Source organism: Saccostrea cucullata, unplaced genomic scaffold, assembly GCF_032062105.1.
Source record: "Saccostrea cucullata isolate Sc308-1 unplaced genomic scaffold, CSIRO_AGI_Scuc_v1 ctg62, whole genome shotgun sequence".
NCBI lineage: Eukaryota > Metazoa > Mollusca > Bivalvia > Ostreida > Ostreidae > Saccostrea > Saccostrea cuccullata.
In genome coordinates this window covers 58,112-337,500 of record NW_026937804.1, presented here as the reverse complement: position 1 = coordinate 337,500, position 279,389 = coordinate 58,112, and the positions used below count along the sequence as shown (strand labels likewise).

The 279,389-nt window shown below is 34.1% G+C and overlaps 10 protein-coding genes, 4 long non-coding RNA genes and 1 pseudogene across 30 annotated transcripts; 8 read left to right on the top strand and 7 right to left on the bottom strand.

The window, feature by feature from the left end:
* The first annotated feature begins 25,476 nt into the window (after positions 1-25,476).
* Positions 25,477-28,984, top strand: LOC134248860 (uncharacterized). The gene is made up of 6 exons (XR_009988153.1): positions 25,477-26,294; positions 26,699-26,794; positions 26,903-27,132; positions 27,385-27,485; positions 27,924-28,066; positions 28,235-28,984. It is a non-coding gene; the product is annotated as an uncharacterized LOC134248860 (long non-coding RNA).
* A 7,127-nt stretch (positions 28,985-36,111) lies between these two features.
* LOC134248859 (uncharacterized) lies at positions 36,112-40,140 on the bottom strand. Its single transcript, XR_009988152.1, has 5 exons — positions 39,252-40,140; positions 38,752-38,847; positions 38,418-38,643; positions 38,069-38,169; positions 36,112-36,570 (listed from the first exon to the last, which is right to left on the bottom strand). It is a non-coding gene; the product is annotated as an uncharacterized LOC134248859 (long non-coding RNA).
* A 6,342-nt stretch (positions 40,141-46,482) lies between these two features.
* LOC134248861 (mirror-image polydactyly gene 1 protein-like) lies at positions 46,483-93,099 on the bottom strand. 3 transcript variants are annotated; one of them, XM_062731245.1, is made up of 12 exons: positions 92,948-93,099; positions 88,700-88,921; positions 64,640-64,752; positions 63,906-64,522; positions 63,600-63,708; positions 60,915-61,044; positions 58,779-58,842; positions 55,303-55,464; positions 54,440-54,514; positions 47,165-47,259; positions 46,768-46,977; positions 46,483-46,682 (listed from the first exon to the last, which is right to left on the bottom strand). In XM_062731245.1, the coding sequence occupies exons 2-12, from the start codon at positions 88,729-88,731 to the stop codon at positions 46,577-46,579; spliced, it is 1,713 nt and encodes a 570-aa protein (XP_062587229.1). In that variant the 5' UTR covers positions 88,732-88,921; positions 92,948-93,099; the 3' UTR covers positions 46,483-46,576. The 3 variants fall into 3 exon arrangements, with proteins under 3 accessions (XP_062587229.1, XP_062587227.1, XP_062587228.1); XM_062731243.1 differs by lacking the exon at positions 92,948-93,099 and adding an exon at positions 92,369-92,569; XM_062731244.1 differs by lacking the exons at positions 88,700-88,921; positions 92,948-93,099 and adding an exon at positions 67,677-67,794.
* Positions 76,727-78,495, bottom strand: LOC134248914 (uncharacterized). The gene is made up of 3 exons (XR_009988158.1): positions 78,471-78,495; positions 77,876-78,134; positions 76,727-76,758 (listed from the first exon to the last, which is right to left on the bottom strand). It is a non-coding gene; the product is annotated as an uncharacterized LOC134248914 (long non-coding RNA).
* Positions 79,126-80,519, bottom strand: LOC134248913 (uncharacterized). Its single transcript, XR_009988157.1, has 3 exons — positions 80,376-80,519; positions 79,652-79,712; positions 79,126-79,194 (listed from the first exon to the last, which is right to left on the bottom strand). It is a non-coding gene; the product is annotated as an uncharacterized LOC134248913 (long non-coding RNA).
* A 1,715-nt stretch (positions 93,100-94,814) lies between the features above and the next one.
* Positions 94,815-98,038, top strand: LOC134248856 (uncharacterized). Its single transcript, XM_062731239.1, has 2 exons — positions 94,815-94,919; positions 95,574-98,038. The coding sequence occupies exon 2, from the start codon at positions 95,576-95,578 to the stop codon at positions 97,892-97,894; it is 2,319 nt and encodes a 772-aa protein (XP_062587223.1). The 5' UTR covers positions 94,815-94,919; positions 95,574-95,575; the 3' UTR covers positions 97,895-98,038.
* Positions 98,039-98,357: 319 nt separating this feature from the next.
* On the bottom strand, positions 98,358-116,903 carry LOC134248857 (uncharacterized). Of its 3 annotated transcripts, none has more exons than XM_062731240.1 (3): positions 116,730-116,903; positions 99,408-99,491; positions 98,358-99,244 (listed from the first exon to the last, which is right to left on the bottom strand). In XM_062731240.1, the coding sequence occupies exons 1-3, from the start codon at positions 116,843-116,845 to the stop codon at positions 98,497-98,499; spliced, it is 948 nt and encodes a 315-aa protein (XP_062587224.1). In that variant the 5' UTR covers positions 116,846-116,903; the 3' UTR covers positions 98,358-98,496. The 3 variants fall into 3 exon arrangements, with proteins under 3 accessions (XP_062587224.1, XP_062587226.1, XP_062587225.1); XM_062731242.1 differs by lacking the exon at positions 116,730-116,903 and adding an exon at positions 100,742-100,794; XM_062731241.1 differs by lacking the exon at positions 116,730-116,903 and having other exon boundaries at positions 99,408-99,693.
* Positions 116,904-117,747: 844 nt separating this feature from the next.
* On the bottom strand, positions 117,748-144,557 carry LOC134248855 (uncharacterized). The gene is made up of 5 exons (XM_062731238.1): positions 144,199-144,557; positions 142,415-142,481; positions 135,420-136,081; positions 126,489-126,551; positions 117,748-119,809 (listed from the first exon to the last, which is right to left on the bottom strand). Exons 1-5 carry the CDS (start codon positions 144,286-144,288, stop codon positions 119,681-119,683), a joined length of 1,011 nt encoding a protein of 336 aa, XP_062587222.1. The 5' UTR covers positions 144,289-144,557; the 3' UTR covers positions 117,748-119,680.
* Positions 144,558-146,907: 2,350 nt separating this feature from the next.
* Positions 146,908-184,093, top strand: LOC134248853 (tubulin polyglutamylase TTLL5-like). 13 transcript variants are annotated; one of them, XM_062731228.1, is made up of 35 exons: positions 146,908-147,018; positions 147,920-148,101; positions 150,073-150,087; positions 152,343-152,455; positions 156,044-156,126; positions 156,504-156,674; positions 159,879-159,945; positions 161,022-161,104; positions 161,236-161,305; positions 161,879-161,963; positions 162,301-162,402; positions 164,408-164,499; positions 167,202-167,309; positions 167,538-167,619; positions 167,884-167,945; positions 168,138-168,226; positions 168,660-168,689; positions 170,346-170,381; positions 171,966-172,147; positions 172,471-172,533; positions 172,886-172,945; positions 173,583-173,606; positions 174,199-174,244; positions 174,359-174,461; positions 175,075-175,295; positions 175,980-176,158; positions 176,501-176,615; positions 176,740-176,886; positions 177,098-177,234; positions 177,472-177,830; positions 178,399-178,584; positions 180,287-180,376; positions 180,520-181,345; positions 182,352-182,440; positions 183,373-184,093. In XM_062731228.1, the coding sequence occupies exons 2-35, from the start codon at positions 147,989-147,991 to the stop codon at positions 183,378-183,380; spliced, it is 4,236 nt and encodes a 1,411-aa protein (XP_062587212.1). In that variant the 5' UTR covers positions 146,908-147,018; positions 147,920-147,988; the 3' UTR covers positions 183,381-184,093. The 13 variants fall into 13 exon arrangements, with proteins under 13 accessions (XP_062587212.1, XP_062587219.1, XP_062587218.1 ...); XM_062731235.1 differs by lacking the exon at positions 182,352-182,440 and adding an exon at positions 181,829-181,877; XM_062731234.1 differs by lacking the exon at positions 183,373-184,093 and adding an exon at positions 181,580-181,612 and having other exon boundaries at positions 182,352-182,441.
* Positions 184,094-219,854: 35,761 nt separating this feature from the next.
* On the top strand, positions 219,855-224,237 carry LOC134248911 (SKI family transcriptional corepressor 1 homolog-B-like). Its single transcript, XM_062731305.1, has 7 exons — positions 219,855-220,046; positions 220,547-222,025; positions 222,786-222,843; positions 222,964-223,026; positions 223,355-223,429; positions 223,606-223,671; positions 223,801-224,237. Exons 1-7 carry the CDS (start codon positions 220,041-220,043, stop codon positions 223,911-223,913), a joined length of 1,860 nt encoding a protein of 619 aa, XP_062587289.1. The 5' UTR covers positions 219,855-220,040; the 3' UTR covers positions 223,914-224,237.
* Positions 224,238-245,424: 21,187 nt separating this feature from the next.
* Positions 245,425-247,348, top strand: LOC134248910 (uncharacterized). The gene is made up of 3 exons (XM_062731304.1): positions 245,425-245,740; positions 245,884-246,127; positions 246,529-247,348. Exons 1-3 carry the CDS (start codon positions 245,425-245,427, stop codon positions 247,346-247,348), a joined length of 1,380 nt encoding a protein of 459 aa, XP_062587288.1.
* A 202-nt stretch (positions 247,349-247,550) lies between these two features.
* LOC134248899 (uncharacterized) lies at positions 247,551-257,064 on the bottom strand (annotated as a pseudogene).
* Positions 257,065-272,196: 15,132 nt separating this feature from the next.
* LOC134248898 (death-associated inhibitor of apoptosis 2-like) lies at positions 272,197-273,682 on the top strand. Its single transcript, XM_062731294.1, has one exon. It carries the CDS (start codon positions 273,146-273,148, stop codon positions 273,680-273,682), a length of 537 nt encoding a protein of 178 aa, XP_062587278.1. The 5' UTR covers positions 272,197-273,145.
* A 376-nt stretch (positions 273,683-274,058) lies between these two features.
* LOC134248897 (uncharacterized) lies at positions 274,059-275,186 on the top strand. The gene has a single exon (XM_062731292.1). The coding sequence runs from the start codon at positions 274,059-274,061 to the stop codon at positions 275,184-275,186; it is 1,128 nt and encodes a 375-aa protein (XP_062587276.1).
* A 941-nt stretch (positions 275,187-276,127) lies between these two features.
* On the top strand, positions 276,128-277,441 carry LOC134248896 (uncharacterized protein F54H12.2-like). Its single transcript, XM_062731291.1, has one exon. The coding sequence runs from the start codon at positions 276,128-276,130 to the stop codon at positions 277,439-277,441; it is 1,314 nt and encodes a 437-aa protein (XP_062587275.1).
* The last annotated feature ends 1,948 nt before the right edge of the window (positions 277,442-279,389 follow it).

Below are 279,389 nucleotides of genomic sequence, written 5' to 3'. Positions count from 1 at the left end.
TGTAAAGTTAATTCTTTGGAATTCGAGGTGACTTTCTTTAAATAATTTAGAATAAAATTAAATTAAAAGCTTTGTTTTTTTTTTTAAATATATCTTCTTATCAAATATTCATCCTTTTGACATTTAGAAAAATATAATACATATTACATAAGATTTTATGCACTAAGTTGATAGCACATGAATTTGATACTATGGTACTTGTATGTCTATTGTTGTTACAGGCAAAGATATTCTACAAATCATCAAATAATGAAATAGAGCATTACTAGAAAGAAAAGTATAGATTATTATTATTTTAACTACTCGGGGAGTATATATTTATTATATATAAATAGCTGAGCATTCCTTTAGAATCACACGTATTTAACACAAATCCTGAATTTATCGTTTAATAGAACTTCTAACTAATCACTGAGTGTACCATATCGCCGCTGCTAATAAACTGGGCAAATCCAGAGTACTTAGTGCTTTTTAAGAGTAATTAGTTAACTTAGGATGAGTGGAGGAGACGGGGCCCTCACATATCGTGGGTTCGTGTGTAGTGTCCGAGATAACTAAAACAACGCGGACGACTTAATTACAAAATGGAATTCACAAGACTAAAAAGGGTCCATTTCCGTCAATTCCAAACCTCAGAACTAATATACGTCCACCCATTGTGAGTTTATAAAAATATGACAAATAACAGACATTTTGTTGGACGGAAACTCATTTGGCACGGACGAGCAGGGCGCTGATACAAGTGCTTAGAATGTCGAGGATTATGCACGTTTCGCAGGAACCAAAGATTTTATCTTATCCAGCATCTAAACAGAGTTATAACATTTTGTTTCGGATAATAATTACTTCGATTTGATGGAGGCGCGCTCAGGTGTTGAGATCTGCACCATTATTTTACCTGGCATTATTGACGTTCGCCGCGACTCCGTCATTGAGATCTTGGTGATTCGTTCGCCATGGTAAACACAATTTATTTGCAATGTCTATTTGTTAAAGCGCTTAATTTTTTATCATCCACTCTCAATTAATGCGATTGAAATGAACAAGAAAGCTTGATAATGTCATTAAAGTTTTGTTGTAAACTCGTGTCTTTAATTCCTGATTTTTTAATGTGGATAGACAATTACATTCCATTTTTCTTTAAAGAACATTCCTATGTCTTTGTTGGTCTGTTTTTCTCTCTTATAAATTCTTATATCAATAGGCTACATGTATAGGGGTGTCCCGATATTTATTATCTATAGATTAATTACATTTTCCGACACATATATTTGTTAAATATCTTCAAACACTTGCTCTTGATGAAGAGTAAATGCAGCTTATATTCTTATACACCGGTGGAGACCGGTCCTTCGGATGAGACCATATAAACCGAGGTCCCATGTCGCAGTAGGTGCTGGCACGAAAAAGATCCCTCCCTGCTCAATGGTTCAAAGTGCCGAGTACTGGACAAAATCGGTGCAGCTCTCCACCGGCAAGTCTCCATATGTGTGAGTGAACAAATCTAACCATACATTCCAGTTATTTATTCTTTTATTTTCTAATCAATGTTTAAAGTCACAGAAATCATAGCCAAAGACACAGGCACCTTATTTCTTTCTTTTTTTTTAAATAAAAAAATATACCCCCAAACTAATTAGAAAATTAAGTAAAATAGGTCTAGGGGTATATTCTTTTATCAAAAGAAAAAAGTAATCAGGTGCCTGTGGCCAAAGAGTTTACAGAAATGCTCAGAATTTTTTTGAAATAATGTTTTGTAACAAATGTTACAATAATGAATAATGAGGATGGACAAATTGACGATAAGACTGTATAGTTCTGTTTACTTAGAATAACCTGATTTTTACATTTTCTAAATCTGCAGAAAAAAAATAAATAAAAATAAAATCATAGTGTTTTTTTATGAATCTTCATGAACTGATGTTACGTATATCATCTTCGCGGATTGTATGCCATAGTTCTATCATCTAAAATGTTCATCAAAATTATTTCTCCTAAGTAATTCGTTTCATGTTGTAGAACTGCTTTAAATATTTAAACCCGTGCCACCATTCGATTCTTTTCTACATAATTTATTTGCCGGCTGAATGTTACTCCCATAGTCACGTGGTATACATATGTACATTAAAAGTAAAAGGATTATTCGATAATAACTAATACATGTATTTTGCATTCATGCAAATTGGTTGAGTCTGATTCTTCGAGGACCACAACGTCTTGTTAAAAACACACAATAGTCTTGCGATTGCTGAAAACAGGCCTTCTAGCTAGATATCAAGAACGTAGTGACAGTCAACAGTCGTTGACGACGGGCAATATTTAGAAAATGTTGACTGCGCAGAATCTGTGTGCGCAGTTCACAGTTAAAATACTGTTATGCCTAGGCTGACAATGGCATGAATGGTTCAAGGGGTGGGGTGGGATGAAAATTTCAATGTTTCCCTCAAAGACATATGTATTTGCATATATTTGTTATAGATAAAACGGTAATACTAGTACTTTGATTTTCTTCTTTAATTGAATAAAATTGTGTATTTTTCATACCACACAAAAATTTATTGAATAAATAAATAAATAAATGAAATTTAAAACAATGAATAAATAAACCATCGTAAAATTACAGCCTGTGTGCTTTTAATCTTCAATTCAAAGTTCCAATGGCTCTCTAAATCTGAATCAATTCTGCTAGCTTCCCCATTTAGCAGAACTGATTTGTCTTAGCTTAAATATTTCAATTTTAGAAGGGTCGGATTTGGACAACACGTGTTGGGGCGTTGTTAGGGTAACGGAGATTTGCAATAAATCCCAGGATCAATGACAGCGTCGATATTTAGCGCCATAAAGGTTTATTTATCATATGGCAGGACGGACCGGCCAATCACCGTAATCACTCTGATATCGTCAAAATACTCCCTGATTAGGCCGGCATTTTATCCATATTTACTCTGTAAATATACGCTAAATCAAGCACATGTTTTTATTTATGCGTATTATTTGCGAATCACAGCGACAATATACAAGCGGTGTTATAGTACATTGACCTAATATAGTTGTTTAAATGTTCATTTTTAGAGAATTTTTGCTGAGGATTAAAATCTGAGTTACTTTTTATTATATTGGTTATCTTTTTTTTGCGTATCAATTAATTTTTGTTCTAAATTGGATCACACGGTCATTTTAGGAAATGTGTCACCTTAATCAATTAAGCTTTTTCTGTCAGGGCTTAAGATTCTGACGTACACAGCCAGGAGTAGTTCACAGAGCCTTTTGAGGTATAATTTGTCCCAGGACGTGTGGACTACAGAGAAGTCGTGAACATGCTCCAATCTGTCTGCTGCTTGACGACAGATTCACGACATCCGTAAATAGTTCCTTGGCATGCGCTGTCACGCGCCTGATGCCAACACCAGTCACCTCTAGAAAATACCATCAGGCGGGACTATTCTCCTCCGACAACATGCCTGCAATTTTTACAGAATTCATTTCATTTTAGCATAATGTAATTTCATTTTAGTGGCGATTCGTTTTCATGCCTCACGCATTGGTTTCCGGTTTGATATCGTTCTTTATACAATGTAGTGTAATTTTTGAATTAAAAAAACTCTATGCAGGAAAGCTATGAAACTTTTATATATATACTTTATTCCGATTATTGTATTGGGGGAGAGGGTTAGCTTTGTAAACCAAGCTGAACTTGAGAAAACTTAAGTACTATGTCTCTTTTCTCTCTCTCTCTCTCTGAAGGACAAAAAGAAAAAGATTCCGGAACATTCATGAGTGGGATGGCCGTGAATCTAAAATATTACAAGGCACCAGTCATGTTTAATTATTAATCATTAAAATTAATATTCACTTAATTATTCATTGATAATAATGGATTCAAAATAAATTCTGTATACCTTTGTAAGATGGATAAGAAAAAATTACATGGCACCAATTATGTTGCATTATAAGAAAAAATGTAAAAATTATTCACAAATATCAATATTTTTTGTACTTCTGAAAAGTCAAGAGCATTTTCATTTTAGCTATACCTAGGTCTTTTTTTTCTTACAGGGAAAATCTATATTAAGACAGTAAGAACTGAACGGAACATTTGTAACTGGCATTTAACTCTATTCATCAAATTCTCTCTGATGTTTTTGTAATCTATATAACTTAAAATATCAAATATTATACAATCCGTTCGATTATTTCATCGTTCCTTTTTTTGGAGCGGGTGCACTAATCAGTTAGAAAGGCTGACCAGAGTTCCGAATAAAATTTATCACCATGTTCATAGAAAAAAAACCCGCTAATCAAGCTTTTTTTTTTTATTTCTAAAAATACATTTTAAAAATTATTATAAACGAGTAAACCAACTTCAATGAAGGGTGAAAATCGAGCTATTCAGAGAGTGTCAGGGCCATTTTTATTCTCGAACCAAAAATTTAGAATAAAAGATTAACACCTGTTAATATGAATATGGGCTAATTGTTAAAAATATCAACAGGTTCAACAAAAGAATATAAGTGAAGGAATTGTATTTATGGCATTGAAAAGCACCACACCACGGTGGAGAATAGTGGATGTATAAAGGCGAAAACCGACACGGGAGAAGGGTGTATTGAACGGAAAACACGTGCAGCAACTCGGTAATTAAAGAATTTGGATTTAGATAAAAGTGTGTGTGACATCTAAAAACATTAAACAGCTTTCTGAAGTATTCCCATTGACAAAATTAAGTGATATTTGATACATGTAGTATTTGAAGTGTTTCTTGTATTTAGCTGTCACAGAATGGCTGACTCAGAATAGTGGATTTATAACTTATAAAATTGTAAGAAACACCTCATTATATCGCCATCTGGTAAAGGCCACGTAAGAAATCAGTGTTAAGCATCCAAATGATTATAACAATGATCATATTAGATACATTATTATTTTCTGGTGGATATTTTTGAAAGTTTTATTTTCATTTATTTTAACAACAATAAACAAATGTCAGGAAAACATGAAATTGATACAACTGTATATAATAATTAGATTTTACTTAATGTAAAAGTTTCAAAATAAGCAGGAATTTAAACATGCCCCTCTTTTCTGTTAGTTTTCATTACAATTTTCAAAAAAAAAATTCTTACCCTCTTTCATCACTATTCTTAATAAATTTTAATTAACAGTCAATTGTCTCGATATGTAATTTTTTTGCTGTAACAATTTTTATTTATTTTTTTCACAATAAGAATGACAATTGATCCATTTTGTGAAATCCAGTGAACAATCTTGGTTGTTAGAAAGATCAAACAAAAAAGGCGCTAAAGATTTCCCATAATCGATATCAAAACATTTATAAACAGTCCTTTATCCCAGCCAAAACAGTTGTTTTATTTGCTATTATCATATCCACAATAGAAAGGTTAAATCTTTGATGTTATTAAATGGTTTTTGGGTTTAAAACTATACCTGTGTTGTTGAACCAATAACACGTAAGATATTATTCTTTCGTTTAACTTCTTAGATAGAAAATTGTGAAAACGGTGCTATGTTTTCAGATATTAGAGGGATATTTTTCTACTAAAGATTCACTTGTAATAATATATTATTGTAAAATTTTGTAAAGTATGTTGTACTTTTTTATATATGGGAGAGGACTACCTCAGTTCAAGATATGATACAATTCTAAAATCTGACATGTTTGGAGAGAGAGAGAGAGAGTGGATATTCCAAAAAATTAATCATTTTCGAATAAAATTGATAATTCGTTTTAATTAAAAGTAAACACAAGTCTTGTGGTCAGTATGACCTACTTCGTTATACAGACTTTATTAGCAAGGGGAACTAAAACAAATATCAGTAATTTGGACCGACAATGTCAAAATCGAATGCATTTATCTCTAGTAGAAAATATCGGTAGTAATTTGGTACCGAAATTCACCGACGTCCAGTTCTTACAAGCTCATTATATTTTGCAAGAATGTGTCAATATTTGCCAGGAAAACAAACAGTTCGTACAAATTGGTATGAATAAGAAGAAAAGTAAATGACCAATGCCCGTATTACAAAGCTGGCCATCACAAAAGTCTTTGATTATCAATTAGGCACAGAATTTTGACGCCTTGGGCATTCATAAAATGTTTGCATAAAATTCCAGGTAATTAACAAAAATATACACATTTTAACATGGTTTTGTTAGATTTTTAGAAGGTTTAACTTTTCTCACGCAAAACATTATTGTACACTTTATAAACTTGGTGTCGACAAGGGGGTCAAAAATTGAAATGTAACCTTTAAACATTATTTAGAGATTCGGGTATGTTTCTCACTGAAATCTAACGGCTCTTGTAGAGACCGAATTTACTCCGTGTCTGAAAAAATTACAAAATAAAACAACTAGAGAAATCACAAACATTAGGAGGGTAGATTTTTTTTTCTCTAGATTAAGAATCGGTATATAATAAATAAAAAATGGTACCTAGCATTAAACTAAATTTTGATATATATTTTTAAAAATATTTATTTTTGAGAACAGTATAAATATACTGAAAATAAAAATCTAGTATCTGGATTGAATTAAAGAATATAGTATTTACTATAAATTTGATAGATAAATAAATAAGACAGAAACAATATTAACAATAATTTGATAAATAAATAAAAGAAAGGCAATTTTACTATAATTTGATAGATAAATAAATAAAATAGATACAGTTTAGTGAATGAATGTGAAGGATGATAAATAGGACTTTTTATTTACAAGAAGTAAATAGTCAAAGTAAAGAGTAAACAGCGCGGCAAATATGAGCACACTGATAAATCTGAAATTATATTTGAGTAAGATGTTGTAGAATTTGATGGCAAATGCTTGTATCTGTAGAAATATACACAAACGCGCGCCAAACTGTGTATACTTCACAGCACTCCCCGGCAATATTCAAATATGAAGTTGTTTAAGTTTATTTAATGGTTAAACTTGATACTAAATTGCCAGTTTCTGTGTATTGAAATGTAAATTTGCTCTGTTCATTATGCTACTACTTTGTGTATGCATATGCAGCAAGTGCTGTTTAAATGAAACACATCATAAATCTCTCTAACCGGGCCCAAACAAATACTGAACATGTGTGAATTTAAAACTTCACATGTTTAATTAGTTTGGTAAGTATATTTAGCTCATGATACCATAATATTTATACTTTAAATTCTCTTATGGTTTACTAGAAGATTGAATTAACATGTAGATTTTTTTTAAATTGAGTAATTTACATGTGTATTTCAATGGGCCTGGTTATTTTAATCTCGGTGATTAGAAAGCAAAGATAAATAAACATTACCTTAGTACTTGTACGAATGCTCCTTTCTCGATGTCAGTTTTTTCATGCATCTGTAGTAACGAAGATTTGTTTGTATAAATCACCGATTTGAATTCTGTCTAAGGCTGGATTTGTGTACAATTTCGAGGTACAGTGTAGATGGTTTAGGTACAAAACCCCTTTTATCATTCGGTACATCTTTGAGATATTATATTAATTAATAACTCGACTCAAATTTACATTGCTTGAAAATAAATTCTTAATGTCTATGTGTGTATTTTTTCTCTCTAGTTTCCAAGTGGAAAAACACTTTCCTTGCTCCGTTGTACGTTACCCTCCTTGAATTCTTAATTCTTTTTTTTTTTAAATGATTGACAATTTAAATTATTAATATTTAAGTCAAATACTTTGAGTAAGATCAATTCAATTATGTATTTCCTTATTGCTTTTATAAATGAGAAAATATACTCATTTAAAAAAATCTTACACATTTATGATGAATCAGGAAAGAATATTTAAGATCTATGGCGTCGTTGTGAATAACATTTGAAAGTCATCCAGTTATGAAAAAAATAAAAATGCATTTTTAGAGGCTTTAACCACTTGGCAAGAGCTTATGTTTTTGCATTCTGAGATTCTTTTCCTCGAAATGATTCTGCTCTGTTTGATTTTCACTTTATTAAACTCAAACACATATTAGAATCGAAAATGGTCATTTATTAGCAAAATGACTATCAACTTTTTCATATACACAATATATGTACAATATGAAAAAATAAAAACAAAACATGTCCGTGAAAGTCGTATTTTTTAGATACACCATGTTAATAAATAATAAATCCTGTCTATAGCACATCACATTAAAAAAATTGAAAAGGAAAGTTAGGCATCCCGTAGAAATTAATTCTATTGTCTAAGGTGAGTACAAAAAAAAATCTATTTCGGTCCAACGATATTTTGTAAAACACGTCCATATTCACGCGTATATACACAACATGATAGAGAAACTAAACTCTGTTTGGCGTAAAGTGGTCAAAAAGTGTAAAAGTTTAAAAAAAACAAACAAACTAAAAAAAAAAAAAACAAAATGAGAAGATGATTAGAAAGGTTTTTATTTTCGTGAAAAATATGGCATATTTACAAGTGTGATAAAAATTGTCGATTAATGCATAATTCATCAATATAAATAAAGAAAAAAGAAATGATAAATATTTCAATCACTAATCAGTCTGTAAATAAATAAAATTTTCTTCAAAGTTATTATCTAACAAAATGTCGGGAGGTCAACATTACCGCTACATTGCCAAAAATTTCAACTCATTACCGCTACATTTTTTCAGATTTTCGACCGATCATTACCGCTACATTTTTCTGGCCAAAAACAACTCATTACCGCTACATATTGAATCAGCCCAAAACAACTCATTACCGCTACATATTGATTTAGCCAGGTATGGTTCAGTGTATGAGTTCTTTAATCAACAGAATTCATGATCACTCAATATCTAATCAGAATGAATATATTTATATAAATATGTTTGCAGTCAAAATTTAATTATTTAGCGTCATCTAAACATTATGGTCACAACTGAGAAGTTTGATACAAATCGAGGGAATGCTGGCTTACTTATCGATGGTTATAAATTTAGAAAACAACAATATGTCAAGCAAATGGCTTTCAAGGTTTTAGCGATAGTGTAAAAAACATTTGACTAAACATTGAATTTTATGTATGAACAGTGCTTGATTTTAATTATTTTGTGTTCTATGAAATAAAATTGATTTTAATAAAAATAAAAAATATCCTGCTCAAAGTCCTACTTTCACTTCCCCGTGGTGAGCAGGGGAAACGGGTCTTATGCATTTATAGGTTGTACTGTACACGCATATGTGGCTGGCTAACGAAAGAGCAATGTAGTGGTAATGTATACTTTTTTATGTAGCGGAAATGTAAGGTTTTTTGTAGCGGTAATGACTATGTAGCGGTAATGAAAATTTTGAAATGTAGCGGTAATGATACGCACCCAAAATGTCTATTTCTTTCTTATAACATACTCAACACTTGATAGATATTTAATGATCCTGTAAATTCTGGGGATGGACCCCTTTACTACCCTGCAATCAGGACGTTGTTTGTTAGTTTTATGGTATATTGTCTGAGTATCTATGATCTGAGATTTTTTTAAAAATATATTTTACATGAACTTATCTTTTATTGTTACAAAGTATGTATATACATGTATATAAGTGCGTTTATTTTTGTTTTGTTTTAAAATATTAATTGTTCTTTTGTGTATTTGCAGGATCAACTATGAATTATCGTACTCCTAAAATATTCGAAAAAATGCTAGATTTAATAATAAATTCATTAAATCTTGTATACATAATTGTGTTGTTTTCTTTGTTGAAAGGGGGAGGGGCTAAGAAGAAGTATGATGTTGACTTGTATATGATGAATAAGTAAGGACAGTTCGATGAAACATATTGAGATAATGAACAGTATTAAAGATCAAAAGTGCATAATACAATTTAAAATAGGAGCAGAGCAAACATGGACCTCCAAAACATCAGAGGTGGAATCAGGTGCCATGGAGGAGTGAGCATCTCCTGCCGACCGGTTGATTAAATTTTAATTATTAAAATCATTTTAGTAAACATTTTCATTAATTTGAAAGAGCAATGTTTATTAAGAAATCCTGGATTTTTCTCTAAGAATAAATTCTTCTCAACTTTTTGTATGTATTTAAAAATATAATAAAATGTTCACAAATTCAGTAAGACATGCCAAAATATATTTATGAAATAAATTAAATTGCCTTTATTTATGAATATTTTTTCTTGCATAAAAAAGTACTACAAATGAGGTTTATCTCATAATTTTAAAATGAGATAAATAAAGAAATATTTCTATACATATTTTTATTGTACTCACTATATTTAAGTAACATTTTCGGATATTGACATGCCTATATGGCAAAGAAAATTTATAGAGTGAAAATTGTAGTTTGTTTAGAAAAAAAAATACTATTTAAAAAAAAACACTCCCTTATTTTGTTTTAATTTAGTTTAGAAATCCCTTCAGACTGTGTTTATGTGAGTTGAATAAATTATCTGCATTTGATTTAAAAAGGAGAATATGTATTTCCAAAGCTGTAGTTCTAAACAATACATTGTCTGTGCTAGAATTTACACTATGGACATCGGTGAAGGTTTTAAGCCAAGTTATACAATTGTATGATGGAGAAAATAATTGTTTCCCTTTTTTAAATCCTTAAAGTTTTCATTTCTCTGCAATATTTTAGTTGGGCGTAAAATCTTGATGAAATTGAATTGAGGTAATATATATACATGCAGTGCCAAAACAATTCATTTGTATCAGCAATGTTAACGTACGAAAGAGTCTCGCCAATTTGTAATATCAGTGTCGCGGTGGAGGACATTCGCTGTGATAACTTCCGCCTCATTACGACCACTGAAAAAGTAGTTCACTCAAGGGTTTTTGGTTCAAGGGTAATAATTTCCGCCATGCACATATTGAATCAAAGTCGAAGAAACTCCACTGCAAGGGGTAATGAGCTGATCGCTGTTACTACGTTTAACATGTGGTAGCTTTCTGTCGCCTATGGTCAGCGATTTGTCAAAATTGAAAGCGTGCACTTATTTTATTGGATATGAGATTGGAAATACATGAACACAATACACAATGTTCCAAGTCACTTTCACTCGGATTCATTGTAATTGTTTTTTATTCATTTCACATATTGTGTTGATGAACCTGCGGCTATTTATTGACTTCAGCATTCAATTTCACCATAATTTGGATGCATAATTTACGAGGAATTTCAAAAGAAATCTATTCGACAGATCACACTCGCACCTGTTTGGTCTGACGGGGAGACCACGCCCACAGTAACTATTTTGTATTTCTCCAATAAATTTCATCTTTATTAATGTATAAGATCAAACGGTAGACCATATCTGGTGTAATATATGAGAATACCTAGTTATAGTTTCTCGTCTTTTTCGATAACGAAATTATACTCGATTAATTTTAGAAACTGAGCTCGCTCACCTGCTAATTCGGATGATATGGTTGAAGTTTCATCTCGTTTCTCCTATGAATTAATCCTGAAAATTTCAATTAGATTATCTTTTATTTTAATTCGTGGGATTTACAACAAAGTGTTCACAAGTGAAGACTTGATAATTAACAGAATTATTTTCTGTGACAATACGATACGGACAATAAAAAGAGTTATATAAAGATTCGATTTTAAGATAATGCAAAAGAATGACAATGAAACAAATTCAATTCTATTTCTAAAGCATTTAATTTTGAGGATTAATTCAATTTCTTTATTGCAGAAGACATACGTCTTGTAGCACCATCACAATGTAAAACAAAAGAAAGAACCGAAGAATGTCTTTTAATATACAGTATATGCTCTTTATTTACAATGTCCACAAAAAAGAATAAAAATAAATAATTTAAAATAAAGAATCTAATACTAAGATCCAGCTTCTTAAAGGTTTTTAAGGAATCGGTGCTTCTTTTATGGAATCGGTGCTTCTGTTATCTTTATTTATGATTTTTTTACTTAAAGGACAAATGCAGTAGGCTAAGCTTGTATGTTTAGGAACAGAGTAAAATATGCTTTCATTACTTCTGTTTTTGAGAAGTTTCATGTTATCTTAAAATAATTTTAAATCAGATCTAGAACTAAAACTTACTTTTCATCAGAACACCACAATCTCTGAGATTTCAAAAGTGTATTGCATATTAAAACAGAAAATTGAAAGGCAGTAAAATATGAATAAGAGTTGGGCTAAGTACATGTACATTGTTTTTTTTTTATTTTTAACACGGCCATCTTTAACTTCATCTTTACATGTGTTATTATCAAGTATCTCTCTCCTGACTGACTGGCTAAACTTGGCCAAAGCCAAATTCTTTTTCATTTTTAAATCTCCAAGGAAAGGTATTTTTTTACTCTTTACGGAATTTTCTCATCTGGTCAACAATATACAACGATATACGAATATATCAATAATATAATAATAAATAAAATTATATACTAATATAACGTTTTGTCTACATCAAAGACCGTCAATATACTTTTACTAGCTATGATAACTTATATATCAATATAAAAATAAGTATCAACAGTTGGTAATATAAAGTTTATTACTGCAATAATTTAACAATACAGTACGAAGAAGAAAAATTACAGTGCATATCAAGGGATCAGTAATGCTACAAAGGAACATATGAAATTGAAAAACCTTAATACATGTACAATGCATGTTCTCGAAGGATAACGTTTTTGAAAATTGTTAGCTAATTTATTGTGCTTCCAGGCCCCAAGACCATAAACTGAGAACAGACTTAAGTCAACATTTAGAATTTTAATATCTTAAGTTTTATTTAAAGTTTTAGCATAAAAATTTGTAATTGTGCAGAAAACTTCAATTCAAACATATGATGAAAATATAATTTATTATCCAAATTATTTCTCGAGTTATAACAATTTGAAATTTTGACTTAAGTCTGTTCTCAGTCTGATCATCACTCTTCATACATGTAGAACACTCGGCATTTATAACTAATGTTTAAGAAATCTTATTACGAAATAAGCAGCATCTCCATCAGTAAACACTTTATACTTTACTAAGTCCGAAATATTTGACGTTTTCCAGGGTTTTTTTTTCGATTTTGATATTTTACTTGTCAAGAAAAACATCAGAACTGACTCCATTATGAAAACTAGAAATTAGGCTGTCTCCAACCAGAGTTGATTTTCGATACATGCGAACCGAACTAAATATGCCGAAATCAGAATTTATTAATAGCACAATTCTTCTAGTACTCACCAATTAGATCTATCAATTAAAAGACAATTTCACTCCACATTTCGATACAAACTAGACTTGCAAGATGTTTAGAAAATAAATGCACGAAATGAAAACACACGCTCCACAGTCTGATAAAATTTTTTCATCGGATTGTATATTTTATAAATGAACCATAAAAACAATGTTGGTAAGTACTAAAGGTATTGTACTATTGATAACTTGTGGCTTTGAAATTGAATTCGGTTCGCAATTTTCTAAAATCAACTCGAGAAATGCCACCTCCAATTGAAGACGGCAAATTCCCAGTTTTCGTGATGGCACCGGTTCTGCATGTCAGACGTTTTCCAGGCACGTAAATCAAAATCGTAAAAAAGTCCGAAAAACGTCAAATTTTTCGAATTAAGTAAACTTTGCATTAAAATCAAATCAAGTGTAAACTGTAAAATGTAAACAGAGAAATATGGTGTCCTTACTAAAGATTAGAAGAAAAAGATGTGCATATTAAACTCTTTTTGCAGGATTTGAATCCCTCAGAGATAGAGGGGTCAATTTTTCAGAGATGTCAAAGAAATAATGTATAATTTAGGAAAGAAGATGGCGAACTCGTGGGTGTACGTCACAATACTTCTGCCTGACGTGACGAGGAGCAATGATTCGCCGATCTAAACACAAGATCTAAACACACAAATGCTAGTACCCCAAAAATGTGCTGGATGTCACGTTACCAAAAATAGACAGGAAGATGGATGAGCCATTAGTAAAATCAATTCCTTGGTTTAACCCGGACAGAATGAAGTACTTGGTTTTATATCGGGTTACAATTTAGGAAGAAATCGGCCTGGGGTACTGCAGAGTTGTCAGGGAAGATGTTTGCTCCCACCCAAGAATAACCCGACTGGAACCATGTCCCGTTTCTTCGTTCGTTTGGAATTGTCACTTCTTTCCGTGTGTGAAACTGAAACTATTTTACATATCTAGGAAGCGCTGTTTCCTTAATAAAGAGAATTAGAATGTCAGTAATTGTATATAGTTCCATTTTCAGTGTCATTCAAAAATCTTTTTTTTTTTTTTTTTTTTTTAGATAATAACAACTTAACAATCTAATATTTCATCAAACTTTATTAAAATGTTTGCAATAAATCTGTGAAATTCTCGATATTCTCATTTTAAATGTCTCACCTCTCACACGGTGTAAGGGTCTATATGTAGAGATTACCTATTCCAAGTTTAATTCTTCTGATGATTGCTTTCCTATTTATTTGACTTCAGTTAGAAGTATTGATGACAACAACCTGTCATCCCTTTTCTTTTACTTCAATGCAAAAAAAAATAAGTAGGTACACTTAAAAAATCATTATTTTTATAGATGTAAACGAATCGACTGGCCAAATATCTCCTGTGGACAAACAAAATTGAGTTCAATCCTACTGAGCACTCTTAATATTCTTCTGAGATCTGGTTTCTGATGGAATATTAAATTAAAGCTAAAGATATTCAATACGCTTATTAAAAAGTATTTTTTTTTAAATCTATACTAGATCTAATTGTAAATTAAATGATCTAGTGTGAGCTCTAAGATAATACTTATACAAATATGTATATATTATTACTTCTGTAGTTTATTTCTATAAATAATAAAAATTATAATTAAAGTGTATTTATTGTTGTGCTTGAATTGTCATCAATCTTGCCGTGTTTTTCGACATTTGAAGGATTTCAATATATGACCAGTTCTTAGCTTACTATATACATATGTACCCTGCAGTGTCGCAGTTCTCAAACAAATCAGACCTCCCCGCATCTTCTTTTAACTTTTCCATGATAAAATTAGCACAGAAAATGACACAATGTTTCTACATGTACACGTTGTGTTCATCATAAATATGCACTTCATAAATGTTTAATGGTACACGTCTGTACGTATAGTGAAGAATACAAATACCTGTTATATCTTTTTATTCTCCGCTCTCTCTCTCTCTCTCTCTCTCTCTCTCTCCGTTATGTTGAAGTATACAGAGTTTTTAATTTTTTTCACAAATTAGAATCTACTTCATTTTATAGATCAAAGAAAAAAGTTCCTTTTTCACAAATAGAAATTATTTATTTTTAAGATGATACTAGATGATATTTAAGTAATTGCAGACTTTAACGCTAATGTATTTTGTGGATAGGTAAAAGATTTATGCACAAAAATATTTTTTAATTTACAGAAAAATTGTTACAGATATTTTTTTTTACAAAACACAACTGAAAGACACAGAGTAAGTAAAAAAAGAAAAACTGGAGCAGATCGAGCGTTTTCTTGTAACTGGAAAGTGTTGAATCTGGTTGTCCTGTATTTTGAAATTTAAAATAAATCAAAGTTTTTAAATAATTAAAATTACTACAAAATTTAGAACCATTCCCAAAAAGGAGAAAAGTCATTTCTCTTTAAATTTTTCTCGACTCTTTTTTTTTTTTTTTTTGTTAAAGACTTTACAATTTATTTCAAGAAATTCCCCAAGTATATCCAAACACACTCAAGCCGACCTGTTTTACAGTTCCCGATACTTACATAAATCTTACACAAATGCTAGAATTTATGACGTACGAATCATGTGGGAACACTATGAGAACACCCTTTTACAAGGAATGGTGGTATCTTGAAACTTGAAAGCGAAAAATCTTCATATTTCATCTCCTGTTATCGAAACACATCAAAGAGAACGAGGATTTCCTTACAAGTATCATAGATTATATTTTCCGTTTTAGGCCGACATATTTACTGCTAGAGAAACCCCTGATTTTGTACAGATTTGGACTGGGGACTTTGTTCTGCCAATCCATCCCGCCATGAAGGGCTTTTTAACAGAGCAGTTAAGACAAAATTAAAACGTACGAACCTTTGGAGAGTCCGGCATTCTACAGTACAAAGCAAAATTTAATATCTAAAGGCCATTGATTTACACCATCTCTTCAACTTCAAATGAAATTGGATGCATGCACAATCTTAAACCGGAGAACAAGGAGAAAGATCCATATCACATTAGCAATTTTTGTATTTTATTCCTCTGAAGGCAAATTGTTCAAAACAGTTATTTACATCCAAGTCTTAAAATAATTCTTCACTATTCCTCCTTCAGTCTTGAAAATTTTATCATGTAAAATAATTTTATAAATGTGACGCCATAAAATCTTTATTTTCACAGATTTGTTTTAAAATCTCTTCTAATATTAAAAAAAAAATTGACCGATTTTGCAAATTATTTTTTGGGTGGACCCGAAAGCCCATTTTCAACATTATATAAAAAAAATTATTTTGATAATTTTATATTTTTAAGGACAGATGATTCAAACATTTTGTTCTTTGGCGGAGACTTAATATCATCTCACAGGTTTAGAAAAGATGATAATTCTTTTTTCTCCTTAGACTGTGAGAATGAAATAGACTTCGAGAATATCAGTTCAGATTTCAATAATATTACACATATGGACAAATCACACTTACTAAAGATTAACAGATAAAAACAAATTCAGAAAACGTTAGCTTGGTGCTTAAAGTATAATGTAAACTGATGAATTTTATGGGGAAAGCAAAATGGTAAAAATGCCTATGTGATTTTTCTGATTTTTTTTTTTTTTATCATTTTGTTTTTCCTCATGAAATTTTCCTGGCATGGTACATTTTTAAAAAGTTTATATTACACATTTAACACCAAATTAACATATTCTGAAAGTTCTTTTCATCTGTAAATCTTTATCGAGTGTGTTTTGTCCATATTTGTAAATATATTGAAGTACCACTAATATTTTCCAAGTCTATTTCATTTTCCAAGTCTTAGGATAAAAATCTTAAAGAATTACTAGTATCCACTTCTCTAAACCTGTGACTTGATATTAAGTCTCCTTAAAAAATTATTTGTTTCATATGTCCTTAAATGCTATAAGATGTTTGTCTTCTACAAATGTGATATTGAAGTAAACAAGTTGTTTAATATGTTTATGATACATCGATTTCTTCTTATATTTTAGATACATGTACACTGTAAAAAATCTTTTACTCAGTAAATTGTTTAATCTATGAAGTTTTCCTCCCGAAGAACAAAGTTTAGAGATAAAAATAATTTTCTAATGAAAACTTATTTTCATAATTATGCTTTACAAATATAGATTTTACTATACATGTATTTCTGTGCCTTTTCCTCACTGAACTAGTTATATATTTTTCCAGTTTCTTTAAGTTTCGATTCGAAAAAAAAAATTGTGTTGTATTTATCTGTTTTTAATTATACATATTTTCAGCACTTTATTTTATTTCTGCTGTGACTTAAAAAAATAATAATGAGTTGAAAATAATATGGATTCCAAAACATTCCCACTTTTTAATTTGTTTTGTTTTTCTTCCTTTCCTGAGTTTGTATAATTTTAGATTTAAATTCAATTGAATTAATAATTCAAATATTTAAATTATATTTGCATAAAATGTTTTCAGTTAAATGTACACATTTTTTTTTAAAATAGTGCTAAAATTTATTCACGCAAAAAGATTAATTTTACACTATGAATATATTTGTGCAAGATTATACAGCTATAGGTTTCAATATTCCATTGGGAATACAGTGAAGCTTAAAGTTGAAGCACCTTATCTCAACAAAAATTACTTAAGAACAGATGATACAAAAAATGGATGCCTCTGGGTTGGTATATATTTTTCAGTCTATATTTGTTTCCAATGATACAAAAAATAAATTTCTAAAATACTAAGAAAATTAATCCTCAGATATTCAAAATTCTACCTCTGGCAACTATCCTTATTATAAATGTAAATTTTTCTCACCTCAAATCTCATTATTGTAAAAACTGTTAATAAAAAATTAAAAACTGCGCGATTAAACCTGTTCATTTTACTCATATAGATATGACTGAAGTTGTATTTTTCAAATGTTTTGATATTTGTTTTAATGTTTTGGTTGTTTCATTTGTCCTCAACCTTTGGATGTAAGATTGTTCATTTTTAAAGTAAAAAAAAAATAGTTGATACACCGATTCTTCATTCATAAAGTATTGCACACGAATATATATAAGTGTATTGTTTATAAGCATTGCTTACATTTACATTTTTCGGAAATATTACTTCATATTTTATTCAATTCAATTCAAAGACATCACCATGTTGGTATACCATCAAAATATTATTTATTATTTCATTACAGGAAGAAATCGAGAATACTTACCGAGGTTTATCTAGATAAGCCAAAATTGATTCGCAACACGAGACTTAGTATTGTCGTAAGAGAAGTTCATTATACATAGACTACAATTTAAGAAACATCCCGAAGGATTCGATTTCAATCAAAGTTAGTAACAAGCTTGTTATATTCTCACACTTTATTGTTCAAAAAAAGGGAAACTGAGGCCAAGTGGTTCGCTCAAGCAAAAAATTCTTTGTTGCTTTTTTGACAAAAACACATCCGGAGAGTAGTTTAGGATATTTGAAACGTTACCTAAAATGGTCACGTGGTTTTCGTAACCCCGCATGACCTTATTCCATTTACCTAAAAAATTGTACCATGACGGACAAAGCGGCAGACTAGAAGGCGCCAACAGACTTTACTTTCTTGGATTAAACTTTTTCAGTTCAATCTATCGGCATCGCTTACAGAACTTCAAGAAGAATCTAAAGCTGTTGGGCACACTCTTCAAAATTCTGATATTTTGACATACGTATTACATCGCTTTTGATTTGTTTTTAGTGAAATTCAAGATGTATACTAAAGGGCTTAGGAAAGTCCGTTTATTCCGAATTAAAGTCCTACAGAACTGAATCAAGTACTTAAAAGTTGTTTTAGGTTTATGGGCGAGGCTTTTGAAAAACTCGTATGACCATTTTAAAGAGTTCGATATTGTCCGTTGCATATACACGCAACAGTTGAAGACTATGCCCTTCAAAAGAAATTAAAAATATATATATTAAAACAACTTCTTTCTTTAAAGGGACACAATCTGCATCTTTCTCCATTCCACCACTTAATGAACATTCAGCATCACCAAACTTACAACTAAAGTAAGGAGGTACAAAAGATTCTTAAAGGGAGAGAAAAAGAGACTGGTCTTTTCATGGAAGATTATTTTCTTCGTTGTTTAAACTGTTTAAACTCGACACTATTTGTTTTATTTTATTATGAAGATTTTTATTTATTACTTTGTTGTTTTTTTTTTATTTCTTACATTATACGAGGATTGTCCTAGAAATGCTAATTTATAAATATTTCATGAACTCCCTAATAAAACTGCTGCATTTATACACAACGCTTTGATTACTGTACCGGGGTATTTTCGCCATTTTGAAAAAAAAATTATGAGGTCCTAAAACTACTAAAAAGCATTAAATTATGTTGAACATCGGTGATGCAATCTTTATTACAAGGCTTTGCATAAACAAAACGTACATCGGTAACAAGTCTATTATTTTAACTGCTCATATGTGAACTACCATATTCCAAAACTCTGTAGAAAGTAAGACAAAGATACATAGGGGGTTCCAGTAAATATTCTACCTAGTCTCTTTTTTAATTCCTCACTAAAATATTAACAGTAGTGAAGGAGAATTTTCAGGAGTATTGTGCAACAATATATTTGAGAAGTGTTATAAATCAGATGTGGATACAGAAAAGTTCCAAGGAACTTTAAGGAAAAAAAAATCGAATCAATTCACAGGATTAATTAGAATTCAGGCTTTTTGACATCATGGACAGCTGCTTTTTTCAATAAAAATGGATCTTGTAAATATACTGAACTTGTCGTTGGCCATTTGCAAATTATTCTGATTGACCCCCAAGTACTCTGAAGTTGATATTAAAAAGATGCTGAGTTTCTGATAGACAACATCTACATGTACAGTATGTAGTTTTCAGAGACATCAGGTCTTACAACGATATGTTAGAAACCACATGGGTACCGATAACGCCCCGTTATTAGTACACCTATTTTTTAATATTCACATGAAGCAGACTTTGTTAAAATACTTCTACATGAGAAGAAGAAATCACTTGCTGTGGCTTCATCTCGACATTTCGATATACATGTACTAGTATCGACGACGTATTATCACATTAAAAATGGTTATATACTTCCATTGATATGTAGATTCGATTATCCCAGTGAGCTTGAAATAAAAGATACAGGTACCATAGAGTCTGACACATCTGTTTCATATTTGAATATTTTATAAGAAGAAGACACTCATGCTAGCCTAAAAACAAAGCTTTATGATAAATGTGATGACTTCAATTTTTCAATTGTCAACTTCTCTTATTTATGTAGCAGTAAACGTTTATCACCGCATATGAGGTTAATGTTTTCAGTTGAATCGAAACTCAAGAGAATGCTGTACGTATAGACAATTTCAAAATGAAGCAAGCTATTGACAATCAATTGAAGAAATAAGGATATCAACAACTATTCGTTTGATGTCATTTCGCAATTTTTTTAAGTCGATACAATGATTTGTCAGCATTATCATTATTTATGCACTGTAAGTATGAAAAACGTCATTCAGCATTTGACTCTATGATAAATTGTATTTGTAAACAAGGTCATTGTATCGACCATAGATCTTTCGAAATGATGATTTAAACGAGACTACTGATGTTCTTGTTTTATCAACTTGCTTGTCAACAATCTACCTCGTTTTAGAAAGTGTTCATACGTAAAGCATGCTCTTGCGTATCGAATCAATAGAGATATATTAACTCCATATGCAGGTGATGAAGGTATATTGAGTGCATAAGTAAAGGATGTTGACGATTGAAAAGTTAAAGTCATTTTTTTATCTTGAGTTTGGTTGTTGGATTACCAATATTACCATTAACGTCTTTCTTAAGTAAAATATCTAAATATGAAACAGATGTGTCAGACTAAGTGGAATCTATTATCTCAAGCTCATCAGGATATATCATATCGACATGAGAATGGAAATTGCCATTGTTAATTGACAATACGTCGTCGATATATCTAAATGTCAGGTTGAATGCCAAAGCAAGTGTTTTCTTCTTTTTACGCATAAGATTTTGGACAAATCTGCCTCATATGAATACAAAATAGGTCTGCTAATAAGGGGGCGCAATTGGTACCTATGGGATTTCCGATAGATTGTTGAAAGACCTGGTCCTCAAAAACAACATATATATTGTCAATCATACACTCAAGCATCTTTTTCATGTCAACTTCAGAGTACTTGTGTGTACAATCAGAATGTTTTTAACAAAATAATTTTGCAAATGACCAATGACAAGGTAAGTAAATTTACGAGTTCCATATTTATTGTAAAAGCAGCTGTTAATGATATCAAAAAGCCTAGACTTTAATTTATCGTGGGGAATGGTTGAGTATAGAGTTGAAAAGTCGTAAGTTTTTAAGCTGTTGGTTTTTTGTAAAATCTTATGATTTCAAATTGTCCAAAAGTTCCCTGGAATTTTAAGTATCCACATCTGATTTACACCACTTCTTGAATATATTGTTCCACAGTACTCTTGAAGTTTCTCTTCACTACTGTAAATAGCTTAGTGAGGAGTAAAGAAATAGGATTGGTTGAACATTTACTGGAACCCGTTAGGTATCTAATTGTTTGTAATGATTTTTTATGAAGTTTCGGAATCCAATATAGATATGGTAGTTCAAATACATTTGGTTCTTTGGGATATTAAAATAAGTAATTTTCTTATATTAAAATATCTTGTGTATTTACATAATTTATCAAAAAAAAAAAAAAAAAAAAAAAAAAACTCTTGTATGTAATTTAAAATAGATCTACATGAAAATAGGATCAGGATTAAACACCAGGCAAAAATGCCTTTAATTATTCTCTCAATTGTTTTTTTTTTTTTCCAATTTATCAACTTTGCTTCTTTTTTATGTGTCTCACAACTTGTAAAGTCTACAGTATTCAAATGGTTTCAAATTACCACATTTAGTTACATGAATGCTACATGTAAATTGCTAATTGCATGTACATTGTTTGTTCATTTGTAAACTTATCAGAATAAAGTCTGTAACATCTGATGTCTTGTCTTCGTAGGTTCTTTTCAGTCTTGTCCTCTATCTTGAGTGTCTTAACCGCTGCATATAGTTTAGGCGACTCAATTCGCTGTGGTAGAGACCAAGGCTCTCGCGCAGGAGCATTTTGGCTCTTCGATCATGAATTTCTGTCAATTTCTGAAAAATTAAATTTGTTCAGTTCTAGTTGATAGTACATGCATCAATTATCACTTGGACCCTTGGTGACTGCGTATCCATTGAAAGTGAGGTAATTTCCTCGCCAGTCCTTTCCCTTGAGCAGGCCTGGGACCTGTTCACATTATAAATTTGGTGGCACCGTGGTGAGCATAGGGATTCTGGTGTGTGGGGGGCCTGCTTCAGGAAGTCTTAGGAAGTCCATTTACGATTTACATGTAGTATGATATTATGATATACCGGTATAGAAGGCAGCGGTTTCTTGTTACTATTGTATGTTGTCATTTGACCCTTTAAATTTAGTATATTTATCCTCATTTCTTATAGGTAAAAGTTTATTATATTTTTTTCTCACAAAAACAGAGCGGAAAATACTCTAGATGCAATAAAACACAAAACAGGGTCCTAAACACATAACTATTTATGACACCCTCGGCTGATGTGACCGAATTTTGGGTGCACTTTGGTGACGTGCGGGGAACCAATAACATCACACTGCGGTTTGTTTCTTGCATAATGAAATTCAATATGGGATAAAGGCCTACAGATTTGTGGTCATTTGAACTGAGAGTACTACCTCTTGAGTCGGGATCGGGGTACTCTTGTTTGTGTTTCTGCTTTGGGCCACCCTTAATTCCACTGACTTCGCCCTCATACACGTTTAAAACAGTTCTACGCATGTGAACTCATGATCAAAGAAATCAGATATTTTTTTAATTATTATTCTATTAAAAAAAATTCAGTCTTTCAATTAATAGTCATACATGTACACTAAATAATACAAAAATTGAGTCTATGTTTTACTTTTTTGCAATTTAGAATTCATCATTGAGCATTTGTATAACATTAAGCTATGTCGGATTCACATCTTGTAAGTTCAGAATTGTTAAATGCATTTGAAAGGATGTTCTGTTACTTTGAAGAAATATTTCCTTATACCTGTAATAAGATGTTGGAAAGATATATAATCTAAACCGTGCACAAAAAAAATCTGTAAAAAGAGATTTTAATATATTAATAATAAAATCACCAATAAGATGATCTAAGGGTTATATTGGATTCCTATTTAGTATAATGTGAAGATCTGATAATATCCTTTATCATTCGAATAAAAGGTATGTGATTTGCTCTCCATTTAGAAATAACACTATAAAGAGGTGTGCTTCCTGATCAGAATTTAATGCACTTAAAAGAAGAGATGTCATGATCATTTATAAATGGTAGTACTGGGTAAAGGTAAAATTCTGTGACTATTTCGAAACAGGACACTCTTAACAGATGGCATTCAGGAAAAACGTATCGTGGGTGTTCAGAAAAAAAAATTCGGACGGGTCAAAAACGAGAAACGAAGATTAACAACAACATTTAAAGAGCATGAAAAGATTTTAATTACTTTTTCATCAAATTTAAAGATCTGGGCCAGAGAACAAAGGTTAGGTCGGCGAGATGCGGTCGGAGTTTCGGGTGGGATCTTCATTGACTGTTTGACGGGATATTATAGTCGGAAGTATGAAGTGGTGTTAACCGTTTTATTAGGTGTCGTAATAGACAAATAGCCCGTGGCCAGCTTTAACACGTTACAGTAGACCACACAACTACCTTGCCCAGCAGGCATGTTCATGAAACTTTCCTAAGATTTGTCCTAAGACTATTCCTAAGATATGACTTAGGAAGAAACTTAGGAACATCCTAAGATCAACTTAGGACATATCATAAGATGTATCTCGACGGTGACTTAGGAACATCTTAAGTTAGGACATCCTAACTTACAATGAACAATTTTTTCTTAAACATTTATCGATAAATGTATATTTTTGGAGACATTTTACGGGAAAGAAATTAATACATGTAACATTAGAAAAGGAAATCCATTTATATTTCCATATGACCTCAGTATATTTTAATGTTTGCATTTTTTTTGTTGATATTATAAAATATTTAATACCGCTTGTAAATCGTATTGTAACAAACAAATTGTAATTAAGATTGATAGTTTAAAAAATAATAACCTCTGAGTGATCTACCTTGATGATGATTATGTTATGAAGTTTTATAAAAGTTTACTTAATTTTTTTGATAAATAAGCTGATTGAAAGTAAAATGAATTTTGTAGGACACTAAAAAAGTATTCAATCAGGGAAAACACTAGTTTAAAGCCAACATTTTATTCTTGAATTATAAAACTCTCAACAGTTTAAATATTTGAATGACAATTTTTTTTAAAATTTTGTATGTTCTCTCAACCGGTTAATTAAAAAATTAGAACATGTCGATAGCTTCGTTGTCTCATAATAGGGGGTGGATGGCTGGCCCCTCCTTATTTTATTCACAAGTTTATTGGTATTAATCTATGATGGAAGTTTTGATAAATGACGAATATGTATATCGCAAAAAAGTCATGTTAGAATGATCATAAGTTGTACTGTATCTGTATCTATAGACCAATCATTAGCATATGAAAGAGGGGGTATTTGTTTATATATTCGCACAATGTATTATGACATTTTAAACATAAGAAGGGGTGGGGTGGCGGTCATAATACAACGTTTGTGATGAATGTCTTTGACAGTCACATAACAATGGTCATGAAAGGGGGGGGGGGCGAGAAAAAATTTAACTGACGTGAGAAAACTAGACAATAAAAAAAGGGAAAGAATATTGTCCAAACTCGAAAATCCTATTTTGGAGAGAGAGAGAGAGAGAGAGAGAGAGGGCGGGGTCTAGGTTTCAACTTCTTTCATAGTCTTTTTTTCATTCCAACATTACCCTCATTTAAATAACCTTATTTGTCTTCAATTACTTTGTATTTGATATGCAATGGGCAGATCGACCGATAATAAAAGCCCCCCCCCCCCCCCCCCCCACACTTCGTCGCCCGAGGAGCGTTGTATTATATTTCTCTAACCAATACCGAAAATATTCATTATAATAATATCCAAAATTTGTATTAGGTAATATCCGGAACAGCACATGCGAAATTTATAGCATATATGAAAAGAGGCCTATTGGTAACACTTCTTGTTTAATTATTTGTGTAAATCATCAGCTCATACACGGACTGCTGAGAAACAAGAAATTACCGCTGATACTTGCAATGTCCAAAATCAAAAGCATCTATGGAAAGCCATAGGGGACCCCCATGTCATGTTCTATATATTTCATTGAAAAACGATCTTGACCTGGTCATGTTATCAATCCTGACCATGTCAAGATTTAAACATGACCAAGTCAGGATTTTTACCATCTTGACCTGGTCAGGATTGATAACATGACCATCCTATCCTGACCAAGTCATGTTTCAATGTTGACCAAGTCAAGATTGGTAACATGGCCATCTTATCCTGACCAAGTCAGGATTTACAACATGGCCATCCTATCTTGGCCAGGTCATGATTCAATCTTGACCAAGTCAGGATTGATAACATGGCTTAGTCAGGATTGATAACACGACCAAGTCAAGATTGACAACATGGCCATCCTATCTTGGCCAGGTCAGGATTGAACATGGCGCAGTCAAGATTGATAACATGGCCAAGTCAAGATTGATAACATGGCCAAGTCAAGATTGATAACATGACCATCCAATCTTAGCCGGGTCGGGTCATGATTCAATGTTGACCGAGTCAGGATTGACAACATGACCATCTATCTTGGTCGGTCATGATTGCATTGCGCCAGCATATATTACTTCCAAACGCAGTCAAGATTTCTTCAAGCGTCAATCCTGGCCAAGTCGGGATGCAATGTCAAGCGTCAATCTTGGCTTAGTCATGATGTGTTTTTCAAACGCAGGCAAGATTTATGGTCATGATTGCATTGCGCCAGGATGTATGACTTCCAAGCGCTGTCAAGATTGCAAATGCAAGCGCTTCCCTAACAACGAAAACCCGCTAAAAAATGTGTATTGGATTTGCTCCTCAGCTGACAGTGACAAATAACGTAAGTACAGGTGAATTTTTCCTTGTATGAATATCTTAGTTTGTTGTTCTAATTATGTAGTTTATGCAATATCTATTTTAAATAAGTGATATGAACAGCATTTCAAATAATCGAAAACATTCTGCAGTTTTCATCGAGGAAATTCGAATTTGTGTATCGACAAATTAGTAATTCTGTGAAATTATGAACTTAAACAAATAACGTTTCGTATGATCCGTTAAGAATCAAGTTGTTTACAATATACTTTCATAAGAATTTACGTATATTCAAGTGCAAATTATAGAACTTTTGGGGTGTAAAAACGGAGGGGGTGGGCTTTGTCCTGCTAATCGATATACCGATAGACTGTGCATTATATTTTTACAATATTTCAATTGATCCTTTATTTACTTTTCTTCTCTTAGTACTAGGTTGCAGTGACTAGGTTGTACTGAACCATCAACAAAACTCCAGATATCCATGGCGCATACAATATTTTAAGATTGGTTATAGACCTACAGGTAGGTATATTCTTTCATGTCTTGTAATTAATTCTTTTTTATTATTTGCAGATAATTTACATGACTAATTCATCCATATTAAAAAATTATAAATGTAACTATTTATAGTATCTCAGATTGACACATGCTGTCAGACTGGAGTCTATGGCTATGGGAACCATTTTGCAGTAATTAAGAATGTGCAGGAGAAAGTGGTACACTTCATTTCAATCGCATCTTTCGACAAGCGGAAATCCATGGTCTACCTGGAATAAGTTTATTTGGCACCAAGACAACCTTTCTCCAAGGTCAAAGATCAAAGGCCAGAAGTGATGTCAGCTGGAAAAACACCACATTGGGTATTGAATTTGTATTTTTATATACTCTCTTTTATTAGCTTCAGTGATTTTTTTCATTTTGTAATTTTTAATTTACACACACTCGGTGATGTTAATTCATTCAAGGTGTTTTTCCGAGCTTGACAAAGGCTCGAGAAGATGCAATTGACTATTCATTTATAAGCATTTCATAACTACAACTTGGCTATCTACATTTAAAACAAACAAACATTTATAGTGGAAATACAGATATATTTTGTTTCCAATGTCAAGGTCAAAGATCAAAGGCCAGAACTGATGTCAGCTGGAAAAATACCACATTGTGTATTGGATTTGCAAGATATTTAATCAATGCACCACTTTCAAGTTCAAAGGTCAGTAATAAATTGACAATAAATTGAAAACTTGCATTTTATATCTTATCCTTTTGTATTTGCTACCTTCACATAATCTTTTCTGAACAAACTTATTCCTTAAGGCCTAAATTTAACCCCCAAAAAATGTCTGTTTTCATTTGCCTATAAGACGTAACACTTAAAATTTAGCCGACCCAAACTAATTATTTTGTTCGACCATGTTTTGATTCAAGTTTGTTCAAATCATTAAGTCTAAATGTAGGATAGGGTCATAACATATTATGTTATGAGAAAGAAATATATTGTACAATAATATGCTGATGAAGAAGAGAAAGGCCATAGTTACACAGGTGAACATTGTGGTCCATGGGCATCTGTTTAACATATAATGTGCACAGTATGATAATTTACACATTCCTTTTGATACATATTGCATCTTTGCTGTTTTTACTTTAGTATCATCAAGGCCTACTCCATGAAATGCTGAATATTTCATCAATCTTAATTTATACATACAGCTGAATCCAGAAGAGGACAGTCTTAGTAGGTCATACAGAAAAGAACTCAACAGAAATAGTTATTGAATTTCAAATTTAAAGGTTTGTAAAGATTGTTCTTATAAGTTTGAAATATAACAGCATTGAAAAACCTTTAAAAAATTCTAATATTTTCAGAAAAGAAAGATTTTAAATATTTCTGATTAATTTTTCTGCAAACTTTAAAATACGAACTGAAATGGATTAATTTTTTCCTTCTGATTTTTGCAGTAAATGAAGCCTTTACCAGTTGCAGAAGCTTAGGCTATCCTCTGAGATAGTGAGAGAATTGACAATTGATATATAAAAAAAGAAACCTTTATTGATTTTTTCCCAAAAATTCAGCTCAGATATGAGATGTTGAGCTCAAGAGAATTCTTAGCTCACCTGAGCTGAAAGGTCCTAAGACTATAAACTGAGAGCAAACTTAAAATTTCAAAGGGATATAATTAGCTATACCTGTCAGAGACCATAAGAGATTATGCGATATTAAGGCATACGTCGTCCATCTGTCTAGCTGTCCGTCCGTCTGTCTGTAAACAATTTTTCAAAATGCTACTCCTCCTACAGTTTTCATCTGATTTCAATATAACTTGGCACACAGGTAGACTATACAAAGATACATAGTTCAGTGCATCATTTTTTTTTATTTTGATGAACGGTGTTGCCATGGTTACTAAAAATAAAAATTTCTGTGAAATTTTCTTCAAAATGCTACTCTTCCTACAATTTTGGTCTGATTTCAGTATAACTTAGCATTTAAGTAGACTACACTAGGATACATAATTTAATGCATCAATTTTTGATTTCGATGAAGTGTTGCCATGGTTACTAAAAATCAAAATTTCTGTGAAATTCCTTTAAAACGAACTCCTTCAATTTTGGTTTGATTTCAACATAATTTGGCACACAACATGCACAAGTACACTACACAAAGATACATAATTATGTTCCCCAAACGAAGTTGGGGAACATATTGTTTTTACTCTGTTTCTTATTATGTTCCCCAAACGAAGTTGGGGAACATATTGTTTTTACTCTGTTTCTTATTATTATGTTCCCCAAACGAAGTTGGGGAACATATTGTTTTTACTCTGTTTCTTATTATTATTATTTTTCTTCTTCCTGGGAAAATTTTGTCCACGAGTGAACTTGTAAACTACACATCTGACTAAGGTAAAATGTTTTTAGGGTCAATAGACATGTTATGTAGATTTGCCGAACGAAGGTCATTTTGCGCGCACGTGCTTGCAAGAGCGCGCACGTGCAACACTTAAAATGACCAATATAATGGATATTGCCGTAACTTTTCTATTTTTTGATGAAATATTTTGAAACTCATAATGTAAGGATATATTAGTAGTATAGACACGATGGCATGGTCAAAATAGCAAGATCTCACGCGCATGCACGTGCGCTTCGCTCTGATTGGCTGAAACTAAAGTCTCAATATCTTTCTTGTTTCTTGTCATAATCATTTGAAATTTTGAACATAGTCCTACATTATGAAGATCTACAGCATGATATATGAAATTTTCATGCAAGCATGCGCATGCACGCGTGCTTGAATCTGATTGGCTGAAACTTTAAATGGCTATATATCCTTTGTTTTTGGACGAAATGCTTTGAAATTTAAAACATAGTCATGCATTAGGATATCCTACAATATGTTATAGGAAAAATTCATGAAATCACGCGCATGCACGTGTGCTGCAATCTGATTGGCTTAAACTTTAAATGGCTATATCTCCTTTGTTTTGAGACGAAATGTTTGGAATATTGAAATATAGTCATTCATTAAGATGACCTTTAATACGATAAACATAAAAATTCATGAAATCACGTGCATGCATGTATACTGCAATTTGATTGGCTGAAACTTCAAATGGCTATAACTCCCTTGTTTTTCAACCAAACAGGTTGGGATTTAGAACAGAGATAAATATAAGGGACTCCTACAAGAAGGTCTAGTCGTCACATACGTGCTTGCACGTGAAAGGCGTTAAATTAAAATACACTCGACTGAGTGCAATTTTTAATACTTTTGGATTAAATGCTTTGTTATTACGTATATAAAAAATATATAGATAGTGTAGACAAGATAATATGGTCGTAACGCACATGAACACGCGTGCAATGCTTAAATTTAAATATATTTTGTATTCTTCTGGGAAGACCTTAATTAAGTCTAAATTCCATAAAGTATTTCTTATAAAATAGAGATTACAGGGAATATGGCACCAAAAGGGAGTTGGGGAGCGTTTGGGGAACATCTGTAACGGTCCCCGTTACAATTAGCACTAGTTATTATTATTATTATTATTCTTTTTTCTTCTTATTTCTTCTCCGGTACTTTTTTGTCCAGAAGTGTTCTCAGAAACTGTTCACCAAACTAAGTTAAAACCTTTTTAGGGTTAGTAGGCATGTTGTGTAGATGTGCCGAACGAAGGTCATTTTGCGCGCATTCGCATGCACGTGCGGGCGCGTGCAATGAGTAAAATGACTGATATATTTAATATGGTTGTAACTTTTATATTTTTTGATAAAATGTTTTGAAACTCATTATTTAAAGATATATAAGTTGTGTAGATAAGATGACATGGTCAAATTTACATGAACTCACGCGCATGCACGTGCGCTTTGCTCTGATTGGCTGAAACAGAAATCTTAATATCTTTTTTGTTTTATGATGAAATGCTTTGAAATTTATAACATAGACATGCATTAGGATGTACTACAATATGATATATTAAATTTTTCATGAAATCACGCGCATGCACGTGCGCTGCAATCTGATTGGCTGAAACTTTAAATGAGTATAACTCCCTTGGTTTTCAACCAAACAGCATGGGATTTAGAACATAGATAGACATAAGGGCCTCCTATAAGAAGGTATGGTCACCATTCACATGCATGCACGTGCGTGCACGTGCGCTTTGCTCTGATTGGCTGAAACAAAAATCTCAATATCTTTTCTGTTTTTTACAAAATGCATTGAAATTTAAAACATAGGCATACTTTAAGATATCCTACAATATGATATATAATAATTGTCATGAAAATGCGCGCATGCACGTGCGCTGCAATCTGATTGGCTTAAACTTTAAATGGCTATAACTCCCTTGTTTTTTGAAGAAATGCTTTGAAATTTCAAACATAGTCATGCATTAGGATATCCTGCAATATGATATTCAAAAAATTTCAAGAAATCACGCGCATGCACGTGTGCTGCAATCTGATTGGCTGAAACTTTAAATGGCTATATCTCCGTTGTTTTTTGACGAAATGCTTTGAAATTTAAAACATAGTCATGCATTAGAATATCCTACAATATGATTTAGAAAACAAATTATGAAATCACGCGGATGCACGTGAGCTGCATTCTGAGTGGCTGAAACTTGAAATGGCTGTAACTCCCTTGATTTTCAACCAAGCAGGATGAGATTTAGAACATAGATAGATTTAAGGGCCTCCTACAAGAAGGTATGGCTTAGAGGGAATATGGCACAAAAAGGCAGTTGGGGAGCGTTTGGGGAACATCTGTAACGGTTCCCGTTACAATTAGCACTAGTTATTATTATTTTTCTTCTTCTTCTTCTTCTTCTTCCTGGGTACTTTTTTGTCCGGGAGTGTTCTTGTAAACTGTTCATCCGATGTAGGTAAAACCTTTTTAGGGTCAGTAGACATGTTATGTAGATTTGCGGAATCAAGGTCATTTTGCGCGCACGTGCTTGCAAGAGCGCGCACGTGCAACACGTGAAATGACCAATATAAAAGATATAGCCGCAACTTTTCTATTTTTTTTTGACGAAATGCTTTGAAACTCACAATGTGAGGATATATTAGTAGTATAGACATAATGACATGGTCAAAATAGCAAGAACTCACGTGCATGCACGTGCGCTTTGCTCTGATTGGCTGAAACTAAATTCTCAATATCTGTCTTGTTTTTTGACAAAATCCTTTGAAATTTTGAACATAGTCATACATAATGAAGATCTACAGCATGATGTATAACAATTATCATAAAAGCATGCGCATGCACATGTGCTGCAATCTGATTGGCTGAAACTTTAAATGCCTATAACGTTCTTGTTTCTCAACAAAACGGGATGAAATTTAGAATATGAATAGGTATGATGGATTACTACATTATGCTACTATCAAAATGGAATGCAAGGACAAGCATGCATGCAAGTGCACGCGCTCAATATGCAAAATGACCAATATATTTGAAAAATGGTAACATTTATATTTTTTATGATTTGTCTTATTGATTCTCACGACACAAAGAAATGTTTATGGTTAAGACAACATGTTGTGATCATCTTGCATGTGCATGCACGTGCGTGCGCGTGCAATGAGTTAAATAAAATATAGTTGATATCATTGTAGCTTTAATAATTCTTATATGAAATTCTTTGATAATGAGCATATTTTAAAAATGTCGTACAGGAAAATGGCACAAAAAGGGATTTGGGGAGCGTTTGGGGAACATCTGTAACGGTCCCCGTTACAATTAAAACTAGTTCTATTTATTTCTGCCTGTTGAAAAGTCAAACCAAGTGCCACTTTTCTTTTTATACACATACAGACCAGTAGAGCTACAGTCTCATCAGAGACCTGGATTTTGAAAAATATTTGATAACAAAGCAAAATTTTTACTAATGTATAAATTGGATTATTTATACAAACCTGCACATTTTTGATGATGAATATGTCATTAATAAAAAGTTATTCAAAATTGAAATTTTGACTTCAGTCTGTACTGGTCTCCAGGCATGAAGTGAGCTTTTCTGATCACCTGTTGTTCGTTCGTCTCTCCATTCCTCTGTATGTAAACTTTTCACATTTTCATCTTCTTCTCAACAGAACCACTGGGCTAATTTTAACCAAACTTAATACAAAACATCCTTGTGTAAAATGAAATTAAAGATTTGTTAAAATGAAGGGCTAAGTACCCTTATAGGGAGAAATTATCAAAAAAAGATAAAAATAGGGTGGGATCATAAAAAAAAACCCCTTCTTTTCAAGAACCACTAAGCCAGAAAAGCTGAAACTTGTTTGAAAGTACTCTTGTGAAATCATGAATTCTGGGAAAAGGGCAGGGCCACAATGGGTATACTCTGGTGTGGAAATCTGATTAAGAACAGCATGGCCAAAGTACAGAGATGAGTGATGTGGCCTTGGGCCTCTTAGTCTTTCAGTCTTTAGAACCACTGTTTGATATAAAACGCTTTTAATTTTAGAGATGTTCAACTTAAGTGATCCAGCATCTCTATGATAATTTTACAACTAAATACTTGATTAAAATTTTGCTTATATGGTTTAAGGTATGAATAAATTCTGAATTATTCATATCATGGTAACCAGGTGTAGCATGTCCATAGAAGGGGATAAAACTTTTACATGGGAAGGCGGAGAAGTTTTTTTAAGATCAAAGGGGCCAGTATTTAAAGTCTTTTGGAAAAAAAAGAAAGATTTTCATCGAAATATGCACCCGGAGGATGATGAGGCTAAAAAAAAATTAGTCAGTTTTCAGTGGATTAATTAGGGCCCCGCAAGGATTTGCGGGTGCCCTATAGTAATCACTCCGTCTGTCCGTCTGTCTGTCCGTCTGTCACTCTTCCGTCCACAAATTTTCTGTTTTTTCCTAATAACTTTTTTTAAGGTTGCCCAATTAAGATCAAATTTGGTACGGTAGTTCAATAGGCAGAAAGACATATTTTGATGCTAAGTTTGTTTCTCTATGTCCCCTGGTTTGGAGCTGGGGTGGTGGGGTAGATTCCTTAACTTTATATAAAAATGCATTGGCAAAGAGAGATAATTTCTGAAGATGTTCCAATTGTAAACTGAATGCTGCTATGAGTCCCTTGGGATTAATTAGCTCTCCTCCTGAAGAAAACCCAAAGCATTATCTTTATTTGTCACATTGAGATTAATTTCCACCTCTGTCTGCTAATGAAGTTAAGTCAATCTGGAATGCTATGAACACTCTGAAATGTGGATTTATCTATAAATGTTTCTACTTTATTTTTGTTAAAATAATTATGATTTCATTGAATTCTAAAAACAAGAAATAGATTAAAGAAGATAAAAATTTTTTTCCCACTTCACGTAAATTCAAGAATATTATTAATTTTTAAGGTAGTTGTATAAAAACCCCATTCTACCTATAATACTGAAAAAGTTCTTATTGTAACTTTAGAAGAAAATGATGAGAGAGGTACAAATAATCCCATGGGATTAATTATCTAGCCTACTGCAGAAAATTTAGTAGGCTTTTCTTTATCTGTCACTAAGTTACTTAAAGATTAATGAAAACCTTTGTCTGCAACTGCTGTTTATTTTGAACTTAGGGTCAAGCCTTCATGATATGTATTTGCATTCATTGAAGGCTGGCATTTTTTATATAACATAAGCTTCATTATTGTTTAAATATACATTTCAATGTTAAGCTGTTCTTTACTAATATTCAGGAATTATCTTGAAATTTTAAGAATACAGTTGCTGTCGCTTTTTTGTACATTTTTTAATCGTAAGCTGCACCCTTATAATTCTACCCCTTGGAGGGGCCTTTGCTGAGTGATGACTGGTCAGTTTTCTAGTTATTTAAGCATCCTAAGGGTAGAGCAAATACAGTAAAACTCGTTTAGTATGAACACGGATATTGCAAATTCACAGATATAGCGAAGTCATCTTGGATCCCCAGCTGTATAAATTTCCTGAGTTTCATATAAGGTTATAACGAATTAAGGATATAGCGAAGTAATTTCATAGTTCCCAGCGACTTCGTTATAACTGAGTTTTGCTGTATCTATGAGGACACATTTGGTAATGAAGTTAGATCAAATTTTTGAATAAGAATAAAAAAAAAATAATACCCTAGTATATATATTTTTTCTGAAGAAACTCATGTGAGCTTTGTGGGCCCATGACATGTGCCTTTTGTTAAATGTATATGTGTTTTATGTATATCAAATCATTTTGTTTTCTTGGCATAAATAATGTAAATTAAAAAATATTTTACCAGTATTATTCTCTCATTATTTTTGTTTAGCTCTTTTGAGCTAAGTCTGTGGCCATTTGTGCAGTGTGCATAAACTTTTGGAATAAGGGCCATATCTCAAGGAACACTATATTGTCAAATTTGGCACAGCATGCACAGATCTAAAGGGGTCTCTGGAAATATATACTAAACCAAGTAAAAGTGACCTTTGACCCCCACCCCCTAGAGATTACGAATCACTACTCGAAAACAGATCTACGAGAAATTGGAATAATAAATCACTGATATGAAGTTATAAAAGTCAAATATGAAAGCCCTGTCATATGTCATTCAAAAATTATCGCCAAAATTGATAATTTGAAAATTAGGTCAATCTTGAAGGTCATGTGGTCAGAAATCATAGCATGCTCAGTAATACATTGTCACAAGTAGTGCCCATGTCAAATATGAAAGCCCTATCTCCTGTCAATCGAAAGATAAGGAAAAGTAGGTCAAGGTCACAAGATCAAAAATCATATTGTATTTAGAAAGGTCTTGTCACAGGCATTATACAAATTTAATATTAAAGCCTTATCTCTTCAGACTCTCCTCATTTAAAAGTCATGATCAAGGTTAAAGTTTGTGAAAAGTAGGTCAAACTTCAAGGTTACAAATGATAGTGTATTTAGAAAGGTTTTGTCACAGGTAATAGACTAACAAACCAATGAGATTTAATGTCCCTTCACTTTTGCAAAAGCAGTGGACAATACAATAAATGTACAATATCAAAAAACCAGTTTTGATATCCCTTTTAACAATCATATGATGGGTGTATATTTGGTTTAATGTTCCTCTCGAGAATTTTTCACTTATATGGAGATGCCACCAGTTGCCAGTGGAGAGCTGCAAATTTTGTACTATACTGGGCACACAGGGCCATTGAGCAAGGAGGGATCTTTTTCGTGCCAGCACCTACTGCGACACGGGACCTAGGTTAATGCATAAGGTCTCTTCCTAAGGACGGGCACAGCATATGAAAACTAACTATTAATGCAATAAGAAAATTTGTATTTGACTGGTATATGAAGATGACAAAAAAAAAAATTGAAAAGATTGAATAAACTGAGTTTAATGTACAATAAATGATACAGTAAATTCAAAGGACACTTGAAAGGTCAAGATAAAAAATGGACACAGTTGATAATGTATGCTTGCTTTAGCTTAAATAGGAAAAAAAGACAATCTGAAAGAGTTTCTTTGAATCTACACTAAAACAAATTTGAAAAAAAGTGAGTTCAAAAAAGGTCAAGATAAAAAAATATTTATACATTTTAATGGCTCTCATCAGCATACAAATTTTGACAAAAATACATTGATTTAAAAAAATTAAAACTAGCTAAACTCAACTCAGATTGTTCTTCCAAGGCAATCTCTTGTCATAATATGCAAGTGAATTCTACAGTCTACAAAATGTCATCATTGCATTGCATCAAGCACCCAATGGCCATCAATGTCCACATAATATCCACAGGGAATGAAACCGCTGGCATAGCTAAACATCCAGGCTTCCATATCAATCCTGTAAAATATAAGAATTATCTTTTATTGTAGTTAGCATTTCAAATTCAAATGAAGGCTCTTGATAGCCTTTTACAGAATATGTACACATAATTATTGAAAAATAACAAGAGGCCCATGGACCTTATAGGTCACCTGAGAATCATGCAACAACTTTCCAACAATTGAATTTGGTTCGTGTTTTAAACCAGAAGCCATGAAATTAACAATTTTGAAAGAGGCACCGTTGCTTATCATAACTCTACACTCAGCATGCTTACTTTGGTTACTTAATACCCAGAGGTATATCAGAGTAACAAAAAGAAAATGCATTTCCACTTTATAACCAGTTGTGCATCCCACCCCACAGGAACCACTGACCCTGGGGCCACATGTTTTAAAAATTTTTAAAAGACATATCTTCACTCATCATAAATGGTTGATTAATACTAAAGAGCAGATTTCAAAGCATTGATTTATTTTCAGAATATGTAAACCCCCCCCCCCCCTCCCTGATTACCCCTGACCCGAGGGTTCTGACATAAATCATTTTGGAAGAGGCATCATTCTTCATCTAAAATATGTACTTAGATCACTCGCATAGTACCCAGTAGCAAAGGAATGGATTTTCAAAGAATTCATGCATTTATGTATATAATCATTAGAGCCCCCAACCCCTACACCAGAAACCCTGACCCAGGGGCCATGAAAAGGCATCCTTCCTCATCATAACAACGTTATTGGTTTAATACCCAGGAGCAAAGGAAAATTGTTTAAAGAATTGGTGTACTCTCATATATAATCAATAGAGCCAACACTAACACTAGAACCCTTCTCCTTGGGGCCATGAAATTCACATTTTTGGAAGACACGTTCTTGCTCATTATAACTTTTTGTTTGGTTAGTTTATTCAATACATGTGCCCAAGCGCAGGGAAGAAGATTTTAAATTGCAATTTCACTATATAATCAATAGAGCCCCGCCCTAACACTAGAACCCCTGACCCAGGGGCAATGAGATTTGCAATTTTGGAAGAGGCATCCTTATTCAACATAACTATGTACTTGGTTAGTTATTTAAAGATTTTTTAAAGAAATATTACATTTTCACTATATAATCTATTTAGTCCCACCCTAGCATTAGAACCCCTGACCCTGGGGCCATGAATTTTACAATTTTGGTATACTGACTCAATGGTAAGATTACAATCATGCCAAGAGTATGACTGCTTAATGTCTAGAAGTTAAGAAGAATATTTTTAAAGATTGCATTAATTTTAGTGGCTTTGGCTCCACCCTTCAGGCCCCAGGGGGCAGGGAACATGAAATTCAGAATTTTTGTTCCCCTTTACCCATAGATGCTTTGTGCCAAATTTGGTTGAAATTGGTGGAGTAGTTGCTGAGAAGAACCTGTTCAAATTTTAACGCAGAGCGCAGGGCGATGGATGAAAACGGATAGCAATAGGTTACCTGAGTTTACTCAGGTGAACTAAAAATGCAAGTTGTCAATTTATTACTGACCTTTGAACTTGAAAGTGGTGCATTGATTAAATATCTTGCAAATCCAATACACAATGTGGTATTTTTCCAGCTGACATCAGTTCTGGCCTTTGATCTTTGACCTTGACATTGAAAACAAAATATATCTGTATTTCCACTATAAATGATTGTTTTGAATGTGGATAGTCAAGTTGAAGATATAAAATGCTTATAAATGAATAGTCAATTGCATCTTCTCGAGCCTTTGTCAAGCTCGAAAAAACACCTTGAATGTATTAACATCACCGAGTGTGTGTAAATTAAAAATTACAAAATGAAAAAAATCACTGAAGCTAATAAAAGAGAGTATATAAAAATACAAATTCAATACCCAATGTGGTGTCTTTCCAGCTGACATCACTTCTGGCCTTTGATCTTTGACCTTGGAGAAAGGTTGTCTTGGTGCCAAATAAACTTATTCAAGGTAGACCATGGATTTCCGCTTGTCGAAAGATGCGATTGAAATGAAGTGTACCACTTTCTCCTGCACATTCTTAATTACTGCAAAATGGTTCCCATAGCCATAGACTCCAGTCAGCATGTGTCAATCTGAGATACTATAAATAGTTACATTTATAATTTTTTAATATGGATGAATTAGTCATGTAAATTATCTGCAAATAATAAAAAAGAATTAATTACAAGACATGAAAGAATATACCTACCTGTAGGTCTTTAACCAATCTTAAAATATTGTATGCGCCATGGATATCTGGAGTTTTGTTGATGGTTCAGTACAACCTAGTCACTGCAACCTAGTACTAAGAGAAGAAAAGTAAATAAAGGATCAATTGAAATATTGTAAAAATATAATGCACAGTCTATCGGTATACCGATTAGCAGGACAAAGCCCACCCCCTTCGTTTTTACACCCCAAAAGTTCTATAATTTGCACTTGAATATACGTAAATTCTTATGAAAGTATATTGTAAACAACTTGATTCTTAACGGATCATACGAAACGTTATTTGTTTAAGTTCATAATTTCACAGAATTACTAATTTGTCGATACACAAATTCGAATTTCCTCGATGAAAACTGCAGAATGTTTTCGATTATTTGAAATGCTGTTCATATCACTTATTTAAAATAGATATTGCATAAACTACATAATTAGAACAACAAACCAAGATATTCATACAAGGAAAAATTCACCTGTACTTACGTTATTTGTCACTGTCAGCTGAGGAGCAAATCCAATACACATTTTTCATGTTTTTAGCGGGTTTTCGTTGTTAGGGAAGCGCTTTGCATTTGCAATCTTGACAGCGCTTGGAAGTCATACATCCTGGCGCAATGCAATCATGACCATAAATCTTGCCTGCGTTTGAAAAACACATCATGACTAAGCCAAGATTGACGCTTGACATTGCATCCCGACTTGGCCAGGATTGACGCTTGAAGAAATCTTGACTGCGTTTGGAAGTAATATATGCTGGCGCAATGCAATCATGACCGACCAAGATAGATGGTCATGTTGTCAATCCTGACTCGGTCAACATTGAATCATGACCCGACCCGGCTAAGATTGGATGGTCATGTTATCAATCTTGACTTGGCCATGTTATCAATCTTGACTTGGCCATGTTATCAATCCTGACCTGGCCAAGACCGGATGGTCATGTTATCAATCTTGACTTGGCCATGTTATCAATCTTGACTGCGCCATGTTCAATCCTGACCTGGCCAAGATAGGATGGCCATGTTGTCAATCTTGACTTGGTCGTGTTATCAATCCTGACTAAGCCATGTTATCAATCCTGACTTGGTCAAGATTGAATCATGACCTGGCCAAGATAGGATGGCCATGTTGTAAATCCTGACTTGGTCAGGATAAGATGGCCATGTTACCAATCTTGACTTGGTCAACATTGAAACATGACTTGGTCAGGATAGGATGGTCATGTTATCAATCCTGACCAGGTCAAGATGGTAAAAATCCTGACTTGGTCATGTTTAAATCTTGACATGGTCAGGATTGATAACATGACCAGGTCAAGATCGTTTTTCAATGAAATATATAGAACATGACATGGGGGTCCCCTATGGCTTTCCATAAGCATCAAAACAAACTTTAAGTTAGGATGATCTTAGGACAGGTATTATGCTGTCCTAAAGTTAGGAAAAACTTAGGAAAGTTCTTAAATTTAGGAAAGCTTCGAGAAACTGACTTAAGACTAGGACATTTCCTAAGACGTTCTTAGGACACACCATAGTCCTAAGATAGCTTCATGAACATGCCTGCAGGTGTTTAATATTCACTCTCCTTATTCTACCCCCAATTTCTGCTTTGTAACGATTACCTCGTTAAGAATTGCACTTTTAAAAAAAATTGAAAGATGAAAATAAGGAAATTATTTCAGTTGTTTTGATTTTTGGTACCTTCGTGGTTTAGAGGAAATTGCCTTATGATTCATTAATTTAAGTTATTTGTTAAAATGTTGATATTGTTATTTTTCTCTTTCTTGTACGCACTCTTTCGTCGATCGTAATTTACACATCCTTACACTTAAATAGTCAAGTTCTGAGATAAAAACAACTAAATGCACTTTTAAGTTTATCATAATCCAAATAAAAATATTTTTGGGTCAATATTAAATCAAGTGCTTGAAAGAGAAATGTCTAAATATAAGAAGTGTTATAGGCATTGACAGATAATCTTCCATAACAAGCTGTCTCTCTATGGCAGTAGACTGCACGTTGTAAACCCCGGCAATTGGCAGGCGCTAATATTTGAATTTCAGATCAACTTTAATGAGAATTCAAATTTAGAGCCCTCCACTTTTCCTGGCAATATAAATGTAGAGATTTGCACGTTTAAAGACAACACTTTCAAGCAAAGGCAAACAACGATTACTTATAAAAGCGTTTGGTTATTTAGCAGATTATTAATCTTTTCTAACAGCTTACAAACGTGTGAGGACAAAAGACAAACAGTTCTAACGATTATTGTACAGTGAAAATAAAGTCGGGTGTCCAACTCGTACTTCGTTAGTTCTTATCCGAAACACATACATCTTCAACTCCTTTTATAAACTCTCATTCTTCGCGCAAACACAATATTGTTTTTAATTGGCAACCTTTTCTAAACAAAACAAATTCTCACTTCAGCGTCATTGCCGGGTAATTCACGCGCGGACATGCCATGCGTTATTTCTTTACGGTACCTTTACACATTTTTCTAAAACGAAGTTTACGTATTTTCGGTTTACAATTTAAAAAAAAAAAAACCCTGTACATGTTAACAAACTGTATAAATATTATAAAACCATTAATTACCCGGTATTTTTGAGTTATCTGACTGGTAGACCTATTTCTAGCGAGAGGTAACGAACTGTACATGTAAGATTCTGCAATCTTTGCAATCTTCTTTATTAACAAAAAACAAAACAAAACTAGAGGTACTGTGAGCACTGAGCTCACAAAATGACACCCGCCTCCTATATGATTATAATGGCGAAGTCCATGTTTTGCTATGGGAGACCCAAATAAGTTTCATATCAAAAGTAAAATAGGAGGTGATGGCATTGTATAATAAGGAATCTGTGAAAGTATCGTTAAATTTTATTCAGTGGTATAGGAGGAGTTGCGGATAAGAGATGGATACCCTTAAATATTATAGAAAGAGTGGCACGTCAATGTTTTGCTCTGAAACCCAAAATATGTGTCGGATCAAAAAGTAAAATAAAAGATGAGCAATGGCACTATGTAGCAAAGATTCTGTGAAGGTTTCATGTAATTTCATTCAGTGGTTTAAGATGAGTTGCGGATTAGAGATGGGTACCCAAAAGCGTGACAGACGGACGGACGGACACTTCGATCACCATATACCCTCCCCATTTTCAAGCGGGGGTATAATGATATCAAATCGTTATGATTTCTATCAGTCAGAAAATATGGAATTTAATGCATTAATCCATATAAAATCAGAAACCACTAGATCTGATGGACAAGTCCAAGTGCTAAACTAATATTACGGAAATTTGTGCGTGACTGCAGCTCCATATAGAAGAAGGAGATAAAAAGATACAATCGTGTTCTTTTAATTAAAAAAGCGTTTCCACTTGTAGCGCCCCCTTTAACACCATTTGAAAACAGATATCATTAATGAATATCAGACGATGTTGTTGGTTTTCCAGACCCGGGAAGGCGTCAAATTGTCACCGATAAAAGCCTACAAGTGAATTAAGTCCCTTTGCGAGACGGGTGCAAGCGATTAAACCATATATTAATTAAATAAAGATATTAAACTGCTAACAAACCAATAACCTGGGATCGTTTTTCCTACTTTAATAAAACACCGACATTTTTGCCCCACGGAAACTAAAAAATATTAATTAATTTCACCAATTTTGTCGCTAGGGCTCTGAAATCGCTAACATATTACGCACTTGTGCATTTTCCTATTGCAATATTCAAGCAATACCACCAGAGGGAATAGCTTTATTGAAGACTGCTTCCTGACACTTCCTCGCAGAATTTTTGATATGTAATTTGTCTTTGGAACTTGCATAATGAATAATTAAATTGACCGTTTATAACGTTATCGGCAAAACCGTTCTCTGCCGATCCATCACTAATATCGTCATACTGCAAACAGTTTTACATAAATCTCGGATTAGCGTCACGACTACAACAAATTGGTTCTCACCATTTTATTTTCTTGGAAAATGAATTAATTTCATGATAATATTATAAATAATAAAAAGAATACTGGTTTATACGGCGAGAAAATTTGTTTCACCATTTCTGTTTCATAAAAATAAAGCGTTTATTTTATCAAGTTATAATCTAATTTAAAAAATCATACTAATCATTGGTGCCTGTTATAATTTTTGCTCAGTATTTGAGGGACTTGAATAACTCAAGCTGAATCCTTCTTTTCGGATCAGAATAACAGATTTAAGTGTGTTAATGATGAAAAGAATGTATAAAGGCAGGCTGATTAAGGAATTTCCCCTGGCAAGCACGATCCCCGGAAACAGACTCTGGACCCCTGTGTACCCGTGTTTACTCTCGACAAACAACGTCTTGATGAAGCTCACTGTGTGTACCGACATTAAAGAAAAGAAATATACAAACATAGAACAGTGGTTTAATTGAGATATAAGTTTTTACATTATCGCGTCATTAGCGAAAGTAAACACAAGGTGTAGGCAGGAATCTTTGAATGCTCTCTTCATTTTCACACTTGCTCGTGAACGAACATCTCATCAAAGATGGAGCTAATACCCCGAAATATGAAAAGGCGATCTAAGTCTACAGATTATGAGTTATTATATAGTCAGACGGTGTTGACTCAGTTTCTTACCTGTAATTGTCGGCCCCTGTGATATACTGCCACGCTCAAACATCAAAGCGGCATATAAAGACTGTTTGAAAATTGGAAAGAAAATAATCAAAGTTACAGCGAAATCAATTTATTTTTTCTTTTAAAATAATATAGAAAATTTCATTATTTAAATAAAAAATCTTTATAAGAGTTTACATTATACAATACATTGCTGGTACACCTCTTACACTATGCATCTTGACACATGCATCTAAACTCATGCTTCAATTTTGCCTCATGCATCTTCTTATTTACACTATGGAAATCTTTAGAATACTTTGAAAAAAAAATAACAATACCTTCAAAATTCATTTCCAGATTTATTTTAGCTGAACAAATCATTCTTAATTTCCTTTTTATGATAATTCTTGGAAGATATAATTTATATTTATTCCAAAACAAAAACTCCTCTATATTATCATAATCAAATAAGTTTTTATAATTGTAGTTTTAATCAGTATTTTCTGTTTTTGTGTATCTTGGGAAGCTATTTTTGAAAGTATATGAAAAAAATAAGGCTCATGATTCAATATCAACTCTGACCTTTCTTTTCATTGGTCAGTTCCATACATCTTGAAGCACGGAATAGAACAAGTTCTATTCCATCGTTCAAGATGCAACACCCATTTAATTTGACACAAGGGGCTTTTACACTGTGAATCTTGACACATGCATCCAAGATGCATGCTTCAAGATGCATAGTGTAAACCGGCCTTAAAAGCCCCTTGTGTCAAATTAAATGGGTGTTGCATCTTGAACGATGGAATAGAACTTGTTCTATTCCGTGCTTCAAGATGCATGGAACTGACCAATGAAAAGAAAGGTCAGAGTTGATATTGAATCATAAACCTTATTTTTTTCATTTAGTTTCAAAAATAGCACAAAATACTGATAAAAACTACAATTAGAAAAACTTATTTGATTATTATAATATAGAGGAAATTTTGTTTTGGAATAAATATGAAATAATATCTTCCAAGAATTGTCATAAAAAGGAAATTAAGAATAATTTGTTCAGCTAAAATAAATATGGAAATGAAATTTGAAGGTACTGTTATTTTTTTTAAGTAGAGAAATTTCATCTTTACAAAGTATTCTAAAGATGCATGCATCAAGACACATAGTGTAAATAAGAAGATGCATGAGGCAAAATTGAAGCACGAGTTTAGATGCATGTGTCAAGATGCATAGTGTAAACCGGCCTTAACGGACCCAGGAAAAAATGATAAATGTTTTACCTTCTTTGAACAACTCTGTAAGATGAAAGTGTTCTGTGTAGAAATGTAACAGGACGACACAAACATAAACAGGGATTAGCGTGGGGCCCGGTCGATAATCCGACAGACAATACACTCAAAGAAGACCATAAAACAAAGACGTAAACACAGGTAAGTATAGAGCTGTCAACTTCACACAAACAGACGGACAAACGACTCCAACACGATAACATTACAGGCACAAATATAAAACATAGAGACAAATACCTGTTTGAATAAAGAAACAGCTAAATCATGTTGTAGTAATCTTTATTAGTAATTAACCTTTAATATGAAAATATTTTTATTCTCTTTAAAATAACTAATAAAATATATATTGTATATTATAATTACAATTGTAGATAGATAAACTCAGTCTGAAATATAATTTTCAACAAACTGAGACAATGTTTGAAAGGATTTTCAAAGAACAAAAAAATAAATACATTCCCTTCACTGAAAAAATAGGACGGAATATATACATTCATTGAGTAGAGAAGTGAAAAAGGGTCAACGATATGTGTAGTAAATAAAAAACGAACTATCACAACCAAAAAAAAACAAAATAAAATAGGGGAGACAACAGATTGTCACGTGACGACAACAGGAAGTCACGTGATCACATAACGGAATGTAACAGAGCTACAATATAAAATTATACAAGACGAAAATGAGTTATTCTAGCATAATATTAGTACCATTCAAACATAGTAAGTTCCAAATGTTACATATAAAATTTTCAATCTACTAGAGACAATATTTATACAACAATTTCAGTGGGTTTAATCACTGATGATAAGTTTCTAAATAATAACATAAATTTCCGGCTTTATCGCATTTTGTCAAAATGTTTACTTCGTTTGACATGTTTTTTTTTTTTAAGACAAATGTTTTAAACATAGAATCTGTGACTTGTAAAATTAAAATGACAGAGATTAAAATATATTTGCACAGTTTTAAAAGTTTATGGATTGCACCAAAAGAAAGAAAATACCCGGGTACTTTCAGTTATCTAATATACATTAATATTATAAACAAACACAATAGTATTGCCAAGTGAGAAAAAGAAACAATAGTATTGCCAAGTGAGAAGACCAAAAGTGAAGGTCTGAATATGTATAACTTAAACATATATACATTAAATATAAATGTACTTACTTTTTAGAATATATAAATCTAATATGACAATGTAGCACAATATAATTTTATGAATAACTGTACAAATTCAATATTGCAATGTTTAAATTCAAATCATTATACATAATATATAATATAATTATACATGTAATTTTTTTTTGTTAAAAAGCAGATTATCAAATAAATTTTTTTAAGAGTTTTAACATGAATTTTAGCCTCAATATCAGAAAAACGTCGTGTTAACCTGGCCCTCTTTCTTAGACACATCCAATAAACTAGAAATATGTCCATAGGTCAGCAATGCCCCGCCCAGGATTCACGAGTAAGGCAACATGAACAATTTTATGACATGAAGTTTTACGCAATTTATTTTTTACCAGTTTCTTTACACTAAAGTTTTGTAAATAATGAATAGAACATTCCATTCAGAAATCATCGAAAAGGCCAACCTTAAAAAAGAGCATTTTGAGAAGTTTCATTCAAGTAAAAACAACTGGAACAGTTTCTAATTTGAAACTGAGCTAAATGCAAAGTATGGCGGCAAATCAAAAGACGGACATAACAAATTGCCCCGGCAACATTCTTGGGGCGGCATATATATTCTTTTTAATAATTTATACCTTAGATTTAAAAAATATACCTGAACACATAACATATTAACAAAGACTGCCACAAGTTAATTCACGTACTAGTATATATGTAGATAAATTACATCAAGGCCGCAAAGAGGTTAAAAAGAAGGGAAACAATTTTTAAAATCGATCATTAACTAGTTCTTTTGTCATAAGACGTGTCATTTGAAACAGCTGACTCAGCTTTCGCCAACTCTGTCTTTAACTTTCGTCTTAAAGCAGCAACCAAATTATTTAACCTAAATAAGAAAAATTATTATATATTTTGAAGGAAATTTTTATTTCTTAATTGTTTCATTCATAATAATTAGAAAACCTTCTGACCTTTCGTGTTCCCGCGCATTCTCTCCGATCTGGGCCTCCATTTTTTCAAGTTCCGTCTGCAGGTGACTTTTTTCCCGCCTTTCCTCTGCTAGTTGTTCCGCCAGATGGCGCTTTTCCTTCTCTGTGTTGTTACTCATCGAGGACTTGAAGGGATGAAGTGAGTTGACTTCATCCGTGGACTGGGGCTCCGAGGTGAGGGATTTGTGGAGGCTGAATTAAGAGTGTTCGATTGAATTACTTACTTTGTTTCTTTTACAAAGTATTGTCATTTGACAATTTATGGCCAATATTAAAAGCAATAAAGCAGAAGAAAGTAAACCTGTTTTAATATATATTTATAAGGAAAGAGATTTATTTTATGTTAATGATAAAAAAGAGTTAAGATCTTCCGTTGTACCTGTAGTAGATGCGTATCGTCTGAATTTCATCCGCGAGTTGTCGATTTTGCGCAAGTGCCAGATCGCGCTCTTGTTGGAGAATTGCCAGTTTTGCCTGAAATTCATAAAAAAAATACACATTAAAAAAAACACTTTTTCCTTTTTTTTTTTTTTTTTTTGATAATTTTTTTTCAATAATAAATGAATTGATAAATAAAACTAAGCTTCTTCATTTTTACGAAACAATCATGCATGTAATGCCATGTACAATGAAAATCAGTTCAGCATGTGTTTTCCATCTATCCTTAAATTCTATTTTTTTCATCTATCCATAAATTCTTTTCATTAAATTTAATTGCAAATTCGCTTGTCATTCGTTGAAAACGAAGCGCTTTGACAACATGGGTTATCAGGGTTGAAGACAAATGTACAATTTTCACCATGTGTAATGGCTCCCAATGAGTTTTTACCTTTTATCACATGGCACTGACAAAAATCAATCAATGTAATGCGTACTAGATCTGTCTATAACTTAGTCCAAATGAAAAACCCGAATTCTAAGGTTAACGCTATACTTCCTAGGAAAAAAGCAATGCACCCAAACGCAAAAAGGTGTGAATAAGAAAAGGGTCGAAACCCTCATTTTAAAACATCCTTAATCACCTGGAATAGACATACTCCGTGCTGCGAGCTGGTTTTTCGAATGAAGGATTATCAAAGATTTATGTATCAAAATGAAGAGTTATTGATCTGAGTAAATTAAGATGGAACATTTGGGAGATACAGTATGTTGGGGGTCCTAATTTTTCAGTAAGTCCCAATCTGGAAATGAAGTTCCTGTCCTCATCTCAGTATCGATACAGTGTAATAAATGGTTTGTTTACGGTTAGCCCGAAAACTTTACATTATCCCGAATTTCTTGATGTTCTTGTTGGCTTGGTCTGTTCTCAAACAACATCATATAAAGATTTTAGAATAAGTATTTCTTGTTGAACAACTTGTACACGTGTGGGAGTAAGCGGTGGGACTGACAGCTAGTACAAAGAAACCCTTGTCCTCCCTACAAACTATATAGACAGGAAACGATTTCCTTCTAACAATAAGTGTAACAGCAAAACTACATCTCAGTTATTTTTCATCTGTAATTGAAACAATTAGATTTTTTTCTTGTACAAAGTATTAAAAAATAATTAATTTTATTAATTTTCGACGGAAGATTCAATGGATCATCTTTCGTTCATTCAATGGCCTTATTTCCTCCGTTTGGAGATATGAGAAAGAAAACACTTACAACATTTTCGGTTTGAATATTGTTCATATTTAGTTTCAAAACATTAATTATCTTAGAATACTTGTACATCAGAAATATTGTCGTGGAATGTTGCTTTACTGGAGAAAGAAGACAGAAAACTAAAACTGTATTAGCTTCAACTGACAATTCAGACCCAAAATAATTAGAAGTTACGGAAAGCTATAGTATATTGAAAACTATTTGTAAAAGGTTTTTAGCCGATGATGTACAGACATGTACCCTTCTTTGGTTAAAGAGTTCCCATGTTTACGATGTACTCATCTATTTGTGTTTCTTTTGAGAATAAAAGCATGTATATTCAAAGTGAAGCCAAATGTACACTTGTATGAAAAGAAAATGGAGTAAGGAAATATCTAGAGCAGAGGGAATCACTTCTTTCCATGAAAACAGCAAACCTTATATTCTACAAGGTTTTACAATTTGCTTTGCTTGCTGTTAAAGTTCAAAGTCTCTTCCTTTTGGTTTCTCCCCTCCTTTCAGATACGCCTTATAAATATGTAACTTCTTTGATCACACTAATTAAATGAATTACGTGCTCCATTTGACAAATCATTTATTTCCATAATTTGATAACATGAACAATTCCAAAATAAAGAAGCAGTGATTCAACATCAATGAATGTCTACAATGTAGGTGACCGCTGTGTTGATTGACCCCATGCCTGGACTGGAGGAAAATGTCCACGATTATCAAGGAATCTATTAATCAGTCCAGATCTGCCGGCTCCTAGGACAAATCTCTTACCGTCTGCAGGTGTTTAGAAGTTGACTGCTTCACCAAGGAGACCATCAACAACCAGGGCTATGTTTCCCAATATCGCCGACATATTGAGCATTAGATAATATGCAATTAAGTTGGACGTTTCAGATGAATTTTCATTTTGCTGAATTTATGCAAGTGCGAAGCGTAATAAATTTGACTGTAGCGGTGATTAGACCCGCCGAAAGCTCGCCTCCTCCGCGGAACTGAAGTTTTATTAGCCGAGATATTGGAAACGTTCAGCTGACTGTTCCTTTCATTCTAAATCCCCAGCTCTCACTTCCAGATAAGTTGAATAAAATACAACTAAAATGACCAGGTAATGATTTGGTAATTGTTGAGCTATATGTACGTTAATGCCTCTCGATTTATTTAACCCCAGCTGTCGCCATGTTTGTTCGTAATCTTTTTTGAAAGGCGAAAATAAAAATCCACGACGTAAGCAAAGACGTGTTCGGATGGGTATATCAGTTAAAATTGGAGATATCTTTCAAGGATACAATCGCAGGTTTATAACCTTTTATCCCCCACGGTTTATCAATTTTATTTCATTCTGTGTGATTGCTATCATACATGTCAATTTGAACCATATCTCTCCTTATTAAATACTATTTCATGGACTTTAAGAGGGAAGAGAATTTAATGGCTGACAGGTAATATATTTGGAAAATTCCCTACAATAAAGCTCTTGATCAATACAGTTCCCCATCCACTGGTCATTCTAAGATCATCTTTTTACACACACCTATGATATACATGTAATTACAATACATGTTTGTGTCTTCTGCTAGACCCGGACGTTCGGATTTGACTCTGTGGGTTATGTTCTGGTGGATTCCTTGTCAGCGAGGTTATTTCTGAGACCGGTGTGGTTCACAGAAATGAACAATATAATCTGAATAATTGACCAGCTCTCCTTCCGAGGCTCTGGAAGATTAGGAACAAGGGACCCCACCAATAGTGATTTCAACCTTTCGCACAAACAGGGTTTATCTCGAGGAAACTCAAGAATTTCCTGCAGTCTCTGATAATCCTAAATGGAGATTTGTGACCTTTTATTTTTCCCGCTGATAAATGTAAAACAAAACTAGGCCAAATATGTTTATAGCTAATCTAGCAGTAGTTGATTATGGGTGGCTAGCCTTGCTGGCTCCGCTTCCTTCAGCAGAACACGTTCTGAAAGTCTGCCTGAAAGGGATTTTAACTTCATTCTTTTGTTTTACGTGTTGCGATGTAAAATTTATTACAATCGCTGGGTTGTCTTGTCAGTGTCGAGTTTGAAGTACCGTGGGGTCAGACCTTCGAGTTTTGGATAAACAAGTATACACACATTGGCACATGATATTGCATGATAAGAAGAAAAATACAAATTTACACAACGCCAAAAACACACAAACACGCGATTATTCGCCATTGATAATCTGAGACAACTTCAAATCTATTCACACAAATCAGAACATTAAGAAATGTTTGATTTGTCCTTAAAATGTCATCTTTACTTATCAACACGAGGTAGATTTTTTGTACTGGGCTGAAATCCGATACTTGTGGAAGGGGACCACCGCCAAAGATCGAAGAGGACCTCCGAAAAGATCGGGGAGACGGTGTTCAATGTTCGGAGCCCTTATCAAGAGAGATTACCACTGTCATCAACTTTTGTTTACCAGAAGTATTTGCATTTATAATGTGTTCACAAGTTTAACACAAAACTTATTGACTCAGAGTATTGGTGGAAGCCAATGTAAGTCAACAACGCTTAGAGGGTTCCCGCCATCCTCCTGTAAATATTAGGATTCAACACTGGGCAAACAGAAACGGTGTTTGTCTCTATTTATAACAAGACACAGACTTTCTATTGAAACTGTCAGGTGCGATGAAGAGATGGTTTAAATATCTTGTCTCGATGATTTTTACACCAAGTTCATTATGAATTCAAACAAAGCAGGAAAACGAACGCGATTGGTGACCACCGTTATATGATCACCATCCTAATGTCCTTTCAGTCTGGGAGTCGTAAAGCTCTCGTGTAAATCCGTTTACAGACAAATTCATATTTCGTGGCAACAACCCACTCCAGTTAGATGGATTACACTCAGAAATACTATGACCGAAACAGTTGAACAACAAAATGTCATCCCCGGAAATCCATGATGAATTGCTATACATGTACCCCTGAACTTACTTAAAATCTCATTCGAACAGCGTACCTGTGCAAACAAATGCTCTGTGATATCTATAGTTAAAAAAATTGTAAATTTATTATCAATGCCCAATACAAAAATATCAAAACCAAGTTTCTATGAAATATTTGAAAATTACTATTCAATTAAGATGTTTAATCCTGTCCCTTGTTAGTGCTTTTAAAGTACACAACACGCAGCATAAAATTGGTCTAGTCCCGGACAAAATGTGCACCCAAGCCCGTCTCCACTCACTTAGTACCTACCGTGGTGACTCAGGTGGTACAGGCATAAAATAGCCAGGGGAACTGGGCCTGGGCTGTTACAGAACAAAGAGAAAGGGATGAGGACTGATTATACAAAATCTTATAACAACTAAATCTTTGTTTAATGTTTAAGTATAATGCATGCAAAGCCAGAGTTTCGCTTTTCATCCACAGTTTTTTAATGTTCTACAAAGATGTTAAAAATTACGAGTAAATTCATAACGTTGATGACAAAAGGAGGACTCCTGAACAGCACAAAAGTCTACACTTTACTAATATATTTGCATCATTTAATTCTAAAATCAGTCTTAAATTAGAATATATACCAATCCATGCATCCAATTTTTTTGTTTGTAGCATGTGTCTTATTTTTCCTTATTACAGCTATACAAATATTTCAACTTTTTGAGAGTTTTAGATGATTCAAATCCTTTCTATGAAATAACATGCTTAAATTCTTTGATTTGTTTTGTGATATCAATACTAAATGAATGAGCAATCACACAGATGTAGACATATACAGTAAAACTCGGTTATAACAAAGTCACCAGGACCTTTAGAATTACTAAGTTATATCAGTAATTTGTTTTATCCATATAAGGAGGTCTTTAAATTTATAAAGCTTGGGATCCAGGTTAACTTTGTTATATCCATGAATTTGTAATTTCAATGTTCATCAATATCCATGTTCATACTTAAAGAGTTTTACTGTATGTTTTTATAGTAAATTGCAATTTTTGAAGCACTTTACAGTGTAATTGAAATTGAATTAAAATTTGTTCCCATCCTAAATGAGAGCCAGTGTAACTGACTTGACATATCACTCTGCTTGATTTGACACCTGAATGAGTGACTAATACTGGGTGCACCCCTGGCCCTTGATAAGGAGGATACAGGTATATACTGGAATGTAGCGATAAGGGATTATCTCCCCTGATACATTGGACCATTAAGGACCCAGCTCTAACAATGGCCAATACAGCAGTGACCAGATAAGAGTAGAGACTGAAATGGGTTATTATCAAATCAGTCATCCACTGGGGGCACAAAAGGGGAACTTATTTCTGTCCCCCATCATACTGTTTTAAACTAATCTTTTATATTCAGGAAAAAGTACATAAGGACGAGATGTAAAGAATTTGTTGATGAGGCTTGTAGAGGGTTATGAGGGTGCTTCAGTAATGTAACATATTGCTTTGATCTCAGAATAGCACACACTACAGTATATTAAAACTGCACTCAAACTGACAACTCTGTTCAGATAGCTTATCAACACACTGGGTTAAAATACTTGAAAAAAAGAAAAAAAAATCATACAACTCAAATTATTCAGAGTAACCAAACAAGGTAGAAACAAGACATTTATCATGCAATATATCCTCTGTATGTTAGAAATCTCCCTCCAATAAATTGTAAATTTGTCATGATGAATTGCCACAACAAGCAAACATTAGAAATTATGTAACACAAACCAAAATAAAAAAAAAACACAGAAAATGGAAAAATTCAATAAAAAATGTGTACCTTCAGTTACCTGTAAAAACATACTGCATTCTCTCAATATCATTGAAGGCTTCTATTAAAATGTTCATTTACATTTTAAAAATCTTAGGAAAATAGCACTATTTTTTTAATTCTAAATCTTTATCTCTCCTTCTCCATCAATATAAAAAATCAATAATTTCAAAAGGATGCATCTATTATTTAATATCCATAATTTCTTTAGATTCCATTCATAACTTCAATAAATTTAAAAGGGTCCTTGTCATAAACACCTGTTTCACGAACAGAAACCTTCAATCCTGCCTGTGGCCTCTTAGTGTAATATAAATAGATATATATTTGTCCTTTGTGATGTATCTCTACCTACAATTATCTATATCCAGTGATAATCCCATGTTAAATGAGGTCCCCAATAAATTGGCGATAATTATGTAAAGGGGGATGGAAAGTCTTACTAAAATTAAGCCAGTTCTTACTCGCTTCTCTGTGACACCTGTCAAAAGTAATTAAATTCCTGCAATTCTACCGAATACAATGGGGAATACAGTCTTATTGAATCAATTGTCCTCCACCTAACTAATTTTAGGGTACTTTAAGTCGACCATTCTTTGGTTACTCTATATCAGCCCTCAAACTCTGATATATTGGCGTTCATTCACATTTAAATTAAATATTTCATATCCCCTAGCAAAGGATTTTTTTAACAAAAAAACAATGTCTTTCCTAGTGGATGCATTTATTTTCTCTCCATGGAAAAAAAAATGAAGCAAAGGCATTACTAAAATAATACATCAAAAAGCAGCTTATTTGTGAGAATATCTAAGCCTATATTTGAGATTTCTAAAATTACCATTTGTATTAAACGAAATTATTTTTAACGGCCCTGCTGCACAGGTGCTAGTAAACTTATTTGTTTGCATATTTCAAAGCCATATCTCTATTTACATACAAAGTGTGTGTGATTATTTTTCTTTTATTTTTCTATAGACAATTATTTGATATCCTTGAGCCTGTCAAAAAAAGCTGTAACCTTTGACATCAAACCATAGGACGAGAGGTTCCTGTAGAAAATCTTTAAATAACACAATTCATTTGACAATATATATACCTATGTTTTATATAATCAACGCATTGTCGGACCTGTACAGGGGTCACGTGATTATGAGAAAATGGTGAGCTACCCAACAGTGCGCTGCCTAGATCAATTGTGCAACTTCAGTGTTTCTCTTTTGAACTTTTTTTTTTATAAAAAAGTTGATAAAAGTATATAATTACCCTTAGATGTTGCTCGTTGTTTGAAGTTGTGTTTTCTTTTTGATACTTTAACAATTCCTCTTCGAGCTTTCTTGCCTGCAGAAGAATGGGTGCATTTATAAGCAGTTTTTTATGTCTAGACAGTATTGAAAATAAAAACCGATGTTATTAACAGATAAAATCAATATTATTGGAGGCAAAACCATCTAAAACATAAAGGATTATATAACAAAGAAAAGTCATTGACAAGGGATATCCTCCAACTCCTGAAATTATAGGTTATAAAAACAGAAGAACTTTTTGTTTTTGGGAAAACTCATGCTGAGATAGTTTTTAGAGTTATGTAAAGTCACCCTAAAATGAAGAATTATTTGTATAATATACATAAGAGTACAAAAAACAGTGAAAATAGACAATCACTTCCAAGTCAAAACCTTGTGCAAAATAGCACGTACGAAATACAATTAGAGCATGCATTTTTTTAATAATTTGTGGCAGTTTTGAGCACTGAAAGGTCTCAATCTATGTGTGTCACAGAGATTACTCGCTATTCATGGTTTTGAACACATAGTGATGCATACGGTGTTTTACTCTTTCTTTATGAAAAGCTTCACAAATGAAGTATTTTAAAATAATTCAAGCTTTATTATTTTTTCTCATAAAAAATACATTAAATTGTAGCCTAATATTTTTTTGAGTTTCATTTTGTTTTCTGTACGCATATCTTAAAATGTAGATGCAAATAGATTCCTACTTCTATTTAAAAAAATGCTCGATTTATATCAAGTTCTCTGATTCTACCTAACGGAGTTTTTCCATAGTTTGTGACTGATTATAATCAGACAATAATCGTATTAATGAACAAAACAAACTGAGTAGATTACCCTTGACAAAGCAATGTCTCTCTCCTCCAGCAAAGTGTTCATTTCCTCCTCAGTTATCTCCCTTTGTCGTTGTTTGACCAGTTCTAATCGCCGTAGAAATGAGTTGTATTTCTTGTCTACCCCATAGTTTGAGTCGATCTGGGACAATAAATTGTCAATGCCCTGAAAGGGAAATGAAGAGGACCACTTTTATTCTTTGCAACACTCATCATTTTATGTACCAAGATTTTTCAAATTCAAGGACGATTTATCTTTAAATATTTGCTGTGAAAAAAATCTAAAATCTTGTAAAAATGCAATTAGACGGAAGTTTTTAAATACTTGAACAAAGAATATGTAACATCCAAGTTGTAGCCAACCAATAGGGTGAGAATTTTAAAAGTTGAAACAGTAATGATATTTTCTTATACTGACAATTAATCAAAGACCAGATGAAGAAAAAACAATGAAGTTTTATTGAAATCAGAACAAAACTGTTAAAGTAGTATCATTTTCAAAATTATCTGATAGGATATTCAATTAGAATATTTCTACAATCTAATCTTTGCTCTGTTGTGAAATATACAGTCAGTGTCAATGACTGTTCAGTGTGACATAAATATAAGTACGTTGCCATATAATCAACTGAAAGTCCATGATATTGAAAGAATTGTAATCAAGTTACCACAGCAATTAATCAGTAAAGCTAAAAATTTGCATTTTAACAGTTATATCAGATCGCTAGAAATGACATTATCCATATTTTATCCAAACCACTGAAGACCAGGATCACGACAAAAAGACACTTATTCACACATAGTGTACCGTATATGTATATTATTAGCTCACCTGAGCCGAAGGCTCAAGTGAGCTTTTCTGATCAAAATCTGTCCGTTGTCTGTCGTTGTCGTCGTCGTAGTCAAACTTTTCACATTTTCATCTTCTTCTCACCACTGGGCCATAACCAAACTTAGCACAAAGTATCCTTGGATGAAGGGGATTCAAGTTTGTTCAAATGAAGGGCCACACCCTTTTCCAAGGGGAGATAATCATGAATTTGTTAAAAATTATGGCATGTTTAAAAAATCTTCTTCTCCAGATGGGCCAGGAAAGATGAATAATCATCCTCAGGTAGTGTAAATTCATTTGTTCATTTTAGGAAAAATCTTTAAAAATCTTCTTCTCCAGAACCACTGGGCCAGGAAAGATGAAACTCATGTGGAATCATCCTTAGGTAGTGTAGATTCAAGTTTGTTCAAATCATGACCGGGCAAGGTTAAAATGGCCGATTTTACATAGGAATATATAAGAAAAATCTTTAAAAATCTTCTTCTCAAGAACCACTAGGACAGGAAAGATGAAACTAATGTGGAATCATCCTCAGGTAGTGTAGATTCAATTTTGTTCAAATCATTGGGGCCAAAATGGCCGACCCAAGTTTTTCATAGGAATATATAAGAAAAATCTTTAAAAATCTTCTCCTCCAGAACACTGGGCCAGTGGAATCCAAGTTTGTTCATATGTATATTTTACATATAATAAAAATCTTTAAAAATCTTCTTCTCCAGAACCACTGGGCTAGGAAAGATTTGTAGATTCAAATTTGTTCAAATCATGGCCCCAGGGGCAAGGGTGGGGCCAAAATGGCCGACCCAAGTTTTACATAGGGATATATAGGGAAACCTTTTAAAATCTTCCTTTCAAGTACTTCAAAGCTATGATTAGTGATACCCGGGGTATTTATATGGAATCATCCTCAGATAGTGTAGATTCTAGTTTGTTCAAATGATGAACGCCTGGAAGGGGGGGGGGGGGGTATATGTGCTCAGGTGAGCGCTGTGGCCCCTGGGCCTCTTGTTATATATAATACATTTATTTGGAGATTAAAACTGTCAGGTGCTAGGACCCCTGTCCTTACATCAAGCTGTGAGGGACAAAGTTGTCAGATCTCTCTGTGGTGAGAACCCCATCCATTCCCAGGATCCAATCCCCCACAGCCCCCAAAACCAGCGCCAAGTCTAAGACAGTTCTAAGGCTGCTCAGCCTTCAGTTTATTGATTATATATATGTACGGTATTTAAAAGTTTACGAGGGGTCTTTATCCAAGATAGTGGAAGACAAGCAAAAATAAAGCTGTGCTTTTTTTTCAAACAAATTGCCAAGTATGATGTCCCCTTAATCCCCTTTAACCACCAAGACTATATTGAGTTGTTTGCAAATACTGAATTTCATGTTCTACAGGATTAAACTTCTGGTAGATCAATAATCAACATAAATCTCTCGCCCCATCTGACCAAAGTTTTAAAAATTTAATCATAGTTCAGGGTATATACCATAAATCTACGTATTAACTCTGATGCTTATTAGGATTTTGCCAGAATAAAGAAATTCCAGCAATGAGTAATAACTGTTACATGGGCGCTCTTCAGGGAGTGAAATTTTAATAACCCCCAAACATGGAAATTTATTCTCATTGGCCAAGCCTGTGACATTTACGAGAACTTATATGTTATCAGTATTATTGAGGGAACAAAATGGAAATCAATTTTACTAATATAACACAATAATAAATTAACTCTTGGTTGGTTTAGAGCACTTTGTGTCTGCTAAAGCTGTATTCTCATACTTAATATTCTGATTGTCCTCAAAACTATTCGCAATTCTTTTTTTTTTTATTTACAGACTTCAGATCTTTTTCTCTTCTTTTTTTTCCAAGGAAGATTATTTATGTAAATAATAAAAACTAAAAATAGTACACTTATAATTTTTATACTCACAGGCATGATTACACTTAATAAAAATAAGGATAAGCAGCAATCAAACTGTTACTTTTCAAACCACTTAGCATATAGTATTCCGTTAGCAGTCCTATCTTTTGATGTTATCTCTATTCTTAACAATAAAGACTCTGAGAGACAGATATAATCCCGTACACTCCCCTGACAAAGGGTGGGATGGAGGGGACATGTTTGTCATCTACCTGGTTACCATGGCAGCCGGTAACGAGTGACAGATGGACAGACAGACACTGGGGCGAAATAGCTGCCTCAACCAGCTACAGAAATATTACTTCTCCGACAACAGCCGGGCTGTAACATTGCTTCACTGCCACATTGATAACCTCCTGACTTTATAATTGTAATAAATTAATAAAACCAAGGGACTGTGCTTAAGAATCAATTAAAAGCTGGGCATGACTCAAAACTTCAAAAGATGGCAACAAGATATGAATAATACATGTGCTCTCTCTCATATCCCATATTTTACATACAAAGTCATCTAAGAGCTTCACTATGTTCAATTTTGTTGATGCTACGTTAATTCAGTGAGCATTATCTAGGATATCTGTTTTATAATTCTGAAAAATGAACAGCATCTTTGAAGATTGTCATCTGAGTGATGTTCTATAATAACAGTACTATATGAAACTTTATAGGTAGGAAAAATTGTAATAAGGGTCCACATATTAATCAAATTAAGAATAGAATGTCCTTCACCTCGGTGACCTCGTCCTCCTCAGGGTCATCAAAATCTGATAAGTCCGTGTTGTCTGAGTAACCCCTGAAACAGGAAAAAAGGAAATCCCTTCAATCAAGGTTTTCACAAAAAACAGCAAATATTATCAATTCAGTATATCAAGGTATAAAAAAATGTGGCATTTAATAAACATATTTATACCAGTTTATAGCAAAATTTGTCACTCTGCATTCAAAAATAACACCCAAGAAAAAGATTCATCTTTCCACAATATACAGATTTCTCTTAATGATGGAGTCTATTGGGATTATTTTCTAGACTTACATGTATTCGTCCACTACGTTTTTCATAATGACATAATGACAGTGTATATCAGGATTATTTTCGTGACTTACTCATCCAGTAGATTTCTTGTAATGACATTTATATCAGAAATATTTTCGTGACTTACTCCTCCAGTCTTCTCGTAATGACAGAGTATATCGGGATTTTTTTTTTGACTTACCCGTCCAGTCTTCTCTTAATGACAGTGTATATCGGGATTATTTTCGTGACTTACTCGTCCATAAGATTTCTCTTTATGACGGAGTATATCGGGATTATTTTCGCGACTTACCCATCCAGTCTTCTCCTAATGACAGATTTTATCAGGATTATTTTTTGACTTAATCATCCAGTCTTCTCGTAATGACAGAGTATATCGGGATTTTTTTTTTTTTTTTTTTTTTTTTTTAAAAGTTCAACATTTTATTTAGAAAAACAAAACATCATATACATGTTACACACAGTGCATTTGATTTGATAAGTTGAACAATTACATTCTTTCTATTTGTCATGTAAAAATCATATGGAATAATTTATCACAAAATATCAAAATGAAGAAAAGTCATTAACAAATACAGCTGATTATCTTATGTATGATTGTGTAGGTTTTATCAAAATTTAATGAAAAAAAGTCCTAAAAAAATACAGCTGATTATCATATGTATACTTGTATATAGGTACCCTTATATATCTGGGAGACCTCACCTCACTCGTAATGACAGAGTATATCGGGATTATTTTTTGACTTACCCGTCCAGTCTTCTCTTAATGACAGTGTATATCGGGATTATTTTCGTGACTTACTCGTCCATTAGATTTCTCTTTATGACGGAGTATATCGGGATTATTTTCGCGACTTACCCATCCAGTCTTCTCCTAATGACAGATTTTATCAGGATTATTTTTTGACTTAATCATCCAGTCTTCTCGTAATGACAGAGTATATCGGGATTATATTTTTGACCTACCCGTCCAGTCTTATCGTAATGATAGAGTATATCGGGATTATTTTTTTGACTTACCCGTCCAGTCTTCTCGTAATGATAGAGTATATCGGGATTATTTTTTTGACTTATCTGTCCAGTCTTCTCGTAATGATAGAGTATATTGGGATTATTTTTTTGACCTACCTGTCCAGTCTTCTCGTAATGACAGAGTATATCGGGATTATTTTTTTGACTTACCCGTCCAGTCTTCTCGTAATGATAGAGTATATCGGGACTATTTTTTTGACTTACCCGTCCAGTCTTCTCGTAATGATAGAGTATATCGGGATTATTTTTTTGACTTACCTGTCCAGTCTTCTCGTAATGATAGAGTATATCGGGATTATTTTTTTGACTTACCCGTCCAGTCTTCTCGTAATGATAGAGTATATCGGGATTATTTTTTTGACCTACCTGTCCAGTCTTCTTGTAATGACAGAGTATATCGGGATTATTTTCGGGACTTACTCGTCCAGTCTTCTCGTAATGACAGAGTATATCGGGATTATTTTCTTGACTTACCCGTCCAGTCTTCTCGTAATGATAGAGTATATCGGGACTATTTTTTTGACTTACCCGTCCAGTCTTCTCGTAATGATAGAGTATATCGGGATTATTTTTTTGACTTACCCGTCCAGTCTTCTCGTAATGATAGAGTATATCGGGATTATTTTTTTGACTTACCCGTCCAGTCTTCTCGTAATGATAGAGTATATCGGGATTATTTTTTTGACCTACCTGTCCAGTCTTCTTGTAATGACAGAGTATATCGGGATTATTTTCGGGACTTACTCGTCCAGTCTTCTCGTAATGACAGAGTATATCGGGATTATTTTCTTGACTTACTCGTCCAGTCTTCGTTCCAGCTCCCTCAGTCTCCTTAATGCTTCCTCCTTCTCCTGGCTGTTCAGCTTCATCCTTCCCATCATGCTCTCTTCCCTCTTCCTCTGGGCTGTGTGGACTTCCTGTACCATACCTAGCAATAAAAATACAACTCTGAGTCAATATCTTCCTTATAATCAAATCATAATAATTAAAGTACTGATAAAGTGCTGAAAGATGAGGTCAAAATAATAAATTTCATGATTTAACAAATATCCTTTCTGATGAAAGATAGGGTTTAATACTTATGTAATTTTTTTTTCAAACTTTCAAGTTTAACATAAATTTACAAATGTTACAAATGTTGCAAAAATTATATCTTCAGTCTGTAAAAGATATATATCAGTCACTACTAGTTAAGCAATCTTTTCTATACTGACTGAATTTCAAAGGACTCTATGACATTTCTAAAGGTGAACAAACTATGATGCGTATATAAGCATTCCAATTACTGTATACAGGGCTATTTTTGCCCTGCTTTATTTTTGCCCTTTCAAACAATTTTGCCCCATTTTAAATTCATCCAGTCACAATTTTTTTTGAAGAAAATATACTGTACTATTTAAATTTGTGCTCTCCTTTTTAAATTCACCCAACCAAAGTAAGGGCAAAAGGGGCAAAAATAAAACGGAGGCGTAATAAAAACTACACTATCTCTTATGTTCGATTCAGGGATTTCACATTTTGATCAAAGTATATTATGCAAGGTTTGCATTTTGATGCTTTGATTAACAGTACACAGATAGACTGGTCACCTGACTGCCTCTAAAAACTTAACTCCCACACCTTGCAGGTAATCAAATCATTTTAAGATCAAGATTTATTAGCATGAAATTTATGGAAAACTTCCCAATATATATATGATTTTGTACATTAGCTGTTTGAATTTTTTGTAGGATTTTCTTTATAAGCTTATGTCTTTTTGTATCTATATTCCTTGTACAATGTCATTCCTGCAGAAAAAGCAGTTTCAATCATTAGAAAGTCAGCAAGTATAATAGTTGATCATATTTTTTTTTTCATTTCTCTGTTAATTGACATTTTTGCACAGTATTAAGTAGTGTGCAAAAACAAAAAAATGGTAAAATAAGCACATTCAAACCAAGTTAATAGGTATACATAGATGACATTTGCAAACTTAACCATTATTGAGACTGTAAAAAGTTGACCAATTACTATAGATTAAGTGCTAAAATTGCATGCATTATTCAATTGAGTAAATCAGTTATCATTGAAATCGAAAATGCCATGCATGAGAATTAATAAAGCATTAGAGAATTTAGCCTCTATCACTGACATATAACATTCATGAAGCAACAATTTATGTTCTGATACGAGACAACCCGGGAAAATATAAGTCTGTCAAAAAAAAAAAATCACCAATAGTGACTAGATAATTTATAAAGCAATCTATTGCTTAATTATCCAAAAGAGTGAAATAAGTCAATTCTCCAAAAGCAAACTTAAAGATGGTTAATCCCCAAGAGCTAGGCTGCTGAAGCAGGTCTAGGTGAAGCGTAATGGAGGCCTAGACTGATGGTTGACAGCTTGATTTACGCTGATAGGCCTCGAGAATGAGACTTCAAAGTCCAACATTGTCATCCGTAATGAGAAATGCTGCAACACGATTAATCGCGGATGATCAATACGTGTTCTGATAGGAAAATGAAATAGGCTGGCAAGCGATTCATCACCAAGGAAAAACTTCTCCCATTTTTTGATTCTTCGTGAATCAATATACCTGGACATCACGGGGAGAAAATATGACACTTCAGTCCTCAATTAATGGCGGCTCCCACAGCAGTCATGATTAAGGTATCGCACGAAAATTAATAAGAATGGTAAAGTGATTTGATTGTCGACTCATTTCAAAACGGCTGTATGAATGCTTATAATTGGTATTGATTATACCGGGAGTGAGAGAAGGAGGAATGAAGAGGGGGAATGAAGGACGGAGAGGACAATCTCTCCTTTAAATCAATGTCCGTAACACAGGCTCTAATGAGGAATTCCTATTGTAGGCTTCAAACATGGCTACTTAAGCACTATCACTTTACAAATATCTCCTAATGCAACTTATCTCTCACTTTTGTGTGCAGCGGGAGAAATTGACCAGGGCTCACAAAGTATTGTTCAAAAATTGATTTCCAAATATCTACTCATTAAAATCTACCTCAAATGCAATTAAGATTTTATCAAAAAGCAGTTAACATCAAACAGTTCAAATCAAGTCAAATTGTGCTCATCTAATTTTTCAGACCGTTTGAATGAAATGAAATGAAGATTTGTCCCGAACACAAAGTATTATTAGGAACCACTAATTGAAGGTCTCTTTACAACAGACAGTTAATTAAACCATTCAGGAAACATGATAAAACCATTGAAGATATGGTAATTCAAAATATTCATATTTTTAATATACATTCTACACATGATATTTATAATTAACAAAGTTGCCACTTGATGTCAATTTTCCTCTCAGACACCCTCCACCCCCCACCCACATTTAATTTGAGATAACAAAGTTTCATTGTATGAATATGTACAAAAAAATATCAGTTAAATTTTCAAAATTAGATATCTTTATGAGAATTTTTATAAAAGGTGTAAATTTTGCTGTGACCTCCACACTAGTATCATTACAAGTACCTGCTGCAGCAGAGGAGTCCGTGCTTCCCTTAGCGTCCACCTCTTTTGTTTTCAGCTTCAGACAAGAAGTTTCCAGATCATGTTCACACTGGGCCAGCTTCTCTGCTAACTGTATAACAATAGATGTAACATCTTAGAAAGTTACTCTTCTATTTAAAAATTCAAAAATATTCCTTAATCTTTGTATTAAATATAATGACTGTTCTGAGACACACTTGAAAAGTTTGACCTCAATTTATTTTGAGTACACAGTTTCATCATTGACGTTTGAAATATATCTAGACATACACTGTAAAAAAAACTTACTCTTTTGTTTTGTGCTTTTGCAGCATCGAGTTCAGACAGTAGAAGAGATATTTGTTTGGTCTGGTCTGTAGTACTACTGGATGCCGCAAGTCCATAACCATGTGAGTACGCAGGAAACAGGCCAGGTGATGAAGATTGCACTTGGAGGGAACTATGAGGTAGAAATGGGGCACTTCTTAGGGGGGATGCTGCAGCAAAAGGGCTGTAGCCTGTCTGGGGCCCTAACCCATTGGAGGGCTGCTGGTCACATGACTTGGCCTCTTTTTGAGGACTTGAATTGAGGTCAGTCATTTCTAATGGGGCATCTACATTTTCTGAAGAGGCAGTGGTTGAATCTTGGGAGACAATGGTTTCTTCAGAGCCCTGAGCCCCTGGGTTCTGCTGAAGACTGGAGGTAAAAGCGGGTCTTATTGGCTGACCCCTGGGGGAACCCATGTTGTAGGAAAACAAGGAGGGACTTAGGTAGCCTGCAGGGTAGGGTTGGTTGAGGTACATGGGAGAATGCATAAAGGAGGGTGTGTAGTTTCCAAAGGGGTTATATGAGAACTGTGTAGGGTTTGTCATGGAGGATGTCATTGGTCTTCTGGGGGGACTGGATGGTGTTGTTCCCACAGGTGCTACGAAAAAAAATAACCTCACGTCAGAAGGGTGACATATAAAACTGTACTCATACAATCTGTGTGTCTCTTTCTTTCTTTTTTGTTTGGAAAGTTTCAGACATGTACATGTTATACCTGAGGGTGAAGCCTTTTTCTTGTCATGTGACTGGTCCTCCTTATCAGGGATAATCTGGTTCTCGATTTCTGAGATATCATGTGCAGCATTACTGACAGCTGCTGATGTAGAGCTGAAAGATCAAATTGTCAATAAGTGATTAGTCTGCTCTCTTGCATAATGTGTTTTTTTTCATTTTCAATATTTGTTACAATTAGTGTACAAGCTTTTGACATACACTTTTAAATAGTTCAATAGTAGATCAAAAAGGTCACCACATGTTACAAAATTCAATAAAGCCTGAGTGTACAGAGTTCAACATCTACAAAGTATGAAGAACTATCATTATATTTTGCTTTGTCTGCTAAACTCACTCAGTCAGATTAGATAGTGTAATAGTGTTGAGATGATGTCCACATACTCTTGGAATAGGACAAGGGAAAGAAGTGTCTGCATGGATCAATTAATTTGGAATCCTCGCAGAATACTGCATTGGGCTTCATACATAGATATTTTTTAGCTAAGATCACTGCATACCTTTTGACAATGAATACTGAATTAATCAAGCGCTATTTGCTTATGCAGTTGGGCTTTGCTTCACTGATACAGAATAGTATGAATTTGGATGTCCACTAAACTACATGTTCTTTATAATTCTTCAAGCATTTTACCCTCCATATTTTGCATCCTAAAATATCTTGCTTTGGTCTCTTAGCATTTGAAATAATAAATAAATGTTTGACTGTAATTAAATTTCACAAAACAACAGACAAATGGATGCATGGATTTCCAATGGTACATCTTGTTTTCCCAGAATATTTGAAATGTTTTTTTTATTTTTTAACTTTTATAACATAAACCTAGATGTTTTCTACTAGGTAAGATTTTGTTATTTCAATGTTAATATAATTGGTAAGTGATTTATTTTTACAGATATAAAGAATTCACCAAACATGCTATATGTAGTGTATTATGAACCTCTGTTGGTATTATTTGCTTGGTGATAAATTTTACGAAACTTAATTTATGTTCATTACAATTTTTCCCTGTACAATTAGTTTGATGTTTACAGTATTGTTTTACTTGTTTGCTTATTTTATCTTTTTTGTTTTAACACTTCTGTGAAAATATAACTTGGTCTTTTTAAAGCATATGATGGCAAGTAAACACTTGTTTTTCACTGGTTGATAAATTGATTGATTATTGTCATAAGCATTTCAAAACAAATTCACCTGAAGTCAAATATCGCCTTTTTTACCTTTAATACAAGACAAAACATTAAAACAGTATCACAGATATGTTGTATCAAAGTAAACACTGGGGTTACACTCACTGAACACCGAGGTTCAGGCTTTCATTCAACCCCTCTCCTAGTCTGTTTGAATTTGACAATAAAATTACCATGATATAATCTTATGTATACAGCAGTTCAAACTAATTAAGACAGTTCCAAACAAGATTATATCTGATAATCTCTATCTATGTTTGGATCTCCCAGAGTAAATATACACAAGAATCCCAAGTCAAATAAGAGATGATTTAGCCTGTGTTCAGCATTGTTAGGATCGTGTTCTATATGTGTGGTGGATATAAAAATTATATGATATATTGAACAGAATATTTTAAATGGCCTCTGTGTCTGCCTGATTAAATATCAAACCCATCAGTGTGTGTTGATAGACTTGTCACAATTTTCCTGTGAAATATGGCACAAATACACTACCACAATGAAAACACATAGCATGGGGCTCTAAACAGAGTTAGGGAACTACATGAATTCACAATAATATCAGAAGTTTTTGTGTAAGATAATATTTGCCATCAGTAATCAAATAGCTGGCCTCCATGATGAGTTGATGCTTTGTGAGTTGATTCTAACAGTTATAAAGTTTGTTTGACAAACATGCACAACAATCTCTCCAGCCCTGATTCGTTGGGTCCTTACTGTGTAGCTCTTGCTTGTCTATGTTGAATCAGAAAATATTTGTACAAGATAAAATAAGCAAATTCCCCCTAAAACTCAAATATGATCAGTGCTGATCAGATGCTTGTTGACACTACACTGTATCAATGTTAATTCAAGCATTCTCCTGACTTTGTGTAAACTCAAATTGGAGATAAATTGAACTAAATATGTTTGAAAATCTTAGTGATGTTGTCAACAACATGTTTGCAGTTCCTAAGTTTATCATGATTACATTTGTTTAAGATATTTTTTTAATGTCTGTTGATTGTTGGCCAAACATCAGATACAAATGTTGACTAGTTGTTCAAACACCATCAATGGGGATCTGCTGTTGTCACTTATCTAGAAGTGAATTAACTTATACAGAACAAAATATAAGGCTTCACACTTCTTTACTGCAGATTATAACAAAGCACTGAGGCAAGATCAACATTTTTCTTCCTTAAAAAATAAAATTTTGAAAATTATATTATGTATCAGGATCATTTCAGAGACCCTAAGCCATTTTAGTTGGAAGCTTGAGGGTGCAGACTGGCCATCAATAATGGAATGGAAAGACAATTAATAAAGAGTGAAATTGTCCTTCAATATAGTTGAGGAGTTCCTGTCCAATTATTGCTTTGGAAACTATGGTAAATATATACCCAATTCATATATGTACCATTAAAATGAATCTATCATTTTATAAATTTGACAAGATTACTTTTGTAAGTACAGTATGCTGCTGAAGTATTGCAGCATGTATCCAGCAAGAATTGGTTAAAATCCATCCTTTCCAATTTCACTTTGTAAAAGGAGAGCTTATTAAGTAGTCATGCTTTTTAAAAGTCTATCCAGTGCAATTAGATATAGATGCAATTAAAATGAATGATACCGACAGTTAGATTTTTTGATGAACAGAAAATGATTGGTCAAATCCAGAGACACCTCTTTGTGTACCTGATATAAATGTAATAAATCCTTCAGCTCTAATCAACGCAGACCATTAGATTAAATTACAGATTTCACATAACAATTCTAATGTAATTTTCCTGAACTGGCAAAATGATGCTTGATTAATTTTGATTAAAGACCCTGATAAAATTTATTACTTTGCAGGTTCAGGGAAGATCAAATCTTGATGTTCATCATCTACCATTCAGTCGCAGGGTCATCAATCACATATAAAGTCCCTAGGATCGGACCAGTCTTATCATTTGTTTTGCTTCTCTTTGCAATTTTTACAGCAGCTGGAATAGAAAAACAGTTCTAATAGGAAAATTCTATTTAACCCTTTGTTGGAAGGGATAAAGCGATTTGTGCTGGGAGATCCCCTCATTTTTCTCCCGTCCTTTCCTTTAGTTAATTAAGGTATGCGGACAAATTCACCTCAGTAAACAGAAGAGAATTACTTGTTATTGACTTAAGCAGAATTGCACAAATTTCATCCAATATAATAGAAAGAGCCCGTGTTTGCTTTAAGCAAGACCCTGACAGGACAAGCACTTGCCTTCACATCATTTGCAAAATTTTGATCAGTTTCTCCTAAACGCTTAACCTAGAGGGGATTATTCCGAGGCTTAACTATCAATTTATCGGGCTCACCAATCAGTCTCAGCTTACATCCACGGAACGGACTGCAAGGGATCATGGGAGGAAGTGGACAGTGTACGGGGCTAAGGAATGGATATTGTAACATACTGTTAAGAATAGACTGCATGAGTGAACAAGAAGCCAACTTCCATGAAATACATATCTGATTACATTGTAGTTGATATTACAATTATAGCCAATAGACAAGTACAAATGTAAGCAATAGTTTTCAGTTTTCCCAAAGATCTGACTAAACCAAACTGACTGCTTCAAGAAACAAGAGGCCCATGGGCCTTATAGGTCACCTGAGCATTATGCAACAACTTTCCAGTGATTGAATTTGATTCATGTTTTAAGCCAGATGCTATGGCATTCACAATTGAAAGAGGCACATTGATCCATCGTCGCAAACCATGGCCCAAATGTACGCTCCTCTCCCATCTGGCCGTGGTTGAACGAGGAGAGACTTCTTCGTAGCTCATTAAAACATTGACCAATGCGAGTAAAGCATAGTCGGATGATGAACTTTATCGCGACCTTTCAATATCCAATCGCAGTATAGGAAATATTTCTTGTATACTGTTGACGTCAGTTGTTGATTTCGATTGCGATGGAAACAAAACTTGCCAATGACTGAATATGATGTCACAATAGAGAGGCGTAAATATTCAAGATTATGACACTTTTTGTGATCAAGCAGCCGCGGGTAGGAGAGAGCTATACGCGGACTCCGGACCGTGGCTTGAGACGATGCCATTGATCATTATGACTATACATTTAGCAGTTGCTTAGTTTGGTTATTTAATACCCATAGGCAGGATAGGGGAACAAAAAATGCATTTCAACTAATCAGTAGTATTCAGCAATAATCAGTAAAGCCCCTACCACACATGAACCCCTGACCCTTAGGCCGAGATCCACACATTGCACAATTTTTGAAAAGGCATCCTTGCTTTTCAAAAATATTTGATTAATACCAAGGAGCAGATTTCAAACAATTCATTCGTTTTCAGTATACAAGTACAGCCCCCCTCTATGGTACCCCTGACCCTGGGGCCTTGAAATTCACATTTCTGGAAGATAAAGGCCCTTGCTCATAACTATATAGTTAGTTCATCTGCTTTAAAAATACCCAGGAGCAGAGAAGAAAATTTTCAAAGATTTCATGTATTTCCACTATATAATCAATAGAGCCCTGCCCTAACACCAGGCCTGGGGGCCATAAAACTTAGACGAGCTCACTTTTGATCTCAGTCTCACTATTTTCAAAGGAATTAATAGAAGAAAAGTGAGACTGAGATCAAAAGTAAGCTCATCTAAGTTTTATGGCCCCCAGGCCAGAACCCCTGACCCTGGGGCCATAAAATTCAAAATTTTGGAAGAGGCACTCTTGCTCATCATAACTATGCACTTACTTAGCCTATTTAATATCTAGGAGCAGAGAAGAAGATTTTTAAAGAAATAATATATTTTCACTATATAATCAATAGAGCCCCGCCCTAACACCAGAACCCCTGACCCTGGGGCCATAAAATTCACAATTTTGGTAGAGGCACTCTTGCTCATCATAACTATGCACTTAGTTAGTTTATAATACCTAGGAGCAGAGAAAATGTTTTTCAAAGAATTCATGTATTTTTACTATATAATCAATAGAGCCCCGCCCTAACACCAAAACCCCTGACCCTGGAGCGCCATAAAATTCACAATTTTAGTAGAGGCACTCTTGCTCATCATAACTATGCACTCAGTTAGTCTATTTAATACCCATGAGCAGAGAAGAAGATTTTCAAAGAATTCATGTATTTTCACTATATAATCAATAGAGCCCCGCCCTAACACCAGAAGTCCCTGGTGCAATAAATTCACAATTTTGGTAGAGGCACTCTTGCTCATCATAACTATGCACTCAGTTAGTTTATTTAATACCTAGGAGCAGAGAAGAAGATTTTCAAAGAATTCATGTATTTTCACTATAATTATAATGAATAAGGGCCCCGCCCTAACACCAGAACCCCTGACCCTGGGGCAAAAATATTCACAATTTTGGTAGAGGTACTCTTGCTCATCATAACTATGCACCTAGTTAGTCAATTTAATACCCAGGAGCAGAGAAGAAGATTTTCAAAGAAATAATGCATTTTCACTATATACTTATTTAGCCCCACCCTAGCACTAGAACCCCTGACCCCAGGGCCATGAATTTCACAATTTTGGTAGAGGACTCAATGCTGAATACAATCATGCAAACAGTTTGACTGCTTGATGTCCAGGAGTAAAGAAGAAGATTTTTTTAAGATTGCATTAATTTTGGTGGTCTTGGCCCCACCCCTCAGGCCCCAGGGGGGCAGGGATCATGAAATTCACAATTTTTGTTCCCCCTTCACCCATAGATGCTTTGTGCCAAATTTGGTTGAAATTGGTTGAGTGGTTGCAGAGAAGAAGCAGAAAATGTTCAAATGTTAACAAACGATGGACGACGGACGTCGCACGACGACGGACGAAAACGGATAGCAATAGGTCACCTGAGTTTACTCAGGTGACCTAATAAAAATGCTGGTAATTAAAGTAAAAAAAACTGTTTTAATAATCTACATATATGTTAATAATTGCTATTAAATCATAGAGCAATTAACCTGTTACAATTACTAATATTCTCATATCTCTCCCATTAACCCAATTTACACCTTCATTATTCAAAAAAAGAGGCCTATGGGCCACAATGCTCACCACAGTCAGTATAGCTCTGCTGTTCTCGACCAGCAGATTTCTTCTCCTACATATTCATACGTAGAGCTTATATCATCTGTTCTAGACACACCCTACCTCCAGGTGTCTTGTTTAAATCTTATTTAATTATACCCGCACTTTCTAAAGAAAGTTCGGGTATATTGTTGTTACTCATGTCCGTCCGTCCGTCCGTCCGTCTGTCACACTTTTCTTCCCTGAACTCCTCTTACATTTTACACAGTAGCCTAATCATCTTTTGGGAGATGGTTGGTGGTGTCATGTAGATGTGCAGTAAGGTTTCGGAATTTTGATTTTGCCCCGGGGGGTCAAATGGGGGTCGAAAAATGACGTTTTTTATGCAAAAAGCCCCGTCTTCCCTGAACTCCTCTTACATTTTACACAGTAACCTAATCATCTTTTGGGAGATGGTTGGTGGTGTCATGTAGATGTGCAGTAAGGTTTCGGAATTTTGATTTTGCCCCGGGGGGTCAAATGGGGGTCCAAAAATGACGTTTTTTATGCAAAAAGCCCCGTCTTCCCTGAACTCCTCTTACATTTTACACAGTAGCCTAATCATCTTTTGGGAGATGGTTGGTGGTGTCATGTAGATGTGCAGTAAGGTTTCAGAATTTTGATTTTGCCTCGGGGAGTCAAATGGGGGTCGAAAAATGATGTTTTTTATGCAAAAAAGCCCCGTCTTCCCTGAACTCCTCTTACATTTTACACAATAGGCTAATCATCTTTTGGGAGATGGTTGGTGGTGTCATGTAGATATGCAATAAGGTTTCAGAATGTTGATTTTGCCCCAGGGGGTCAAATGGGGGTCCAAAAATGACGTTTTTTATGCAAAAAGCCCCGTCTTCCCTGAACTCCTCTTACATTTTACACAGTAGCCTAATCATCTTTTGGGAGATGGTTGATGGTGTCATGTAGATATGCAATAAGGTTTCGGAATGTTGATTTTGCCCCGGGGGGTCAAATGGGGGTCCAAAAATGACGTTTTTTTATGCAAAAAGCCCCGTCTTCCCTGAACTCCTCTTACATTTTACACAGTAGCCTAATCATCTTTCGGGAGATGGTTGATGGTGTCATGTAGATGTGCAGTAAGGTTTCGGAATTTTGATTTTGCCCCGGGGGGTCAAATGGGGATCGAAAAATGATGTTTTTTATGCATAAAGCCCCGTCTTCCCTGAACTCCTCTTACATTTTACACAGTAACCTAATCATCTTTTGGGAGATGGTTGGTGGTGTCATGTAGATGTGCAGTAAGGTTTCGGAATTTTGATTTTGCCCAGGGGGGTCAAATGGGGGTCGAAAAATGATGTTTTTTATGCAAAAAGCCCTGTCTTCCCTGAACTCCTCTTACATTTTACACAGTAGGCTAATCATCTTTTAGGAGATGGTTAGTGGTGTCATGTAGATGTGCAGCAATGTTTCGGAATTTTGATTTTGGCCCAGGGGGTCAAAAGGGGGTCGAAAAATGACGTTTTTTATGCAAAAAGCCCTGTCTTCCCTGAACTCCTCTTACATTTTACACAGTAGCCTAATCATCTTTTGGGAGATGGTTGGTGGTGTCATGTAGATGTGCAGTAAGGTTTCGGAATTTTGATTTTGCCCCGGGGGGTCAAATGGGGGTCCAAAAATGACGTTTTTTATGCAAAAAGCCCCGTCTTCCCTGAACTCCTCTTACATTTTACACAGTAGCCTAATCATCTTTTGGGAGATGGTTGGTGGTGTCATGTAGATGTGCAGTAAGGTTTCGGAATTTTGATTTTGCCTCGGGGAGTCAAATGGGGGTCGAAAAATGATGTTTTTTATGCAAAAAAGCCCCGTCTTCCCTGAACTCCTCTTACATTTTACACAGTAGGCTAATCATCTTTTGGGAGATGGTTGGTGGTGTCATGTAGATATGCAATAAGGTTTCGGAATGTTGATTTTGCCCCAGGGGGTCAAATGGGGGTCCAAAAATGACGTTTTTTATGCAAAAAGCCCCGTCTTCCCTGAACTCCTCTTACATTTTACACAGTAGCCTAATCATCTTTTGGGAGATGGTTGATGGTGTCATGTAGATGTGCAGTAAGGTTTCGGAATTTTGATTTTGCCCCAGGGGGTCAAATGGGGGTCCAAAAATGACGTTTTTTTATGCAAAAAGCCCCGTCTTCCCTGAACTCCTCTTACATTTTACACAGTAGCCTAATCATCTTTTGGGAGATGGTTGATGGTGTCATGTAGATGTGCAGTAAGGTTTCGGAATTTTGATTTTGCCCCGGGGGGTCAAATGGGGATCGAAAAATGATGTTTTTTATGCATAAAGCCCCGTCTTCCCTGAACTCCTCTTACATTTTACACAGTAGGCTAATCATCTTTTGGGAGATGGTTGATGGTGTCCTGTAGATGTGCAGTAAGGTTTCGGAATTTTGATTTTCCCCAGGGGGGTCAAATGGGGGTCGAAAAATGATGTTTTTTATGCAAAAAGCCCCGTCTTCCCTGAACTCCTCTTACATTTTACACAGTAGGCTAATCATCTTTTAGGAGATGGTTAGTGGTGTCATGTAGATTGTGAAATATTTGTGTTTTGAGACCCCCCCCCCTCTATATGTCACATGTGTATAATTATTTGTAAACATTATTTGTACATGATTTCTCTTATAGCAATTATAAATGAACTGTAAACATTACCAAGTGTACTATAAAACGATGTTTGGTACTTCCTATTATTTCATGTTTGGTAAATCCTACACTTTCATGTTTGGTAAATGACCAAGTTTACCACGGAGGAAATATGGACTGATACGTAAAATTATGGACTCTTATGATTGAAACAGTATTTATTATGAATGTTTATTTCATTTAACTTACAGTTCAGGTTGTAAATTGATCGTAAATACCGTTTTTCATGTGTGTCTGTCGATCACGTTGTTTTCCTTTTTGGTCATGGCGATTCGGAAGATTCTAATTTACAAGGGGGGTTTAGGTTATTGTTCTCCGTCCTCTAGATAGAATGTTCTATCGTTAAAATGATATTGTCCTACGGACCCGGTTTAACGATAGAATTCGTTTCGTGTATTCGTAATGTAGCAGAAAGAAACACGGGCGATAACTCGCATAGTGGATTTACTAGGAACAATCTAGAGAGTTCCGAATGTAAACATGGAGGTAATTTGAATCGAGAGAAAAACGTTGAGAAAATGAATTGGATTTTCGTATTTATATGGATTATTTTTTTGGGATAAAAGGCATAAGCAATCTCAAAAAGGTTTGTTATGATTAATTTGCAAGTTATTTTCAGTGCAAATCCGTTTGTATCCTTCAAAATCGTTTCGGTGCGATTCTGCAATTTTTTGCTACATTACGAGTATATGGGTGGTATTCTAACTGTGGTGAGGGCTTGTACCGAGACACAGTTAGATTATTCTAACTATCCGTCCTCGAACGTCATTATTTTATTATTGTTAACTTATACGCAACTTGTATTGTACATTTTTATGCAACTTACCTTCATTGTTTATTACTATGTATTTGTTTTACGATTCGGCGTCACATTGTTCGTATTTTTCATGGTTTGTCCCACTTCGGCGATGTTGTTAGTATCGTCTGCCATTTTGGTCTATACTTTCCCTTTTGGTTAGGTAAAGCGCACTGCGCATGTCCGGTAGTTTACCCTATATAAGCGTCGCCACGGACGCTGAAGTTTCAGTTTGACTCTGCAGAACGTCTGCGCAACAACTTTCATAGAAATTGTACGTAAATACTGATATAACTAACGAATGGGGAGTTTTTACTATAGATTATATTGACCAAATAGGTTTATTAAGGAATTCAACAGTCTCTACGAAGTTATACCATAGTTTACAGTGACCAAATTGATTTATTAAAGAAAATCAACAGTTACCATTTTACCAAATCTTAATAACGTTACCAAATCATAATAGCGTGACCAAATCATATGTGACGTCCGATCTGACCAAATGTATTACATCACCATTGTTTGATTATTTGGTTATCCAGTCATCTGTATTACATTTATTCCTTTATTAAATTATTGCTGAAACTTAAATAATCTTATGTTGTGCTCTTGTTTGCCTCTGCGATGCAATATTTTACTGACCAACACAGGGATTTATCTTACCAAATCAACAAGGATTACCAATTAACAAATTACCAGGAAATTCCATATATATTGGTTACAATGAAATATATCTCCTTCATTGGAGATTTGATCAAATTACATAAGCCTCATACCTCGGGCACGTTACAGAAATTTGGTGGCAGCGGTGGGATCCAAATCCTTGATCATTTCATTACCAGAGAATCCTCTGAAGATCTCAATTTCATAGAATATTTTGATTTTGTCATATTTTTATGACATGGCAACAACAGAAGATAATGACCAAATGATGTTACTTTATAAATTCTGTGTTGGTTAGTCAGGGGCAGGTGAGGGCACAGCAGTATTAGTGGACGTTCTGCAGACTCAACTCCCAGATGGCCAAAGTAATGAAACAAGTCTGGTTAAAAAAAAAAAAATTTGATGCCACTCCTAATGGAGAAGTACCATTTATTGATTTAATGTAAAATATAACACATTTGAGAGAAATGAGCTATCTGAATCTACACAGTGTTCCAGAACATTGATGTCTGGAGTCAGTACAAATTATAGTAATTCTTTGTAGGAATGCCTGAAGAGCATTCATTTTGAGGTCAGATCAGCGAGATGAGTACTACGTGGTGGAAAGGGTGAACATTTTGGAAACCATAATTGGTACTAAAGGGCCACGGAGATGCGATTCCGTATGGAATTCACTTGTATCGTTTTCTGACGACCAGGGCCCACCGTCAGTTAACAATAGGATACTCTCGGGTGGTCTGGGTACTACTAATAGATGTGCCCGTTCATACGAACTTGGGACTACTGATAATTTAGTTGAGGCTGGTTCCTTTGGTCCTGACATTTCATTATGTCAGATGAAATCATGTTTTTCTCATAGGCCTAAGTTCAATACTGTCATAAATGGTCAGGTATGTTCGGAGAAGAATAAGTATTCTAGGATCCCATCAGGTGAGACGGCAGGTAAGTCCGCTCAAGATTCCTGCATGGATAAGCCGCCTATGGAAAGGCGTATGTTCACATTCGGCCATGGACGCATGGTCATGGTCCACCCAACCTGCAGCCCAGGGAATTGCTCAGTCTCCATCTCACAGCCCTCAGGGTCGAGCGCGTACTGCTGAGTGTGTTGGTGAGATGATTGCTAAGGATCTGATGAAATCTGCAACATTTGAAGGGAAGAGCAGTTGGAGAGATTATTTATACCTTCAATTTCAATTTAGAATTGTATCATATTTATTTATAACTTAATGATGGGAACAACAAAGTTAAAGCTATTCAGCTTGCAACAAGTTTATGGGGGCACAAATAGTGCTCATGGTGATTGTTACTGAATATATATATACAAAAGATTTATAACTATATAGTTCAAACTCTATCATAGAGGTTCAAATACAAAACTTGGTACAGAGCACAAATAAAGAATTGATTGAGAAAAAGAGATGTCAATCTCTCACTGACCTTTATAATGAATTAAAAAGTTGGTTAGATATGCATATCCAGATGCATCATCTGAAGGCCGAGAACAGTTGGCTCGGAACTGTTTTATAGATTCACTGAATAAATATGAAATTGAATGGACTGTCCACCAAGGTAAATCAAAATTTGTTGAAGATGCTGTCCAACTCGCTCTTGAATTTGAAGCCTTCCAAAATAGTAGGAAGCACACAATATTTCAGAAACATGGAAGGGTAGGAATGCAGGTGGCGCATGATGCTACCCCACTCTCAAGGGATGACGAGCTGCGTCATTTTTCTCTCAAGAAGCTGAAAATATACAAAATGACAAATAAAAAAAATCAAGTTCAATATCAAATTTGAGACAATGGTGAAAAAAACTGATGTGGCATCAAATATCATTTTATCAACGATTGAAGAAAAGAACAAAGTTGGATAGGAAGACTTGTTTAAAAAAAAAAAAAAAAAAAGTTCATTAAAGTGGGCAACTGGTATTTAAAAAAAAAAAAAAGAAAAGAAAACAAAAATGGAAAAAGGGAAAAATTAAAAAAAAAAAAGTTATTTGGTCATCTTGACTGCAGATATGCGATTTCAGTATAAAAATTGCCTTGTTACTTTCCTTATTTAAGGATACCCATCTCTGGATGAGAATTTCAGTTTAAATATACATGTAGATGCCAGTGCATTTGACATATTGAAGAATTCATGTTACAAATGTGTGTCAACTTAGAGATAAAGTTGTTGCTTACTTAAGCAAGTCACTATATGTAGTGAAATAAACTACATGTACTGTGTTATCAAAAGAGAATTACTTGGAATAAATGAGTCAGTCAAAAATTTTGACCATTTACCTACATGGCAAAAAGTTTCTCATTCGCACTGACTGGTGCACTGAGATTGGTCCTTAAATACAAAAACCTAGATTGGGAAGGTCAAGAGGCTACAAATTTTATCAACACGTGATTTCTATATTCATCATAGAGTAGATTCCCAGCATGGAAATGCTGATGGGTTGTAAAGTCATGCATATGCTGAGTGCACACATTGTGTTAAAAAGAAAATAAACTTATGATGGTCATGAAGAAAAACTTCAAAGCATCGCAGTCAGGATGATCAGATTTACACCTACAACTGGTCAGAATTTTCAAGAATCTGACATTTTTGTTTTGTAGATAATCAAGATTTACTTTAATTGTTATAATATTTGATTTGGAAGTTCAGCAAAAGAAGAAAAGATTGAGTGTAAGAATTATATACTTGGAAGAGGAATAATATTCCAAGACCAGGGTGGGAGGATATTTCTCAAGAAAGTTTACAAATCAAGTCTTACTGGTCCCAGTGGGACATACTTGTTATTCAAGACAATATTTTGTACAGAAAATGGTTTAATGCTAAAACCAATATGTCACATAACAATTGATTTTACCTGAAAAATATATACCTCAGGTCCTAACGATGTTGCATAGTGACCCTACAGATGGACACTTAGGAGTGAACAGAACTTTAGCCTAAGTCAGACAGAGGTTTTACTGGGTTGGAAATAAAACAGTTTTGTCTGGAATGTCAACGATGTCAATCAAGCAATCCACCAACCTGCACTCCTAAGGCTCCATTGAACCAATATATTGTTGGTGCTCCACTGGAAAGGGTTGCTCTGGATATTGTAGGTCCCTTGAACAGAACTCCTAAAGGAAAGTCAGATATATCAGTCATTGTCAACTATTTTACTAGATGGACTGAGGCTTTTGTACTTCCAAATATTAAAGCAAAAACAATTGCAAGAGTATTTCTCAATGAGTTTGTTTGTAAATTTGGTATTCATCGTCAAGTACATACTGACCAAGGCACACAATTTTAACTAATGTTTCAAGAGAAGTATGAAATTCTCAGAATAGATAAAACAAATTAGCAGCATCCATTCACCTCAGAGTGACGGATTTGAACATTTCAACAGGACTCTCACAGCTATACTTACAATATATATGTCAATTTCTCGGAAAGACTAGGATATAAATACTTACCTTTTGTATAACTACTGGCATACAGATTTTCAGTTTGTGAGAGCATAAAGTTACCAGTGCAGTTTGTTGATTTGGGCAGGGAACCAGCACTGCCTGTGGATCTTTTATTTGGTTGACCGCCTACAATAGATTTAAAATTTCATTATTCAACATTTACAATATTAATTGAAAATGCTTAATTGAAGCTTAAGTCACAGACAGAAATGTCATTATGATCATAATGCAAAACAAGTTTCCTTCAAGACAGAGCCATTGGCTTAATTTGTAATAAAAAGCAAAAGATTGGCATCTATCCAAAATTTACTAAAACATTGGAGTGACATTATACCATCAGTTTAATAAATAAAATAAATTTAGTGACCTAGAGTACAGGATACAGTGCAACATGACAGTGGCAATTAAGCAGTACACCTTTATCTTCTCAAAGAGTTTTATGGAAAACTGTAACATTTTCTACAAACCTTCAGAATTATGAATTAACAATAGTCAACTGACTGATTGGACATCACATATGATTGTATTACTTTTACCAGACCTGTTTACCTTTTTATGAGTGCCTTTAAGAATAAACAGCACTGGTCTATGGTTGTTTGAAAAAGTTTGATACAAGTCCACATGCAGTTTGATCAGCACAGTTAGGATAAATGCAAACCAAGACTCCTGCCTGCATGCCATAATGTTCTAGCTGTCAAGTGACACTCTACCCTACATCTTGAGTAACCACCTACAATTAGAGATCACATAATTATGAGCAATATTAAAACGGATCATCCACTCCTTGTTACAGGCATTCCAGATATATTAACCTGATTAATAAACTAATTTGTTAAGATCGCCAGAGATGTCAATTAGACGTGGTAACTGCCAATTTATACTCTAACTTGTGGAAGTTAAGGGAAACAGGAATTCTGTGTGATGCGAAACAAACTTTCTTCCTTCACAATGATGGTGCTGACTTATGGACTGTGAGACTATATACTAGGTATAAAGACTTTTATATTATTAAGGGTATTTGTTAGAATTATAAGCAACTTTGAGTATGCTTTGGGAGGGGGATGGATTTTTGAAAATATTTATTTTATTGAAAGGAATGATGACCATTTTTGTAATGGATCATGTTTTACTTTTGATATTTTATGATATGTGTAAATATAACTGTGTGATAATTCATACAATATTACCATTGATTGAATCTTCATCTGAGTGGGCCATTACTGCAAACATTACTGGATTCTGTGTCTTCTGAGTAAAAAGAAAAATTGTTTTATTTCATGTTATAAATCTATATGTCGATAATTGATATTTCGTTATAATTATTTATTACTAAATTGTCTACAATCATTACTTGTTTATACATATTTTTTTTGTTCGAGGACGAACAATTTTTCAAAGGAGGGGATGATGTGAAATATTTGTGTTTTGAGACCCCCCCCCCCCTCTATATGTCACATGTGTATAATTATTTGTAAACATTATTTGTACATGATTTCTCTTATAGCAATTATAAATGAACTGTAAACATTACCAAGTGTACTATAAAACGATGTTTGGTACTTCCTATTATTTCATGTTTGGTAAATCCTACACTTTCATGTTTGGTAAATGACCAAGTTTACCACGGAGGAAATATGGACTGATACGTAAAATTATGGACTCTTATGATTGAAACAGTATTTATTATGAATGTTTATTTCATTTAACTTACAGTTCAGGTTGTAAATTGATCGTAAATACCGTTTTTCATGTGTGTCTGTCGATCACGTTGTTTTCCTTTTTGGTCATGGCGATTCGGAAGATTCTAATTTACAAGGGGGGTTTAGGTTATTGTTCTCCGTCCTCGAACGTCATTATTTTATTATTGTTAACTTATACGCAACTTGTATTGTACATTTTTATGCAACTTACCTTCATTGTTTATTACTATGTATTTGTTTTACGATTCGGCGTCACATTGTTCGTATTTTTCATGGTTTGTCCCACTTCGGCGATGTTGTTAGTATCGTCTGCCATTTTGGTCTATACTTTCCCTTTTGGTTAGGTAAAGCGCACTGCGCATGTCCGGTAGTTTACCCTATATAAGCGTCGCCACGGACGCTGAAGTTTCAGTTTGACTCTGCAGAACGTCTGCGCAACAACTTTCATAGAAATTGTACGTAAATACTGATATAACTAACGAATGGGGAGTTTTTACTATAGATTATATTGACCAAATAGGTTTATTAAGGAATTCAACAGTCTCTACGAAGTTATACCATAGTTTACAGTGACCAAATTGATTTATTAAAGAAAATCAACAGTTACCATTTTACCAAATCTTAATAACGTTACCAAATCATAATAGCGTGACCAAATCATATGTGACGTCCGATCTGACCAAATGTATTACATCACCATTGTTTGATTATTTGGTTATCCAGTCATCTGTATTACATTTATTCCTTTATTAAATTATTGCTGAAACTTAAATAATCTTATGTTGTGCTCTTGTTTGCCTCTGCGATGCAATATTTTACTGACCAACACAGGGATTTATCTTACCAAATCAACAAGGATTACCAATTAACAAATTACCAGGAAATTCCATATACACTGTATATTGGTTACAATGAAATATATCTCCTTCATTGGAGATTTGATCAAATTACATAAGCCTCATACCTCGGGCACGTTACATAGATGTGCAGCAATGTTTCGGAATTTTGATTTTGGCCCAGGGGGTCAAAAGGGGGTCGAAAAATGACGTTTTTTATGCAAAAAGCCCTGTCTTCCCTGAACTCCTCTTACATTTTACACAGTAGCCTAATCATCTTTTGGGAGATGGTTGGTGGTGTCATGTAGATGTACAGTAAGGTTTTGGAATGTTGATTTTGCCCCAGGGGGTCAAATGGTGTCGAAAAATGATATTTTAAAAAGTGAGGTCAAGGTCAAAGGAAAATTCAAGGTCAAAATAAGTTGACGTATTAATAGCTCTTAGCAGTATGTATCAGCATATGAGGTTTGATAAATATATCTTGAATTGTTTATTCAAAACTGGTCTAGACATTAATTTTAGAAAAGTGATATCAAGGTCACAGGAAAGGTCAAGTTAAAAAAGAGTGAAGCATCGTAAAGCTTACATCAGTATGTATCATCATGTGAAGTTTCATTACACAACTTGAATGGTTTCTTTAAAATAAAGCTAAACACTAATTTAAAGAAAAGTTAAGTGAAGGTCAAAGGAAAAGTCAAAGTCAAAAAATATTGCTGCAGTTGGATATTTACATCAGTATGCATCAACATATGAACTTTGATAAAAATATCTAGAAAGTTTCTTTGAGCCCGATGGAAAGACAGATGGAAGGGTGGAGGACGGACATGACAAAAACTATACATGTATTCCTAATCATGGTGTGGCATAAAAAACTTGAATCTACATTATATGAGCATGTTCCATCTATCAAGATTATACAAGCAAATTCAAAGAATTGTGGTCCTCTCCTTTCTGTGTTTTAGTGAATGAGATACCATAATTTATGGCAGATTGTGTGTCAAATATGCACCCCTATCATATATCAATTTTTGAAAATTGGGTCAAAGGGGAAAAATCATAGCATGCTCTGAAACATTTTGTTGCAGGTTTACAATGTACATGTCAAATATGAAAGTCCTATCTCTTTTGAATCAAAAGTTATATATACAATATAATATTTTTGAAAAGTAGGTTAAACTTCTAGGTCAAGGTCACAGAGTCAAAAGTCATGATATATTTAGAAAAGTCTTTTCACATGTAATAAACATGTATAATCTGAATGCCCTTTCTTTTTTCTTTCAAAATGATCAATTTAAAATGTTATTTTTTGGAAAGTAGGTAAAACTTTAAGGTCAAGGTCTCACTTGTGTTAAAAAATCATAGTATATTTAGAAAGTTTTGTGGTAATGTGCATGTGAAATATGAAAGCACTATCTCTTATCATTCAAAAGTTATGACCAAGGTTAAATTTATTGTGACAGATGCACATACAAGCTGTCAATAAGATGGACAGACTGACAGACAAATGAGATTTAGTGTCCCCTCCCTTTCCCCAAAATGGGGGACAAGAATGCCCTTGCTGTTCTTGAGAAGAAGATTTATGATGGAAAAAATCCCCTGCATATTTCTTAACGCAAATCAACATCCCTCTCAGGAATTTTTCACTCATATGGAGACACCACAATTTGAAACATAATGAGGACAAGTTAGATTTGAGGTCAACATTCATATTAGGAGTTTTCAACCATTAAGATGTAAAGAAATATTAACTCGATCCTTCCCCTCACCCCTTCCTAGACCCCTGTTTGTTCATGTATGCAAAAAAAAAAATGTTTTTACAAATAGTTTAATGTGGTCCATCTCTGAATGATTCTCATTCCTAATTCTAGGAAGATATGTTGACACAAATTCATGAATAAAATGTCAAGTAATCTTATCATTGATGCACTTTTATTTAATTTAATGCAGTCATATTGTGAACATTTCCAGCTCATTAGGAGAGTGGGGATGACCTCTAGGGGTTCATAACCTTTATACCATTAAATTTACATAACATAATAACACAAGAAACAATATTATGTATAGTCAAATGGAAAAAGTTTCCTACTATTTAGGAGTCACATGATCATTTGTCATTACAGGGACAGGGAAGTGGATTGGGAGATCGCCCCCTCAACACCCCCCCCCCCTTCCCCCGGAATTTGCAGGACTATAATATATACTGGAGGAAATAAAAATGACTTTGGATGCCCTAAGTGTCCCTCCACCGTAGAAAACAGAGCAAACCATAACTTCTTTTTTTTCTTGCTTCTCAGGAAATTCTGGTCTGAACCCCCCCCCCCCCCCCCCCCCGAAAAAAAAATTCTGCATCTTGTAACTGAATGTAACGTTGATAATGGGGGATAACTCTTCAGAATGTGAAATTCGTCTATTGTAGCATCGGATGACCTTTGATCCTTTAAACTTTAACCTAACCGTTTGCATTTCAGACTATTTTACCCAAATCTATACCAAAACTTGTACTTACCGATTGTTATTATTTAGGCCCTGTCATCTTCATGAAATATAATCCAGTTAAAACACAAAATGAAATAATTCCTACCAACATATATGCAATGATGCACACTAGTATCCTACTGCACGTGCAGTGAAATCTAAAATGATAATGCCAATGGTAAAACTAGTACTTAAGTTGGGTACGTGACGCAAGCCCAATGTGATGCAGGTGTTTAGATACATGTATAGTGCAAGAACAAATTGAAAATTATCATTTACAAAAGATGTTTTATTTTAGCTTTGCAATCTAGGCCTATTTGCAAAAACAGACAAATAAGGTGTGTTTGTGTGTGTGTGTTGATGGGAGACGGGTGGGGGTTGACCATTAAATTGATTGTGTATATGGCAACTTTCAAGAAGTTTCTGCCTAATCAAATATAAATAAACTTTGCACATATTGAAAAATTCATCAAAAACGCTTTACACTAATTTGAATAATTATTTGTTGTTAATCTATATGAGAAAATAGATTTAAAAAGTTCCAATTATGTGCCAAAAATCCCCCCCCCCTTTATCAAACCTAATTTACATCATTAATTAAATTCTGTAGTTTAATTTCCGACTGGTAATGAATTAAGAATATGAAATACATATAAAATGGAGGCCCATGGGTCACATGGTCACTAGCTGCAGATCTGTAGCGTTATGGTTTTATATATTAATCTTTGACTGCAGATCCTGTAATGCAAAAAAGGTGCAATTTACGGCGCAATATTTTTTGCGCACTTCTGGGGAGAATTTCTCCTTTTTCCAGCATCGGTCAATTTACTACCTTTCAATCCCTAATTTTAGGCACATTATTTAATCAATCTGTATATTTTATCCATCTCCCAACCCTTTATAGTCGTCTCTACTCGAGATAAACTCGATTAAAATTATTTGTTAGATTGCTGAAAATTCACATCAAGCGAGTTTATTGCCTGTAGAGATTACTATAAATGGCTGGGAGGTGGACAAAATATACATATTGGCCAGAGAATGTGTCTAAAATTAGGGAGTGAAAGGTAGTTGATTGACTAATGCTAGAAAGTGGAGAAATTCTGCCCAAAAGTGCTAAAAAAAAATATTGCGCGTAAATTGCACCTTTTTTGCATATGGGGATCTGTAGCGTTATGATCAAAAACAAATATATAAAACCAGATCTGCAGCTACATGGTCACCTGAGCATATTATGCTCAATTTGATGAATACATGTATTATGTAAATTATTGAATTATATTGACTTTTTCCTTGGTAAAGCCCAATATGAAGAAGTGTGCATTTAGAGACAAACACCATAGTGCGGGTATTACTGTCTCATGACAGCATCTAGATAAATTTAATTTAACTATCTGAGGTTGTGTCCATATTCAATTGACTATTCAAGGCTTTGTTGTTCTTGGAAACAGATTTTTTAAGCTGTTTGCAACCATTACCCCAGAGGGGGGGGGGGGGGGGTAATTTTTAACAAACTTGAATCTACATAACTTGGGGTTGCTTCCATGTCAATTTGATTAATCATGGCTTTGTAGTTCTTGAGAAGAAGATTTTAAAGGTTTTATCCTATAAATAAATGTTCATTTTCAGAACTGTGATTCTTCATTATGTCCCCTGACCATACAACTTGAGGACGACTTGAATCAACTTGAATCTTCAACACTTAGGGATGCCTCCATATCAATATGACAAATCATGCTTTATAATTGCTGTCCTTTAGAAGATTTAGAAAAGTTTTTTCCTATATATTCCTATGTAAAACTTTGATCCTCTATTGTGATCCCCTGCCCTGACCCGGCCATGATTTGAACAGATTTGAATCTATATACATTGTAATGATGGTCGCACATAAGTTTTAACTTCTCTGGCCCAATGGTTCTTGAGAAGAAGTGTTTTAAAATAGGACACCAAATCTCCCCTTGAAAGAGGATGTGGCCCTTCAATTCAACAAACTTGAATCCACTTCACCCAAGGATGCTTTGGGACAAGTAATTGGTCCAAATTGGCTAAGCAGGTCTTGAAAAGAAGTTGAAAATGTAAAACTTATTCACTTGTATAAATATCATATTATAGTAAAAATTTTGGGGAAAATTGTGATGTATTAAATGCCATACAAAATTTTGCCCACACCCATTCCTATTTATTATTGTACACATTACTTGTATTTGGATAAAGAACAGAAAAATATTTATTGAAACTAAAATAGCTCTCATAAGGCTTCAGCAAAAAATTTTATGCAAATTAATAAGATTAATAACTTTTTAATTTCAATAATTGTTAAATTGATATCATACTTTAAAAAAAAAAACTTTAAAATTCAATGTGAAAAGATCTGCCTACATAATAATAATACAAAAACAAATATAAAACTGGATCTCCATTCACATTTCACTGAGGAAACTCAGTGCATTCATGTCATGCATTCACAAACCCCCAGTCTATGTGGTATGAATGAAGGGAGAAACATGTCACAGAATTCAAAAAACCCGACCATTCACCACCCCTTCCACTCAGCTTTTATCCAGCACAGTTTTTTTTTTCTTTTTTCAATACTGGGCATACTTTTTTCATCATTTTCCATCTATCAATAGCTCTTTTTATCTTGCTTTCAATATCTCAAAAATTAATCAAACATGTCTCTATTGCAGTAAATCGATGGGAAGTTTTCTATAGGAGATCATCTCCATTTAAACCCTGTTATAGTGTAAATGATGGTAAAGCATTTAAAAGCAAGATCTTCATCCGATACTCCCACAATAGCCTTATTATACTACACAGTCTGAAGTTGCTTCAGAGTTAAAAAGTACATTATTTTCTATTTAGCCTCATTTTAGCTCTCTCCCTCTTGTCTGTTATACTGCAAGGGTTGTACAAATCTTAATAACCACACAGACGATAAAATCCCTATAGTGTCCAATAATAGATTAGATTATATTTCTATGCTGAATGCATCAACTACTAATGCAATTTCTGTGGGTATCATATTTCTGTCATTTGAGCAGCAATCTAAGTTTTGTCTGTGCCATGTCCTATATAAATACTCTTTGAACCAGTTTTTAGGTTTTTAAATACTTGCCAATTTGTGTTACTTGAACTTTTGGATGTTCTTTCCAATTGACCTGAGCATAAAACATACCAAATTTTTACATAATATTAAAACCAAACAGCTTTTACTGCATGCTTAAAGAGAGATAACTCTTTTTTTCAAACAAATTTCAGACAAGTTTTTTTTTAGTTAATACCCAGGTAAATTCAAAGACAGTTTACCTGACTTTGTTTTTGGCTTGGAGCATAAAAATATTTTTCTTTAAATTTTAATTAAGTTGGTAAATTATGCATTAAGCTTTTAAAACCACGTAGTAAAGGGCTATTAATTTTTTTCAGATTAAAATATAAGATGCTAAAGGTTAATTTTTTCAACTTGTAATCTTAGAAGTTGTAAAAAATTATAAAGGAGCTCTTTAAAATTAGACAATGTGTATGTTACATCATTGTTCCCTAAAAGTAATTCACCCAAATTCAGATAAGTTGTGCCATTATGATCATGAATTTCAAGCTAATAATTCTATATAAATATTGCATGTAGTTGAGTGTAACATATTGAAAATTTTCACCCCAAGAAAACCATTGTCAACCGAGGCGCAATGTTACACTCAACTACATGCAACATTTATTATATTATACTGAATGTTTTATATGTAATTATTATACAGAACAATTTCTGAAAACAGTGTAGTTTTCTGTGTGAAAAGAATATCACAGGCACCTGAAGTGTGGTGTGGATAATAGCCCCCATCTATATGTCGTTCTATGTAAGCAGATTTTTTTTTTCTCTCACGTTTAAAGGATGGCCTTATACGGTATAATAAAAATACACAAGTAATTTTATTATACCATATAAGGCCATTCTTTAACCAGTATTACAAATTTTCATTTCATTAGCACTATTCTGGTAGGCTTACTGTTTTTCAATTGAGTATTTTTGCTTTTAACATATTACTTCTGTGATATGAATTATAAAACATATATTGGCAAAGAGTTTCTTGATACTAAGTTTGAAATGTCTTTATACAAGTATTTAGTGATTTTTAACTGGTCAGTGTACTTTGTTGTTTGAAATTATATAACCCTGTTTTTCTACATCAAACACTATGAAAATGTTTTTTAACTGTGACCAAAAATTTAGATTGACACAACTTTACTCTTCTTTAAAGAATTTAGAAATTTAATGATGAACAAAGAGGAATAACTCTATTCCAACTGATTCCTCCATCACAAGTTGTCAGAAAGGATTATGGGTAGAACTGACAAGTTCTAAGACCACCTAAAGCCTAGGATGATCAAGAGCTTTAGAGCCTTGTTACAGTCTAAACCACTGTCTGAAGGGAAATCAATGTGGGATGTCTCACAACTAGACTAGACAGGATTTTATATGTCCAAGTTTAATGTCTAAAACGTCTTAAACTGTGACAAAAATTCCTTTCAAAAAATTCAAATAAAAAAAAAACCAGAAAAAAAATCCCAGGGCAGGACACAAATTCTTTGTTTTTACATTTCTATAGAAATGTATTCTGTTGATTTCAGATTTTTAAAATTAATGAATATTCTTAAAACATCTAATGAAGATATATGTTGTATGAATTTAAACTAGATTTTTTTGGATTGGAATTAAAATTATGCAAGAAAATGTTCTGTGCATAATAATACTAAAAAGGAACAATTATTACTCATAAAGAGAAAAATATTGGGTCCTGGAATGTAAAAAAAAAAGATTGAGTCGGACCATTTTTAGCCAGTCGGTCAGGAGAGGGAGAGGGCAACCAAACAATTTTTAAACATCTTAACTCTTTTCATTGTTTCTACGACAACTTCTTCCTTTTACCTATGAACTGGGCAGTCTGAATTCTTCTTCATTGTTTCTATGACGACTTCTTCCTCTTACCTCTGAACCCAGGGCAGTCTGAATTCTTCTTCATTGTTACTATGACAACTTCTTTCTCTTACCTCTAAACTGGGCAGTCTGAACTCTTCTTCATTGTTTCTATGACAACTTCTTCCTTCCTTTTACTTCTGAAATGGGCAGTCTGAATTCTTCTTCATTGTTTCTATGACAAATTCTTCCTTTTACCTATGAACTGGGCAGTCTGGCCTCTTCTTCATTGTTTACATGACAACTTCTTCCACTTACCTCTGAACTGGGCAGTCTGAACTCTTCTTCATTGTTTCTATGACTTCCTCCTCTACTCCGTCATTGTTGAGTGACACTAGGGGGTCAGTTTTGTTGGCACGGGGAAGGCGGTCCCTGAGTTCCTGGTTGACCTCTGGGCTGTTATACAGGTCAGTTAGATGTGCCTGGAGCCTGCCCTCTGCTGCCAGCCGTAGTTCCCTCTCCTGCTCTATCACCTTGTCTCTGTAAAAACAAGGATTTATTCATATATATAAAGCTATAAAGACAGCTTTTCTTTTAATATTGAAAATATATACCACAGTATATGTTGGTTCCAGTATAGGTACCAGTATATATATATATATACATGATTCATGTTTACATAATTCAAGAAACTGTTTCTACTTTTCAATTTGTTTACAGGTGGCCTTACTTTTCTTGTCTTTGATTAACAGAACTGAAAACAATTAAACATGCATTCGCCTTCTGTAATATTTTTACTTCAGAAAAAATAGTAAAACAAGGAAGAAACAAACCTTCAGAAAAATCAAAATCTAGCAACTCCAAATGCTTTAGAAACTAAATAAAACACAGATTATAATTGCTTTTAACCTATCACTTTAAAAGAACTAAATAAAACACAGATTATAATTGCTTGTAACCTATCACTTTAACAGAACTTGTTTTCTTTCCATAAGTTAAGAACGTAAGATTTAATCTAGCTTTTAATAATTTCTTATAGTGAAGTTAATTTTAGAAAGAACATGGACCAATAAAAGGGATTTAATTTTCATTATGTTACAATACAAACTATCAATAGGATAAACCAAGTGAGAGATTAAACTCTAATGAAATAATAACAATCATATAAAAAGTTGTAGTGCCTCTTGGATTATCTAAGATTATGTTTTAATGCAATCCATTTGGATTAGAATAGCAACAACAATGTCATAATCCATGAATACATTAATCCACTGCATTTAAAAACTTTATAGGTCATTTCCATGATTTCTATTATTAAAAAGAAGAGAGTTCAAACTTAATTCATAATTTCCTTTTTGCTGTTTAAAAAAATAAATCAAAAAAGGATCAATTTTATTTGTGTCCTTCTTTGTACTGTTTTATGACCTTAAGCTCATAGCTGGGTCAACTACATGTATTGTGTAATGCATAACTGCACCAATATATGCCACTCAGTGTACAGCAGTTATGGGACATTATGATAAAATGAAAACAAAATATTGAAGAGAAAATTTTTAAACTTGAATATAACTTAAATATATGATTTTAAAAAATAGGAATATATGACAATACATAAAAAATATGTTAATTAATCAATGTATGATTTACCAAGTACAGTATGTTTTTTGATGGTTATATGAGAAGGATATGTTCTTATTAAAGAAAATCCAAACATAAGTGGAAACATATAAACATCAGTAGAAAACATAATTTATGGCAATTCACAATAACAAAAAATCAATTTCACACATATGTTGCCTGAAAAAAGAGCAAGGTATTGATAATATGCTATAAAGACTATTGATTCAGAATGCATATCAATCTTTCAACACTAGATACTATATAAAATGTATTCACAACTTTCTGAATGTAGTCAAAATAAATTAATATTAGAAGACTAAAACTTAGAAGATACATATGAGAAACTGTGGATACTTTGTTTTTGTTGAGCAATACATTAGTGTGTGACCTGTTCTCCTCCAATAAATTAATGTAATCCAGGAGATTAACAATTTCTGCAAAGTTCACTCTATGCTGGTTTGCACCACACATATATATCAAAGGAAGGGATACAATGACCCAGTTAATAAATAATTCTTGCGGAATAAGTTTAGTTAAGATTATATTCCACATTCACATTTCAAAGAGAAATTCCATGAAATAATAATTAGGTTCCCTTTCAAAGAATATGAAATGAGTTAATATGAATACCTTTGCCTCAAATGACAAACTGAATACTGGGGAAGATCAATATTAAAGGGCAATGTGACCAGATTTAGGGAGTTTTACCTGATCAAAAGTTTGCTACATGGATATATGCAACCTATGACAGGGTATCCTTTGGTTTTATTTTCTGTGTGCATCTCTGGTGCCATGTTGGAGTAGCTAATCTAATCTTGTTAGAAATTCATAACAAATTCAACAGGGAAAGCTAAAATTGTAAACATAGTGTGAAATTACAGGGCTGAAACCTGTGCATTTATAGAATCATTTTTATTGACTGAATATGATTTCAATATATATGAGCAAATGATCAAATTGAACTGTTTTTCCAACAACCAAGTTAAACTTTTACAATGAGCTAAACAACTTGCTCCTATTTTTGAAAAACAATTATATTAAAATATGCATAACCCATTGAAAAAATAAAAGCATGACAGTGACCTATCAAAGATTCAACTCATATTCCTCATTGTCAAAGAAAATTCAAGATGGTATGCACTAAAAGGGTAAAGTCACTAATTTACATGCAAATGAGTGGTTATATTAATGAAGCCAAACTAAATTATACTATACAAATACTTTGGTGCAAAATGTTATAAATTTTACATTGGAATTGTAAGCATAAATTACCACTGTTTATTTTTTTATTATCTTTCATCCAAATTCAATTCTTCTAAAAAACTTATCAACTGTTCCTTCTGCAAAACTCACTTTTCTTGTAATTTCATTAAGATAATAAAAACAGCTCATTATTTTCTGCAAGTACACATTTTTCTCCCAAAATTCAATAGCAGGGGCAGTGAGGTAATCCCTAGCTCCGTTCATATATGATATAGTGATCTCCACAGACAACATGTACAAAGACTGGAAATTTGAGTTGAAATCTGCATTTTGTTCCAATGAATTTTATCAGTCCATGTGAAAAAATTCTAAACTCCCAATAATTCTTTGTGGTAAATAGCAACACAGTGGCTTTAAAGGTTTAATGCAATTTTGATGCCCCATGTGCCGAGAAAACTATTTTTCCTCAGTAAACATGACTTTGTTCATGACGTCATAATATTTGTATCATTCAATGGCTCAGGAATTTCCAATTTTGTCAGAAAAATCAGAGAAGTTAGGAATCTTGATTCTAATGCATGGGAAGTTTGCAACATCAGAGAATTTAAAAAGAAAAAAGATAAACATGTTACATTCGTGTACAATATACAGCAAAAACCTGTTACTGGTGTTTACTGAAAAGTGTAACATAATAAACAGAATTCAAAACAACATTTGAGAAGGTGAGTTCAGTTTTGCAAAAATAAATTATGAACTGCGGGGCTTGCCCTCACAGTTTTACAGTCGGACTTATTATATAAATAATAAATGTAGGATACGTTGTCACTGAATTTTAAATACATTCTTAAAATATTGACAGACTGGAATGAAGATAAATTGAGAGATGCAAAGACATCCAAAAAAAACATTTTAAAAGTGTCTGAGATTCATAGGAAAAATATATGTTCTGCAGATATTGAGATATTAAATGTTCAACAGCTGTTCAAAAAAAGAAAAAAATTAAAATGCTTTAAAAATCATGTCAATAAGATGCAAACAAGACCGTATAGCCTTTTCTAATATATGTCTTGTATTATGATATCAATCTATTATATTTTTGACAGTGTTACGATATTAAGCCTATTCAGGACAGAACATGCACGTCATCAAAGATGTTCCACGCACCTGTCATCGAGTTCATCTTGTAAATCCACTAATTTCAACCGAGTATTTTCCTTTGCTCTGCGAAACTCGCTGATCAATTTCTTGTCATAATCGTTCATTAATTTTTTAGCCTTTTCAGGCGATCTGTCTAGTTTTCTATGATATTTAATTTCTGGAATCTCATCCAAATCTCCCTCATCCTCCATCTTGAATCCTGTGTAAACTGACACTGCATCATGGGAAATTCTAATAGTCAACCTAACGCCGTGAAATCGATTATTCCGGAAATCAGGTTAAAATTACAGATTTTAGGAATCAGTAATAAACTTTCAAGTAATACAGACTTTATGTCACGAGTATTTAGAAGAATGGTTAGCAGGGTTAGTGTTTTTGGTATGAACCTCAAACATTTGAAAAAAAAAAAAAACTTTAATGATGAACCTCCTTCACCAGTAAAAGGAAAAAAAAAAAAAAAAAAAAAGAAATGAAGAAAAAGGAAAAGGAAAGAAATAAAACATACACATCTATTTTATTTGAAAAAAAAATTCAAGAAAAAATTCATATCATGGGACATATAAATGTGAAAAGAAAATAACTTACTTTCCATCACATTACGTACGATAATCTTCCATGAAGACGACAAGATAGCAAGTTAATAAAAGTCCAAACGTGACTTAATTGACGATCACACCCCAGATAGCCCTGTCTTTTACAGTGGCATGTATCTACAGAACTTTCTTGTGCATTTAACTGCAACGTTTATTGTTCCTATTACACAATGTACAACAAAGAAAAAGTTTACTATCGAAAACGTGCTTTGTTATTTTTTAAAAGGTCCATTGAGCGCCCTAAAGGAAAACCAAGTCTCCTAATGTTGTCAATTGACAGATTTTTTTTTATCATTGGTCCTTTAATAGGAACAAATGTTCTTTTTGCTATGCACAATGATAGAATATTTAGGAGGACAATAGTGCTCTTAAATCTTATGTAAAGACTTACATTTGACGCTTATTAATAATTTTCTCTCTATAAGTATACTTTACAGCTAGGGAAAAAAAACTTTGACACACTGGCATTCAGAAATGTATGAATAAAAAGTTTTATATGTTTGCAAACGCTATCCATATAACAGACAATTGGTATAAAATCAGACCATATAATATGAGGATGGCTGCTTCCCCACGCCTGACCCCCCTCTCCTTTCAACCTAAAATATTACTTTTCACTATTTTGGTAATGTTTCTTGAAAAGGTGGTTGATCCTCGATCCTTTTTTATGCAGTACACTAATACTGGGTAATGTATGAATAAAATTTGGTTCTAAAAGGAGTTGGAACCTGACCCAACCCCCATCCCCCAATCCTCCAAGAAACAGGATTTTCGAATTTTAACAACTTTCCCTTTTCCTTTTTTGGGGGGTGGGGTGGGGGTGACAAACATTCCAGATAAGATTTTTTGTTTTCTCTGGTTGCCTCCTTTCCAGAACGATGCTACATATACATGTACCTTCCTGCATATAATAAATAAATATATTATAAAATATAATATAAATATAATAAACAAAATAAATGTTCCATAAACCACTCAATCAACTTAGCACAATTAACTGAAAGACGGCAAAATTTAACTTAATGTAATCGTGCGAGTGAACTAAAGATGATTGTACATATATGTTTTTGTAAAACCCGAAAACTTGGACCCGCCTAAAGACAGTGAGATAAACAACAAATGATAAACATGGTTGAATTTTATACCCCCGCTTGTAAAGAAGGAGGGTATTATATACTCATATAGAAATCGGTATGTCAGTCCGTCTGTTACGCTTTGGGGTACTCATCTCTTATCCGCAACTCCTCACATACCACTGAATGAAATTTGATAAAACTTTCACTAAATCTTTATTACATATTGCCATTTTGACCTCCTATTTTACTTTTTGACCCGACACATATTTTGGGTTTCCCACAGCAAAACATGGACACTGCCATTATATTCATATGGGAGGCGGAGGGAATCATTTAGTGAGCTCATTGCTCACAGTGCCTCTTGTTTCTTTCTTTAAACTAGTTAGAAGTAGTAATACATATATTGCAGAGTTTATTTGATTAAAGAAAATATGTCAAAAAGGACAGTACAGGTATTTTTTTATACGCGTCACCATGCATGAAAAGTTCATGACACACCTTTCCCATGTTGAAAAATACTGAGTACTGTCGTCATCAACACAATTCAACGAACTCTTTTCTGTGTATGTTAAAACTTAAAATTTGAATGATTCATTTGAAATGTTTTTGATCACTATAGATAACCCTCAACGGTCCATGCCTCAGTTAAGCCGTTTCTGCAGGGTAAGGCCGAGCTGTGCGCACTCCTAGATCTCTACATCCTGGTCCAAGATGACAAATCTCGGAAAATTTGTTTTGACAATTTAAATAAAATGGCAAAATAATCAATTTTCCAGAGGACTTTGACATGTATCAGTTGTATATATAAGCCAATTCCAATCATATACTTATGTATTATCCTAGATATTGTAGGCTTATCTGTCAGAGAGATAAACAGAGGGTTCAAAGGTAAACATCTTTCATCTTAAAAGCTTATAACTGCTCGTATTTTTGTAAAATCAGACAGGTGTAAAGCTTTCCAATGATGCAACATGTTGTTATAAGTTTATGTCTCAGATACCATTAAAAGAAAAAAAAAAAACATTGTGAATGTAGACCTCTAGTATAAATGCTAGTATCTCGACAGAAATGTAGACAACTAGTAGTAAATATTTAAATGTGTAAACACATCGTGTAATGTAATATCTAAAGAATTATTATTAAATCCGGTAAATTTTACATCTCGAAATGCGACAGTGTCAAGTCATATTAACCAATTAAGGTTTCTCAATTTGGGCTAAATTCGTAGCAAATTAACAATAATCTTCTAACTCAAACTCTGTATAAAACAGGGAACATGGGATCTGAAGTTTTTAACCTAACCTCCTCCTCAGTCATTGCTCAGTAATACACATGGGCTTTGAAGATTAACAGAACAAGTTTCTTTGATAGTAACATATAGCATGCTTTCAAAGACCTAACTTGACTGTATGTAAACCTTAAATTATAATAATACACCATGAGGAAAAAATGCATGCACAGAGTATACACATGTAGCAAAATACTCGATTAAGAATGATATGCTAGAATATCGCTATCAATAAAGATTTTTTTCTGCTGCAGATATGATTAAACGATCTGAGAATCCACTCTATCTGTGTCTGATGCTGATGATGGTCAAAGAGTCATTTCCGTGGGACCCTGACGCCGGACTAGTGACGTCATGGACTAAATATCCCAGGGTCAAGGTCACAGCTTCGTCCTCCACCGGAACATCGGACCCGCTTTCCGTCATCGACGATAACGACAATACCCAGTGGGCGTCCGGAAGCTGTCTCCCCAGTGGCTTTGTCAGTGACCCGGAACAAAACGTTCTGCATGGTCTGTGTCAGAACAATTATCACTGCACCGTGTCTGACAGTCCGGATGTTCACAAAGCAACTGATGGCGATGCATCCTACACTGTGGCAACCATTAATCCATCACAAAGTTTGCCGGACGCCAAACTCGTTATTAGCCTACCAAACCCTCAGCCGATCACTTTTTTAACCGTGTGGGGAATCTACAGTCATGGAACAACAGAACTGTCCCTTATCGACAATAACAACATCCGCCATAGTATCAGAACTTTGACGTCCAGTGATAACTATAAACAAATTTCATTCAGCAACATAACATATACTGTTGCTCGAGTAGAATTTGTTTCTGGGCAGAAGTTTCAAATCCGAGAGGTCGCCGCTCTTGGAACTAAGGGCTGTGTTGCCAAATTGACCCTTGACCTTGGAGAAACACGTATGATACAGACAATTCGATCGCGGCACTGGGCGGGACCAGGCACTGCTTCATCATTAAAATTAAAGATTTCTGAATTCGGGAATTCCTGGCTGTCGGTAGATTTAGACCCTAACGCCATCAACGCAGTAGTCACGAGATTACCGTCTGTAGCCAGAGGTCGTTATATTGTTTTTGAGTATACTCTTATACAAAAACCATACAATAAGGTGTACCTGTGGGAGGTTGACGCTTGGGATGAAAATTCTGTTTGGGGAATCCGATCACCATCTAAACCACAGCAAAACACCCTGAGGTCACTGCTTGGGGTCAACGGAATCTGGGGCTGGGGGAACAATAAATACAGCTCATCGCTTAAATCTGGAGAGGGGCCCGATCTGTACAACAAGGTGGCCTCTCATGCCAGAAACTATCACAACATGGACTGGGATGTATTAGACCCGGATAATGATCCCGAATACTCCAAAATGGCGGCTGGTGGTGGGACCAACGCTAAGTCGTGGCTGAACTGGGACACAGAGTACAAAGCATGGCGAAATGCCAGTCTTAAGATCGACGTGTCTGTCCAATTCAGCAATTTCCAGCAAGCTAGGTGGGATAACCCGCAGATATCTGCTTATAACTATGGGAAGCAGTTCGCCAAGCACTTTGGTCCCGTGGTTGGTAACGGTATAATTGACGCAGTGGAGGTAGGCAATGAACCTTGGTCTTACGATGCTGTATTCTATAAGAACCTGCTTCAGAGTATGTCGGCAGGAATTCGAAGTGTAGATGATCAAATAAAAGTACTCCCTGGAGCATTTCAGGCCCACGAAAAGAGAGCAGCGAATAACTACATAGGAACTCGTATAAATCCACAGATAGCGAAGAACCTGAGTGCTATTAACTTTCATACGTACAGCTATGTCTCCAGTTTTACTGGAGCGAGGGTGGGCGTTCACCCTGAGCACCCCGAGTCTTCTTTTAACAGCCTTAGGAATATAGTAAGATGGCGGGATACTAACCTCCCCAGTCACCCGTTGTGGGTGACCGAGTGGGGATGGGACGCACCAACAGCGGGAGAAAGCTGTTCATTTACAGAATGTGTTACCGAGGCAGAACAAGCTGTGTACGGAGTAAGAGGACTATTAATCTTGTCCAGGTCGGTGGTGGACAGGGTCACGTGGTTTTTCTATGCCAATACTAAATGTGAACATCTCTATTGCCGAAGCGGCCTAACAAGTTCTCCTACGACTGGATTCACCAAACGACCGGTTTTTCATGCCTTTAAGGCTTTACTAGACTTTCTTGGCGATCTTTATTTCCAGTACGCGCTGAATGAAAGCGAAGAGAGTTACATCTATCTCTATGGAGACAAAATTCACCATCAGGAATCATCTGATGAAGAGGTTAAAGTCAGAGGAGCGAAATACATGGTTCTGTGGAAACCGGAAACACTGCAAGGTGGCGGAATCACGCCTCTTTTCTACGTGTTTCCACGTGGCTCACACCCAGTTCAAGCAATAAGATTTACCGGAAATAATACACCGTATGCTAACGAACCGCTTGCATATCAGCCAGGGATTCAAGGTAGCCTTACTTTGAACGTGACGTCATTTCCTGTTCTTATAGAACTTGCACATAACCCAGTAGCACCGGTTGTTGGATTCTAGTTATAGCAGTGTACCATTCAAACACATTCCAAAAAGAAATTGTCATCAAATAAGAAACATTGTAGCAAGTACATGTATGTAAGAATTGTTATGGTTTATTCTATTTCATATGCATTTTTACATGAATTGTCAATTTTTCTCAAAATAAAACTGCTAGACTAGATTTTTTTATCATTCAATGTAAAAAAGAATAAAAGATATATTGCTCTATACAAAGAAAAGAAAAACTAAACTAAAAACCTACCTTATTTTATTTTACCCACACTAAAGGGGCACCTGTCTGGGACCTGATGTAGTATTTCTCTGTTCTTAATTCAGAAGCTCTATCTGCTATGTTTACCAGTGACTTGTTTACTATCACAGACTTTCTCATATTGTACCTAACTTTCTATGATATGATGGTGATATCTCTTATAACAAACACGAATTCTATAGACTAACAACGTAATCATTTATCACTCTATAGATTGTACAAATTTTATTTTTAAGATCGTGGACTCTAATGAAGTGGACAAAATGTGAAGAGATTGATATTCAAGTATATACTAAAGAGTACTTCTTATCTAAATTAAACAAATGATACTATTCTATGTAATATTGACTCAGTTGATTTCCAGCAAAGACTCTGATACGTGAGTGACTGGTTTTAGCACTATTCTTCGAGGAAGTGGTTCTCCATAATTCGTAGCCCAGTCACGTGGCTTCAACTTCCGGTTCCTGTCTTTCATTTCTTTCACCAGCTGTTGTAAACCCCGTTCTCTATCATGTATAGAAATTCTGGCGTGTGGTAACGATAACTTTGGAAGCTCATTTTGTTCGTCAAACATAGATTTTCTGCTAGGTGGACGCACTTTTGAGCACCGACTCAACAATGTATCATAATTTCTTAACACCGAGAAGCTCTTCTCTCTTTCATTGATTCCAATTGCGTGATAAGTTACTGGAAGATAACACGGGAAGTAATGACACCTGCTGTCGTTACAGTATAGACACTCGCCACGCCCTCCCAGCGATAAATCACTCTTGGAGGGGGTTGAACAGCCAAGGAATCGGGGTCTAGGCAAAACCGGAAGTTCTGGAGATTTTCTGTGCGGCGTTTCCGGTGGCAATCTTGAAACTTGGTTATCTTCCATCCTTTTAACTTTATCTTCAATGAACGTGGTTTCTCTCTCTATTTCTCTGCTCTCCCTCAAATAGTGTTTGTTCAGAGTTTTAAGCTGTCGTTCCAGCTGAATTTTGGCTACACTGAGGAGTTTCTTGGTGCGTCGTGACGACATCTGTTCTCTTTTATGCATTTTTGTGTTTCTGTCCATGACTTCTCTTTGTATACCCGTGCAACCAGAACATTGACTGAAACAGTAATTTTTTTCAGTATATCAAATTTATCAATTCAAGTAAATGATTTTTCAAGTTGAAACTTTGATTTCGAAAAGGTTCAACAATAATAAATACAAATATGTTTGTCTGACTGTCGGAACAAAGAAATGCTGGGTAAATAATTTTCAAAACTTACAACTTGTGGTTTGTTCGACTCGGAGACTTCACAGTTAGTCCCGTTTGTTCTCTGCTGGTTAGACCATCCCTATTGGTGGTAGCACTGGAAGATAATAATGTAGATCTGTGAGTTGTTAGACCAGATCTTGGCGAGGTCTGTGAGGGAAGGGAATCCCTGGGGGTCATTGTCATTAATCTAACACTTGTTTATCTACCAGACCTCCAACGCGTTCAGCCTTATGTAACAAGCACATATACATCAGGGTAAACAAATCTGATACGAATCTTCCTGACAAACGACATCACAAAAGATGGACGTCATCATAAATATATCACATGATAAATCAATTGATTCTATCTCCAAAACAGTTCCGGTGATTTGTGTTTTTCACCATGCAGATACACTATTTACAGAAGTTAGTTTATCAGAGTCTACTACCCCAAAACGAAGTCTTTCAGAAATCTCATAGACTATAATAAATTGTGGCTGAATTGCATGACGACTTTACGAACTGTGAAGAACACAATAGAATTTAAATGTTCAGCTGAACAAACGTTTTAGTTGTCTGTTGTGAACCCTTTATTTGACTGTTAGAGACCGTTAGAATACTGTCCTAAGTAGGCGAACATTAAAATGAAATTTCTTTTGAAAATATTATCTTGTCTCATCGCTACAAAAAACTTTATAAGCTTACTTAACGAACTTAAACATAATTTATTTACTTTTATTTTTTTTATTGTAAAAACTTTCTCCTTTTAATTTGTTCAATTAGATGAAATTCTAAGCTGACAATAAAACAAAAATAAGATGTTAATGAATTTGTAATTCGTAAAGAGAAGAATACAACTGTATATAAATAGAAGTGATGTTTTTAGAATTTTTTTGTATACTATGAATTAAAATTCTAAGAGAGAGAGAGAGAAAAAAAGAAATCCTAAAGAACTGCTTTCCTTCTTCTTGTCTAGATTAAGTTTAGGAGAACAAACTTACCTTACATCGTTAATGCATCTGAAGGAATGGATATTCAAAAATATATTATATCATAGTCGTTTGACAACAAAACCCTTAGAAATAGCGCCAGATCCCAGATAATACCACTGTATACATAATTAAGCCACCAGTCCATCATGTTCTGTATTTGTAAAGCTTTCGCGAGCATTCAAGAAAACTTTCATTAAAAAAATACTGGGGTTTATTTATTTATTCATTTTTTTTTTGTTGGATAACGGCACGAATATTGACAGCACTGGATCTAACCTCTATTAGAATGATAAACCTACTTCTGTCAATTGAATATTAATATTTATGAAAAAAAAAAATGAAAAATCTCTTGTATTATACTTGTAACTTACCGAAGTGTATGCGAGCCATTGATCTTGACGTCACAGTGCGTGTTCGTCATAATTCATAATGATGTCATAATAACATCTACACATGCTCTAAACGTTGAACCTACGTCGTATGACGTCACAGTAAATATTATAATTTATCTAAACCTGTCTCATTAAATAACGGTGATTATGTGAATGGCATGCAATAAATCTCTACCTGTCAACTAAATATCTTGTTGATATGTGTCCGAATTTTAGATTTGTACATAGTGTTTAAGTTTGTTCTACCTAGTCCTGATATGCAGGTTGGAAGAATCTCTCTGTAAAGGTAAAAACGTGTCACTTAGCTTTTTGTCTCACCTTGTCTCAGGATCAGACTGACACTTAACTAAAAATTCTAACCCAGGATCTGATGTCACTCTCAGTGCCATGGTTAATGTATATTTTAAAATCAACCATCAATATTGGAGTTATCTTCAGTTTTGTATTAGAGGTCAGTTAACTTATTACCGGAAGAAAAAGAATTTATCATTTGCTTCATTGATTTCTTAAATTTCTTTTTTCTTTAGTTTTTCAATACACATGCAAACAGTTATTTTTCATGTCAAAATGAAGGAAATGAAGCGATATCGAGGCCAACTCCAGGCTCTTAAAAGCAATTCAGAGTTGTCTCTCTTTCCTTCTTTGAACACTGGTGCTTAACATTTCATGTTTTGCTGCTGCATCAATTTAATTGTACCTGTAATAATTTATAAATTCATAAAAGGTTCTGACACGAAATGTCACTCAAAATATTAGTGCATAAGAAATACAAAGATATTTCACCCAATCTTCATATTTAATAATTCATTACCTCCCATGTATATTGAGCTTGAAATGAATATAATCAGTACCTGACACATCTGTTTCATATTTGGATATCTTTCTAGAAAAAAAACGTTAATGGTAATCTAACAACCAAGCACTATGATTTTAAAACGTCATGAATTTAACTTTTCAATCCTCTACATATGGCGTTTATATATCTCAGTTGAGTCGATACGAAAGAGATGCTCTACGTATGAACAATACGTATACGTAAAGGATTTATATTAAGGCTGCTTTTAGAAATACTGGAAGGAAAGAATTCACTACAACAATTGTTCACCAATCATAAAATTAAATTATAAAAAACAGACATCGACAGATTATTTTAGTTATTTCTCGATCACGAGAAGGTGCATACGATGGGTGTGATCGGTCGGCAGAGGATGCTCTCTCCTCCATGGCATCTGGTTTCACCTGTGATGTTTTAGAAGTCCATGTTTGCTCCGCTCCTATTTTGTATTGTCTTATGGACTTTTGAGCTTGAATACTGTTTGATATCGCCACATATTTCATTATATCAATGGTGCATTTTTAAAAGTGAACGTGAATAAATGGCCAGAAAGACTACCTAATGTTTTTGAAATGTACTGATAACTTAGAAACATTCCTTTTTGTTCATTGTTGTGTTTTAAAATTTAAATCAGATCTGTGATAAAACTAACAGTAACCCTATGCGTATTTTATTATCGTAAACGAGGATTTTTCGTGTGATTGTCTTTAAGATAATTAGGCCTTTTATGTCTGTTTTAAAATTTCCAAGACAATTCTATTATTGGAAAATGAACGAAATGGAGGTATAAATATTGTATAAGAAAATACACAATGACTCAAAAATATTCTTTGTTTTGCACTGAACATTTTGCATCATTAATAATTTTCTATACAGTGTGCGTCAAAAAAGTCAACCCCACTTTTTTTTTCATTTGTTGAGATGACTGTAGTGTAAGAATAAATAATAGTCCTATCATATTAATACAACACATATCTAATTTTAATCATATATTCATATGAAAGTAAAATTATTTTCCAATTAATAGCTATATTCTTTGTCATAAAACAGGGTGATAAAAAATACATGTTAATATCCTTTGATTTTTCTAATCATACTTTTTTGTCACTATCTAGATTGTGATTTATAATTGAGATAAGGATGAAATCACACCAGCGTATCTAATGTTAATTCAGGGATCAAAGGACTCATTAGTTTCAATTTGGTATTCTATGTATATGCTTATGGTCGAAAAGATTTTGAATGATTTGCATTAAATGAATAACCCGTCATAAATGAAATGCACCAAATTAAACAAACAGTATACATAATTTACAAGGAAGTCAGCTTGATTGATATATTCATTTGACATTAATTTGGTTTTCACCGGGTTAATGTTTTCTGCAGTTTGGGTTTTATCATTTATAATTCATAATTCTGTGAGGCGGACTGCGGAACAGTCCACTTTGCAGGTGACATCACAGGGGCTCGTCACGACTTCTTTGTCTCTTTTAAATTTACTATACTATCTAAAATATGGCGTCCTTAGTGGGAGAATCTACAAGACACAAATAAAATCAGTACATTATTCACAGGCCCGTAGAAAGCAATTTTAGTTGGGGTGGGATTTGGTGGTGGTGGTGGTGGGGGGATATATTTTCTGTTAGGGGCAATATCTAGGACCAAAATTTCCAAATTATCATTAAGTCCAATGCTGACTGACGTTTTTCATGCTAACTGTTAAGCGATTATTTCCCCCGCTTGATAAGTGGGAGGGTATACATGTATAGTGATCAGGGTGTCCACCCGACCTTCCTTCCGTCTATCTGTACGTCCGTTCGTCTGTTATGCTTTGGGGTATCAATCTCTTATCTGCAACTCCTCCTATACCACGGAATGAAATTTATTAACTAAAGACTTTCATAGATTTTGTGTTACATAGAGTGTCATTGTGCACCTTCTATTTTATATTTTGATCCGACACATATTTCGGGTTTACCGTAGCGAAATATTGACCTGCCAGTCTTTCTTTAATATTGAAGGGTACCCATCTCTTATCCGCAACTCCTCCTTTACCACAGAATAGAACTTAATGGTACTTTCATGGATTCTTTGTTTTGTTCCATAATGCCATGCATTGCGTACCTCCTATTTTACTTTGTGATCTGACACTTATTTCGGGTTTCAGAGCAAGAGATGCACTTTGTCATAATCATAATTATATGAATTGAATTTTAAATTGATTTTTTTTGTTATTTCCCGATCATGATAAGGAGCACACAGCGGGTGCTACTGGTCGGCATGAGATGATTACTCCTTGATGGCACCTGATCCCACCTTTGATGTTTTAGAGGTCCATGTTTGCTCTGCTCAAATTTTGGATTGTTAAATGGACGCTTGAGCTCGAATACTGATAGTTATCTCCTTATTTTTCACTTTAAACAGGACAAAAACATGGACCCCTGGATACACCAGAGGTAGATCAGGTGACAAGGAGGAATGAACTTCCCCCATCGACCTGACTCAGCGCTGATAGCATTTATGTATATTGATCACGTATCTATAAATGTTATCCATAGTCAAATTTAGTGTTTGAGGTCTGCTCAGAGTGACCACTTCCTCTGAAAGAACAAAAGAAGTTTGTGATCAATCCTTCAATGGCAACTGTTTTGTGTGTTTTCTTTTTATCTAAAATGTACACAGGCGGATAGTTTTAAACAAAACACTATCGATGTATTTAACCTTTGTATATTTAAATAAGATTCAAACTCAAAGTTCTGATGGACTTTTAGGCATAAAGGCTCTTCTTAATCTTGAATGTGGATTGAGGAAAGAGCATGAGCAATAAAAAATATCAGTTTTACAATCACTAAATTTCAAATACTGGAGTACCAGGCTAGATATTTGAATTTTTTGTTTTGAAAGTGCAGCTAATATGTCTTTTCCCCCTCCATTCACAAAGAGAATTCTTAGAAGAAAAAAAACATGAATGGGAATAAAATGTATTCTTTAATTTTATTCTTTTTTTAATCTCACGTTGTAAAAAAGTAGGATACTTGTGACGCACACATTGCGTGCAGAAAGGTACTTAGACTCTTTTATGCAACAAATATTACAATAAAGCTTGGTAAATTCTACCACAAGAAGTCTTAATTTACCAAATAGTCTTGTGTTGCAACTAATTAGCTCGATTAGTGTCAATTAGCGAAACAAATTAACCTTGATTTACATTTGATTTCACTCTCAGGCTTTCCCGAAATATCTGGACTTCCGGGGACTTCCGGCACGGCATATTTGCCGACTTGTGGACCTGTGATTGAATGTTATAAAACTGCATGGGTATTATCCCAATACGTGTGGTGATTAGACATTAACACAGAAACATGAAATCTTTGTCACAGCTTTACTATCGTTGACGCGTTATTCTCAAGGACAAAAAGACGAAGAAAACTTGGTACCAGAGTCTTTTGAGTTCTTGTTCTTGGGTATTTCGTGGTATAGATTATCAATAATTAAATCTTAAGTACAATAGTACCAGTATCTTGAATGAAAAGAGAATAGGATTTCTTATTGCATATTAAAATTTTTGCTAATACAGTTATGTCTCTCTGTTATAATTTATCAAGAATTCCTTTTAAATTATATCACATTTTGGATATCTCTAGGGTCATTATAATGACCTTGTTAGCAAAATATAACCTATCATTGGGGCGTGTTTTGGCTGGCTTTTACATACCAATATTGTTATGCCCTCGTTTTCATACTGAAATTGACTACGGAATGTTCCGCCTACTTGACCAATAAAGGGCTCACGACGGGCGTGACTGGTCAATATGGTCAGTATGGGATGCTTACTCTCCCTAGGCACCTGGCCCCGGGATCATGAATCATTATAAGCTTAAGTCAAAAGTTTCATGTTGTTCTTAAATTTTATGGAAGGTAAACAGATCAAAATTCACATATGTTTTAATATTGATTCATAAAAAATGTTGTTTTTTGCAAATTTTGAGATCATTTCCAAAATTAAAATAAATATTTTATATGCGATTGTAAATTTGTCCTAAGTCTAAGTCTGTTTCATGATCCTGGGGCCTGTTTTTTTCGGGGATACCCGAAATAAGTGTCAGATCCAAAAGTAAAATAGGAGGTGCACAATGGCATGATATTATACAGAAACTGTTAAAGTATCATTAAATCTTATTTATGGTTTAGGGGGAGTTGCGGATAAGACATTGGTACCTTTCAATATTGTAGAAAAATGGCAGTGTCCATGTTTGGCAATGTAAAAGCCAAAATATGTGTCGGATCGAAAAGTAAAATAAGATCCGCACAATGGCACCTTGTCTCATTTAATTTCATAGTGGCATAAGAGGAGTTGGGATAAGAGATGGGTACCCTAAAGCGTAAGAGACGGATGGACAGACAGACAGACATCCCGATCACTATATACCCTCCTATTTGTCAAGAGAAGGATAAAATGATTAAATGTGTGATATATACTTTTGCAAAATATTCGATACAGTTGTTGATGAAGGCGCTATAATATCTATTTATAAGTCATCTATGTATTAATAACAATGACACCTAGCCAAAATATTTTAAAGATTTTCCTTTTTTAATAAACCCTTTTAATTTTTTTGGACAAAAGCAAAGCTCTGTAAATATTTCTGGAAGAAAAAAATTATATGCTGATGATTTTAAACTAATATCAGAAAGATACATGTTTGAGGGTTAACAAACTAAATTTTCTAAGAAATTATAACAGATAAGTAAAAAGTAGTAATTTTAAACAAAATGAAATAATGTCTGTGGAGTTAAGGAACAATATCCAAGCTCAAAAATCTTTTCAAAAAATACAAATCAGGAGCAGAGCAAACATGGACCTCCAAAACATCAGCGATCAGGTGCCATGGAGGATCATCTCCTGCCAACCGGTCACACCGTCGTGTTTCTCTGTCTAAAATAAAAACTCTGTTAGCAATCCCTGTAAAATTCTATAAATTATTTGAATTTTACTTGCACCATGCATAAGTTTATTAATGCTTACAAAGGATGAACCAAATGCGAAGCTATAATGCCTTGTCTCTAAGAACGCTCATGTACCTCGAAAATCGAAAATAAAATTAAACGAGACTGAAGTCTTGAGATCAATTTAATTTTCATAAATAATTCAAATAATAATAGGTGATTTCACCGACATGTATTTGCATAAGTGTCATCATCTATTGAAAGTGAATAGGTGATATCACTAATTCGAATTGATGATATCTTATGAATAGGTAATATTACTAATTCGAATTGATGATATCGTATGAATAGGTGATATCACTTATTCGAATTGATGATATCGTATGAATAGGTGATATCACTTATTCGAATTGATGATATCGTATGAATAGGTGATGTTACTTATTCGAATTGATGATATCTTATGAATAGGTGATATCACTTATTCGATTGATGATATCTTATGAATAGGTGATATCACTTATTCGAATTGATGATATCGTATGAATAGGTGATATCACTTATTCGAATTGATGATATCGTATGAATAGGTGATATCACTTATTCGAATTGATGATATTGTATGAATAGGTGATGTCACTTATTCGATTGATGATATCTTATGAATAGGTGATATCACTTATTCGATTGATGATATCTTGTGAATAGGTGATATCACTTATTCGAATTGATGATATCGTATGAATAGGTGATATCACTTATTCGAATTGATGATAACGTATGAATAGGTGATATCTCACTTATTCGAATTGATGATATCTTATGAATAGGTGATATCACTTAATGGCAGTAAACACCAAAAATGGCGCCTCATATCTCTAACTGAGTTACCGTGATGGTTGCGATGTTTTGAGATGCAAAAAGAGTTTGAGACACGAATACTATATTACAGGTTGAGTTACTAAGAGTACAACTATAAGATAAAAATTTAGGATAAAGAACAGCATTTGCGATAACATATAATGTAGAAAGACAATGGTAACATCGATGATGTACATGTTTTTAAATGTTTCAAGCAAAAAGACAGACAGCAAACAGAGGGAACAAAAAAGCAGTGATGACCAAGAAGATAAAGGCGACTTATCGTCATCCGTGATGCAATTTAACTTTTCCCGGGAAGCAGGATAAAAAATAAAGTGTAAATTTGGCATGAGAATCGATCATCAATATTCGGTTATGCCGAACAGCATCTGCAGTTACGGTTCCGGAACACGTAGATAAGTTAATTAATACCCTTTAAAATAGGTGACTAATGATAAAGTATTTGCTGTCAATGAACTATTTGCACTTATCCATATTTGAGCAAGAATTCGTTTGACGCGTAATAAACAGACTATAAACAGAAAATAAGAACAGTCGTTTTGGGAGGATGATGATGAATATAATAAAGATTCTAGGAGGAATAATCAAGTGTGAAAATGGTGCAACAGTTCACTGTTAGAACTCCATTTAAACAGTTATTTCCCAAGTGTATAACAAAACACTAAAAGAATACATAATGCCTATATTCAGTCAATGACCTCAAAAAGGCTGTTTAAAGTTTTTTTTAAAATAAATACCCGTAATGCGTTGACAACTTCCCCCTTTAAAAGAAAAAAAATATTAAACCACGTGTATATCTATGCTGGATGTCACAGGTTCTTTAAAAAAAAAAAAAAATCTAGATTTTATTTCTGTTTCACTTTTTGCTTGAACTAAAATCTGAATTTCCAATGGGAAATGGAAACGTTTCTTTAATAATCTATTACCATATGTATAATGGATTCCTAAACGCTGCACAAACTAAAATACATAACGAGTTCCAGTAAATCCTCTTCCAAACCTCTTTCTTTACTCTTCACTTACAAAAGCGAAGGAGAAACTTAGTACTGTACAAAAATATATATGTATACGAGTGGTGTAAATAGATATGCAAGTCATCATTTTGAAAGCAAGGATTTTATCAACAAATACAAACTATCATTAGTACACACTGTATTATTTACGGATTATTCCGTTGTTCCCGTTCGAGACAAGGAGAACACGGCGGGCGTCAACGGTCGGCAGGGGATGCTCACTCCTCAATTGCACCTGACCCCACCTCTTATATGTTTTAGAGGTCTGTGTTTGCTGTGCTCCTAATTTGTTTTGTTTAAACGGACTTTTTAAGCTTGAGCACTGTTTGTTATCTCCCTATTTCACACAGATACTTCAGCAAAAAAAAAAAAAATCCAAAAATTATTTTAGATAATTTGAAATCGTAAATTTTTTACCAAAATCAGAAACATCAAAACGTCGCACTTACTAGTAATTTATCTTATAAATACCCAGGGACAGTAAAAAAGCCCCTATAGAAGACCTATTTTTGTTTTCATTTGAAGCATTGTACATGAGAAGAGTAAAAACACGCCGTGGCCTTCAACTCAACATTTAGATATATCGATGACTTAATTCAAGTTTCATTTCAAAATGTGTCGACTTGATATATATGTCCCTTTGAGCTTGAATTAAAAGATACCTCAGAGGTAAACTTCCTTTCACTTCCACTTGTTTCCTATATTTCCTTGCTATGTATATACTGTTGTAAAAAGTGGAGGGGCCAACCATCTTTTCAATGGACATTTTCTATAGTAAAGGTACTGTTGGGGAAATTGGCCCCCCTGTTGCTACGTGCCTGATATTTGTAAATTTACGAGAAAAATACTCATGGTAATCTATAAACAAAACTTTGTTATGAACATGACGACTTTAACTTTTCTATTGTCATCTTCCCTTATACGTATGTGTAGCAATAACCCTATTCAGGAGCAGATGAAAAAAGTTGTATCTCCCGGTTGATGCAATACGCAAGAGCATGCTATACGTACCAACAGTTTCTAATAAGAGGCAAACGATTGACAAACAAGTTGATGAAACAGGAATATCAGCAGTCCCTTTTAAAGTCAATCCTTTGAATTAAGTGGTCGATACAATGAACTTGTCAGCAAACACAATCTATTATAAGCCGAATGTTGACTGACTTAAAAAAAATTAAATTGTTAGGTAACTGGTAAATATTTACAAATTGTATTGTCTAGGATTTTCCTTCTGCCAGATCATGACAAAATGTGCTTGCCGGATGTGAACGGTCGACAGGGGATGCTCACACGTCGATCACACCTGATCCCACCTCTTGGATTTTTTGAAAGCTCTGCTCCTTATTTGTATTGTTACAATGGGCTATCGAGATTGATACTGTAATTCATCTATATACCAGGTATTTCATTTCATTTTGTCATTTACTGGTATATTTTAATCTTTGCATTTTCTTTTTAGCTCACCTGAGCCGAAGGCTCAAGTGAGCTTTTCTGATCAAAATTTGTCCGTTGTCTGTCGTCGTCGTTGTCGTCGTCGTTGTCGTCATTAACTTTTCACATTTTCGACTTCTTCTCAAGAACCACTGGGCCAATTTCAGCCAAACTTGCCACAAAGTATCCTTAGGTAAAGGGGATTCAAATTTGTTCAAATGAAGGGCTACACTCTCTTCTAAGGGGAGATAATTATGAATTAGTGAAAAATTAATGGCATTTTGAAATTTTTTCTCAAGAACCACTGGGCCAAGAAAGATGAAACTCATGTGGAAGCATCCTCAGGTAATGTAGACTCAAGTTTGTTCAAATCATGACCACTGGGGGTAGGGTGGGGCCACAATGGCCGATCAAAATTTTACATAGGAGCATATAGGAAAAATCTTTAAAAATCTTCTTCTCAAGAACCACTGGGCCAGGAAAGATGAAACTCATGTGGAAGCATCCTCAGATAGTGTAGATTCAAGTTTGTTGAAATCATGACCCCCATGGGTAGGGTGGGGCCACAATGGCCGATCAAAGTTTTACAAAGGAGTATAGAGGGAAAATCTGCAAAAATCTTCTTCTCAAGAACCACTGGTCCAGGAAAGATGAACGTCATGTGAAAGCATCCTCAGATAGTGTAGATTCAAGTTTGTTCAAATCATGACCCCCGGGGGTAGAGTGGGGCCACCCTATGCTGTCATATGCTGTATTAATATGAAGGCATTCTAAAGTAGTATTAAATTCAAGCCCCCACCCCTTTAATAAACTTTTCAGTTCTGATCTGATTTGTGTTTTTTCCTAGACGATTTGCTTAGGTGAGCGATGTGGCCCCTGGGCCTCTTGTTTTATGTCTAGTCAAATTTAATCCATGATAATTTACCATAGTGAAATACTCTACCAAATAATGCCCATCTTAGATAATGCACACCACACCATTGATTTTTTATTTTTAAAAAAGGTTACATGCACCATAGGCCTAACATGGTTTAGTCAAGGTTGTTTCGCTTTTTCTTAAAATGGAATAGAATGGAGCTACAGAAGACTTTGGAATAGGACGGGTCTACAGAAGACTATTGGAGGAGCATGCAGCATCGCCACTTATTTTTCTGCATACATTGTCACTGCGAAAAAAGATCAATTCCTCTGCAGGCATGCATTTATAGTTAAAAAAAACACAATGCATCATTGTGATAAGAACCAAAAAAAGGCAAATGAGAACAAAGAATGGAGGAGGGGCAACGAAATGGGATAAGAAATAAGACAATAAAAGAAAACAGGACTAAACAAGAAGATTGGATTAGGATTTAAAAGAATATCAGTCATAGAATGGTAAACAGAAAATAGTTAAGGAAGTAACAATTAAATATAAAAGATAGCATAAGAATGAAGGAAATAGATTCAAGAGACAGTATACAATTAGCAAAGAAGAATGTAGTAAAATGAGGAATACAGACAATAGCTCGGGTAGAGGGGATCGGAGCTAAAACAGAATAAGCGACATACAAGATAACAGCGGTTTACCGCAGAAGACTAGAGCTTCAATAGTTTGAAGACCCGAGTTAAATGAGTGCGAGTTAAACAAGGTTTTGAAAGATCTTCAATATCTTTGGTTTACGATGAATTAAGTTTTAATCTGTAAAGTGACGCCAATACCAAGAGAACTAGTTTACAGTGAGGTATTGAATTCAAATCCCAATAATGTAATGCATATAGAACGTGCAGTTTAGAGCAATTTATTGATTTTATCACCGTTGATTTTTTTCTCTTAATCATCTTACAGACATACATATATGTACTTTGACATTCTTCCTCTTTATTCTATGATATCAACACGCTATGATTTTAATGGGAAACTAGCCTTCCTGAAAAAAAAAATGTTAAACTCGTGTCCCCTAGTCAAGATTTGAGGCCCCAGGGTGGGGCTGAGTTGGTCATTCTATGGGTATGGCCATCACGTCGGATCAGTATTACGGTTTTATTTAGGATGACTTGTCAGTCGAACACCGACATCATATAACAATACAGTAAAACATTTAGTTTAAGTCAAAAATCAATGCCTTTTGTGTCGGAACTGAGTACGTTTATGTACAATAACCGAATACTGATCATTGTTATAATTTCCATGCCGTAAAAAATCATTGTCTGCATACAAGGAAATGGACAAAGTGTGAAAATCCCATTCCAAAATCTCATTATTTTTTTTCATTGAAGTCGTTTGGCAAGGAATGTAATAATAACTTGTTTTGCTTTGGACACTTTAAGTAGTTTGATTAAAGATGACAAATATTCCCTGCCTTGTTCGGATCATACAGCTCGTTAGATTCAGCATAAATCGGGCTTAAGATCCGGTGTTTTTCTCTAATAGGAATTCAGTCAAATAATGGGTAAGGGGAGGCGAAATTAGGGCTCTGCTAGTTGGACAATCATGGTTAATAAATTACTTCTCGGAAATAATCAAGTTCTGTACTAAAAGAGTATTAATCAATTTAGAAAATAATCGAATATACAGAAGAAACGCATTTCTTGGCCGATTCCTTGAATTAAAATTCGATATTTCTTTATTTGGAAGGAAAATATTTTTTCCGTGTTTTTTAATATTAAGAATGCAAAATCAATAGATCATAAATCAATTTTACAATGTTGGGATCTAATAAATCTTTCAACACATTTTAAACTCTTATGTATAAGATCTCCTTATTTAAACAAGTAATTTTCTTTCTCCAAGAATTTGAAACTTCTACACAACATTGTGTTCGTTTGTGATGCTCATTATATAAATTGTATTTTAGAAGAATTTTTGAATTTAATTCTACAAGTGGTAATCCAATTATAGTTCCCTTTCTAAGGACGAAATCTTCAAAATCATATGTCAGTTTTGAATATTCTTAATATCCCAAAGAATCAAAATGAATTTTAACAACCATATCTATATTAGATTCCGAAACTTCATAAAAATCCTTACAAACAAAGATACATAGCGGGTTCCAGTAAATGTTCAACATTGCCTCCTCACTAAGATATTATATGTAGTGAAGGAGAAACTTCATTATATATTCAAAAAGAATTGTCTTTTAATTCAAGAACTTTTTGGAATTTAAATCACAAGATTTTACCAAAATCAACTTTATACACACCATTCCAACTTAAATAAAGTTCCCTTTTCGATATCACTGACAGCTTCTTTAAAATCATATGTCAGTTTTGAATATTTTTAATTTAAACCAGAGGCCATGAAATTCACAATTCACAATTTTGAATGAATTTATAAACTTAGCATGCTATCTATATTAATACCCAGAGGTAGATCAGAACAAAGAGAAAATGCTTCATTAAATCCTTACAAATAACATTTTGCAAATTTTATCATAAAATGGTTGATTGAAGAGCAGATTTCAAAGCATTAATTTATGTAACCCCCCCCCCCCCCGACCGACAGGGGCATAAAAAATAACCATTTTGCTAGATGCACCTTTCTTCATTATAAATATATACCTATACTTTCTTTACATAAAACCCAGCACTAAAGATATTATTTTCACATATATTGAAGAACCTCTGTGAAACTTCACAATTTGGGAAGAGTACTCTTGCATTACAACTATATTCAAGCAGGTGGTGTGAGTCAGAACCCCTGTGGGACCATAAAATTCACAATTCTGGAAGAGGCACTCTTGCTCATCATAACTATGTACTTAGTTAGTTTACTTAATACCAAGGAGCAGAGAAGAAGATTTTTAAAGAAATAATGCATTTCACTATATAATTTATATAGATTTTACCAAAATTTCACAATCTTGGTAACTTTATACACACCATTTGCCTGCTAAATGTCCAGGAGTAAAGAAGAAGATTTTTAAAGATTGCAATAATTTTAATGGTTTTGGCCCCACCCCTCAGGAGGAGGTGGGGACTTTTTTCATATCATTGACAAATTTGCTACTTTAAAAAAAAAAATGTTCAAATGTTAACACATGACACACGTAAATTGACTTGACCTAAAAATAAAACGACATTGGACATTTGCAAAATCATTTTGTTAAAAAATTCTGATTGTATACACAAGTACTCTGAAGATGATATCAGAAAATACAAAAGTTTCTGATTGACAATATCTATGTTGTTTTTGGCGACCAGGTCTTCCAACAATCTATTGGAATTCCCATGGGTTCCAATTGTGCCCATTATTAGCAGACTTATTTTTTAAAATCATATGAAGCAGAATTTGTGCAAAATCGTGAAAAGAAGAAAACACTTACTGTGGCCTTCAACTCGACATTTAGATATATCGACGAAGTACTAGTATTGTCAATTAACAATGGTAATTTCCATTTTTATGTCGATATATCCTGGTGAGCTTGAGATAAAAGATACCAAAGAGTCTGACACATCTGTTTCATACTTGGATATTTTACTTGAAAAAGACAATTGTATTGTAACAACCAAGGTCTATGATAAACGTGATGACTTTATCTCTTCAATCGTCAACTTCCCTTGCTTATGAAGCAATATACTTACATATCCTGCATAAGGAGTTTATATACCTCAGTTGATTCGATACGCAAGAGCATGCTCTACGTATGAACAATTTCTAAAACGAGGTATATTCTTGACAAACAAGTTGATGAAACAAGAATTTCAGCTGTCTCGTTTAAAGTCTTCATTTCATAAGTTCTATGGCCAATACAATGACCTTGTCAGCAAATATAATTTATCATTCAGTCGAATGCTACTGACGTTTTTCATACTATTGTTAATCCATTATTTATAAAATGAACGGACGATTGATTTTTCTGTTATATCCCGATCAAAACAAAGAACACGCGGCAGGTGTGACAGGTCGGCAGGGGATGTTCACTCTTCCATGAGACCTGATCCCACCTCTGAGGTTTTGGAGTCCGTGTTTGCTCTGCTCCTATTTTGTACTGTTTTAAAGATTTTGAATACTGTTCGATATCCCCATATGTTTCATTTTATGAACACGTTTTATGAATATGTTTTGAACAAATGTGATGTACTGCATTTTCTGTAAACATTCAGGTCACTTTGGAGACGCCATCATCTTCAAACATAATCAAAAGACTCCTTATAATGTGAGTGTAAGAATAATTTGGAGCAGCTTTGATCAGAGAACCCTAAATATTCACTGAACAATTAACCAATAATCATATCACATCCTCTGCTGATCTTTTCTACAGGTAAATTATTCTAATATTCATATTGATGGTCGTGTTTGTCCTCTGGTATGTCTGTTATATACATAAACACCGGCTATGGATGAATGTAAAAGCGGGTATCTGGTATACAGTAGATGTCCACGATGAGCGCTTTGTTCTTCTTGTTTTTCCTCTACCGAGAAAGATTCTTTTCGGAAATAAAATATCATTATAAGATTTCAAAAGAATTCCTTCAGGAAAATCTATAATATATTCCAAAAAATAAACTATTGAAACCTGAAGATCCATTCACATCAGAAGATTGACCAGTAGCGGGTTATAGTCGTTTGAAACAACTGGAAGCAACACATAATCTATTGACTGTAAACACAGAATATTATTAACGGATGTTAAATTTCTCTGATTCAATACTAGTACTGAGACCAATATGGATGGTAAAAATTATAGTATTATAAGTTTAAAATTTAATATGTAGGTATTTAAAATTTACAAAATGATGGTTTATGCGATTTATCACGCAAGAAATTTATACGCTGACACCCCCCCTCTTTGGAAAAGCAATAATGTATATAGTTTGTGAAACGCTAAAATGCCCCCTCCGTTTTTACGGAACAAAATACATGTAAATTTTCAAAAATGCAAGTCAAACTATAAGTTTAAGGTCAAGAGATAAAATAAACTTTTGGTATCTAAATACATATGTTGTAAAAGTGTTGTTTGTGATCATTGATCTTTTTTTTCTGATAAAACTTTTTTTAGAACGGCTTAACCTTTTAAGGATTGGAGATAAAGTTTTCTTAGTTAGGTGATTTGCTTTTGAGAAACTTCCATTAAAATATGTAAACTACAGAAATTAGAAAAATCATTTCTTTTGTTTTGCAGCTGCCATTCAGTGGTCTCAATGTTTCACATACACATCTTGGCCATCTAGTAATTGGAAGATAATTCAGCTACAGGATCCTTCAAGGTATTAAGTTCCAAAATCTGTATGAATTACAATAATGAAAGTCATTCTGATCTTAACTTGCATGACGAGTATGGGTGTATTTTAATATACTGATAATTCATCCCCCGCCTACAGAATCTGACCTATATAAACACAGAGATTGGTGTGTCCTCGTTGATTGTTTTATATCTGGTGAAGCCTTTGTAAAATTTTAATGCAGCATCCTATGGAACAATGACCCACTTTTTTATGTGTCTTCTGACGTTTGTAAATACAGCCTTGATTTAAGTGCCAGGCTTCCTCGCTTAAAACATAAAAAAAACCAATTACAGAGAAATGATTTATCTTACATAAAGTATAATTATTATATTAATTTTTTAAATAGGTATTGATAGAAGAATTACACGCTTAGTTTGGACTTTCATAAGGCGTGGCGTTCTCGACGTTACCTAATTAGCTTCTGAAATTTACACAACTTCCCTTCACTGTTGAAATATACATATGATAGAAATGCGGCCGAATGTCAACTGATGACGCATTTCTATCATATGTGATAGGGAAGCTGTGTAAATTTCAATGCAGCTAATTTTTTTAGGTAACGTTTGTAAATACAGCCTTGATTTAAGCCTAAAAAAACCAATTACTGAAAGTCCAAACTTTTATTATATTATTTTTTAAATAAAAAAACCCTCACCATAACAAAGATGTTTCCGTGAATAGGGGTGATAAAGAAGCGAGCGTTCGAATGGAGTACTTGTTAACCCTGGCAGTAGATGAACGTATGCACACCATTAACGTTATTGCATGCATTTATTGTAGAAAAATCAGTCGATATGGTCCTATTCCTCAAAAGTTGTCATTATCGGTATAAATAAGAAAGGATTCATTTAGTTTACATGTATCATTCTCTATTCCACTTTGCTGAAGAGATTAATAAATTAAATGAGATCCTGTTAAGTATTATCTGTAAATGTATTATATTTAGCGTGTACGATATTTGGTGGAAATTAATTTTTGAACAAATTAATGTAGTTTGATTTAGCGCATTTCTAAATGTTGTTATTTATGAATACATCTAAGACATTTAGCGTTGTACTTGAATTAGTGGATTTTTCTTTCCGCCAAAAGCGCTAAAAAGAATACACAGCCAAATATAATACGTTTACAGTATCTGTATATGTTTCAGCATTTGATCTTTTTGGAGGACATTCCCCCCACAAGTATCTTTCTTTAGTTACATTATGGACTGGAAAAAGAGAATCCAAACAGATTTTGTTTTAGACGTATTGAATCAATCGGATGCATTGGACATGATAAAATACTGGGGATATTATGTATATATGTGATCATTTATATGATTGAAACTTGATTATTAGGAGAAGTAAAAAAAAGTGAGAGAGGACAACGAGAATGGCTTCCAACAGATTGTGAAACTCTATGGGTACTAATTGTGCCCCTTTATTAGCCTATTGTACATGTTAATTAATTGAATGATGAAGTAAACACCTGTCCTATCCTTTTACTCAACATATGAATTTCACTGCAAAAAGAACAAGAAAATTAATACTAAAAACTCCCTTTATTTTGCAGAGAGTATTGCAAAAGTGACCGAGTTCTCAGCTTCATCAAATCCTGAAAAAATCACTGGATGCTCGACGATCTGAAAGCTCAACCAATTAAACACAACAAATGACAACAATTCAACAAACAAATGTAAGAACAAATTTTATATTTTATTAATTGTTACTGCACCTGCATTGCTTGTTCCTTTAGTTACACACTATGTATCTGCACGTATAATAATAGTACATGTCAGGCAAAGAGAAAATACACTGTACAATCGTATATTCTTAATTAAGTCGGTATCAAATGTAACCGAAAATTAAAGTAACTATCTATATACTTTAAGGAAAATAGATTTATAAAAATATTATTCTTTTCACCATTTCGCAAAGTTGCAAGATTACACATAATGCCAGGGCTTGGGACTCGAGAAATTATTGATTAAAAAAGACTTTTAATCCTTTTGATTCAAGAAAAATACTCGAATTGCAAGGTCAAGGCTAACAGAATTGCGTGGTACGTAATATCAGGTGCCCTGATCAAATCCTTTACATCGACCTCTGTTTTGCAAGCCAAACAGTTGGAGGGTAAATTTTTTTGATATCAGATTTTTCAAAGCGTGCCACACATGTATTTGATTGACTTTAATCAATGTATATTACCCACAAAATTGGTATCGATTCCTATAGTTCCGGAATTATTTTTTTGTTTTTTTAATGGCGTGTAACCGCGTCGTCGGCTGTACCATACTTTGATATGTAAAGAAATGTAAAAATGATTTAAACAAGCAGCGGGCTGACGTTTGATCATATTTTCTACTTTAGTCTAGTTGATAAAGAATAATAAAATACGGTAAGGAGGGGGTAAATAATAGGGGTAATTGGCGTTCTATACGATGTCAGATTTCGTTCTTGTCCTGCTGCGGGCGAAGAGCTGCGGCGGGTTATAAATACACAGACCCTTCCATTCAATTATATATGCGGACTTACAACATCAAAAATTTTGTAAAACACATTTTTACAAAGATTTCTAAACAAACAGGAAAAGGAACTGCTAGGTAAACATCCGTATTTTGTGCGTCTTATAAAGGAGTTCTGGATCACAAGTCAAGTGATACGTATATAAAATAGATCGACCCGCAATCCTCAAAATACGCAGCATCAAAACAGTTATAGATTGAAAAGGCGTATATTGCACAATAGTCCTATACAAATGGTCTTGTGAACATGCTTATTTCCTATCATGTTTATAGTGTAGAATTACTTTCGTTTTAGTAACGATGATCATGAGAAATATTCCACATCACAAGCTATGTACATGGTGAAAAGTGTGCAAATCTTACAGATACTAATACCTGTACATGAATATTTATGAAGAAAATTGGTTGTTATATAACCACCTAACTCCATCTCATCACAACTAAGCATACAGAAAAATATCAACAGTCGTATATAGAATAAAAAACTAAAGGTTGTATGAACTTTTGTCACTTTTGTGACCACAATGGTTATACAACATTGGAAAGACATCGCCTAATCTCTAGTGTTGGAGGTAGAAAATGTGGGGAGGACTACTCACATATACACACACTCTTCTATGTAGAAAGTTAAAAAATTGTGCGTACGCGTACAATGTACATATCCATGACAAGTATAAAGAATATGAAAATAAATGGTATATGGCAAGTTAAGTTCCATGAAATGTACAAAATGTGTATACCCAAATATTACGAATAAAGCAATGATTTGCCATTTTCTCGTCACTTTTTCAAAAGAAAAAACCCACAAAACATTACATGATCAGTGTTAAACACAACTTGTCCGTTTTGTGCAGCAGAAACGCGCACTGTTACTCTCATCCCAAACACGTCCATACTACGTTCCCTAGTCCCCATTGGCGTTGTTCTTTTCATCTTGTCCTGAGAAAATCAGTTCTGCCTGAGAAAAATAATAGCAAGTTCTTAACACAATATAACATACACTGTCTTTGCAAACACTGTTTTTGAATGTAAAATCGCGCACAGGCTCTTGTGTCGTGTGTCGTCTCTGAAACATTCTGTGTTGACATTTCATGACGTCATCACTAGTGAGCACAAGGCGGTTGTTCCACCGGCGTCAGTGGACCGTACCGGACGCTGCTAATGGACCGGAAGGAGAAAATGGAGGGGTCGGACAAACATTTTGATGTTACCGTATTACCTCCGCTCACGGTCTGAAAATAAAATAAAGGATGGATTTGAAAATTACCATTAGAATAGGATTTCATTATTTCTTTAAATTCATTCTAGACATCATAAAATGGTATGCACATATGAAGAATCGTGACCTAGATAAGTGCAGATAAAACATGAATAGATACAGTATTGTCTTACAATGGTTGCGATTCTGTTAATTTGTATCTTCAACGGATTATATAAAGACTGTGTTTGACAGTGTCAGTAAAATTGCTTCGAAGGTAATAAAGACAAGATTATAAATGTCGTGAAAATGATTCCGGTCTTTGTTTTTATCAAGTAACAATTTTTCTAATATTAAAGCTCCACTCTCATATTAAGTGAGAAGTGATGAAGAAAAATAACTTTATGAATCTACAGAGATTAAATCCCCCGAGGAATTAAATCTGTAACGAGGCCACTCCGAGGTCATTAAAGTAGAGAAGATCATACAACACGTGAACAACGGCAATAACGACTCGTCTTCTGGATACTATAGTATTTTATTTTAGAAGAAAATCACCTGATATGGAGCAATCAGCAGCAGCGTACACAGACGACTCCTAGCATTGTTATAACCTGACCCTGACATTGACCTTTACAAGGAACCAATAAGACCCTGATTTGCTTTCTTTGCTTTGTATATATATTTATAAACAACAGATCCACTCTGTGCTTCTGCCAAGATTAGTAATGTGTTTTACAACAGCAGATGAAAGTAATAGCCGTGAGAGAATATTGTCGCGAGCAGATCCACTGCATATGAATCAGGATGATTTTTGTATTACAGGCACCAATGAGCAATATATAGCTTCCATCTTAAATAGTTTAAATAATAAGTTATTCATGTACTTCTTAACAATCAATCAATTATAATTTTCTAATGTAAGGTACTTAAAAATCAAATAGCGAACAAATCCTATGAAAAAGTCTTTTTAATTTTTAGTCTTACAATTTGCATTTTTGCAATTCTTCTGCTATTTGGCTATCGCTTTCGTATCACTTGTGTATGTAAGGTAAAATCACGAATGACACTTTAGTCAAATCTTTTTAAATTATCTTAATGCGTTGATACATTACTGAAGAGTAAAAAATGAGCGATATTATCATGTTTAAAGTATAGAAGAAACTCGCATGTTTCAAGTGTTTCCTTTCAAAATTACGTGACAAGCAAAGCGTAATCATAAAGCGTGCAAGGTTAACATTAATGGGGGATCAAATGTTGGGGTCGATTTGACGCCTATGCGCCAGGAATTGATGCTTGCTACCAAATCACATGTAGAGTATGCTATGTAAATACCAAAAGGCATAAAAGTTCCTTCCATCTTTAAATACTAGTAACTACCTTCTAATGCACCAGGGCTTACCTTGTATCTTGCTACTGCGATTAAGGACTATTCAATTGTATCTTACTACTGTGCTTAAACTGCTTTGTAGCTTACTACTTTAATGAAAGATTCCCTTGTAACTTAGTACTGTAAGCAAGGACTATAATAGTACCTTATAACATTACTGTTATATAGGACTGTGTTATAGCTTGCTACTGTAATAAAGGACTTTGTTGTAGCTTACTACTGTAGTAAAGGTCTGTGTTATAGCTTACTACTGTTATAAAGGACTACGTTGTAGCTTGCTACTGTAATAAAGGACTGTGTTGTAGCTTACTACTGTTATAAAGGACTGCGTTGTAGCTTACTACTATAGTAAATGTCTGTGTTGTAGCTTACTACCCTTATAAAGGACTGTTGTAGCTTGCTACTGTAATGAAGGTCTGCATTGTATATCTTGCTACTGTAATAAAGGACTGCGTTGTATAGCTTGCTACTGTAATGAAGGACTGTGTTGTAGCTTACTACTGTTATAAAGGACTGCGTTGTAGATTGCTACTGTAATGAAGGACTGCGTTGTAGCTTGCTACTGTAATAAAGGGCAGGACTGCGTTGTAGCTTGCTACTGTAATAAAGGGCAGGACTGCGTTGTAGCTTGCTACTGTAATGAAGGACTGCGTTGTAGCTTGCTACTGTAATAAAGGACTGCGTTGTACATTTACTACCATAATAACCATGATGGCCTGAAGAAATTGTTCCCAAAAATAATCAATACAATAGACTCGGCAGTTTTGAACTCTGTATAACATGCTCACTGCCCACCACATGGAATCATTTCCAGCCAAACATTGAAAAATTCACCCTCCCATCTCTTAACAAAAGTTATTGGAGTCTGGATTCCTTGTCAACTTGTGCCTGGCACGGTAGCCATTTAATCACTTTATTTGACCGATAAATGGCCAGAAGAAACATGAATTGATAAGGAGGCTGCAAAGTTCACTGATATAATGGGGTGAAAGAAGCAAAATAGTTACCCATAATTGCCAATCGTTTAACATTTTTTCTCGCGTTTACCGGAACCAATTCAAGTACATAAAAGGCAAAATCATACTTTTATTCTGCATTTTTCCAAAATGCATTATCTTCATACAAGCTATATGAGAAAAACGCTAAGTGTCTGAGACTTAATTTTTTTCAATATCCGGTCAACATAACTATATCACAAGAAACTCTAGAAATACTTGTAATTATTGCCCATTTATGAATTTCTAAGTGTTTACAGTTTGCTCCTTGACAACAAAAAGTATAATAAACACAGAAAGAGTTTGGGGGAACTGATATGAGATTGGATTTTATATTTTAAGTCATAGATTGTTCTGGTCATTTTTTTTCACACCAATTTTTAAAAACTCTTCTACCAAGATTTATTTATACAACCAATTTTGAGTTAATAGACAAAAAAATCCTCTCCCGTGTCTGCGAATAAAATGTTAAATCCATTTTCTTGGTCTGAACGGCGTGATTCCGGAATACTCTTCTTTGTTTGCGTGTATCTTGCCTTTGTCGATACCCTATCACTGTTTAATTAAGCTTATTTGGCAGATAAGGATAGTCATCATTTTGAAATGCCTGGAGAAAGCTTCCCTGTGGCCTGTCCAATTACTGACCATTTACAGAGAATGACCAAGTTCGCGTTTGCCACTCCTTATAACTTAATCAGGGAAGCCAGATAAAGCCTTCTTAACAGGTCCTGGTCATTGTACCGCAGCTGTCTGCAACATTCTGCTCCAACAGCGGAAACAGAATGAACATTGTAGAATTCAAACCAAATTAAGTCAGCATGTTGTCGGAATCACTATCGACATTGTAACGAAGCAGAGCATTATTATCCTCGCTGTTCATCTTACTCTTAATGAACTAACAGTTCCAAAAAGTTTATATCTAGTGTAATAAGCACTTGTTAATTAAAGTGCAGTGACAAAGAAAATTTCTACTTGCATATTTCTCGTGGAACACTGTGACCTCTGACCGACTTTGAATACTTCAACCTACTTGCAAAGTTATGCTGTCAATCTGAGAAGTGGCGCGCTTAATCGTCTTGAATACACTCATTAAACTGTTTTACTGCTAATGGGATCGAAGAGAGCGCGCACTGCAAATCGTGCAGAGCACGCGCCTGCAAAAAGTAATGATTTAGCTGGCGAGAAAGAGATAGGGGTATCAATTCAACAAAACCCCATTAAAAATGATAACTTAAGCTTTACAGTACGTTTAAATTATTACAGTATGTCTTGCATTTGTAAAATTCGGCACACATATGATAAGCATTTCGGCATTGGGCCAGAAGGTTGAAGTGCCTAGCTTTAGGTATCCTTGAATTGTTTGTGTATGCAATCATGAAAACAAAAGATACTACAAGATAACAATATAGACATTGCTTTTCCGAGGACAGCAAAGAAAAGTATTTCCTACCTAACAATACATATTCAAAACTAATAATCAGATGGAATTAAGAATTAAATAAATTAATTAAAATAATCCTTTTTTACATGTACATATTTTCGTAATCAAATCATTGTAAAACCAACCATTCTGTTATCTTTTTGTATTGAAAGAATTGGCAGATATTTAACTGTAATAAATTTCGCACACTATGCAAAAGGGTCTTTCATCGTAGGTTGCACTAATGGAGCCAAACACGTGAGGGTCATTAATAAACACGCTTCATTGATTTTCCTGGGCTGTTTCGAGAGTTTCACAGTAAGATAAAAAGGTTGATAAATATCTCTGTTTACTGCATTTACATATCAAAGATCCACGTTATGTTTTTGTTGTTTTTAAAAAATATATATAGTGTTGATGAACATATCAGGAAATGTTCAGAAAAATGAACATTCGAAGCCTTTATAATGATTGAGAGGGGGAAAATCCGCAAACCAAAAAACTAGAGAGATTTGAAATATGTTTCAAGTCGAACACGTTTTACCAGAAGAGTATCCACTGAACATCTACATGAACGCTACTTATAACGACGTTCATGTCAGTATCTTTTTATTGATTTTGCATTTGCTTGACCCATATGGTGTAATATGCAAAAAATGGATATAAATAAAAATTTCAAGTAAAACTATCTATTTTGAATTAAAAGTATCTACTTCTACTTCAAAAAACTGAAGCCTTTTGGAAGGATTATAGCCCGTGTGAAACTGATTGAGTAATAATCCAAAGAGCTTCCTCGAGAGAGCGCTAAGACTTTAAAATACTTACAATAAATCAAACCGTTTTTCTCCGGAAAAAAAAAATAAGCAAAGCGCTGTTGATTATATTAATTAATTGCACGCGGTAGGATTGTCAAAATTCGGGGGTTTATGTCTGTTTCCAGCAGCTTGCTATAATAATCTGAACGGCTGCCAGGAGAAAGCGTGGGAAACTGCTCGAGAACATCTACAAAACATTACATTGGCACATTTCTCTTGCATGTTTTGGCAGTGTCGCTCTGATGCTATCAGCAGGCCGTTAATAAGTTCTTCCCATTATTTTCTTGGACTGTTACATCAATAGATAAAGCCACACACGGACAATCAGACGTAGAAATCGCCCTTAACTGAGAAGATACACGTCAAGATTTTCCTTTTATACCCATTATCTCCCCTTCTTAGAAAAAGGTCATCATAAAAACAACCTTCTGTATTTCCGTCTGGTATGCAGGTTTTGTGATTGGAGAAATATACACGGCAATTAAACGAAACGACATTCTCTTACAAATATATCACAGTTTCATGTGACAGTTCAATTTTGCATGCAAAAAGCATGATAAAAAATTCAAACCAATACCATAAATGGAGTGGGACTATAAGAATTCAAATCTATTGGGGGTTGAGATAGAAAAATTCAAACCAACGCCAAAAATGGAGAGACTAGGGTTATGAATGGTAACCTAAATAACTAAAACAACAAGCAATATACTCGAGTATATGCAAAACTGAAATCAAAATCAAAGTTATTTTATCAGTGCTCATTTTTTTTCCAAGTGTACGTTCAGGAAAAATCTGCAACAACCCCGGGCCCTTTTTAAAAATTATTATATTTCGTTCAAAGAAAAAAATGCTACCGGTAGTACTATAGTTCAATGAAAATAATAGTAACCATATTTCTATGGAATACACAAGGTAACAATATATAAATACTGCATGTAGTTGAGTGTAACATTGAAAATTTTCACCCCAAGAAAACCATTGTCAACCGAGGCGCAGCCGAGCAGCCTCGGTTGACAATGGTTTTCATGGGGTGAAAATTTTCAATGTTACACCCAACTACATGCAGTATTTATCATATTATACTGTATGTTTTATATAAATACATATAATAGAGAACCGTACGCGCATAACTTCTGCGCAGTCGCTGTTTTTTGGAATACTACCCGTCGTCAAGCAATGTTGACTGTTGCTACGCTGGAGGGCGTGGCTTCATTATTGCGGGTAGTAGTGTTTTTTAGCAAATGTTTCTCGATCAATCAGATTTAACTAATTTACCTGAAAGTATAATGTTAGGAACTGTTCACTACTTAGATTGATATTAGTTTTCTACTAATGTTGTTCTCTCTCTCGAGGCTCCACATACTTCTCAAATTTGAAGTGCATATAAAATTCTAGTAAAACTATTTGATTGTGTATACCTCCTGAGACTAATATTTATCAGAATAAAAGTCAGTTTTGAATCATCACGTTTCTCCTATTTAATGCTGAAACGCCTTTAAAATCGGCGTAAAGCAATAAAAAAAGATATCTTTACAGTTGCCGTTCCCGCACGGGCACTGTAGGAAGGAATGTGTCTAGTGGTCAAACCAGTGATTTCTGACCTCAGACATCTAAAACCTGCTTCTTATCTGCATGTCTTGACAACAACTTAATTTAAAAAGAATATCTTTAATTGTTGGACTGGTTCATTTACAGCACGTGGCTCCGCTGGTTTGGCTAGTCTCGCTCTCTCTTTGGCACCGCTGTGGTTTCTCTTTGGCCCCTAATACTATCTAGAACAACTGCTCGATGCTGAATGATGGTTGATAAGGCGAGATCTTATCGGATTAAATTTATTAGGTAAAAGGTAAAATTCTGGGCAATTATCCCGATATCTCTCAAACACGTGTTCGAATATTGCTCTCTGGGGATGAAACCAAGTGTCTACAACTTTAACGTCTGAGAAATCAGACTACAAAAACCACGAGACGGGACATAGTATTCACTTCCGAACCTTCAAATCCCGCATAAAAACAAAAATTCAGCAATGCACTCTACTTACACCATTTTTTGTTGCAAATCCTTTAAGAGATAATAATTATATTTCCCCTTACCTTGACCTTTACAACTTTTGCTTTGCCAACATTGTGTACACATTGTTTTTTCACTGCATTCTTCTGAAAGAAAAAAAATAAAAACATAGAAAAGATTGATTATTTTCAAACAAGACTAAAACTGCACATATTTAAATATTCACATTTCAATAATATGAAATATTCAGCATCTGCATAAACACATTTGTATTACGACTTGGCGTAAATGAGTATATGTTCCATTAATTCGATTTTACAATGGTTAACTAGGCGATTAAAATACCAAAAAACAAAACCGTACAGGACGGGGAGTTACAAACATTCACCAGTTAAAACCACAGCTAACTCATTTAGACATATAAAATTTAAATTTTTCATTAAAAAATATATGTTGTTTAAGGCTTCCTGTAATTAGCAGATGCACCGCGCGCTCTTAAATCATTCTATAGTTTCTTGTTTATAAATTTCCAATCAATTTTATTCCAAGTCAGCCTTTTTCTAAGACATAAATGAAAATAAAGAGGGCCTTGTGCTTAGAATCTGCCATCACGCGCCATAAGGAGAATGCAGATGCGGATCTGGCGTCTATTGACATATAAACGGTTCTTCTGTCATCAAAAGGTCTGCAGACGGAAATAAATACCAAATATTTATCTCTTGAAAGAAACAAAGTTCGACTTTTTTTCTACAAATGGGGGGAAAAACATTCATAGTGAATGCATGGTCCGACCACCATAAAATTCATTATCAAACACTATACAAATCAATTCCATTCAAAATTCATGGAGATTCAATTTTTCACACATTATTTGTATAAGTACATGTACTGGTTTAATTCGGGCGTTTTCATTATATCATTGAAAGATGGAACGAGGAGATTTAATTAATCAACTCTTTGTTTTATTAAAGTTCACCATTCCTTCTTCACTCGGAGTTCCTCGGATGACTCGTACCTCGCACATTGAATCGAGCGTAGCGGAGTCAGCCGAGGATTGCCGATTGTTCCTTCTTAGGCAGTTACGATGCTTGGTTAATGAGAATTAAGCAATATAGACTGACAACCAGGCAGAATGCAATTCCGAGCACACAAAGATGACTCCACATTTAAACCTCCGCCGAGCCGCTGAATCAGAGCCCTCCGTAAATGACCACTCTCATCGGGAGGCAGAATTTATATACCATAAAACTTCCATTTATACCGAAGAAAACAACTATTTTGGACGAGGAGGAATTCCCTTTATTCCAAGCCTGGAATATTTCATTTACACTGAATGGTTCAATCACCATTAAACAGGGGTCACGCCCCGAAACTCTCTCCTGGAACCTCAGTAGACAAAAAATATGTTGCTTAGTTTGATTAACTTGTAAGCCGTTACATTCCCCGTGGTTCTCAAATGACTTTTACTAGCAACTTCTTTCAACATAAAAATACATCATTATACATAGTTTATAGCGGCAAATCACAGTAGGTCGTGTGGAACGTGGTCCGTTATTTCATCTTGGGACCACTATTCCAGTTTTTAACCAACTCGGGAGGAAATGTTTCTTTTTATTCCAGGATTTAGTAGAGAGAGTAGTTTTTATTGCTTTTTTTCTTATGCATGGTTCCGATTTATATGATGAAAAACAATGCCTTTAATTTGATCAAAATAGGGTACATTGTTCAATATCAGGGTGAATTGTACAATGTTTTAGTTTCGTGTTTCTCCAGATGTTATTTATATTCAGTTTGCTTTGAGAATGGTCGTGTTTCCTGACTATCGTACAATACTAGTACTCTACCACAAGGAAGTATATCAACCTTGATTTAGTTTATACAGGCATGTCTTACGTTATTACAGAGAATGGCTTATACGCCTTGGTACAGTACATATTAAACAATACATAATGTCGGACTGGCGCGTTTCTTGTCTATAGAACATGAGGGAAAGGTCAATGCTGGTCGAACTAGCTAATGAAGAATCTAAAATGAAATTTATTTTGGCAAAACCTTGAGAGCTGAGAAATTTTCAGACAACACGCTTTTTCTTCGCAGGAATATTAATAAAAAAATACACGTCAATGAGAGATGGACTCACGCCTTCAGTTCGTTGTCATACTTAAACCCAAACCTTTCCATTTGTTGAAATAGTTCAATACTTTAGCGATTAGAAGACAAAAATAAAATAAAACTGTCATTTCAAATCTGTAAGAATTACTTCAAGCAAATATCTACTGGCATTTGTCTTAGATCACATGAAAGTCAAGCATTTGAGCAAATATTTTACTGTCGTGAACATCCTTTCACAGGTGTTTTGAAGGATCAGCTTTCTAGTATATGCGTATAAGCACTGTATATATGTGTCGTTCACTAATTAACAACTTTTCAATTGCCAATGAGTACATGACTAATAACTCAATGGCAATTGAAAATTATTCATTAGTGACAGACACATGTAAGCATCGTGTTCAATCATTGTGTATAAGCATTGGATATCCTCGTCTTAAGCATCGCAATAGTCCAGCCGAGCGGTGGGTGTTCGCCGGCAGTTTCAGCTGCGGCTCAATTATTTTACAGACTGTACATAAAATATCAACATGTTCATGATTCTCATCGTAGCAATATAAAATCTTGAACGAACATTTATCTGAACAAATAAGGGACATGCTCTTGATCATTGTTGAAGCGCCTCATCACCAACTTTTTTTTTTTTCATTTTCTGTCTGTAGGATTTAATCATTGGCGTTGTCATTTACAACTCCAAGTTTTTGGAGAAAAAAGTTCAGCTCTGGGACACGCAGCACGAAAAAGATCACACCTCAACGCCACTTACAGCTAACTAATCTTTCGCGGGGTGACAGGCGAGATCCTACGAGACTTGCGAAGGTGACAGGCGGGATCCTACGAGATTTGAACGGGCTGGCCAAGAACTCTCCGCTGAGTGACCTTCGTGTATTATTTCTGAATGGATGGAAGAAAGGCCGTGAATGTCATTCTTAAACTACAGGGTACAGTTTTATGTTATCACATGTAAATTGTACTTATTGATCTACTAAAGAGAGTAATTGCATACATAAAATAGTGAATAATTCCTACCGAAACAAATTTGCATTTCTTATGAATTGACACCTTTTAGCGACAAATGATTTCTATTTACATAAAGTCAATCAGCTGCACTTTCGCTAGCCAATATCAGGAACTGGTGCCGTAGTAATTCCTGACAACGGATTCCGAGCCCGAAGACGCGCTGTAATCTTGTGTCATTATGAATGAAATTAAAACCATTCATTCTTCATCTGATGGTTTAACTGACATCAAATTATACTCCGAGAACCAACCAAGATTGACGATTTATTGTACAGCATCTGTAAGGTATTGCACGTTGGACAGGATTTTCAACTCTGTTATTCGATTTTCCTTGCCTACTTCTCACAATGTGTGCAAAAAAAGATCTAGCTATCGAACTTGGTTGAAGAAAGCAAACCTAATTTGGTTTATTTTATACTTTAAATAAAATGACATCCGGGTAACAGTAAGACGAGAAAGGTTTGGATTTCAATCCAAGTCCGCCGCCTGCATAGAAAATATTCCCTGAGTGAATGACAATCTCAATTAGATTGGCGATGTACGACTGTGTAAGACGAGATTTAATCTAAAGGATGTGCTTCTCCTGTAAATCAGATGCCCCCTTTATAACGTTTTATATACACTTGACAAATTCTCCTTACTCCTTCAAGCAATGCAGCATACTAAATATGGCATTCACTTCCAAATAGCCTGAAAAGATTGAACCTAAATGAAACCTTGAGGCAGGCCACATTACATTTTTCATATACGGTATAAAATGTACATGTTTTCTACATATTGAACACTGAAATGAAAGGTTCATGCCGTTTTACATTAACCTGAATAAGTTCAAGAAACGGCGCTCATTCAGAACAGAACAGATTTCTAATATAAAAAAATGGGGGATTTTTGTGTCTTTCCAAGCAGGCTTTACACCTCTATTAATGCACATGATGTATGCATGTTCTTTTTAAAACTTGAATATAGGAGACTTACTGCATCTAACAATAGCGTATTTATAAGTCAGATGTCTAAACACTTACAGCACCCTGACCAGCGTTCACGTCTCATGACGTCATCTGCAACTGTTGTAAGAATTTGACACATAGTGATTGTCCACCTCCTTCCCTCGTAAGGATAAAATATTCTTATACATCGTCTATTGTCAAGCTGTTGGGACTATTGGAAATAGCTGCAGTGTACAAGAACAATGCCACAGAAGCCAATCAATAGCTAATTATACCGGCTCCTGCTTTATTTAAGGTAATCAAAGGAGGGCGGCTTAAAAACAGATTAATATGTTATGAAGAATTTCATACTTTTGTGGGAAGTAAAACGTATCCAGACTTCCAAAACAGCCCGAGATTGATATGCCATTATATCAATATTGATAAGAGAAATAAAAAATATTGAATACACCTTTTCCCTTTCAAGCAACATGAGTTTTGCACACAGGATTTTTTTCTTTTATGTTCATTAATTAAACAAGAGACATAAACTACAAATTGCCTTTCTTTCATATGAGTTAATGACCCAAAGATAAAACTTTAAAAATATTTTTTTTAAAATCAACAGAAACGTAGAATAAATAATGTAATCAAGTTCTATTTAGTTTTGTTTTGTATATTCATTGTTAATCGCGTCTTTCAGTATGGGGAGAACGATCGAGTCATTACTTCTGATCATGATTTGGTAACTGTGAAATTGATGTTACATTATTCTAAGCAAAGAGGATCCAGTACTGCGCATTACTAAATTCATGGCACATACTTGTATCATTCAGAAAATGCTCTAAACATATTTCGGTAATGCCAATTCTCAAATTTTTTTTATTAATCTATAATTTGCATTTTAAGCTGTTTCATTTGAAGTTCAAATACCTCAAAGAAATCACACATTTCTATCAGTGTTTCGCCCCCTAGGTGGGATGATACCTTTTCTACGACCCTCTACAGATGACCATTCAATAAGATACAGTGACCATCACGGTGCTGGCACGTTGCCAGTGGCTGAATCAGCAGAAAAGCTATAATAACGGACAATTGCCCTGTACGTAATCCTGTAAAATATTTATTAGAGCCATAATCAAGCCAATCTAGGCGCTCTGCTCAGGTGTTTCTTTTCTGTTGTCAAAATCGTATCCGATTTCACCACAATTTTGCACACCATGTGCACAGCCTATTAAACTAACTCGCTTTCTAAGAAGTGTATTTTTACATTTCAAAGGCAACTCATATATTTTTTTCAGTAAAGCGATAAGCACTTAAGGGTAATAAAGTATTTTTACTCTATTGAAATTTGGTCGTAAAGCAAAAAAAAAAAAAAAAAAAAAAGAGTGCCGTGCGTTCTTGGAATTTTCAACTTTGAAAAGAAGATGCACGACTTTTAAAGTTATGCTTTTAAATTATCTCCAATCACATAAGTTAAATAAAAGGAATTAAAATCCAGTCCTGGGGTGTTTATTTCCTGGCATTATAATCAAATATCACGCCTACAGTCCTCATACCATTCAAAGTTATTTAAGAAAAATACCATTAAATGGTTCTAATTTTTTCTTCTTGGGATCAAGGTAAGCCTGGTAAGGACAAGAAAATAAAAAAGCTAAGTAAATGCTTATTAACTTCCAGCTAAACATGATTATTTTTAAAAATCCGTATATATGGAGCAGAGCTGTGTACAATGTAGACATGTAATAGGAACTGCACCACCCCGTAACACGAAAAACTTAACCTAACCCTATTTTACCTTTTATTGCTCATAGTAATATTTAGATCAATCAGAGATTGCAAACTAATTGTTTCATACACAAGGCAATGCATGCGAGTCCGACTTTCCTAAACCAGCAATTATTCATTTGAAGGTGATCGATATATTTATCGAAGACCGTTCAATCATTTAGACTCCGATCTAGGTATTCACAGCCCAAAGAGTTCAATATGTCACAACAAGTCGTCTTTCAATTCATCAAGGCCAGGATCTAAGCAGATTGTACTGGTCAACATGCAGTTCCAATGAAAAGCGTTCCAAATCGAAACAGACAAACAAACAAACAAGTCCGATCTGTCCGAAATACAGAGGATGACCTGTCCCCTGCATGTCGGTTCTGGAGATTCGGAGAAACATGCGCTCTTGTAATCAGATTGCCCGACATTGTTAAATGCACTAACAAAGATAACCAACAGGACGTCATTAAAATAGAGGGAAATAGATTTTCTATAGAGCTATGCTAAAAGCCAGACATAGTGACAAAGGCGCTGAAAAGACGGCACTTGGAGAAAGAACACCCTCTCGAGGATAAAAGCAAGCATGATGTAGCAGACTGAAATTTTGCCAAATGGATCTTAAATCCTATAATATTAGCATTGTTAAGTCTTTGAGTTGCTTTTAAATAGCGCAAAAAAGCTTCCGCTCATGTGAGCGAGTTTATTGAGGCTTTCGGTAAACGTATATTCACCAGAAGAAAGGGTGGTTTTCTTGTTATTCGTGTAACGAGTTTTATTTTTTCCATTGAAATTCTGTCATTATTTGTGCCTGATTTAACACGCAGGAATAGCAAACCTCTGCAACTGCATGCCGTTGCTCCTTTTCTATGAATAGAACGTCATACAGGCCTTACCGGATGCAGTTATTATTTGGTCCATATTTTAAAAGCTCATTTCCTCTCATTGACGAACGCGGACGTAACGCTTTATCTCGCCAAGTTTATGTGCTCAGATCGCACTTCAGTTACTTCTCCACCAAGTTGTACGAATTAAAACATAGTCCTGCTTTAAAGTGTACGACCTTGACCTTTGCGGACAATGCCATTTCAGTGAATATAAAAATCACAACCCCAAACTAGTATTGTACATGCACTCTATTATTTTACTTTCATGCAGTTTTCGCTTTATACATTGTCCTGTAAGTTTCAGAATATTCATGAAGCTTTAACACATTGGTACGACGTACTAATGACAAATTTTAGTTACTGCCCACAACATGGTATTGGTGTTTCATCAGACCTGAACAAGGAAACCCAGTGATATAACAAACACTAAATACAGTTTTGTCTCCTGGCTATGTTGTAAAAATTTCACAGACGTAATTTAAGCGGACAATGAACTTCGGGTTTAAAGAGGCTGCATGTATGTCAACATTTTGACATAAAATCTCTTTGAACAACACGATGGCGTTTTTTTTTTTTTATTTATACAAAATTTTATTCACAAAAGTGAATGGGATTGGGCAGCAGGCAAAGCCTATTTTAGCCCTCTCCCTACAAGGTCAAAATGAACACACAATATATAGATATGAAAATAAACGATGGCGTTGATTGCATTAGCCAGAAATCATTGTATTCATACTGTACAGTACTTACTTACTTAAATCTAAATTTCAATTCATTCGTTTAAAATGAATGCCTGAAATTAACATAAAACAACAACGAACGAGGGGTGAAGAAACAAAGAAAAACGTAGCGAAAAGTGAAGAATGATTTATCCTACGGCGAATTAAGCTACAGAAGTCAGTTTCTCATTTCACGTTCCCCGTTTTATTCTACGTCTTTTATCTTTATATATCTGTAGAATGCAATTCGTATCTATAGATTATAATATGTAAGGATTGAAGTATTCATTTACCTGTAATTTGTTCTTTTCGAGCTTTCTCGAATAACATATTTTGTTATTTGTTTTTATATTGATTCAGCAAATGACTTTTTTTGTCCTTCAACATGTTCAAGTCAGAGAAGATTGTGAAAATGTCAGCGATAGAGGTAGTTTCTTAAAACACGGGCAGCGAAAAACAAAGCATAACCTCGCAAATGGGCACTTTTGTGAGAGGTTTGTAAGGTATGACAACGAATTCTGGAAAAAATAAATCTGAACCCGATTGCACATAACTCAATATTTACATTAAAGAATAATAATGAAATGCTGAATTCAATGTCAACATGTTGAATTTATATTTCGGTGAAAGCAATACAAAAATGTGAAGAATAAAAAGACTTGGAATATAATATTATTTCTTATTAAACCTTATCAACATGATCAAAAATGATCAGGATGTCACTAATAAAACAACATAAAACATTTGATTTGCAGTTTTCCTTCCTTTTAAGAAATTTTCAATCATATGAGACGGCACTAAGTACCAGTAAAGGGCTATAATCTTTATCGTGCCAACGCCCTCCGCGGGATACGTTTGTTTCCAGAAAAACCCGTGACTTTCACTCCTATTGCCGAGCGCTTGGCGAAGGAACAGTCACTATATACGTTTTAGAATCGACGCAGGTCTAGAGACCTCCCAATCACAAAACGGGTGCTCTACTACAGGCAAAATTCCAGCTCGTGTCCTTGATATGCAAGATATATTTAAGGTCTAAGTTGCTTTTATTAACATCATTATTTTTTAATCAAAGGGTGTGCAACAAAAATTCTACTGATATGCTGAATGCATACGATTTTAAAGGTTTATTGTCTCAGTTGAAAAATTACAATACATCTGCCATATGTCCAGTTATCAATTAATGATAATTGCCCGCGTGGCGCAGTGTTTAGAGCGTCTGATCTAATGTCGCGAAGTAAGGAGTTAATCTTCATACGTCGCGGATTCGAATCCCATTGTGAAACGTGGAGACCTGTCCTTCGGATGAGACCGTATAAACCGATGTCCCGTGTCGCAGTAAGTGCTGGCTGGAAAAAAAATCCCTCCCTGCTCAAAGACCCTGAGTGCCGAGTATAGGGAAAAAAAATTGCAGGTCTCCACCGGCAAAGGGTGGCGTCTCCATATGAGAAAAAAATTCTTGAGAGGGACGTTAAACAATATACAATCAATCAATCAATGATATAAATAACACCTCATCAGATTTTCGCTAAGTAAGGTGTTTTTTTAAAAAAACAAAATTGAGATTAAAATATTAGACATACCTGCATTTTCTCGAAGTCTAGACTGGGTCGCCTTAAGGCGGACGATTCACTTCCGCTTTCCGAGACTGAAATCTTGCGATGTCGTTTTCTTGGCGATATTAATGCCGGAACGGCTCCCTTTGGAAAAGACAGTTTCGAGTGTGAAGATAAAATTTGGTTTTTCTTTTTATCATGACTTAATACTTTATCACATGGGTTTTCTGATCTTAAACTAGAATTTTGAGACTCTGGTCCGACTATGAAATGGATGGTTCCTTCACAATTCTGTTCATTATCATGATTAAATGAAATACATGTAGTATAATCGACAGTCACGTCCTTAGGAGGTGAGGAACTAAACATTATCGGTTGCGGTTCCAGCATTAGTTCTTTGACTTCCTCGTCAACACTTCCGGTACTGTCGCAGCTTGATAAATGAACATGAGACCATTTTCGTTTTTCTGAGGCGATCTCTTTGTGTATTGTGGACAGTTCCTCTTCTGAGCTATGTCGCTCGAAGTCGAGGCTCTGTCGCTCGAAATCGAGGCTCTGTCGTTCGTAGTCGGAGGTACAGCTAATGCTGTCTAGGCTGTATTCGCTGATTTCGTGGGTTGTCGTTCTAGACATGGAGGATTGGTTGCACGTACAGCAAAAATGGTGGGAACAATCAGAAACAGAGTCATCTGAAACCAGAAAAGATTTTAACGATATTTTTTTTAAATTCATGAAAACAGTTACATCAAAAAGTAATATAAGAGTTTGGGTTTGTAAAATACATTCATGAATATAATTCAACACTGTAGACAAAATATATAATTTCGGTATGAGCGCCTAATGTTGCAGTCCTGAAAAAAGGGTCTGTATTAACTTGACATGTAAGAAAGGGGAAGGGGAGCTGTAATTCCAGTACTTAATAAAAATAATGAGCTGAGGATTTCAAGGCTTTTTCCATCAATAATATTCAATCAATCACGCTGCTTCTTCCTGTCTTAAATTTATCACCAGCATTCTGGATCTAACTAGCGATTACATCATCGGTTCCTTTGAAATGAATCCACAGCACCAAAAGTATATCATGTTTTACGTTTTTCACACAATTATCAAGAGGACATTAAAAATTCTTATCGTGTAGTATATAGGCCATATTATTCTTAATCATATTTAGTCAACGTTTTATTGAAAATGCTTGTATTATGAAAGGGTTTTTTTGGTCTAGCGGATCTAGCAATCGTCTCTGTGACTGGGTGCTACTGTAAAGCAAGTAAAACAATTTGCTCGAAAGCTAAATGACGCCATAAACATAATTAAAGAAATAATTATATAGCAAATTCTTAGAAATTCATGATGGAAATTCACTAAGAAAAGTTAAATAAATATTTATAAAATTCATGTAACGCAATTTCTCAATAAAAGGGACCGACAAATGGGTTCTTGTGCGATATAAAGTAGAAACGTTTAACAAATTGTCACTTGTAAATTTTCTTTCAAACGCCATTTTCCCTGTAAGAAATAATTTGTACATTTGTATAATACTTAAACTGACAGAGACAACCCCAAACGTCTCTTCTGTTAACATCATTTTGGTTCTTAAAAGATAAAAATGCTACCATTATTTGGTTACAGTTTAACGTCTGCAAAATGCCTTTTTTTTTGAAAAAATATATATACCGCATTAAAGAGGTAACTCGAAAGAATTAGGTATCAACACTGCTCTGTATGTTTGCACATAGAGCTGTGGACAAACATGAACGAAACTCGGAAAATCAAATGTAAAACACTCTTATTAAAATTCCTTCTCCTTACCCCCTAAACACCACCACTTAAACATAACCACTAAAATATCATCACTAAAACACTAGAACACTTTCACTAAAACGATATCACTAAAAAAAAAACTATCACCAAAACGCTATCGCTAAACATTATAGCAGAAACACCGTCATCAAAACACTATACCACAATAACACTGTCATCAAAACACTATCACTAAAAGTAAAACACTGTCACTAAAACACTATCACTAAAACACCGTCATAAACTTGTTCCGTGTACGTTTTGCTCATCAAAAACACAAAGGATGATAAAAGGATAAGGCACTCTGGATTATGATATCATTTAAGAATACTTCTGGCTTTACAGAATTTATTCACAGATGCCTCTGAATTTGAAATTATATATTAGGGATGTGCGATTTTATCGATATACCGGTATATCGCGATTTTTTGTTGCGTGATACATATCGTGATACAGATTTTTCCTATGACCTAAAAACCGGTCTTTAGGTACATATTATAAAGTCCAGAAATTATTCATTTCTTTGTTCAATCTTTCAAATTACAATAACAAAAAGTATGAAAAATGTTGTAAAAAGTGAAAAGAACGGCATCTTACCGTCCAAACATTATTGATTTTATATTACATAAAAATTTTAAGAAAGTAAAATTTGTTTTTTTGGCTCAGCATAAATTTTTTAGAAAAATAATGACTTTTCATAAAAAAAATGTAAACACTGCTTTTGAAAATATCATGATATTATCGTGATATCGTGGGAAAAAATCGTGATATATTGCGATACGAAATTTTTGGCGATACCCATCCCTATTATATATCGAGGTTTCCATTCTTGAAATTCTAATTGATGTTTAAGGAGGGGAAAATACAGGTCTAACCTTTATCTTAGTGACAATTGAAGTTGGTCATTGTCATAAAAGATCTAGATCAACTTTGCGTATTTCAACGCATTTAGCAGCCTCTCTGACTATGGGACTATAAGAGGGTCCGTTCTTATGGGAACTGTAAACGCCTTTGGTTTATCAGTGCTGATGTTGAACCGTAAATGAATAATTGAAAAGAGTCGTACTTCGATTTGTACAATTAGGGGAATTGTGTTTTTCTTCTGGTTGTAAAATCTCGATCCTGTCTGGGCCGTGGGGACTGGGAATCAATGATGGAATGATAAGTGCGCATCATAGGGGTCCGAGCTAGAGGCGTTACCTCAGGCAATCCCTCTTGTATTTTGTAAATGGCGATCACTCGTAGAGTCACGCCACGGATTATGTTTGGCAAACTGACAAACAATGTTTGAGTGAACAATATCGTCTATCCTTGCAAATTAATCGCCGAGATCCTAGCTTACATCATCCAATGAAATATAATGTCTCTTGTTAAACTCTTCTTACAAGACGTTATTCAATATGTGTAGTTACAATCATTATTCCTGCACATTGCTTTGCAACGCTAAACTTAATCAAAGACGTCTAATTAAGAAAATAAGAGTACTGTTTCACCTTATTATCGGCTTTTTCATGCGCTTTGAAGTTTATTAATGACCATTAATGAATGGTAAGAAACCGAAACTGACTTCGATATGTACTTCGCATGTATTTTTCTCATGCCATATGTAGTCCAGTTTACAGCTATTTTATATACAACATATACTTTCAGTAGACTGGATTTTATGTAGGTAGTCATGAGTGACATGCTTATGGTGTGTCGCAATGGACTTTTAAATGCTGGAATTGCAAATGTTCAACTGTACACAAATATAAGAAATAAGTGAAGTAAAATAACAAGCTGCTTCCAAATGAAACTTGATATCACTGCATTGTGCCCCTTCCGCGTAGGGACCACAAACTAACTTGGGGAGAACTGGAAAGAAATTCTCAAGATAGAGAGAAGTGGAGTAGTCTAGTCCTTGCCCTATGTGCCCACGGGCAAAGCAAGGACTAGGGAGGGGAGGAAAACCTGCGTACTTCGAGTCTGTTTAACTTGATTCTAGAAACAACACTGGATCCAAGTAATCCAAGGTCCTGATATTTATTACGAAATTAAGTTATTGAAATATTTATTTCATTATTGCGTTTATCAATTCACAAATAGGTAGTTATATGAGTAAATATAATTAATAATAATACATATTTTAAATATAAAACGATTTTCAATTTAGAAAAGGCGCAAAATGAGTCTTGCTGATTTTTTTTTAAATTAGTTCATCGGTCTCGAATTACATTCCCCGCTTACTGTTGTATTCATCCCACCAACATGTCTGATATAATCAATTCTAGTCTAGGTTATCACTCGCAAATATTTGTGCATGTAGCATTTATGCACCTACAGCATGGTTGTGCATTTTTAAAAAGACATCGCCAAGATTTATCCTAAGGTCTGCATAAGATTGGTATATTTTTTTAATTTATCACAGGCTGCAATAACAATCACATATATCACTTGTATCAGGAAACGTCCTTATGATGAGCTCTTGAACTGAGCAGGAAGTATTTCGATTCAAGGACTTTTGACTTATGACTAAAAACACTGACTTTGAGTCAATGAACAACAAAGAAGATCCTAGGAACACATTGATCTACTGGTTCCAGTAACATGTATATTGTACTATATATCGCTAACCTACGGTACCTACAGTTAACAACCACGTTACAATGAGTATCGCTTATTCACGGTTTACAGTCATGTTACACTGAGTATCGCTGACGCATGGAACACTATATATTGCTGACCTATGATTTACTATCACGTTACACTGAATATCGCTGACCTATGGTTTACAGTCATGTTACATCGTATACCGGTTTACAGGCATTTAACACTGAATATCGCTGTCCGTTTACAGTCATGTTACATTGAATATTGCTAACATACAGTTTACAGTTACGTTACACTGTATATCGCTGACCTTCGGTTTACAGTCATGTTACACCGAGTATCGCTGACCTCAGTTTACAAGCATGTATTTCGCTGACTTAGGGTTTACGGTCACGTTACACTGTATATCGCTGACCGTTTACAGTGTTACGCTATATATCGCTGACCGGTTTACAGTCATATTACACTGTATATCGCTGACGTTCGGTGTACAGTCAGGTTACAATGTGTGACCTACGGTTTGACTCGGAGTATGTTCTATCACTTACAGGGGTGAATTGTAATCCATGCGCTGACAAATTACACGCATGGTCAGAAACCTCGAGCCATTCTGACACTGCGCTGAAGGCATCAAGATTCCCGATCTCAGAAGAAGACACTGAGCAATAACAAGTTACTTTAAACAGAAACCCGAAGAATGAGCTAGAGATGAATACAGTACAACTAAAAGAAAGCCCCCCCCCCCCCAATCAGTCATCAAGACAATAAACAAACTGGACATGATCTGATCAATCATCCTGAACAGTAAAAGTCAACCTTCATAGTAAAAAATATGAATCGAAGAACGCTGGACCAAGCCAGAAAATGTCATTAAAGGGTGGTCAATATTGGACGAACTGTTCTAAACTGGACGCTTAATATGAGTAATAGGGATGTAACTGATATATGAATCTTCAATTAAATCAGAATTTGATGAAAACACGTCTTCAACTTCAATGTCAGAAAAAAAGAAGCTCAATAATATCCTCACTAGGGGCTGGTTACGTAGTTGGAACTGATTTGATGTAAATAAGAAAACAGATTTTAGACTTAGAATAAGTTTACAGGATGTTAAAACTGATGTGAAATCTTGTAAAACCCTATATTAGGGCGATATTTCACAATTTATCACCGGAGGATTTAATCTGGTCCCTAGGCGGGATGACTCAGGGCTCAAAGAAATTAGTGTTTTTATTCCCAAATATCAATAGTTTCTTGGTCTAAAACTAATATTTGGTATTTGCCTTCCACGTGAATTGCCATGAGGGATGACACAATCCAATTTAAGTCATTGCTATATACTTCACAAAGATCATGGATTGGTTAAGTCCTTATTCGGGTATATTATAATGACCATACCGGATAATATTGACTTCTTGTCTATACAAGTAATCAAGGTCAATTATTAAAACAACATAGAGTGTACGTATACACAAATAATATACATAATCATTGCTCAAATGTAATGGGGTAAAACTTCATGAAGTTTTATACAATGGGTAGAGAATGAAAGGCTGAAAATGAGAACTGGATCGTAAATTTTTCTCATATTACATGTTGTTTCTAAAATAATTGCTTGGAAAGCACCTTGCGTCAAAAATAGTTTCCTCTATTTTTAGATCTGATGAAACTTCTGAGGCCGCCATATTTGTATGCATTGCGTCAGCTAGTGTGTTATTCGCTGAGGGTGTATATAACAAAGGTGCTGGAAATGCAAATATCTGTCAGTGCAAAAGAATGAATCTCCTTGTACTTTATAATTTTACTCTATGGAAGCATAGAGAATAGTCTTTCTGTTGATACTGTATCCGGTTTGCATCCGTTTGCAAATGTTTCGAAAAAATATTTTTTTTCTTGCAGGAAATTTATGATAAGAGGTTTTGATAAAAATGACGTAGTCTCAGTGACCATGTTCATTCTGTTTAATATCAAACGCAAAGGATGTATTTTAGATATTCAGTGCGCGTTTCAGAAAGAGATAGTTCTAATGAGAATAGGTTCTAATAGTAGTACATCCTCAAACCAGAACCAAATCAAAACACCCAGCAACAGTCCAAGAACCCTGACCAAAAAATGAATTACAGTCACTGTCTCATGAAAACAAACTGAAGGCAGAACGCATCGCAGCTTTACAGTAAAAATTCAGTTGAATGTTGCATTTCATTTGGTATGAATCGTATCGTACATGTACGTATCATACAGTGCATATATAAGCTGGAATCCTCACTGCAGATTGGGACAATATCATAGCGGACCTGTTAGAAATCTTTAGAATACATGAACACATTGGGTCCGTAAAACTATATCATATCGTATCATAGTCGACCTGTTAGAAATGTTTGGAACACCTATCGTATTATAGTGGACCAGTAATATAGAGTATCCAACACAATGGGTCCTTGAGAAATAACCTATCGTATTGTTGTTTAACAAACATTTCACGAGCATTTGTCTCAGAGGTCTTTTTGTTTGTTTCATTTTAAATAAAACATGACTTAATTATGAATAAAGTAAAGAAAACAACAAAAAAGGGAAGAAAAGAAACAAGCATTTTTTTTAAAGACAAAATAAGTGACGTGCTGATGAGTACTGACCTACATCCTCTAGATCGTCGTGAATGTCCTCGTCCGACTCCGTCCCTGAGTCGTGGTCCTCATCGCCCTAAACAAGAAATAAATCGGTGACATCACTCAGAAGTTTTCGATTGCACGGGACTATAGCTTTACTATTTCAGTTTAACGTAGTTTCTACTTAAATAATAAAGGAGGTGGGAGAAAGAGGTGGGTAGATTGCCCATTATCCGGCAAAAAAGAAAGCCAAAAAAAAAATCTGTTAACATCAGTGAATCTGTACAAATCACAATAACCTCGAAATAAGTGGCTGTAAATTGGTTAACGTATAATATTGAAGGTAAACTATTATTAATTTTTTTTGCATTTGAAACCTATTAAGAATCCCACATTTTAATCATATATGCTTTTGCAAAAGATTTTTTCCGCAGAGAAGTTTGTCATAAATTCATAACTTTAATTCATTGGAAAGCACGTTACTTAAAAAAATCTATTGGTAATTCGTATTTTGAAAATGACTGTTATACTTTTGAAGCTATAGGTATTTTGCAGTTCTTGTTCATCCATCTTTCGGGCAGTTTCATTCCAACATTGTTTGATGGATTCATGGTTAGGTATAGTAATTTATGCTTATCACGCGTTTGTTATTGTTAAACTTCTGTGAGACGACAGGGGTCTTGCCTGCATGCAGGGCTCAGTCCATGATATCATTCAATAGACAGGCCTACAGGGTCTTGCCTGAATGCAGGGCTCAGTCCATTATATCATTCAATGGCTGGCCTACAGCTGGCGGGGCAGAAGCATCAGATGCACCTATATGCTGAGTAGCAGAGTCTTTGTTATTGAGAACAAAGGGGGATGGGGCAGCATTAAGAACCAAAGGCCACATTTTCTGATAAAGTGCTTATGAAAAAACCCCCAACCAAACAAACATTGCTTTCACACCCAACCACCTATTTGAATAGAAGTGCACATCATGGATTTTTGAAAACGATTCACAGTGCAAGAATTCCCTAGTATTTTGATAAAGCTAAAGATTTGGTACAAACTTTATGCTTAATTGTCTATATAACTAAATACTCCTAGTAAATATACACATATTCGTACATGTATTTATTTTTACTATAGTCTATCGTATGCTAAGGGAAATTATTTTGTCAGAGAGAGAGAGAGAGAGAGAGAGAGAGAGAGAGAGAGAGAGAGAGAGAGAGAGAGAGAGAGAGAGAGAGCATAATCTACTAGACAATGTGGCTTCAGTACATGTGGATTATTTTAGAAAGATTTGAATTTTCAAAAGGCGAACTTATTTGGAGCCTTTGTAACACCTTGTCATTAACTTCATCTTAGAAGAATCCTTAAAAATCGTTATTCTGAATTTAACACAGACATTGAACGGCATTAATGAAAAATATTTGACACATGTAGATAATTTTCTCCGGATAAGTCTCGATGATGTTCCTAAACAACTAGATGTATTTATACTGAAGCGATGCTAAAGTTGAAATGTTTATTAGTCATGTGTATTATTTTTCATTAGTATATTTCGTATATTTGTATCCTATATATCTTAGGTAAAATGCAAAATTACAATTTTCTCTTCTGCTAAATGTAATTGTTTATCTGAGGAACCACTAAGGTACATAAAATTGAAACTAAATAAAAAAAGGAAGTTCGAACAAATGAATTTTTTTTAAAAATGACAATTTTTTTAACTTTAGAAACTATAGAACATTGAATTTTTGCACATTAAGTTATAACCTTTATTTGGTCACTGATAGGCTGAGGAACAAAGAAGAATTGAGCCTCACCTTATTTTGAAAAGGCTGAATTTCATTTAAAGTCTGAGATCTGAATTTCTGCGTAAGGTACTTGAGCATGTCGGTTCCCTGGGCTGTCATTAAACATGGAGACACTATCCGGGCCCCACCGGCTCGTCAAACCTCCAACACTGGCGAACTGCCAAAATATAACCCTTGTCAGCATTAGAAGAAAACTATATATCAAACTCGAATTATACACTCAAACACACTAGTTGTTTTCCATTGTAATGCATCTTCGTTCACATTCACAACTGTTCCGTTTGTTGTCGATTTTAAAATCTTGCGATTTATGCACAAAATACTAATAATTTTCTCGTACTACTGTTGTAAATGAAATGTCAGTGTTTATCAATCACCAGGCGATTCCAAGATGTAGGGGTGTCTGATTAACAAAAATCTAGGTCAACTTGCCGGATTCTCGAATAACTTACAGAATTTTATGATCTTGGTGATTAATTTTATTATCTTCCTTTTGTGAATAATTATTCATTGTTTTATTTTATTATTAATCTGAAACATAAACTCTGGATCAGCTCAAATCATGCTGAATAACCGACGTCGCAGCCTTTCTTAGACTCTACCAAATTCTGATTGGTTTGCAATAAACTCGCCCAGTATAGCACATGGCATATAGTAGACCTATTTATTTTTCTGGCGCATCGCCAACATTTCTGAGCATATTCGATAAACATCTGGTTACAAATAATTACATGCTCAAATGTTAAATTTACACATAAAATGTAAAAACGATTGACACGATGTGTTATGAACACAGACCACTGCCAGAATGAGATCGGAGAGTGCAACATTACGTCATTTGGGAAACAAAGGAGGATGCGCCCTGTGTCTGCAATATGATTGGACTATGCTATAATAGTAGTGATATTTTTGCCGCTTTGGCCACCAGCCAACATAAATATCAGAGAGAGAGAGAGAGAGAGAGAGAGAGAGAGAGAGAGAGAGAGAACTGGTGCACAAAATAATGGACTAATGAATATTCATTATCCACTATTTTCCTTACCTCGATCAGGACAAACATATGTACAAATTTTGGTGCAATAAAAGACATTTGTTGAAATAAAATAGTATACTCGATTCTCATTATATCGCGGATTTCATTGTATCGCGGTATATATGCAAAAAAAAAAAAAAAAAAAAAAAAAAAAAAAAAAAAAAAAAAATATGGATACATAGCCTATATTTTTTTTGTTGATGGACAATGTGTATTTTGTCTGAATGTTTACTTTTTTTTTTTTATAATTAAATAGTATGGAACATCCGTTTGAAAAGAAATATTCAAATAAAACGTAATTTTATAGATTTCCAGTCCCGTTTTTATTATATTTAGACCATTAAAGTTATAAGCTATTGAAATAATAATCGCGAGCGCAGCGAGCGTCGCGAAGCGACGCTCGTAACTGCGAGCTCTAACGACAACGCCTGGGCGATGAGAAAATTCGGACTACTGCACATTCATTCTTTAGAATTTTTTGCCGCAGTAATTTTGACCCACAATGCATCACTTAACAAAGTTGCGTTCTCGCGAGAATGACGGCAAATGTTCAACAAAAAGTTTACTCACCTTGATTAAATGGATACATATTGAAGATAAATTGTAAACGTAACTTTTTTCATTAACTTTCAGCACTGTTCAGTTTTTTTTCTTGGTATTTGTAACTTACATAGGACGTCATGTGACGTCAAAGTCTAGACGCATCAAATGTCACGTGCTGTTTGACGAGCCCGGTCTAAATTAAAACAGTAGAAGAGTTTGCGCTCGCTCTAACGGTCGCACCGTCAACATATTAAAGTTCATTTTTTGAAGAGTGTTAATTTGTACTATTGATTGTTTTTCATGTCGAATTACATCGTAAATTTAAATTCAAAATAAAATTTGACGCCCATGTCAGCTAGAAGCATCCATGTTTTCGCATACCGCGATACAATGAGACTCTCCAACTTAGGAGGTAAATGATAATTTGACACTAAAAATTTAGGCTAAAGTAAGAATTATTAATATCATTTGATGTAAGTTAAATTGAAAATGTGAAATTATATTTTTTTTATACAAAAGAATTAAGTACCGCGATATAATGAGACACCAGCTAGATGAGCTAGTGTACATGTTTTAATTTTTTGTCGTGTTGTCAATAATAAAATAAAAAGAACCCTCACCTTGGAATTTGCAGAGTTATTAAATGTGTATACTTAACTAAATCAACTAAAATTGACCTTGGAAAACTTGGAAACCCCCTACCCCCCCCCCCCCCTCGGGAAAGATAGGCTTACAAATGATTCATGGATCCGCGCCTGATCATCATTTTCAAAAAAGAACATCAAACATCCAAGTAAGTAAATAATCTTTTTCTCTCTCAGTAGATAAATAATATAGTGGTCACTCAAATATCGGCAATTCATTATAACTTTTGGTGAAACATAACGTTTTGTTCTATTTGAAATCATTTTTTATTGAAACGAATCTTTTGAAAGTCAAAGAATCTAATATTGTTAACTTTTTGATGTTTTGAGAGTTTTTTCTCGAGTCGTGAGAATCAGATAATGCATAAATTTAATTTGGGGGAGTTGACCAAAATGCATTGAATGTAAATGTGTTATATATAACACTTCTGGTATTTACAATAAAACAGACTTTAGATTCTTTCCGGGACAGGCCAGGTTGGCTCTACTATTCTAAAATTATTTCTAACTAACCCATAGTTCCGTGTAGCCATCGCGCCTGCTGGCCTTGTCTAAACCTGCAAAATAATAAATTTTAAGGATATATGAAGCTGATAAAGGTTCGTTTGTGTATTTTATGTGCATGTAGTTTCATATTCAAAATTGATTTATATTTCTGTTTATCTTTCCTTTCATTATCTGTTTAACTGTTTCCAAAGTAGGCCATAGAAAACTTCAACTGTACGTTTGTTTACATTTATCTACTGTTGTGATTAGCTGTATCAGGTCATTGAAATCAGCTGCTCAATGTTTGGAAATATTAAGTAAGGATCATGTGAAATTGTTATGTAGTTGATAAATGGCTGCATTTGCAAGGCAACGGAACATCTTGTTAAACCGGAAGTTGATATTGTAACGATGCTGTGTTCAGATAGTTTACTGATGCCATGACAACTGTGCATGTGCTCCACACGCTGACCGAAAAATTACTAAGAATGCGCCGCTTCTGTTAAAAAAAATTTAAAACAAATGTACAAAGATAGGCATATACTTTATATATTAATGTTTTTTTTAAGAATGTTTAATGCAGTCTGATAAATCATCTCAAAATTTGACATTACATGCACCTAATGTCCCCCTTTTCAAAAACAGCTGTTTAGTATTTATAAATGAAGATAAATTTGATGTAGAATTAAATATCAGCATATGAAACTAAATTTCATTAATTTGTTTATTTAAAAATAATCGTGTAATATTGTAATTTAACCCTTAGTTTTTTAATCTATGAGGAATATATAAAATTCTTTTATTTGTATAGATTTGATAGGAAATGAGAAATTTCCAATGATTTTCATTTTAGTTGTTTTAGATTATTGACAATTTGTTTAAGAAATAGGTTACAGAATGTGTCATATATTATAAATATGATTTTATAAACACAAAATTTTGCTCTCTAGATTTGATGTAAAGTGTGATAACATTACAATTTATTCTATGAAGTATCTTTTAGTATTAAGGTATCAATTTGTAGGTTGAAGATGATGGGGTAATCCTCCTGGAAATAGGATTATTGTCTTGAGACAGTGAAAGTTGTGGAGGAATGGCTACAAAACCAGGTGATTCGGATGCTGGGTCCATGACTCCGTCGGAGCCGAGCGACGGGGATGACCGCAGTGACCGGGACTCCGATTATGAGAGTGATGAAGAGGATGAGTAAGTTCTATTTTACAAATTTTTCTAGTATTTCCCATAGTACATACATCCTTTAGAATATATATAACCTTCAAATAACCTCAGTTTTTATATGTATACATATAATTACTCTACCAGTCTTGCATGGATGATGTTTCTTCGGATTCACACTACCAGATTTGTTTTAGATACTGGATTTAATTTAGGTTTTTCAAATGAGTTTCCAAGATTTTGGAGTTTGTTTTGATGCTGGATTTGTTCTGATGTTCCATATGAATGACATTTTATAAAACTTTTCAATATCTATGTCAAAATAACTGATTGCCTCCTTTAACAAACTTGCTAAGAAGGATTCACTATACCCAACCAGATTTGTATATATCCAAGTAGTAAAACGGTAAATCTACTCAGACCAAACTTCTATGGAATGTTGTAAGGTTGCAAGTTACCAAGACCTGATGTTTGGTTTTGCCTTTCTGAAGAACTTTGTAATTTTTTTTTTTGATTCAATGACTACATAATATGTAAAATTTGTGGAAATGATTGTAAATAATCTATAGCTAACTTGATCAAATAATAAAGTAACTAATCTTCCTTCCTTTACATCTAACCAATATTTATGTTTAATCAATTTTCATTTATGATGGTTAGATAGAAGACAAATATTTACAGAATATACAAAGGAGGTGTTCATAAAAAAATCCAGAATTATTCATTAGAAATAAATTAATTGCACAAACATTGATTTATGATTGCACCATCTGTTACATGAAACTACTGCAAATTAAAACTGAGAATCCCTTTGGGCTAGGCTCTGATTATGATAATTTAAAAAGGACATTTTCTGGCAAATAACTTGACAGACCATGTGTGAAAATTGAAGTTAAGTGAAAGTCTAGAACTTGGTACGTGCTGGAGAATTGATTTTAGGAATGTTCTCTAATCTTAACTCAAATACTGCCATTAATCATGGCAACATCATGAACTGATCATTTGACAAAAAACACCTTGATAGGGGAGTAGGTGAACAAGAAAACATGACAGAAGATTCATGTACCATCTCCAGAATAAAGATAAAGATGTTTTAATACGCAGGTCCCCCAAGGCATCTAAAAGGTAATACCTATAGTGCTGCAGATCTATCATCTACTGTGTGTGGCGGTCTGTAGAGTAGATACCCTAGACATGTAGTGATAGAAGTCTTTAATCATTGGTAAATTTGTATTGATCTGCAAGACTGCCACTTTCTAGACATAACTTGGAAACAAAGGAATGAAAACTATTTTTAGATATTTTGTTGTCTACTGCACACACATGTAAATTGTAATGTAATATTGCTTACACTTAGAAATTCTGCATCAGCAAATAATGATTGCTGGTTATATTCACTGTGTATATAAATGATATGACTTTAATAGGGGGACATTTGTTATTGTGTACATGACACAATGTAAATCAGTGATGCATGGACAGGTGCAAACAGAAACTAATTTACATCACACATTTACATTCATTTGATCTTACCTTGGGATTGTTTATTTGTAATTTAATACATGCTAAACAAGATAAATTGCCAAATATTTACATTTTTATTGTACAGAAAGCTCCATAAATTACCATCTCACTTCACATTAAAAATTGTCAATTCTGCATTTCTGTGCCATAGTTTAGCAGTACAGCATTACATTTGCTATTTGGTTAAGTATCTCTATGTGGCAAATTGTCAGAGAGCCCTGTGTCCCCATCTCTAGACAGAATTTTATTCAAAATTCAATGGTAAAAAATAGTATGTGTGTGTACTATAAAAATCAAAACCATAGTCTTCCATATTGTGACTCCTGTGATACTGAAAAATGGAGGCTTTGATGCCAGGCTTTATGTCTCTGCACATACACCTCTTTATAATAAAGATATCCTGATTTAAATATGTCATAAATCAATGCATTATCTCCTTTACACAAAAACCATCTATAAGAATTATTTTTGTTTCAGAGAAGTGATATATAGGTATCTTGATTTCACTTTTCTTGCCAGAGATCTTTGATAGTTTGCATCTGTTATGAGTTGATTGTTACTTGTACAGTAGAACTTTGATATCTCAAACACCACTATGTCAAATACCAAAGAAGTGATATATAGGTTTTCTTGCCAGAGTTATATGATAGTTTGCATTTGATATTAGTTGATTGTTACTTGTACAGTAGAACTTTGATATCTCAAACACCACTATGTCAAATACCAAGGATTTATCTATGTAAGTCTATGGACCTCCCATTAATGTTAAGTTTCAGCTTCATCATTCTCTAGGATCATTAGTTATCAAGATTAGCTTAGTAATCCGGATTTCAAGATATCACATTTTTTTTTTTGGTTTTTGTATTTATAATAGGTTTCTTGTACTTGTAGTAATACTGAGTTTGAGATTCTAAGCTGGTTTTCATTTATTCATAGATATTTTTGGCATTCTAAGGTATCCTTTTACTTGTTATTTGTAGTTGCATTTCTTTTGCTTGTAATTATATAATACTGAAGTTAAGATATATTAAGTTTTATTTTTGCTGGTTGTTTCATCCTCTTGTGAATTTTTCATTTAGTCAATGAGGATGCCACATTTGGTGGTGGAGAGCTGCAAATTTTGTCCAATACTCGACACTTACTGCCTTTGAGCAATGATGGATCTTTTTTATGCCAGCACAAACAGCTCTCAGTTTTCATGGTCTCACCTGAAGGACTGATATTGAGGTTTTGCTATATTAGTTATTTTCTTAAAGTTTGAGATATTGAGGTTTTGCTGTATTAGTTATTTTCTTAAAGTTTGAGATATTGAGGTTTTGCTGTATTAGTTATTTTCTTAAAGTTTGAAATATTGAGGTTTTGCTGTATTTGTTCTTCTCTTTAAGTTTGTGATACTGAGGTTTTCCTGTATTTATTCTTTTCTTTAAGTTTAAGATATTGAGGATCTCCTGTATTTGTTCTTTTCTTTAAGTTCGAGATATTGAGGTTTTCCTGTACTTGTTCTTTTTTTAAGTTTGAGATATTGAGGTTTTTCTATATTTGTTCGTTTCTTAAAGATTGAGATATTGAGGTTTTCCTATATTTGTTCTTTTCTTTAAGTTTGAGATATTGAGGTTTTCCTATATTTGTTCTTCTCTTTAAGTTTGAGATATTTTGGTTTTCCTGTATTAGTTCTGTTCATTAAGTTTGAGATATATTGAGGTTTTCTTTTATTTGTTCGTTTCTTAAAGATTGTGATATTGAGGTTTTCCTGTATTTGTCCTTTTTTTTAAGTTTGAGATACTGAGGTTTTCCTATATTTGTTCTTCTCTTTAAGTATGAGATATTTTGGTTTTCCTGTATTTGTTCTGTTCATTAATTTGAGATATTGAGGTTTTCCTATATTTGTTCTTTTGTTTAAGTTTGAGATAGTAAGGTTTTTATATATTTGTCTTCTCTTTAAGTTTGAGATATTTTGGTTTTCCTGTATTTGTTCTGTTCATTAAGTTTGAGATAATGAGGTTTTCCTGTAATTGTTCTTTTCTTTAAGTTTGAGATATTGAGGTTTTGCTGTATTTGTTCTTCTCTTTAAGTTTGAGATATTCTGGTTTTCCTATATTTGGTCTGTTCTTTAAGTTTGAGATATTGAGGTTTTCCTGTAATTGTTCTTTTCTTTAAGTTTTAGATATTGAGGTTTTCCTTTATTTGTTCTTTTCTCTAAGTTTGAAATACTGAGGTTTTCCTTTATTTGTTATTTTTAAGATATTAAGGTTTTCCTGTATTTGTAGTTAAGATTGAGATTAAGGATTTTTTTATTTGTATTTTTCGTATTGGTGTTTTTTTTTTTTTTGATGTTGTAAGTTGCTTTTTTGTTTTTGAAGTTAAGATTGAGATATTGAAGTTTTCCTATTTTTTTTTGAGATATTGAGGTTTTCCTGTATTTGTTTTTATATGAAACCCTTCACTTGCTCCACATGGCTTGAATTACCTAATGATGATCACATGTTTAAGACTTTCAACAGTAACAGAGTCACAGGCACTATCATTACTGATTACAAATTATTTATTACCTCATTATGAATTCAAAGTATGAAATCAATTTTGTTTTGATAAAGTATAAATATGTGTGCAATAAGATGAGACATATTAAAGCCATCTAAAACGTCTAAAGAAAGTACATGTACTTGACAAAAGCTTTGATTTTTTTTGGTTTTGTTTTTGTTTGTTAAGCAAAATTTTTCATTTCATATATATTTTTTCCTCATTAGGCAAAGTGAGAAACTGAACATACAATGGACCGGATATGCCAGAAGAACACCTGTAATACTGTTCTGTCCAGATGCCATGCTGGCTAAGAAGAGTCCCAAAAAGACAGTGGGAGGTAGGGGAACATTTATAACTGTGTGGGAGGTAGGGGACATTTATAACTGTGTGGGAGGTAGGGGAACATTTATAAGTGTGTGGGAGGTAGGGGAAATATTTATAACTGTGTGGGAGGTAGTGGAACATTTATAAGTGTGTGGGAGGTGGGGGAACATGTATAACTGTGTGGGAGGTAGAGGGAATATTTATAATTGTGTGGGAGGTAGGGGAACATGTATAACTGTGTGGGAGGTAGGGGACATTTATAACTGTGTGGGAGGTAGGGGAAATATTTATACCTATGTGGGAGGTAGGGGAATATTTATAACTGTGAGGGAGTATTGGAACATTTATAACTGTGTAGGAGGTAGGGGAACATTTATAACTGTTTGGGAGGTAGGGGATATTTATAACTGTGTGGGAGGTAAGGGTATGGGAGGTAGGGGAAATATTTATAACTGTGTGGGAGGTAGGGGGACATTTATAACTGTGTGGGAGGTAGGGGAACATTTATAACTGTGTGGGAGGTAGGGGAAATATTTATAACTGTGTGGGAGGTAGGGGAACATTTAAAATTGTGTGGGAGGTAGGGGAACATTTATAACTGTGTGGGAGGTAGGGGAACATTTATAAGTGTGTGGAAGGTAGGGGAAATATTTATAACTGTGTGGGAGGTAGGGGAACATTTATAACTGTGTGAGAGGTAGGGGAACATTTATAACTGTGGGAGGTAGGGGAACATTTATAGCTGTGTGGGAGGTAGGGGAACATTTATAAGTGTGTGGGAGGTAGGGGAACATTTATAAGTGTGTGGGAGGTAGGGGAACATTTATAACTATGTGGGAAGTAGGGGAACATTTATAATTGTGTGGGAGGTAGGGGAACATTTATAAGTGTGTGGGAGGTAGGGGAACATTTATAACTGTGTGGGAGGTAGGGCCATCCTTAAAAAAATTTCTTTTTGCGGTAACGCGCCTCATCATTTTAGGTGTGGGTAGGTAGGTAGGCTTATTTTTTTTTTTTTTTTGGAGGTATAGAGGTATTAACTATGTCTTAGATTTCACTTTAAGGTACTAATCAAACAAGAAAATTAAGGCATTCTTAATGTGTGGGATCCAATCTTTAATTGTAACAATTCAAATATCAGAACACATCAGTTCTTTTTTTAAAAACGGCGTCTACAGGTGCAATGGGGACGTAAAAATGTCAATAAGATAAAATTAGAAAATGGATATGTAAAAAAAAAAAAAAATTTTTGAACCCATAAAAAAAATCCAGTAGGGTGGATTTTGGTGAGTCGGTCGCGTTACCGCAAAAAAACAATTTTTTAAGGATGGCCTAGGGGAACATTTATAACTTACAGTAGATAATCCTGTACTTCATGTCCAACATTACTACTCTCTGTTTGAGTACCAGTGTTGTAACTTCAGATCTATGTATGTACCATTGATCACTTACATGAAACAGTGCATTAACCAATAACCATGCAATAATTTCCCCCCTTTTGGCTCACTTCATCACCTTCCCAGTATCTTAATTTAGGTTAATTTTTTTGAAGCATGGAGGTTCATTGACTAAAGTTATTGAAAATTCATTCTCAGGTTATTTTTAGTTCACTTGAGCTAGAGGCTGAAGTGTCATATTCTTTCATATCCAACTTTTATTTCAACCAAACTGATCACAGATTAATTAAGCTTGGGAAAAGGAACAGGGCCATTAATATATATAGTCTTATTAATTTGCAAGCATCCTTATGTACTTCAAATTCAAGTTTGTTGAAATCATTGCCCCAGGAGTGGGGGGGGGGGCTCAAAGCCTTACTAATAGGAATCTGCAGCAAAGAAATAAATTTAAAGTTTTCTGCAGCAAAAAAAAAAAAAGAAAAAAAGAAAGAAAAGATCATCTCAAGAATAGCATGATTATTATTCAATTGTTTGATATTCAAGCATCCTAAGGTAGTGCAAATTCAAAGCTTTAAAAAGAAAAATTGTAGTGTTGGGCGGTTGGGTCCGATCCCAGTTGAAGATGATAATTTTTTGTGGGAATATACATGTTGTATAGGAATATTTATGGGATTTGAGGCAATTTTTTCACAGAATACATGTTGTAGATATGTACTTCTGTAAGGACAAGCTGACATTGTGAGGACTGTCTTCTCATTGATGTGATCTGCAGTCATCAGGTGATAGCTAGGTGCTAATAGCAACACATAATCAGGACAATGGTCAATTCCTCCTTGACTGCTGAATGTGGACATTTCATCAGATCAATAGTACACCAATAAGTTCCTATATTAACTGGATCTGCCAACACTGATAAGCACATAGTGTAGGTCTATATATCTCTCCATGGCTCATTGTTTGGAGTGGAACTTGATCCTAGGTACACAGTTTATTGTGGGCCTTGGGCTTACTTGGTCAGCTGAAGTACACAAACATTTCTTCTTATGTCCAGTATCAGGGACTGGCCGTTCTGATTATGTTAATCTATCCTCATGATAGTTGATACCCTCTCTCGAGCACCTGGTGTGTTTTGTTTCTACAAATATTACATACGACCTGATAATCTTATGAGATGAAATCTTAGACTTAAGCTCTTTATGTCTTCTAATTACACACAGAATAATTACAAAATATTGACTTTCTTCTCAACTTGACCACATCATGTTAGCACTACATCTATTTGATTGATTCAGGAACTCACAGGGCTCACAACACTTTTTTTTGCACATTAATTTGGAGGGGAGGGGATTTGGGGGTGTGTGTTACTTTTGGGAAAATTGAAGACATTTTGGGAAAACCATCACATTTTTATAAATGAAACATAAAATTTCGTTTATTATTGATCAGTGGGAAAATATTAAACCATTTAGCTGAGAAATGTATATATATTGCATATGGAACAGCTAGGGCCATTCAGTGACTCCTATTGCAGTCATTGGTGTAATACTTATAACTTATAACTTATAACTTAAAAAGTAATAAAAAAAGAAGCAGATTCATGTAACCGTTTATTTGAATGGCTGGGTTAACTTCAGTTCAGAGACCTCCCCTGATATTTATTTGTTACAATATTTACAAGTGCTTGGAGTAAAATGTACCGGCTTCTCTCTCATTCTGCTAAAAGCTTTCAGGCAGTATCATTCCCCATCACTTCTGATTGACACTCCATACTGATATAAATTGCATGTCAGACCATTTTTTGTGAAGTTGATGGTGGCAGTTTTCCATTCCCTAGAATAAGAGTTTTTTAAAAACTCATTACTTTGTCAAGTAACTGGTTAATTTCAGCACATTGTCGGTGTATTTACGAGGGGATGTAATCACTCTCTGGAACAGTCCATCATTGATACCAATATTAAGATGTTTATCTCCATTATTAAGCAAGTGCTGGAAATGCTGACTACCGCCCTATAGGGCATATTAAAGTTTCCTTGCTCAGTTCTCATATCCAATTATTACTTAGTTAGAAGGCAGTACTGTGGTAACATGACCAAACCATACAATACTCAAGTGTTTTAATAACTATGTGAAGAACATGCTTGGATAAACAGAGAAGGTGGTAAAGAAACACGTTATATTACAAATTTTATACTGTTCATTTTCAGAGAGATATCACATGACCTACAAATTTGGAAGCTCGGAATGCAAGATTGTTCGGAATATCTTCAACTTCCATGGATTCCACGAGGTTTGACTTTGCATGATTCTTATAAAAACACAAACAAACAAACACAAACAAAACAAAAATACACAAGCACAAAAAAAACATAATCACAAGCTGTTGATATAATAAATAGTTAAACAAAGGTGAAAGTTGACATGACTTTCGATATAATGCAGTAAACAAACTACATGTAGAAATTGTATTAAAAGATGGAAGATTTTTGTGATAAAAATACTGACAACAGGAAAAGAAAACAATTGAATTCTGAATCACAGCAACATTAAGATCAAAAAGTGATACAAACACTTGTATAACTTTGAAAAGTAAAGAGTGCTGTGATCCCATTTTAGCAAAAAATAAAAGAAATTCATATATTAAATTGCTTGTAATTATTTTCTTAGGTACATCCCAACAGTTCAGATTATAACATCATTTGGACGGGAGGTCATCTTAAACCTTTCACTTTACGCAGTTTGACAGAGTTCCAGAAAGTCAATCATTTCCCCCGTTCCTACGAAATCACGAGGAAAGACAGACTCTTTAAAAACATCCAGAGAATGCAACAAATTAAGGTAGGTTTCCCGTTCCACTAATATATTATGACATTTGTGATGTCAGGTGGGTAACAGTTTAGAAATTTACAATCTTTTAAAATATTTCACAATTTTTAATGAGTTTCTTTTGAGTGTATACATACTTGCAGATATCAGAGCTGACAAGTAAAAACAATGACTTATTTTCATTCCCTAATATTTACCAGGTACTTGCAGGTAGACCTTCAAAAATACTCAGTAAACATGGTAAAACAGGCTTATAGCACAATGACAGGGACAAACAGCTTTAATTCATTAGAAATTTAATTTATTATTTCTGTTTAGGTCATAATATATTTTTTTTAAACCGAGGGAATTAAAATGGCCTTGCTTTTAGAGGAATTCATTTTAAGTGTGTTTGTTGTAACTTGTAGTCGTGTTATACTGTATAAAACAAAACAGATTTAGTGGAGTATGAAGTGTACTTTTCTTCTGTTTCCATTACACAGACATTGTAATAGTTAGCATTGCATGCTCTGAGGTACTTAAGGAGATTGACAGTCTGTAAAGTACGTTGATCAATAACGCGTTTTAATTAATTATGAGTAAGAGACATTATATATTGCTGCTCACCCACAAGTTAAAAGTGCAGAATGGAGAAAAAACACATACTGTCAAAAGCTGCATTTAGATTGTCAATTTGTAGAACAAACATAGACAATTATTCCACTTCAAACCAGATAGAATATTGATTGGCCAAAAACGGATCACATGACACCCTGAAATTTTCTAATATTCCTTTCCCAAACAGGAGGGAGGGGGGTATTAAAAATCAGGCAGGAGATTCTGATGGACATGTAAATAAGTGGTGGTAATCAAATAATCTGCTTGTACATATCTTTAACTGTGACATAATGTTCAGTGCTATTTTGAATTATATTTCTAGTTCACCTGATCTGAGGGCTAAAGTGAGCTTTTTCTGACCACATTTTTCTAGCATCCCTCTGTTTGGTGCTCGATCTGCATTAAATTGTCACTTTTTAAGCATCTATCACAGTTGCTCTTAGCCAATTTCAGCCAAACTTGTCACAAAGCTGAGTAATAAGCAATCAAGACGGTTTGAATAAAAAGCCAGGTTTCACTATGAGAAGAGATAATGATAAAAGGAGAACAAGTTCAATGCTTTATACGAGGGTTGATCCAAAAGTAATGTCACAACTTGGATAAAATTGCTATAAGTCGACGTAAAGCAACAAAATTACACATGAAAGCTTTATTTATTTCAAATCAGACCTGAAAAATTCAAAGGAATATGGTGTATACTTTTCAAAATATCGGATTTTAAATAATGTGCGTTTATGATAGTCGCCGCACCTAAATATTACCTCATATGACCAATACTTACCGTCATACTTTTAAGCGTTTACCCTTAGTTTCATTAAAAAATATTTATGATTCGCAAACACTTTCACCATTCCACTTTCTTTAAGAATTCTTGGTACAATTATACACTCACTCTTTTAATAATTTAGCCCTCTGTCAAAAATTTTTGAACAGTAGGGTGATATAAACTTAAAAATTCACATGTCACTCTAAACGTCTCTTTTGTCTTTTTTGCTGATAATTCAGTGACCAATCACTTGCCCTATTGCTGAACATTTTCTCTGATCTTCTTTATCTTTCGGTCTTAATGTTGCTTGTGAAGGTTCCTCTATTTTGAAGCAAAAATTTATTACAACTTCAGTTTTTTTCCCACCAATCCATTTGTTCTTCAACCAACAATGTTTAATTGCTGAAATTTTTATTAAATACTGTAAACCAACTTTTATTCGTGTGCGAGAAATTTTCCATCTATTATTTGTCTAAGATGTCTTAATCATTATTTACATTCTTTATTCTTTACAGTAATTTTTTAATAAAGACTGATTAATTAACTTAACTGTTGCTTGTGAAGGTTCCCATATTTTGAAGCAAAAATTTATAACTTACAATCAACTAGTCAACTAATATAACTATAACAACCTATAACAATTTATAACTACAATCCATTTAACAATTCAATTCAACAAAAGTAATAAACAACAATGTTTATGATAAAAAATACCAATCCCAATAACAATCAACTAATATAACTATAACAATCAACTAATATAACAATAACAATCAACTAATATAACAATAACAATCAACTAATGAGAGTTGTGTCTCTTAAAAAATTGGGAGATTAGGTGCTTATTTAGAATCTTTTTAATGTATTTGTCTTCTGCATTCTAAGAAAAAAATACACTTTAAAACGTGACGTTCCATTGTGACGCGATGACACCCCCAGTGCTCTATGATTTAAACATCTGTAAAATAAATTCAAATAAACATTATTAAATTAAATTTCAATGTAAATTAGATTTATTTTTGTGCATCTGTTGGTACATAGTATTTGATAATATGATACCAAATATAAAAGATATGGACACTACTTTTGGATCAACCCTTGTAACATCATAAAGGAACTACCAGGTATACTAAACAAAATACAGTTGTGTGCCAAAAGTGAAGATAATTTTATTTTTTCTTTATATATTTCATTGAAAACAATATTTTGTAAAATCGCTGGTATGACAGCATTTCTTGACAGATTTTATCAAAAATTTCTTGATAATCCAAGAAATTGTTGTAGTTGAAAAAAACAATAGTTTTTATCTGATAAGCATTGATAATTTAAAAATATTGTAATTTAAGTGTGACATGAATTTTTAAGTGATATACTCACAATGAATTATATAGTCAACATTGATCTTGAATTTTAGAACTGATGTTTAGTTATGAACTATATTTTACTACATATTAGACGTGTAATGATCTTTTAAAGAAAGATAACTACACATTTTCTGGTTTAAGTACTGAAATAAATAATTAAATTGGACAAAAATTGACCATTTACCTATGATTTAAAAAAATGTTGTTTTCAATGAAATATATAGAGAAAAAATAAAATTATCTTCACTTTTGGCATGCCACTGTACCAGGAAAAGTATGGCTGCTAAAGTTATAATTGTCAAATTGTTAGAAAATGTTAGAACTCTAAAGGGTTCTCCAAGATTTGCTGGGGTTGAGAAAAAACTTTCCTCAAAGATGACTGCTAGGGCCATGGGTCAGTTCTTGTCATCAGGATTTTTTATAACTGCTGAAGAAGTTGATAAAAAGAAGCAAAATTTTTTTTAATTTTTGGCAATGGTTCCTTTGTAGGGGTTTAAACACTTTGACATCATTCCCCAGAGCTTCATCTTACCCAGTGAATATCAAGACTTTTGTGGTAAGTATTCAGATTTAATGGTAAAATATTCAAAACTCAGATAAAAATTTGAAGGCTTGCACTGCTAAAAATGTCAAGAAAAATTGGTATGAGTTTGTCAGAGAGCATAATGAAGTGATAAAAACACAAGCAATAGAACCAGAGAAAGTGTTACAGAGAAAAGCAGAAAAAGACGTCAAATGATGACATAGATCATTTCACACTTCCTCATTCTGGAAGCTAGACAAAGAAAAAGAAATAGATTGTCATGCATCACCTTGTGAGGAGGATTAAAATTTCTGTAGATTAAGCTGACAGAGATCAGGTTAAGATTGGGTTATTTTTGTCAGATCACCGTAATATTGTGATGTCCCTGTAGATTTAGATCTCACATTAATGATGATTTTTTGTAGGAGAAGATAATGAGAAGTATGACATTGATTCTTCATGTCAACTTCTTCTTGTGTTTAGGAGTACAAAGCTTTTATATTGGCAGGGAGTTAAAAAAGTGCAAAGATTATTTATTTATGTAGATTTCCATTTAGGTTGTACTAGAAATTACTCTGGCTTTTGAAGACAGCTTATTTGGAAACAAATTTAATCAGACATCCCTTTATTAATGTTTTATGATCAAATTTCTACTATCATTTAGTCAGCTGGGAATTTCAATTCTTCCGGGTCTTCAACAATGTTTCATTTCAAAATTTTACTACTTTGTACTCTAAAACCTTTAAAGTGGAAATTAAAAAAAAAATGAGTGCAGAATTGAGGTTTATAAGCACTAAGAAACAGTATTATATTAAATTATTTTGATGTAATAGTAATTTTTGCAAGAGACCCTCAATTCTTGCAGTTGGAATCTACAGTTATTTAAAGAAACAGTCTAGCATCAATTATATATTGAGGCTTCAAACTATTAAATCTGTTAATGGTTTCTTTTTGTATATTGTCCAAATACAATTATGAGATCATTTGTCCAATACCAAGGGCCCTCCCCATGTTGTCAGACCGTCTTATTGGCAATAACTCCACAACATTAACAGTTCTTTCTCAGTTGTAGAGTAATCCCATTCTGATAATTTTTTCATTTGTTTCAGCGTCTTTTTTGAGGGAGAAGGGTCTGTGGATTGTTAAGCCTGTGGCCTCGTCTCGCGGGAGGGGCGTGTTCCTGTGTAACCATGTGAGTAGTTTTTAATGTCAATCGTATCGAATGGAAATGTTTGTACTGATATTTTCAGATTCTTACGATAGTTCTCAGTGAATTTTATTTCACTTTCGTTTGATCTGTGATATAAAATGTTTCTCTTGTAGCCCGATCAGGTGCCATTAGATGAGAACTTGATTGTGTCTAAATACGTATCCAACCCATTGTTGATAGACAGTAAGTAAAATTAGCTGGCAAAGCAGAGCTATTGGTATCATTAGTTAGTTAATAAATTATAAGATTTAGGGCATTAGCTGTCATATAAAAATAAGAAAATGAGCCACCTTTTTATCATCATCTCTTTTTTTGTTGGGAAGTGTAGCCTTTTAACATCAGTATCATGTTCTCAGATGTGTCTGCAGTATATGTGAACCCGAGAATGAGAATGTTAACTGTTATTTTTATGAGCCTTATGTATGAGTTTGAACAGGGGTCACATATAAGTTTATCTTGATCTATCTGTGTGCTGTATCTGTGTGATTAATATGCTTCCATAAATCAGCCATTTTCTAATTAATTATCAGTAAAAAATTTTGATTTCATGATAAAGTGAGAACTCTCATTGACACTGATATATAAATCAGGAATCAGAATCCAGTTTACAGGGTAATTTAAGACATTCTTTTATGTATTAAAAGAAACATGCACAAACTAGAAACTTAAAATGCATACATGTATATCAAAATTAATACTCTGTTCTATAAAGTAATACTTTGTATCCATACAATAACTTTTATTTCCATATCATAGGTTTTAAGTTTGACATCCGATTGTATGTGTGTGTTACGTCCTATGACCCTCTTTGTATCTACTTGTTTGAGGAAGGACTAACCAGGTAAGTTTGAGATTCGTTCATATGTATAAGTGACATACACATTGTATGACCCCCTCTGTCTCTAGTTTGAGATCCGATTGTATGTATGCGTGACATTGTATGACCCCCTCTGTTTCTACTTGTCTGAGGAGGGACTTACCAGGTAAATGATGTCAAATGATCTGTTTCCTTTGAGTCGGCATGTTTGTCAAAAGAATTTTTTCATGATGTCAATTCTTTGAAACTGGACTGCATGATAAAGAATTTTGTGAATATTTAAATATCCTTTGATAGATAAGCAACTGACTCTTTGTACATACTTAAAATAATGATTCACTGTCTTTGATGTCATATACAGGTTTGCTACTGTGAAATATGAGAAAAGCAATCGACACATCAGGAATCAATGTATGCATCTGACAAACTACAGTGTCAACAAGAAAAGTGACGACTACGTCAAGTAAGTCCCCACTAAAAGAAAAGTCAAACTGTAGAGTCCCCACTAAAAACACTGACAAACTACAGTGTTAACTATACTTCATTCCTAATTCTGCAGAGAGATAAATATAGGGGGAAAACTTTTGAAGAACAGAGGAGCCATAGTTACTCATGTGAGCATTGTAGCCCATGGGCCTCTTGTTTTTGAGTTTATATAGATAAATACATATGTATAAGCATCCAGATACTTTGTAGAGTTTGAAATCCTCCTCTCCTTATTTTATATACACAGTCCAAACCTGTAGCTAGCTGGCTGGTTATATGTACACAACACCATGATAACCACTACACAATAGTAAAATACAGAATCACTTAACCGTGTACTGGGTATGCAAGAAATTGTTTATATCAAAGTCTTTTACATATTAAAACCATACAGGAAGCATGCAACTTTTACTGCTTATGTAATGATTTACAGAGGCTGTTCTACTTGTCAATGGTAGATGTGCTAATGAAGTGTCTGGAACTGTGTGATCATTTAGTTTTTGCAAATTAAATCTACAATTGCTTTTAGCTGCAAACAAAATCAATAGATATGTTTCCGAGATCGACATAAATCTAAAAAAAAAATAATCACATGTACTTTTGTGTCCCATTTGATCTAATAAGATTTTATTCCCAGACTGTTAATGCTTCTGTACTAAGAATTATAATGTCACCCTTTCTTTGTGTGGTAGGAGATTTAGGTCACCTGAGTCACAAGGTGACATCTTGATATTGACTTCCTGTCCATCACGTACTGGGTGTCATTTGTAAACAGTTTTCTTCTTGCAAGTCCATTCATTACTTTCAAATGAAAAGCAGCTTTACTGTACAATGTACATGCAACATGTCAAATATGAAAATCTATAATTATATACATGTTAATCGTAAAGTTGGATCGCATTAACAGGCATTTCAACAATATATTCACCTCTTATATAGCCTTGCTGACTAAACTGGTTCTATATAACCAAGTCATATATATACCAGATATTCTAATAAAAACTACATGTAATTGAATTTGGAACAAGTAATTCATTATAATGATTTGTCCCTAAAATTTTCCTCGAACAAAAGAAGCATTTATCCCTTTTAAAAGGATTTGCTGCATAATTAAGGAAATTCAAACCCAAAAATTCTTTACTAACCCCTTTCCCAACAAACAACAATTGGTGAGAGCAGGAATAATTTTGCTGAAGATTTCCTTGGTGGATTATGCAGAGAGCAGCTCTGTCTTGTGAACATTGAACCTAACAGAAGTATTGTGTAAGAATCGGAGGAACTGACAGGTGCAGTGTAATAAGGATGAATTACAATAGGGTTACATCATCAGGGACCTGCATGCAGCCCAGATCAATAATGTAACGACAGCTCGTCCTATTGTCTGTAACAGCAGTCACCAAAATGTCATCAGATGTTACCATGACTTAACCAAATCACACAATTTCTTACCTAATCCAAATTAGTTCATTAAGGTTGCAGACTTTGGGATTTCCATTGGGCAATACTTTGAACAGTATATAGAAAAAAATGTGTTTTTATGCATGAAAAAAAATTTTAAAATTATTTATCCAATTTTTAGCATTCATGAATAACTATTTACTGTAAACCAACTTTTATTCACATGCGATAACTTTTCTCAAGGTTCACGAAAATCTCATCAAAGTGAATATTTCTCACCACAAAATGGTCCTTAGAGTCTCTGTGTCTAGTACAAACAGATCCAAAAGAAGGTTTGATTTCGAAAATTAATCATCACGAACTAGTTTATCCTTATGAAATCACGAAATAAAGTCATCACGAAGAAAAGTTGGTTTACAGTATTAGGTTTGATGAAATATAAAAACAAGAAATACTAAGATTTTTCTCATCTAAATTTCCTGAGATTATATAAATGTTCTATTTCCCAGGAAAGATGATCCTGATGGAACAGTAGGAATGATAGGTCAGTGGTTGTATTCTTATGTAAATGTTTTATTTTTCAGGAACGATGACCCTGATGTAGAGGATTATGGGAATAAATGGTCACTGGGTGCATTTTTACGCTACCTCAGGTCAAGGGGCAAGGACACAGCAGGTGAGTGATCGGCAGAAATATGAAGAAATAGTTATTTGTGGCAAACAAAATATCAAAACCATATTTATTTTTTTAAGTAGAGCATTTCCAAAGTCCAAAAAAATAAAGATTCTAGGATAAATCTTAGATGATATATTTTGAATAAAATATTGTCTAAAATATTAGTTTGTTTAATAACTACTTTATTATTTAAAGGAAAAATAGGAATAATCAATATATTAGGTACCACTTCTTGGTTTTTAATCACATGTATCTCCAGAGAAAAAAAATATCTTACCACTTGTTCATTCAGTCCCTTCATAAAAATAAGGTCTTGATATAAGCACATACAAGGAATATTTGACAGTTTTGGAACCATTAGCGGATCCAGGAATTTTTGTAACGGGGGGTTGAGTGAAAAGGCAGAGGGTCAGGTGGCTAATGAAAATTTCCCATTAGGTCTAAGGCAAGGTCCTTTTTGGGGGTCCAGAAGCTGACAAGTTCTTACAAATAAGAGATGTTTTTCCCTTGATTTTAGGATAATAGACATATAAATTTAAAATACAAAAATTTCAAATGGGGGGGGGGCACAAACTATTATGCTTCGTTTACTGTATACAGGGTTATTTTCGCCCCATGTTATTTTTGCCCTTTAATACTTGCAAACAATTTTGCCCCTTTTTAGCTCACCTCAACGAAGTTGGGGGAGCTTATGTAATACCCTCGGCGTCGGCGTCCACGTCGGCGTCGGCGTCCCAGGTTAAGGTTAAGTTTTTTGGAGCAGTTTTCTTTTTAAGTACTTCTATGTCCTATATTGATTAGACATGCATGGAAGATGGTTCTAGTGTGTTTCATTGTACCAGTCAAAGTTTCAGATGCTGCAATTTCAGCAAAGGAATGACCAGGTTAATGTTTTTGGAGCAGGTTAACATTTTTGGTGCAGTTTTTGGTGTAGGTTTCATTTCCAAGTAATTATAATCCCTATGTTGACCAAACTTGCATGGATGATACATCTAAGGATGCACACTACCGGGCTTGCTTCGGATGCTGAATCTGACCTACATTTTGCGGTTGAGTGAACAGGTTAAAGTTTTTGTTGCAGGTTTCATTTCCAAGAAACTATAAGCCCTACGTTGACCAAACTTGTATGGATGATACATCTAAGGATGCATACTACCGGGCTTGCTTCGGATGCTGAATCTGACCTACATTTTCCGGTTGAGTGAACAGGTTTAAGTTTTTGGTGCAGGTTTCATTTCCAAGTAACTATAAGCCCTATGTTGACCAAACTTGCATGGATGATACATCTAAGGATGGATACTACCGGGCTTGCTTCTGATGCTGAATCTGACCTACATTTTCTGGTTGAGTGAACAGGTTTAAGTTTTTGGTGCAGGTCTCATTTCCAAGTAACTATAAGCCCTATGTTGACCAAACTTGCATGGATGATACATCTAAGGATGGATACTACCGGGCTTGCTTCGGATGCTGAATCTGACCTACTTTTCTGGTTGAGTGAACAGGTTAAAGTTTTTGGTGTAGGTTTCATTTCCAAGTAACTATGAGACCTATGTTGACCAAATTTGCATGGATGATACATCTAAGGATGCATACTACCGGGCTTGCTTCGGATGCTGAATCTGACCTACATTTTGCGGTTGAGTGAACAGGTTAAAGTTTTCATCAAGAAATGAAAATTCTCAAATTTGCTTTAGATGCTGGATTTTGATTACATTTTCATGAAGAAGAACTAGTTTAAATTGTTTATGTAGGTCTATTTCAAAGTATCAGATCAAAATTGCTTAAATATTTTCATTTTTGGAATGTACATTTTTGTTGGTTGATTGTGTGACTTTGCCTTACTTAAAGACAACATTCGTTGAGGTGAGCTCTGTAATCTCTGATTACCTATGTTTACTTCCCCCTTTCATACTTTTGTTTAAGAAATTATACTGTATCCTTTGAATTCGCCCCGTTTTAAATTCTTCCAAATAAGGGTTGAGTGAAAAGGGCGAAAATAAAACGATAATGAAAATTTCCCTGTATACAGTATGTATTTGAGGAGAAGTTTCCTCAGTCCCGAAAAATTAATCAGTGTGAATTGATTTCAAAAAGACAAATCGCAAATGGAAGGTGATGCAAATAAAACTTGGTTTACAATATTTTAAAAGAATAAAGGCACAATATGAGAATACTGAATAGGAATTGTCATTGGTGTGAATTAGGAAAATAAAGAGTCTTGACACTTCCTTGTTTTCCTGTAGTACTGGAGTAAATCATTTTACCAACTAATACTAGGATGTTTCTTGAATAAATGGAAGCCTATTATTTATATAACCTTTGAAAATAAGTGAATGCTAAGTAAAATTGTAATGTGTTTTACTTTTAATGCCTATGATAATTTTGGAGTATTGAAGCCTAATTAAGGTTTTTTGTTCAACTCATTTATGATAATCTTTGACGAAGAATATATATATGAAAGGTTTTAATTTTTCCTGGCCTGAAATATGAAATGAACTTGGATAAAAGCATTAAATAAAGAGAAGTGTTCTTGTTTTGATGATTTAGACTTGATTTATTTGTAGCTGTGATGAGGAGATATAGATTTAAGTTTGTGATTTATTTGTAGCTCTGATGAGGAGGAGATATAGATTTAAGTTTGTGATTTATTTGTAGCTCTGATGAGGAGGAGATATAGATTTAAGTTTGTGATTTATTTGTAGCGCTGATGATGAGGATTGAGGACGTCATCATTAAGACCATCGTCTCTGTGGAGGTCCCGGTAGCCACTGCCTGTAAAATGTTTATGCCTTTCAGAGGAAACTGTTTTGGTATGTTTACAAGTACAGTAAAACATGTTTCTAATGAATCAATGATTAATGTAAATAAATCTTGCTGACTACCTCAATGATATACTTTAACTGTATACTGTTTCATATGGGGTTTGATGATATACTAATTTTTTTTTATCAGAAAAGAAAAACATTAGGCCTTCAAATGCAATTCTTAAATGTGTCAACTTGAAACTTTTTTTGACATGATATTTTCTTCCTTTTCAGAATTATATGGGTTTGATATTTTAGTGGATGATAACCTAAAACCGTGGGTGCTAGAAGTCAATTTATCCCCCTCCCTCGCATGGTAAGTGTTGAAGATGTGTCAGCAGAATAATTTTCTATGAAGATCATGTTAGCCCTCTGTTGAGAGATTGGGTGCAGTGTAGCAAGGATGATAACTCTCATTTAAATTATTTGTTAATTGATTTAATTTTTTTTTTATACCTGTAATACGCTTGAGTTTATGAACTTCGTATGTATGCATAGTTAGTTAGTTTGTTACCTGATTTTTTTGTAAACTGTTGTTTATCACTGAATAAATGAAATATTTTTTTTTTTATTTTTGCAGTGATTCCCCTTTAGACATGAAGATAAAAACCAATATGATGTGTGATGTGTTCAGCCTTACAGGTGTGTGTACTGGTTTGGAATGTTGTGAATTTTTACATTGTGTTATGGAGAATTATTATAGCAGAAAGTATCAGTAATACTTTAATTTTTATGAATTAAACAAAAAATATTTTGAAATATGCCTTACTTTATTAATAATAATATTAACTTGAATCGTGAAAGTTCAGTGCCATTGTAATTTGATTGTTGTAGGAGTTGTCTGTCATGATCCGATGATGAGAACTCTCCAACAGAGTCGACGTAATCAAGAAGTCACTGCCAAAATAGCCGCGCGTGCCAAGGTAAGGAGGTCGGGGGTAGATCCTCTCTTAGTGTCGGTCAGCACTATGTCTCTGTCTCTGTTATATATATGAGAACTTTCCTGGAGGTGGGGATTAGATGACAAGTAGTGAAACTCTCTCTTTGTCAGCTGACTTATTCTCTTACATATTTTAAATTTCATCTTATAAGAATAAGGGAAGTTAAAGAAAGAAAAGTATAATCTATATACTCCTGTATGTAAGTTAAAACTTTTGGAAATTTAGTTTCCTTGAGTGAGGATTAGTAGATTTTGGAGAAATGTGATCCGCATGCAATTTTTTTTTACAGATAATTCTTATCATAATGCATACTAGTATACTAAAAGCATGGCAAATAAGCTGGCTTAAATAACAATAATCATGGCTTTAGTATATGTTCTATACAAGTTAACATATATTTGATTATGTTAATTAGAAAGAGCGGACAATTCAAGAAAAGATTTCGGTGAGATATAATTTGTAATCCAGAATCTCTATGTAACAGAGCCTATGATATTTATAATATTTCCTTTTTCTTTTTTATTTTCTCACCTCTGTGAATTTTATTCTAGGTATATATCTATCTCCTGGGTCAATGTAACAATCTTTAGTACAGTAATACGTTAGAGTTTATAATCTTTAAATCTAACACAATATCAAAACTGCATGTGCCAAATAATACATTTTCTGTCTAATATATACAGTCATTTAATATATCATAATACCAGTAGTCCATTATTTGAAAAAAAAACTTTTTTACTATATAAACATATATAATGCAGATATTTGAAAGACCAAAACAGTCTGATTTTGAAGAGAGATACTCTCACCAGAGCATGTAGTGTTTGTCATGTCCATCTTCCATCTATCATCCATCTTTGCCTTTCGCACTGATAGATTTTCATCAAATTTTATACATCATAGTCAGAGCAATTCAACAAGGTCAAAATATTTGACATTGGTCTTCCAAATGACCTTGACCTTGTATCTTCCAATTTGTATTTGGTTCAGTTTCCTATAAATTTCCCAAGATATATATCAGACTTCTTACACAGACAATAAAGGATAGGACAATTTTGTGTAACATGTTTCATGTCCTATGGATATAGTCCTACTTTTGATAAAATTCATCTTTGATTAAACTTAAGGGGGTTTGCAAACAATCTAAATAAAATAACAGTATACTCTGGATACTGTAGGAAAGGCGTAGATGGAAACTTGAGGCCGAGAGACGTATGAACTCTGATGATGTCTCTATCCTTGATATGGTACACAGTTGTCATTTCAGACTTTGTCAGTAGTTATTGGGCTGTTTCCTTGGTCATGGGGGCTAATTCATTGGTGTTAGGGCTGTTTCCTTGGTTATGGGGGCTAATTCCTTGGTGTTAGGGCTGTTTCCTTGTCCATTTGGGATGTTTCCTTGAAAATTAGGGCTTTTCTTGATGTGTTTTATAGTAGTTTACAGTACACAACTAAGTGCTATTTGTTCACTACATATATGACACTACTGAAAATAAATCTTTCTTTTCTTTTGGGTGTATTTTTATTCTATTTTTATGTGGTTCTTTTTTTGCTTTATAATTGATATTGTTGAGGGCTATGGGTGCATTTTTTTCTGGTGGATGTTTTTTTTTTTAAAGCAAGATTCTTATAAAACAATTTCTATTCTTTATAGTAACACATTTTGTGTTCTATGTAGAAAAATAAATGTCAAAACATTTTAGTTGTATGTAATGTATGTCAAATGGTTAATTTGTAATCATGCATGAATGTATGAATGATCTAATCACTTTCTCTGAAAGCACAGTGTGATAGCAGTCGGAAATGGGAGGGACAAGTAGAGGGGGCAGTCTGATATTAAATGTACATCCTGAGAACTGGTAGGGGTTCAGTAGGGGGTGGAAAGACAACAAAAAGAATGAAGAAATCTATCTCAGCTCATCAACTGGGGATATAAGTTAAAGTTTGTCACCTATTGAAGTGACAGTCTGTGCTTTCAGGGACACTCTCTATCTGATACCAGTCATGTTACTTATGTCAAATCTCACTAAATTTATAAAAACCTTAATATTGACACTATATGCACCATGTTACTTTCATTTTGCCTGCACTGTATTTCCAGTCTGCTCGATATAGGCCCTCCTCTGCCTCCTCACTGGTAAGTGTCCTGACTTAACTCCCTGTGATTGACCCCCTGTAACAGAGTGGATTGGGTGGAACTGGATCTTTATTTATATATATATTAAAACAGATGCTTACTAGATTTACATAGCAGAAATATACCTAACATATGATGGTATACTAGGTTTTCATTTGTTGCTGTTTCAACTTTTTATATGAATCTCTTTTTGATAAATGACTGGGGTACTATGTATGGGGTACTATGTATTAATTATCAAAGGTTGTAATTTGCTTTGATTAATGCTTTGTTCATGAAAAACAAATTTAACGATAAAAGCTGAACACAATTCATGAAAAGAACTGCCATATTAGTTTTCCCAGCTTACCCTTCTTCAACCCCCTATTTAAGTTTTAGTTTTGTACTTTTTGATGTATTAGGCTTCATTGACATCACCAGAATAGACATCTCCATCATTGTCATTGTAATATATTTGGGTGTAACAAATATAACTTTCTGTATGCCTTTCTGTGGCAACCAAAATAAAAGCCAAATCTATTTGATATCAATTGCATACAAGTCATCTTTACAAAGTGAAGTTAATACAAATGCATGATCAATGAAATAAGACATTAACAGAAAAATAATATACCTTTACAACATGCAGCAGAGACAAATAAAGGGAAGCATAACTAATGTGAAGGGTTTAAATACCCAAAGGGTGATAGAGGAGATAGAAAAACTAATATGGTGAATGCCTATTTATGAGCTGTGTTAGCTTTATGGGAAATTTACACAAGGAAGCAAAAAAAAATAAAATTAAAAAAGAAAGAAAAAGAATTTATATTTCAAATTGACTGAGTTTTACTACCTGTACACACACAAAGTAAGGTTAGAGATGACAAATATTTGATAGTTCCGATGTAAGCTCTTAATTTTTATATAATTTACAAGTTGACTTATTTTCAAGGAAAAATTTGAAATATCAAGAGTAAGGAATATGATGTAATTTAGCAAAACACAGGAATTTAGAATTTTGTATCTCTGATCAAGGAGATTTCATATTTAGGTAAACAGATCACATACACTTTACTTTTATTCAAAAAGTCTCTCCTATTTATGAAAACTTAGTGGAGAGACATCCATGGGTTTTTGATCAGTCAACAAGCATTTGAATTAAACTACATAACAATCTGCTATAAAACATTAAAGTATGTTTGTATGTAATGGGACAAATTCAGGTAATATTTTAAAGTGTTACATGACAAATTAAAAGAGGTGCTGCTTCATTTTTTCTTCCTTTCTGTCTTTCTTTACCTGAGCTTAATTCTGAGATCCATAAACTGGACGGCATTGTGTTTTCATTCCCTTTGATTTTGTTGTGGCCTAAGAGTTTGTTTTTGTTTTGTTTATTTGTTTGCTTGTTTTCCTTTTGTTTGAAATATTTCTTTTTAATGGGCAACAATAGGCAATCAACAGAAATAATTCAAGTCTTCAGAGTATTAACAAAGATGGTGAATTTTGGAATTTTTGAAGAATTTTAAAAATCTGAAAATTTCAGGAATAGGTCAATAAAAATGATTGGCTCCATGAAGTTATTTTGTGTATAATTGTTATTTATAGAAACAGAGACCCCAGTCTGCTGGAAGTTCATCTGGAAGTCGACCAGGAAACCCCCAGCCCCGGGGCATGGCTGGTCTGAACAGCGAGGAAATCAAAATCCTACGACGAATCAAAGAGGAAGACCAGAGGAAGGGGGGCTGGGTCAGGATATTCCCCACCCCTGACTCCTGGGACCTGTACTCGTATGTTTTTACCTTGGTTTGAACTCTATGTTTATATCTATTTAAAGAAAACTGAATTTTATTCTTTATTTATAAAATTATCCGCAAGTAAAAAACTACCTTTTCCATAACAGAACACTTAAATTTCAGATATGTTGATACTGAAAATATTGAATGGACTAGTTGAAAATGTTTTAAAATGATACCTGCATGAATTTTGTAAAAGAATCAATGGAGATTGCGAATCAATGTCTGTCATTTACAAAATTTTGTGGGTCTGCAATCATTACACACAGGACTGGGAAACTTAATACTGAATTGAGGCTTTGTTTTTTTTTTTTTAGATCGTTTCTTCAGTTTTCAACTACTCACAATTTAATGGTTCACAGTCGACTCTATCCGGAAAGGTAAAACATTAGGGAAATAAAAATAATTCAATGATTTGACATACTACTCAGTTTTATGCCGTTCTGTGTGAAGGTAAGTATCAGTTACAGTGTGAGAATAAAACTGATATATTTGCCAAGAGTAACATGGCAAATGCTGGATAATAAAGAGTGATAGTTTAAATTTAAAACTTTTAAAAGAATGGATTCAACTTTTTGCAAATATCAGTTTAATATACTCAAGAAACTACTCCAATCACTAAATGTTCTTGATTCAAAATAACTGCAATGTTGATGCTGATCCAAGAAATGAAAATCATCATGTACGGTGAACTGTGTGACTTGATGTGAATTAAATCATTTTATTTTGTAGACATAAAGGTGGATCACAAGCTAAAAGTGCTGCCTCTACATCTGTAGGTCAAAGGGCAAAGTAAGTATAGCACTGTCAGGGTTCAAATGTCAAAGAGTCAAAAAGGGAGAAATGCTAATTTAGAGTCAAGATTAAGCTCAATACTAGTATAAAATAAAAGTAAATCAGAATCATGAACTTAACTGTATAATGAGGGATTTATTACTGTCGGTAAATTCTGAGGTAAAGTAAAGGGTACACAGAAGTTATCAGTACCTTGGAGAATCTTGATGAGAAGATGCTGTTAATTTCTGTGTTGTCCCTTAAGCTATACATAATGATACAGAATTTTGGAATGAACTTTGCTAATAATGTAGAGTCGATAAGAATAGAAAGGAAAATTTTAGATGCGTTTGGTTTTAACTATTTTGTAAGCAAAAAAAAATGTGTAACGGAGATCCATACCTTTATTTTTTTACACCCTAAATTTTTTGTATATCAGATTAAAGTGATAGAAAGGCTTGATTTCAGATAATTTGAGCACATACCCAAAGCCAGAAAGCCAATTTTCAAAATAGATTTTTTAAACTGACCTCCTCTAATGTTCATAAAATCTTAATAATGATCAATAAAAAGGCTTAATAAGAAAGAAGTACATACAACAGGATTTCTGTACAGCGAGTGTTTGTGGATCTCAGTCATTATCTGCTGTTTTCAGAATTAGTCCTACGTTCAGAACCAAGTGAGTAGATCACATCAGCTGTTGTTATAACGTGTAGTTGAGCTATTTCATTAGATCTATTTATAGACGGCCGTAGATCTCTCTGTTATATATATAACCTGTCTATTGTATATATTCAGGAACTCCAAAAATGCCAAACATGCCACGTAAGACAACATTCACATAGATTATTATATCTACATAAAATGCATGAGTCAAGGCTTTGTATTATATGTGCATTATATTATGTTGTTAAGATGTTGTTGAGTGATGAACAAGTAAGAGTCACTGTAGATTCCTTATTTTCTGCTCTTCAAAGACAAATCGCGAGAATAATAATTCGCAAATGGATGGTTGATCAAGAGATTTAACATATATATTGGATTTGGAATATAGGACTATATAGGAGTATAATAATTTAAGTTAGCAGTAATATCTAATAGAGAGTAATCAATAATAATATAACTAGTTAGTACATATTAATTCTCTGTTTGCAGTGCTATAAGTTCTGCTTCAATTCCAGACTGCTTTAGAAAGCTTCAATTTAAAAAATTATTTTAGGGTGCATAAGATATCGTGACTTTTACCAAGAACTAAAACTTTGTCATTTTAGGAGTGCATATGCATCCATTGGAGGAAATTCTAAGTCGGATCCAGAGGTATCAGTTTTAACATTTTCTAAAACAGTGCATCCAGTTCTAAAATCACGTTATTGAGTGTATTTGGACTTCATAGAACACTGCTCTGATGGGACTGGTGTTGTCTTGTTTCAGTTTGCTGAATGTTACGCCCAGGCCATTAACAGAACCCGACAGTACGAGAGGAAGTTAGGAACAGCGAGACGGGGACGAAGGAAAAACAAACGCAAACCTAAAGGTAAATAACATGGACCTTAACAAGACACACCTCTACATAAACACTATTATGAAAGAAATTAATATAGAAATTTCTTAAAAATTCAAATGTGAATTTCTTTTTAGTTCCTGGCAAAATTTAGGGTTGTAATATTCCCCTTTTGTCTATAATTCTTGTGCAACTTGTTCAAAACTTATTGAATACATTGAGGCCTAAACTTATATTTCATATTTTTTTGTATAGAGTGAGGCCTAAATTTATTTTATCTTATTCAGTGAGACCTTAACTTGTTCAAATCTTTTACAGCAAGGCCTTAACTTGTTCATATTTTATACAGTGAGGCCTTAACTTGTTCATATTTTATACAGTGAGACCTAAGCTTGTTCATATTTTATACAGTGATGCCTTAACTTGTCATATTTTATATAGTGAGGCTTTAACTTGTTCATATTTTATATAGTAAGGCTTTAACTTGTTCATATTTTATACAGTGAGACCTAAGCTTGTTCATATTTTATACAGTGATGCCTTAACTTGTTCATATTTTATACATTGAGGCCTTATTTTATACAGTGATGCCTTAACTTGTCATATTTTATATAGTGAGGCTTTAACTTGTTCATATTTTATACAGTGAGACCTAAGCTTGTTCAGGGTGTGGTTGAGGACAATGAGGAGGATGAGGAGAAGGCTGATGAATCAGAGGAGGAGAATGAGGATGAGGACACGAAGGCAGACTCCAGAAGCTCCTCCCCCGCCGAGGAGGAGAAAAACAAAGTGGAGGTAGAGGTGGATGTTGTGACGGATGGGGACGAAGTCCCTGCGGAAAAACCACCCACTGCACAGACCGATCTAGTAAGAATCCCCTTACACTAGCTTTACAGGGATACAAAATATAGTGTAGGTCCACCCGAATAAACCACCCACTGCACAGACTTATATAGTAAAAATCACCTTTAATACACAAGTTTTACAGAAAAATCACCCACTGCACAGACCAATCTAGTAAGAGTCACCTTACACAAGCTTTACAGAACTTAATGATACAAAGTATTGTGTAGGCCCCCCCCCCCCCCCCCCAAAAAACACAAAAAAAAACAAAACAAAAAACAACACACTGCACAAACTGATATAGTAAGAGTCACCTTACACAAACTGATATAGTAAGAATAACCTAACACTAGCTTTACAGAAAACCACCCACTGCACAGACCAATATAGTGAGAATCACCTTACACTAGCTTTACAGAATGTTAACTTAAAGTCAGTCAGCTGAAATTTTAGAACTGTTTACATGTATTTTACAGGCATAGCTTGTAAACAGCAGCAGAACACTAGCTTAGTAAAGTTTACAAGAGAACTGTGTGTATTGCATGTGTACTTATGCTGTCCCTCTTTTACTTTGATGTATTTGTCTTGTGTTATAAAAGTTGAACAATCAAGACAAAGTATTTTCATTTACCGGTAATAAAAGAACATAAACTTTTAAAAGATTCAATTAAATGAATTTGTATAATGTTTTAGTGTATGACTTTTCAGAAGCCATCAGCACAGGATAAACCTCCAAAACCCCAGAGAGTTCAGGTCAAACTACCCCTCCAAAAACCCCAGGAAAATCCCCCCGAGGAGAAGCCTGAAGTTCCCCCCAAACCCCCACCTCCCCCACCCGAACCTAAGTACAATGTGGTGGAGCTCTTACAGAAGGGCAGAACGCTCAGGTACAAGCATCATATTTAATCACATAAATTGTAATAATTCAATAGGTGTTTACTATAAATATTGATGGGTAGAAAATTTCACTTTTTCTTTCATTTTAAGTTATAGTGAGGAAAAACTTTTGTAAAGCATAATTTTTCTCTTTGATAATGATTGAAGTTTTGACGGATTAATTTTGGATGGATCTGTCTGATCTCTGACTATTATTACATTTACTAGCCAATTATATCAGTAATGCTAATTAATGTTTACCGGTACCATGTTTACATTTATCACTTAACCGGTATAAAAATGAAATTTAACCTGTTTTTAATAAGTTTGTTAAAATCCTCTTTTTTTTCCAGTAAGTGTCAGGCTAGAGGTGCTTTTGCGATGTATTTAGTTCGGGTTCAGCAGCGCTTGATATCTGAAGTAGGCCCTTCTAATCAGGATGACTCGGATGCTCTCAATGAACAAATGGTAAAGCAATTACTCTAATCTGTTAGAAAGACACATTAAAGTCAAAATTACATTAAATTTCTTGTAGAGTGAAATGGGAGAGAAATGACTTCATGTATATTCGTATTTTTCTGGCCTGTTGCAGGATTTGGTGCTGCGGTTCCTGAAGCGGGCGGCAGTCAATCTTCAGCAGCCGTTTAAGGTGGTGGTACCGAGCAGGAAGCTCCCCCTGACTGATCGACGGAGGATACTGGCTAAACAACTCGGGGATTTCGTCCATATCTACAATAAAGTAGGCCTTACTAGCTGTCTATGTTAGGGAGGAATTCGCCATTTATTAATGTCAGAATCTAACTGCACAAGTCTCATGGCACTTAATTACATTTTGAAATGTCTCTATTATGTACAATGAAACATAAGAATGTAGAGCCAATTGGTCTTATTATTGGGACTCGTCTTGTTTATATTTATATGATTTGTACATGATTTATTCCTACTCTCAGGAGACAGAGCAGGTGAACTTGAAGCGGCAGCAGGAGAGACAGCAGGGTAAGATAGCCGAGCTCCACCCCACCACAGCAGAGGCCGAGTCCCAGGGACTGTGTGAACACAAGTTTGACAAATTTGTCAATATTGCCAGGTACATGTAATCTAATGATTAGTTTGTACTAGATAGCATGAATGTTAAAAGATCAAGTGTGAGAGGAAAAAGATATTACCATTCATTAAATCTTAACTCATGAAACCTTTAATGCAAAATAATGTAGATTGTGCTTTATAAGGAGTTATTGATAAGATAGTATCCAATTAGATCTATTTGAAGATATAATCAAAGAACTTACCGATATCATATATGATGTATTTATTTGATTTGCAGTGAGGGAGAACTAGAGGAAGTACTAACAACCTATACCAAGATCAACAAGTCAGCAAGTATATTCCTAGGGGGCCACCCCAAGCATAACACTGCTGATGGTCAGTCCCGCCCCACGTCAACATTCCAGCACTCCAGACCCCCCTCAGCGGGTCCTTCCCGCCCCTCTAATGCCGCCCCCAGTCGACCCCCCATCTCTAGGCAGAGCTCCATACTACAGAACAGGCCAGGCTCTAGTAACCTGGGGAGGACCTCCAGCATGTCTGGCTCAGAGACCAATGTAGGCAAGAAAAAGGAGGTCGAGGGTACAATAGAGGCCACGCCTAAAACTCTTAACGGCTGGGAGGACACGCCAAAGTTTGGTATGTCATTTCAGTGTTTGCTTTTGTGTATATGTATACATAGCAGTAGGCTAGCTGATAGTTTCAGAGGTAACAATAGGACTCCAGCCACTTTAGGTTCATATATTAACAGTATTCATCCATTATACTTTGAAATGTTATTTTTTCTGTTTTATTAATAATTGAATTGATAAATATATAACTGTAGAATTTTATTGTGATCATAGAAATATCAATTAATTAATTTCTTTTTTAATTATCATACTTTTTTCAGTAGCCATACCTATCTGCTTATTATTATTTTCCCTAGCTTTGCTAAAAATCATATGATGTATTTTTAAAACATTGAAATGTTTGTTGTCTACACATATCTGGTCTTGTCTTCACCAAAATGAAAATGATTAGAAATACATGTTTACGCCTTCTTGTTGAGCATTAAACTGGTTCATTTGTTTTTTAATGTAGGAAAATATAAAAATTCTTAATAATCTTGGAAGACAACTAATGTAAGATAAATGTCCACTGAGCTTTGATCACTTATGTGAAGGACAACAAGCAATATCTGGCACGCCTAAACATTTCTCTTTAGCTAGTGACAGCAATGTAACCACCACCGCCACCACCACTAGAACCATCTCACAGACCGGCGAGCCACCACACTCACGTGTTTACCACACACCCTCTCAATCCTCATACGCTAACGCTGTACAGGTATACACACAGAAACTAACCTCCAACCGACCGCGATCTGCCACCTCAGCTGGGAACAGGACAGGTAATGTACACGGCAGAGACATTTATAACAAGCTTTTATTTATAATAGGTTCCCAAATTATTTATTCTGAGTCATCACATTTAGACTTAATTTTAGCAATTAAAACAAAGATTTATCTTGCCTTATATACATTTGTAACATAATTTAATGTTTCAAAGTGTTTTGCATAAATTCCTCATTCAATTTATAAAAAATGCAAATAACACTTATGGGAGAAAGTAGTATTCATCTGATTGGTTAAAAAATTATGCAAACATGAGGTCATTTGAAAGGTTGTGTCACGTTATTAACAATACTTGTCTTCTGTTGTATGAGCGATACATGAAGGGGCGTAACTCAAGCTCTCATCTTTAGGTTTACCCTGTATTTCATACAATAGGAAACTTGTACTCTAAATCTTACATGTAGTAAATTTAGCCCTTAGTATTTTACATTTTGAGTGAGTATGACAAGAAGACAGAATACTGATTGATGATTTATACATATTTGTTTTTCTGAATGTAATATTGTTTTTTGCTTATAACCTTGATGCTTCTAATTTTTATGATATTTAATCCTCCCTCCAGCTCCCCCTCCTAAACCCTCAGTGGACTCCTCTACAGGTAGGGACCAAGTGTTGTCTGGCCACTGTCTCTCTTCTCTCAAGCATCAGTTCTGTTTAGAAAAGAGCAGCTTACTGCTGCTTCTGGTGTATAAAGTAATCAAGCTTTAATGTTCAATGTCATGTTCTCTATGTATTTACTCTGCATTATGAAGAGCAGCACTTTACGGGAAGAACTTATGGTTGACATTATGATTTTAATATTAGAAAAATTATAAAGTGGAATAGTTCTTGAAATCATTCACTGTATTTCAAATTAGCGATATTATGGAAGTAATTTCAATAAAAAAATAACTTTATTTCAAAACAATGATGAAAATAAAGAGTTGTGTCGATATTAAATGAGACTTATGACAGAGTAATTTTTGACTGCCAATTTGGTGAGGGTAAAATGACTTGCTGGCTTTAAAATTAATGGCTTTTCTTGTGTAGGAGCTAAGCTTTATTCATGTTTTATCAGGTGGATCTATCGCTGTCTTGCTATCTAGTATTAAGAAAAACCATGAGGAAATACTCGAGAAATTGATTTTTGAAAATTTTGTACCAGATGAAAAAGAGACATTCTTAGATGTTTACTAAATTTTTTTTCATAATTGATGTGAATTCCCAATGTTTATTTGTTTATAGATGATTACACACACATACCTATACCTACAAAATATACACCGGGGGCAGGTAGGAATGTAAACAGAAATGTGTCATTTTATTTCTGGCTCCTGATTTTCATTTCTGGCAACTGATCCACTAGTTTTCAAACTTCAGTTTTGCTCTAAAATTCTTTGGGGCAGGTTTCTATTGTTTTCACACAGTTATTTTCTTGCAATGTACTGTATTTCTTTTTAGTGTTGTAAAATTATGTCTCACACTATTTTAAGTGAAGACTATGTGCACACCCTTAGCTGTTGTTATCTTCAGAACCTCCAACAATTAACCATTAATGACTTGGTCCTAGGGCAGTGATATTGTTAGTCATATAGAAGTAAAATGTATTTGTCTTATGATTTAATTGATTGTTTTCAGTGAATGTGTTTTGTATTTGATAGAATTGTAAGTGATTCTGCCTGCTATAGATATCTAATATGTGATTTTATTTACCTACAGGTGTGATAGCCAAGTCTTTCAGTCGGCCAATGTCAGCCATGAATCGTCCCTCCTCAGCTAATCCTTATGCCACTACTAATCCAACAGTGGGTAAGTAGATCTCGTCAAATTGAAATTAAAATATCATTTGTGTTAGTTCTTTCAGAGTATGAATAAGCATGTGGCCAGTGAGATATTGAATAGATCTTTAAGTATATGATGCCATGCTAAGTAGATGACTTTGTTGTTGACAGATTCTTACAACGACCAGGCTATACATGATGCTCTACAGAGGTTGGCACTCCGCCAGCAGGCTCTTCAGTACTCCGCCTATAACGGGACCAGCATGATAAACGACGAGTCACGAAGCTCCTCCTCCCAGCGAGTGGGACAGGGTGACGTGCCGCAGTACGGCAGTACCACCTCCCTAGTAGATACCACTTACACGGTCAGCAAACCCGGTAGTTATGACAAAATGGTTCCCCCATCTTCCGCGTATACCGGTGCTTCTGGGGACAGGGTGCAGACAAACACAGCAGTCTACCCAGAACAGACGAGAAGTGATAACTATTCCAGACCCCAGGACAGTGTCAAATATAACCCATCTAATGTGACCCCAGAGGACTTCAGAAACAGGCCACCCTCAGGTCAAGGTCGTAGAAGGGTGGAGGTCAAATCAGCTTCAGGATCAAGAAAACCTGTTCAATCAAATGTGAATCTACGAAGTGCCAATGCAACTTTTAATAGTTTTATAGAGGACTCAAATGGAACGACCTGGCAAAATGACCTTGCTCATGCTTATAACCAGGTCACGGGAGTGTTGCCTAGCAACTATCACACAGCTTCTCATTCTAGTAAACAGTTTCAGATAATGCAGCAGCAGGCTGCTCTAAAACAACAGAGTAAAGCAATGCTGGAGCAGAGTAAAGCTAAGCACCAGGCCATGATAGCTCAGGCCCACGCCGTGCAGAAACAGAAACAGGATCAGGATATTGAGAGTGCTCTACAGATGTACGCCCCCAAACCCCCCGTACAACCCCCCCACTCACGCAAACTCCCCAGCTCCCACAGGGTCCAAAGGTAAGCATAGCAACACATTCTTATTTTAGGGAATTCTATGATAAGGGATGCTAAAGCTATTGATAAGCGGAAGATGGTGCTTTTAGGGGGTTGAGATCAGTCAATTTGTTCCTGAATTTTGACATGCTTTAAAGTCTAGGGTTATTCTAAGCAATCTTGCATGTGTTTGGAATGTGTTTGCTTATATGATAGTTCAATACTGTTTTATGAATGATTGAATTTATATGCATTTAGTAGGTGCCACAGTGTGCCTTATTTCTATTAGATGTAAGTTAAACATTTGAAGACCTTATACCCATTTGTTACTCCTGATGTTGTGTTTTTGTATCCCCCCTCCCCCATTCCCTGAGTTTTAAAGTGTATTAACAAGACCTTGTGATTTTATTATAATTATCTTGTCAAACCCAAGCCTAACAACCCATTGTTGTAAAATGTATATCAGAACCGAAACTAGAGTTATCTTTCTTTAATTTTTGTTTTTAGCCCAGTCAAGATACTTTGAAGTTCCAAACTTAAATCAGCTTTGTGTAATGTACGAAAACAGATATCTTGTTTTTAGTACTGCTGGGTGTGGATGTTTAGCCGCTAGATATTTGTTTTACAAGCACGTCGCTATGACTAGTCATCTTCTCTTACTAATACTGAGGAAAAAAGGACTGCTCTGATGCACGGAAAAGGAAGCACTAATCTAATTAAAATTATAGGCAAATCAAATGAATTTTATGTACATACATGTACAAGAATACATACAGATGTATGTTACATTAAATTGACAATAGAAAAGCACCCCAAAAACAAAAATACAGCAATATGATCTAAAAAATCAGATGTTTTTATACAAATTTCAAACTTCTATTTACTTTTCATTATCATCACTTTTTGCATTTTGCCATTTTTTTTTTATGCACCTCCTGGTAATTAGAATGATTTTATTTCTCTGCAGTGCCTGTAGGTAATGGGTTTATAATAGAAGCACCCTTTCACAGTGTTTGATTTTGTATCACAGGTCTGCAGTCCCTGATGAATCTTTAAATTTCAATTTCTACAACAGCTTGCAGTTTGATCAACACACCGGGCGCACACGATCAGCTCAAGGTACACAACTCTGGCAGTCACCCACCTCTTACTAAAAACGTCACTTAAAATAGTCAAAATGTGGGTGAGCTTTTGTCACAGGATAACTAAACCAGTCCACCATTGGCAGATGCCAAAATCAACACAATTTTAGCACTAGACTAACTTCAGAATTATAAAACACAGTTAGTCTTCTAGAAACAGGACATTTCACCTGAATAAGACTGGCAGGATTTAAGATATATTTAAATAGTTTTACATACATAACAATTTCAGTTAGTGCTGAATTGCATTTCATCAAGAGGAAAAGAACTTTTCTGGAGATCTCAATCTAATCTTGATAGAACAAGGGCATTACACACTCCAAAGGATTTCACATTAACAAATGACTGAGCTTCAAAAACATTGTTTTTATTTTTAAAAAATGGCAAAGAAATATTAATTTTAAGATTGGAGAAAAGATGTTAAAAAAAAAAGACTGTAAAAGCTTAACAGATTTGCTAACCATAAACTAAATCCCTCTATTAAAATTTCAAACGCTTTGTAATTTACTAATACTTTATTTATATTGTTCTCTGACTCTTTTCTTTGATATCTTCGCTCCTTTACTTCAAGTTATTCTGATAAAATATAAATGTGAACTTAATTAGAATTAAAATAAATGGTGATTCTATTCAGTTAAGTATTTCAGTGACACACTTATATCAAGTGCATGGGATTGAGAGGCTTGCTTGACTCTGTTTGGCTTGGAGAAGAGTGTAGCTGCTTATTAGAAATTACATGCGATTTATAGCATGGTTTCATATACATATATAGCATGGAATCATATACAAAATAATAATGGAATTATTTATTAACGCATGAAATTTTTTGGAAAGATTTCTTTTAATAATATGTCCTATTTCTAGTGATTGTTCAATGACACGTTTTAACTGAGCTCCTGAATTTTACAGGGTACTGAAACTTCAACCTCTGGAACAGATGCTGGACCTGTACTTCCCTAAAATTAATGTTAAATAATTCACATAGAAGCTCGGCGATACAGTATCCTCAATACAACAGAGATAATGTTCCGTGTTAGGTTTGAGTGATGTGTAAAATCTCAGATTTAAGTGTTATATAAAATTTATCTACAGGTTTTACTGTGTAACATGTGTGAGTGATGGATGAAGATTCAATATTTATTAGCTCTTAAACTCAACTAGATAAAAAGCCGTCCGTTTTCAATTCTTTTTATACAAGTATCAATTTTATTTATTGGATGATGCAGAAATGTGGCTTTATAAGACTATGTATGTGTTTGAGAAAGTGTAATTTTATATTTTGAACTCCGTCCATGTTAAAGCTACTGTTTTATGTTCCTTTGTTTTGTATGTATTCAAGCTACAGTGTTACAGTATGTTCACCTGTTTTGTAAGTTTAAGTCTACACGTACTAGGCTCTGTGACACAGAACAATATTTTCAGGTCAAACAAGTCCAGTTTTATAATGGGAGTCATGCCAGAAAACACTGTCAAATCCTTCATGAGTTTTATCATGTTAAGTTTGAGTAAGGGACGTAAAAACAGTTTTATCATTCATTTTAATAAAATGAAATTTTACAATCTATTATTGATGTGTGTGAAGGTATATTTTGTTTGTTATTATCCTGTCCAGAATGTTCAATGTTAGATAACAACTGTGATATTTTTTTTAATTTATTATAATTTTTTTTTTGCTGACAGAGGTTGTGAATTTTATATTGTTTACTTTTAAAATTTAATTTACCTATCACATAGCATTTTGTCAGAATGTACAAAAATTAAATACATTGTTTATTTTATCCTTCTTTACTTTATGGGTTGTCTTTGTAAACGAAATAATTTTCTCTATTTTTAAATTGATATAATGCCTACACTTCAATGTTTTTTTTTTTTATTATTATTAAAATATTTTTAAAAAATATTTTTTTTTACAGCATTAAATTTTTCTGTGGTCTTAAATTTTGCCTTAAGATGTACATGTGACTTTCATTAAAGTATCATAGCATTTTATGTACATTGAGTAGACCAGATGAAATTTGAATGCAGTATTAGATACAGCTTTTAACTTAACTTTGAAACAGGCACTAGCTTTATACACCTTAACAGTAAGCTGCAATAAACTGTATAATCAAAGTACTGTGAGTACTGAAAGACGGTGGCATGAATGATTTTGTTTGTTTAACTAAGATTTATAGCAGCGAGGGATATTTTTCTGGCTAGCAATTACTGCCACACGGGATCTCAATCTGAATAAAGGGCCAATATCCATGTCACGCAGTGGGAGTCGAATCAGCGACATAAGGATGGACTCCTTCAGGTCTGTGAGTCCAAAGCAAACCCGCTATGTCAAATTGCGACTGGCAGTAAATAAGATAAAATGTTGTAAGTATTTGTAAAATGATATCTAAATTATAAAAGTTATTTCAATATTTCACAATATATCTACATGTATTTTAATATATAAATTTATATTTTTGAATTAAAAAGTAAAGTGTTATGAATTCTCACTGTGATCTAAAATGTTTACTACTCTTAAGTACATTTTTCATCAAACAACATAGCAAACGTCAAATAGGTATATGCATAAATAAACAAATTATAAGATTTCATTTAATTTGTTCTGTCGCCTCACGACAAACGGATGATAATGTCAAAGTGTCTAAAGCAGCGTCAAGTTTCCTCATTGCTAAAAACAAGTTGGATAATTCCCACTTAAATCAAGGAATTTCATTGATGCACATACATAGTTGAGTTACCCTTAATCCTTCAAATAACAACCAGAAACCAATCTCGCGCACAAATGGGACCTTGTGAAGATTTATTAGTACTAAAGTCATGGACAATATTTTTACCATCATTCAACAAAATAATATTATATATTGGCTGTCAACATTGACAGCGCCTTCCGCTATTCCAGTAGCTGTTTGTTCTACCCGTGGATTTGATTAAAAACGATTTTGCTAGCTCCCATTTCTCTTGTACATTGAAGAGGAAAAAAACTGAACTGCTTTCCAGTGCGTAGTATCGTCACCGAACATCGCCGTTTTTAGTGTGTTGGGTTTACCACTTTCCCATTTCGGATGCTTGGTAAACTGCCAATAATTAAGCAAATGTCCTTAGATTTTCCAAAAGACGACACAATAGATAGTATACTGCTCGAAAGAGAGAGAGAGAGAGAGAGAGAGAGAAACAGAATAACAAAATATTTTCCTGTCTCTATTTTTCGTCGTCTCAAGTCACAATCGGAGTCTGTATATATACGTATGAAGCTCTCTCCAGAATGGGAGGGGATCGTACATTTTGGCCGTGGTTTGGGATGATGGTATTTCTCATACGTAATATTGTAGTATGCAATGAATTTGCAAGTCATTGTGCAATACATATCTGCTTTGTGAACACACCAGAAGACTGAAAATTAAGTCCACTAAAATCGCATAAAAATCTTAATACTATTATTAAATTATGCACATGTATTTGAGTACCTTTTTTTCGTACACCCTTTAAATTTATTAGAGGCACGGTAGAGTTTCTAAATAGGAATGAAATATATAAGTACTTTTGTCCGTTACAGTCTTTGTAATTATTGCTTTGATAAATTATCAACCGTTAAGTCGTTTTTGTGTTCGAGATAATCAGACAAAGTCTTATTTTTAAAAACTAGAATGTTAATAAACTTAGCAAATTTCATGGCATCATATACCTCCAACAACTGTTTTATTATCTGATTAAGATGATCGTTTTTTCTTCTAACTTAAATACTAGTATATGTATTCGTTTTATTAATATAGCATTGTTAACAGATTTAAGAAATTCAAACAATCAAAAGACTTTGTGAAATTACAATAAACTATTTAAGTTTTATTGTATAAAAATTCCACAAAGCAGTATTGAAGAAACAGCCGCCCGTGTGTTCTTTAGCAATTAATAATTACTAGTATTTGATTTCGGAGTTAGATAGTGAAACAATTATCTACAAATATTTTTCATATATTCGGTAATTTTAAACAAACACAATGTGCATACAAAATGACTTTTCGAACATGTGAGAAAAACGAGAAAATTGTGTACGAATTAACATCCGTAGTTTGCATACGAATATACGAGTCGGTTGGTGTACGAGTTAGTTTAGTTCGGCGTAATTCAATGAATATTCATGAGGCGAGAAATATTGATAACCGCAAATATCAGGAATTAGGCTTAGTATCCATCAACGAAATGTCTTTGAAATAACTTGAAAGTATTTGTTAACTATGTACATTTTATTTTCAAACATCGAAATAAGTCTACTTTCATCATTTTGACTCTGCAAAAATCGCCGCTAGGGTCCCCGTGTGTTTACACTCATAGCCCAGACCAGCAGCAATAGCCTGTGGCTATATATAGCCACCGTCTAAAAAGGCTTCAAGTCAGTGAGTTATTTAAGTTTATTGTAAAAGTATTGCCTAGTTCTTTGTTTTGCAGCTTTGTTATGCCTCACTAAATTAATTGTTTATATTTATATTGTATCATTTCATTCAGAGTACAAGTTCAACAATCTATAGCTTTTTGCAGGAAGAAAAACACTATCAGCTGTTATGTCATGATAGGGCATGCTATTTTCACAAGGTATTAGGAATGGAATTGAAATCTTCTAATTATTGAAATGTAGAAATTAATTAAAACATTTGCTTTGTACTTTTGTTAATTAAAATGACAGTATTTCATACATGAAAGTAAAATAAATTTGTATTGAAATAGCAGGTTTCTCATGTTAATGGTCTAGGTAGCCTGATTTATGGCTGCTAGTGTCAGTAGATCAATTGCATTAAGTGACTGGATTCTATTGGTGCTGAGGAAAAACTTATTTCCTTCTCCAATGCTTCTTTATTGACAGGCTACAGTAGGCGATTCTGATCACATTCAATGCTGGAATTAAAACATGTTCTACTCACATTCCAAATAGAGACATGTTACAATAAATAATTAAATCTACACACTGTCTTGTTGTTTCTGAGAGTTTCTACTTCTTTTTTTTTTATTGTTTTTTAGGTCACTGAGTAAACCCATTTATGGGTGAAAGGGAACAAAAATTTTGAATTTCATGGTCCCTGCCCCCCTGAGGCCTGAGGGGTTGGGCCAAAATTACTAAAATTAGTGCAATCTTTAAAAATCTTCTTCTTTACTCCTGGACATCATGCAGTCAAACTGTTGGCATGATTTAAATCAACATTGAGTCCTCTACCAAAATTATAAAATTCATGGCCCCTGGGTCAGGGGTTCTGGTGTTAGGGTGGGGCTCTGTTGATCATATAGTAAAAGTGCATTATTTCTTTGAAAATCTTCTCCTCTGCTCCTGGGTGTTAAACAAACTAACCAAGTACATAGTTATGATGACTAAGAGTGCCTCTTCAAAAATTGTTAATTTTATGGCCCCTGGGTCAGTGATTCTGGTGTTAGGGCTGGGCTCTATTCATAATATAGTGAAAATACATAATTCTTTGAAAATCTTCTCCTCTGCTCCTGGGTATTAAACTAACTAAGTACATAGTTATGATTAACAAGAGTGCACCTTCCAAAATTGTGAATTTTATGCCCCAGTGTCAGGGGTTCTGGTGGTGGGGGGGGGGGGGGGGCTCTATTGATTAAATAGCGAAAATGCATTAATTCTTCTAAAATTTTCCCCTGTGCTCCTGGGTATTAAATAAACTAACTTTTTGTATAGTTATAATGAGCAAGAGTGCCTCAACCAAATTTGTGAATTTCATGGCCTCTGGGTCAGAGGTTTTGGTGTAAAGGGGGGAAGGGACTATTTTGATTATATAGTAAAAATACATTAATTCTTTTAAAATCTTCTTCTTTGCTCCTTGGTATTAAACAAATTAAGTATATAGTTATGATGAGCAAGAGGGCTTCTTCCAAAATTGTGAATTTTGTGGCCTCTGGGTTTGGTTTTTTTTTTGTTTGGGCGAGGCTCTATTGATTATATAGTGAAAATACATTGATTCTTTAAAACTCTTCTTCTCTGCTCCTGGGTATTAAACCAGTGAACTATGTACATAGTTATGTTGAGGAAGGATGCTTCTACCAAGATTGTCAATTTCATGGCCCCTGGGTCAGGGGTTGTGATTATATAGTGAAAATGCATGAATTCTTTGAAAATCTTTTCCATGGCTCATGGGTAGTATGCCAATGATCTTGGTAAATATTTTTATGATGAAGAAAGGTGCATCTAGCAAAATGGTTAATTTCATGCAGCCCCCTGGGTCAGGGGTAATGGGGGGGGGGTTACATAGTCTGAAAATAAATTTATGCTTTGAAATCTGCTCTTTGGTATTAATCAACCATTTATGATGAAATAAAATTTACAGAATTTCCAAATTTTGAAATATGTGGCCCCAGGGACAGTAGTTCCTGTGGGTTAGGGTGCACAACTGGTTATAAAGTTGAAATGCATTTTCTCTTTGTTACTTTGATCTACCTCTGGGTATTAAGTAACTAGAGTAAGCATGCTACATGTAAGTATATGATTATGATAAGCAATGGCGCCTCTTTCAAAATTTGTGAATTTCATGGCCTCTGGTTTAAAACACGAACAATTTCAATTGTTGGAAAGTTGTTACATGATACTCAGGTGACCTATAAGGCCCTTGGGCCCCTTGTTTAAATTAATTATCTTAAATTATTGAGTAACTGTAAAATGGGTAGGATGGTTACCGCTATTCTCTTTAGAGAAGTGAACAGGCTTTTACCTACATCTACTTTGGATTAATTTAAGTTGGATACTATGGCGATAAGCTACTATCAAACCAATATAAGGTAACATTACAATAGAAAAACGAAAAATACAATACATCATGAGAAGAATGTTATAAATAGTATGTACATTCTAATATAACCCCATACTCCCGAGATTTGGCTACACACACTCACTCACTATAGTAGTACATATTATAAGATAACGTTATATTCTTGAACCTGAAAGGACAAGGTCTGGTAAACACTGAATCTGACCCCTTATTTAATGTAAAAATCAGAACAGAGTTAAGGATATCCGATCCTCAGCCAGGAAGGATAGCTCCAAAAATTATATTTTATATTATATAATACAAATTGTATTAAATTTGAAATGCATCAAAATGAAACTTGAAAATGAATTTTTTTTCATGCAACAATTTTCATTTTATTCATGTTTATAAGATTCAAGGACTTTGGAAGTCGTAGAAAAGGTCTTATAAAAGTTGACATTTGTACCCTATAAAAAGAAAAAAATACAGTTTTAGAGAAATAAGATTTTCCTGAATCCAGCCTCAGATAACAATGCTTATTAGCATGATATGAAATAAGAAGTTATTTGTGGTGTCTTGCAATGATAGCAAAAGCCTTTTACACTATGTATTATAGAATACATGACAGAAATAGAAGACAAAAAATACCAAATAAGTATAAAAATCACGACAATTTCTCTGAATGCCTGGATACCTATCGTTTTTTAACTAAAATATATTTGTTGATCAATTTGCAATTAGAAAATGCATTGCTGGTATTCCAATTTGCTTTTTCTACAAAATATTGAAGATTTGACAATTTTCCCTATATAATATGATTAACTTTAACCTTAAACTTTAAAGAAATACTGTGGATAAATTTACATTACTTTCCGGATTCAGATATACTTTTATGAGTATTCTTGATTATTTGACTGCTAATTTTATAAACTTGAGGATCGGACTACCTTAAAACTGCGATAGCTTGTTGTTAAAAACATAAATTGATGCTTGTTTTAAAATCGGCACTAATTTTGATTCAAAGCATTCACGTAGACCAGAAAAGGGCGCAGAAGTGAAAAGTTTTCCTGAATTTCCTCTTTTCTGGTGGATTTTCGTCAAATTTTACTTCGGAAAACATAGAGCATAAAAATAGAAACGTATGAGAGTATTGCAGTTGCAATACCAGCCTGTTACCGGCAATTGTAATCTGGTTCCCATTTAAAATTGAAAAAAAAATCATTGAAGCGGAACGAAATCAAAATTTTTAACTGTAACTCATCAAGATGTTCTCATATAGCAAAAAGTCAGCTCAATATTTGGACGCATTTAGTTAAAAAAAAAAAAAAAAAAAAAAAAAAAAACAACAACAACAAACTAGTGGGAGAGACTGACGGAGAGAAGAAAAAGCTCTTGTCTCCTTCGGTTCCACCGGTAGGGGACTAATAAAGTACAGCGAGTGTTTTGCGTTATTTATTTATAATCCAATTTCAACCACTACACTAAATCGAGTATCAATAAATGAGCATTTCTTATTTCCATCGGAATTCCAACAGCATATTACCTGGTCCTCAAACAGTACACAGATATTGTCAGTGAAGAACTCGGTCATCTTTTGAGTAAATGTGTGTTGAATAGGAATGAATTTTTACAAAGGAAATTTGTAAAATGACTATAAAATATAAAAATTTACGAATTCCATATTCATTAAAGAACAGATTTGACCGGTTTACAGGGGATGCTTACTCCCCCATGGAACCTGATCCCACCTCTGATGTTTTTTGAGACCCTTGTTTGCGCTGCTCCAGATTTTTAAGTGGACTTTCGAGCTTGTAATTTTGAAACGTAATAATTATGTATTTTTATAGTATCTTTCCTTATTGATAATTTTCTAGAGAATTTTCGACTGCTGTAAAATGATAATTTATAGACCTATTTGAATTTTGACCTACTTGGCAAGTTATCAAAAAGCGACCCTTGTATTTCAGAGTGACTTCAAGCTGCGTTCATCATATGTTATTTAAAAGAAGAAAAGAAAACGAATATTGATTATATATATATATGTGAATATGACCCTTCATTCTTTGGGGAGGGGATATTAATGATTTTGTTTGTTTGGTTTTTTTGGTTGTATTCGTTTTTTATTCTTTTTTTTTATATTTGTTTTTTTTTAATTAATTTTTTTTACTGTGTCATGATATGCGTACATTTTTTCATTTCATGCACATTACATTGTACGTTTAAACACAAAAATGACACTTAAAAATAATAACTCTTTTAGAATTAATTAAAATAGTCTTCACTTCTGCAGTGATGTCACAATAAAAATAGGGATATATGATCCATTAATCTGATAATTGATAAGTTTTGGGTAAGCGATTAACGAAAATTCTTTTTTTTTCTTTTGGAACTTACTGAGAGAATGAAAGAACCTTAGTACAGTTATATAAGAAAAACTAGCTCACGGTGCATTCTTTATGATAAATTATTCAATGCAAGGGGATTTTTGCTTCTCTCATAATATCTTTATACTTATGTCATTATTAAAATACTTAATTATCGCGGAGGATCAATCATTTTGAATTACAATTACAGATACAACAAAAGACTAATTTGTAATATGTCCTTTTAAAATCAGAAATATGGGATAAATCAAATTGCATTCGTTTATGATGACAAATCAGTTTTACAAATAAATCTGCTTCAAAAGGCAAACTTTACAAAATAGAATAGAAGAAACAGATACGGGGTCTTTAGTAATGTACTTCGTCTTATAGTATATATATATATACAGACATATCTCAAAAAGGTTTTACAGAACAAAAACGTACTACAGCAGTATAGGTACCAATAAAGATTGATTACAAAGGTAAACACTGCCTAGATAGAAGGAACAGTACATCACACCAAATATGTACAGACCAAAAACTTATGAAAAGGAAACCTCTACCTAGATAGCATGAACAAAGATAAACAGTACAACACCAATGTATGTACCGGCAAAAGACTGACTTTAGAAATAGGTATAGACTACACCAGAAAAGACGACCAGATATTATCATGTACCGATGAAGAACGAACAGGTTAATCTGGCAAATATTTACCTCCAAAAAGCATAGTCTACCTTGATGAAGGATATATAGATAACGAACAGTATTCAATCTCTAAGTCCATAAAACAATACAAAATAAGAGCAGAGCAAACATGGACCCCCGAAACATCAGAGGTGGGATCAGGTGCCATGGGGGGGGGGGGGAGAGCATCCCCTGCCGACCGGTCCCCCCCGCTGTGTGCTCCTTGTCATGATCAGGAAATAACGGAAAAAATCCGTCGTCAATTCAGTGTATAAATAATGGACTAACAATTGGTATGAAAAACGTCAGTCAGCATTTGACTCAATGATAAATTGTATTTGCTGACAAGGTCATTGTATCGACCATAGAACTTACGAAATGATGACTTTAAACGAAACTGCTGAGATTCTTGTTTCATCAACTTGCTTGTCAATAATTTACCTCGTTTCAGAAATTGTTCATACGTAGAGCATGCTCTTGCGTATCGAATCAACTGAGATATATATACTCCGTATGCAGGTGATGAAGGTATATTGCTGCATAAGTAAGGGAAGTTGACGATAGAAAAGTTAAAGTCATCACGTTTATCAGATAGTTTGGTTGTTAGATTACCATTAACGTCTTTTTCAAGTAAAATATCCAAGTATGAAACAGATGTGTCAGACTTTGATAAACAGTTGATAAACAGTTGCTACAACAATGTATGTGCAGAATGTAGGACCAGTTTTTTTTAAAAATACATTTGTATAAATAATCTTGATTTCTTATAAAATTCACCTGCATTATTTGAATACATATGATTTTTTTTAAATTCACAACTTAAGGACAGATGATATAAACAAAAAATGGATGCCTGGATTGGTATATATTTTCTGACATAATTTCATTGCAATGATTCAAATAATAAATTTCTAGAATATAAAGAAATTGTAAACCTTCTATGATGTTCAAAATGCTACCTCTCGGAAACCATCCTTATTAATCTGTACAAATATTTTTCTCATCAAATCCCATTTTTTGAGAATTTGAATAAAAAAATCAAAAAACTACGCAGTTAAACTTATTCATTTTACTAATTAAAACATGACTCAAATTGTTATTTTCAAATTTTTTGACGAAAATTTGTTTGTATCATCTGTCCTTAAAAAGAATAACTGTTATGACTGTTGAAGATGTTGTCTTAGGTCATATTTTTCTGGGATAATTCTGTTATTATACGGGATATAAATCCTTAGAAAACTGACATGTATCAAAGCAGCTTATTCCGTGATTTTTCATTTGTCCTCTTATTGTCTTCTAGAGATGAATAGTCTCGCAGCAGTAATTGGGAATTGATTGATTTTAATCTTTGAGAAGAGCTATAAACAAAGGACCAAACCCTTATACTCTAAGCAATTGTTGAAGTGTTATTACGGGCATAAATGTCCACGTGGAGAAAACTATTTCATTAATTTAGATTGATTAGGAATTTGTTTTGCTTTCCAGCATTAGTCTGGCTTGTTAAATGAATTTTATGGATTGAATGTTCAAAGGATGAATAGACCTCTGTACAAAGGATGAATAAGTAATGCATATTCTGATAGGTAAATGCAAGTAAAAATTTAAAAAAGAAAAAGAGAGAGCATGCTATGTAGGGCGCTAAGTTACTACAGGTGAGTTGCCGATGGCACAGGAATCAACGTCAACAAACGGGAAAATTCCTGACAATTTTATAATTTTACGGGCACTAGGTTTACATATATTTTGATATTTTTGAAGTATCATTAACGTTGAAAATATGGTCAGTCCAAATTTTATATCTTTTATTGGCATAACCTATGCATGTGGTCAGTCAAATTATCATGATAACAAGATCTTTGATTGACTACACACGACATATACTATACAATGTAGTTGGTCGTACGCAATAAATAAACCAGAAAAAAAACAGGCAAAACTGTGCCTTTCGTCTGCACCAAACTGTACTTTCTTGTTTCAAACGTTTTGAATGGTCTATTTGTAAAGGTTAAAAATTCCAAAATTAGACTATTCAACAACGTAATTAAGTCTGGTCGGGATCAAGGGTTATGGATTTAACCAAAACTTGCTTTAAAAACCACAACCTTTTACGTAATTTTGAAATAACTCATAAGTTCCTTAAAGTAAAATTTTTCAACAACAAAAAAGTGACACAATGGAAATTAGTAAAGTTCTTAATCACAAAAATGTCTAGAGTTGCACTCCTCCTTAATTCGAAATGTATTCTATAGATACATGTATTTCTCCTATAGACTGATGTACATATCATTAAAAAACTTGTTTATAAATCTATAACTCAGTTTATAAAAGTAAATGTTGCAGCGTGTGTAAAATCGTCATCTTCTTCTTTTCATTACTACACTAAATTCTGTCAAAGATATTGCACTGATTGATTTCCTGGACTTGTATTTTTCTTTCTGAAAGGTGTTGGAAAATGAAACAAGTCAAAGGGTGAAAGATCTGGCGAATATTGTTGATGTGACAAAACATTAACATTCTTTTATTTCCCTAACTCATACTCTTCAGGGCGTGTGGGTTTGGACGCAGTCACAAAGTGGTTGCCTCCTCTCATAAACCTTTCGTTTTCCGGCAAAATGTTTGCTTTCTAGGCTCTGTAGAAATTAAACTGCCTTCCCGAATTGAATTTGAACAACAAGACCACTAAATTTATGAAAATGGCATATAAAACAGTTTTTGTGCTCTTGTAATTCTTTGCTCTTCTCAGACTTTTGCTGTTTTTGTAAAGTGCATCTTATTGTAAGTTTGTTCTGAGGATTTAAATCAATGGATTCAAGCTTCATTATCTGTTTGAATTTCAGTCAAACGTGGATAAGCACATTTTTTTTATTTAAAAAAATGTTTAAATATTCTTACACGCTGTAGTTTTCAATCATTTTTTTTCAAAACATACGGTGACCATTGAGTACCAAGCTTTTTTACTCTCAAATGTTTCTTTAAAACAATGTGAACCACCCCCAAAATGATGCCTTTAAAATTTGCTATGTGTTTAAAAAAGTCAATCAAACATCATCAGTAATAATTTGTTGAATTTTGGCAAACAGTATAGTTGTTGTTGAAAGTCCTTGTCGCCAAGGACGGTACCCATTTTTGATGCCAATTATATCATTTTTGTTCATTTAAATCCACCTGCTCGTGTGTCTATAAAACAGGCATTGGTTGCTGTCAATTTCACATATTTCAGTGAATATTTCTTAAGGAATTTTAACAAGTTTTACAGTAGTTTTTTTTGATGCGTTTAATTTCATTCTACTCTACTGATATCTTCCATTCATTTTTAATGCAGTATCTCGAATAGCCCTTGTTTTCCAGCTTCTCACAATGAAACTTGGTGATGAAAAGAGGTCATACACGTATAAAACTTCGGAAAGCTGTGGTATTTACTCCTTTTAATTTAATTTTCTGACATGTAATATTAGTAGTGGTGTGAATCAGTTTAACTTCGTGGACTTTGATGAAGGATATGAAGATAACGAAAAGTATTCAAGATCAAAGGTCCATAAAACAATACAAAATAGGAGCAGAACAAATACGGACTTCCGAAACATCAGAGGTGGGATTTAGTGCCATGGAGGAGTGAGCACCCCCTGCTGACCGATCACACCCGCTCCTTGTTATGATCGAATGATAACGAAAAAATCCGTCGTCAAATCAATGTATAAATAATGGACGAACAATTAGTATGAAAAACATCAGTCAGCATTTAACTTAATGGAAAATTGTAATTGCTGACAAGGTCGTTGTATCGACCATAGAACTTACGAAATGATGACTGCTGATTTCTTGTTTCATCAACTTGTTTGTCAATAATTTATCTCGTTTTAGAAATCGTTCATACGTAGAGCATGCTCTTGCATATCGAATCAACTTAAATATATACACTCCGTATGCAGGTGATGAAGGTACATTGCTGCATAAGTAAGGGAAGTTGACGATAGAAAAGTTAAAGTTATCACGTTTATCATATAGCTTGGTTGTTCGATTACCATTCACATCTTTTTCAAGTAAAATATCCAAATATGAAACGGATGTGTCAGACTCTGTGGTATCTTTTATCTGAAGCTCTCCAGGATATATCGTATCGACGTAGGAATGGAAATTACCACTGTTTATTCAAAATACGTCGTCGATATATCTAAATGTCGAGTTGAAGGCCACAGCAAGCGTTTTCTTCTTTTCACGTATCAGACCCTGCACAAATTCTGCTTCATATGAATACAAAAATAGGTCTCCAAAAACCACATAGATATTGTCAATCAGAAACTCAAGCATCTTTTTGATGTCAACGTCAGAGTACTTGTGTGTGCAATCAGAATGTGTTTTAACAAAATAATTTTGCAAATGACCAATGACCAGGTAAGTAAATTTACAAGTTCCATTTTTATTGAAAAAGCAGCTGTCAATGATATAAAAAAGCCTGGACTTTAATTTGTCGTGAGAAATGGTTGTGTTTAAAGTTGAAAAGTCGTAATTTTTTAAGCTGTTGTTTTTGGTAAATTCTTGTGATTGCAAACTTTCCAAAAGTTCTGTGGAATTTTTTAGTATCCACATGTGATTTACACCACTTCTTGAATATATTGTTGCACAGTACTCTTGAAGTTTTTCCTTCACTTTGATATTGAATACTGTTCGTTATCTCCATATCCTTCATGTATTATAATAAAATTATTTCCAGTCAAACGTAACATCAAATTGTAGGAAAAAAAAACATTTTTTTTCAGTCAATATTCACATCCGCAAAGTGTTCCCTTTAATGACACTACCTTTCGTCAAATAAAGAATTTAAACATGTGACCAACTTCATGTAATATCCCAATGATTAAAGTATCAAATCTATATGTTATCTCTTAAATGAAATGATGCGTTACAATCAAATTTAAATTTATTTGGATATATTTGGATCCAGTTCCTCGGAAATTTCTAACATGTGGTTCTCTTGAGGTGTTAATAGATATGTCACAATGAGATCTAGTGAATTCGGGGGTAGCTAAGACTTGTACCTGTTCTTTTCTCCAAAATGTGCAATAAACCTCTAACCTCACTTGCAACAACGTTTTCATATATACTTAGCATCTAAGAAATAAGGTACCCATTGGACAGAAATATGTTTTAGATTCATCTATTGTGTGTTTCGCCAGATTTTTGTAATGAAGTGAAGTTTCACATATGCCTTCATTTTCATTTACTTGGCAGGGACCGTTTTTGAGAAGTATACTATTATCACTTGTATATAAGGTGCTTATGTTTCGAAAATTTAATTAAAGCAGGTTTCTAGCAAATAGGTGTATGTTATATGGATGTCAACAAACTCCTCTGTATTCAGTTTTTCATACATTCTAACGTGAAAAAAGGAAGCTCGTTGGCTGTAACCAGTCTATGGGAATGCCTGGTATTCCACGGAACCTTATCCAACTTTGCTTTTCAGATGTGTTTGGGGGTGGGGGTGGGGGGGGGGGGCATATTTGCTTTGTCCCCTATTTGTTCGAATTCTTTATTTAAGCTGGGTTACTGGAAGAAAACTTTGCTGAATGTTTTGGCTAGTCTATATGTACAATTGGTCTGGTTTAACGTTCTTTATCAAATAAGACTTCTAGACTTATAGATTTGAGATGTATTCTAAATACAAACGTACAGAACAAAAATATCAAAGTCGATTTAAACATGTCTCAGCAACAAACTTTTGAAATGATGCCTAATATATTGGCGTCTTTCTTCCAATGTCAGAATCAAATATAAAGAAACTGAAACTCTCATTTCCTTGATAAAGCTATAGCTATGAATTTTAATTGATGGTTACTTGGCCAGAGATTTCAGAAGTAGAAAATGCGTTGACACTATGATATATTATTCCTATCAATAGTCGCGATATTCAAAGTAAATATGAAACGATATTCAAAGTAAATATGAAACTTCTTAAAAGCACTCTAATAAACAGAAAATGTTAATCTAAAAAATCTCCTCAAATGAAATATACGCCTGATTTGACGTTGGTATTTCCATTCTTTTTATTTCTGTGACATATCAGAATTCATTTCTTCCCCATGCATCTAATCCCTCATTAACGTTACTGAGACGTATTCCCCAAGCTTTAATGCTATACTTTCATCTCAAATCATCTTAATTTAAGTAACGCAACCACTTTCCGTGTAGAAATTTACACTTAAACATATGGGGCACTATTCAAGACACACCACAAATAACGTTTTTCTCGCGCGGGCATCCGTTAAATCGCGAGATTGATAGTAATTACCGATTTCAGGAGGAGAGAGGACTTGAAAAGGACATCGAATCTTTGGATTGGTGATTAGCGGTGTAATCTTCCAGCAGTCAAAGAAACGGTCAGTCCATTTGTAGGGTGTATATGGAGGCAGTAATTAGGTGCCATTTCATGAAGTCTCTTATAAACCTTAATCGGGTTGATGTGGAGAAAAAACTCTCATATCAAGTACTGCGTTAATTATAGGTTCAGGGCGGCGAGAAATGATACGAAGGGTAGAAGTCGGACTGCTTATTTAGAACCTTATAATTTCAAGCTAGAATATATTTTTGCTGTAGTTGAAATGATGTTATATCTTAAAGAAATATTGTGAGAATCGGAGAAAAATTGAAATGTAATAGATATTATAGTGCTAATTGCATTTTACACATTTTTTAGAAATAAACTTTAGAGACAAGTACAACAATTCTTTATTTTACATGTTAAAAATAACATATATACATATTCTGTAGCAATAAATCAAAATATATTGCATATTATTTATAGAAAGTAATCAGTTTTCAACATATTTAAGAACGCAAAAAGGGGCAAATGCATCAAGTATTCGGGTTTTAACTGCAATTGTGGACGATATTTATACGAAAATACGAAGCTAAAAAGGAAAAAGATAGCAAACTGTGATCGATCTAAAAAAAAAACAACAAAACCTACATATCTGTAAACAAAGCAGAAAACACGTACCCCTGAAATTCAATGTATCTAAATGAAACATATGGAGATAACGAACAAAGTTCAAGATCGAAAGTCTAAAAACAATAGAAAATAGGAGCAGAGCAAACACGGACCTCCGAAACATCAGAGATGGGATCAGGTGCCATGGAGGAGCGTGCATCCCATGCCGACCGGTCACACCCGCCGTGTGCCCCTTATGTTCGGGAAATAACGGAAAAAGCCTTCGTCAATTCAGTGTATAAATAATGACTAACAATTTGTATGAAAAACGTCAGTCAGCATTTGACTTAATGATAAATTGTACGAGTATTTGCTGACAAGGTCATTGTATCATCATGAAACTAACAAAATGACGACTTGAAACGAGACTGCTGAGATTCTTGTTTCATCAACTTGTTTGTCAATAATTTACCTGGCCTTCAACTCGACATTTAGATAATGGTAATTTACATTCTTATGTCGATACGATATATCCTGGCGAGCTTGAGATAAAAGATACTACAGAGTCTGACACATCTATCACATACACTCCGTATGAAGGTGATGAAGGTATATTGCTGCACAGGTAAGGGAAGTTAACGATAGAAAAGTTAAAGTCATCACATTTATCATAGAGCTTGGTTGTTAGATTACCATTAACGTCTTTTTCAATTAAATTATTAAAATATGAAAAAGATGCGTCAGACTCTGTGACTCTAAGTGGGATAAGAATCCTCTGCTGAGGTCACGCCCACCATGAGCTCGAGTCCTTTCAGGCTTAGTACTGATTAGGTCGACAGTATACTCTGCAGCCAAGTTCGGTTTAAAATCCAAGGCCTTACAACTGGTATGAAAAATTTCGCCAAAGATACCAGTCAATGATAGCTTTAACAAGGTTCTTATGACGACCACAGAATTTACAAAATACCGACGGAGAAGGGTTAAATGGAAATCCATGTAACATTACCTTGTTTATCAGTAGTCAGTCTTAATATTAAAATTGAACGACTGTACGCAATGCTTTTGAGCATCTAATAAGTACACAAGACATAATTAAATGAGACGTTTATATATGATAACAGAGTGTTTAGTAGTGAATAAAGAAAGTTGACTGTAAAAAGCTGAAGCGTACGATTCAGTTGTTCGCTGGCCATTATCGTCAATAGTTTTGTAAAAAATCAAATATGAACAGATCTGGTAGACTCTGTTGTGTCTTCCATATGAATGGAAGTAACTATTGTTAAAAGATAAAACATCATCGATATATCTGAATTAATGTTGCTCAACATTATGGGGAATATTCCCAACTCTGATATTCAGAGGTGCGTGTTGGACATTTTAGCTTGATTCCTGTCCGTATTCCATTTCAACAATATTAATATAACTGGTAACTGTAAAAGAAGATGATGAATATTAAAGAAGATATAATAAGGTTTGTTTTAAACAGAAAAGTTTATAAGCAATAGTTTGAGTTTGAGAATGGCTGTAAGAAACGCAGGACTCCAACATAAAATACAGTGTAATGCAAGACTGAACTTTTTTATGATTCATTGGGCAAATTTAAGTTTTAAAAACCGACGGAATGAGCCAGAATGACGTAAGTGGAAGCTTGAATTGAGAGCCTGTGGTTTAAAGAGTCTGCGATGGTCAACATCCCAATTCATATTTAATATAGGTCGTATTCTGCAGATGAATAAATTAAGTTTGGAGTATTAAGTATTAAGCAGAAGAAGAAAATGTTGATGCATGGAAGGAAAATGTTTTTATATGCATACTTTGATCGAATATTCAATTTGCATTGTGTCAAGCTTACATTAACTGTAAAACTGTTTTAACTGAACAGGAAATATTACTATTATCCTTAATTAATCGTTAATTCTGTTTCATATGCTTAACATCTTATCAAAAAATATTGCCGATGATTTTTTTTTAGATTTGAAACTTGGGAAAAATCAGGGGCATTTAAGAAATAACTTGTTAATGAAATTTCCTTTGACGCCTTTCCTACTTGAGCACTAAGTATATTTTTTTTCCCATTACAATATGAATGAACAAGATGTAATTTGTTTAATTTAACAGAATCTATTTGATACCGGAGGTAAAATGTAAGTATTGTGATATGAAATTATTTAAAAACAATCTGTTTCTTTTTATTTTCCGATGATTTATTATCGTGCATCACCTTATGTCTGTTTAACGCCCAAGCATGGCTTAAAAACTTCCTTTTCTTTAATTCAAATTAAATGAAAGGAAACCAATATATCTGTTTATTTTCATCTTGGAAGTTTCATAATTTTTTTCTTTCTTCTGATTTAGTAAAACAGATGCTTACATTTGAAATATCCAAAACGATAGCGATGTTTTTATGATAGTTGTAAAAAATAAGGACAACATTATTCCACGTGTACAATGGTGTCCGTTTTTAAAAGAGAGAAAGACACCTTTTGAAAAAGATATTTTAAATTCAAATTTGTTTTAAAAAATCTATAAATCAATTAAACAAAAAAAGGTAAAGTATAAAAAATTCTTTATAAAATTAAAGATTACTCAATGCCATGTAATTTGACAACGACTTCAGTGCTGATTTTCAATGTGTGTCACGTGAATCGTGTGGTCGTCTTTCAGGAAGTGTCTTTGACTTTGAAATAAGAGTACGTTATGGCAAACAATCTAGCAAACTTTCAGATAAGTAATACATGTAAATATATAAATAAGAGGTAAATTGTTCTATTCAGTATTTAATCTAGGTTGTCTGCCTCTAGACCCTCACATTGTCAAACTGAATACCCTGTGTGGTTGTGATACTAAAGAAGTTAAAGATAAAGATAACTATAAGCAGCCAACCTCAAAAGTCTGTTGAAACAATACACACGGGGAGCAGAACATACAGAGACCTTTAAAATCCCCGGAAGTTGGACCAGGTGCAGGGAGCAGTAATTATCACCTGTCTACCAATCACAGCCGCACTGGGTGCAATAAACGGGAAAAATCAGTAGAAATCTCAAAGAAGCAATAAAATAAAGAATTTTGTTTGAAAAATGACAAAATTTAATTTAATTAAAGCATGTATTTGCATACAAGATCACAAAATTTGCAAAATGTGAACTAATAAATGAACTGTAGTTATTTTTGTGTCATTAACTTATTTTTCAATAGCTTGCCGTCTTCAAAAAAAAATGTTCATACATAGAGCATGCTCTTGCGTATAAAGACATCCGTGAGACATAAAATCTATGTGCAGGCGACAATATGCAGAAAATAGGACGAAGGAAAACGACCACCTTTAATTGGAAAGGATGACTTCGCTTTTCTCTTTACCTTTCTGTCAAAAAACCATTTTAACGTATAAGTATCTCATTTACTAGAAAACTTATCTCAACGGTTTTATTCTTGGATTAAAAAAAACGAAAATATTCAAATCCATTTGAGCTCAGATCTTATTTCTTCCAAGGTGTTTATGAAAAGCTTGTAGATCATTATTATAGGCTCTTTCTGTTATTTTCTGTATTGGTATAAGGCAATCAAGAGATGGCAGAAGGCGGACTTACAGAGGTTTAGTTTGGTATTTTCTAATGGACATTGACCTTGACTTACAATCCTTGAACTCGATGAAGCAAATTCTTCCTTTACGTAATTTTACTTTGAGGATTCGGAAATTCCTCATTGACAATTACAGCGAAGAAGGTTGAATATAAATGAGATCTTTGACAATGTTCTAAATTTAAAAAGCAAATTAGAAACCTGTCTGGAAAGAAATTGAAATCACTTTTGTTCTTTCTTTCCATAAATCACTGCATTAAAGTACTTAAAAAAAGACAATAAGGCATGTTTATTTAAAAATTGCATCATCTTATTTAGATTCAGGACTTCAGATGCAATTTAAAAAATTTAAAAAGGAATAATACGAAATAATTCTTGGAAAAATACAGGCCACACGTGTAGCGTACAAAAACAAAAATTACTGGTATTGATTTGTAAATGATTCAAGGAAAAAAAACGTTTATTTTCTTTTACGTTTTACCCTATGTTTATGTATACGTGATCAAAAAACACACTGAACCAATCTTCGTGAAAAAGTTTTGAACAAAAATTTTCATATATGTACATCACCTTTGAGAATTATTTTTAATATGAGTTACAGACAGGCTCTTCAGTTAACTCTGTTGAAGGCTTAATTTGTTAGAAGCACACATTATCTCCAATAGGTCAAACGATCATTTCAGAAAGGCAAGTAAAAAAAATAAAATAATGAATATAATATATGATTTAAGGAATTAAAAATTAATTAAAGTATGCAGGATCTTTATATAAAAAAAAACCAATATCAATAAAAGTGTTTATAAAATGATCATCTGTAAAACTTATGCTTGAGTAGGGTATATCCCTATTCTGTTTTCAATACTGTGTTGGGCGGCGCATAACATATTGTTTTAAACTGTCAAAAAAAACCCTTCCTGCACTGCTTGGGAACAATTCCTGAAGAGACTAGGTCTTCCAAAAATCTGATGGAACTGCCTAGGGTAAGTTGGGTTCTTTATTAGGACGAGCTGTTTGATATGCCTTCATCACCTGCATAAGGAGTTTAAATATCTCAAGTGATTCGATACACAAGAGCATGCTCTATATATGAACAGTTTTTAAAACGAGGTAAGTTATTGACAAACAAGTTGATGTAGCAAGAATATCAATAATCTCGATTAAAGTCATCATTTCGTAAGTTCTATACAATGACCTTGTAATCAAATACAAATTGTCATTAAGTCCACTTCTGAGTGACGTTTTTCATACTAATTGTTAGGCCTTATATTTACACACTGAATTGTCGACGGATTTTTCTGTTATTTCCTGATCATGACAAGGCACATGGCCGGTTTGGCCGATCGGCATAGAATGCTCTTTCCTCCGTGGCACCTGATCGAATCGGCGGTCCCTGGTTGCTCTGCTCTATATTTGTATTGTTGAAATGACCTTTGAGTATGAATACTTTTGGTAATCTCCATATATTTCATACATCTGATTGAATGACTGATGTTTAATGTCCCGTTCAAGAATGCTTTACTCATAAAGAGACGAAACCATATACCGGTGAAAGACTTCAATTTTATGCCTTTACTCGATACACAGGGCTATTAAGCAGTGAGGGAGCTTATCGTGCTATCTTGCTGTGACAAGGGGTCGCAGCTATTAAGGTCTCATCCATAGACCCGCAACTTTCACTTCAAAGTGTCGCGAACTTGTTGAAGTAGCCACGCTATCTTTTTTTTTGAATTCTTAAGGTCAGTAGTGCCATACTTCGAACCTACAATTTTTAAAATTGAACATTTGCATAAGGAGATAACTCGTGGCTTCAGATTCACATTTCGTCAATTTACCTGATCAATTTAGACTGGTCGATAAGGGATATGTAGTCCTCTTTGACACCTGGTCCAAGTATTTTTTTTATTTGAATTTTGAGATAGATAAGACGGCTCAATATATTAATTTTTTTCGATAATAGAAGAACCATTGATAATTAAGAGTTTAAGTATTTTAAGAGGTTACGTAATGCATATTAATTGCACCAAAAATGAGTGCTCAAAGTTAAACCTAATAAAATACCATCGAGACGGTCATTTGTCGAAATAATTATTTATAAAGAGTACACTGTTAAAATAAACTAAAGAAAAGTGATTGTTGATGCGTATCACTAACACATACAGGAAACACTGCATGATAGCAGGTGTTTTAAAATTCCTCAAATACATGTCAAGTAAATCAGGATTTTATTGCTTACTTAATTATCTTGTTCTTTCAAATGATTCCTAGGGTCACAAATGTCAAATTTCAATTCAAATTACATTACAATTCTTTGGGTATTTATATTGCATGTTATTTATGATTATGCAAATAAAGAAATGAGAAAAGATGGGCGAATAAGTCGAGAAAAATGCCCATCATTCAATTGTATAATATTACATGATTGATTGGATGTCCTTTGAATATTCAAAATTGCATCATCTGCATCACAGACTTTGATTTTGTGTATGATTGTCATTGATAAACAACTTTACAGCTAAAATTTCATATTTGTTAAAAAAAAAACACAACAACAGAAAACCTTTTTTAAAGTTCTTATCCAAAAAAGACTTAAAAATGAAACAGCAGCCCCCAACTCCTCAAACCCCTAAAAATTCACCTATCCTTAAACACGTAAATACGCTGTGCATTATATAAAAAATGAAGAAATTTGAATCGCAACCAAACAACACGGAAAACATATTAAAAATTCAAATCATGAATATCAAAACTGTCGGAAGAAAAAAGGCAAACATGTTTAATTTCTCACTTAAATTCAAATTTCATTTAAGCTAGTAAATTTACTTACCTGGTCATTTGCAAAATTATTTTGTTAAAACACATTTGATTGCACACACAAATACTCTGAAGTTGACATCAATAGGATGCTTGAGTTTCTGATAGACAATATCTATGATGTTTTTGGAGACCAGGTCTTCCAACAATCTATTGGAATTCCCATGGATACCAACTGTGCTCCGTAATGAGCAGACCTATTTTTGCATTCATATGAAGCAGAAATTATGCAAAATCTTATATGAAAAGAAGAAAACGCTTGCTGTGGCCTTCAACTCGACATTTAGATATATCAACGACGTATTTTCAATTAACAATGGTCATTTCCATTCCTATGTCGATACGATATATCCTGTTGAGCTTGAGATAAAAGATACCACAAAGTCTGACACATCTGTTCCATACTTGAATATTTTACTTGAAAAATACGTTAATGGTAATCTTATAACCAAGCTCTAGGATACACGTGATGACTTTAACTTTTCTATCGTCAACTTCCCTTAGTTATGCAGCAATATACCTTCATCACCTGCATACGGAGTTTATATTTCTCAGTTGATTCGATATGCAAGAGGATGCTCTACGTATGAACGATTTCTAAGACGAGGTAAATTATTGACAATCAAGTTAATGAAACAAGAATATCAGCAGTCTCGTTTACAGTCATCATTTCGTAAGTTTTATGGTCGATACAATGACTTTGTCAGCAAATACAAATTATCATTGAGTCAAATGCCTATTGACGTTTTCATGCAAATTGTTAGACCATTATTTATATACTGAATTGACGACGGATTTTTTCGTTATTTCCCGATCATGACAAGGCGGGTATGACCGGTTGGCATAGGATGCTCACACCTCCATGGTACCTGATCCCACCTCTGATGTTTTGGAGGTCCGTGTTTGCCCCGCTCCTACCGGTATTTTGTATTGTTTTATGGACTTTGATATTGAATACTGTTCGCTATCTCCATATCCTTCATTTAAGACGAAGTTTAAGAGGGTGAATGTTTATTTTTTTTTTTTTCAAAAAAGACACTTTTGACGAAAATTATACATTGAGCATGTAATGAGAAGTAAAAAAGGTTTAATCAGTGGGAATTATGATATACAGAAACTATTTTATTTTCAAATTATATCTATTTATAATAAAAAAAAAACATTTAAAAGCATAAAAACAATATTTCAATGAATCTCTTTTCAAATGATTTATAATATTCCATTAACAAATATTATATTCCCCGACTAAATAAATGATTTTATCAATAGCTGCTTTGATAAATGGGAAAACCTATAGGTACCAATTGCGCACCTTTACTTATGCCTAGGTCACATTTAAGCCGATGGTCGGGCGACTAAATTTTTTTGTCGTAACCTTATTATTTCCTAGTGACTGTGATGAATAACACAAAAAATCTTTTTTCTTTAGAAATCAGCAATATTTTTTCATAGATCTACATGTACGTATATTCAGATAGGGGACGTGAGTAATATTTGCAAGGCAAAGTGGCAGAATCTTATAAAATTGTGACTCAATGTTGAAAATTTGTGCAAAAGTATGGAATTGCATAAAAACGACAAATGGTGCAACACAAAAGAATACATATACTTTATATCTTACGGATATATTTCCGTCAAAAAATTTATATCAATAATTTTTGTTTGTGTTATGTATCTTTAGTTTAAATATTCACAAGTCGAATCACGATATACAGTTTGATTTTAACCGTCACAGTTATTGTCCAACGACGGACGACCGACTTAATAAACTGACCGCCGATGCACATGAGATTGACACATCTGTTTCGGCCAATATTATAACTTGGATATTTTACAAAAAAATAAGAAAATAGACAACGTTAATGGTTAACCATTTTTGCTTCAAAACCCGCTTTCGTTTTTTGGAAATGTGACTGGGGTTTTACAGATATATTTTTTGTAACCTTATTATGTTAAGCAGAATTTATTCAGAATCTTATACATAATAAATAGAAAACACTTTCTGTGTCCTTCAACACAACATATACGATATATTGTCAATTAACATAATTGTTTGCTTTTATACATCGACACGATATACATTTGTATCACAGTGAGCTTTGAATTGCACAGAGATTGACACATCTGTTTAATATTTCGATATTTTACTTAGAAAATAGACGTTAATGGTTAACCAAGCTTTATGATCATGACTTTAAATTTTCAATCGTCAACTTTCATTACTTTGCAGCGATACGCCCTTATCACTTGAATATGGAGTCACTTCGATCAGTTGATTCGATAGCATGCTCTAATTAAAACGAGGTAAATTACTGACAAACAAGTTGATGAAACAAAAATATCAGCAGTCTCGTTTTAAGAAATCATTTTGTAAGTTGTTGGTCGATACAATGACCTTGTCAGCAAATACAATTTATCTTTGAGTCAAATGCTGACTGACGTTTTTCATACTTATTTTCAACAACTTTTCGTCGTTTTTTCCCCGAACATAATAAAGATCACAAGGTGAATGCGACCGGTCGGCAGGGGATGCTTACTCCTCCATGGCACCTGATCACACTTTTATTTTAAGAGCTCCGTGTACCTGCTGTGTATCTTTGCTTGTTTATAAGAATTTTATGGAGTTTCGGAATCCAAGATAGCTATGGTAATTCAAATTCATTTTAGTTGTTGGGAATATATTCAAAACTGACAAATTTTATTTTGACGAATTTCCTTCTTAGAAAGGGAGCTATAGATTGAACTTGGATTATTGCATGTAGAATTTACAATTAATATGAAAATCATCAGTCAGCATTTCACTTGATCGATTGTATCTTTTGACAAAAATGTCTAATAAAACGAGACTGTTGATTTTTTTTTATATCTATCAGCTTTTTGTCAATAGCCTTCCTGTTTTAGAAAATGTTCGTAAATGCACATAGTACATACTCTTGCGTATCGAAGCAGTTGAGAAACATATAACCCATATGAAAGTAGCTGTAGTAATAATAATATTTCTCAGTGCATATTATTGTGTATAGAATGATGTTTATGCTGTTTAATGAATTTAGGTACTCAGTAATATACACTCAAAGACATTATTAACAGTGTTAATAGATATCGTTAAAGATACATACAGGGCTAAGCAATGATATAGAAAAGTATTTTGTAACGAATTGTTCTGTAAGATGTCTTAATCTTGTATTTTTAATATATGCGTGGGGTTAGTTATCGTGTAATTTCGCGGGAAGCACCACTCGCAAAATAAATTTACTCGCCTTTATCATTTTTTGGGGGTGATAAAATCTATGTAAACCGTCCATTCGCGAATTATTATTCTCGCGATTTGACATTGAAGAGTCCATTCGCGGTAATAGATATAAGCGAAACATATGGAGATAACGAACGGTAATCAAGATCAAAAATCAATAAAACAATACAAAATAGGAGCACAGCAAATACGGACCTCCAAAACTCAGAGGTGGGATCAGGTGCCATGGATAAGTGAGCACCCCCTACCGACCGGTCACACCCGCCGTGCGCTCCTTGTCATGATCGGGAAATATCTTTTAAAAAAGGCAAAGGATCAGATGCGTAAGATAAGTAAACATCTAGACCAGTCATACCCTACATAACCATCTAGTCTGTAAGCAGAGTAATCCATTGTTATTACTAACCTAAAACATTGGTTTAACAATTTATATGAAATGTGTCAATCAAATTTGAATCTACAGTACCCTATATTTTTCGAACAAGGTCATAAAAATGACCGTAGAATTTACAAAATCTTGTACATTGTTGTTGAAAGCCTCAACTTTACATCAATTTGTTTGTCAGTACCGGTCTCGGTTTGAATTTTTCTGTATGAAATGTATGGAGATAATTTTCAAGCTCAAAAGTCCATTAAACAATACAAAATAGGAGCAGAGCAAATATGAACCTCCGAAACATCAGAGAAGGGATCAGGTGCCATTGAGGAGTGAGCAACCCCTGCAGACCTAGAGCTTGGTTGTTAGATTACCATGTATGTCTTTTTCAAGTAAAATATCCAAATATAAAACAAATGTGTCAGGCTCTGTGGCATCTTTTATCTCATTCCCACCGGGATATATCGTATCGACATAAGAATGGAAGTAACCATTTGTTAATTGACAATACAGGAAAAAAATATTCGTAGCGATAAAAAACACTTTATGGGGCTGACAGACGAATATAATATAAATATGGAAAAATGAAGATATCACATTTGTCTTAAAATTAAAGTGTTAGTCATCCATTAGCATTAATAGTTAGTGAAATGTATGGAAATATGCAAAACTTTGCGTGGTTCCTTTTATTTTGGGTTCACCTAGATAAATTGTGACATTAAATGAATGAAAATAACTTATGTTAATTCAATACAAATCTCTAATATAGAAAAATGACAAATCGAAGGCCAAAGCATTTTTTTCTTTTGAAGAAGAATTTGATTAAATCGATAATAAGAATATAAAAACAAAAAATCTTTAAAAGGAACACAAGCAAGACCCTACAGAATTCCCACCAAGTGCCTAAGCCTTCTTTCATGCCCAACTTATGCGTGATTTGTTTCAGAATGGATTGTTAAGTCTAATTATCTCTGGGGAAAAAAATCAAAAACTTCAGTGTTTTTTATGAAGGAATCCCATCTGACTTTCATTAACCGACTGGTTAACCTTTTTCCTAACTGTAACTTTCTGGGAGTCGCTAAAAAGAACTGTAGATTTGCTCTTGTGTTTCGAATGAATTGAGAAACATATACTTCATATATGGGTGACATTGGCACATTGCACCATAAATATGGAAAGTTGAAGTTATCACGTTTACATGTATGAATATGGAAGGTTAAAGTCATCATATAAATTTCGAAAGTTAAGCTATTACGTTTATAAATGTGGAAATTTAAAGTTACCACGTTTATAAATAAGGAAAGTTAAAGTTATCACGTTTATAAATAGGGAAAGTTAAGCTATCTTGCGTATCATAAAGATTTGGTTTCTATTTGCCTTTAAAGCCTTTTCCTATTTAAATATCGAAACCTAAATCGTGTACAACGAAAAAAATTAAATAATTGATTCATTTGTTCTGATACTGAACCCTTATATTGTATAACAGACCAATTCTATTAACGAATGTCTCCCTTGGAATACGGTACATAGAGGTATTTGATTGTACACTTCTTCTCTTTCGTGAATAGTAAAATTTGCAGGATGAGACATTTGTTAATTTACATTTTCAATCTAATTCATTGGTTGAAATGCTGTTCAAGACTGTTCAAGACTAGGATGACAATTTCTGGGACCTTAATTTCGTACAACTTCACCTTTTAATTTCTTTCTTTAAAAAAATGAAAAAAAACAATAAGTGGAAAATTGCAATAGATCTATCTTAATAACACGCTTCTTTTAAATACTCTTTATTACATGCCAGCTATTCAGCTTTTTTCAGCTTAACTGTGAAATCACTTATTTTCGTGGGGGGGGGGTAATTTTCGTTGTTTTCGAGGTATGAAGAGACCCACGATTTTATGTCCACCACGAAATGTAAAATGTCATATACATAACTACTCAACAATTCTTCATCCACGAAATTAAAACCCCAGGAACTCGTATTATTTCCGCAAACCACGAAAATATGGGATCTTATATTTATATATTTTTACATTCTTTCTGGCTGAACTTTCCCATGGTAGTAAGCTAATGTTCATAAAAAAACTGATAAAGAAATACAAAACCAAGAAATGCTGAAGACTAATAGAAACTCATTTGTGTAGGTCAGACTACTGTTTAAGGGTGTTGATAAAGAAAGAAAAAGCTTTTGAAAAATTGACAATATAAGAAAAATTCTAGGTCCTTATTTATTATAAATTATTATAAATATATTATTTATTTTTAAACATTTGTTTTGAAAATTCAATATGGCATAAACACACGATTAAGACAGTCGAGATTATTTCTCTATACCATGCATCTCGCTCTAAAACTGTAATTGATAATTTCTCAGAATGTGACCAAATATAGGGCATGTTCCCAGTCTACCTTCATACCAATCTACACTTGTCAAATAAAACTTATCGACGGAACAAGAATGAGCGATTTCTTCAGCACTTATACAATTAACTGCCAAAAAATGAGTTTATGCAACAATGTTGAAATGAATCAAGTTGACATTTGGATTTCACTTAGACGCCGTACGGTTAAGGTGTATACTGTAAATGAAGGATATGGAGATAACGAACAGTATTCATATCGTTCATTTTTTGTGATAAAACATACAATCTTTATTGGGAAGGTGATTTCTTTTAGTACTTTACTTATGTAGCATGGTTATAAAGAGTATTTTTTGAGAACGATTAAATTTTTTTAAAAGATTTATTTCGTGATTTTATACTAGCAGTAAAGTAATAAAGTCAGTTGTGCAAGGGCATAAGTTAAAACTCAAAGTGTAGCCTAGCAATATTTTAAACCCCCTTTATTGTTTGTGAAAAATGCTACTACTGATAAAACAGTCCGTCTACTGATTTTTTATCTGGTCTTCTGCATAAATTATAGAAATAAAAAAAAATATTTCCAAGATTTCACCAGGATCGCAAACAGCTAAATTTTTCTACATATTTTGTGTAAAAGCTAAATATGATCCGAAAAGTATGTGTCATTTGAAATCGATTTATTCGTAATTTTGAATTACCCTCTGAAGCACCTGTATAAATATACGGGAGTTTGTGATAACAAGTTAATGAATGGAAAATATAACGTATGTCAAATAATATTTTATCATTATGTAAGTTCAATGGTCGATACAATGACCTTGTCAGCGAAATACAATGCTGACTGATGCTTTTCATACTAATTGTTAGGCCAATATATACATGCTGAATTATCGACGGATGTTCAGTTATTTCCCGATCATGACAAGGAGCACACGGCGGATGTGACTGGTCAGTAAGGCATGTTCACTCCTCGATGACATCTGATCCCAACTCTGACGTTTTGGAAGTCCATGTTTGCTGTTCTCCTATTTGAATTGTTTTTTTTTTGGATTTCTGAGCTTGAATACTGTTCCTTATCTCCATTTATTTCCACAAAATTCATTTCGAAGAATTGCTGTCACTGAAGACAAAGTTGGAAAAGTATAACAAGCATAACAAAGTGGCGTTTTATTGACAAGCATAGATATCAGTGACTTGAATTTACCTCGCTGACTGCGATATATTTATTCTAAACGTTTCTTATTTATGTATTACAATTCGGATATCATCAGCATATAATGTTACGTCTTCCAACTTAATCCATAATTAAGAGCATATGCTCTGAGAACTAACTTACACTCTTTAAACCATAGTTAACTACTGACAAATAAGTTAATGTTACAGGGATATCAACAATTTTGTTTATTGTAAGCATTTTTGAACTTCTATGGTCTTCGTTATAATTTTGTTAACATATAATACTGAGTATATAACCTATCATGCAGTATTAATTTGTATACTAATATTTAGGTGTCTAATTTTAAACTTTAATTATGGAATATTTCGTCTGCACCTGATCAATACGCAGGGCTCACGTCGGGTTGAATGGTCAACAGGGGATGCTATTCTTCCCAGGCATCTGATCCAACCTCTGGAACTTTTGAGTGTGTGTTTTATGTCCTCTGTATATATATTTATATTGTTTTAAGTTTGTTTGTTTTTTTTAAAAATTGTTCACTGTTATTTTTTTATAATTGGTAAATTAACAAATTTTAGAATTGTAAAATGTCCTAGGTAATACTTCCTTATTAACTAGACTTTTCCTCTTTAATGTAGAATAATCCGAGTTGCTGAACTCTCTCATCTGGTGATAAATAGAATGCAGTTCCAAAAAGTGAAGAAAGATTAGAGTTTATCCGAATCTAAATATAAACAAGTATTTCATTAATATTACACAAATAAAGCCAGTCAAATAGAATTAATTACTTAAATAAGAAACAGCAATTACGTTCAAAATCCAATGAAACAATACAAACTGTGGACAGAGCAGGAATGGATCTCAGAAACACCAGAAGTGGGATCAGGTGCAATAGGAAAAGAAAACATCATCTGCCGACCGGTCAAATCCGCCGTAAACCCTTTGTCACGATCGAAAAGAACAAAGAAATGCGTGATTAACTTATAAAAGCCAAATAATATGAATGAAAAACGTTATTTAAATCTGAAAATCAAATAGTGCATAGATTTGTCACTCATGAATTTCAGCATCTTTTAATATCATTATTATACTTATGCAAAGAATCAGATTGTTTTTGATAAAGTAAGATAGTTGATTCTTAAAAAAGCAGTTGTCTCTAATGAAAAAAAAACCCCATAGTTTTATCGCGGGGAATGGATGTATATAGTACTGAAGCTATTGATTTTGATACTTTACTTTCTTCTGTTATAATGTATCCTAAGTATACTTATAAAGTATATATACAATAAATTATCATATAGCATGACTCAAAATCGCACGCAACGAAAACGGGGGTGGAGGTGGGGTGGGTTGCATCCTCCTGAAATTGAGTTTTTAAAAAAATCAAATAAACATTGAATACAATATTTTCCTGTGTTAAACATTTTAAGACTTTAGAATACAGGCTCGGATCTGTGATTATGGATATTGCAAATCATAGGCTTTTTAAATCCCCACGTTTCACTGAAGAAAATGCAGCTAACACGATCCGTCTTTTCCTTAAACTTCAATATGCCAATAAAGAAATTGACGCGGTTAATATTAGTAATATTCTTAATTACAAAAGGGTCCAGTCTTGTATTCCTTCATATTTCAAGTTAAAGACTACACCCTGTATTTCCTACAAATATACATCGACTATTGCTTCTAAACTTTTCAATTACAAAAAAACTTTACATGGCCTGGATATTGAGTATCTGAAACATAATCCTCCATCGTGTTCATGTTCTTCTTCACCCTATAACTATAGTCCTGCTGGACATGTTATTACAGGTGACATAAATATAGTTAATAATGAGGACCTTAGATCACTCATTTTAAAAGGTCCTAAAATAAACTGCATGGCGTCGGAATTTCATAAATATTATGGATTCTGTTGAAGATTGGGCCAGATATGAAAAAGAAGACGTTGACACTTTGTCAGAATGGATTAAATGTATCATATCCATGTTAAAATCACGTATTAAAAGATTGAGGGGCAATATGAAAACCATCTATCCTTCTGTATTCAATAATCCAGAGGTGAAAAAAGAATTAGATAGATGACATGATCAATATGTACTGGTCCCTGCTGATAAAGCAGGTAACAACAGTAGCTGTAGTAAGGCTCATTATATAAATGGTATTTTAGAAGAACTTGGATTTAATTCTACAAGTGGTAATCCAACTTATACTCATAGTTCCCTTTCTAAGAAAGAAATTCTTCAAAATCATACGTCAGTTTTGAATATTTTTAATATTCCAAAGAACCAAAATGAATTGAACTACCATATATGTATTTGATTCCAAATCCTCATAAGAATCCTTACAAACAAAGATACATAGCGGGTTCCAGTAAATGTTCAACCAAGCCTATTTCTTTACTCCTCACTAAGATATTAGCAGTAGTGAAGGAGAAACTTCAAGAGTACTGTGCAACAATATATTCAAGAAGTGGTGTAAATCAGATGTGCATACTAAAAAATTCAAAGGAACTTTTGGACAATTTGAAATCACAAGATTTCACCAAAATCAACAGCTTAAAAACTTACGACTTTTCAACTTTATACACAGCCATTCCTCACGATAAATCAAATTCAAGACTTTTTTTTATATCACTGGCAGCTGATTTTTTCAATAAAAATGGAACTCGTTAATTTACTTACCTTGTCATTGGTCCTTTGCAATTTTTTTTTTTGTTAAAAATAATTTTGATTGAACACACAAGTACTCTGAAGTTGACATCAAAAAGAGGCTTGAGTTTCTGATTGACAATATCGAAGTCGTTTTTGGAGACCAGGTCTTCCAACAATCTATTGGAATTCCCATGGGTGCCAATTGCGCCCCGTTATTAGCAGACCTATTTTTGTATTTCTATGAAGTAGAATTTGTGCAAAATCTTATACTTGAAAAGAAAAAAACACTTGCTGTGGCCCTCAACTCGACATTTAGATATATCAACAACGTACTGTCAATTAACAATGGTAATTTCCATTCTTATGTCAATAGATATATCCCAGTGAGCTTGAGATAAAAGATACCACAGTGTCTGATACATCTGTTTCATATTTTGATATTTTACTTGAAAAAATCGTTGCTTTATTATAAACGTGATGGCTTTAACTTTTCTATCGTCAACTTCCCGTACCTATGCAGCAATATACCTTCATCACCTGCATACGTAGTTTTTATATCTCAGTTGATTCGATACGCAAGAGCATGCTCTACGTATGAACAATTTCCAAAACGAGGCAAATTATTGACAAACAAGTTGATGAAACAAGAATTTTAGCTGTCTCGTTTAAAGTCATTATTTCGTAAGTGCTGATGTTTCGGAGGTCCGTGTTTGCTCTGCCCCTGTTTTGTAATGTTTTATGGACCTTTGATCTTGAATACTGTTCGTTTTCTCCATATGTTTCATTGATGGTTTGTAAGTGTCATGTAGTTTAAAATAATAAAAGAAAGAGTTGACAAATTATGAGAGATTGCATGGTCAACATATGCATTTTTTCATACAAGAAATTATAAATTCCATATGAACTTCTTCAATATATCTTCATTTTTTGGCAATGTCTGCTATATGATTATGTTTCCCCCCTGAAATTACCTAATGAATACTATATTTAATATTTCTAGCACATTATTACGAACCAGAACTATATGAAGGGCGAAAGAGGTTCTGACGACAACGCAATGGACAAAAAAAAAATATCAGAAAACCTCTCTTAAACCTTTCGCTCAGGTGAGCTTAAAAGAAAAAAAAAGATTTCATGACAAATGAAGGAAAAAAAAAATTGAAATCAAACCATTTAGGAATGTTATTAAGTTTATCAGGTTACCCTGTCTTACGTGGTAATGAAATCATTGACAGATGACCAAGCTTTAGAAAAAATGTCATTTCAACCAAACGTGTCCTGTAAACTCGAGATCAAAAGGATTTTAATAACTGAAACTCTGCTTACCTGGAAAATATGATTTTTTAATCGAAAATGATTGATATTATGGTCGGTTGAATCAATTTCATCTTAGAAAAAAATCTAATAAATAATGGGCAGATGTCTGCAAAATCATTACATCAGAATATCCTTTCTTTGTCTAATGTTTAACAATATTATAAGCAAAACAATTGGTAATTGAAACAATAAAAATTAATTTGATTATGACATCTTGATCTTTTAAATTTTCTTTAATTTTTTAACTCCATATTTAAGAATGTCTTATAATAGAAACTCATTTTATTTCAATTTTATGCTTAATTATTAAGATCCTGATGATTGTTTTTGTTAAATAAAATCATAGGGGACCTTTATATTAACTTTTAGAAGTCAAAACCGCCTATTATGCATTTAGACCAAATGACTGTTAGTTTGGGCAAAAACTTCCATATCAAGCCACTCTTGAAAGTAGAGCGACGATGTCTTAAAATAGAATTTAATCTTTTTAACTTTACTTCATATTCCCTATAATTTGCTATGTAATCGTCAAAATAATCAATTTTCAGCTCCTCATCGTGACATTTGATCTGCAGAAAAAGGAAATAATCAGCAAAGCTTTAAATTTATTGGCATAATTTCACCGTCTGGTGGCTATAGATTACTTATATAATATAGGTATAGAATACAAATTGACGTACTATTAGAAATAAATCAAAACAAAGGCAACCCCTGCCACAGCTTCAAAGGACTCTTCTACTGCAGTTTAAGAGATACTGGATTCTAAAATATTTTATGCTGTAAAAATTCAGGGCGTGAAAATTATTTCTATGAAACATTTTGAACGACGTTTACATTTTCTACGAAAGGGGTAAATATGTAGAATCCTTAATTAAGTATCGTGTTAAAGTAAAACTGTCAATAGCCGTCATTATTTACCTTCAGGCGGAGCAGGTGTCATAGATTTCACGATGTATTCCAAAATAGTATGTAAATGCTGTACTTTGGTTTTAAATAAGACTCTGATTTAAATAAAAATATATTTTATGATTGAATTTCTTTTTTTAATAACCTGATCTTAGAACCGGTTTTGAAATTTTAAGGAAAAAAAACACTTAATCATATCTTTGGTTTGAAAGATTCTGTTTAATATTCTTTTTTTTTTTTTTTTTTTTTTTTTTTTGTAAAATTGCTCAAGCACAAATAACAGTTTTAATGAATTGTTTAAATTGATTTTATCTAAGGAAATCAAGCAAAGTTAAGGTAGAAATAAAATCATATTTTAATATATATTCAAAAGTATAACATCTTGGAATTCAGAATTTAACAACGTAATAACCAGCTTATATAAAAATACGTTGCAAATATAATTTTTAACTTACCTTTTCTTTAGAGTTGTCAGAACTAATTCATGGCAGAACTCATCTTAAAACAATATTACAAGTACAATTATAGGATGATAAAAAAGCTGTGGTTTTGGTTTTTTAGTGAATAAATACAATCTTTCGATATTACACTTCCTTACTGCAATTGCAAATCTTACACAATATTTATAAATTATGCACTTCCTTTTAGTAAATTTATAAATGCGTTTTCTTTGCAAAATTAACGAAGATAAGCTAAGGCAAGAAAAACATATTTTAGGTTAAAAACTCTCAAAGAACAAATATTGAAGTTATCAAGCATAGTTTAACTTTATACAACGCTTACTAATGGTCGAATATAAACAATAAAAGTAACAAATGACCATTTAAATTTCATTGTTATCAATCGAGACAATTTAAGCTAAATCATTTCTTATTTAAATTCAGATATAATTTTAATCGATCCTTGATTTCAAGTTCCTGGGAAAAATTCTTCAACGAGACATTATCGAGAGACTTCGACTCAACACGATATTTTACAAACAGTTTTATTTGAATTTTTATTTTTTTTTCTTTTGAAAAAAAAAATGAAATTTTCATTAAATTATATTTACTCCAAATATGTCTTCCTTACAATGAAAATGATAAAGAGAGTGAACAGTGATCGACTTGACAAAAATTACTCGATATCTCAGTAAAGAGTGATTTATAAAGGTACTAGAAATTGTAACATACAAAACACTTTTTATATACTCAGCAGTATATTATACGATTTTATAGAATGCATTTACTCTACACTGCTCAACACAATGTACACAATTGTTCTTTCTTTAAACCAAATAATCAATAAATTATTGTCATGTTTTTTTTTTGAAACATTTTATTTTTCTAATAAACAAGAAAGTCATTTTCTTGTAGGAATTAATTGATTTTGAACATTTAGACAAATCTTTGAGATATTTAAAGTAAATTTTAAAATATAATTCATAAAATTTAAAACCATATGCAGATAAAAATTAATGATAGTAAAGTTGATTACGAATAAGAGCATTCCAACGATTTCAAATTATATGGACATTGAAAATCAAAAAAAAAATTGTCAGTTTTTTATGCATTAATGTAAGATAAATTTTCAATAACAGTACAATTTCTATAAAGAGTTTATTTCGCATGATAATTCCTTTTTTTATATTAGAATCCATTACTTGTCAATCCGATATATAAAATGTTCAATTTGTTAAAAAAAAAACTTGTTTGTACCCACCTAATTTGTCTCTCTTTTCCACCCACCCAATCTGTCTCTTTTTTGATGATCTAGTTCGCCAAAGGAAGAACAAAAAAGAGTAAATTTTCAAGGTTAACTTTGAATTTTTTCTCATCAATACAGTTATTTACCGTGGATTCTTTGCCAACTCCATAGAATTCCCAAAACTTTTCACAGAATAAAACAAATCACTTCTTTATCCTGAAAAAGAAGCATAGATATTATATTTGTATTAGATAAACCGCCTTTCTTTATTTAATTTTATTCAAAAATGCAAACTAAAACAATTTTATAAAGGGAAAGTAAGAAGAAACTCCATTGCGTGTGGGTATTATTTTTTGCAACCGTTAATTTAAATTTGGCTTCAGAGAAACAGATGATAGATTTCAGTAGCCAATGAATCTGAAGTATCCACCCTCGCCCCGCCCCATTTACCTCTTACGGTCGATGAATTGTTCATTGAATATTACAATGATCTAGTGGGTTATTATAATTGACAACAACAGCGTTTGCCATATGCTTGGTTAAATTAAACCTGTCTCTTTATTGATTTCACTCTGAAGGAGTCATATAAATGTTCTCACTTTTGTCAATTGCCGTGACTTCTAAATAAGTGTAAGGTGTCGACCTACAATAACTGTGTCAGTATTCCTAGACTTTTAGGAATATCTTATCTGGAAATGAGTAATACTCTTTGGGAAGTAATATTTTAAAGAAGTAAAATGTTGGTAAGTACCATTGGCTTTTTAATTTTTATTTTGGCATTTCGTCTTTTCAATATTGATACAAAATATATAGTAATTAAATTGAATTCTTTTTTTTTTTGTTATTTTGTTTTTCTTTTTTAAGTTGAGATCATTTTAAATAAATTGGATTTTTTCTCACTAATAAATTAATATATTTCATATTTTTATTAATTTTTGTTAATATAAATAAAAATACTTAAATTTTTTTAAAAAAGTTTTGCGAATTTTAAAATCATTAATTAAGGAATAAACAAATTAATTTAAAAACTTTAAAAAAAAAGAAATAATAATTTTATTTCAAAAACAAAAAAGTAAATTAGTTAAACTTTAAAAGTTTTTATATTATAATTTTTCCAATTTTTGTATTTTCAAAAAAAGATATATTCCAAATATGTATACTTCTTATATATTTTTAATTAATTTGAATTTCTGCCCCTACAAGAAAAATATTGGTATTAGTATATTTTTCTTTTGATTTTCAGAACGATAATAGTAAATCTTTTGTTGAATCCTCACCCTTGATCACCGATGTTCCAAAAGATCTAACAACATCAAGTCCATTAGAATCAAGTAAACCATCCTCTTCAGAGAGACAGCCGACCTACGCCACGTCCGGATCGTATGTTGCAAGACCAAATCAGGTGTCGACTGTACTTCTACACGGAGTACCCATTGTTAGCCTGTACATTGACGGGAAAGAGAGGCTGTGTCTGGCCCAGATCTCTAACACTCTGCTGAAACAGTACAGCTACAACGAAATCCACAACAGAAGGGTCGCCCTCGGTATAACGTGTGTCCAATGTACACCGGTACAACTGGAAATATTGAGGCGGGCTGGTGCAATGCCAATTTCTTCCCGCCGTTGTGGAATGATCACCATGCGAGAGGCTGAGAGATTGGTCAAATCTTTCCTAGAAGAAAATCTCCCCCCGAAGCTCCCCGAAAACTTTTCTTTTCATGTAAAACATGAATGTGGATGGGGATGCGAGGGCTTCTTCGAACCTTCTCGTTATAATAGTTCCAGGGCAAAATGCATTAAATGCAAAATTTGCAATATGTATTTTTCTCCCAATAAATTTATATTTCATTTTCATCGCACACAAGAAGCAAAGTATAGCCATCCAGATGCAGCTAATTTCAATTCTTGGAGGAGGCATTTGAAGCTTTATAGTACGTCTGATGAAGGGATAGTCCATGCATGGGAAGATGTAAAGGCCATGTTTAATGGCGGCAGTAGGAAAAGAATTCTCTCTACCGAGTCTAGCCCAACGTACAATGCGCGCGGAGACGACCAACACAAAAAACCAAAGCTGTCGTCTGTTGACTTAGACATCCAAAAGGAAGTTTTTCAGTCCCCGTATCCACCCTTCAGCCTCCTACCCCAACAGAGGAAATCATTTCAATTTTCACCAGTTAACCAGTCGCCACCCACCACGTTTGCTCTGCCATTTGGTAAGGAATGTATGACTGATGTAAATAAGGCCTCCCCAATTCGCCCGCCGACGTGGCCTGGACTTCACGGCATGTTTCCTACCTACAACCTTTTATGGAACAACCCTTTTGTGCAGAGTTTTCGAAATGATTTTCGTGAGTCGATGATGACTTTCAAAGGTAACATAAGTAGAAGGAAAGAAGAAAATTACAACGACGATGAGTCGTCTTCGTCGGCCGGAAACAGTCCTCGTTACGATGACTCGAATGAAAGATTCTCAGCTTTCCGACTTGTTAATCAGAACACACGAAAAGATTCTGTAAACTCACCGAGAACTGATTCAAATGACTCGGAGGATGAAAGTGAAGAAATAAATATTACCGACTTCGTAAATGGCGAGTCTAATGAAGAAGAAAGGGATCTTCACAGCAAGCTCGAGGACAAGGTTAAAGAAGATACCCATGAAAAGAAAGTTTTGAACAAAATTATCACCGATGGAGAGGATCTCTCTAAGACGGATACAGAAATGGTAACAGTCCTAACAAGATAATGCATTATAATTGTTTCTCTTCTCAGAAAGTGTTTTATTGCTTATCATTTCAAATTAAATTATAATTTAACCTTATACGAATTTTGAAAAGCTAAATTTTATTGAAATGTTAGTGATCAACTATGCAGAAAACCAATTATATTTTAGCATAAATTAAGCATTTGAGTAGAGTGATAAAATGTTTCAAGTCACGCGGCGTCCTTTCTCATAAATTTTCAACGCATTATCACTGTTAAAGAAACTTTTATTTTTCATAAAAAAGAAAAAAGTGTAAATAATTCAGGTTCTTTAAAGCAACATCAAAAGCTGGGAAGGAAATTTTGCTCTCGCTTGTAATTCAGCCACATGCCGTCCTTAATACATAATGCACTAATTTTCTTCTTTGATTTAAGAACTGGCGCATTACAGATTTGTGCGCGTTTAAGACGGTCCGATATCAATGAACAGTCACATTTAATGACATTCACACAAAAAAATTTAGGATCCTATTTACAGAATGTCTTTTGATTGCCGTTCATGTAAAGCGTCGCGTGGCGGGTTATTGATGAATGTTTTAAGTCGTCTGCTCCTATTTTCTGTATTATAAAAGAAACAAATTTCAAAATTCGTGCTTCATTAGATATATAAAATATGGTACCTGTTTAGAGGTCTTAAAGATTTTCCTATTCTATGAAAAAAATCGGCACTTTTCTTCGTGTGTGGTATTTACATTTTGTGTATAATATTCTTTTGATTTCAGAAACGGGTGGACAACAATAAAGAAATCTCAAATGTTGGTATAATCAACGTTGATCCTAGTAAGTGTAACGTTTAATTTCATTTTAAAAAAATTAAAATAGCATAAAAATAATCAATATGTATAATAAATATAATAAAATATATAAAAGAAATAAATCACACATATATATTATTTTTAGTTCTGCCATCTTGTAATAGAGAATCGCCACCCCTGCCAGTGTCTGCGATGGAAATGACTAAAGGTGAGATATTTCATTTCATTCTTTTTAATTTTATATAATTTATTTCAGTTTGTTTGTTTCTATTGGACTTTTGCGAGAAGCGTTGACTTTTACAGTTGACTGCTTACTTTTACACTAAGACAATATACCGAAGCTCTTTTACGATATAAATATTTAGATCAACATTTAATTTAATTAACGAAAATAATGACCTATTTCAAAGCAAAAATAAGTCGTCCTCGAAGAAAACGAAACCCACCTTCCCAAATATATACTAACCCCCAAAATATACTAATAAAGCATGTTGTGAAAGTATCATACATTTATATACCAATTATTTTATCTACAGAGGAAATACAAAGAGAAGTACAAGCTGAAATGGAAATCAGGAAACAAATGGAAAAGGAAATCCAAGCCCTCAAAGGTACAGAAATGAATTTGTAGTTTTTGTTGAAGTTTTTAAATTACATATTTAATGCTTTTCTGAATTTCCATTTTTTCAGTAGTTTTTATACACTGAAAAGAATTCTAGAATTCATTTAAGTAGAATTTATTTTATTTTACAAAAGATGCTAATGATCATTGTTATTTTTTAAATAGAGGCTTTGACAAATGAACTGGAACAAGAAAGACAAGTTAGATTTTCCTTGCAACAAAAATTAAAAGGTAAGGTATTTTACACATCTAACTCTCCTTATCAATCAATCGATCAATCAATTGAAATTGCTTATATCTCAAATAAAATTTTAATTAAATTTAACAATTGGAATTGTTACCTGGCATTTCCTTTTTTAGAAGCCCATGATGCTCTGCATAATTTCTCTTGCAAAATGCTGGCATCCAGAAAATGTGACGAGTGTGAATTCAAGGACAATGACAATCCAGTAGAATCTAAGAAGGACTCTTAGATTTTCCTATCTTGTCGTCCCAGTGTACAATATCTGAAATCCTTAATCACTTTAATGTATATTAAATTGATTTATCAATAAATCGTCATATATCCACATTGACTTTATAGCATGTATGTATCTATATGCTGTGATCAAATAACTTCAGAGTAAATTCAGTCTGATATTTATAAATAGGACTCCTTTTTGTTAGTTTTTTTTTCAGAAAGTTAAGATAAAATATCAAATTAAATAGTTCATTGCTTTAAACTTGTTAATTCATCTTTTGCGAATCATTCTTGTCAGGTATTTTGAAGTTTGCCTCTATGTATGTTGTGGATGTTACATTGCATTAATAAATAAAATGAAAGAATGGGTCTTTATCATTGTTGTTGTCACGTGATATACATATATTAATATTCCGATATAAAGGATACTAGTGTATAAGAGTGTCTCTTTTCCTTGGTATTTCATTCATTGACATAAATGCCATTTCTGTCGTAAGTTTAATGATTAGGAATTTACTCCAAAACAAAGTAACTTATATATGACAGTCAATGGACTTGTTCTCTGTAATTGAATCAGTCTTTTATTGTATTGTTCAATGATTAATTTGAACAAACCTGAGAAATTGTCTCCGAGGAGATCTCCGAAACTCGTGTACATTTCATTACAGGTAGATGAAAAGGGTTACCGGTCTGTCACGGATGGCTGGTGAGCAGGTACACAGATGGCTGACACGAGCCGAGAGTAGTGTGTCGGCACGTGGCGCGTGCTATGACGTCGTGGGCAGACGAGCAAATTGTCCGCTAACCATGGCGATAAAATCAAATTCCGTATTACTACTGAAACGATAATACTCTTCAATTGTACTAGGAAAATAGTTAATGGTGATTATTTCTAGTAATTCCTACATTTCAAAATGCAAGATGGATCAAATAAAGTCAGAGCACGAGGTGGATAAATTTATCCGGGAGCCAAATATGACGAATATTTAATGTTTATTTTGAATGCAACTAGCGATGATATATAACAAAAATGTGAAAAAGATAAGTAATTTAAAGTAATTCGTTATTTTCATAATTAGTACTGAAAAATTAGTCATGAATACACAATGACATTGACCTCTTTAAGGAGGGGGGTGTTACTGGAAGTTATTTCAAAATTTAAAAGAATCATTTCTATTAGATGAATATCTCAGATAGGTTACAATAAGATATCAAAAACATTCTGAAAAACCAAGATAAACACCCATGCATCCTCACAGACACCCTTTCACACATAATTAGCATAATATATATATATACTAGTAACTCTCGACTAGACATTAACACACAAAATTAAAAATGATTATAAATATAACTTGCTTTGATCTTAATATATATCTTTCAGTAAATTCATTGCATTGCTAAATCTTATATCATTTTCTCCCCTTTTTGAATTGACAGCTCTATAAAATATGCACCTGCTAGAATTATTCATCTCTTTTGCTATGTCATGACATACAAACCTTTAATATCAATAATCGGTATCATTATTATCACACAATATTAATTTGGATACCGTTGATTGAAATTCTTTTCAAATTTATATACATTCCCCAAAGAAACACCTTACATTTTGTTTATTAAACGCTTTAAGGCATTTGTATTCATTTCAATATTGAAATTTTAAAATATGAAACATCAAAGATGTTCTTTTTGATAACAGACATGGGATTGACATTTGAGAAGTAATTACGGGAATGCAACTTGAATTAAATCGTAAAAGGCAAGAGATAAAAGATGATGAGCACGGGACGATTCACCAAGATGGTTTCAAACCATAGAAATGATTAGAAATCAAAGGGAATAAACAATAGCTTGATAATTAATTCATACATCATAATGCAAATCCTAGAGCCAGAGGTAAGTAGAATTTTAAAGCAATCACATCTAATCGCTAGAGATAGGATTCACATGAATAATAACACAAAACGAATCGATTTCTTTAGTTTTAATGTTTATAAACCATACAACTCTACCATCGATCATGGAAAAAATACTTACAAAATATCCAATACTTACCTAAATTGTGGTAGGTGGTTTATTACATACTAATACTTTGGGCTTTGAAAATCTTTTCCGTTCTTTAAAATTCTTTCATATTTTTATATTTATTTTGGGGGTTTTGTGATATCAATTACTTTACTGACTTTGTCGATTTTGTTTACCATTTAATATAATAAGCCTATGAAAACATTCAACATCCATTGATAAAATTGTTTTATTACAAATAATTCATGGATATACCGGTAAACCAAAATCTGCTTTTTTTCTTTAAATATAAACAAGACTTTTTATCTTAAATTCAGTCAATCAAAATTTCCTATATTGCTGGCCAAGAAAAGAATTGAATGAAAGACATATATTGTATAAATTTTTATATATTAACTTTTTAAAAAAAACTTTTTGACATCTTAGATAATTGCTTAAAAACAGAAGTCAAAGAAACTTTCCAGTACAGTCTTCGTACGAAATATTACTCCGTTAAAAACCACGCTAAAAAGTACTATGAAATCGATATTAAAAGGATGCTGGAGGTACTCATTGATAAAATTTATGTAGTCTTTGGAGATCAAGTTTTCTAACAAACTGTTAGAATTTCGATGGACACTAATCGTGCTACTCTATAGGCTGATATGTTTTTATATTCAAGTGAAGTTGAAGCAGAACTCATTCAAAATTTCTACATGAGAAGAAGAAAAAAGTTGCATTGGTCTTTAATTAGACATTTTAATTGATCGACGTTTTATCAATTAACAAGTTATTTTCAATTGTATTTCGACTTGATGGATCCAAATCCACACAAAAGAGTCTTTCGCCTTTGTTTCATATTCATATTTCAACAAACTTGTTTAAGGATGACGTTTACTCAGGTTTCAGAAAACAGAAAGGAAATTTAAAAAAGTATAATATGTTAAAACAAAAATTGTTCTAGATGGATAAAATAACCAAGTTTTAAAGCAATGTCAATTTAAAAATTTAAATATTATATCCTTTGAAGAAAATAAACAAGAACGAAAGTCAATGTATGATAATTCAGAGGAAATTAGGAATAATTTTTTTAATTTTCATTTCTTTCATTTTTTTTATTTCTTGCAATATTAATTACAATGTAAAGGTTACATGTATTTTTAAACATCATTTTGCAAATATAAGATGTGTTAAGGCTCATAAATTATTTCAAATAATTGAATGCTTTGAAATAAAGAAATTCAACAATATGAACAAAAATAATTCCAGACAACATATCTCAATCATTTGACCATTGGCCCCACATATTATTAATACCATGAGAATTAGGGCAACAAAAGTAATCTGAAGCTATAAATGATTTAGAGTTCTTATCATTTTGATTTTTGTAATATTCGATTAAAAATGGGGAAAATATAAATGTGACAAGGGAAATTCGGACTGTAATAATTATTAAGTTTATGGCCCAAACTCTAATCGTTTCTTTATGAAAAGCAACGCTGTTCCGTTGCTATAATATTTCATTAGAGTTTTGTTGCTTTTAATATTTTGTGAGTAAAGAAAAAATTGGTCATAGTGTGAAAAATTGAGGTAGTTTCCGAGAAATACTCAGAGGCCACTAGCATGAAAAGTAAGTCATTCACCTAGTTATTTGAAATTGAAATTTAACACAAAAATCATAGGTTTACAATGTGAAATAACAGGTAATTTGTTCCTATCAGTGAAATTTTTAGTCATCTGAGTAAACGCATACCTTAAATCAGCATTTCGTAAATTGTATTGTCGCTATAATGACCTTGGTAGTAAATATACGTATTGTAACGTGTAACCTATTGATAGGTCGTATTTGGCTGATTTGTTTTATCTCGCTAATATCTTATTATTTTTTCAATGTATGGAATGTTTTAACGTCGAGACTTAACTTTGAATAATTATAAATATGTGTATTAAAAAGTTATGGCCGACATTAGTCACCTCTGCAGACCGCCAAAGTTTTACTAAGGCGCGCGATTCTAGTTACGGTTTAATGTTTAAGATTGAATTTAAGTCCTTTTTAAGCATGGTCTAGAATTTAAGACCCCTTTATGTCATGGCCCTCAAATCTTTACTCTGGATTATCGGTCCTCTTTGTGTTCTTTTCACAATTTTTTTTGTATTTTTTATTTGATTTTTTTTAGATCTCTTTTGTTATCTATTTCTTTTTCATATCTAAATAATTTAGTGCTTAATGGATAACGCAATACAAACTATACACGTAGAAAAGTCAAGAGATATCCAAAAATAACAATCGTGGCAATATCAACAAAAACTGTTTAAATAATACGTAAAAAAAAAACCACTTAGAATTAATCTTTAACATTATAGAGCAGAACTGAACTATTGTCAAATATTGATGAGCAATATTCTACAGAAGTCATCGCTGTCTGTATTTTGAATTAGCTGTATGTTTCTACTTTAAAATGTAATTGATCAAAAAGTTTGTTATTAAGCCAAACAGTACAAAACCACAATTGTTAAAAAATAATTTGGTACACACATAACCATACACAAGTTCTATAAATAGCATATGCTGAATAAAGTTTTGCTCCTAGTTTGTGACGTCACAATTATCACAATGTTACTTGTGACATTGTCTCTTATTGTAAACAAAAGGACTGCAAAATTTATTGTATATCTTAAAAATCCCTTGGAAGTAGCGTATAATAATTTGTACACAGTTTATAAAGACAAATGACTTCAAATATATTTAATCAACGATTGGATTGGTCGTTTTAGTGAAGGAAGGCAGATGGTTAAAAATGATACTTGTTATATTGCCCAGTGAAAGGAAGTTTAAAAAAAGAAGTGTTTTTAATTAAGCATTTTGCTATCAAAGACGTCCAATTTACACTTTGAAAAAATACTTGAATATTTTAACAATATTATAATTATTAAATACCTGAGATATTGTTTACTTTGGATTTAAAACATATTAGAAATGATAAAAAGGAAGCACCCATTCTCTATCCACCATGAATAAGCGTCTCTTCCGAGACATAAGATTTGGGTTTTGATGGTCGCCAATTTTTGGAAATAACAATTCTGTTGCAATATCCATTTCTGACAAATGAACTGTTCTTGTTATAAAAATTAACTGACATGGAGAGAAATATAAAACTCAGAAAAATCTTTCGGCTTTTGTGACAGAACGCTAGGGAGGGGTCACATGACTGCCCATATCACGTGATTCGCGCATGCGCAGAACGGTGGCAGATGTGCATTAAAATTGGAGAGGACTAATTTAAAATACAATCAACACTTAAACCAAATACTGTTTCATTTATGGGAGTTATTCAATTAGTTTGCGAACTTTTTGATCACCCCTCGTACTTTACCTACTGATAATTTTTCAAGATATTCTAAATGTAAACTTTTAATACCATTTGCTGTTATTGTAACGACCACAGAACTAACGGGATAATGACTTTAAACGAGACTGCTGATATTCTTGGTTTATCAGCTTGTTTGTCAATAACTTACTAGTAACTCGTTTTAGATATCAAACATGCTCTTGCGTGTAGAATCAACTGAGAGTAGGGACGTTGACGCTTGAAAGGTTTAAAGTCATCACGTTTATCAAAAAGCTTGGTTGTGAGATAACCATAAATGTTTTTTTAAAGTAGGATATCCAAATAGGAAACAGATGTGCGTATGAACAATTTCTAAAACGAGGTAAATTATTGACAAGCAAATTGATGAAACAAGAATATCAGCAGTCTTGTTTAAAGTCATCATTTCCTAAATTCTATGATCGATACAATGACCTTGTCAGCAAAAACAATTTATTGAGTCGAATGCTGACTGTCGTTTTTCATACTGTTTGTTAGTCCATTATTTATACACTAAATTGACAACGGATTTTTCCGTTATTTCCCGATCACGATAAAGAGCACACGGCGGGTGTGACCGGTCAGCAGGAGATGCTCACTCCTCCATGGCACCTGATCTCACCTTTGATGTTTCAGAGGTCCGTGTTTGCTCTGCTCCTATTTTGTACTGTTTTATGGAATTTGAGATTCAATACTGTTTGTTAATCTCCATATCCTTCTATCGTATCAACATCAGAATGCAATAGACCACTGTTCATTGACAATACGTCGTCGATATGGATAAATGGATAGTTCTGATTACCTGCTCACTTTCCAGGGTAGAAGACGGGCGTGATGAGTTGACCAGGGATGATGACTCCTCAAAGGCTTCTGATCCCACCTTTGAAGTTCCCTGGGGTCCTTGTTTTGTACCATATTTTTCATATGTACTGTTTTAAAAAATTTGGTAAATGAACACTGTTATATATATATTCGCTTTCTTCCATTAGCATAGATGATCACTTCATACATATACTTGAATTGTGGAATAATTCATGATTAAAAAGCGATTCAAGTGAAATTCGAATATAGAAAATAATTCGTCGTAGCATCTAAAGAAGAAAAACTAGTAACATGAAAAAGCACATGTATTTGATTTGAAACGCGATACACCTTTTGAAAAGCGAGTTTTTTAATTCCCATTTATTTTTCATGGTTTTCTAGGATAATTACTTTGTATTTACATTAAGTTTTTAGATATTCTGTCTGTGATATGTTTTGAAATTCAGTAACCAGAAACAATTCCTTTATTACAGGTCAAAAATTAATACTAGCACTCCACAAGAATTAATTAAAGTGACTTTTAATTGCCTTCAGTACCCAACTCTTTTAATTACAGTATTGATATAATAATGTACAGTTTGCACGTGTTTGAAATTCAATCCAATTTCCAAATTGAATTCTCTATATTTCATCAAAAGAGCGCTATGAAATATGCATTTTAACTAATAGCTTCCTACATTTTCCGTGTTAATTACGGCGGTAGATTCTGTTTACTTAAACGATTCTTTAAGCACTCTATTTTCTCACTTGATCTGTTAGTAATTACACAAATTGAACGAAATCGTAAATACCCGTACTTAAATGAGACTAAAAGCAAAATAATGCAAATTTTATGAATCGGTTCTCGCGGGAAATTATCGCCCTGTTTTGGATTGGTCCCAGTTATACTTTGTGGTATTCAATTTGACATTTTTTGACACAAAGTCTTCTCCAAATGGTCGATGTAGAATTTCCACTGAAAATTCTAATCATTACACTAAGAGATACATGTATGCATTTAAACGTTCAGGAAGTGGTAAATTTCTTCAATAGTGTTTCTTTAGTAAAGCTTGCGTTTTTAGATAAGAAACGCGTTGTACAAAAGAATTTAAGAAAAAACAACTTTAGGATTTCTAAACCGTTTTTAAAGGGTAGTGAATGTCAATAACGATATCATTACTAAGGTTATTCTAAAAAAGGGGTCACTAGAATAAGCAGTTTTTATTACATCAAGCTGTGCAAGGAATAGAAAAAAAAAATCATGGAACGTTATTTGCCTACATTTCAGTATTAACTATCTTCCCATTAAACTATGAATGCCCCCTTAAAATTCTACAGACAATGAATAATATATGTTAATAATGGTCCATATAGTACAAAGTAATTAAGTCTATCTCCTTAATTTTCGAATAGAACACTCATTTTAAATGATATACAATTAATCGTTGATAATGATTTATTTATCATCATCATGGAGAACATAACTAAGTCTGATAAGGTCAGAATCAGGGCAAACGCATGCGTAATCCTAATAATTGTTTAGAAACAGAAAAAAAATCCTGCGTTGTCCTTTAAAATGTAGTTGTTCTTAAAAGTTAAAAGTTCTTAAAAATTAGTTTATTTTATTTAATAAATTATATTTTGTAATATTTCGAAGAATTAGATAGAATAAAAATGACTGAAAGAAAGCACAATTTCGACAATTAAAAAGATCTAATTCACATTACATTATAGGCCTGCTTACAAAAAGAGAATTTAATTTATCAGAAATACAAAGTAGCCAACGGATACAAAGAAAATCTAATATCATAGATAAACGGGGTCAATAAAACGGAATAATAAAAAATGGAGGCGACTATGTATAGATTTAGATACAAATAAAATTGCAGGCTAATATGTTTACAGAGATTTAATACAATTACATAAAATGGAAAATAATGTTCCAATATATATAATAAGTCTATCATAAATGTTTGTATTTAAAATCTTAAAATTGTTCAGGTTTGATTATTTCACTTAAAATGTTTAACAATGTTTCTAAAGTAGTATATATCGAGTTTTTTTTTTAACGCTCGTCATATTCTTATGATATCAAATTCACAATATTTTCCTTTTACGCAGAATTGTTGTTTATGGTTCAAATATTTAACGGCATGCATGGAGTATTGTTTTTTATCTTTTAATAATTATACACAATGAACGGATAGAAGAAATAATTGCTATGGGTTATGTAAACAAAAAGCCTTTTTTCACTTATTTTTTTTTTTATCTATACTGACTACAAATTTAACACTATACAATCGTATATTAAAAAGATGCAATTAATGTTTTCCTTTTTTAAATTACTTCAATTGAAAATACCGCAACCGTATTGGGTGGATATACACAAAGGTGAAAGATATTGCATGAACACAAACAAGTAATGGCTAACTTTCTTTGGGTGTATTCTAGGATTGGAGAGTCTCTAGCATATAAATGCATATTTACGATGTATAAATCATTAGCTTTTGAGAGAAGCATACAACGTCATCGAGCTATCAAACATTACTTTAATTTTAATCATTTACAAATTAAATATTCATTACATTTTAGACTTTGATCAAACTCTTCACCTGCCGAGCATAAATCGGGAAGTTGGGTGATATTAGATGAAATTGCTAGTTTATTATTCTCAAAACACCCTAAGGCCCCTAATCTTATTTACCGCGCCAATGTTGACTGAGCATAATTTGATCATTGAAAATTGATTTGTTCCATTAACTAAACATCGCCGATGACAGTTTTGTTAAAACAAACTTATCTGTGCAAACAAGGAATTGGCAATAACGAGTCTGATGAAAGTCAGATTAGGTATTTTCCCTGCAATTATGCAGAAGCAAATCGTATCTGCATAAATCCGCCATTTTTGCTCAAATGGCGTTGTGTGTTTAATTAAGGGTGAGTGATAGTCTGAATTAATATGGAAGTCCTCTAATTATCTTCATCATCTCGACGCTGTGATGTAAACATTACCCACCTATGGCGTGTGCTAATGGACTATGACGAAATTAAACATTAAGAATTCCAGTGGCTGAGGTAGATCAGAGCCTACTTCAAACAAATTCAAAATCAAACCCAATGAAATCCGTAATGACTTGTTGGGTTTTTGCGGAAAAGTGCACCACAATTTAATTGTCATCACGTTATTAGATGATCTTTATCTTATGCATCAGATTCATTTAAATTGACGTAATTTCATCAGGTATATTGTGATTCAATTAAAAGCGAAAACATATAATTTCAAATGTTTTTTTTCAAATACCATATATCAGTTCACGGTTGGGTTTTTCTCACAGGAAAATTCATTAGTGAGATTTTCGCTTCGTTCGAAAAATAATTTCATGTTGTTGTTTTTTTTTTAATTTCTTATATTGATGTTGTCTTTTTTTTGTGGAAATTTCTTTTTTGTTTCCTTTCGCCCGCCTTTTTCTCTTTTGTATATCAAATTTTTAAGATCTGAGAGGTTTTAATGGTGTATTTCATTATTGAAAAGTTGACCATTCAATAAAGTGGAATTCTTTCAAGATTTAAAGTTCTGATCTGCATAGTTATAGTAAATGTAAATTAACTTAGATCCTTTTACTCGTATTACGACATTATAATTTTTTTTGAATTTGAAAAAGTATATATAAACTCATTCATGCAATATGGCGTCACATGTGTCTTTCATTAACTTAAGTAGAATTTGAATCACTTTTAATAGGAGAAATATTTCTTATATTTAAAATTACAAAAACAAGTATAGCAGCCCGGATGTTTGGGCCATTTGAGATAAAATATAGAGAACATTACAATATCAAACAATTATAAGCTGAGGAAAATTCAGATCTCACAAACAAAACAAGAATTATTCTCGATGTATTTGGCACTGCAATACCCTATAATACCTTAAGCATTATGTATTGACTCTTTTATTTCCATGCCAGTTCTTTTTGACAGCGTTTTCAATTGTAAATTTTCCATAAAAGTTACATGTTAAAAATGTTTTCAAGTCAACACAGTTCTGCCCCTGGGGAGGAATCATTATTTGGTTCCAATTTATTCCGGAATGGCGACCTGACAGACAGTAATTCAGATTCCCCACAGCTGATGAATAAATAACTATCAACTCAGACTCATTTCCGGTAACTCGATCAAATTGTTTATTAAATGCACTCGCTATTTATTGTACCCTCAAGTCAAGATGAGGAATGTCAATGAAGCAAGGATAATTCTGGGCAATTATTCCAATGTTTGATTAAAGCAAAAATTAGTTGAAAAATGAAACAATGTCAATCGTGGAAAAAACATCATTGAACCTTTTTAGAAAATTCAAAATGTTAATATTATCCTGTGCTTTTGATTTTCATTGTGTAGGAAAAATTTAGAATCAGTGTGAAAAGAAAAGAACAAGAATTCTTTTTTCTTAATAGATCGAGTTTACTCACCGTGACTTGTCATGTTAATCCTCGGAATACGCCATGTTGGCATCAACGGAACCAGGATGAGGTTCTTTAATCTCTTTCGATAATTGAATGTCCATCTTAAATGAAGTTTGAACAAAAACCTGGAATACAAATTGGTGTTTTAACACATAATTTACATTTTCTTGACTGTATATATATTTTTTATTTCTAGTTCTCGGTTGTCGATTTAAACATTGCATTTCTCCCCCCTTGTTTCTACGGAACTTTGATTCAGGATCCATGTTGGGGAAAAAAAAAACTGGTCTTGGTTTTTTATGGAAATTCACATAATACATTTCATCCTACAAAGTGTATGTATATATGTTTTTCATACCCTAAAAGCATTCACAAGTCTTAAATTTACCCTGACAAAATATATTCAATGATTAAAACAAATAATCCTTCATTGCTGACCGGGTACAATATTTTATTGATACTGATCTTCATGATTTTATTATCAAATAGGGTGAAAACAACAGTTTTCAAGCTCAAAAGTTTATTGTAATAGTACAAATTGGGAAAGAGTAAAAACAGACTTCTAAAAAATAAGAGGTGAGATCAGGTGTCATTAATGAGTAAGCATCCCTTGTCGACCTGTGGCACGTCTTGAGCTCCTTGTCATAATCAGACAAACTGAAAATCCGTTGGTATACTGACACGTTTGTTTTAACATATATTCTTTACATGATAAATATATGACTAACAATAGTTTAAGATTTAGGCTGTAGTAATTTATTTAATCTACCAGAATCTCATATGAATTTTTGTACAGATTTAAAGATATATTTATCGATTTCAATATTTCATCAAATTTGTTGAAAATTCCGTGTGTAAAAAATGGCACAACAAAAATATGAAAACGTCAGTCAACATTTTATTCAATGATATTTATTTCGTATTTGCCGACAAAGCTATTGTGTTGACCATGGGACATTCAATGAGACTGTTGGTACTGTTGATATATTCTTGTTTCATAAACTTGGTTGTCAATAGCTTGCCTCGTTTTAGTAATTGTTCGTACGTAGAGCATATCAGAGCATATCAAATCGACTGAGAGTCGTAAACCCCATTACAGGTCAAAAATATATATATTTATTGCTAAATAAGTATGGGAAGTTGGCGATAGAAAAGTTCACATTTTCATGCAATTTCTTTATTAGTTTTACATTATCATCCTTTTCAGTAAATTGTCGAAAATATAAAACAGGTGAGTCAGAATCTATGATATCTTTAAAAAAGCATTTATGGCTATCTCACAACCAAGAGATCTTTGATATGAAGATAAAAGATTATGAATGCATTTTTCTTTAAAGATGTTCTACATACTGTGAACTCTGACTAATTTGAGGTCCAGATGCTGGGGTAATTTATTTTGAAATATGCCAAGAACATTAAAACACATATCTCTAACAGCATCGCTATATACGTCCATTTCGTTACTTTGCAATAAAATTACCTCAAAATAAATCAAATAAAACAATATTAGAAAACTGAGCCAATTTAGAATGTTTCAAAGATTTGAAACCGGTCCAAATAGAATTCAAATTGCGTTGTTAAAATTTAATGAAATTTCACCAATGTTTAATTAGGATAGTCTTTTAATTTGATTTAATTTCTTTTTTTTAAGCTTGGAGTTACAGATGCTAAGAAATATACAATGACCCAGACCGGATCTGAAGCGACATGTGGATTACACGGCAATAAAGTGATATAGAGTGAAAATTTCAATTCTGTCTGAATTATGAATGTGATCAATTAAAAGATTGTTTTGATAATTATCAATTAATTGAATTATCTTTTATATAACTTGCTTTGATTTATTTTCTTCTTGAATTTGTCAGTTCTAATTAATATGAGGTCGTTGGTTTCTAGGACTCAGCATAACATCATGTATTTTTAATGACTAGCACCACTCAATCATTAATCTTAAAAACGAGATTCAGAGGAAATTGGGGTGGGGGGAAAATATATCATATGTATAAACATGTGTATGTGGAAGTTTTTTTCATAATCTTCTAAAACTTTTATGCTTATGAAAGACAAATTTCTTTTGAAATCCTAATTTGTAGTGAACCTATTTTTAATTTCCAGATAGAAAAATCGAACTCATTACATTGTCAGTTAGGGAATAATGCAAAGAATAGGATGGAAGATTTTAATATCAGAAACTTCGATGTGTGAAACTTTGTATTGATTTGGTTGATTATGCTTTCAATTACTTTTTGTGTTTAATTGATATAACTGTCTATTTTGAACTATAAAACTTTACATTTTATACTTGTTTACATAGTTTTATAAATCCAGCCATCTTTTTGGATAATTATCGGTACTAAATGGTTACCCTAAACAGACTTAATATTAATATGGATGCATACGAAAAGTATGTATACAAACAGAATTCAATATTTTTTTTATCATACTAATTTTTTAGGAAACCTATACAAAAAAAATTACTATCTTTTATGGAAAAAAATATATAGCTACATTCAGAAATGTTCACTACAGCAAGCTTGATTCTAATATTTAAACAGTCTCTGGTGTGTATTGAAAATTTCAAGATAAGTCATTATACAACCCTCTAGTTCACATTTTATGTAATATTCCCACTAATTCTAAAAAAAAAATGTAGAAACCTTAGTTTTAGACACGTTTATATTTGAATCTAACTTTTTGTGTAATGAAGGAGTAACGAAAATTTTGAAGCTCAAAAGTCCAGTCTACTGACGTACTGTCAATTAACAATGGTGATTTCCATTCCTATCTCGATACGGTATACCTTGGGGAGCTTGAAATAAAAGATACCACAGAGTCTGATACATCTGCTTCATACTTGGATATTTTACTTGAAAAAGACATTAATGTTAATCTAACAAACAAGCTCTATGATAAACGTGATGACTTTAACTTTTCTATCGTTAACTTCTCTTACTTATGCAGCAATATATCCTCATCACCAGCATACGGAGTTTATATATCACAGTTGATTCTACGTATTAACAATTTCTAAAACGAGGTAAACTATTGACTAGCAAGTTGATGAAACAAGAATATCAGCAGTCTCGTTTAAAGTCGTAAATGTTATTGTCGACACCTTGTCAGCAAATAAGAATATGGTGATAACGAACAGTATTAAATCTCAAACTATAATTCATCATTGAGTCCAATGCTGATTTTCATACTGACTGTTAGTCCATTATTTATACATTGAATTGACGACGAAAATTTTCCGTTATATCCCGATCATGACAAGGAGCACACGGCGGGTGTGACCGGTCGGCAGGGGATGCTCACTCCTTCATGGCACCTGATCCCATCTCTGATGTTTTGGAGGTCCTTGTTTGCTCTGCTCCTATTTTGTATTGTTTTATGGACTGATATTTAATACTGTTCGTTATCTCCGTATCCTTCATTAACAATTAGTATGAAAAACGTCAGAATTTGACCCAGTGATAGGTTATATTTGCGGACAAAGTCATTGTAGCGACCAAAGAACTTAACGAAATGATGACTTTAAAGGAGACTATTCATATCCTTGTTTCATCAACTTGCTTGTAAACAGATTGCCACTTTTCAAAATTTGTTCATACATGTTTGTAAATCCTTCTAATACCATACTTTTATTTTCCTCAATTTCAAGGAAGTCCAGTGAAAATACTAAGAAAAGCGACTCTATTTGGTACTATCTTTAGATTATCTATAGTAAATTCATTGACACGTGACTGTAGATTATCAATGATAACTACATGTATCAGGAATTAGGATTCTTGTCAGAGGTTTCTTTTTTTTTTAAATTTATGTATATAAAATAGTCAGATTGAAATAACACCGCGGGACACAGAAGAGAAGGTTTTCTTTTCAATCCCTTGTCATCTCATTTGTCTGATTTCTGATTAGATCGGTTTTTCTTCTAAACAATGCTATGAATTAATTTTCATTGTTTATCGGTGGGTAGACGTTTGGAGGAAACAGATGTGTAGATGTGTGCTGCGGCACGTGTAAACTCCATCAAGCCGGGCTCCCAGACTACCAAACCATGCAGCTTTTGTAGTCCTAACATTAACACATTGAAAAAAATCCCAGTTTTTATTTTATTTGATTAACTTGTTGTTCATAATTATAATTGCTACCGACTCTGTAGTTTCCTACAACAGTAGGTGCCCCGTTTTATGTCATATTTTTATGCATTTGGCGGGCGTTGGGGCCCCTTCGGGAGGAATAGCTCCGTGACTGCACCACCGCCCCCTGTAATACATGTCAATTGAAATATCAGATCATATGTCATTAATTTCAGAATTTCAATCGGAATCGAAACATGATGAAGTTTGCAAACTGTAATTGATATTTATTGTAAACTTTAACAAATAAGAGTCAAACTCAAGAATTAATTTCGATCATTGATTTGGAAACAAGTGACCTCTGCTATCTTCATCTTAACTTTAAAATTTACCACTGTAAAGGTGGCAATGTTGACGAAATTGAAGAATTTCTAATAATTTTCAGTTTCTATTTATCTTACACATAAGTGTAATTACCACTGTTGAAAAATAGTAGGTCATCATAGATTCCAATCGCCAATTTTCGAATGTATCAAAATCGCCAATCTATCAACCCTTAAAATAACCACGTTTAAAGTAAACATTTCATTTAAAAATTATAGATAGTTCACATAAATATATCCAGATTTTTTTTCTTTTATCAAAATGAACCATTCAATTAAATATACTTTTTTCTAATCACTAAAATATGGATTCATTACTCTATACGAACTGAAACAGAAAAGTGTGGCTCGAATCAGCTCATGAGTGGAAAAAATGACATTATTTACGGGTTTCCAGACAGAAGAAAACGACCAGTTTATATTGATTCCTCTTTATAAGCCTTTCTTCTAGTGAACATTGAATATGCATAATTCATTCACTGTTTTGGTTTTTCACACAAAAATAAATAATTAAACAAAGTGCTCGTGAATTATCATCAGTTATAACAATGGTTTATAACATTTTTCAAATATCACATCCGGTGATCAGTGTTGCACAGTTGTGAATGTTGTATACAGAGAAGTAGTATTTATTTAATACCTTTTGTGTTACAGAGAGGTAAGCAATACTAAACGATAACAAATACCAGTACAAACATTTCATAAAAGTCAAGAGGCACCCTTGAGAGTTCCTTTCAGATGGAGAATAAATCAACAGTCCAACAATGGCGCCTGAATGTCATACGTCCTTCCTGGGCTTGTTTTACGAGGATTTTTAGCAAATTACAGATTGTACTGTAATGTCATCACCCCATCTTTACCAACTCTGTGTTTGTTTCCTGAAATGAAATATTTATCTTTCAATTACCTTAATTACCAAAGAGCCAGCTCAAAAAAGGGGAGGTCACCCAATGGGAGAGTTTTAATCCATCAAAGCCCTGCGAAGTTAGCTGGGCTTTATCTGCTCGATGGATTATAAGTATCCTCTTGCATCATTGAACAGTAATGAATCACAGTGGCGTTGTTGATATAGAGAAAACGATTAATTAAGAAAATTACTCCATCTAAATGGTTTTATCAATATTTTTGAAATGATGGCGATTATACACATTTTCTGTGTTTTTTCATTGAAAGTATTTCAAAAAAAATAAATTGTTTACTACACCATTTGATAATTCAAAACATTTTTAGGTAACTAAAATTTTCAAGATATAATATTTTAAGGATCACGAATCCTTAACGAATAAAATCAGATTTTATATTCTTCATGAAAACACAAGGTTAAGAGACATCGATGATCTCTGACAATAAACAGCGGAAAAGGAAAACCTGATCATCATATGGTGAGATGGAATAGCTAATCAGCATCCTTAAAGATCCTTAATCTGCCGGAATATATCGGGTTTCATTACCAGATACTAAACTGGCTAATAATATTCATTAAGTGGCTGACGGAATATTAATTTATATTATGAACTTTAAGTAATGAAAGTAAACTTTGCAAGATTGTTTAAAATGTTTTATCCTTCAAAGACTTTTTTAGTATTATAGTTGCCCAGAATATTTTTTCTGGTTGGAAAAAAGTATACATTCTATTTCTTGCAGAATGAGAATTAGCATTCCATCTTAACTCGTTGTAACTATCACAAGAAGAAATATAGTGAGCAAATTCAATCCATCATCAGGCCAATTGCTGACTTATCGTTAGGTCTTCATTTACAGTGTGAGGTTTCTACGGATTTTCCCTTAACCTGATGATTATAGAGGGCACATGACAGATGTGACCAATTGACAGGGGATACTTATTCCTCCATGACCCTTGATCCCGCCTCGGATATTTTTTAGAAGTCAGAGTTTCCTCCGTTCCCAATTTTCATTGTTTCAAAGGAGTTTGAGTTTGTATACTGTTTTTTATCTACATATTCTATTTAAGATGAAAGGCTAAAGTCCTACACTTGCCTAAATTTGCTGCCCCAGTAAAACCCTGTAAACTTGTTAAAAAAAAAAGTTCTGAAGACCACTCACAAAATCATTTCGCAAGTTGGCTCTGAAAATCTGAAACTGAAAGTTGATCATAAGATTTTCGTACGACTATATTCGAAAACTTTTGGCTTTATATGTGTTCCTTTTACCTTTAATACTAGCAAGCTCTTTATTACTTTCTTGTTGAAACAGCAGGTTAGATTACAGATATTAACAAATTTTCCTAACGTCCGGATTAGAGGAATTTCTCGTCAGCTTTAACAGCAGATCTTCTTCACAGTCGCGGCATTGTTCTCATTCAGGACATCTAGATTAGTACGCCAATGTATTCTTTTTAACAAGAACAAAATCGATACACTGACAAAAACAATGATTATTCAACAGCGACGAAGCGCCACAGAAACAAAATCCTGAAACATATTTTATTTTTCTTAATCAATCAACAATTAATTGAAATAAGCCGCTTCCACGGGGCGATGTTATTAATTGCAACCGATCTGGAACTGTTGATGAAAGGGTCTAATCATATAGATGGACAAGTAATAATGGACCGACACTAAGAATGTGGCTTAATTTACATCTAATTGTGTCCTTAATTGAAGCCGCCTTTCTTCCCGTGTAATCCGCTTTTCTAAAGTTGTCTGTCATTTCGCATTCGATTAGGGTTCGAATGAAAAGGGAAAAGGGGGTCTCACGTCAAGGTAGAGAAATCTCAAACCCGCACAGTTAGGTTGCCTGACAATAATTAGGCGCGCGAGGCCCAGGTAATCACAGCACGATCTCGTGTAGAAAAAGCTTTCTAATTAGAACCAGGTACCCGATCAGTGTTGATTTTAATTTTTTAGTAGAAAAATCATGACAAAATGGTATTGAATGCAAACCATGACTATTGGTTTGTAAATCTGCTGTTTGAACAATACTCCAACTGCGATAAGAAGAAATCGTTGTGGAGGCGATTTACGAAGACTGGTTATTAGTAATACAGCCAAATCTGCATGACTTGGATTCATCCTGAGTTTGAGAAATACAAATTCAATGCCGATTCGAGATAATAACTAAAATGAATAAACATGGGTAGTGTCTTAATCAGAGGAGGATAATTAAAGGGTATGATATCTGAAAACCCAAATTTGTCCAAGCACCCAGCGACAAACCTCACCGCCGTCATCTCGTGTTATACCAGCTGTGAAACTAATCAGATCCCGTCACCACATCTCCCTCTGGTTTGACACCAATGCTCAAGAGAAGAAATGTCTCTAACGTTAATATTAGACTAAAATTTAAAATATGTAAGCTAAACAAACTTTGTCTCAATTACATAACTTCCTATTAGGGTACTGGTTAAATTGAAATGATGATGAGGTTCTGTGCTTCCCTTAAGGCGCTTCTTATTCATACAGGGAAGGAGAAAGAATTGTGGAAAACAAAAGACATAAATGCCAAATGTCCTGACAAGCAGAGTGAGGATGGTAACCCTAGACTTAACCAATCAAAAAACATTCTTTTTCCAAAAATTAAGATCGGACGACATGTTCATCAAAGTTATGTTCTGTATATTTTGGTATTATAATATTAAAATTATTCATATTAATTGCCATTCTCTCTTGAATTAAATCATTACCCTCTGGTAAAAAACCTAGAAAGTCATCTCAAACTTTTCTGAGGTAACTTAATTTAAGGCCAAAAGCTTTTGGAAAAATATAGATATTTTCGAAATATCTTTCGCTTGGCCTTAAATGATATCTGAAATCTTTTAGTACTTCATTTCCCGTACTCTGAAAAAAAAATCACTTGGCATTTTACTCTTCCTAAATTGATCCTAATGAAGGAAGTAATTTTAGTGCAGGGAGGGGGCACAACCCAACAGAAATACCGTGATCTGTAAAAAAAGGCAAAAGGTCATTAAAAAGGGAGCACAACTATATACCATATTTGTCAATATGTAAGGCGGGACACTCCCAAAACCTCTTATGTTTCTACAGACCTTGGATTAGTCATTAAATAGATTTAGGCTAATTAAGACACACATATATCAAAAACTAACAAAGTCATGTTTTCAATTTAATCTACTACTTCTTTTGTATTCTTTATTTTGGCGCTTCAACGCAGCATTTTGATAGTCGACGACTTTTTATCAATGAACAATAGTTACTTTCATTCATATGTGGACTCGATATACCTTGGTAAACTTCAAATAAAATATCATAGAGTCTGTCACACTTGTTTCATATTTCATGAATAGTTTACCAGCAAAAAATATTAATGGTTACCAAGCATAAACAGCCTCATTTAAAGTCAACAACTTGCAAGTTCTTTGGTCGATACAATGACCTTGTCAGCAAAAAAGATCTCTCATAGTCTTCTTTCATACAAATTGATAGGCCATTATTTACACCCAGAGTTGTTTAATAGATTTTTCATTTGCCATTCGATCATGACGAGTGTGATCGGTTAGTAGGGGATGCCTACTCCATCATGGCATTTGATCTGACCTCTGATGATCTTTGACTAAATTAGACCAATCTCCTTCCCTTTTTTTTATTTTTTACTTGACAATGATTTTTTAGGTTGTCAGTTTTTTTTGTCTGACCCCTTTCTGGCTACGTACCATTTTTTAAAACCAGGGGTTGATTAAATACTGCATCATGGTTTGCAAGCATCCCCTCCGTACTTAAAAAAAGCGCTTTGTAAGATTCATCTTAGTAAAACTGAATTCTTTGGGCATCAGAACAATTTTTTCAAAAGGGTAAGTCATATATAGAAGTTGGAGTTTTTATTTCATCGTTTTTTCCTCTTTTATTGATATATTTATTTTCATTTGCATACACATATAACAATTATTATTCACAAGTTACAACAATGTTAAAAAGGAATAATCATATAAGTTTGTCTAAAAAAATAAATAAAAGTATGCCTTCAGTTCCTTATACAATGATCTCTTTTCAAAAACATTTTATATAATAGGTTTTCTGTATTTATTAATGCACAAATGATTGACATAATAAGAAATATAATGTCTCAACATATATTTGTACAACATTGTAACATTTCGATAAGTTTACCACTTTGTAAATATATATTTGTCTTCTTTTGTAAATTGAAATTCTACACATTGAAAGAAAAAAATTCAGAAAGAAAAACATGTAACATGCTTGATTTTCTTTGTAAAACCAGTTAGAAAAAATTCAAACTTCAAGGTATTATATACACTATTTTTGTATTCATATGAAACAGAATTTAATTGTGTAAATTCTTATGCGTGAAAAGAAGAAAACACTTGCTGTGACCTTCAACTCGACATTTAGATATATCGACGACGTATTGTCAATTAACAATGGTAATTTCCATTCCTATATCGATACGATATACTTTGGGGAGTTTGAGATAAAAGATACCACAGTGTCTGACACATCTGTTTTATACTTGGATATTTTACTTGAAAAAGACATTAACGGTAATTTAACAAACAAGATCTATGATAAATGTGATGACTTTAACTTAATAATCGTCAACTTCCCTTACTTATGCAGCAATATATCCTCATCACTGCATACGGAGTTTATATATCTCAGTTGATTCGATACGCAAGAGCATGCTCTATGCGTATTAACAATTTCTAAAAAGAGGTAAACTACTGAGTATTGACAAACAAGATGATGAAACAAGAACATCTGCAGTCTCGTTTAACGTCATCATTTCGTAAGTTCTATGGTCAAAACAATGACCTTGTCAGCAAATACAATTTATCACAGAGTCCAATGCTGAATAACGTTATTCGTACTTTTTGTTAGTCCATTATTCATACACTGAATTGACGACGGATTTTCCCGTTATTTCCTGATCATGACAAGGAGCACACGGTGGGTGTAAACCGGTCGGCAGGGGATGCTCACTCCTCCATGGCACCTGATCCCACCTCTGATGTTTTGAAGGTTCGTGTTTGCTCTGCTCCTATTTTGTATTGTTTTGTGGACTTTTGATCTTGAATACAGTTCGTTATCTCCATATCTTTCATACACTATTTTCATAGTCTTTCAAAAATAATTGGAGATGATAAATTAAAAAATTCCTCTTCTAATCTTAGAGTTCTTTACATTCTAAAGTAAGTAAAATATGTCTTCAGTCCCTGAGTCACAAGCAATCCAAACTTCACAATTACATTTAATTTTTCATAGTCTGTTTCAATAATGTCTGGCAGTTTAAGAAACCTCTCTACACTGAACACTACAGAGTTCTGATTCTAAGGTATTTTTCCATTCGGCTCACCTCGGCTGACTACGGTACCCTACATCAAACCTCGGCTGTATGATCTAATTTGATATCCCGCTACGCCGGGCTTTTGTAATGCGGTCGCTGGTTTACTCATTAGGAAAAACTGACGCTACAAAATAAAGTTGTTTTAAAATGGCGTCCTTTGACGAATATTTACAATTTGCAATACACAATTCCCCCATATTACGCGAGAAGAGTTTCGAATTGAAAGAAAAACAACTGCAGACGCTGAAAGCTTTGTATGAAGTAAAAGACTGCATATCCGTTCTGCCAACAGGTTACGGAAAGAGTGTAATTTTTCAGATTTTACCGTGGTTTGCCCAGTGCATGCGCCAGAAAGACAAGCCAATGACCGTGATTGTTGTTTGTCCATTGACATCTCTAATGCAGGATCAAGTGCTCGCTCTGAGAAAGTCAGGAATAAATGCATGTAGTGTGAGCATCACAGGTGTGTTTTTAAGTCAAGTATAAATATTGAAAAATTTAATGCATCTATTGCCCAGTACAAGCTGATCAGATAAAGAAATGAATTATTGATTTAATTTTTCACATGAACTTATATAAATAACACCTCAACTTTATACATATTAGGTACACATGGCATCACATTTGAGGAAACAAATGATGAAAATTCAGGCGATGAAGGTACTAGTCAACAATGCACTATTGAATGTGATGTACCATTCCAACAATTACAGGCAGGGGAGTTTAATCTAATTTATTCCCATCCAGAAGCCCTGATGAAAACTAGATTCGCAAAAGTTTTAAGATCAAAGGTTTATCAGGATACAGTATGTGCAGTAGTGATTGACGAGGTCCACATGATTTCTGAATGGTAAATTTTTGGATTGTTCACAGTAAATTGTAAAAATATTGTTCCATACAAGATTTGTTTTATTTAAATTTTCTTGTTACATGTGTGGTACATATGAATAACTTTAAACAAATGTAAGAATTGAGATGTTAAAGACTCATAACATATTTTCTGCATAGTATTGTCTATCTAAACTCTTAAGTAGTATACTTATCTCTTGTTGTTCGACTATGTATGAGGGTTCGATTCCCTCCCTAGGCATTTGAATAAATCTAGGCTGGTGCAAAGTGGGCAGATTGCCTAGTGGCCCCACATAGTCGAAACTGAACCAAGATAGAACTCTTTATAAGTTACTAAGCACTATTTAATAAAAATCCTGCATGGATCCATTATCTTCATTTAATATTATTATTTTTTTGTAGGGGAGAAGGGTTTCGTCCTGCCTTTATGAAGCTTGGGGACTTGATATGTGTTTTTGAAAATACTCTGCATTTACTACTGACTGCAACAGCAACACCAGGATCTGTTAAAACCCTTACAAAACAAATGAACTTTAAAAATCCTGTTGTAATTTCTGAAAATGTAGACCGTCCAAATATCTTTTTGGAGACAAGAACCAGGCTTCCAAACACAAAAAAATTTGAAAAGTTTGATGACTTGATCGAACCTCTTGTCACTGAATTAGGAGAAAAAAGAATTTCTTTTCCTGTAACAATTATGTATGTAGATAATCTTGAAGCTCTCGGGTATTTTTTCCAATATACTGTCTACAAACTTCAGGACTTAGGCTATGAAGGGGAAAAAATTCCTCAAAATAGAATATTTGCGCAATATCATAAGGACTATCCAGAATCCATGAAAAAAATTATAATTCAAGAGCTTACTAAACTAAACCCTAAACTGCGTTTGGTTTTCGCAACAGTTGCTCTTGGAATGGGTGTTAATGCACCTAGTGTTGAGCGGATCATCCACAGTAGACCCCCCACAACAATGGAAAAATACCTCCAGGAAATTGGAAGAGCTGGACGACTAGGACAAGCAGCCACAGCTACAATGTTTTACAACCAAAGTGACATTGCAAAAAATAGAAAAGGAATGACAGAAGATATGCGAAAATACTGTACAAATCAAGGTTGTTTAAGACTCATGCTTGTAAATTACTTTGGATTTGATAGTCCAGTGTATTCAGGAGATAAGCTTAATTGCTGCTCAAATTGTAAAACACTTGTTCAAAAGATTTAAAAACTTTGAATTTTCATATTTGCATGTTAATTCATTGGCTCGGTCTGTCTTAATCTACATGATGGACATTACTGGTAGAATTTGAACCCCTGAATTCTTTCAAAAAGATGCCTGACAGAGTGTTAATTACCTGTTATGAAACATTTACATTAAATTAATTTCTTTTGGACTTTTGAACTGGCTAATACTCTTTGAAAATTGAGAAAATGAAAATAAAAAAACAGAAAACAATGAAATAACTATATCTGATATCATTATATTGATTATCATTCTGTGTCACTTTCATCATCACTTGTTGCTGGTGAAGGGATAACTATTCCTCGTTTTAGTCTTTGTACTTTTTTCATTACCACATCCTTGAAATGGATTGTATCCACAGCAAAAGGGGACATTGCTATTTTTGGAAAGTTCTCTAATTGTCTTCCATTTGTTTTTTCCCAAATTTTCAAAGTAAGAAGTTCTTTGAGAATACACTTTACATCATCCTGAAATGAGCGCTTCTTGTGATGTGTCTTTTTATCGCGAAGACCAAGCATTCTATCAAAATTACATACAACATCTTGTATGACTGGTGCTGCCTTTGTAATTGTAACGATGGCTTTTTCAGTTTTATTGGAGCCTAGCCCCCGTATTAACTCTTTTAATACCATAACTTCGTTCTCTTTCTGCAAATCTGCTGCTTTGTTTTCACCTCCACGTCCACTAAGATTTACAAATGAACCATATCTAACTTTCATTGCCATCTTTTCTGACAACATTATCTCTGTTTTTAGAATATAATCAATACACTCTTCCAAATACTTGGAGTACACTGAATGACTGAAAAATATTGGTATGCAGAATTTCAGAGTGATGTTTGTTCTACAAGAATCTCCCTCTTTGATGGCATCTTTTAATGTTAAAATTATGAAATACCACTGGAGAAATTGCATTACATAATTTTGTAAACCATCTGTGTCTTCATCTTTGGGTTCCGCTTGTGAAATTGTTATTGGAATTTCATTATTTGACACCGAAAGAGTTATCGTCTCTCCTCTTTTAACTTGCTCTGGTGTTAGTCGAAATATAGGTATTTCTTATTGTTAATTTCTAGTTCGAAATTTAATAAGCCTTTTTCATTTATTGTGCTGTTCACATTGACACAGGCTCCCAATATATCCACTGTTAATGGAAATTGTGGCTGTTAAAAAATAAAAAGGGTCAAGATTCATTGATGTGAAAATGACACCATGACATGTTTATAAGACAAAAACACGAAAACCACACTCAGGTATACATTTAACTTATAGACTCTGTTAAATATTAGTGCATACTTTTTCGGGAAATGCCAACATCAACCCGTCAACTATTTCTCCAAGTAGCTGAGAAAAAATTTCCTCCTTTTTTGGATTATGCAGCATTTTCATGTTTTTCTTTGATAATAATGGGTGCTGTGGCTCGTCTGTCAAGGTTTTCATTCCAAAAAAGTGGAGTGTATATGACAAGAAGTACGCAGAGCCAACTGTTAATATGAAGTCCTCATGAGCCTGAAGTAAACAATAAAAATGGAATTTTAAAATTATAATTAAACAGGTTCTTTAAATTGTATAATTAAATGAGTTCCTATAACAAAATTCTGAAGGTAACAAACTTACTTCAAAACGAGACTTTACTTTTCCATTGACGTTCGATCTTTCAATAAGCACCTTGATGTGGTAGAGTGTTCCTTTCTCTCTACCACTTGCAGTATTAAAAAAACGCTTGTACAATTTCTGAAAATGACGAGAAAAAAATAACATCCAGTTTCAACATTGGGGTGAGATTTATTTGATAAGAGGGGTTGGAATGAATAGAAATGTTAAACTACTAGCAATAATTTTATCTACCTCTAATAGATCCATTAATGTATGAAACATTTCCACAATCATAGGATCTAGGTGTTCTAGTCTGTCTGTTGCTGTCAAGGCCCCATCTTGCAATGCCTTGGCTGACTGTAGGCGGACTCTCGTTAATTGATCCCCACCAACTGGAACCTTAATATCATCAAGTTCTGATACTGAAATATATTTTAAAACAATATATGGTCTGACATTTCTGTTGAGAATTTTCTGTATTTTTATTACAAGTCACTAAAAAATTTAATTAATAATACAGGGATTTTGTGTATGTCTTGATCTGTGTTTCTTGGTTTTTCTATAAAAAAAAATCTTTAAAATTACTTATACATCTTTAACTTGAAATTATTTTTTTATTGTTTTGCTTATTGAAAAAAAAAACTTTATAAAGTATCACTAACAAACACAGGATTAATTTGAGCTCTTAGAAGGCTTACTAGATTATCTATAACAATAATATTAAACATATTAAACATGCACACCTCTTCCAGCTTTTGTATACCATGATGTCAGCTGTTGTTCATAGGATTTCAAGATATGAATACAATCAGATAGTGATGTTTCATTCTTAAGCAAGACAGGTAAGATAAAGACTTCAGATTTTTTTGACATGGCATTCTTTTGATCGTGGGGAATATGTGCAGGTATAATTGTTTTCATCCAACTGAAATGGTCAAAGTACTCGCACAAGATCCTTCCCAAAAGAACTTTCAATGACTCCTTATACTTGGAGATTTCATTTGGTGATGGTACAAAGTTTTTGTATGTAATGTTTTCTGCATCACCAACTGGTTTTGAGTCATCAAGATCTTGAACATTAACCCTATCAAAAGTTAAATCAGTTGCAAAGAAGTGGTAATCTTGGTTCCTATTGTCCATCCGGATATCGTTAGTGGTAACGTAGAGATCTAAATTGTCACCATTCAGCTTTCCGTCTTTTCCTTCAGCAATGCCTTGGATGATTTTCTCTGTTGAGTATTCCCCAAAATCATTTAAAATGTTTCTCTTGGTTTCGTGAGACAAAGTTATATGCACCTGATTCAAGCGTTCAAGTATCTGAAATATATTATAAAAAGCAGACATTCAAAATAAGTTTTTTTGTAAACTCATATCAGTGATTCTTTTTCAAGAAATAGATTGATTGATTGATATTATTTAATTCTTTGGACTAAATGAAGATTATTTCAACCCATGCAAAGTGGTTTATAAAAAAGTGTGAACTGCCCCCAAGCTCTCTTTTACTGTAACTACATAAGCTTCATTCCTTATTATTTGATTTCAGTGTAGACAATAAGACACTTTTACCCCAAAATAGGCTTCAATTTAAGCATATTTTAAAAGTATAGATGTCATTGTGATGTAGGCAACTTACTTTATACAATATAAACTAAATGTTTTATCCAATCAAATTACATGTTACAACTTAAATTGATTTATTTTAACATACTCACTTTGAATTTGTTTGTTTTGGCCACTTAGCGTTTTCTTTCCACATCTTTATCTCTTAGCGTAGCACGCATTGTAGTTGCATTTCCTGGACTCAAACAAAGGTCTGCATTTACCTATTAAAAACAAGAAAAAATGAAATCTTGCAAAAAACATTTACACAAATACTGACAAAAAAATTACATAATATCCCCTCACAACCAAGTCAGAGGGAATGAAGTTACGTGCATGTGTGAGGGTGTTTTAGTTTGTGTGTTTTAGCATGGCCTTTTGCAAAATAGAAGAGATACTCGAGTATACCGGTAATTTGCATAAGTTATGCAGCTTAACTTCTACATTTGTATGTGAATGTGTATTTTGATATTGGCTTTATTACCGAGGTATGTTGCACTTTCATGGCGCTCAACATTTGTGACATCTAAATAAATCACATTTTTTGACCTTCTGATCCCTTTTTGAAGTGTTATGGATAATAGGAAAGGGGAATAACTTCTCTAAATACATATGTAGTGTTCAAATTCCCCTACAAGATCAATTACCCTTGCATATAAACTTTGTACTTTGCTTACTGAATGCTCAGGGGTAGAGAATAAATTTTCAAAGCATTAATGGATTTTAAGTTCAAAGAAAAAATGCATTTTCATCATGCAATCCCCACCAAACTAATAGAACTTTTAACCCTGGGGCCAAGAATTTCACAATACAGTAAAACTTGTTTATAAAGTAATTTTAATAACTAATTAGTACAAACACAGATATTGCGAATTCTGACTTCGTTATAACCGAGATTTGCTGTATTACTGTAGAAATCATTCTTCCTATGTGGTATTAATTTATGCTATGTACGAATCTTCAGAAATCTGTGCAAAGTTCTACTTGCATATATTAAACAGAAATTGAGACTTCACAGAATTTTGATCCTGTGGAAAAAAAGTACATTTATAGTTGTAGATGGTGAACAGTATCAATAATATTACCTTGGGAATGTAACCGTAGCCTTCATTTTTTTGACTAACAGCAACTGCAAGCCGATTCTGTAGACTGCCACTTTCACTGTAGTGCTTGTCTTTGGGTGCTTTGGATCCAAGTATATTATTAAAACTTTCATTGGCATTGGTGCTGTCTAATTTGCTTAGTTTCTGCACATCTAACTTTCTGAAAATTTTTAAAAGATCTTCTTTCAGTTGTTCATTCTTCAGGTCAGCACCCCACGGTAAGTTTTTGTGCTTTTTGGATCCATCACTCTTCATTCTGCACCAGTTTCCACAGTTTTCATGGGTACCAAATTGATGAAGTACTACTGAATCCATGTTCTTCTTTATCAAATCGGTTGAACCCTTAGATTGTGCTAGCATGTACTCAAAGCTTTTGATAACAGCATTGATGGTTTTCACAGACATTTCTTGGAAGTTTCCTTTTAATTTAAACAGCTGATTGGAAATGTTTTTTTTTAACATGATTGCTGTCACTGACTTTTTCCATCTCTTTAAAAACCTCTTCTCTTGCCCGTTGAGATCCTGTTGTGTCATCATCCCCTATCAGTGTAGTAACTGTGGCATTCCTTTCCTTTACATCTTTAAGCATTTCCACCACCATATCAGCCTCCATTGACTTTGCTGACCCTGTCCAGTTTTTGACACATTTATGCTTCCTTGGGGTAACTTTCCTCTATTTCGCAAGTGTACAAGTTCTGCATCTTTAGGATATTGATGTAGCAGCAATAACTTTTCCAGTTCTTTTTCCTATAAGAGTTGCTGTACCTAAAATATTAAGAGAGTTAATAAATCAAGATATCTGTAATATTTCTCTTTAATTCTTTTAGCTGACATCCCGGCTGAAAGCTCACATAAGCTTTGCAATAAGCTTCTTGTAAACGAAGTTTCGGGGGTATATAGTTTTTATCCTGTCTGTCTGTCTGTCTAGCTGTCTCTCTTTAACCTTTGCCATAACTTTTGAATGCTAAGGACTGGTGATCTTATACTTCACATATGTAATCCTTGTGAGAAGACCCTTCATTCGATACCAAGAACCTTGACCTTGGAGTTTGACCTACTTTTTAAAATTTTCAACCTTTGCCATACCTTCTGAATATTTAGGACTATAGGGCTTCCATACATGTGTATTTTTTGTGGCAAGACCTATTCTTGCCTAGAGGATTTCTGTACTTATTAAAAAACTTTAAAATTGGCCTTCTTTCATATCTTTAATCCTTGGTTTCATCAATTTCAAAATAGATTCTTATTCTGAATTATTAGCTATGTATATGTAGGTACCTGAAAGACTGTTGAGACCTTTTCCAGAACCTCAGTTTTGGTATGCCCCATCAGCAGAGGCAATAATGCCTGTAACATGGATATCTGGAGCAGATAAAATGAAATCAGGGTTACCATCTGAAAATTAAAAAAAATACAATATGTTAATGTACTGAATATTAATTGAGGAAAATTGATATTTCAGATATATGAGAATGTTATTTAATTTTGGGATTTAATAATGGAAACTACATTCAAATTTTGTCTTAAGAAAGCTCTTAAAAACTGCACAAAGAGTGCTAGTTATATGGTAATTTTATGCAGTTAAAGTGATCTGCCCTTAGAAGTAAAATGAAAAAAGGTAGCTTATATACAGTTAATTTCACAATATTTAACATGAAAATATTCTTAGCATTATATTAGAAATAGAATATGTAAATGAATTAATTTTTCTCCATTTACTTTCCCTATCCCTATATAAATTTAAAAATAAACAACAGTGATTTCTGCTCATGAATATAGTTTTTGCCTGCATAAATAAGGCAGGTAGCATATGTTGATAATTTACTGAATAGTCCCCTAATTTGCACACCTTTATATTTATATATTTTTCACAATGGTTTTTAATTTTACAACTCTGAAATTAAAGCAATATCAGATAAGATTCCCCTAAATTGTCATGTCCTTTAAGGTTCATAATCCCCCTGCTCACTCATATGAAATTTTTCCTTAACTTTAATGATTTTCCAAAGGAAATGTCTATGCTGAATAAAATACAAACAAAATAGCATGGCTTGCGGAGCAAAATTTAACAAAAATGGCACTTAAACATGACAAATTTATAAAGGAATAATAGACATTTGTGTCATTAAGAGTTATCTCTCTTATCAGAGTATCACTGTACCTTAATTAACATGTACTAGATGGGTCTTTATGACTCTTGATTCTCACCTTGCAGGCAGGCTTCATCCGCCAAGGCAAAACTGCCTTTTACATTCTCAGTAGTTGCATGGGGTAGATATCCATGGGGCGGATTTCTTGGGGTGGTAGGACACATATTCCCATCTATCCAAAAATAAGCATAGCACTGTCAATAAATTCACATTGGTTTTTAAATTTTGCAACATCTGTTAAGATTCCCCTAAATTGTCATGGCTTTTAATTAGCATGTACCAGATGGGTCTTAATGACTCTTTTGATTCTCACCTTGCAGGCTGGCTTCATCCGCCAAGGCAACACTGCCTTTCGCATGCTCAGTAGTTGCATGGGGCGGATTTCTTGGGGCAGTAGGATGGATAATCCAATCTATACAAAAACAAGCATAGCATTGTCAATATTTACACAATGGTTTTTAATTTTGCATTATCAGATAAGATTCCCCTTAATTGTTATGGCCTTAAATTAACATGTATAAAATGGGTCTTTATGACCCTTTTGATTCTCACCTTGCAGACAGGCTTCATCCGCCAAGGCATCACTGCCTTTTGCATGCTCAGTAGTTGCATGGGGTGGATATCCACGGGGCGGATTTCTTGGGGAGGTAGGATGGATATTCCCATCTATCCAAAAATAAGCATAGCACTGTCAATATTTTCACAATGGTTTTTAAAATTTTGCAATATCAGTTAAGATTCCCCTAAATTGTCATGGCTTTTAATTAGCATGTACCAGATGGGTCTTAATGACTCTTTTGATTCTCACCTTGCAGGCTGGCTTCATCCGCCAAGGCAACACTGCCTTTCGCATGCTCAGTAGTTGCATGGGGCGGATTTCTTGGGGCAGTAGGATGGATAATCCAATCTATACAAAAACAAGCATAGCATTGTCAATATTTTCACAATGGTTTTTAATATTGCAATATCAGATAAGATTCCCCTTAATTGTTATGGCCTTAAATTAACATGTATAAGATGGGTGTTTATGACTCTTTTGATTCTCACCTTGCAGGCAGGTTTCATCCGCCAAGGCAACACTGCCTTTCGCATGCTCAGTAGTTGCATGGGGTGGATATCCATGGGGTGGATTTCTTGGGGCGGTAGGATACATATTCCCATCGATACAAAAATTAGCATAGCACTGTCAATATTTTCAAAATGGTTTTTAACTATGTTAAATCAGATAAGATTTCCCTAAATCTGAGAACAAATTTTGATTACTGACTAGATACAGTAAAATTGGTTTAGTACGAGCATGGATATTGCAAATTCATGGATATAGCGAAGTTATCTTGGATCCCCAGCTATATAAATTTAAACAATTCCTTTATACGGATGCACTGTATAATGAATTATGGACATAGCGAAGTAATTATAGGTCCCGGTGACTTCTTTATAACCAAGTTTCAATACAGTCATAAGAAACATTTTTCATGATTATACATAGGCGTCGGAACTGGGGGGGGGGGGCTAACATTTTATAGGCATTGAAAATTGGGGGGTACCTTTTTTTTGGTGGTTTTGTCCCCCCACTTTTGATTACCCCCTTCAATTTCAATTTGCTTCCGACACACCTATGTAATATAATCAAAATTGTAAAATGCAATTACCATTAACTGTCATTTCTACTTCCTTAGACAAAGCTTTGTCCAAGGAAGTACGGGCAACTCTCTGTAACGTTTCACTGACTTCGTCACTTCTTTTCTTGAATAAACCGGAGCTAACAAATGGCAGGTTCAATGCTGTAATAAAGTTGTTAGCCTGTGTGGGCCCTATCCCAGAGTGATGGATTGCTAAAAAAAAAGTAGATTACAAGCATATATGCACAGGTCTGGTACAATCACTAGATTTAGCTACTTAGCTCTAATTACCTACGTAGCATTATTTACTATCCAAAACAACTTTATTTAGTTACTTCTACAGTAAATCTAGCTGCAAAACTGTACCTCTCCAGAAAAAATACATTGACAGACTGGAGAGCCACAGTGCCACCCATTGAAAAAACTGTTCAATTATTGCGCACAAAAAAGTGCGCTGTTTCTCGATTTATTTATCCATGTTTTTAAAACTGTCATGTCAAATATTACTAACCGCATGTTTTTCTAACATATTCTTTTACTGTTTCGATAACAATGAAAACATTCCATATCATCGCTGTTAATAGCCCTACAGGCCCTGAAATGAGATCATAAAAAATTTTGTCTATTTAAACTACCATTTTGGTTTGCAAGATAATTCGGTCTAAGGCGCTTCGTGCAGATGTTAACTATGAAAGTTGTTCATAGAGAAGTAAGTAATATTTTAATTTCTAGCTTTTTGTGATTTAGATTAGAATTTTGAAGAGTTAATTCATAACCAAGCGAAAAAAAATTATGCGCAATAAATGTACAGTTTTTTCAATGGGTGGCACTGTAGCTCTCCGGTCTGTCGATATATTTTTTTTTTGGAGAGCTACAGTTCCGCAGCTACAGTAAATCAGACTTTTTCTTGCATTTACGTTTTTCAAAGAATACACACAAAGTTGCACTCTGCAGTGATAGAATATTCAACATTTAACTCATTTGAAAACAATTTGTGAAAAAAGAAATCACTCTAGAATATGTTTATTTTTCTCTGCGCAATTACCGTCAACGATCTAAAAAAAAATTAAGGCTATAAATTGCGTAACCTGACCTACCTTTTGCCAGTTTGGAATTGACATCGAAAACAGGTGGCCCCCTTTGCTTGTTAGGCACACGATGTACTTTCCTCATAGCGGCCCGCACATATCGATAACAACTGTGGCACCTAAGAACTAAGTGGCCAGTTATCCCAGCGGGGAGGACACCAATTGGCTGTTTGAAGTTTAGTTCCAGGGCACAGTAATTGCACTTCATATTTTCAAAAAGATATTGCAAATCAACAACAAAACGCGTATGAGTAACAGATCTGAGTTTACCGGAAAAAAATGTGTCATTAACAAAATCAAATGAAGATGAAGCTGGGAACATAGAGTAAGAGTGATCTAAAGATGGGATTGTTGTGTTTTCAGCAACTGGTGGACATTCATGTGGCAAAGAACTGGAAGGTGCGTTTGTTGGCAACTCTGCAATAGATGGCTGAGGCAGAGCAGCTCTTTTCATACACGCTCGTGCTTTACAAATATTTTCTTGCTTACTTTGTCGATTTCTTGCCTTCACCTCTTTAGCGAATCGTCCTCTAAATCTCATGGTCGGAATCTTATAATTATTTGACAGATGGTTTGACAGATGGTACAGTGTCGTCTGACGCAAGACGTAAACCGCGCCAGAAATGTAAAGAAATGTCGTAAAAATCAAAAATTGTACGGAAAAAAAATATAAAAGTTTACAAGCATTGGACATTGTTTACTTTAAACCAATTGTTTGTATTGTATGCGTAATTTTTTTTAATTAGCTAATTACGCATACTGGCAATCTCTTGGAAATCTACAACAAACAAAAACCATCATGCGCGCGACGATGCGCAAAGAGCGATAACTCGAACTATAGTCGGCCCCCTTAATTCATAAATTATAGTTTTTTTTTTACAAAAGATCGCAAATTTTGACTGGAGTCTAAGTCGTTTCATAATCCTTGGACCATGAGTATATTAGAAATATAATATGACCAAAAAAATTCGTACTGTTTGTAGTTATAATTTAATAATGACTCAATACATGCATAAACAGGATTGTATATATTGTAAAACATCTGTAGACTTATCATATTATGAAAAATAAAGGATTATACAAGAAATATTAACAAATGTTTACTTTGTTCATATTGTTCATATCACACGACATGGTACAAGCGATTGAGCTTACCCCTTACAAAAAATACTATAGTAAACTATAGTTAACTATAGTTTACTATAGTTAACTATAGTTTACTATAGTTAACTATAGTTTACTATAGTTAACTATAGTTTACTATAGTTAACTATAGTAAATCAAAGTTCCAAAGTTTTCCAAAGTAAGTCAAAGTTCCAAAGTTTTTACTATAGTAAATTAAAGTTCCAAAGTTTTCACTATAGTAAATCAAAGTTACAAAGTTTTCACTATAGTAAATCAAAGTCCCAAATTTTTCACTATAGTAAATCAGAGTTCCAAAGTTTTCACTATAGTAAATCAAAGTTCCAAAGTTTTCACTATAGTAAATCAAAGTTCCAAAGTTTTGACCATAGTAAATCAAAGTTCCAAAGTTTATACCATAGTAAATCAAAGTTCCAAAGTTTATACCATAGTTATTCAAAGTTCCAAAGTGTTTTTCCCATTAAAAATCAAAGTTCCAAAGTTTAAATCAAAGTATTTAAGTTTTTGTATGTTTTTAATAAGTTTTTTTTTTTTATTATTAATCTGTTTTAAGGGTGATGATTTTGGTTTGTTTGGGCTGATTTTTGTTGTTCATCTCAATTTAAATATGCAAAGTAATTTATTTAAATGCATTATTTACATTGAACGGTAGAAAAAAACATGTTGACTGATGTTAAGAAAGTAAATATTTTGATTCTAAATGACGGATTTATTTTATCTTATAGTATTTTTTTCTCCATAAATAATAATAAATATTGCTTATTTATCGGTGCAAGGACAATTTATTCATTAAAATTCATTTCTTGTACTTCGTTCTTTTAGGGGACGATTCGGGTTTTTAAATCGTTCATCGAAGCTGTAATAAATCTTATTCTTGACATTTCATAAAATGTACAAAATGAGAATCAAAACTATAATTCCAAGGGTTTTATAGTATTTAATCAAATTCCAAAGTTTTCACTATAGTAAATTAAAGTTCCAAAGTTTTCACCATAGTAAATCAAATTTACAAAGTTATTACCACAGTAAATCAAAGTTCCAAAGTTTTCACTATAGTAATTCAAGTTTCCACAGTTTTTACCACAGTAAATCAAAGTTCCATAGTTTTTACTATAGTAAATCAAAGTTCCAAAGTTTTTACTATAGTAAATCAAAGTTCCAAAGATTTCACCATAGTAAATCAAAGTCCCAAAGTTTTAACTTTGGTACTATAGTTAACTATAGTTTACTATAGTATTTTTTTTGTTGGGGTAGAGCTTATCGAAGGGAATCAAACTTGACCCGCTTCTTCTCAGGTTCATCTGCGTATTTGTCTGTGAGAATTTACAAATAGATATATTTTATATTAAAATCCTCTTTTACTGAACCTTGTGTCATGAACGTTAGAGTTAGTTTTTCAGTGTAGAGAAGAAAACTTAACACGTTTATTCTCTGGTTCATTGTCATACTTGTCGGCAAGATAGTTCACAATAATTTCGCTCTGTTGCATGTCTTCTAAAATCCTTTTTTGTAAGGATTTCAACACTTGAAATTCTCTGGTTTTGGTTATTTTCGGGTCCGTGAAACGATTTTCCAGATCCTGGAACTTCTTTGGGTCGTTTTTTTCTTTAAAAGAAAAAAGAGTCTTAAATACTGTATGCAGGGTTATTTTCGCCCCGTCTTATTTTCGCCCTTTCACACTTGCAAACAATTTTGCCCCGTTTTAAATTCGCCCAGTCATAGTTTTGTTTAAGAAATTATACTGTATTCTTTGAATTCGCCCCGTTTTAAATTCGCCCAAATTAAAGCAGGGCGAAAGGGGCGAAAATTTCCCTGTATACAGTACTGTGCAAACCTGGAGTATGAAACGGAGAGGCACATTCTAAATAATTTATACTTCACATTTATTTTAATTGACTTACCTAAAGTAATGAGGATGGAGTTCTTTTCATTCCTCTTTGAGTTCGTCTTGGATGCTGAAGGCAAGTTCTCAGCAGACCCTGAGGATGCGAGGGCATTGTTGGCATTCCTATTTTTAGGAAGGGATGATTCCTTTACATTTTGAAGGGACGGGGGGGTCGTAAGCAGGATCTTTAAAACAGAGGACTCTTTCCTTGGGACCGCTGGAGTGGATTTTTCAGACATCTGGGAAGGTGTTGGTAGAGGAAAGGAGGGAGGTCTTAAAAAAAGAGAGACAAAGTTTAATAAAGAAGTAAAATATTGTTTAACAAACAAGAGGCCTACGGGCCTTATAGGTCACCTGAGTATCATGTAACAACTTTCCAGCGATTGTATTTGGTTTGTGTTTTAATCCAAAAGCTATGAAATTCACAAATTTTGAAGAAGGCACCATTGCTTATCAAAGTGCAGATTTCAAAGCATTAATTTATTTTTAGTCAAAGTTCCCCCCTGGTACCCCTGACCCAGCGTCCCTGAAATTATCTATTTTGAAAGAGGCCCCTTTCTTCATTATAAGGCCAGCATTTTGTTTTTTTTTGTTTAGGTTTAGTTATGAACATGAGAATAAAAATGTCCAAAAGGAGAAGGAAATAATTTTTTTTTTGATAAATCAATTATTAACATTTGTTCATTCTTTTTTATGCTATTCTAATAGGCTCCTTACCACTGGACACATAATGCTTACAAACAGGAAAGTAGAACATTTAATTGCTTATTTCATCATCTGTCAGTTTGGGCCAGTTATATAAACTTTGTGATGTTGGTCAAAATATATTTTAAAAAATCAATTCTTTAAAAGTCTTTCAATATATCTTCATTTTTTTAATATGTGTTAGGTGAATGTGTAGACATTGTTCTAAAATTTACTTGATACCTAAAATTATAATTCCTATCATAAAACAGACAGGGAGTATTGGGGAGTAGGGTGAACATTTTTTTCAATTAAGTGTATTTTCCTGGACCTGTGTAAAATAATTTTTCTGGCTGATACAAATGATACTACATGCCTGTATATATTTGTATATTCTTGCCTTTTAATAGATGGATTTTTTTTTTTATTTCTACAGGTTATTGTATATTTCTTCCTCATATGGACTTAACTTCTCTCATAGTTTTATTCATTACATCTGATACATAAGCAACCCTTTTCTAAAGAATGCTGCTTAGACTGTAAGCTATAACAGAGACCTAAACAATGTCGCTGGCAATATGCAATCTATAGCTACCACGGGCAGTTTAAAACCTGAGGGAGAAAATAATTTACAGACAGATACTTTTGAAACGAATACATAATTATCTCACCAGCATGTCATTGTGCAACAAAGTCGTCAGCATTTTATTTGTCCTTTGAACGGGTGAAACGTTTTGAATGGCACTCGTATCGATGAATTTTACACTAAACCAAGCTATCTTCTCAGATCAGAGATCTAGCTTTCTTTACCCGCCGTTTCATCTTAAAACCGGAAGTGCGAGTTCGTAAATTTGAAATCTCGATCTCGACTCAAATTTGACATCGGAAAGAAATTTATTTTTATTTTTTTCTGAAAATTCAAAACCTTGAGCGGAGGGTTTGTAAAACTGAAAATAAAATAAATCCTGGCCTTAAATATGTAATTAGATCATTAGTATATTAACCAGAAGAAAAGGATAAGAATGCATGCATTTCACTATATAATCCTTTGAGTCCCACCCTATCACCAGAACCCCTGACCCTGGGGCCATCATAACTATGTACTGAGTTGGTTTATTTAATACCCAGGAGCAGAGAAGACGATTTTCAAAGAAATAATGCATTTTCACTACCTACTTATTTAGCCCCGCCCTAGCACTAGAACCCCTGACCCTAGGGCCATGAATTTCACACTTTTGGTGGCGGACTCATTGCCGATTATAATCATGCAAACAGTTTGACTGCTTGATGTCCAGGAGTAAAGATGAAGATTTTTAAAGATTGCATTAATTCTAGTGGTTTTGGCCCCACCCCTCAGGCCCCAGGAGGGCAGAGATAATGAAATTCACAATTTTTGTTCCCTGTTACCCATAGATGCTTTGTGCCAAATTTGGTTGAAATTGGCTCAGTGGTTGCAGAGAAGAAGCTGAAAATGTTCAAATGTTGACGCACGACGGACGACGCCGGACGAAAACAGATAGCAATAGGTTACCTGAGTTTACTCAGGTGACCTAAAAATTAAAAACGGGAACTAAAATTAAAAAAAAAAGAGTTCAGAGAAAATCAATACTGAAATCAATCTAGTTCAACAACAACAGCAACAAAATGAATGTTTTTTTATTTTTGTGCAAGGATGAAAAAAGTAATAAGCATGAAAGAACGAATCATTCAAGTGTAATAACCTGCTTAGAACACCACGATGATGAAACCGGAAACTGATTTATTCGACTTTACACATTAGAGATTCACATACTAATTAAGTCATACATAAGATTATTCATGTCATTATATTACATCCCCCTTCAATTAAATTTAAAGAATATTTTGGATGACAATCAGCATCAAATTAAGTAGATCAAAACAATTGAATATTAATTATAATAAATCACACAATGTAAGATACAATCACATTTTAGGACTTTAAATCAATAGTTAATGAAGGTTACTTAATGTCAACATAATTGAGACTAGAAAGTTCACTGACTAGGCAATCTCATAGAACTAAAATGTAATTTATTTGCTTTAGCATAACAGTTGTAAACAAATTGAACATGCAAATAAAGGGATTATTATGCCCTTTTACAACCATTTATGTTTCACTGAATCATTCAGTATAATCAGAGAAGTACTTAGGTTTCACAACAGCTCGACCCGAACGCGTTTTTTGTTGGTTGGTAGCTGGTACTGGCAAAACTGGATTCTGTTTGTTGCTTCACTCTGTTGTATGGTTTTTGGTTTTGTGGATAGTGGACTACTTGTCGGCTGTTCCTTTGGAACCATAATAGTCTGAGGTATGAAGATTTCCTGCTTTGGTTGGATTGTGTGTGGATCCTCTCTCGTTTTTATCAACTTGCAGTTGTTTCGGCGGTATGTTCTGCCCTGAACACCTGCTTTCACAAGATGAGATCTTGGAGTTTCAGTTTGCGCAATGTATTCAGCCGGTTTCCAACCCCCTGGAGTTTGAATGCGTATGGAATCTCCAGGCTCACACTGTTGTCTTGGCGAGCGTGCTGATCATAATAGAACTTCTGTTTTAGTCTGTATTCCATTAGACGAGTTGAAACCTGATTGGGCTCTATGATGCATGGCTTACGTAGGTTGTCACTGGTAGGTATTAATGTTTTAGCTCTTCTAGACATCAGACGCTGCATCGGAGATCCAATTCCAGAATCCCTTGGGGTGTTGCGTAAATCAAGGAGACCCAAGTGTATATCATCTCCAGATTCTGCACATTTCTTTAGAATGTTCTTAACAGTTTTAACTGTTGGATTGCGGATGTAGGGGCGATGACGTTATGTGTTCATTACCGTATGATTTGGTGAAATCCTTGAACTCTTGGCAAGCGAACTGTGGACCATTGTCGCTAACCAGTATGTCCATAATGCCGTAACGGGCTATATTTTCTTTGACTCGTTTGATGACAGTTGCTGATCTTGTGTCACGTTCCAATTCGGCAACTTCGATGAAATTCGAATAGTAGTCAACCATAACGAGATAATGGTGGTTGTCAAACTCGAACAGATCTGCGCCCACTTTGCTCCACGGAAGTGAAGGTATTGGATGAATGATCATTGGCTCCTTCTGTGGCTTGTTTCTGTGCATCAGGCAAGCGCTGCACCTGCTGATCACATCTTCAATCTGTTTGTTCATCCCAGGCCAAAACACTAGCTCTCTAGCCTTTTGTTTCGATTTAAGAATTCCTTGATGAGGACTGTGGATAGTTTTCAGTGTTGTAGCTCGTAGCTCTGTTGGTATGACTGTTCGTTCTCCATGATAGATTAACCCATTGTAGGTAGATAACTCATCGCGAAAGTCCGAAAACGGCATGACTTCAAGTGGCAAGTCACATTTCCTGTCTGGTCATCCTTGGCAGATAACTTGTTTCAGGGTCTGCAATTGCTGATCTTTTTTCGTGGCTTCTACTAGTGTCTCATGGTTTGTATATGACAGTGTTTCTACAGTAAAAACCATCATTTCATCGTCTATCACTTGTTCGTCACTCTCCTTTAACGGTAACCTGCTCAGACAATCTGCCAATCCGATTTCCTTCCCCTTCACATATACGAGATTAAATTCGTACGGCTGCAGTCTTAACATCATTTTTTGAATTCGCATCGGTGCAGTGTGTATTGGTTTCTTCATGATGCTTTTAAGTGGCTTGTGGTCTGTTTCTATAGTTACATCAGATTTCCCATACAGTAATTTGTGAAAACGTTCGCACCCAAACAATACTGCGAGCATCTCCTTCTCGATTTGCGCATATCTTTGCTCTGCTGGTGTTAGAGCTCGAGATGCATAAGCCACTACTCCATTTTTCTGCAGGATTGCTGCTCCCAAACCTTTCATTGATGCATCGACTGTAACGGTCACTGGCTGTGTCGCATCGAAGTACTTCAAGACATCTGTTGAGGTAAGTGCTTTCTTAACATTAGCAAATGCCTGTTGAGCTTCAGTGTCCCAGCTCCACTGGTCTCTAGTCTTAAGCTCTCGTAATGGTGATGTAAGTTCACTCAGTCTTGGAATGAACTTGGCTAGGTATGCGAGCATGCCCAACACAGTTTCTAGCTCGCTTCGATCCTCTGGATTCTTCATCTCAAGAATTGCTCGTACTCTATCTCTTGAAGGTTTTAGACCTTCTCCGGTGAGGCGATGACCAACATAATCTACTTCTGGCTTCACAAGTACACACTTAGCTGAGTTTAGTTTCAGACCAATTGATCGGGCCTTTTTGAGTACTGATGTAAGTCTCTTCGTGTGCTCCTCTAGAGTCTTCCCATGAACCAGTATATCGTCAATCACGATTTCCACACCTTCCATGCTGCCAAAGTGAGTAACCATTTCTCTCTGGAACACTTCTCCTGAACATTTTAATCCCATTGGAATACGAAGATATCGGTACCTTCCAAAAGGCGTGTTAAATGTTGTTAACAAGGAGCTTGCTTTGGTCAGTTTTATTTGATAGTAGCCCATATTAGCATCAAGGGTAGAGAAAAACTTGCTTCCGTGTAACCTGGTCACTATGTCGTCAATGCTGTTCATCAGGTAATGCTCACGCTTAATCGCTTTATTGAGATCTGATGGATCAATGCAAATTCGTACACGACCGTTCTTTTTCCTTACACAAACCATACTGTTTACCCATGCGGTTGGTTCTTTGACTGGGGTAATAATTCCACAACGAACGAGATTGTCAAGCTCACTTTTCACTTGCTCACGAATGGCTACAGGAATAGCTCTTGGTGCATGAATATCTGGTGTTATGGTGTTGTCAACTTTGATCTCATACTCGCCAGGCAGACATCCAACTTCCTGTCCGATAACATCTGTGAATTCTTGTTTTATCTGTTCTGTGACTTCACTCACAGCTACATTGTTCACTCGGGCTATAAGACCAAAAAGAATGCTGTCCTTTCTCCCCAGTAGCTGTAAAGGACGAGGATTGTCAATCACTTGAAAGTTTATGTTTCTCTCTTTGTCTTGGTATCTGCATGGCAGGCATATTTGTCCACATGCTTTTGTTGTGTTGCTCACTCCATTGATGATAACATTGCTGTCTGTAATTGGCGCAATCGATGTGAATTTCTCGGCACTTGTTTTTGATAGGATGTTGCACTGTGCTCCACTGTAAATATCAAGGGTAAGTTTTCTATTTTTGACGTCAAAGGTGACTTTCCAATCACTTTGTTTCTCCTGGCTGGAATCTGTTTGAGCTGTCCACACATCCTGAAACGTACAATGATCAAACATTTGTTCCAGTTCTTGAGTATTCTGATATTCATTATCATCCTCTGCGTAATATACTCTTGATCGCTGCGGTGCATGTCCACTGCCTCTGAACCTGCTCCTGCCTCTACGTAAATTTCTGACTGGTGTAGTGCGTCCTCGACACAAGGTTGAATGTTTGAAATGTCCCTTTTGTCCACATAAATCACAATGCTTGTTATAAGCCGGACAGTTTCCACTCGCATGGTGTTTGCCACATTTGATACAAAATGGATGAGTGCCTTGGTATTTACCTCCCTTTGTAGGTCGACGATTCATCCTTGTTTTCTCATGATGCATGTGTGCAAGATTTACTGTTGGGTTCTCTGCATCCAAGTTTTTCAGATGTGCGCTAGTTAGTTCAACCTGTCGACATGTCTGAATTACTCTGTCTAGATTTAAGTCAGCAGCTGGAATTTCCATTAATTTCTCTGAGCACTTCCTGTCGTTAACACCATTAATAATCATGTCACATATGAAGCCCTCCTTATGCTCACCGTATTCACAAAATTCTGCTTTCCGCTTAAGCTCCGAGATATAGTCCATAATTGTGCTCTTACCTCTCTTGGTATTTAAGAATTCCTGTCTCTTGATATTGCGATAATTGTGCACACCAAAATGGCTGTCGAATTTGCCGAATACCGTATCTAGGTCATGGCGATTCTCTCCGGGCTGCGCTTCTATGTTGTTTTCCTCATCTGCTTCTATTCCAGGTGCCCATGTGAAGGAATCATATATTTTGACGGCTTCACGTCCCATGTTGGCGAGCAACATACCTACTTTCCTTTTGCCGGGTTTTTCGTCCAATCCTAGTGCATCCAAATGAACGAGGAAATCACGCTTGTACGACTCCCATTCTCTTGCTCCAGTGTTAGGATCAGTCGGATTAAATTCCGGAAGGGTTCTAATGCCTTTATGAGCCATATTTCTGGGGCGATGGATGTGAATTTTCTGACACCATGTAATAACCTGCTTAGAACACCATGATGATGAAACCGGAAACTGATTTATTCGACTTTACACATTAGAGAGTTCACATACTAATTAAGTCATGTCATTATATTACACAAGTCCGTTTTGTATGATACTATCTTAATAGGGGATATTCGAAGTTCTGTATATTTATGACATCGTATAACACTTACTGTAATGGAGTGTCGCACAGACTGTCCAACAGTGCATCAAAATCTGCATCCTCACTGTTACCACTTAGTTTACTTAATACCCAAGAGCAGAAAAGAAGATTTTCATAGAAATAATGCATTTTCATTATATAATCTATATACATGTAGCCTCATCCTAGCACTAGAACCCCTGACCCTGGGGCCATGAATTTCACAATTTTGGTAGAGGACTTAATGCTCATTACATTCATGCCAACAGTTTGCCTGCTTGATGTCAAGGAGTAAAGAAGATTTTTCAAGATTGCAATAATTTTTGTGGTTTTGGCCCCACCCCTCAGGCCCCAGGGGGCGGGGACCATGAAATTCACAATTTTGTTCCCCTTCACCCACAAATGATGTATACAAAATGTGGTTGAAATTGGTTTAGCAGTTTCAGAGAAGAAGCTGAAAATGTTCAAATGTTAACGAACGACGGACGACGACGGACAAACACGGATGGCAATAGGTCACCTGAGTGACTCAGGTGACCTAAAACAATTGAACAGTTAACAAGGGAGAGTCAATTAGGGTTGTTGTTGCCACCAGTGCATTAGGAATGGGAGTAAATGTATCACCATACCACAATGTTATCATATATGGGTATTCCCAAAAGTTTGATAGATTTCATCCAAGAAACGGACCGGTCACGGTAACCTAGTGGTAGAGCGTTCGCTTAGTGATCGGGAGGCCGGGGTTCGATTCTCATTCGTGGCGCCGCGTCATACCCAAGACGTAAACAAAGGTAGTGACTGTTCCTTCGTCAAGTGCTCGGCACTAGAAGTGAAAGTCACGGGTCTTTCGGATATGACCTTAAAAACGTAGGTTTCATGACACGGTGGGCGCTGGCACGATAAAGAACCCTCACTGCTCAATGGCCCTGAGTGCCAAGTATAGGTCTCAATTTGAAGCCCTTCACCGGCATACGGTGACGTCTCCATATGAGTGAAAAATTCTCAAGAGGGACGTTTAACAATATACAATCAATCAATCCATCCGAGAAACGGGGCGAGTTTGACGAGATTGGCAACACTCATTTGCCATTTTATTGTATTACGGACAACAATCGAGTTGACCAGGATGTAAAAAAATATCTAACTTCAACAGAGTGCAGAAGAATTCAATTGCTTAAAACATTAAAAACTGTGCAGAATACTGGAAAACATACTTGTGACATTTGTGAAACAATTTGTTCATGTAATTCTTGTTCTCTAACAGTATTGGAGAAAGCAACAAGAAATATGTCTTTTGACCGTGTTGAAGACATATTGGATTCCTCCGGTGACCGCCCAGTATTCCGACGGTCCGATAGCCCAGTAGTCCGACGGTCCAATAGTCCGACAGCCCAATTGTCCGACGGTCCGATAGTCCGACGGCCCGATAATTTGGAGTCGCAAACAATTAATTTCTACTGCATAGAATAGGAACAATGACCTCCTTTAGATCTGTGCTTTTTTTTAAAAGTGATAACTGTCAATTTTCGACTTCGCACAAAAATAAAGGAATCGGGGTCGACCCACCTTTACGCAAAGGTTTATTGAATATCATATTATAATTTAAAACAATTTTATCTTTTTAAAAAGATTGGTGATCAAGCGCTGTAGCATTTTTTAAACACAGAAAGAAAGGTTCGTGATCACAAAAAATCTATTTTGCTGAATTCTTAAATGTATAATTACTCTGGAGTGTGATAGTTAAAAGAGTTATAATTTTTGGTGAAGTGTATTTTTTCAATATATAGAATTTAAATTATGTCAGTGTGGAATTGCATTGTATCATTATTTTGAACATCTTTTGTTCAATATAACTTATCAATTTTTTTCCACATGCGAGATATAAAGCGTAATAGATTGAACATTCTGACCCTTTTTGGTCCCTAATTATGTAACATACGACATAAAAATCATAATTTATAGTTGTATAGATGTAGATTATTAAGATAAACATTTTTGATGCAGTTATGTATAACAAAATATTGACTGTTAAAAAGTTATAAAATAAAGATTTTGACTTCTATTTGCCCTTAATGTGATGAGTCAGCACTTTTTTCTTGATATCAAATGAAAGATCTTGCATTTCTGCACAAATATTGTTCTATATGTTTTAACAAAATAATTATACTTTAAAAGATATAATGCAAAATGTCTCAAAAATCAGTCATGATTCATGTCCTTAATTTCGACCCCCTACCGAGCTTCTATACTAGACACTTCCGGAGGATTTGAAAGTATAGGTACAAAACTACAACGTGCTAACTATATTCGCTGAAAATTTTGGCACTCTAACTTTTGAGTTTTGTCGGGACAAGATTCCCGACCGGAGGTGAATTTCCAAAACGTAAGGAAAAACGTATCAAGTTCAGATCATGATATATCATCCCTGAAAATTTCACATAAATCCGTCCAAACATCTTCGAGAAATATTCTGCACAAAAATAAGGACAGAAAAAATAATAATTAGATACGGTCTCGTTGCGAGCAACGTTTAACGAGTGGGTCTTCCGTCCGAATTTGATGAGAACAGACGAGATTTTGAAATTTTATTATACAAAAATTTTTTTACAATGATAATATTGTCAAGAAAAACGATTTTGCTGCCATTATGTTTAAGAATAAGTTCATAAAAATTCCACAAAATTATTACTGAGATAGCGGTGTAGAAAAATATTACTAGCCCCTTGTTGCCCCTAAATGTGTAATATATAACGTCAACAGTATGATATATACTCAAAGATCATTAAGAGGAACATTTTTGTTCCAATAATGTATCACAAAATATTGATCGTTTAAGAGTTATAATGCAAATTGTTTTAGACCTTTTTTATCCTTAATTTGATTAGTCAGCACTTTTTAATTGATATCATTTGAAAGATCCGGTCATTTACTCAAATATTGTTCAGTATGTTCAAATGACAACTTTTTAAGATATAATACAAAATGTCTCGAAAATTCACTCTTTAATTTGTGACAGTTGAGGTCTTTATTGAATATTTATTAATTAATAAACCAGTAATTGTTTATTACTTTTGCATATTGACTGACATTAAATTAGCATAAGTCTATGTTTATTATTTATAAAACAAACCTATTGCTATTTTTAGCGTAATACTTATTGTTCTATTGATTTTGTGCTAAAAGTCATTTTTATGTTATGAGTATGACGTCACAGTACATCCCGGCACGGGTTAGCCCGACGGTATTATTACTGACGACTGTTGTAATTTTGAGGAGTGCTGATTTTTATACTGAAGAAAGTGAACGTGTTTAGAGGAGAGAGCGGTCTGTATTTGACCTGTAAGCATTGTTATCATTGTTTTTGATGTTTATTATTGTAATTAAAATAACGGTTAAAACTGAAATCGATTCCTGTTGATTGATTCTGGGACTATTGGGCAACCGCCCGTTACAAATTCATTTCCTAAATTTCAAGCCCTAGACCCTTTCCATGCCACACTTTTTGAAAATTTGAAAACCCACGTGCATCATGGGAACACGTCCTATATAATCCCTGAAAATTTCAGGTTTGTAGCTGAAGCCGTTTTTAGCTCACCTGAGCCGAAGGCTCAAGTGAGCTTTTCTGATCACATTGTGTCCGTCGTCCGTCCGTCCGTCCGTCTGTCCGAGTAGTAATACCGACACCTGAGGGGAGTATACAATGGGGGTATTGTGTAAGAGAACAATGGGGAGAACAATGGGAGAACAATGGAGGGGACAATGGAGACCCAGATGACCTTGACCTATTTATGATCGAGTGTCCTTGGACAATGGTGTAGCCTTGACCTAGAAAGGGGAGAGTACAAGGGAACAATGAGGTATAGAAAAAAGGGAACAATGGAGAGTGGGAAAAACCAGTGACGTCAAGAAAGGGAACAATGGAACTCATTTGGGGATTTTCCACTTGTGAAAAAGGTTGAAAGAAAGGAGACAATAGTCAAACAAAAGAAAGGAGATGTCATTGTAGACTAACGTATGGTGACCATGACCTACTTATTCATTTCTGAATAAAAAGAGACGCAAAATGAAATGAGGATCATACTGTGGGTCGAGATCACACCAGAGCACAACATAATGTCAGCGATAAAATACTATTATAGGATCGCAACAGAAGAAGCGGAAGGACAAGCGGGGTTTGTGAATTTCTTGAGAATTGCAGCGGCTGTCAAAAAACTCATAGATGGTTATATTGCAAATAACCCGAATGCGACCTGCTGTGACTACTGCACGAAACATTACGATTTGAGAAGTAAACTCGTACACGAGAAACACTGTCTCGTGAAACTGGCAATGGAAGCCGAAACGGATGTCATGAAGATGACGACATTTTGTCTGCGGGCACAGGACATGGACGAAAAAGTATCGTACAAAGAGGAACCTTTGAGTATTCCAGAAGTTCTGAGAATAACCATGTCCGATCGTATTCCCTTTGAAGATATGGATCGAGCTTACGACGATTCAATGTGGGAATATTACGCAAGTGGCAGATGTGAGTTTTTGTGGCCGGACGGAGTTTGGCGAAAAGAAGATCCTCTGTGGAGTTAAAGGAACAGTTACAAAAAAAACAAAAAAAAACCAAACAATTTTTGAAAGTGAAATGAATTTTTATTTTTCTTTTAACACATGTTCAAAATAAATACCAATAAATATCATATGAAAACATTATTTTGTCATTCTTATTAAGAATAGTGTTCTTTTGAACATGGAATTATGTAAGGGTACAAGGAACAACTATGATAACGTTTTTATGAGAGGTCTTTGCAAAGTTTTCGAGGAGAAATAAATATTCACTCCATTCTCCTCCGGCAAGACCACATCCAATCTTATAGGGAAAAGCTATGGTTTGAAATGACGTCTTGACAAGTTCTTGTAGACATTGTCGAAACCAATAAATTCTGTTTTCTCTTGTATCAGAGAACGGTGGAATTATACGTTTTCTGACACTTTGACATCGACAGAAATCCCACTGAGACAGAAAACAAACGACTGTCGGACACAGTGCTTTTGTGAAAATACAAAGCGTACCCGGAGATCCTCGTGTTTCAATAGTAGCTAAATTTCGTCTTCCAACGGGGACTCTCAAGTTATAGATATCAGCCCAAGGATACTTTTGAGCAATTTGTTGGGAAAGGCCGTGGGACCTGACTGTTAAACAATTGACTTGATGACAAATGGCGTCTACATCAATAAGAGTGCAGATGTTTCCAGATACGTAACGAACACTCATGATGGTTTCCCAGTCGGTTTCTGACTGAGGTGTTTCCTTTACTTTCAATCCTTATATCAGACACTGTTTTTTATCATGTGACCAAAAAGACAAAAGATCAATTGAAATGTAACACAGATTCATTGATTCTCTGATAACATTTTTTTAAAAACACATCAATAACATATAAATCAATGTCTAAGGAATGATTTTAAATGTCTATAGATACAAGATAAGTCACAGTTTTCTACAGTTTTTTTTTCAACAGTTTTTTTTCACCACTTGTAGAATTCATCGGGGTTACAGGCGTTACATTGTAACATTCCCAACTGGTTATGATGATCGTCCCGTTCATGACAAGGGATGACCTGCTCCAGCTCTGGTACGATCTTTTCGATGTCACTGATATGTTTTTTCAAGTTTTGGTATTCCAGTGGTCTAAGACAGAGGCCCTTTTTAGTAGGAACGAGATCCGATTCACTCGAGGGTTTCCAATACTGTCGAATGTCGACGCAGGGATTGTCTGTCTTGACTGTGACATAGACATTAAAGCCCAAGTGCCATTTTCCGTCGACATTTTCTTTTAATGCGGTTTCGATTTGATCCAAGGTGTCGATGAGGGTTTTAAATGAGAGCAGTTTCAAACTGATGCCTTTTTTAGTGGGTTTCATAAATGGCTGTTGAATTTCCCATTCCCTCAAATCAACTCTGATTTCTTCTTTCCACGTTTGGACTCTAACATAACGTCCATTTTCTAATGCCACGGAGAAGCGAGGAGTAGACATGTTGTTCGTTCGGTGATCGAAATGAAGATGAGAAAATATTCGCAGCGCGACTTTTATACTGGAAGTGAGAACTACGTCATGGAATTTTTTTTTCGCCGTCAATAGCCATTTATTTGATAACAATGAAAGAAAAATGTGGGTAATGAGGCGGGGATATGAAAAAAAAGAGAAGGCCAAAGAATACACCGGAAAAACCATGACGTCATGCACATTGTCATTGAGACAAAGAAATGGAAAAGTACAAAGTTATTGAAGAACGAATCGGAAAAACCCATGACGTCAAACTCTTTTTTGTCATAAAGATAATGAAAACGACAAAAATAGTCATGACCTCGATTTGTTTCTTTAGAAAGAGGAAAATAAAAGAGACACAATGAAAGATACGCACGAATAAGTCGTAATCGTATAAATAGAGAATTTCTTTTTGGGAATCGTCATTTCACGTCTACTTCTCGACCGATCAAGATGACTTCCACGCTAGATGGAATGCCTAACCTGATGGAAACCGACTCTGCTCCCAATTTTGATTGGAGTACCACATCTTCTTTAGAATGTGAACCCTCTTGGGAGGCAGATAGCAATGCTAATTTTGCATGGGGTTATCCAGATTCCTCCTCGTGCAAGAAGAAAATGGAGGAGTACGTCACGGTGCAAATGCCAGTGCAAAACATTCCTCCACCACCTCTACCTAAAAAAGAGGTTTCTAACTGGAAGTACCCAGAATACGTCAACTTTGCCGAGTGGTATGCCAGTTTTGGGGATTGGCCGAAATATCTGAGGGGACCCAACAAAAAAGACTTGGCACGTTCTGGATTCATCTACACAAAGATCGGAGACAGAGTCACTTGTTTCTCCTGTGGTATGACCCTGAAAAACTGGGAACCTGTGGACGACGCTTACAAAGAACATCTTCGCTGGTCCAAGAACTGTATCTATGCCCAGATGGTATCAGATGGAAAATACGATGACTGGAGAAAGAGAACCTCCAATGTGCGCCATTAAAAAAAATGTGAAAGACTTGTTCTTTTTATAAAATGTACTTCTTTTAAAAAAAACTTACGCTGAGCATTTCTCGTCATGAACTTTGCCTGCCGAGAATCCGAAACAACAGATCTAGGACACGTAAAGCACGTGCTCCGAGTCGTATTGACATAGATTGAACGTAGTAGTGAGGCATGCATTTTGTACATGTAGAGAAGTGTGTGACATTCATGTGTTTTGTTCCCCATTTGAAATCACGTGTTTTTATGACGTTCAAATAAAAATAAAAGAATTTTTTACTTTTTGTTTTTCTTTTGTCTATGAGAGAAGGTATAAAAAGGTCTGTTATAAGAAAAGTCGTGTCATTTACACGTCGGTCGTCAACAAGAAGTGACTCATGGAGGAGTACCTTAAGAAAATATGGTACGATCCTCGCCATGCTGGGTCCTTTGCGGGACCCTCCAAATTATATCAAGTGGTGAAACGAGAGGGAAAATATGACATAGGCATGAAAAGAATAAAAAAATTCCTACAAAATCAAGATGCCTATTCACTTCAAAAGAAAGTGCGTCGACGAGGCTTCAAGAGGAGAAGAGTCATCGTCCAGGGCATAGATTATCAGTGGGAAGCCGATCTCGCTGACGTTCAAAATCTGTCAGAGTACAACGACGGCATTAAATTCCTTTTGGTGATCGTAGACGTCTTTTCTCGCATGCTTTGGGTCAGACCCTTGAAAGATAGAAAAGCTAAAACCGTTATCGATGCATTTAAAGACGTATTCAGAGGTCCCAGACACCCCAAAGCCATCCGTACCGATAAAGGTTCGGAATTTTATAACCGTTACCTCCAACAGTATCTGAAAGAGCAAGGAATAAAGATATTTTATGCCCTCAACGAAACCAAAGCCAACTTTGCCGAAAGATATATTCAAACCTTAAAGAAACGATTATATCGTTACTTTACCCACGTTCAGAAATACAAGTACCTCGACATCCTACAAGACGTGGTCCAATCCATCAACCGAACTCCCAATAGGTCGCTCAATGGACGCACGCCTGCTTCGGTCAACCAAGAGAATGAAGAAGAAGTGAGACTCGATGCTTACCTAGTTCGACGTCGAAAAGACTCTGCAACACCAAGGGTTAAGAAATCCTTTTCGTCAAAGAAGCGCAAACCCTATACGTTTAAAGTGGGTTATCAAGTTCGAATTACGCATCTGAGACGAGCGTTTCAGCGAGATTACGATCAGACCTACACGGAAGAAATTTTCGTCGTCAGCGAGCGTTTTATATCCCAGGGTCTCCCCATTTACAAGTTAAAGGATATGATGGACGATCCGATTCGAGGTACTTTTTATGCCAGTGAGCTCCAGAAAGTGTCTAAAGACGACCAGACCATCTGGAGGATCGAGAAGGTGCTACGGAAACGCAAAGTTCGCGGCCGAGAAGAGGTTCTGGTGCGATGGTTGGGATGGCCCAAGAAATTTGACAGTTGGATTCCACGATCCGATATAAAAGAGTCGTAACGCGTTCCAATCCCTTCATTCCTCGGAAAGATGTCGATGCATATGGTTCTCAAGTCTTCGGACAGTCCCTCCGTCTTTGGTGATAATCGACCGAGCGACTTTAGAGTACGTCTACCCCGCCCCTTGCCCTTAACGGGGGATTGGACGGTAGAACTGACGGAATTTCGCAACTCAAAGGTGAAACCGACGTCCGACCAAGAAATCTTTGTCTACTGCTCCGTCTGCGACGAAAGTTTCGTGGGGGAACGTCAAAAACCCCTCCTGAGACGCATCGTTCTGGAAAACGACAAGAACGTCATCTTTATTCGACCTTATCGCATACCGTTACGCATCCATGATTTGAGGGACATACACGTGTATATAAGGGACAAAAACGACTGCGACGTCTCATTCTTAGCCGGAGAATCGACGGTGACACTCGTCTTTCGACGTTTCTGATCAATCATGTCTGGACCCACGTACATTTCAAACCCCGCTCTGTGGGAACAATTTCATCACACGGAGGGGGGTGAAAACTTCATTCCGTCCATACGACGAAACGCTCAGAGAGGAAGAGGTATCTTAAACCGACGTAAAGCTTACATGATTCCCTTGAAATCTCGCAACCCCGTTTCCAATCACACCATTCATCAGGTGACTCCCGTGGCTGCCGAGCAGGAGAGAGCTCTGTCCGATTTGAAAGAAACCATCCGGAACGACGAGCCTCACATGCCTCTCAAGAAAACAATAAAAAGCAAGAAAACGAAGAAATTGCCCAGTCGCACATCGACTGCCAACGGGAAAGGACGTGTCCAGAAACCAAAGAAAAAACCTCGTAAACCAGCCAAACCCACCAAGAAAAAAAAGTCGACAAAACCGACGAAAAAGAAGTCGACAAAACAGACGAAAAAAAACACCGCCCAGAAAAATTCCCGTCTTCCTAAGAAACCCATCTTTTAATCATGGCATTCCTCAGCGAGATCAACACGTCGGTGGCAGAACCCTCCGAACTGTCTCTCTTTAGCGATTCTCCGAACCAGGTGGCTGTACAAAAAATCTATTTCTCCGAAATACGACCCGTTTCTTCCTTTGACGGCGAAACCGCTCCTCTCGAATTCGCCGTTCCGGGAGGGGGAAACGAATACATCGATTTGAGAAGGAGTCGTCTGTATTCGAAAGCCAAAATCACCAAAGCGGACGGTACGGCCCTCGGGTCCTCTGAAAAAACGGGTATCGTCAACTTACCACTACAGTCCCTCTTCTCTCAGATCGACGTCTACATGAATGGGAAATGCGTCTCTCAGAACGCCAATAATTATCCTTGGAAAGCTTACCTCAAAGTCCTCTTATCTAACGGACCCGCTGCCATCAACTCTCAGTTACAGACCCAGTTGTACTACCCAGACAAGGAAGCCCTGGACGATCCAGATGCCGCCGGGGGACGAAACCAGGGTCTTCGATCGCGCTACGTCTTTACGCAGCTGTCTAAAACATTCGATCTGGAGGGACCCCTGTACGTCGACTGTTTCTACCTCGACAAGTACCTGATCAACGGCGTCGACCTACAACTGAGACTATTTCGTTCCAGAAACGAATTTGTATTGATGAGTAAGGAAGCCTCTCCGAATTACAAAGTGACCATCCTCGATGCGGTCTTTAAGGCATGTAAAATCCGATTAGACAGCGCCGTCTTGTTGAACCACGCCAATGCCATCACCAAATCGCCGGCCCGGTACAACTACCTGAAAACGGACGTCAAGATGTTGTCCATCTCGGACAAGACCAGTGAAGTTTACTGGGACGACGTGTGGAACGGAAGAAGACCTTCCAAGATGTACGTCGCCTTTGTAAAACAATCGTCCGTCAATGGAAGTTACGAGGGCAACCCGTTCAACTTTCAGCACCTAAGCCTGTCCGAAATCGTCGTGACCGTCAACGGAGAACCCACCCCCGTTCGTCCCCTCAAAATGGACTTTGATACCAATCGAAATTACGTCTCCGCTCTCTGTAACCTGTATCAAGCGTCCGACAAATGGTACAAGGATGACGGTCTTTACATCGACCGTGACCAATTTTCCAAAGGCTACGCCATTTACGCTTTTGACCTCGACCCCAACGACTTGGGTGAGGGGTATATAAACCTGGTTCATCAGGGAAACGTCGGAGTATATGCTCGATTCGCTACAGCCACGACAGAAACCGTCAGTGCTATTGCTTTTTGTGAATACCCGGGACTTCTCCTCGTCGATCAAGCCAGAGAGATACGACTACTGTAGAAAAAAAATGGACACGATTCAGTTACTTGATCTTGTTCAAACATTTCCGGGATTGAAATCTCACTTTCGTGGTGTGTTTGCGTCTGATACACTTCCCTCGCGAGTCCGCCAGTTTCCTTCTGCTTTCGTGTGTAACACGGACCCCATCGATAAGAAAGGTTCGCATTGGGTCGCTTACTGGTTCGATAACGCCAACGAATGCGAATTTTACGACAGTTTCGGAAGATTACCGGAAGAGTACGACACCCGCCTGAGAGACTTTATCGATCGCAATGCCCTTCTCTGTCTCTACAACAACGTGCAAGTGCAGTCGGACTCAGCCACCAGCTGCGGACTACACGTCTTGTTTTATCTCTATTGCCGCGCCAAGGGGATCGCCATGTCCAGTGTCATTCGTGAGACCTCGGAGACTGTCGTTCGGGACGTCGTTTTAAAGGGGAAACGCATTGTTTGACATTTATGTGTATGACTGTATATTTTGCATTTTTTTTTTTGTACCTATTGCATTACCATATCATGTATGAATGTTCATGACTCTTTTATTGTTTGGAAATGTAAACATAGGGGGAAAAATCTGAGATTCCGGGAACCTGGGATTCCGGAAATCTAAGGATTCCGGGAACCTGGGATTCCGGAAATCTAAGGATTCCGGAAACCAGGTGTGCGCGCGGCGGCGGCGGCGGCCCCGGAATCCCCTTTTTTCTATAACATTAATCATTCTCTGTATGTCCATGAGGATTGTATTTTTATTATTTGCCATCTTTTGTATCTATATTTACGTGTAACCAATAAAAAACGTAGACCCAATTTTTTTGGTATTTTTTTTATTTTTAATGAGAGGATGGATCTGGTAGGAGCTTAGTGTTCTAGAGACCGTCGAAGAGTCGGTCACGATGAAATTTAAAACTCCCACTTCTTTTGCCGTCATCGGTGGTACCATGTCTGGAAAGACCCATCTGGTCTGGAACATGTTAAAACACGGTTCCGAGCTATTCGACGTCACCCCCAGCAAGATCGTTTACTGTTACCTGGAAGACCAACCCATCGTAAATGACATGCTGTCGACCCTTTCACACTTCTCCACCTATCGAGGTCTCCCCAATCGTGAGGAAATTCAAGAGTGGTGTGTGGATTCACCTCACACCGTCATCGTTTTAGACGATATGATACATTTGGTGACGAAAAGTCCCGACGCCTTACACCTCTTTCAGACGATGGTGTCTCATTCCAACATGACGGCCTTTCTCTTGTCTCAAAATCTTTACCCTCCCGGCGTGTACGCCAAGAGCATTCTGTTAAATTGTCAACACGTCGTCTTGTTTAAGAACGTGAGAGACAATCGTCAGATCATCACTTTCGGGAGTCAGGTGTTTACCGGTCGTTCTAAATTTTGGATGGACGCCTATGCCAAAGCCGTGCGTCGCCCCTACGGTTACATTTTGGTCGATTTGACTAATCATTGCCCCGAAGACAAACGTCTGCGCACCAACATCTTACCGTCAGAAGGGGACACCGTCGTTTATCTTCCTAAATAAATAAGACCAACGACGGTCAGAGTCGTCATTTTCCTCCATCATGTCACCGAGAACCAGTCGTCACGAAGCCTTCCTCAAATTCTTGTACAAAGCAGATGTCGTTCAGAGGAAGCAGCTCGTAAATATGGCTACCGATGAACAGATCGAGGCCTTCAGAGAAATTGCTCTGAACCTGTATGCGGGTCACTTTCCAATTTCCGGTTACTACAAGACAAAACTAAAAGTTTACAAGACTCTCCTTCAGTCCCTCAGTGACCGTGCAGTGGACGACATCGACACTCGTAAATTACTACGGAAACAGTCCCAGGCCATACCCTTGATTCTTAAACCCTATTTCAAAGATGGCAGAGGAATACCTCCTCGTGAAGAAGACGACGTTCGACCGGATGAAACAGAATGAACGGAAAGAGACA

What these genes read in the sequence shown, in the direction of transcription:
- LOC134248861 (XM_062731243.1), bottom strand. Translation starts at nt 92,553, where the DNA reads ATGGAGGATGAGGGAGATTTGGATGAGATTCCAGAAATTAAATATCAT. An exon ending in GAAAAAGGCTTCACCCTCAG is followed by an intron (nt 64,523 to 64,639) that starts GTATAACATGTA and finishes TTTTTTTCGTAG; the next exon opens with CACCTGTGGGAACAACACCA. An exon ending in ACGATACGCATCTACTACAG is followed by an intron (nt 46,978 to 47,164) that starts GTACAACGGAAG and finishes CTCTTAATTCAG; the next exon opens with CCTCCACAAATCCCTCACCT.
- LOC134248856 (XM_062731239.1), top strand. Translation starts at nt 95,576, where the DNA reads ATGATTAAACGATCTGAGAATCCACTCTATCTGTGTCTGATGCTGATG.
- LOC134248857 (XM_062731240.1), bottom strand. Translation starts at nt 116,845, where the DNA reads ATGCATGCAATAACGTTAATGGTGTGCATACGTTCATCTACTGCCAGG. An exon ending in ACGGAAACATCTTTGTTATG is followed by an intron (nt 99,492 to 116,729) that starts GTGAGGGTTTTT and finishes ATTATCTTCCAG; the next exon opens with TGCTACCACCAATAGGGATG. An exon ending in AGTCGAACAAACCACAAGTT is followed by an intron (nt 99,245 to 99,407) that starts GTAAGTTTTGAA and finishes TTACTGTTTCAG; the next exon opens with TCAATGTTCTGGTTGCACGG.
- LOC134248855 (XM_062731238.1), bottom strand. Translation starts at nt 144,288, where the DNA reads ATGACAGCCCAGGGAACCGACATGCTCAAGTACCTTACGCAGAAATTC. An exon ending in TTCAGCCTTTTCAAAATAAG is followed by an intron (nt 142,482 to 144,198) that starts GTGAGGCTCAAT and finishes TTTCTTGTTTAG; the next exon opens with GGCGATGAGGACCACGACTC. An exon ending in TAGACTTCGAGAAAATGCAG is followed by an intron (nt 126,552 to 135,419) that starts GTATGTCTAATA and finishes TTTTTCTTTCAG; the next exon opens with AAGAATGCAGTGAAAAAACA.
- LOC134248853 (XM_062731225.1), top strand. Translation starts at nt 147,989, where the DNA reads ATGGCTACAAAACCAGGTGATTCGGATGCTGGGTCCATGACTCCGTCG. An exon ending in TTATCCCCCTCCCTCGCATG is followed by an intron (nt 167,620 to 167,883) that starts GTAAGTGTTGAA and finishes TTATTTTTGCAG; the next exon opens with TGATTCCCCTTTAGACATGA. An exon ending in AAATTTGTCAATATTGCCAG is followed by an intron (nt 177,235 to 177,471) that starts GTACATGTAATC and finishes TTTGATTTGCAG; the next exon opens with TGAGGGAGAACTAGAGGAAG.
- LOC134248911 (XM_062731305.1), top strand. An exon ending in GGAAATCCAAGCCCTCAAAG is followed by an intron (nt 223,430 to 223,605) that starts GTACAGAAATGA and finishes TTTTTTAAATAG; the next exon opens with AGGCTTTGACAAATGAACTG. An exon ending in CTTGCAACAAAAATTAAAAG is followed by an intron (nt 223,672 to 223,800) that starts GTAAGGTATTTT and finishes TTCCTTTTTTAG; the next exon opens with AAGCCCATGATGCTCTGCAT.
- LOC134248910 (XM_062731304.1), top strand. Translation starts at nt 245,425, where the DNA reads ATGGCGTCCTTTGACGAATATTTACAATTTGCAATACACAATTCCCCC. An exon ending in ATGTAGTGTGAGCATCACAG is followed by an intron (nt 245,741 to 245,883) that starts GTGTGTTTTTAA and finishes TATACATATTAG; the next exon opens with GTACACATGGCATCACATTT. An exon ending in GTCCACATGATTTCTGAATG is followed by an intron (nt 246,128 to 246,528) that starts GTAAATTTTTGG and finishes ATTTTTTTGTAG; the next exon opens with GGGAGAAGGGTTTCGTCCTG.
- LOC134248898 (XM_062731294.1), top strand. Translation starts at nt 273,146, where the DNA reads ATGACTTCCACGCTAGATGGAATGCCTAACCTGATGGAAACCGACTCT.
- LOC134248897 (XM_062731292.1), top strand. Translation starts at nt 274,059, where the DNA reads ATGGAGGAGTACCTTAAGAAAATATGGTACGATCCTCGCCATGCTGGG.
- LOC134248896 (XM_062731291.1), top strand. Translation starts at nt 276,128, where the DNA reads ATGGCATTCCTCAGCGAGATCAACACGTCGGTGGCAGAACCCTCCGAA.